We start from the raw sequence: 261,260 nt of genomic DNA, 5'->3' as shown, positions 1-261,260 counted from the left end.
TGAGGGTTCAGCTGCATCAGAATCAGTGGTGAAGGCTGTGGTGGTTGGGTTGGTGTGTGTGTTAGTGGAGGCGGAGGGGTGGGGGGTGGCACGAAGAAATGGGGGAAGAATTCTTTTCATGCCTGTCTCCCTGAGATATCCCATCCCTCAGATGGGAAACTTGACAGATCACAGAACTGCTTCTGAAGAGCTGGGCCTTTGTACCAGCCCCTGGGGGAGGGCTGGGAGCCCCCAGTGTTGGGTGATTAGACCAGTCCTGTGTCCTCTGCTTCCAGACTGCTTCGTGACCTCCCTGAGTGGCTCAGCCAGATCTCCAGGATGTGGACCTTTGTCCTTCCCGACCGCTGTGGTCAGAAGAGAGATTTCCCTCCACTCACTGCTGGCAGCAGTTATTGCCCACACAATTCATTTGGCAATTAATCGTGGGCTGCCTTGGGACGAGGCTGCTGTTGCCAGCTCAGGCTGTTACTAAGACAGTTCTGTCTGGTGTGTTCATTGTTTGCTTGTGGATACCCTGTGCTCGTGGTGGGCAGGGCTGCTGCTGGTATTTCTTTTCTATTCAGAGAGCCAAACATCATGCTGGGCTTCTGGTAAGATTTCAACAAAGACTTTTTGAGGAAATAAGAAGCTGTTGCTGTTATAGGGCAATGGAGAGTGTCTCAGAGAGACCTGGGAGGACGCAAATGGTGCTGAGGTGAAAGAACTGGAAGGGGAGAGAAACTGCCAAGTGAGCTCCTCTCCTGGGCTTGGCCTGTCACTGGTGCCTTCCTCAGATGATAAATGTCCCTTGACAGACAGTGTGCTCCAGGCACTGTGTTGAGCACTTGAAATTCATCCCCACCATATGCTCCTGAGGAAGAGATTACTGTGCCCATTTTGTTGCTGTTGTTCAGTCTCTCGGTTGTGTCTGGCTGTTTGTGATCTCATGGACTGCAGCACGCTAGGCTTCCCTGTCCTTCACTCTCTCTCAGAGTTTGTTCAAACTCAAGTCCATTGAGTCGGTGATGCCATCCAATCATCTCGTCCCCCCATCTCCTCCCTCCCTCAGCCTTTCCCAGTGGCCATTGCACATAGGAGGTAAACCGAGGCTGGGGTGATTAAGTCACTTGTATGAAATCACAGCAGTGGAACCAAGATTCAGACCTTGTCTAACAGCTGTATTCTTAATCGCAGCCCTACTAAAGGGCCTCCACTGTCACCGGCAACCTTGCGAGCTGGAAGTTACTGTCCTGTTTTAATGACGAAGAAGCAGATGCAGGATGTCCGGGCAGCTGGCAAAAGATGGGCCATCTGCATCTCTTTAATGTAGCAATTATATCTAGGCTGCACTTAGCCCCAGTTCGTATATTCCACCAATTCAAAAATTCTGGATTTTTCCCAATCCAGTGCATCCTTATGGATGGAGCCCTGGATTCCCCATGCCCATTGCTCTTCCACCAGGGTTATCAGGGCATGTGGCACAAAGTAGGTGCTCAGTAAGTGCTGGGACAGCTGGGCGGACATCCAGCCTGGAGCTCCCAAGATATCTGAGAGCCTTCAGGTTTGATGTTGATGGTTTCTAAGATAACGTATTCACAAACTACTTGGCAAAGTATTCAAGAGGTGTTGACTAAACCCCGTTGATGGGGACAGCAGACTAATTTCTGTGAAAAGAAAAAAAAATTGTCAGTAAGCACTTATTTCCAGGGTGAGCATCTGTCAGACAAACTGACTGAAACTACCTTTTAAAACTTTTTTTTAAAGTATTATGGTGATGTGCATTTCTAAAACTTTGGGGCTACTTAAAGTAATTTCTTTTGAAAAGAAAACCCTTAAGGCAAATGACATTTTGTGATTCTTGTATCCACCGTATGAGAAGTTAAAATGTCATTTAGCATTTAGAATGGTGAGTTCTGAGGGTTTCAGTATGGCAAACGTGGGAGACAGAGCTGGGTCATCAGAGCCAAGGCAGCTGAATGTTCCCCATCAACCAGCATCATAAAAATTTACTTCATGCTGCTTCTAAACAGCACCAAACACTCCCTTCAAGTGAAATCGTTGGCATTCCATTTGCAGAGGTAGGGAGGAGACGGAGGAAGCCAGAGCCCATTTAGAGAGCCAGGAAAAATGGAACATACTTGTCAAGGTCTCTCATGCCTTTTAACCGCCCCCCTTCCTGCTGGATCTGCTGGCCCACATGCTTGGGGACGTCTGCCACTCACCTAGGCGTGCCCTGTCACCCAGGTGTTCTACCTGGTATTCCCTTCATGTTGAGGTGGCCTCTAGGTCTACCCATTCTTTTTCTACTAAAGTCCCCAGATTCAGGGATTTAAGAGAGTTGTGACTGTAAACCTGGCCTTCAGAGCTGGGCAGACCTGGGCTGGATGCACTACTTCACTGTGTCTCAGTTTTCTTGTCAGTTAAATGGGCCTAAGAGCCACTCTCTTATAAGGATTAAATGAGATTCTTATTGCAAAACAGCATTCAGTGAGTGTAGCTAGCACTTTGGGTTCCAGAAACATGTGCAGACTGCTCCTCCTCTGTCCTTACACTGCTTTGGAAGTGGGTGTATTTGCACCTGCAGGGATTTGTCATTGTATGTGGTAAATAAAGAGGGAAGGATAGCTCCTGGCTTAAAAGAAGCTATAATATATTCCTGTCTACACAGAGCCATCCCTCGTTATCAAGCTCACGTGGATTCCAGTGGCCATGAGAGTTGGAAGGGAGCAAAGAGGCCACCCAGTCCAAGCTCCTTCTTTTATAAGTGGGGAAACCGAAGCCCAGAGATGGATGCTGGCCTCATCAAAGGTCACAGTCTGGTTGACAGCAGAACCAGGGCTGGAAGCCAAGATCCTGGGCCAACAGGCCATCAAACATGGCACCTCTCTTAAGTACAGTCTGTGGCAGTGCTTTTACAGCTGCACTTTAAAAATGAGGTCCGGTTGCAAAGTGAGAGCAAAGAGCCTTTCTAATTTACTTAAGAGAAGAAGAGGAAAATGATGGGCTTTATAATTGCTGGAATCACACTTCTCACTCTGTTTACAGGATGGAGGATTGATTGCCTGGGCTGGAAGTGTCAGCACACTTGGCAAGCTTCCATCCTGATGCAATTAAACCTCGTTCCTTCCGGCTCTGCTGAGAACCTGGTTCAGGCCCCAGGAGACCTGGGTGTGAGCTGGAAGCACAGGCTGAGCCAGCCCCAGTCTCTAGTCCTGAAGGAGTCTATGGAATAGGCAGGAACTTGGAGCCCAGTGTCCACGTGAGGCCACTGGGGCCGGCGGGTCGTGCTTCTTCCTGGTGCCTGGGCTGTTGACCAAACTCCTGCAGTCCCTCAGATGGAATCGGAATCCCCAGGTGACTGCCTGCTTGAAGCTGTGTGCCAGGGCCACCCAGAGCTGGCTGCGCCCTGTCTTCACCACCCAGGCCGGCTTACTCAGTGGTGGTCTCCACCTTGATTGTGCCTGGGTTTGCTTTGCTCTGTGCACTTTGGAGATGTGAGCTTTGAGCCCCTCCTTGAAGAACTCTGTGCTACCCTGGAACTGGGTCTGTGGCCCCAGCTCTGTCTACCCTAGCCCAGCAAAACTCACCCTCTCTGGCTGACCATTGATCAAGCAATGAAGCACATGGGTGCGAGGGATCAGACTTATCCTAAAGCCAAATCCCCATGGAAATCTGTTGAGTGGAGCTCAGAGATTTTCTGCACTTGCAATTCACTTTTTTCAGTAACAGTAATGGAAAGAAAACACATTTGGCCTCCTGTAGGGGGACAGTCTTACAATGTTCCACGCTCCACTAGCACCCAGCCGTCTCACTGTCACAGAGACTGACGTCTGCAGTTTCCCAGAAGGGACCCATTAGGGTTCTTCTGGCTTGTGTGCATGTGTGCTGAGTCGTGTCCGACTCTTCGTGGCCCCATGCACCATAGCCTGCCAAGCTCCTCTGTCCATGGGATTTCCCAGGCAAAAATACTGGAGTGGGTTGCCATGCCCTCCTCCAGGGCATCTTCCCGACCCAGGCCCTGAGCCCTTGTCTCCTGCAGCTCCTGCATTGGCAGGCAGATTCTTTACCCGGTGAGCCCCTGGGAAGCCCAGATACGTTTCCTTAAATCCAGATCACTGTAGCCTCTTGTTCATCAATGACCTGACTTCTTGTTTTAAGCTCCAAAATGGCAAATCACTTTTATCTTATAAACTAGATTGGATTAGCTGGAAATCACTGCCTGGATGCTGTGTTAAGGTTTCTGAGGCTGAATCTGGGTTCAAGGGGGAAATATCATAATGGATCAGCGGTAGCCGCCATAGTGTGAAGGAGCACAGATAGTGAGTATCTGGTTTTGTTGCTCACTTTCACCCTTTTCTTTTGGGTATCCGCTGCTCCCTAAGTTCACATGGCTTTGCTGGTGCTACTAATACTTGGGCCCTGGTTTCAGTGATGGACATGTGACCCAGGCCTAGCCAATCACAGTGCCCCAAACCTCCTAACCACAATGATTTGCCCAGGCTGCCAGCCTGTGACCCAAGCCAGTCAATTAGAGACCTTCATTGGAATTTGATACACGGAGCTAGGGAAGAGAAGGCTCCCTTTCCTGTGGCATCTCTGGCTGGGATGAAGGAAGGTTGGAGTCATCTGTATGTCTGTCCACTCCTTCCTTCACCTCCTGCCCATTCTTCCTCTCCCTGTGCATGGAAAGCCTGTTTATAGTAGGAAGGAGTAACCAACAGCAGGAGCTTAGAGATAATGGAAGGCCTGACGTTATCACTTGCTACCCTAGATCTAGTGGGACTTGAAACCTGCACTGCCCCTGTTCTGACCAGACTGTGAGCTTAAAAGCACAGTTGTGAGGCTGGAAGCTGGCAAGAGATGCCTGTCTGACCCTTGCAACCAGACACATGCAGCAGCTATCTGTCAGCCTTCTTGTGATCACTCAAAACACCCTCAACTCTAGCGTTGCTTTAATCTTACTGGAAAGCCCCTCTTCTCCCGTTTCACACAGTCCCCAGAATACCTGGCTCTACTCTTGAAACCCCTATAATTCTCTCAAAAGAAGAAGATACTTTTTTTTCTTTCCTTAATCATATTCATAAATGTTCTGAGCACCACTCCCTCCTCTGCTTAATCTCAGGGGAAATTTCTGTTCTGTGTAGTACTTAGCATTCGAAGCAAATCACTCAACATTTGTGAATCTGTGTTCCAAGGTCATAATCATGAATAAAGAGAAAGTTTGCACCTCCAAGACGTTTATCATATATTGTTTACCATAGTGAAAACTTGGAAGCCAACCAGATGCCCCCCAGTGAGGGGAAGACTAAGGAAATACAGAGATGTCCTCCTTAGGAAAGAGTATGCAGCCATGACAATTTGCTTTGCCGAGAGGTTTCTGTTGAGTGTGGCATTGAGACTACCATGCAGAGTTTACCGCATCTCATGATGTCCAGAGTGTAGAACCCCCAGAACTTTGGTTGTTTGTATAATCTTCACCAATGCTTTGTGGAGGAGAGGGCATGTTGCATGAGGCTTGTGATTCCACTGACGATCTGAAGACTGTCCCTGTTATGGGGGTCTCTTTCTTGCATCCAGCCTCACTGTCTTCATTCTCCTCCCCTCTAGTTTTCCACAGTGAACCTTGAAAGTCCTTTCCTTCTTCTGTGAAGAGCAATCCAGTTCTTCCCCAGCTCCTGCCTCCCAGTCTATCCCGGGACTTCCCTTGACCTGAACCACGCAGGGAGCCAGACCCTTCCTCCTTACAAGGCCACTGAGCCCTGGTTTTTGCCACTGGGTCATGTTCCGGAGCTTCCCCATCTCCACCAAAATCAGCTTCTCAGACCTTAACTGTGCCTGAATGCCCTGGAGGGTCCACCCTAGCAGTTCTGATGCAGTAGGGCAGGAGTGGAGACCAAGAGTCTGTGTCTCTAACAAGGTCTCGGGTGGTTTCCAGGGGATGCTGAGGCCACTGGTCTGGGGGCCACACTTTGAGAACCACTGACTTGGAGCATTTCCTTTGAATGCACAGAATACTGTCCCTAAGAGGAATGTTGGCGAACAGTGTTTTCTCCATCTTGTCACATATTATTCTAGTATTGTTCCTGGAGATAGAAAAAGTTATATTAAAATGTTTATACTGGGGACATCTGCCTCCCAGTTGCTCCAGAGAAGCAGAGAAAGGGATCCCAGCCGGTCAGCTGGGTTTGCTAAGCTAAAGAGATCCAGCTGTTTCCATGGTTTGGGAAGATGATTTCCAGCCACTGACCAGGGCAGCTTCCATGGTACCCAGGCCAGAGGAGGTGCCAGGATGGGGAGTAGGGCTGGGCCAGCAGAGGGTGGAGTCCAGGGCCCCTGCAGTCATGCCAGGGGCCAGTCAGCCCATTGGCAGTTGTCCTCAGTTAGCACTGTACAGAGGGCATGTCAGAGACGGCCAGGGCACAGCTGGCCCTGGCCCCCAACCCAGGCCCTGCTCTCTGCTGGTTTAGGAAGGGGACCCTGGCAGCACATGAAGCTATGAAGTCCCCCTGACTCGTAGTGGGCACTAACAGAAAAGCCATGGGAGGTGGAGCCGCGCCAGGGACCTGGTTCTGGTCCCACCCTGGTGCTGGCTGGTGAGCCTTCCTTCTTGAGCCCGTCACGTCACCTTCCCTGGTTCCAGTGCTCATTGGTAAAATGAGATGACGTCCTCGGCTCCTTAAGATCCCACAGTCAAGTGCGTCCTCGGGGCTGGCACTTCACCCCTCCACTGGGACTGTCTTCCTTTTATGGGGAGAGGGGGATGAAGGATGTGCTCGGATGTTGCGAGAATTTGGGCTGTTTAGGACGCTTTGTTGTGTGGTAGTCTCTTCCATTATGAGGAGTCGTGAGGCTGTGAGAGACCCCAAATCCTGTTTCAGCCCCTGGGGAGCTCCTTTTACTCTGACAAGTGCTGGCAGGATGTTGGGGAGCACAGGTAGGGAGGTGGGTGGCATACTGGGCTTCTGGATGCGGGGAGCATCCAGCACAACTGGACCACACTTGGTGCGCACTGGCAGCTGAGATCTGAAGGACAGGAAGGCAAGCATCAATAACTCTCCCCGGGCCTCTCTGGGCAGGAGCCCTGACTTCTTAAAATGGATGTGGGCTGGGGCACCAAGGACAGTACCTAGTCCATGTGCAGGAGTGTGGCTCCTCCGTGCAGCCAGACATGGACATGGTGTTGCCACCAGGAGACTGCTGGGAATTTGAGGGTCCTTTGTGTAAGTTTCCCCACATTCTATAGTCAGGCTTTCCCAGGGCTTGGAGAGTTCTCGTCTGCCAGTAGGAGCTCCGGGTGGGCTTGACAGCCTCTGGCAGGGCGTCTTCTCTGGCCTGATGCGGCTGCCCCTGTAACTTTGGGACAGACCTAGACTCAGGGTGTTTTTCCCCTTTGTCCCTTCTTGCGTCCCTCCTTGCAGGTGCCTGGGGGATTCTCTTAGCTAAGAGCCAGCTGAGCACTTCACACTTTAATAAAAAGTCACCACGATAATTACCAGATCATTAACAAGGGATTTTGAAAAGGCACTTCAAAACATCTCTCCTAGAATTGCTAAGACAGGTGTAAAAGTCTATCTGGGCGGAGCACAGTGGCTTAAAGGGATGTTTGGGACTGAGGGGAAGATGTTAATTAAACCAGGCTGAGCAGCAGCAGAAGTGGGCAACCTTCTAATCGAGCATGGTGACAACCCAGGTGACAGCAGGGAGGCCTGACAGTTTTAAAAACACACAACGTAGAGACTTTCTTTCTCCTCTTCTACTTTAATAAGGAGTTTGACATAAATCCTAGGTCTTTCTTAGAATGCCTGGTACCTGTTTTGACAAGACTTGTGTACACAAAATATAAACAAACCTTCCTGCACCACGGACTTCTTTTTTAATTGTCTTCATCACAATTAAGGAAAAATCAACTGTCCTAGTGGCTGGGGATGAGGTGGGCAAATGAGCTCTCCTTATATCAAAAGTCCTACAGGAAGGAAGACTAATGGTTATGTCTCAAATAGGGCAGATGATTAGGTATGCCTACGTGTGCAACCTGCCTTGCACGCATGCATGCTCAGTCGTATCTGACTTTGTGACCCCATGGTCTGAAGCCCGCCAGGCTCCTCTGTCCATAGGGTTTCCCAGGCAAGAATACTGGAGTGGGTTGCATTTTCCTCCTCCAGGAGATCTTCCCATCCCTGGGATTGAACCTGCATCTCCTGCGGCTTCTGCATTGGCAGGCAAATTCTCTACCACTGAGCCACCTAGGCGGAGAAGGCAATGGCACCCCACTCCAGTACTCTTGCCTGGAAAATCCCATGGACAGAGGTGCCTGGTAGGCTGCAGTCCATGGGGTCGCAAAGAGTCGGACACGACTGAGCGACTTCACTTTCACTTTCACTTTCATGCATTGGAGAAGGAAATGGCAACCCATTTCAGTGTTCTTGCCTGGAGAATCCCAGGGACGGGGATTCTGTCTCTGGGGTCACACAGAGTCGGACACGACTGAAGTGACTTAGCAGCAGCAGCAGAGCCACCTAGGAAGCCCCGCTATCTGCTTTACTGAAACCTTAACTCAATTTTTCGCCTCCTGACAAAAATCTGCACACTGGATGGAGATACAACCCTTCTGTACCTAGGACCTTGTTTCCAGAGTCCCTTGCCCAGTCGCAAGTGATAATCTGAGTGGCAGCAGACTCAAGTACAGATCTTTTGTCTTTCTGCGATGATCCAAGTCGGTGAGTTTCAGCTGTGGCTGTGTATTAAAATCCTAGCAACTTAGATGCTGGGCCTTACCCAAGACATGTGGAATCAAAATCCCTGGGGCTGAAAACCTGGCATCCATATTTTTTAACACCTTGCAAGGTGATTCTTGTGCAGTTTTTAGAGTACTGGTGTTTGGGAACTAACTACAGGAGCTGAAAATAAGTTTTGTGAACCACCCCCCCAACACATTTGGAGCTACAGTTCAGAGCACAATTGCTTTAAAATGTCACCTAAGGGGTCTTCAGCCTCCTTGAGAGGGTGGATTTGCAGTAAGCATTTTCTATCTGCCAGACAGAAAGTGTAAGCCAAGCACAGGAGTGTTTGAGCTCGTGGTGACCATCTTTAGCATCAGGCAGGCATCTGTCTGGCACCTCGCAGGCTGGCGAGGCAAAGTGTGAAGTTCATGGTGTTTGTATCTGGAGTAATGCAAACTCTGCCTAGGACATCATGCTGTCTGGGTATGACTTGATAAAATGCAGCTGTTTTTGTTTGCACAAGACCACATGTGCTGTGGGTCTAAATGAGCTGTTCCAAACTCCATGCCCATCCCAGGTTCTCTGCCAGACTCCTGGATTGTGGTGAGACAGCCTGAGGCTGTCTTTTGCTACAACCATGGTGGGAAAGGAAGGTCCTGGGTGGTCCCAGAGGGGATGGATGGGAGTGATGGGTGGGCTGCTGTGCTTAGGAGGAGGGTGTCACCAGCTCGGTCAGAATCCATAGCTTGGGGGACTCTCTGTAACTAACAGATCAACCTGCCCCCCCCAAATCCTTAAATGCGCTGGCATCAACTTGTCATTTTATTAAATATTATTACAATCACCTTGGAAATCCATCCTACTTATCATGGGCATCCTGCTGTCTCTGAAACGTCTCTGGGCGTTCTTGGGACACTCACATTTCTCCTGCCTGCGTCTGGCCGTAACTCCTGTTGGATTCCCAGCTCCGTTATGTGCTGTCATTTCCCCTTAGGCTGTCACCCACCTCCCGCAGACCCCACCAGCTCTAAGCTTTGGGTGGAACCAACTTCTAGGCCCAGGTCAGCAGAGTCCAGCTACATCACAAGGATACCCTCGCCCTCAGCCTGATCAGGACCCTTTACCCTCATGTTGTTCCTCGTGTTATAAAAGCAAAGCATCCCATTCCTTGCCCGTTGCCCCCCCATCAAGCATCTCTTCACCCCTCAGAAACCTCCGACACCCCACTTTCCAGTGCAACAGTGCCAGCTGGGAGGGAAGAGTAGAAAGATCGATGGAGGGAGGCAGAGGGAATATACTCTCCTGTATATCTTAATTTCAGCAGTAAAATCAAATAGCCAGAGACCAGATTCTGCAGACAGAAGCCAATTACGTGCAAATTTTGGCAAATCACATGCATATAACACATGTGACTGCTCTGGATTGCATCTGCTTAGATGTGTTTCTCACGAGCAGACAAGTGGAGATGGCTGGGAAAGTGTGTTCAAGATTCAGGGGCAAAGGAGCAAAAGAGGAAATGATGGATTCTTAAACCCAACTGCATGCCAGGAAATTTTACTTATGTCGTTTGCTCAGCTAGCCCTTGAGTGGCTCTTGTGTGCTTTGTGTATTGGCCATGTTTCTCCCGATCATTTGAAAGTGGCCGTCATCACACAGTGATGTCCAGAAACAGAAAAAGAAAGGGGAAAGAAATCCTCACACCTTTCTCTTTTTCATTTTTCAGAGAAGACAGTTGCTCCTCATAACTACCCAATAATTTTCCCAAGGATACAGACCTGGTGATACAGTGTAACAGAGATGTCATTGTGGACAGTCTGACTCTAGACTGTCCAATAGAAATATAATACAAGCCACATATGTTATTTTAATTCTTATTTTAGTTTTTAATATTTAAAAAGTGAAAACCTGGTGAAATTATATATTTTTTTAACCCAGTATATCTAAAAAATTATTTCAGCATGTCAACAGAAAAATTACTAAGGATATAGTTTACACTTTTTGTACTGTTTTGAAATCCAGTATATCTTTTATACTTAATTCAGTTCAGTTCAGTCGCTCAGTTGGTACGACTCTTTGCAACCCCATGAATCACAGCATGCCAGGCCTCCCTGTCCATTACCAACTCCTGGAGTTCACTCAAACTATACTTAGAGTACATCTCAATTCAACCACTCTGTTTTCATTGGAAATACTTGATGTGTATTTTATATTTCATAAGATTTACATGGATACACATACCCCAGTTGTTCCAAATAGGCTTAGAGTTTCTCAGTAGCTGAATAAATAACTGAATCAAGCAGTGGGGTTTTTGTTTTGTTTTTTTGTTTGGAGGGTTTTTGGCCATGCCACGTGGCATGTGGCATCTTAGTTCCCTGACCACGCCCCCTGCAATGCAAGTGCAGAGTCTTAACTGCTGGACTGCCAGGGAAGTTCTGGATCAAGCAGTGGCCTTTACATTTGCTTTTAAATTAATTAAAGTAAAACACACACACACACAAAAATAAATTAATTAATTAAAGTAAAACACAACTAAAAATTGGTTTTCTCAGTGTCTCTAGCCCCAGTTCAAGTTGTCAGAAGCCACATGTGCACTGTCTACTGTACTGAATAGCATCATTCTAGATTCTGCACACTTAAGCTAATTTTGACCAAATTCCCTGTACTTGAGTATAAAGTGATATGTTAGTAAGTGTACACCTATTTAAGGGATGCACAGACTCTCTAACTAGAAGACTGGAGACCCAGCTTGGTTGTTGCCCTGCTTCCAATTAGCTGTGGGACCTCAGGAGAGTTACTCAATTTCTCTGGCCTCTGTTTACTCATTTGTTAGTGAGGGGATGTGTCTCAAATGTTTATTCAACCTCTCAAATTATGTGTTATTTCTCTTTTCTGAAAGAGAAAGTAATAATGACTTTATTAAAACAATGGGCACCCGGGCACATGCATACACACACATGCACACACTCATTGTCTTCAAAATAATACCTGCAATCAGTGTTGCCAGTCTCGAGCATTTGCTGGAATGCTGTGGGCAAGCACGTGCAGGGCGCTCTCTTCCTCTCCTCCAGTGCTGAGGGACTTTCTCCAGGATGTCCAGAGTAAAGAAACATCAAGACATTGTCTGGGCTCCAAATTCCAGGAAATATTGCTAATTTGTTCCTTTTTATACACCACCTTTTAAGGAAGAAAAATCCTATACATGGACAGAATGCTGCATTGGTTTCTGGAATGGTTTTGAGTCACTGGCTTCCTGGAATGGGCTGTGTTCTTTTATATATAAAAGAAAGGGCCCTGCCTCTCCCAGACTCCCCTCTTGTTAGGCTGTTTGTATTATGTGCACCTGACTTGTTACTCAGAATGGGGCTTTGGGTTTACTGGATAGCATAAAAACTCGACTATATTTTAGCTGTTCTGTGTGCTGTGCTTAGTTGCTCAGTCGTGTGACTCTTTGCGACCCTGTGGATGCACGGGTGGGCCTTCCAGGCTCCTCTGTCCACGGGGATTCTCCAGGCAAGAATACCGGAGTGGGTTGCCATGCTTTTCAGGCTATGTGTGTGCTAAGTTGCTTCTGTCGTGTCTAGCTCTTTGTGACCCTATGGACTATAGCCCTCCAGGCTCCTCTATTCATGGGATTCTCCAGGCAAGAATACTGGAGAGGGTTGCCATTTCTTCCTCCAGGGGATCTTCCCAGCCCAGGGATGGAACCCGGGTCTCTTAAGCCTCCTGCATTGGCAGGTGGGTTCTTTACCACTAGTGCCACCTGGGAAGCCTGCTACAGAGCCATGAAAAGTTGGTCAGGAGATTCAAGTCAAATCAGAGTGACTATTGAGGGTGAAGACTCAGCAATCCATAGAATAATTCAGTTCAGGACTAGAGCTTACCTTCTGAATGGAGGACTTGGATCTGCCAGGGGTATAAGACTTTAGGGCTGTTTGGGAAAGTTCCAATTCTGAAAAACAATTTCACCAGACTGGTAACCTTTTACTACTAGAGTCTCATTTCTTTGGGTCCTGTAAGGTGGGCAAAGTGAGTATAGCCTCCTTACATGGAAAATTCTTAAAGAGATGGGAATACCAGACCGCCTGGCCTGCCTCTTGAGAAACCTGTATGCAGGTCAGGAAGCAACAGTTAGAACTGGACATGGAACAACAAACTGGTTCCAAATAGGGAAAGGAGTACGTCAGGTTGTATATTGTCGCCCTGCTTATTTAACTTATATGCAGAGTACATCATGAGAAATGCTGGACTGGAAGAAGCACAAGCTGGAATCAAGATTGCCGGGAGAAATATCAATAACTTCAGATATGCAGAAGACCACCACCCTTATGGCAGAAAGTGAAGAGGAATTAAAAAGCCTCTTGATGAAAGTGAAAGAAGAGAGTGAAAAAGTTGGCTTACAGCTCAACATTCAGAAAACAAAGATCATGGCATCTGGTCCCATCACTTCATGGGAAATAGGTGGGGAAACAGTGGAAACAGTGTTAGACTTTATTTTGGGGGGCTCCAAAATCACTGCAGATGGTGACTGCAGCCATGAAATTAAAAGACGCTTACTCCTTGGAAGGAAAGTTATGACCAACCTAGATAGCGTATTAAAAAGCAGAGACATTACTTTGCCAACAAAGGTCCGTCTAGTCAAGGCTATGGTTTTTCCTGTGGTCATGTATGGATGTGAGAGTTGGACTGTGAAGAAAGCTGAGTGCCAAAAATCGATGCTTTTGAACTGTGGTGTTGGAGAAGACTCTTGAGAGTCCCTTGGACTGCAAGGAGATCCAACCAGTCCATTCTGAAGGAGATCAGTCCTGGGTGTTCTTTGCAAGGACTGATGCTAAAGCTGAAACTCCAATACTTTGGCCATGTCATGGGAAGAGTTGACTCATTGGAAAAGATACTGATGCTGGGAGGGATTGGGGGCAGGAGGAGAAGGGGACGACAGAGGATGAGATGGCTGGATGGCATCACGGACTCGATGGACGTGAGTTTGAGTGAACTCTGGGAGTTGGTGATGGACAGGGAGGCCTGGCGTGCTGCAATTCATGGGGTTGCGAAGGAGTCGGACACGACTGAGTGACTGAACTGAACTGAACTGAGTTTTAGGTTTTGGAGAAGGCAGTGGCACCCCACTCCAGTACTCTTGCCTGGAAAATCCCATGGACGGAGGAGCCTGGTGGGCTGCCGTCCATGGGGTCGCGAAGAGTCGGACACAACTGAGCGACTTCACTTTCACTTTTCACTTTCATGCATTGGAGAAGGAAATGGCAACCCACTTCAGTGTTCTTACCTGGAGAATCCCAGGGATGGGGGAGCCTGGTGGGCTGCCGTCTATGGGGTCGCACAGAGTCGGACATGACTGAAGCGACTCAGCAGCAGCAGCAGCCGTCTTAGGTTTGAATTTGAAGAGAATGATAAGAAACTGAATGAGAGAAGAAGGCAGGAGCAGACAGGTGGAACCAAAAGGACACTGAAGAAGATGCTAAAAGTTGTCAGCCATTGTATGTGAAGCTAACATCGTCCTGGAACTTATACAGACCAGGAAATATAAAATACATAAAAAATAAAATACATAAAAAATCCTGTCACCAGGTTTATGTTCTGCTTAAAGAAAGACAGGCTAAAAAGAAGCAAGAATGTTTGTTTTCGTTTCCTCATTTCTTTAACCAGAGTGAGAACTGGAAGGAAGGTTATAACTCATTTGTCTGTTCATCATTTCATCCATTGATTGTGGTAGATAGCCTTCAAAGACAGTCACCATCAATTCTTGCCACTCTGTCATGACCTTCCATCAAGAGCTGTGATTTGTTTTCCCTTCCAGGTGATTCTGGGCTAGCCTGTGACTTGTTCTGGCCAACAGAATGTGCTGGAAGTGTTGCTATGCCCTTGGGAGGCTGTGCTGTCCCGTAAAGGACTTGGGCTACATTGCTGGCTGATGAGAGGCCGCATGGAGAGGGAAAGACCAGGGGAGGGGCTGAGGGCCAGATGTGAGTGAAGCCTTCTGGGACCCTCTCGCCCAGCCCAGCCACCCTCTGAATGCAGGTGAGTGAGTGACCCCAGCCAGTGCCAGATGGAGTGGAAAAAACAGCCAGCTTTGAACACTGCCCAACTTCACACCCGCAGAGTCATGATAAGTATAAATTGCTGTGGTTTTAAGCCACTCTGCTTTAGAGTAGTTTCTCATCTGACCTTAAGTAACTGAACTCATGTGTTTTTGGCAGCTGTATTTAAGGGGTACCTTTTTTTTCTAAAATAGGTTTTCTTAAAGAGACAGGAATATGCAGATGGACATGAGTTTGAGTAAGCTCCGGGAGTTGGTGATGGACAGGGAAGGCTGGCGTTCTGCAGCCCATGGGGTCACAAAGAGTCGGACACAACTGCGTGACTGAACTGAACCGAAAATAGGTTTTTGAGCATAAATAAGAGTTGAAATTTGTTAAATGACCTTTTCTCCCTTTATTAAAATGATCATGTGCTTACTTTCCTCCTTTAGTCCATTAATCTTTCATTGGCTCTGCATTTAGGGGGGGTTTTAGCAGAGGTTTTGCACATCTGTCATTAAATTTGTTCCTAAATATCATATTTTTGATTCTTTTATAAATGATACCTTAACATTTTTTCTTCCAACTGTTTGTGTCAAACAATATTGATTTTTATATATTAGCACTGTGTTCTGTAAGCTTGCTAAACTCATCTATTAGTTTTAGTAATTTTAAAAAATTCCTAAAGGATATTCTATGTACATAAGCATATTATCTACACACAGAGATAGTTTTACTTCTTCCTGTCCTTTATTTATACCTTTTATTTATTTTTCTTGCTTTATTGAACTTGCTGTGACCTCTAGGACCATGGTGAATAGAAGTGTTCAGCGCGAACATCCTTGCCTTATTCATGTTCTTAGAAGGAAAGGACTCATTCTTTCATCATTAAGTATGATGTTATCTTTAGGTTTTACAGACATGTCTTTTATCAGGTTGAGAAAGTTATCTTCTATTAATAATTTGCTGAAAGTTTTTTTATTATGAATGGATGTTGAATTTTGTCAAACACTTTTTCTTCATTAATGAAATGATCATATTTTTTCCTTTATTCTGATTTTTAAATTGGTTGAACTTCAGCGTGGTTTGCAGCCTCTAACATGGGCCCCAGTAATCCAGGTGTAAAAAGACTGTGACTTCTGTCATGGGTGATTTCCCTCGTTCACTTGCTCTGAGGAAAGCCAGTTGCCGTATTGAGAGCTGCTCTGGGGAGCAAGAGGTCCACTTGGCCTGGAACTGAGGGAAGCCTTTGGCCATTAGCCAGAGAAGAGCTGCGGGTTTCAGTCCAGTAGCCCATGAGAAACTGAATCTTATGAGAACCGCATGAGTGATCTTGAAGCAGGGCCACCCTCGTTTAAGTCTTCAGATGAGACCACTATCCAGACTTACCCCTTGATATCAGCGTCATGAGAGACCCTGTGCCTGCAAACCCAGTTAAATAGCAGCAGGATTCCTCACCCAAAGAAATGGTGAGGTAATAAATGTTCATTGCCTTAGTATGCTGAGTTTTGGAAGTGATTTCTTTATGTAGCAATAGATAACTAATATCAATATATATGCTGATTACCTTTTGAATGTGAAACATCTTGCATTCTTGCAATAAACGTCACTTAGTCATGAACCATTACTCTAGAAACATTGTTAAATTTGATTTACTATTTCGTTGTTGTTGTTAAGGATTTTTGTGTCTAGGTTCATAAGGAATATTGGTCTGCACTTCTTTCTTTGTTTGAAAAGTATGTATTTGTTTGGCTGTGCTGAGTCTTAGTTGCAACATGCAGGTTCTTTCAGTTGCAGCGTGTAAACTCTTAGTTGTGGCACGTGGGATCTACTCACCTGACCAGGGATCAAACCCAGGCCCCCTGGCCTTGGGAGCACAAGTCTTAGCCGCTGGACCATCAGGGAAGTCCCTGTGTTCCTTATGTAATGTGTTTGTCGGGTTTTGATATTAAAGATATGCTTCACAAAGTAAAATCCCTTCTTCTCTATTTTTTGAAAGAGGTTATGTGAGATTCATATTATCCCTACCTTAAATTTTTGATAGCATTGACCAATGAGCCTGGAGTGTTCTTGTAATGAACTTTTTTTTCTTATTTATGAATTCAATTGTCTTATAGATATGGGACAATTCAGATTTTGTTTCTTCTTAGGTCACTTTTTCTTTCTCCAGCTTTAACGATTGAAAGAAAAAGTATATGGGCTGATTACCAAAAGAAAGGCAGTCCTAAGGCTGCTTAGCATAGCAGGTCTGTGCAATGTGAAGGGAGCACCTTGCCTGGAAATGCATTCATAGAGAAGAGTTCAAGGGACCAAGATGGTGGGGAAAGACAGCATGGATGGAAGAGTTATGTTGGAGCAGAAGAGTGAAAAAACACTAGGAGCCTTACGTGCTAGAGAGTAGAGGATAGGAGACTTTAAAGAGTTGCTGGGGCTTAAATTGGATTCCCTGATATCTCTGAAAGAAATAGACATTAAGATTAAAATTCTTGTCTACACGAAGCTTAAGAGTGACACCCCTTTGGGACAACAGTATGAATGCTTGGGACAGAGAGGAGGAGGGCTAGTCATAGCTTTGTAAGCATCACTTTTCCATTACTCTAATGTCACTGAATGTCATTAAAATAATATTACATTATTACCATTGCTTCATAACAAATTACCCCCAAACTTAGTGGCATATATCAACCATTTATTATTATGCTCATGGATTCTTTGGGTCAGGAATTTGAACAGTACATAGTAGGATTGAGTTGTCTCCATGGTGTCTTATAACCCCAGCTCTTTCCAGCTTTTTTCCTCTACCCTCTATGCCTTCCAAGCCCATTCATCTGAAAGTCCTTTACTTTCCTGAACTTGCTTTGCATTTTCTGTTACTGAGGTTCTTTCCTCTGTAAATGCTCTTCCCAATATAGAAAGCTCTTATCTTATTTCCTTGCCTGATTAATTCCTTGTCTCTTTTGGGGACCACTTAGATGCTACCTCCTGTGGAAGTCCTTACTAACCCTTCGTGCCTGCTTTAAGTATCCTTCCTCCAGGCTCTCAGAATTCTCTGTACTTGCCCATCATAAAGTTCATCACACATTATTTATTTCTTGATTCTAATGTTTGACTCCTCAACCAGGAGGCTAGCTCCAGAGATTGCCTCTGTGCTGTTCAAGTGTTTTCCCGCCCCCTGGCACAGGGCTGAATGTTTCCTTGTTGACTCTATTAATGGGTAAGGCAGGCATTGCTATTCCCTGTCTATAGAAGTGTAAACAGCATGGGGGACAGTAAGAACCAGCCCTAGGCATGGTCAGTCTATGACAGCTGAGTAAGTGCAGGTCACACCACCACCCGACACCCTTGTGTAGCCTGGATACAGGTCTCCAAGTAAACTTGCAACCACCTTCTCAGCTTTGGTTCTTGGTACTCTGCCACCTGTGTCCACTGTCTTTCCAGCCTGGACATGCCAGGCACCTGTGTCCATGGAGGGAAAAGTCCTTGTTATTAACTTATTTTCATGCATTCATTCACAAACTGCCCAGCGGGAGATGGTGCTATTGACTTGTCTTGGTAAGACACAGCCAGAGAGATAAAAGTTCTATTCCCATGATTAAGGTTCCCCCACAACTAAAATATTGATCTTCATTAAGAAGTAATGCATACAGAGGACACTGGGAACAGTGGCAGTGGGCTACAGAGACAATAGGCTTTTGTGAAAGGAGAACGTGGAAGTTCCATTTGCTCTCATTGCCAGCTTTTTCTCTTTCCCACTTAAGAGTAGTGGCAAATAGTTTTCTTTTTTCCATTTGGGAAAAAAAGTACCCACAAAGTACTTAACTCAGGGGAAAAACAAGCCCAACAGCCAGACAACTCGATCACCCTGTCTCGTAGAAGCTGCTCCTAATGGGTGTGGAATCAATAGTCTTTCCAAGAAAGACTGGAACCCCAGTCTTTCCAAAGCAGACACTTCCAGATGCCTGGCTCTCAGGCGGGAGAGGCCAGGAGGTGAGGCAGAGCTGGACCAGCCAGAGCTGGGCCTGCGAGATCGTAACCAAGCAACAAGCCCACTCTCTGAACCAGGGCAACCAGGAGCGTGTGGCTGGGTGGTGAGCGGAATTCAAGACGGCAGTATCTCAAGGCAGAGTCAGAGAGGCCCCGAGGCAGAGAGCTCAGGAGCTCGGTAAATGGAGGAAAGAGCACCTGGTCACCAGAGGAAAGAAAGCCTGGCAGTCATGGCGATTTCTGTGGCGATGATGACGACAATGAAATAAGCTTGATACAGAAGCTAGTCCCTCGCCCCGAGGGGAGCTTCCCATACACTTCCTTTTAAAGATGAGCTCATTCTGATACTCAATAAATAACACACAGGAACACTTAACAAAAGAGCTGTACAACTGGCCATTAAGCATATGATAAAAGTCTCCAATGTTTGAGTCATCAAGGAAATAACAGTTGAAACCACGATGAATAACCTGGCTCAGTCACTAAGTCACTTCCAACTCTTCGTGACCCCTGGGACTGTAGCCCACCAGGCTCCTCTGTCTATGGGATTCCCCAGGCAAGAATACTGGAGAGGGTTGCCATTTCCTCCTCCAGGGCATCTTGCCTACCCAGAGATCAAACCCGTGTCTCCTACGTTGGCAGGTGGGTTCTTTACCACTCAGCCTCCAGGGAAGCCCATGAGGAATTCATACAGGGAGTCAAAAGAGGAAGAAAAGGCTTTTGGGTTCACAGTAGCTGGAACATTAATGGAACAGGCTGAGATTTCAACAATATAATTTGCCTCCTCTTTCTGCTTTGTACTTTATCCAGGTCATCGCGGCAGTGTTCTCTGTTAATTCCAATATGCTGCTTCTTAATTGCAACCTCACAGCCCTAAGTCCTGTAATTCTTATTGCTATGAAAAACCATTGCATGCCATTCCACGCCAGTAGGATGCTAACTTCAGAATGACACCACCTCTTGGTGAGGAAGTGGAACAACTGAGGGTGGGAATGCAAAATGGTATAACCACTTCGGAAATTTGTTTGACAGGTTCTTGTAAAGTTAAACATATATAACACCCACCCTATGACTCCATAGTTCCATTCTTACCTGAGAAAATGAAAACACACATCCACAAAATGATTTGGATATGAATGTTCGTAAGCAACTTTATAAATATCCTTAAGCTGAAAACAACCCAAGTGACCATCAAATTGAGAATGAATGAATAAATTTTCCATAAAATGAAATACAGTCAGTAATTTAAAAGAATGGACTAATAGTATATACATTATGATGAATGAAGCTCATCGGCATTATGCTGAGCCAGAGAACACAGTCATTTCTGGGCAATTTGAGAGCAGCTAAAAACTAATCTATGGTGAGAGGATTCAGAATGAAGTTGAGGGTGGAGAAGGTGACTGGGTGGAACATGAGGGAACTTTCCAGATGATGAAAATGTTCTATATCTGGCTTGCGGTCGTGGTTTCAATTGGTGACAATTGTCAAAACCTATCAAGCTGAATACCTAGGATCATTGCTCCTTGCTGTGTGCTAATTATATCTAAATTTTTAAAAAATAAGCCATAGGCAATTTGGAATCTTTAGGTCTAGAAGGACAAACACAAAGCTCATGTGCTGTTGCTCTGACTCTGCTCCCATGGCAGACAGGATGAATCGGTTTCAGCATTGTGTGCCCTTGAACTTCAATGGGGCTTCAGAATATAGGTCACAGTGTAGCTCTTTAAGCAATCACTGTCAGTCCACCAATCTGATAGAGGTCAAAGCCAATACAACTCATTCCTCAACTTACTTCTTTCATTTGGTAAGACCTGGGGAAATTTGAGTTTTCTATAAAAATAATACTCCCATTTCAGAAAGGTTTTAAAATAACTCAAAATCCCACTCTCTTAATACCATCACTAATACCACTGAAGTTTTAAAACAATTCATTAATTGTATTTTGGGCTGCACTGGTTCTTTGTTACTGTCCTGGGCTTTCCCTAGTTGCAGCGAGCAGGGGCTGTTCGTCGCTACGCGCGCGGGCTTCTCTCATGGAGCACAAGCTCTTGGTGCACAGATTTCAGTGGTTGCAGCCCGCAGACTCAGTGGTCGCGGCCTGTGGGCTTCGTTGCCCCGCGGCATGTAGAATCTTCCCGAAGCGGGTATTGAACCTGTGTCCCCTGCACTGGCAGGCGGATTCCTATGCACCGTACCACTATGGGAGTCCTACCATTGAAGCTTATTTCCTTCTATTCTGTTGTTCTAGGTAGGCATATTTAACATGCATGTGGGTCCTGTTTCTCACTCTTCTAAGCATTTTTCTAGGTTACGTGATAGTGGTCATATCTTCTTATTTTTAAGTGGTGGCATAATTCTCTGAGACACTGCACTGTCACTTACTGTCCCTGCCCCTGTGGTGACAGTCACCTCTCATCTGTTTTCGCTCGTCCTGGAAGTATAGTTTTGCTGGGTTTGTAAATCTAGTTGACAGTTATTTCTATCCGCACATTGAAAATTTGATCCCACTATCTTCTGGCTTCCATATTTGAGAAGTCAGATGTTGATCTTTATATTTTTGTGGATAATCCATCTTTTCTTTCAGACTTCTTTTAAGATCTTATTTTTGTTTTTGGCATTCTGTCTTTTCACTATAATGTGTCTTGGACATGGCCTTTTTATGGTTTATTCTGTTTAGGAATTTGACTTCCCCTGATAGCTCAGTTGGTAAAGAATCTGCCTGTAATGTAGGAGACTCCCTTTTGGTTCCTGGGTGGAGAAGATCTGCTGGAGAAGGGATAGGCTACCCATTCCACTGTCCTTGGGCTTCCCTTGTGGCTCAGCTGGTAAAGAATCTGCGTGCAATGCGGGAGACCTGGGTTTGATCCCTGGGTTGGGAAGATCCCCTGGAGAAAGGAACGGCTACGCACTCCAGTATCCTGGCCTGGAGGATTCCATGGACTGTATAACCCATAGGGTCGCAAAGAGCTGGACATGACTGAGTGACTCTCACTTTTCTAAATATGACGATTCATATCTTCACTGGATTCTGCAAAAATTCTCAGCTACTATTTCTTTATTATTTTATTTTTTTAATATAAACTTATTTATTTTAATTGGAGGCTAATTACTTTCTTTAATTATTGCCTCTCCCGCATTCTTTCTATTATCTGCTTTTCTAACCTGGATTAAATGTATGTTGAACCTTTATCACACCATTCTGTAATTTTCTTAACCAGAGTTTTCCATCCTCTCTGAGCTGTTTTCTGTGTAAATTCTTCCGATTTATACTTGAGTTCACTGATTTTTTTTTTAGATGTGTCTGTTTTGCTTTTCAAATCTTTCATAGATATTTTCATTTCTATTGTAGTCTTCATTTTTATTTATTTATTTATTTATTTGTAGTCTTCATTTTTAGAAGAAGTCTTATTTGGTTTTTTTATAGTACATTTGCTGCTCATTTGTATGGTTTCTTCTTCTTTTAAATTCTGTTACTTACATAATCATTATTAAAATATTTTCAGTTTGAGATTTCTAATATCTAATCTTTATGAGTAACATTTTTCCCCTGCCAAGTCTTACTCATTATGATGGCTTGTTATTGGGGCATTTTCTGGTTTTATATTGTGAGCTCATATATGATGGAACTTTGCCTATAGGAGTTTTGAGAGACCTGAGTTGGAGGTACATGCTTGTTTCCGTCACGAGTTTTAGGCACTAAAGACCTGGGTCCCTCTAAATTAAATTCTTACCTTGGGATTTTTTGGTGTATTTCAGTGTACAAATCTGTATGAGTGTTGGCCAGTGGCCTTGAAATCTCAGGGGAAGCCTTTTCTCCTCCAGCAGAACTGGTCCTGGGTCCCTGTTTCTTGCAGTCAGCCTCTGATAGGCAGAATGTCTTCTATGTCACCTCGTTTTCAGGGTGTGACCCCCTCTCAGTCCTGGACTGGTGCCAGGTTTGCTGCTGTGTGTCCATATCACTATTCGCATGGAAATCTTATTCTCCTTTCCCACCCATCCCTCGCCCCAGTTTGCTTCTATGTGAGGAAATTCTCTAAAGATGACCTCAGGCTGTGAAGTGCTTCTTGGTTTTTATTTACCTTCAAGGACTGGTGGTGTTCCTACTAATTTTCAAATCATGGATGGTTTCCTTACTTTACTTTCTTGAAGACTGTTTCATTGCTGTAAAGGAGACTCTGTGTGTGTGTGTGAGAGAGAGAGAGTGAGTGTGTTTATCGTGTTAAGATACTTTGTCTCAGAATGCTCAAATTGTTTGCTTCTCTTCTCATTCTGATTCTCTTCATGTTGGCTTGTTGTTGTTCATAATATCTATTCTCTTCTAATTCCATTAATATCTTTGTATTTTTCGTTTGCATTGTCATGATTATTATAAGTTCTTTTATGATGGCAATTTGATTTTGAGCCTTCTATTTCTTACAGTTGTAATATTTTAATTAACTCTTTTATGGTACTTTTTGGTCCTAGATTTGTTTTCTTAATTCTGAAAGATCTAGTTTAACGCTAGTCTACCGATTTTGTCAACTCACTTTTCAGTTCTTGTGCCATTGAATTCATCGAGTTCATGAGAAGAAGCACTCATTGTTTTTTGAATTGTGTTTTCTTTTCTTTCATTTTTTTAAGTTTGGATTCTCTCTGGAGTTTTCTTCTTCTTTTTGACTGCACTGCACGGCATGTGGCATCTTAGTTCCTGACCAGGAATGGAACCCACAGCCCCTGCATTGGAAATTTGGAGTCCTAACCCCTAGACCACCAGGGAAATCCCCCAAGTTGTGCTTTCTTTTAGAATATGTTCTTCAACTTATCTTTGGCATGCTTTGTCCTTTTTTTCTTTCTGTGTATCCGTGTCTGTTTTCATAGTTTGAACGTGGACAGCCGTATCCACACAGAATATATTCTGTGGGAAATTTCCCCCGAGTATTCCATCTTCCATCTCCCTTTCTGTAACCCAAGAGCATGGGGTGGGGGTGTTCTCCTCATCACTGTGCAGTCCCGAAGCCCTTGCTTTCATCTGAGAAAGAACCTCCCTTCTCCTCTCGGTGGCTGCTTCCACTACTCTTACTCTCCCTCCCACCCCTCACCCAAACAGAAGAGGAAAAGAAAATGTCACATTCTCTCCAGAATAGGTCTATAAGTAGAAATCTCAGGATCCTGTTGACTCACCAGCGCTACATGTAGGAGGTAGGCTGCACTCCATCATATTCCGAGTTATTTTTTTCCCTTTGTCACCACTTGAATTCTTATGTCATTAGATTATGCCCTTGTCTGGCTCCTACTGGTAAAAATTTCTGGTTTGTTTATGATTGCTCAGTTAGTAAAGAATCTGCCTGCAATGCAGGAGACCCTGGTTCGGTTCCTGTGTCGGGAAGATCCCCAGGAGAAGGGAAAGGCTACCCGCTCCAGTATTCTGGCCCGGAGAATTTCATGGACTATATAGTCCATGGGGTCGCAAAGAGTCGGACACGACTGAGTGACTTTCACTATCTTGACTTTCTTTCTTTCTTTTCTTCTTACTGTTTTTATCATCTCCTTAGGAGATGAAAGCTTCTGTGACCTTATTTCACTTTGTCAGATCAGCTTAGTTTCATCTGTCTTCTATCTTTCATGATTCTCTCAAACTTCCAGCTGTAACAGACATTACTGTCTTCCAAAACTTTTATAGTTTCATTCCTTAGACATACACACAGTCACACACACACATAGTCATAAATATTCTGCTTGAGGAGCTGCTGTGTATAAGGATGTGTGAGGTTGCCTTTTACTTAGGGTGGCTCACCAGTTTTGGGCTCATATGGGCTTTTCTGTGCCAACTTGAGAAAGGCTTCCATTGAACTAAGGCAGTACTCTTAAGCAGTTGCTATACTTCTCTGCTCCACAGTTGGTTCATGTCACCTATAAAAGTTAGGTTCATCAGAGCTCCTCAAACAGGGAAATGTCAGTTACCAGTGCTGGAGCATGAGGACGTTTCTCTGGAGAAAGAAGCCTCAGTTTTCATCACACGACCTCTCTAAGCCTCTGTTCTGTCATCCGTAAGATGAGGATGATGATAATGGAACCCACCACAGAGGGTCATTATAAGCAGCGGTCCCCGAATGTTTTTGTCACCAGGGAGTGGATTGGTGGAAGACAGTTTTCCACGGACGGGAGTGAGGGTAGTAGGAGGGTGGTTCAGGTGGTATGCACGCGATGGGGAGCAGTGGGGACCAGCAGCTGAAGCTCCTCTGTCTCGCCTACCGCTCACCTCCTGCTGGGTGGTCCCTGGCCTGGGGTTTGGGGACCCCTGATTATGTGGATAAACAATGGAATTTGTATTTAATCTTATTTACTTCAGTAAAGCACTTGGCGTCAGCCCTAGAATGTAATGAGTACTATTATTATTCTGAAAGGAGCCCATGTATCCCCAATTTTAATAACTGCTGAAATCAATTTTCCTTCTGGTTTTCTACTGCTGTATAATAGAATGCTGTACAATCCAGTAGCTTGAAGAACAGTTTCTTGTCATTTGCCGTTGTGTGGGTTGACTTGGACTCAGCTGTGCCGTTCTCACTTGAGGGTCTCATACAGTTGCCTTTAGATGTTGGCTGGAGTCATCTGAAGGCTCGACTGGGCTGGCCATGGAGACGCCTCACTCTCACAGCTGATAGTTGATTCTAGCAGGTGGCTGAGAGCTCAGCTGGTGGCAGGCGGAGCGCCTCCGCTGGCTTCTCTGTGGACTTGGGGGCTTTGCACAGCATGGGAGCTGGGTCCTAAGGGCAAGTATCCCAGAAGTAAACTACCCAAGAGACCCAGTCATGGATGCCTCAAGCCTCCTTGTGATCTTTTTAAAAATATGTTTTTGCTTCTTTGTTGATCTGGTTGTGCTGGGCCTTAGTTGCAGCCTATAGGGTCTCCCATCTACATGCAATGTGCACTGTATTTTAGTTGCAGCTGTGGGGTCTTTTTTTTTTTTTAAGTTGTGGCATGTGGGGTCTAGTTCCCTGGCCAGAGATCAAACCTAGGCCCCCTGCACAGGAGTCTTAACCCCTGGACCTTCAGGGACGTCTCAAGGCTCTGTGTGGTCTAAGAGAGTGAATACTGGCAGATGTGACTTCTGAGAGGCTTGGTTCAGTTGTCAGGGGATGGGGGGGGGGGAACATTTTGGAGGAACTAGCTGCCACAGTTAAAGTTCTCTTCTAGCTCTAATATTCCGCAGTTACATTGTCATAAACTGCTCTCTTTTCTCATTTCATCCTCATACACCAATCTTTTGAACTTCCATCTTAAAGAGGAGGAGACTAAGTCACAGACAGGGTAACAGTAAGATTCTGCACTCCCAGTGCAGGGGCCCTTGACTCCAGGTCCAGTTTTCTTTGCCCTTGTGTGTTAGTCGCTCAATTGTGTCCGATTCTTTGCGACTCTATGAACTGTAGCCCGCCAGGCTCCTCTGTCCGTGGAATTCTCCAGGCAAGAAATCTGGAGTGGGTCGCCATTCCCATCTCCAGAGGATCTTCCCAACCCAGGGATCCAACCCGCTTCATCTGCACTGCAGGCACATTCTTTACTGTCTGAGCCACCAGGGAAGCCCTAATGGCTTGTAAATGCGAGCTACGAGTGCTGCCATGTATTGAAACCCTGCCCACGTTCCGAGCATGAGGCTGGGTACCCAGAAGAGGCTGAACATGTGCTTGCTAGTGAAGTAAAGGACTTTTCTTTGAGAATTCACCAAGAGAAATGATGGCTCAAGTGTGTTTCCCTGAGGTGGTTCACAGGACTTGAGAAATACACACACATTTTCCTTTACTGACTATATGCAAGACAAGCAAAAATCTCTTCTTGAACAGCTGTCTTGGGGAAGAGAAGTGTAAAACCAAAGCACTCGGGAGCCGCAGACCTGGATGGGCGTCCACGCTGGGCTGGGACGCCGTGTACCTCTGTGTGGTCACAGAGGAGGATCTTGACAGTTGAGCAGGCCCAGAATTAATCTTTTCCACCATCAAAGTATAGATCAGCTCCCATCTGTCCTGTCTGGGCCTGTAGCTGCCCACACGGAAACAGGCAGCGTCAATTAAACACACTTAAAATACACCCTTCCTCAGAGGAACTGGGGACAATGAAGTGACATGGTGATTGAAGTTAGGGCTGGAAAGCATTTTGCACTGACAGCCTTCCTGCCCGAGGGCTCTGTGCGAGTTTGCCCGGCCTCCCTGCCCAGGAGGGAGAAGAAATACCAGAGGCTCTTTTAGTCTTTTAGCGGGTCCTCTTTTAGTCTCTCCCTAAAGCTTCACTTTCACTTTTCACTTTCATGCACTGGAGAAGGAAATGGCAACCCACTCCAGTGTTCTTGCCTGGAGAATCCCGGGGACAGGGGAGCCTGGTGGGCTGCCGTCTATGGGGTCTCACAGAGTCGGACACGACTGAAGCGACTTAGCAGCAGGAGCAGCAACTGCTGCTCTGCCCAGCACGTCACAGTTTATCGGTTCTCTCACATGCCACTCCCTGGAGACCTTGTGAGCTGGGTTTTACAGGAAAGGAAAAGCAAGTGGAAAGAAAGAGGGTAACTGGTTCAATAAAATGTACAGGCAGGCCTCGTCTTATTGTAATTCACTTTATTGCACTTCAGAGATAATGCATTTGATTTTGGGGGCGGGGTTGGTTTTGTTTTTACAAATTGGCATTCGGGGCAACCCTGTGCCGAGCAAGCCTATCAGCGTTGCTTCCCAGTGGTGTTTGCTAACGTCATGTTTCTTGCTCTAATTTTGGTGATTCTCACAACATTTCAAACTTTTTCACTATGGTTTTATCTGTTATAGTGATCTGTGATTAGCAGTGTTTGTTACCACTGTTGCTTGTGAAAGGCTCATATGATGGTTAACGTTTTTTAGCAATAACATATTCTTTAATTAAGGTATCTACGTTCTTTTTTAGACAGTGCTATTGGACACTTGATAGACCACAGTATAATGTAAACATAACTTCCCTGTGCCCTGGGAAACCAAAAACATTCTTGTGACTGCTTTATTGTGATGCTCGCTGTGCTGCTGTGGTCTGGAACACAATCCATAATATCTCCAAGGTCTGCCCGGAGTTCGTGCAGATCACAGCCAGAACCGGAATGAGTGTCTCTGGACCCTTAATGCCAGTCCCCTCAGTTCCCCTGCAGCCCCCACCGTCCAGCGATTACACGGGGAGCATCCCTGCCTCCGTGCCTCTTGGGGACCACACTGAGCTCCTCGGCCTTCCCCTCCTGCCTTCCCTGGAGCCACTTGGAGAACAGGACCATCCCGGCTAGGTTGCCGTGGCTCCTGGGTTTCAGCTCTTTATGTTACACAGCACAAGTTGCAACCATGAAACTTTAATTTTTTTCTTCCCAACCTTACATCCTTTAGAAACAGCCCCAGCTGAATATAGCAAGGATGCCCTTTGGCACATCTTGCCAATCTTGCGAGTGATTCATAGAGCTCACTCGAGGTGCCCAGGGACACAGGAGCTGCCATGCAGTGAAATGGCTGGCTGTGCGGAAGGCAGCACAGATGGCTCTTAATGAGCTTGCCCTGCTCCTCTGGAGCCATGCGGCGCTGCGGATGGGGTGCACGGGAGAGCCTGGCAGCGCCGGGGTTATGCTGGGCTTCCTCTGGGCCTCCCGGTCTGCTTATCAGCCCAGTGGAGTTCCCAGAGCCTGCCCACAAGCCCACAGCATGGGCCAGGCAGAGCCGCAAGGAGCCAGCCCTGTTCCCTGTGGAGTCTCCCTCCTCTGACAGCCCCAGAGGCACGGCCTTTGGTTGGGTTCCCCAGAAACAGAGCCCGAGACAGGAGTTTACTGGGAGACTGCTCCCCAGTAAACCTGTAGGGGAGTGAGAGAATCAGGATGGAGCAGGGAAGAGGCTGGGCAAACATGGAGGTCGAACTAGGGTCTAGGTTGGCCTGATCCTATGGGGAGCTCAGAGGCCTGAGTCTTCCCATCTGGAGTTCAGGCCTTTGGCCCTTGGACACCCAGTCCAGTCCCTGCCAGCTGCTGGCTGCTTCTGCAGGAGGGCAGAACCTCCCAGGCTCTTCTGGGTCAGGTAGCTCCCTTCACTGAGGACGATTCTCTGGAGGAGGGAGCAGCCGTGAAGTGGTTGCCCCCAGAGGCGGCAGCTGGGGGCTGGCTGCACTGGCCAGGAGAAGAGGAGCTCGAGGGCAGGACGCCAGCTGTACCCACTCCAGGTACAATTTCTCACCTGTTGGGAAAATCAAAATGACCAAGCATCTGAAGGTAAGTCACTTGCTGATAGCAAAATGTTGTTTTATATTGTCCCAAGGGTGCCTGCGTGCGCGCTCAGTCATATCCAACTCTTTATGACCTCATAGACTTAGCCCGCCAGGCTCCTTCCTCTGTCCATGGGATTTCCCAAGCAAGAATACTGGAGTGAGCTGCCATTTCCTTCTCCAGGGGGTCTCCCTGACCCAGGGATGGAACCCACGTTTCTTGTGACTCTTGGTAAGCAGATTCTCTACCACTGAGCCACCTGGGCACCCATCCCAAGGGTGGGGAGAGGCCAAACACAGCATCAACTCATTCATCCTTCATCTTACATTACATCTGATTTTCCATGCACAGGACAATCCCTGTGATTGGGAAAGAAGTAAAAGCATAAACACCACTGACTCATTACTGACTCCCTTAAACATTCTAACCTCCTATAAGACCAGTGAATGCCGTATTTTTTCATCTCACTCCCTCTGTTCTTTCATTCTGAAAAAAGTTGCTGCTGAGATGCATGTGGTGTGGAACACCACAGTGGTAGACTAGTGCATTCACCACGTCTGCAGATGTTGTTGCTGGAAGAACCACGGCAGCCATGCAAGGTGAATTCAAATATAGAGTGGGCCTATACTACCTGAGGACAAACCATTCTCCCCCCCAGATTATAAGGATTATAAACAACCTGCCCTTGGGTACTCGAAGTAAGTACCACGTCAGATGTCAGATGTGCGGCAATGGTCTTTCGTGCTGGCAAACTGGGGAAACAGGAGGGGCAGGACCAGATCATCTTTGCAGGGAGGGGGGTGTCCCTTACTGTTTATAATTTGGGGATGCTAGAGGAGCTCTAGGTGTTCCCTCCTTCTCACTACATTTGCCTTTAATCCAAGGTCAGAGAGTCAGTGTGGGGATTCTTCCTCTTGCTGACCTGGGAAATGAGCCATTATGTGCTAAGATCTAACTGTGTAAGATATCAGGGGGCTGACTGTGGCGGACTGGTTCTTTTGGGTACCCTCATGGAGTCCTGGGTCCCTCAGAGCAAACATCTGATTCTCCTCAAGTGTTCTGATGAGCTCCCCCTCCCCAGAACATAGTTACCCTGAGAAATGGCCACGGGTCCCTTGGGGAAGGTGGTGACGGCAGGGAGTCAGGGCGGCCTGGAGACACTTGGGTTTCCCAGTTGAAATAGCTTCTCCAGGTGGCAGCATTACAGGACTCGGGAAAGGTGGGAAGAGCCTCTTCAAACTGGGGATGAAGAGACATTTTCAGGCAAGAGGATTTGTGGGACTTTGTACCTAGAAGAGGCCAGTTTATCCCCGGCTAAATATAAGACGTCATGTGCGTACTTGTGATGTTATCACATTATCTAGAAATTCTGGTCTTCTGAATAACTCGGATCTGGCAAGTGCTCTGGTGGCTGTAGTTCAGCTCCAGCTGGCCAAACTAGAGGTTCAGGGGTATAAGGTCAAGAGGCAACATAGTTAGCTGCCATCCCATTTCAGTCCTAAGGACTCCATGATCACCTGGCTGTGCCTAAAAGCTCTAAAAGTGGTCAGACTGTTCTGAGTGCTACCCCAGCCTGTCTGCTGATTGCTGTGACCCCAAGCACCTTCTGGAAGCCGGTTCCACCTCTTGGCCTCAGCCACCTCCGTATCCCTTCACCTACCACTGACATCAGGCCGTTTTAGCACTGTCTCTCCCGCAAGCACATCTAAACTACAGGCAAGAGTACAGCACCACTTTTCAAAGATTCCCCTTCTTTCCTTATTCATGTAATTCTCAAGACTTTGGCAAAGAGTGTCTTCAGGGCACTTCCAGGGGATGTGGTTAGGGAATGAGTGACTGGATCTTGTATAATTATTCCAGTCCAAGGTGTATAAAGATGCATCTTTCCTCTATATCAGAGCTTCATTACCTTGAGTATGCATTGTAATCATCTGAGAAGCTTTGACGAAATACTGGTGCCCACGCCCCATCCACAAATATTCTGATTTAATGGGTCTGGAGTGTGACCCTAGCATCAGTATTGTGAAAAGCCCCTCAGATAATTCTAATGTGCAACCATGCTGAGAGCTGCTGTTCTACATCAGGCCATGGGATTTCTAGAACTCTGTTTCATGTTGGCTGCCACTGAATTCAGGATTAAGTCCACCAGTCAATTAGAAAGAATAATTAGAATAGTAATCACTATTCTAATAGTGACGATCCTGAGCGGTAGACTGTTTGATATAGTCTTTTAAACAAGGGCTCTCCAGCATTTCTTGCCTGGTGAATCCCACAGTCAGAGGAGGCTACAGTCCACGGGGTCGCCAAGAGTTGGAACGACTGAGCGACTGCACTTTCACTTTTCTCTGGTTGGAGCTCTCCAGCTGACAGATGCAGCTCTATCTACACCCTGTCCCTGCTTCTCTGGCCCAGCATCGTCAGAATCAACCCTCTCACTTGCCTCCATGCTTCTTTGTGGCACAAATTAGCAGGTTCTTACACATCTTTGTTTGCAGATGCCTTTTCTTCCCAGGTTTAACTTTATATCTGGCCTCCTTTGACTGTCTTCTGGCCTCCTCTGATGTCTTCTGATAGAGTGAGTGGTGGTGTCGGCCAGCAGTGAGGGGAACTTGGTGGGATTTAGAAGTACCCAGCCAAGTAGCTTCTGTGGGTGAGGCATTCCAGGTCCTGGAGCAGCCAGGGATGGAAGGGTTTACTGTTCTGAGAAGCATCTGGGGCAGCCAGTTGACCCCTCTGGCTGTGAATTCCTCATGCTCTTCATACCATTTGATGGCAGCTTCGTTAGATTCCTCTGAGCTTAGCCTTCAGTGTGCTCTTCAAGGTGCCCCAGGAAAACACTGTTTTCAAGACTCACCCCTTTGACTGCTCAGTCCCCGTCCTTATTGCCAACTGGCTCTTCACTGCTATCCCTTCCAAATGGGTCAGATAACCAACCCCTTATTCCTACCCAGGGTCTGTAGCTGGCAACAACTTGTAGTCCCAGTTTCTGGATAAGTCTGGTGTCTAATGGCGAGACTGACTCTAAGTAGGGAAAGCATTTGTTAAAAACGCATTACCAGGTGCCTCAGTGGTGAAGACTCCAGCCGCCTGGGCAGGAGACACGGGTTTGGTCCTTGATCCAGGAAGATCCCACATGCTGCCGAACAACTAAGCTCGTGTGCCACAACTACTGAGCCTGTGCTTTAAAGCCTGGCAGCCATGAACTGCTGAGCCCACAGCCCACAGCTACTGACGCCCGCTAGCCCATGCTCCACAACAAGAGAAGCCTCCCCAACGAGGAGCCCACGCACTGAGCGTAGCCCCTTCAGAGAGAAGCCCCTGCTCTCTGAAACTAGAGAAAAGCCCAAGCAGCAGTGAAGAATCAGCACAGCCAAAAGCAATAAATACATAAATGAAATTATTTTTTAAAACCCACATTACCATAGCTCATAGAAGTGCTGGGAGGGTGGAGAATCAAGCTCACAGCTCAGCTCCCAGAATCACACTGCAGGGCTGACTTGCTGAGCTCATCTCTGCCTCTGGAACTAGAGGAGCCCTCCCCTACTCTGCTCCACCCCCTGAGGCTAACTTCTCCCCAGGAAGTGACCTTGTCCCCATTGCTGACCCTGAAAGCTAGATGCCTCTGCCACCACCCTGCAGAAGGTTCTTGGTAGAGCGTCTTTCGCTGAGATATGATTTCTGAAATCGTATCTCAGACATAAAGATGAGTCTGAGTAGACATGTAGGTCATGTGCCTGTGTCCCAGCAGCTGAGGTGCTGCTGCTGCTACTTCTGCTAAGTCGCTTCAGTCATGTCTGACTCTGTGTGACCCCGTAGACGGCAGCCCACTAAGCTCCTCTGTCCCTGGGATTCTCCAGGCAAGAACACTGGAGTGGGTTGCCATTTCCTTCTCCAATGCATGAAAGTGAAAAGTGAAAGTGAAGTCGCTCAGTCGTGTCCGACTCTTAGCAACCCCATGAACTGCAGCCTACCAGGCTCCTCCATCCATGGGATTTTCCAGGCAAGAGCCCTGGAGTGGTTTGCCATTGCCTTCTCCAAGCTGAGGTGCTAGGGAACTGATTTCTCTGGGTTCTATTCTCTAATTCCTTTATCTTAAGGAATTGGTTTCTGTGATTGCGGGGCTGGCGATTCTGAAGCCCTCAGCGCACCCAGCAGGCTGGAAACTTTCAGGCAGGAAAGCTAAGATAAGCAGTCTTGAGGCAGGAGTGTTTCTTCCTCAGGGAAACTTGTTTTGCTCTTAAGGCCTTTCAACTGATCAGATGAGGCTTCCCCACGTGATCAATGATAATTTCTTTTACTTAGCGTCAGCTAATTGTTGAGGTTAGCCACAGCAACACCCACCTTACTGTTGGATTGAATAACTGGGCACTATAGGTCTGTCTGACTTCCCTGGTGGCTCAGATGGTAAAGCGTCTGTCTACAATGCGGGAGACCTGGGTTCGATCCCTGGGTTGGAAAGATCTGGAGAAGGAAATGGCAACCCACTCCAGTACTCTTGCTTGGAAAATCCTATGGACAGAGGAGCCTGGTAGGCTACAGTCCATGGGGTCGCAAAGCGTCGGACACGGCTGAGCGACTTCACTCACTTCACTCATAGGTCCATCTAGTCAAGGCTATGGTTTTTCCAGTGGTCATGTATGGATGTGAGAGTTGGACTGTGAAGAAGGCTGAGCGCCGAAGAATTGATGCTTTTGAACTGTGGTGTTGGAGAAGACTCTTGAAAGTCCCTTGGACTGCAAGGAGATCCAACCAGTCCATTCTAAAGGAGATCAGTCCTGGGATTTCTTTGGAAGGACTGATGCTAAAGCTGAAACTGCACTACTTTGGCCACCTCATGGGAAGAGTTGACTCATTGGAAAAGACTCTGATGCTGGGAGGGATTGGGGGCAGGAGGAGAAGGGGACGACAGAGGATGAGATGGCTGGATGGCATCACCAACTCGATGGACATGAGTTTGAGTGAACTCCGGGAGTAGGTGATGGACAGGGAGGCCTGGTGTGCTGCAATTCATGGGGTCGCAAAGAGTCGGACACGACTGAGTGACTGAACTGAACTGATAGGCAGCTTCCCAGGTTGTTCAGTGGTAGAGAATCCACCTGCCAGTGCAGGAGATGCAGGAGACTTGGGTTTGATTCCTGGGTTGGGAAGATCCCCTGGAGAAGGAACTGGCAACCCACTCCATTCTTGCCTGGAAAATTCCATAGACAGAGGAGCCTGTTGGGCTGTAGTCCATGGGAGTTGGACACGACTGAGCAATTGAGCACACACGTAGGCTGGTACCCAAACTGACATATAAAAATACCCAGCAAAGGATGGTTGTTTCCTCGAGTTAGAGATGGTGTTTAAAAGGTACTGGGAAGCCAGAAAAACATGGGAAATATTTATGCTGCTGTTAAGTCGCTTCAGTCGTGTCCGACTCTGTGCAACACCATAGACGGCAGCCACCAGGCTCCCCTGCTCCTGGGATTCTCCAGTCAAGAACACTGGAGTGGGTTGCCATTTCCTTCTCCTATGCATGAAAGTGAAAAATGAAAGTGAAGTCGCTCAGTCATGTCCGACTCTTCGCAACCCCATGGACTGCAGCCTACCAGGCTCCTCCGGCCATGGGATTCTCCAGGCAAGAGGACTGGAGTGGATTTATGATGCACCCCCAAACTCACCACTTATAATGAGATTATGATGGAACTTCCCTGGTGGTCCAGTGGTTAAGACTCCATGCTGCCAGTGCAGGGGACCTGGGTTCTATCCCTGGTTGGGGAACTAAGATCACACATGCTGCGGGGCAACTAAACCTGCACACTGCAACAAAGACCCAGTGCAGACACACAAAAGGAGGAAATCCATGCGATGATCAAAGGGCAGGAGGATCAGGGATCAAGAAGTCAATGGGGGAGATCAAAGAGGAGAAGCAGCAGCAAGAGCAGCTTGCTGATCTCCTTGTCAAAGAGGGGATACCGTCACAGGGAGAACTGGGTTTCAGTTTTGTGAGCTCTTCCACAAGCTTGCAAACACCCTGGTCCCCGGATCTGAGGGAGCTCTGGTAGGCCAACAGTTGACACAGCATTGTGTCCCCCACTGAGGAAACTCCAGGCAGAACTTCAGCTTATGGACTATTTTATGAACTCTGAAATTACAGTAATGTCTCAAGTCCCCCGAAATCTATTTCATCACTCTAAACATAATCCCACAAAAACCCAGATCCTCAGATGGGGGAGGAGAAATGATGGTTCAGTAGAAGAGGATTTGTTAAAGAATATGCTTTTTACTACAAAAAAAAAAAAAATCAGCTCTTTGAAGAGAGGATGGGCTGGGCATGGGTGGTGGCCAGCTCACTGGTATCCAATACTGGCCCTTGAAGTTCTGCCCAAGCCCATGCTGACTACGTGTGACGAGAACCCCACTGCTCTCTCCCGACAGCTTACTAGAGTGGGGATTTAAAACACTGTCCTGAGAGGTACCAAGAGGGGAATGAGCATTCAGAAAATGGAAGAAGAGTTCCAGTTCAATCGCTTAAGTTATAAAACATCTGTGTCTCAGTTTTGTCACTGGCAAAATGGGAAAATACAAGGATCTACTCACAGAGCAAGGTTTCAGAGTGCAGTTGTAAAATTTTATGTTGCTTTGACTCTTGCCTTGCCTCATTTCCTTTTTTATTTTATTTCCTTTTTTATTTTATGTGACCGGTACTACGATTGAGTGCAAACTGTTCTCAATTTAGCAGGAAGGACAGTCACTTCCAGATTCTTTAAGGATTTGGATAGTCTGGACTTGATCAAATACCTGGCTGAACACAAGACAAAATAATGAGAAGGGTTTCTTAGCTGAGGTCCTCTGGAAAGCAGAGCCTGAAGCAAACACTAAACCATTAACATTAATTGTGTTTTTTTGTTTGTTTGTTTTCTTTTCAATAAGTAGCTTTTAATTAAAGTATAGTTGATTTATAATATTGTGTTAATTTCTGTTGTACCGCAAAGTGATTCAGTTAAACAGTGATTAAAGTTTTTCATATTCTTTTCCATTACGGTTCATCATAGGATATGGACTATGGTTCTCTGTGCTGTACAGCAGGACCTTGTTATCTGTCCTTCCCACATATGAAAGCTTACACCTGCTAACCCCAGCCGCCCTCCCGCTCCATCGTTTACCCACTCTCTCCCACTCTGCAGCCACCAGTCTGTTCTCATGTTTTATCTTTCATAGACAGGTTCGTTTGTGTCATAGTTTAGACTCCACATGTAAGTAATATCATATGGTGTTTGCCTTTCTCTGTCTGACTTCCCTCATTTAAAGTATGATAAACTCTAGTTGCATCCATGTTGCTGCAAATGGCATTACTGCATCCTCTTTATATGACTGAGTAGTATTCCACTGTACACGTGTACCACATCTTCTCTGTCCATCCATCTGTCGATGGACGTTTAGGTTGTTTGCATGTCTTGGCTATTGTGAATAGTGTTGCTCTGTATCCCTGTACACACATAGGGATATGTGTATCTTTTTGAATTAGAGTTTTGTCTGGATATATGCCCAGGAGTGGGATTGCTAGATCATATGGCAATTCTATTTTTAGTTTATTGAGGATCTGCCATACTATTCTCCATAATGGCTGCAACTTACATTCTCAACAGTGTAGGAGGGTTCCCTTTCCTCTGCACCTTCCCAAGTATTTGTTATTTGGAGACTTTTTAATGCTGACCATTTTGACTGGTATGAGATTGTACCTCGCTATAGTTTTGATTTACTTTTCTCTAATAATTAGCAATGTTTAGCATCTTTTCATGTATTTATTGGGCATCTTTGGAGACATGTCTATTTAGGCTGCATGTAAATCAATGCATTTAGAACACATCCTCTCACCATATAGAAAAATAAACTCCAAATGACTTAAAGACTTAAACGTAAGACATGATACCATAAAACTCTTAGAAGAGAACATAGGCAAACATTCTCTGACATAAATCATGCCAATGTTTTCTTAGGTCAGTCTCCCAAGGCAATAAAAATTAAAACAAAAATAAACAAATGAGACCTAATCAAGCGTACAAGCTGTTGCACAGCAAGGGAAACCATAAACAAAGCAAAAAGACAGACTACAGGATGGAAGGAGATATTCACAAACGATGAGACTGACAAGGGCTTTATTTCCAAAATATACAAACAGCTCATACAACTTAACAACAACAACAAACAACCCAATCCAAAAATGGACATGGATTGTTTGAGAATTGTATAGCCCAGGACAGTGAGAGGGGGGGAAGGAAAGGGGGCATGGATAAGGAAAATTGCAAAACAACACGATGCGATGGTACCACCCCGGTTTCCACTTCATGACAAGCTGAGAAGGGAGAAGCAGGTAACTTAGCAGGCATGTTTGTCCAGCACATGGGACTCCTCCAAAATAATTGTGAGAGAGAGCTAGCCTTCTGTGGTAGTCCATGGAAGACAGAAAGAAGGCACACTTGGTGCTGCCCCTGATGAATGCCAAAAGAGAGCACCTTCGCCACCCTCCATCTGTTGTTGTGTCTTATGAACATGGGCATCTTGGGCTTTAGCTGGAAGCTAATTAGTGTTCTCTGGCTCCTTTGGCAGGGATGACGGTGGATTCTCCAATTCCATTCCAATCTCCCCATGGGAGCTGTAGCCAGCGTCCCCACTAAGTCACCCTAGAAGCAAGCAACCTCACCAAGGCAAGCACTGACCTTTTTCCCTTCAAAGGTAGGTTCAGTCTCAATATGAGAAAAATGTCTTCCTGCCTTCAGCATGACTATCATACCTCTGGTATAATTGTGGCAAGGTGAATTTGACTTTTTCTGTCCCAGAAAGAGTTTCCAAAGTGGCTATAAATGGTGTCTTAGCTACCCTGCATGGGTGGTACCAACTCAGATTAAAAATCTTGATTCCACTTCACTCTAATACCGTGGCTAATGCATAGGAGACATACAACATGCATATTGCTCCTTTAACACTCCTCTTATTTATGATGGTGTTGCCATTGACCCCATTGAATAACTGTTTTCCCCATTACCTCTTTCTCTTATATTTCTCCCTCCCCTCTTCTTTTACTTCCAACCTCATATTTTGCAGTTTGATCTCTTTTTTGTGGTTTTGTATACCCCTTGTAATTATGAAGTGGATGGGCTCTTTGGTGATAAACTTTTGAGGAATTCCTACCAGAGAACAAGAAAGTTAAAGTCTTCTCTCAGTTCAACAAAGAGCTGTGGTTCTGTTTACCTCGGTAGAGTTGCAATCAGAAAGTACTAAACAGCCCAGATTAATGCTCTAAACAGCTTCTATGTGGGTGGGCAGGCAATTAAAAGCTAGACATGTTCAAATTCTTAGAGGATGTCTAGGTGGTAAAAATGTTGTCAACACATCCAAGGAGGAGTTTGTCAGGTTTTGTTGGAACAACACAATTTTCATGTCCACAAAGGAAACTCTCATCTCATCTTGTCAAGCTGGGTTTGCAGCTTGGAACAACTCTGTCATTCCAATTGTCATTGCCCTTAAGTGTTGATTCTCTTTAATGAAGCAGGAATGTTGACATGAGCTTCGTGTATATCATCTTACTCTTCACAATAGTGAAGTGAAGTGAAAGTCACTCAGTCGTATCTGACTCTTTGCGACCCCATGGATTATATAGTCCATGGAATTTTTCCAGGCTAGAATACTGGAGTGGGTAGCCTTTCCCTTCTCCAGGGGATCTTCCCAATCCAGGGATCAGACCCAGGTCTCCCGCATTGCAGGAGGATTCTTTACCAGCTGAGCCACAAGGGAAGCCCAAGAATACTGGAGTGGGTAGCCTATTCCTTCTCCAGCAGATCTTCTTCACCCAGGAATCGAACGGGGGTCTCCTGCATTGCAGGTGGATTCTTTACCAACTGAGCTATCAGGGAGTAGGCATTATTTCCATTTTGCAGGTGATAGGACTTGGTCTCACACAAGTTAAGAAGTAGAGCAAAAGGTACAGAGTTTCCAGGGGGAGGGCTAAAATCTTAGGACTGAGTCCTGACTCCAAAGCCCATTTCATTCCCGCCCTACCACTTGTTATCTACTTTCTGAGAAGGCACTTCGGATTTGAAGATGTAGGTTGGTTGAGGGTACAAGAATGGCAAGAGATATAGCATGCAGGCAGCAACCATAAGAGAGCTGGAATGGCTATCCAAATATCATGCAAAATATAGACTTTAAAACAGAAAAGTGACTAGAGGTAAATACTTTGGCCACCTGATGTGAAGAGCCAACTCACTGGAAAAACCCTGATGCTGGGAAAGATTGAGGGCAGGAGAACAAGGGAGCGACAGAGGACAAGATGGTTGGCTGGCATCACCAACTCAATGGACATGAGTTTGAGCAGAATCCAGGAGACAGTGAAGGAAGAGAACCCTGGTGTACTGCAGTCCATGGGGTCACAAAGAGTCAGACACAACTTAGCAACTGAACAACAAAAGTTAAATGTGGATGTTTTATAATAATAAAAGGGTCATTCCATTAGAAAGCTATAACAATTATAGTTATAGTCCATGGTGGCTTAGACAGTAAAGAATCCACCTGCAATGCTGGAGACCCAGGTTTGATCCTGGGTCAGGAAAATTCCTTGGAGAAGAGAATGGCTCCCCACTCTGGTATTCTTGCCTGGGGAATTCCACCACCACAACTAGGGAGTAGTCCTTGCTTGCCACAACAGAGAAAAGCCTGCCCAGCAGTGAAGACCCAGCACAGCCAAAAATAAATAAATTATAAAACACAAGATATATGACCTATGATAATATGCTTATTTTGTGATGAGTAAACTGAAATAAGCCTAACTGTGCAATACGTAAGCTGAAATAGAGTCATGGAAAGGAGGTTGCCAACGTGGCACACTAATAGTGCCAGGATTTGAACCCAGGCAGAGTTCAGGCCCTTAACAGCTGGTTAAAATGCACTGAGCACCTTCTACGTGCCAAACACCGCTTTCTTTTCCATAGAAGTACTGGCTCTTTCCAACTTCTTTCCAAAATACCTTCCTCCACTGCAAAGACTAGAAAGCTTGGCATTTTCCAGACCCCCTAAAAGCTTGTTTTCAGATGTTCTCCTGTGAGACTTTGATGGACTACTGAGTTACTTGAGCAGAGAAGCAGCGTCCAAGGCTCCATTTTCCCGGCATAGGTTGGGCTAGAGGTGGCATGGTTCTCAAGTTAACTGTCGTGGCCGCTTCCTGACCCTGCAGTTTCCTGATTATGTAGAGGAGCGTTTCTGTTGGTGGTCCTGTTGGGACTGTGCTTTTGGCAGTTGTTCCTGAGAGCTCAGCCTAGAGCCGATTTCCTCAGGCCCTGTAATGATTCTGTAAGTTTTCTATTCTCCTTAATAACTTTCTCAGCTGGAGCAGATTCTGTTATCTGCAACCAAGGGTCCTCATTAACACCATTGGATTCCCTCCCCCGGGGTTAGTTGATAGTCTTCAGGAGGAAATCGAAACTCCAAGAAGTTAGAAGATTTGTCAAAGTCATACCACTTTCTAAGTGGGAAAGCAGGAACTTCAATTTCGTTCTGTCCAACTCCGAAGCCTGGGATTCAACTACTGTATTTCACTGTTTGGGTTTTTGTTTCCATTTTTCTGCTAGGCTCGAATGCAATCACAACCCATCAATTTTTAAGATATCCTTATTATCAGAGCCAGTTCTGTTCCTCTCCTCCTCTCTCAGTCTTTCTGGAATGTGTTCTGAATATCTGGCAGCTCCAGCAGCAATTATCTTTTTTTTTCCCTATCACGAAGGGTTTTGTTTTTATTTTTTAGAACTTTTTACTTTATATTGGAGTATATCCAGTTAATGGGGCTTCCCAGGTGGTGCAGTGGTAAGGAACCCACCTGCCAGTGTAGGAGATGCAGGAGACGCAGGTTTAATCTCTGGGTTGGGAAGATTCCTTGGGGTGGGAAATGGCAACCCACTCCAGTGTTCTTGGACAGAGGTGTCTGGTGGGCTACAGTCCACTGGGTTGCAGAGAGCTGGACATGACTGAGCACGCAGGCACACAGAGCCAATTAACAATGTTGTCATAGTTTCAGGGGGACAGCAAAGGGACTCAGTCATACACATACATGTATCCAGTTCTCCCCCACCCATCCAGGCTGCACATAACACTGGGCCGAGTTCCCTGTGCTCTACGGTAAGACCTTGTTGGTTATCTGTTTTAAATATAGCAGAGTGGACATGTCAGTATACCTCTTAATGACTTATCTCCGTTGTCTGGTATTAAGCTGGACCTCATGCTGGGAGTTCCACATCATCCTCCAATAATCCCACAGATGGGTAACGTAATCCTCATCTTAAAAAGCAGAAAAGAGATCCTCAGGGCTGTTGACTGAAGATCCTAGCTGGTTAGTTAAGGTCATGCTAGCTGTTGGAACAAGCAATCCTAACAATATACAGTGGCTCAAACATGATAGGAATTTATGTTTCATCCACCCAAGCCTAAACAAATGCTCCTGATAGGCAGCGGCGCCCCTGCGAGTGGTGATTTAGGGACCCAGGCTGTCTCCATCCTATGGTTTTGTTACTTTCAACAGGTGGCTTCCTCCAAGTCAGGGCAGCGGATGGAGAAAGGACATGGATGACCCCATGTGGGTTTGTCTTATGGACCAGGCCTGAAAATGATGCTTGTCAGCTCTGCTCTCTTTATATTGGCAAAAACTCAGCCACAAGGTCAGACTTAACCTCAAGGGAGGGTGGGAAATGTATGTGTAAGGAATACTGGGAAATGTAGTCTAGCCACACGCCCAGGGAGAAGACAAAATGGGCCTGGTGACTGTTAACCAGCGCCGCACAGCAGTCTCAGTGGGCCCGGTGCCAGCCGCGTTCTCCTCTCTGCTGCCCAGTCCTCTTTGTCAATAGAGATGATGCAGAGGGAAGGGGCTTGGAGCCCTGGAGTTCACTTTGTCACTGGCTGCACGACTCTGGGGAAGTCATGTCACTGTTTGTGACCTCATTCTCCACTTCAGTAAAATGAAGGGATTGGGCTAGCTGTGTCTAAAAGCCTAGCCAGCTCTAACATTAACTTTGCCTATGCTAGTGGCCTTCGTTATGGTTTGTCTAGAAGAGATGTTTTCAAAACATCTTTTTAAAACATTTATTCTTTCTTCAAGAGGCAAGTCACCTGGAGGCCCAGTACATGATAGATGAAAGGAGAACTGCCCTGGCTAGAGGCAGGAGAGGAGCTGGGAGCCTTGTGTCCTGGGCTGCCAGCTCCCTCTTTCCTGCAGTGGCCCCTGGAGGGTCCCTGTGGACCTTAAGTCTCCAAGAAGCATAGTCTGAACTCCAGTTTTCTAAACCACAGTGGTCCCTCCAGGTGTGCGTGCTTGGTCTCTGAATAGCACGGGTGACCCCTGGACTCATTCCTTCATTCTTCCATCTAATTTTACTGAGTTCCTATTTCGAGAGGCAGGAGGGTACAGTAGACATGTGATGTCAGAACTTGGGTTTAAATTTTGAATCTGCCACTTAATAGCCAAAGGGTTGCATTTTGAGCAAGCTCCTTGATTTCTTTCTAACTCAGTTTCCTCATCTACAAGACGCAGAAAATATGCATCTCATGTGTTTGCTCAGCCCTCTTCCTTGTACTCTTTCTCCTTAGGACTTATCACCTTGTACTGTGTCATGTCATTTTCTTATTTATCTTATTCCTTTTCTGTCTCCTCCACTAGAATATCAACTCCTCGTAGTAGTGACTTTCGTCTATTTTGTTCTCTGGTGTATCACCAGCACCTATGTCTAAGCCTAGCTCAGTAATCATTGTTCAGTAAATATTGTTGAATGTTGATTTCCTTAAAGCCCTCAGAATGGGGCCAGGTACATTATAAGCATTTAGTAAATGTTAGCTGTTAGTATTTTTATTGGGTCCTGATGCTGGGATGGATTGGGGGCAGGAGGAGAAGGGGACGACAGAGGAGGAGATGGCTGGATGGCATCACTGACTTGATGGATGTGAGTCTGAGTGAACTCCGGGAGTTGGTGATGGACAGGGAGGCCTGGCGTGCTGCGATTCATGGGGTCGCAAAGAGTCGGACATGACTGAGCGACTGAACTGAACTGACTGAACTGATTGATGAGGATACAGTGTTGAAAAGACTCAGATATTGCTCTAGCCTTCATGGACTTTACAGTTCAGAGAGGAATCATATGAAATAAAGAAGTAAATTAGATATCTATTATGTATTAGTGTTAGTTGCTCAGCCATGTCTGACTCGTTGTGAGCCCATGGACTGTAGCCCAGCAGAGATTCTCCCAGCAAGAACACTGGGTTGCTATTCCCTTCTCCAGGGGATCTTCCCAACCCAAGGGTCGAGCCCTGGCCTCCTGTACTGCAGGTGGATTATTCACCATCCGAGCCACTAGGGAAGCCCCCTATTATATGTTACACATGTTTAAATTGGAACACGTGTTATGAATGTCTAGGGAGCCATGAAAGAATGTAACGGAAAGATATCATTTGTTTTTGTTTTCTGGTAGGGTGGGGATGAGTCCGAGGGCAACAAGTCTGAGCTGGCTTCTTTGAGGTAAATCATTTGAGCTGAGACCTGACAGGTGAATGGGAGCAGGCCGGGCACAGGGACAGTGTATGGGAGGCCTCAAGGCAGGATGGAACTTGGAGTTTCTGGGATCGGAAGGAAGACCAGTGGGGCTAGTGCCCGGTTAGTGAGGGGGGCAGTGATAAGAAGGTCTGCTGGGGAGGCAGGGACTGGAGGGGGCAGGATGTGCAGAGCCTCGTCATCCCCTGCAGGGCGAAGCCGTTGCTTAACAAGCAGTGGGTCCCCCAGGCAAGGGATGTGTTTAAGCAGAAGAAGGACATGGTCACGTTCACAAGAACCATCTGGTTGCTGAGCAGGGAGCGAGCTGCAGGGGAAGAAAGGAAGCCGAACACAGAGGAAGCACTCCATGTCCGCACTGCATTCCACTGGTCAACGTTCTTCTTCTGCCATTTTTTCACAAGTCTTGCACTACTTAGGCAAACTCTTTCTTACTACCTACTAGTCACGTTCTAGGGCTCGATCTTGAAACTGCTGGTCCTTCTAACTGCTGCTGCTGCTGCTAAGTCGCTTCAGTCGTGTCCGACTCTGTGCGAGCCCATAGATGGCAGCCCACCAGGCTCCCCTGTTCCTGGGATTCTCCAGGCAAGAACAAGGGAGTGGGTTGCCATTTCCTTCTCCAATGTATGAAAGTGAAAAGTGAAAGTGAAGTCGCTCAGTCGTATCCGACTCTCAGCGACCCCATGGACTGCAGCCCACCAGGCTCCTCCATCCATGGGATTTTCCAGGCAAGAGGACTGGAGTGGGGTGCCATTGCCTTCTAACTGCTAGGGAAAGAATTTTCATCATGCTATGAAAGAAAAATGTTTTCAGCACAGAGAACTCTGCTCAATATTCTGTAACAACCTAACTGGGAAAAGAATTTGAAAAAGAATAGATGCATGTATGTATAGATACTTGTAGCTGAATCATTTTTTGGACATCTGAAATACAACATTGTTAATCAACTGTAATATAATTTTTTTTAATGTAGAAAGGAGATAATTCCTAAAAGAGACAGAAAGAAAAGAAAGAGAGAAAGAGAGATAGATGTTGCCTTCTTCCCCACAGCTGTAGAAAAGCAGATACTATCTTACATCTTAAACCTGTTTTTGCAAATGCTGTTTCTGACAAGGTCTTCTGTAAGACGCCTGGATTTTGGAGATGGCTGCTCTGCCTTACCACTACCTTTTAACCTCTAAAATGTCTTTTGTTCAAACTGAATGCCCTAGTAGTAAGATTTAAAATGGCATCTTTATTTTCTAAAACTGATAAATACCCATGAGGTTTCCTTCTTAAGCCTGGAGGAGAACATTAACCCTAAGTTCTTTCTTTGTAAAAAATACCTTTCTGTATCTCTTTTTAAAACAGGAGTTTGCTAGCTTTGGCTCATTTAGATTAACTCAGAAGACTCTAGGGAGCTTTTTTGCAAAGTCAGGTGACAGACGCTGCAGGTTTGGATTAGGACGGGGTTGGTAGGGATGAGAGAGCTGGGCACTGGACAGAATCAAGAAAGATTCCGGAAGTAGAATTGATAGGATTTGGGAAAAGACTGAACTGAGCATGGGAGGGACTTCGACAGATGACTCCCAGGTTCCTTGCGTGAACCACACGGAGAACTGTCCATGTGAAGAAGTGGGAGGGTGGAATGTCCCTCAGAAATCTGTTTACTCCACAATTAGTGATGTCAAGAGGCCCTTTGTGCAAAATTTCCCTCTTCGGAGGCCCCAGAGTGAAAGCTTAAAGGTCATTGACTGTGTCTGAACAGGATTAGAGGAAATGGGGCGGGGTGGGTCACAGGGGCTCTTGGTGAGTCAGAAGGTGGATACTCCTCCGTAGCCGTCCCTGATGGTATACCGGGACGTGCGCTCTCCACTGAGCCCCCAGAGAGGTGGCATTTCTGCTTGACGTCCACTCAGCTCTGTCCTCTGGGCGCTGGGGACTTCAGGGGTTGGAGCAGGGGGAGACATCTCACTGTTAAGAAAACTCTGCCACTGGATTATTTTACCGGAGGTAAGGACAGGGCTGAATGGCTGAAGAAATAGGCTGGGGATCGAATTGCTGTGAGAAACTAGATGTACAAATGCAGAGGGCCAGACTACATACAATAAGAGAACCCTGACCCACAATCTGCTACCACCACTCAGGAAGCCAGCCCACATGCCTTGTAACATTCCACCCAAAATGACTGGGACATCACCGTCCGTAACAGCCAGCTTCCCTATTGTGTGTCCCCCCTTCCAACTTAGGACCAGTCACAGAAGGCCAAACACTCTCCCCTAGCCAACCACATAGGATGCCGTGCCCCCTTCTGGTTTGCCTGCCTCTAGCCCCACGGATTCCAATCAGGGCACACCTTGACTGACCCTTCCCTTTATCCACTACAAAGCTTTCCCACTCCGTTTGCCTTTGAGTCTCTGCCAAAGGCAAGTGATGGCACTGACTCCCTTGCTGTGCAGCAAGCTCTGAACAAATAGCCTTGGTTTGTTCTCATCAGGGTGGTTTCCACTTATTTCCACAGCTGGCCCCTCATGGAAGCTAACTCACTGGGGACTTGAGGAAGGGGAAGACAGAGCTGGACCTTGAGGTCTCTGCTTTTCTCAGTGTTGGGGCAGACGGCTGATTCTTCATCAGAGGTGGTGCTGGCCACATCTGGCAATTAATCAGACACCTTCCCAGTGCAGCTGAGGGGTAAGACTGAGTAGGAGGAGGGCCACCTGCTGGGACAGACCCTCTGAGAAACAGCTGATTGAAGGGGTGTGTGTGCCCGTGTGTGCATGTTTTCCTGAAATCCCGTAGCTCCTTTATAGGAAGAAAGTCCAAAATGGCACAGACACAGCCTTAGAGTATGGAGCTGTACAAGTGGCCGACATGGTGTGTTCTCTTACCGAAGAATTTGTACAGAGTATGTGCACCTCTGCCTGGAACTGGGTCTGAAATCCTGCCTTTATCACTCTCTGGCTGTGTGATTTTGGATAAGTTACCTGCCCCACTCCGGGGTCTCAGAGTCCTCCTGTGTTTATTTCATGGGCATTTTGAGGGGTGTAAGTCTGCACACCACCTGTGTCTGAATCTGGAGTATTTGTTGAGAATACAGGTTTCTGGGCCCCATGCCAGACCTAATGAATCAGAGTCTCTGGCAGTGGTCTAGGTGTCTACCAGACTAGCCGGTTCTCTGAGTGATTTTTCTGCTCATTAAAGTGTAGGAACCTCAGGGTTACTGCATCTTAGATGCTTCCAAGTTTCCAAGGATGATCAAGACCCAATGCCTCTCCTAAGGGCTCGTGTACGGAAACATCCAAGGCAAAGCACCTTGCAATAAACCTAGAAACGGAGGAACCAAGAGCTATAGGGAAAGGAATGAGTTGCAGCCGGGGGAATCAGAGAAGGCTGCATGAGGGGAGTGACTTCCAGTCTAGGCCTTGAGGGAGAAGTGGAATTTCATGCTGCAGACAAGGGGCCCCATCTGGGCTGCTGCTGGCGGGGAAGAAGAAAAGCTTCTCCCTCCAGAAGAGAGAGGCATAGACTCAACACTGCCTGGAGGTCACTTACCACAGTGGCAAAGGCCCTTTCTGAAGCCCCATTAGGTGCCCCTGACCGTGGGGTAAGTAGTACTGTCCCAGTTTCATGGGTGGGGGACCAGAGGGCCAGTGAAGACCTGGGACTTCCCCAAGGAGGTGCATCTAGGAAGAAGGACCCATGGAGTTAGAGAATCTTCGGGAAGAAGGGAGTTTCTGTGGAGCATTTGAGGAGAGGGGATTTCCCCGCCCGCCCCCCCCCCAACTGGTTTTTTAGTAAAAGGTTGTGGTGCCGATTTGTTCCTATGGGAAATCTGGCCTCAAGGCAGGGGTAGACTGTTGTATGTTTAACTGGTCACCAGCTCTGAGCAGGATAGGAGCCCTGGGTTGTAGTATTTGCTGACTGCTATGGTGTAATCACTCCCACCGTGGCCCATTTCAAGCTGTTGACATGACACCACGGAATAATGTCGGGAAGAGATGTGCCCCGTGGGCTCTTGAGCCAGTAGAGGCTTCTCCAGGACCCTGTGTCTGGGGTGTGGCTAAAGAACACATGTGATCATGAATGAAGCTATGCTGTGGGCTGGTCTGTGGGCTGGACCGTGGCGTCCGGCTGGTTCAGGATGCCCCCCAGTCTCTTTGATGGGCTGTGCCATTCTTGCTGCTTCTGGGCATGCCAGCTGAAGCATCTGCAGCTGAGGAACCCCAGGTGTGAGGGAGGCGGGATGCTGAGCGCTGCTTTCCTCTCTCAGAAGGAAACGCATCCAATGTCTTTACACAATGGGCTTTTGAAAAACAAGAGGTCTCAACATGGTCAGAGGGGCTCTGTGGGCATTTGGAAGAGCCACAGAGAATGAGGGCGCCCCAGCCTTTGGGTCACTGGGAGGAGAGGTGCTGGGAAGACATGAGAAATGAAGGGGACCTGCCAACTGAGCTGGGCTTCACGGTGCGGAGACAAAGCAGTAGGAAGGAGGGAAATTTACTTTTGACAAACCTATGCAGAACCACCGTGGCAACCAGATAATTAAGAAGTTATTATAACTTCAGCATACATATAAATTCTGTGCTTTATGATTTTTATTTGGAGTTAGGTAGAGGGAGGAGGCATGACAGATGTCTTTTCTTGCCCAGAGAACTAAAGGGATTTATCCGGTCCTACCCACTGGCTTCTGACCCACATCTACCTCCTGCAGCCCCTCACTCTGCTCAAACATAGCTGTTCCTAATTGAACCCCGTGTTTGTTGTGGGAGAAGTAAGGGGTGCTATTTCTACCCCCTTGGAGAGGAAGCCACACTGTCCCTCTCTGAGGGCATCCTCAGTGACACAGAGGGCTGAACTGAGGCAGAACACAGCTCAGGAGGGCCATACCCACTACCTATGCAGAGAGCATCCCGTGAACAGGCGCCACCAGCAGCCAACAGAGCCAACGAGAGCCAGAGGGAGACCCGAGACCTCAGCAGTGATGGGAGGCCACCCCTGCTCCTTGATTCTCTTAGGTCCCTAAGGCCCGAGGACCCGGGCGTGGGCATTTGGTATTGTAATTATTATTTTCTGGTGCTATCTTAGGAACCTCTAGGCCAGCACAGTGTCTGGTACGTGGCATCCACACGGGCATCTACATAAGGTGGTGGGTGCTTCTTGTGACCCACTCTGGGGAGGATGGATTGGACAAAAGAGGCAGGAAGAGAGGAGAATCAGCCATAACTGATAAAGAGCACGGTGTGACGATGAGTCTGTGGGAACACAGCACCTCTGCGCCTTCATCCCAGAAACCCAAAACCCCACCTAAGTATGGGGGAAAAACATCAGACAGACCGAAACTGAGGGACTTTCTGCAAAATACCCGACCAGCTCTCCTCCAAAGGGTCAAGGCCATAAAAAAAAAAAAACAACAAGGAAAGATCGAGGAACTGTCACACATCAGGGGGGCCCAAAGAGAAATGACAGCTAGGTGTAGCATGTATCCTAGAGAGATCCTGAGTCAGAAAAGGGATTTTAGGGAAAAACCGAATAAAATCGGAACAAATTGTGACGTTTAGTTCCCAGGGTGTACCAATGTCACTTTTTTCATTTTGGCAGATGCACCGTGGTAACCTAAGATATTAGCATCAGGGCGCACTGGGTGAAGAGTATATGGGAGCTCTTGCTATCTTTGAACTCCTTCATAACTCTAAAATGGTTCTTAAATTAGATGATTTAAAAAAAGTGTGAGGAGAGGAGGCATGGCTTCCCAGTGGGGCACCTGGGGACAAGCTCTGGGGACAAAGTGTCATCTGAGCTGTTGAGGAGCACACAGGGCTAGGGCAGGGCAGGCTTTACAGAGGAGCAGCAGCCTGAGTGCAGACCCGGGAAACCAAGGGAGCTTGGTGGTCCCTGCGTGCTGCCTGCCTTCCAAGCAGAGGTAGACAAACAGCACAGTGATTTTAGCTAGTATTACGTGCTTCTGACTTGAGAATTCTCTAAACCAGGAGGTAATTAGACTGCCTCAGGCTGAATGAGGGCACGTGTATTTTCATCAGCAAGGAGGTGTCCGTGGAGGGGCTGCAGGATCCAGGAGTTCTGCCACAGTCTCGGATGGGCCCCAGGGCAGGGCCGGGAAGGGGGACTTTGCAGGGGCTCTCTCTTCCCATTCCAGTGAAAAACAAATATGTTGGGTTCACGCTAAAACCTGCGATGTTTATAGCAGCTTTAATCATAATTGCTAAAACTTAGAGGCAACCAAGACATCCTTCAGTTGGTGAATGGATAGATAAACTTTGGTACATCCAGACAATCAATGTATTGTTCATTGCTAAAAAGAAATGAGCTATCAAGCTATGAAAAGACATGAAGGAAACTTAAGTACATATTACTAAGTGAGAGAAGCCAATCTGAAAAGGCTATGCACACTGTAGGGTTCCAACTGAATCACCTTTTGGAAAAGGCAAAACCATGGAGACAATAAAAAGATCAGTGGTTGCCCGGAATTGGAGGGAGAGCGGGGACTGGTGGGATGAATTAGGTGGCACACAGAGAAAGTTCAGGACAGTGAAACTACTCTATAGAAACTTGTGTCATGGTAGATACATGTCATTATACACTTGTCCAAACCCACAGAAGGTGCAACCTCAAGAGCAAGCCCCACGGTAAACTATGGACTTTGACGGTTCATTAGTTGTAACAAAGGTACCCCTTGGGGGCGGGTGGTGGTGTGGATGTTGATAATGCGGGAGGCTGTGTATAAGTGGGGGCAGAGGGAAATCTCTGTACCTTCTCCCTTAGTTTTGCTGTGAACCTAAAACTCCTCTAAAAAATAGTCTTAAAAAAAGGAAACATAACCAGAGAACAAAGCAAAATGAAATAAGTCTGTTGGGAGTGGAATAGGAGACACAGGTTCAATCCCTGGGTCTGGAAGATCCCTGGAGGAGGAAATGATAATCCACTCTAGTATTCTTGCCTGGGAAATCACATGGACAGAGAAGCCTGGTGGGCTTCAGTCCATGGAGCTGTGAAAAGTCTGATTACGCGTGTGCGTGCGTGCACACACACACACACACACACACACGGATCCAGAGGAGCTGCCCAGCTCCCCTTGAAGGCCCTCAGCTCTGGTCTATCTGGGAGGCTTTACCTCCAGAATGACTTCTGGAATGAAGTCATTCCAAGGTCCCGAAGCATGCAAATCAGGGTCCCAGGAGCACAACAGACATAACTTTAGACTTTTAGAGGAGTGGTTTGTCAGGGAGGAATCATTTGAGCTGGAGTGTCATTGACATCACCATGTAGCCTAAGTCCCACCCTGGCCTCTCCATGTTTTCCCAGGCCCTCCCTACAAGGGAGCGTTTTGTTAAAGACGCTTCCACTCAGGCACTGCTCCCTGTTCATCATGTGCCCGCCACCCAGCTTGTCCCTGGGTCCTCTCCTGGCTTGGACCCTGAGGCGAGCCTCACATGATGTGAGCATCACAGGGGAGAGGGTGATGGAGTTGACATGCTGCTGGGTGCCTATGTGGGCTGGTCTTCCACAGAGTGGGAAAGGTAAGATCTGGAAGGCCTGTCCCTGCCTTGGAAACCCCGTTCTATCCTTTATGGTGGCTGCTCTGGAAAAGGGAAGGAGTGGGAAATTCTTGCCCTGTTTCATTCCATCCTGATTCCCAAGTAATTGACTTGGGGGTGCAGATGAGCTCTGGCCTCTGGGGCCTCTGCCTTTGGAAAAGAACCAGCCAGATTCTAAGGAAGCGATGCTACTTCAAAGAGTGGGCGACTGTCCTCCAAAGCTGGGTCTGGATTGACCCTAGTGCCAATGGCAGCTCCTGGTAGGGAACCCTGATTGGAAGAGGCTCCTGTGACCGCCAAGCCAATTAATGATGTCCCAGGAGCTGGGAACAGCTGTGGGGATACAGGTGAATTTTTTTCTCTCACCGGAAGTTGCTTGAGCGATCGTAGGAGGTATTGACTGTGGGTGCTGTACAGGTCGGGAAAATTGGTCTCAGGAGAAGCAAGAAAAGTAACGTTAGCAACCTGTCTGTTTCAGCAGAGGCTCTAATGAGGCTGAGCTGGTTTGTGGGGGAATAATTGCTTCCAACTATCAGGAAAGTTGCCTGGACCAGAAATTAGGAGAAGGTACCAGAGACACAAACTTCCCAGGTGGTGCAGTGGTAAAGAATCTGCCTGCCAATGCAGGAGAAAGAAGGGATTTGGGTTCAATCCCGGGGTTGGAAAGATCCCCTGAAGGAGGAAATGGCAGTCCGCTCTAGTATTCTTGCCTGAAAAATCCCACAGGCAGAGGAACCTGGTGGGCTACAGCCCATGGGGTCGCAAAGAGTCGGACATGACTGAGTGACTGAGCACACACAGTGGAGACATGCTACTTTGAGAGGGGCAGAGAGTTGGGCGGGTTAGGTTTTGAAACTCTACCCTCTGTTGGGCTGCAGGAACTGCATTCAAGTGTCCCTCGAGGTGATTTTGTGGTGATAGAACTGTTCTGTTTCTTGATTGTGGCTGATGGTTACAGGATCACATGCCTCTGTCAAACCTACTATAAAACTTTAAACTTCAAAGCATCAGTACTACCACATGTAAACCATTCCTAAATTTACACACACACACACACAAGATACACCTACACAGGGTCTCTTAGGCTGTTCCTCCTCACCCAGACCTGGGTAGAGGGCTGCTGGTCGATTGTTGACTCCTTGTCCTGCCTACAACTCCTGGAGACCTCCATAATTTTTTAAAGGAGGAGAGAAGGAGGAGAAGCACCAGCATGGGATTATGAGAAGTGGGAGGGCTCTATAGCAGGGACTTGCCACCTTGGCTGCCCACTGTGAGCTCTGACAGCCCAGACCACACACAACTGGTGTGAAGTCAGAATCTCTAGGGCTGGGACTCAGCCTTAGGATTTTTAATTTCCCCCACCCCACAACCCACCCTGATAGCTTTGTGGGAACAGGTTGGGACCTCTGATAGCTCTAAAGTCATGCGAGGCGGGTTGTGTATTCCACCCTTCACTGTTAATTAAAACATCGTTGGAGTCAGAGTCCAAAGCCTACGTCTGAGCTCTGTACTCTCCGGTCCCCACGCCTGCCCCGGACGTGCTGGATGCCCTCCCTTGGATTTCCATCTTGCTGCTTTGATGGGACTGTCAAGAGGCTCCCTTCACTCCCACTCAAGGATCCATTTGGAACTTTGGCCCTGGGTTCCCACTGCCTCCAGCCACCTCCCCTCCTCCGTCTCTCCATGGGACTGTGCATGGATGTTCCCAGAGGAAGAACATGACACTTGGAACTGAGTCTGGTTCTAGCTGCCCGTCTTGGGTAACAATCCCCGAGGTGAGGGCAAACCCCTCAGCCTCTTTGAGCCTCAGGGGTCTCACCTGCAAGCTGGAGAAGATGGAAGAGGGTAAGTAAGGACGCACTTTGGAAACTGCAGCATTCAAGCCCTAGTTAACGGTCTCACCGATACAGGACTTTGTATCCTGCATTTCTTGGTTTCCAACAGGAGTCACTACAGTGTTCTCCCAGGGGATGCCTGATCATCATCTGCCAAATTAATTACCATGAAAACTCGTTTTTCCTGGGGAAAAGGACCAGGCTATTTTCAGGCTGCTGGGTTAAGTCAGAGCTCCGCACAGGCCTCCAAAACAGCTGCTGGTTCCTGCTGGGCGGTTTCTGAAGTGGCCCAGATTTCTAAGTGCCCCTGTGCTGAGGGAAAGGCTGTCTTTGTGCCCGCCTGCCCGCTGCGGGGGAGGAGGATGAGCGCTGCCCTCCTCCCAGTGCTGATGGTGCCTGTGCAGCACGCATGGGGCATGGGGCTGCCCACTCCAGAGGGCAAGCTTGAGGGACACAGTGGGGAGTGGGACTGTATTTTGAAGCTTTTCCAGAATTGATTGTTTGGGGGACAGTTTCTTAAAGGGTCCCTTCTTTTTTTTCCCCAACAGCGAAGAGTATCATGTTTTAGGCACTCTGTGCCAGGCTTGTTGTTGCTGTTCAGTCTCTAAGTGGTGTCTGACTCTTTGCAACCCCATGGACTGCAGCACACCAGCCTTGGATTCAGGGCCCACTCTAATCTAATATGGCCTCATCTTAACCAGTTATATCCACAAAGACCTGATTTCCAAGGAAGGTCTAAGTAGAGCTGAATTTTAAGGGGACACTATTTAACGGGATCCCTGGGGTTTATAGATCCTTACATATCCTCTGTCCAAGGGGGTTTTTGGCAAAGTCTAAGCAGGGTGAACTCAGCACCACAGTGGTGAAGACAGGCACTGTGGTTTGAGCAAAGGGCCAGGGCTGATCTGAAGACGTGGGTCAACTTCCAGCAGACCTGAGCCAATCAACCACCCTCAGAGCAGGAGCCACCTGCAGCCCCACAGCTTAATAGGATGCAGTTCTAAGACTGTGTACGTTAAAAATGAACCCTCCGCTGCCTGCAGAAAATTCCTTCCCAGGAACATAAAGTTACAAATAATTGTATTATCTGTCTGATGAACTTACTGAAAATCCATTTATCTGAATTTTTATTCATCACTCAACTAGCCTTTATCAGAGTAAATAGCCCCTTTCTCAGAACAATGAGTCTCTCTGCTGGGCTTAGCAAATGATTGTTTACTCTTTGAGGTTCATTCAAAACATTCCGATCTTTATGTTTCCCAATCCTCAACTGTTTTATCAGGAAGTTAGCCCAGTTCCAGTCCAGATCCCCACAGTTGAAGATCCACCTTAAACCAGGACACCCCAGATCATATAAATTTGCTACGCTCGACTCTCCCCATTTTCTGCACAGCAACGAACTGATCTTTGCTGGCCCCAAAGGCTAGCCAGGTGGTATTTTGCCTGGCAGTTGGCACCTCTCTGAGTGTCAATTTTCTATATTATATATATATATTAGTAGCAAACATATTCTTATATATAAATGTATATTTTACATTGTATATTTTTATATTTATATTATAAAAAGTCTATAGAATGGAGATAACAATCCCCTGCTTCACCCACCACACAGACTTGTGAGTTCCCCACTTACTCCCACCCCCGCACCAAAGAGAGACATAGAGACCAGCAGAAATTCTCGTCAGCCAGGACACACTCCAAGACTGAAAGGAACAGTTGCCCACTTGGGCACTTTGGGGTCTTTTATATGTGCTGCTGCTGCTGCTGCTGCTAAGTCGCTTCAGTCGTGTCTGACTGTGCGACCCCATAGACGGCAGCCCACTAGGCTCCCCCGTCCCTGGGATTCTCCAGGCAAGAACACTGGAGTGGGTTGCCATTTCCTTCTCCAATGCATGAAAGTGAAAACTGAGAGTGAAATCGCTCAGTCGTGCACAACTCTTCTCGACCCCATGGACTGCAGCCCACCAGGCTCCTCCTTCCATGGGATATTCCAGGCAAGAGTACTGGAGTGGGTTGCCGTTGCCTTCTCCGTTTTTCAATGTGATATCTCTGTAAAAAGATTCTACAAATTGTTGGCTGCTGTATAAACTTCAGGGACCACTGTTAGCAGTTAGGTGTTTTTGTCCCTCCACCCACAAACAGAAGCTTTTGAACCAAGTAACGGAATCCAATGAGGTACAGTTGGCCACTTGTAAAGTTTCCTTGTTGTTATGTTTAGTTGTTAAGTCATGTCTGACTCTTTGCGACCCTGTGGACTGTATTCCGCCAGGTTCCTCTGTCCACAGGATTATCCAGGCAAGAATACTAGAGTGGGTTGCCATTTCCTCCTCCAAGGGATCTTTCCAACCCAGGGACGGAACTTGTGTCTCCTGCATTGGCAGGCAGATTCTTTTCCACTGAACCACCTGGGAAGCCCCAAGAGTTTCCTTCCTTTTGTTAATTAGAAGTCGATGTACCCACACTTCCCCTGGGCTCAAGGTTGGCCTGGGGGATATCAGACACCCCACACGAAGTAGGTGGACAGAGTTCGGTGGTCTCCTTCCTGCAGCATCTTTCGTGTCCCCACTGGATTGGGAGTCATGGGGGAATTACTGTACCATAGACCAAAATGTTGATATTTAATAAGAGGTACTTACTGAAGGTTTAGTTATCAAAACTGACTTTAGATAGCTTTCTAAGAGGCATTTTATGTAAAATGAAGAGAAATATGCTATTTTGAAGTTGTGCGGGATTCTCTTCAATTTAAGAACATACTGTGATGCGCTCTCTGAGTGTGTCTATTATGGGCTGTGATTCTCAGGGTGGAGCTTTTGCAAATCAAGTATTTGCCAACTGGGCAGCACATCTGCAGTTTGATCAACTGAGGATCAAAACACAGGTTCATATTTCCCTTTCCCCCAACTGTCTGTACAATACGTTTTAGACCTGACTCTAAGTCAGGACCCAATAAAAATTTGGGCATGGCATTTGGTGGCTACACATGTTTAGCTTTTGTTCATCTAGAATGGTCCCCCAATTTTTTGTCCCTTATCATATCAACTCTCAGAGAGGACAATCAGTTTCTTTATAGAAGTTTCCACCTTCTGGATGTTGTTAGTTTCTTCGTGGTTTCATTTCACTTGTTTCTCTTTGATTCAAAGTGGGAGTTAGGGCTCATTCAATTTGTTTTTGGCAAGAATATGTCACAGATTTTTTCAAATACTTTTTTCAGATAATGAAACCAATTCAAAGTCATTATGGAAAAATTTAAACACAAAAAGAAGCAGACAGCCCATAGTCCTACTGTCCCAAGATAAATATATTTTAGTCATTTCTTGCCAGCCTTTTGTTCTCTGCATGGGTAGAAAGAGAGACAAAGGCAGAAAATATATAAATATTCTTTTTAAGAACAAAATGAAGCTCACAGATTCTCTGTGTGGGAAAGTGTGTGTGTGTGAATGTGAGATCCATCAATTATTTGATCAGTTTTCCTCTTGCTGGGCATTAAGATAATTTCCAATTCTTGTCTTGTGTGTGTGTGTGTGTGTGTGTGTGTGTGTGTAACAAGCATCCTTGCATACAGATCCTTATCTGTCTTTTTCTAAAATGGACTTACTGCTACTGCTAAGTCACTTCAGTCGTGTCCAACTCTGTACAACCCCATAGACGGCAGCGCACCAGGCTCCCCCGTTCCTGGGGTTCTCCAGGCAGGAACACTGGAGTGGGTTGCCATTTCCTTCTCCAATGCATGAAAGTGAAAAGTGAAAGTGAAGTCGCTCAGTCGTGTCCGACCCTCAGCGATCCCATGTACTGCAGCCCACCAGGCTCCTCCATCCATGGGGTTTTCCAGGCAAGAGTGCTGGAGTGGGGTGCCTAGGCTAGCACTATGTAATGTGGAGTCACAATTGGCAACCCACTCCAGCATTCTTGCTTGGAAAGTTCCATGGACAGAGGAGCCTGGCGGGCTACAGTCCATAGGGTCACAAAGAGTCGAACACAGCTGAGCACCACACAGAACCATGTGTGAGATTTCTGATACGCGTGGACAAGGTGGCACAGTTGATCAGTATATACATCCACCAGCCATTACTTGCCTGCCCATTTTACCAAAACTTCACCAAACCAGAGTTTTCTTTAAAAATGTTTTGATAAATGAAGACAGAAAACTAATTTTAGTTTTCATAGTGGATTACTTAAGGAAGCTGAGCATACTTCCATATGCTCATTAGCATATGCCCATTAGCCCATCATGGGTCTTTTTTTTACATAATTTTATCCATAATTTCTTTAAAATTTTTATTTATTTATTTTTGATTATCTGATTCTATCTGATTATTTTTGGTTGTGATTTGTTTTATTTTCGATTCATCGCTGCCCAGGGGCTTTCTCTAGTTGTGGCTAGCAGGGGCTGCTCTTCATCGTGGTACGCAGGCTCGCCGTTGCAGTGGCTTCTCTTGTCTCAGAGCACAGGCTCTAGGACAAGGGCTCACTAGTGGTGGTGCACGGGCTTAGTTGCCCCGCAGCATGTTAGATCTTCCAGGACCAGAGATGGAACCTGTGTCCTCTGCATTTACAGGTGGTGTCTTAACCATTGGACCACCACTGGATATGGAAAGTCCTATTCATAACGTCTTGCTTGTACAATCATTTACATTAAGAATCATAATCCTATGTCCTACATGTTGCTCTTATCATATTGGAAGTTGAAAGACAACCTCAGGTTTCACTCATAACCACTCTCCTTGGATTCACACTGGACTCTAGGGCCTCCTGAGAAGGTAGGAGCTTGGCGCAGGGAATGCCCTTGACACAGAGCCTGGTACACAGGAGGCGCTCAGCAGAGGCTGGGAACATACTAGTGATCCCAGTAAGCCCCAGGACGTGTCCCCTGCTGTGACCACAGAGACCCCATCATAAACCACCTGGATGAAGCTCAGAGCTTCTCCCAGCCTCGGCCCTCCCCCGCCCTGCCCTGCTTCCCACTTCACTCCCTTCTCTCCATCTGCTGCTCGTGAGTCCAGACCTGCCCAAATGTACCTCTTGGTTGATCTGCCCTCTGTCAAGCTACAGAACATGATCCCCAATCTACAAGGGCCTGATTTGCAAAAGCTGCAGCCCCTGGTGGCTCAGTCAATCAAAAATCTGCCCGCAATGCAGGAGACCTGGGTTCCATCCCTGGGTTAGGAAGATCCCCTGGAGAAGGAAATGACTACCCACTCAAGTATTCTTTCCTGGAAAATCCCATGGACAGAGGAGCCTGGCAGGCTACAGTCCATGGGGTCGTAAAGAGTTGGACACGACTTAGTAACTAAACCACCACCAGCCCCAGAATCGGGTTCAGAATGCCTGGTTCAGAGGGCTGCAGCGATGAAGGCTGCAGAAGGTGGGGCGGGGGCCGGGCTGGGTGCAGAGGGAGATGCGTGCCTCCAAAGAAGGCCTAGTCCGGGCTGACCTGAGGCGTGAGAGCATGCTGGGCAGCCCAATAATTTGGAGCCCCGTCAAACTGAGATGTTTAAAAAATTCTTAATGGTAAATAAATAGAAAGTAATTTTCCATTTAAAAAAAATAGTGTGCAGAGACAGTTTTCTCCCTCTATGTTCCCAGCACGGCTTCTCTAAAGCTTCGCTCTGGTTTCCACGTTGTGATCACCAGCAACTGCTTGTCTCTTCCAACCAGACTGTGAGTGCCTGGAGGGTGGGGACTGTCCCTCTTGGTCTCAGAGTCCTCAGCTCCAGGGGCAGTGTCTGGCACGTAGAAGGTCCTAGAATGATTGCTGACTCTGTTTCTATAAAAGGCGGTGGTAGACACAGAGGCTCAAAAGGAAGAGCAAGACACCCACACATGGCTGATTTCAGGCCCCTTTGGACACTGGGGCCCAGCCCTAGTGACGTGGAGCCCCCGTGCCTGGGCTGTGGAGGAAAGCTGAGGACGCGCCCTGCTCCCCTAGGTTCTCCTGGGATCTCTCAGCATCCTGAGACACATTTGGCTCTTCTTGTCCTGGATTAACTTTGAAGTGCAGCAGTTGCTCTTCGGGAACCAGATGGAGAGCGAGAGGAAGAGTGAGACAGAAGCGATCTGAATGAGGGTGGGGACTGGGTGGACCATCACCCAGCTCTGGGCTCCAGGAGCAGGAAACCAGATCAGAAGCTGAGAGGCTGTTGGTGGAAGGGTTAGGGCTAGGGTCAGCAAAAAGGGCATGGTAAAATATCGGTTCTAAAGAGAAGTCACTGGGGCTCAAAGGCTGGGGATTCACTGCTCTAATCCTGTTCCCAGCTCTCAGCTGTTTCTCTGCTGCGAGAAGCCTGGCCTCACCCTGCCATGCTGACCACATCAACCACAGGCAAATAATAATAGCTGCCATTATGAATGTCCTCTGTGAACTCTTCCTCACGTATACTTTCTCCTTGAATGTAGTCCTCACTGCTCCTGATCTGCTTATGTGATACATACTGATACCTAGCCTCACTCTCATTTTTAAGAAAATAAATGTACTTGTTTAATTTTGGCTGTGCTAGGTCTTCGCTGCTGCGTGGGCTCTTCTCTGGTTTTGGTGAGTGAGGGCTACTCTCTAGTTGCAGTGTACGGGCTTCTCATTGTGGTGGCGTCTCTTGCACGGCTCGAGGGGGCACAGGCTTAGTGGTTGTGGCTGCCGGGCTGTGGAGCACAGGCTTCAGTAGTTGTGGCTCCCGGGTTAGGCATGTGGGGTATTCCCAGGCCATGGACAGAACCCGAGTCTCCTGCATTGGTGGGCAAATTATTGACCACTCGGCCTCCAGGGCAGCCTATCCTCACTTCAAGCACTAAATTTATATAATGAAAAATAAAAACCCCTATAGATATGCTGTTAACAGCCCTTCTTGGAACAGAACTTGGCTGCACTATGTTCCCAGTTACAAGTGATGGGCTTGATCTCGGAGGATCAATCACTGTGTTCGGGCATCGCACAGACGAGCTGTGCCCTGCACCCACCACTCCACTCTTAATCTTCAACTGCTGCCTCTCCCCGAGGCTGTCCCATCAGAACTCAGTGCTTACATCTGCATCAATATATCCTTTGCATATAGTAAAGTTCACCCATTTGAAGCATACACTTTGAAGACTGAGTAACTGTATACAGACAAGTAGCTATCATTACAACACAGACCAGAACCATTCCCTCACCCTAAGAAATCCCTCCTGCCCCTGTGCAGTTGCTCCCTTCCACCAGCCCTACGCAACCACTTGTCTGCTCTCTGCCATTATAGTGTACTCCTCTCTAAAATTTCCCATAAATCTTCTCATATCATATTGGGTTGGCCAAAAAGTTCATTTGAGTTTTTCCAAGCATAACGTTTTTTGAGATTCATCTGTTTGCTATTCTGTTCCTTTTTATCGCTGAGTAGTATGCCATTGTGTGCCCATTCTACAATTTGTTTATCCATCCGCTGTTGACTGGGGGCTTCTGGTGGCTCAGTGGTAAAGAATCCACCTGCCAATGCTGGAGACCGAGGTTTGATCCCTGGTTCATGAAGATCCCCTGGAGAAGGAAATGGGAACCCACTCCAGTATTCTGGCCTGGGAAATCCCATGGACAGAGGAGCCTGACGGGTTACAGCCCGTGGGGTCACAAAGAGTTGGACATGACTTAGTGACTAAACCACCACCACCACCACCATTGGTTGCTTCCACTTTGGGGTGATTACGATATATAAAGCTCCTATGAACTTTCACACACACGCATCTTTGTGTGGGCATGCGTTTTCATTTCTCATAGGTAAATATCTAGGAGTGGAATGGCAGAATCACATAGTAAGTTTACCTTGGAAAGAAACGGCCCTGCTGTTTCCCAGAGTGGCTGCACCACTGTGCGTTCCTATCAGCTGTATGTGAGAGTTCCAGTTGTTCCACATCCTTCTCAGCACTTCCTATTGTCCTATTGTTTTTGTTGTTATTTGCTGTGTTTTAGTCATTCTGATAGTTGCATTGTCGTGCATTGCTGCACTTTTACTTTGCATTTCCCTGATGACTCATAATGCTGAGCATCTTTCCATGTGCTTATTGGCCATTTTTGTGTCTTCATTGGCGAAGTGTTTGTTCAGACCTTTTGCCTATTTTTGTATTGTGTTGTTTGTCTTTTTATTGTTGAATTGTACAATGCCAGATTTTTTAAAACTTTATTTGTTCAAGTATAGGTGATTTACAATGCCGTGTTCATTTCTGCTGCACAGCGACGTGCTTCAGGTAACATATACACACATCCTTCTTCATATTCTTTTCGTTACAGTTTACCACGGGGTATTGAATACAGTTCTGCCCTGGTGTTTATCCATCCTATTTATATAATAGTTTGCATCTGCTAATCCCAAACTCCTAATCCCTCTCCTCCCTCCCCCCACCTTCCTTGGCAACCACAAGTCTCTCCTCTACGTCCGTGAGTCTTTTTCGTAGATAAGTTCCATCTGTGCCATATTTTGGATTCCACATATAAATGATATCATATGGTATTTGCCTTTCTCTTTCTGCTTTCACTTAAACGATAATCTCTGGGTTCATCCATGTTGCTGCAAAGGGCATTATTTCATTCTTTTTTTAATGTAAAATGCAATGTTTTTAATAGCTGTTTCCTATGACCCAGCCTGAGGCACGGAAGTCAGATTTGTGTCTCAACTGCTTTATCTCACTTAGATACAGATTTAATTATAGTACAATTCAGAACGTGCCTCCATCCAAGTCATGCTGACCAGGGATAAGTTATTTTAATCCATTGCACCTTTTAAAAATAAACAAGCATTTGTCCTCTGCATCCCAAACATGGCTAATATGACTTTTACTTCCTTTTTTCAGGAATGTAAACATGTAACAATGCTTGTGTAAGAAAACACCCACACATTAGCTGACACCTGCTTTTTCTCTTCTTATGTCAACTACAGTTAAACAGTCACCAACAGAACATGGAGAAATCTGTCCCAAAGATAAACCCCTTAGCTTCTTGATCCTCTGATGGGTCATTGCTCTGGGTAAGAAAATCCATACATCAGGAAATGTATGCTTTGGCTCAAATTCTTTGGAGTTTCTGATCTTTACATAAAGTCTGAACCATGCCAGAGGACCCTTATAAACCGTTTGTCCGTATGTCTGTGCTTCATCCAGCCCTCTCCAATAGTGGGACACAAAATAAACCTAGTAAGTGTGATAGTTTAATAATGGCTACCACTGTAGATGGGGCTTCCCTGGTGGCTCAGTGATAGAGAATCCACCTCCAGTGCAGGAGATGCAGGTTCAATGCCTGGGCTGGGAAAATCTCCTGGAGAAGGAAATGGCAACCCACTCCAGGATTCTTGCCTGGGAAATCCCATGGACAGAGGAGCCTGGTGGGCTACAGCCCACGGGGTCACAAAGGGTTGGACAAGACTTAGCAACTAAACAACAGCAACCGCTGTAGATGACTTACTGCATGCCTGGCCCTAGGGACTATGAGTTTATAATCTGAGCGGCCGAGCACAGCCCGGACTTAAAAAGAGACGACTCCCATATGAAAATTAGGGTAAGCTATCCTAGAAACGCAGCTGCAGGGGCGGAGGGCTTCAAGCCTGCCTTGGCCTCTGGTTCTCTCTCTGATCTCACTTTTCCATTTTCCAACAGCCTGCATTCCTTTCAGAGAGCTGACATCCTCAGTGGGCTGAGCCCCATTTGGGTTGGCAACCTGTACTGGATTGTTCTATTGTCAACTTGTTTACTCCAGGAGCTCTGTTTTCCAAGATCGCCTTCCTGGTGTGGGTCTGAGTTGGCCACAGCTGAAGTTCTGCAGGACACATGAGGCGTAAGCGAAGCAGCAACCCTGCAGGTTGTCACTGGCAGGAGGCACTGAGAAACAGTCACACCCTCTCGCTCTGTTCCCCTCCTGACTGCCAGGCGCCCACCAGCAACGGACCAGGGGCTCTGTCAACACACTGCCACCTCCCAGAGGCAGTAGCCGCTGCTCCGTGGTGAGCATTTAAGATGGCCGATCCTTTCTTTGAATATCCTGTTTTTCTTTGTCCCGGGGCTAGGGGCATCTTCGGTGGTAGAGTTCCTTCATCCTCTCACCCTTTTCAGGCTTTTTCTTTTCTTCTCTGGAATCGGAATGCGATAGGGTAGATTTCCTTCCAAGGCTCCATCTCTCTCCTGTTTGCCTCACATGGTTCAGGCAGTTTTCTTTGATGCTTGTCCTATTTTGAGGTCGGGTGCTGGGGGAGGGGAGGACGAGGAAGGATTTAAGGGTCATTGCTGGCAGCAGGATCCACTGGGGATAGTTATAGGGCTACCCGTTGCCTGTTGTATGCCTCACAATCTCAGAAACCACAGGTAAATCAGAGGGCTGAGAAAACCCTCAGTTAGAACCATCCAGTTGCTCATTCTCTCTGTCTTGACAACCACCCTTTTTACTGGGGGACGAGGATTAGTTATGGTGATGGGAGAGGGCTGGCTGGAGGTTTCAGTGTTTTGGTTTTATGTGATTATTTATAGGCAGGGGCATAATTTGTATTACATGCATGCATGCTCAACTGCTATGTTGTATCCAACTCTTTGCAACCCCATGGACTGTAACCCACCAGTCTCCTCGGTCCTTGGGATTTCCCAGGCAAGAACACTGGAGGGGGTTGCCATTTTCTCCTCCTGGGGACCTTCCTGACCTGCATCTCCTGCATTGGCAGGCCATTCTTTACCACTGAGCCACCTGGGAATCCAATAACTTGTATAAACTACTGTAAAAGTTTTCTTCTCTGAGCTGTGCTGAAGTCATGTTTCCTTAACACTGTGGATACCACGAGGGAGGAGAATGCAGTTACCTATGACTCTCAGACCAGATCAGTTCCTGGTGCTGCCCAAAGACCCATAGGGAGCCCACAGTTACTAAAGAGGACAGGGAACAGACAGGGCAAGTGACCCAGGGCCTGGGAAAGGACGTGTTTTGTCAGTTGTCTTTCCAGCCATTCCTTCAGGCTCTAGAATTTGCACAATTTGGAGTGAAGTGTGTGAATGTACTTCTGTGTACTTCTCATAACCTTTTGATGGATACAGACTGCTTTCAATTGCAAAAAAGATGCAGAGCCTGGCTGGTAAATCACTTGTCAGACCTGAGTAATCTGTCCTTAAGGAAATTCCTAGACTGCGGAAATCCTTCTCTGATATTCTGGCCAACCCCACGTTTACTCACATATGGGAGAGTCTGGGAAGATCCTCTCAGGAGCTGTCAAAGGAGACTTTGTCAAAGGAGCTGTCTCAGGAGACTTCCGTCTCCTCCTGAAATCTGGAGACCACCCAGACCTTCTCGCCTTTGGCTTCCAAGGCTCAGGGAAGCAATCATATTACCACAAGCTCCAGGAAGACGCTGGCCGGCTTCACACACACTGCTCCTGACTGCAGGCATCATCCTTGCAGACGGAGGCTGTAATTACACCGGTCACTCCGTGAGATAGGCTGGGAGTAGCCCCGTGATTAACGGGGGAGACTCACTCAAAACGCAAGATGTCTCATTTCCTAGTTGGGTGTACAAGCAAGACACTGTGGAAACGTAGCCTCCACAACTCCAGCTGAAATGCCTTGACAAGTTTCCTTCTATTCCCAGGTAACTGGAAACAGCAGGGTATCTCCTTAGATTCCAAAATCATATTTGGTAAGAGGTGGTTTTCTAGAGGAGTGACTCTAGAGAAGTCACTAGAGATCCCAGGTGGTTTTCAAACAAGTTTTTGGAATATCCGGGCTTCCCTGATAGTTCAGTTGGTAAAGAATCCGTGTGCAATGCAGGAGACCCCATTTGGTTCCTGGGTCAGGAAGATCTGCTGGAGAAGGGATAGGCTACCCACTCCAGTATTCTTGGGCTTCCCTTGTGGCTATCTAAGGGAATATCTAATTTCAAAAGTCATTTTATATAAGTTCATTCTGGAAAAGTTGGAAATTATAGAAAAATATCTGAAAGAAACCAGAAGTCATCCACAAGCCCACCAGCCACAGATAACCGTGATTGGCATTTTTAAGTATCTGCTTCCAGCTGTTTTGCTGGGCATACACAGAGTAATAGCTTACACAAAATATTCTGGTTTTTCCTTTTTTTTAACTTTGTTGTTGTCGAGTCACTCAGTTGTGTCACTCTTTGCAACCCCGTGGACTGCAGCATGCCAGGCTTCCTTGTCTATCACCAACTCCCAGAGCTTGCTCAAACTCGTGTCCATTGAGTCGATGATGCCATCCAACCATCTCATCCTTTGTCATCCTCTTCTCCTCCTGCCTTCAATCTTCCCAATGGTCTTTTCCAATGAGTCAGTTCTTCACATCAGATAGCCAAAGTATTGGAGCTTCAGCATCAGTCCTTCCAATGAATATTCAGGGTTGATTTTACTTTAGCACACCACAATTATTAAACCCTGCAGTCAATAACTATGAAGCATTTGTTGTGTACTGGGACCAAATTTCCACACTCTAGCAAGAATATCTACGGGTGTGTGCTCAGTGGTGTCCGACTCTTTTGTGACCGCAGACTGTAGCCCACTAGGCTCCTCTGTCCATGAAATTTTCCAGGGAAGAATACTGCAGTAGGTAGCCATTTCTTCCTTCTCCAGGGGAACTTCCCCATCCAGGCATTGAACCCAAGTCTCCTGCGTCTCATGCATTGGCAGGTGGATTCTTTACCACTGGCGCCACCGGGGAGTCCCTCTACTGATAATACATCATTTAATCCTCTCCAATACCAGAAAGAAAGCTACTTTTATCTCTTCCACTCTACAGATGGGGAAATTGAGGTGCAGAGTTATTAAAAAAAACCTGCCTAGGATCACTGGGCTTCCCAGGTGGAGAATCCCATGAATAGAGGAACCTGGCGGGCATGGGGTTGCAAAGAGTCAGATACAACTGAAGCAACTTAACACACCTGCACAACTAGGGAATTTGTGGAAAGACCTCCAGGGGGCGTCCTGCAGGCAGCAGGACCTGCTGTCAGGGTGACCCTGAAAGTGACCGGCAGCCCAGTTTTCGGCACCTGAAGGGACGGTTTGCTCTAAACAGTTGTGGTGCCTCGTGGGGTCCACCCGCCCAGGGCGGGGGCAGCAGTGCCGCTCAGAATCAGGCGGTGAAAGAGCCCTGTTTGCAGAAGGTGCATTTGTTGCCATGGTGCCCAGACAGCAGGAGACCCAGAGAGAGGAACCTCTGTGCTGCCTGCCCTCTCCTCTGGAAGATAGTTATGGGGGAGGAGAGCCCAGGAAAGAATTAGGGCCCAACTCCAGCCCCAGGAGGACCAGAGGAGGCTGAGACTCCTGGTCACGGTCTCCAGCAGGCGGGGCTCTTGGGAGCCCGCGCTGAGTGACAAGGATGCTCAGGGAAGCTGACGCCACACTGCCAGCCTTGGCCAGGGCCACGCGCCCTCGGAGCTCACCGCCAAGTGACACCCGGGCTGGGCTGGGCTGCCACCGCTGGGCTCCCCCCACTCCTTCATCTGCCTGCCTGAGCGGCTGAGAGGAAATGGGAGATGCAGGAACACTTTGCACAATGAAAGCAGCAGACCAAGGTGAGAGGTCTAGAGGTGTGCTTCTGCTGTGGAGAACTAGGCCAACGGCATCGACGCGTGTCTGCTGGAAACTGAGCCCGGCCCTCTCCGGGCTGGGGACTGGGCTGTGTCCCTCTCGTCAGAGAGATGTCAGCGTCTCCTGCTAGAGGCCTGTCCACAGCCCCCAGGCATGGGCAGGGCAGGCACCAGGCCGAGACTTTCCTGTGTGCTCTCTCACAGAATGCTCACAGCACGAGGCAGGGTCTAGGATTTCTCTAGACGTGGAAATGAGCCTAGGAGAAGCCAAGACCATGCCTCAGCCACATTGGGGCCACGCCGCCACTGAGTGGCAGAGTCTGGATTCAAACCCAGATTCACAAATGGGTCGCTTGGTCCTGGGGGACGGCGTCTACCTGTGTGACACCTGAAGCTCCCTTTGGCCTGAAAGCGAGCTAATAATTTAAATCCTTCAGGCTCATTCAGTGTCATTTTGTTCAGGCAAAGGGTTACTAAGTCAGGGAACCAAAGAGGTGGTAGGCGGGCTCTGTCTTCATTAGTCTCAGAGCCTAGGTGCCCGGGCTCACCAGTCCACACTGAAAGCTCACAAGGGCTCCAAGGAGAGGTGAGGGTGGAGAGGGAGGTGCCTGCGCACTGCTGTATCCATGGCAACCAGACCAGCACCAGCCCTCAGCCAGGGCCCCATCCACACGCTGGGTGAAGAGGGGTGAGGCTCAGGACGCCAAGGCTGAAGGCAGACTCCTACCCAGCAGGGAAGCCCTTCCTTAACCTGTCTCAACCTGTCTCTTCACCTCCCCACACGCCCCCCTGTTCAAGGGCAGGTGGTCTGCACACCACTCATGTCCCACTTCTCGCTTTGACTTAGGACAAAAGTACCCTCCCACGGGGCACACACACTCTCATCTGCAAGGCCCAGCCCACCGCCTTCCCTCTTCCGCAAAACTCCGCACTGGCCAGCGGCTTCCTCCCAGCCTCCCGGCCCACCTGTCTGACTGTGAAAGCCTGAGGGCCCCCGGGACGCCCCTCTCCTGCTCTCCTCCTCCCACTGCTTCCCACTTTGCCCTGCATCCTCACCATCCGTGTGTGTGTTGGGGGCAGGCAGTAAGCAGCTGTTGCATCAAAGCTCTGGTATTGTTACAGGAAGTAGGAAATTATAAGGATACCACATTTCTAGAATGAGACTTGCAGAATAACGATTGTGTAATAATGTGAACATTAAGTATATTTCAGCCCTAGCTTCTTTTGTTTTTGAGACTCTGAAATTCCAAGTCTAATTTTTCCATATCCATTTAAAAATGGAGGGACTTCACTGTCAGTCCGGTGGTTAATAGTCCAAGCTCCCAATGCAGGGGACAGGGTTTCAATTCCTGTTGTGGAAACTGAGATTCCCCCATGCTGTTATGGCATTGCCGAAAAATAAAAAAATGTTTAAAATCTGAACTATCCTTTGGGCCTTCACTACCACCGGCCCCCACTTTCATTAGGAGCTCACGTGAGCCCTGTACTCACACTTCCACCACACAGGTAGTGATCCAAATGCACCCACCAGGTCCTGATTCTGGACAAAAAGAACTATGCCAAAGCAGCAGGAAGAAGATGCATCCATTCATTCTTTCACGTTTGCTGAGTATCCACTGTGTGCCAGGCACTGCTTGGGAACACAGTAGTGACGAACATTCCAGTGCACAGAAGCAGCAACAGGCAGAGTGCAGCATAGGGTGGGAGGGAGCTGCTATGGAGAAAGTAAAGAAGAAATCTGGACAAGTGGAGGGAGCCCAGCGGGGGCATCAGGAAGAGCAAAAGCCCTGGGGAGGGATCCTGCGTCTGTGTTAAAGAATCACTCTGGCTGCTGAGTGGCGAACAGACTCGGGGGGGCAGGGGCAGAGATGGATGCAGGAAAGCCGGGTTAGAGGGGGCAGGGGCAGAGATGGATGCAGGAAAGCCGGTTTAGAGGCTGCTGGCAGTCTAGAGGCTGGCTCCTAGGTACATTTTCAAAGACAAGCTGATGGGATTTCCTAATATCTTGGATGTAGCTGTTAGAGAAAAAGGAAGGGGCTGGATGATGATAAAGTTGACTTTATATGGAAACCATTTACAACGTGTTCGTGTGGGGGCTGCTGTTACCACTGGACCTGAAAAGGGGGGAGAGGAGCTGACGAAGGGAAAGGTGAAGAAGGGGCTGAAAAGGGGCCACGGCCAGGGCCAGAGCAGGGCCAATAGGGAGGACCTCTCATCTCTCCTCCCCAGTGCCGGTCTCTGCCAGCGCCTCACATCGGCCACTCCATCCAGAACCCAGAAGGCAAGGGAACCCCTGGTGCTGCTGTCCTCAGACCCAGTCTTGGGGTACACAGGGCAGGGGGAGAAGAGAAGAAGCGAGAGGCAGAGAATCACAAGCATGCCAGAGAGGCCTCAACCCTGGGGGAAGTGTGTGCTTAACACCACGTTGATTGTTCATTACTGCTTTCCCTGGACCTGTGCTTAAGCTGCAGCCGGAGAAAGTCAAGTTCTCTGGCAAGAACATCATGGTTGGAATAGTGATTGGGTACTAAAAACCAGAGACTGTGAAATCTTGACTCCTGGGGGCCTTCCAGAACAGACTTAAACAGTCATGGGCTTTAGATGTCAGAGAGCTTCCAGGAGGCAGAGGAATAAGGCAGAGACCTAAGACCCCAGGTCTCCCGCGTTGCAGGTGGATTCTTTACCATCTGAGCCACCAGGGAAGCCCAAGAATACTGGAGTAGGTAGCCTATCCCTTCTCCAGGGGATCTTCCCGACCCAGGAATTGAACTGGGGTCTCCTGCATTGCAGGCGGATTCTTTACCAGTGGAGCTACCGGGGAAGCCCAGACCTAAGACCCAGGAAGGCATTTCTAGCTCTAGTGTTAAGGTATGTGATGTGGCACTTTTCCAAAGCAGCCAATATAATTTTGATATAATGGAACCATAAGTCATTTTCCAGGCAGAGTGTATACAAGCAGACTGACTATTCCTATGTAACCCTTTTCACAGCCGATACATCTTGATAATTGGGATAGTATAGATGGGTCTTAAAAGTCCTCATACATTCTAGATAATTAGGATGCTTTGGAACCAAAAGGAATTCATTGTAAGCTAGGACTAAATATGTTGCCTTCTTAGTGTGAATTTTTTTTTAAATCAAGACTTTTTAAAATTCCTTTTTCTCCAACTAAAATATAGGTTTTCACAGGCAATCAGCTGGCCTTTTGATTTGAGCAGAATTTGCAACTGCTTGTAAAGTCAAAGATCAATTCTTATCTAAAATTGTCAGCCTGGAAATCTCTTTATTTTCTTGTAGGCGGCTTTTCTGATAACGTGCGCTCACTCCAGTGCTGCATTTTGGAGGTGATCTGTATCTGAAAAGCGCCCTTCAAACGATTTTTCCCTCCCAACCCTCAAGCAAGTTGGTCGACAGTTTCTGTCAGTCCTTTCTAGTTGCTCTGTGGGACCAAGGCTGTGTGAGGGAGCTCTGAATTCACCCCATCTATGCACAGAAGGGAAGACGGGAGCGCAGATCTGCAGGGGGCCTCCACACTTCACTGAGATGTTACTTGTTTGGTTCCCTGTCTCCTCACCTTCTCTCTGGTTGTCTCGTGGTGCTTCTGACTTTGTCTGCCCTTTATCCCCTTTTCTCCCCTGATTGGAGGGTGGAATGAGACACTACAGGCTCTTCATGCTGCAGAAAAAGATTCCTTTGAAGAGGTGGACTGGATGATTTCAATCGTCTAGTGTCTTGTTATTCATTTCTGCAAGGTCTGTACTGTTGTTCAGTTGCTCAGTCATGTCCGACTCTTTGTGATCCCATTGTCTGCAGCACGCCAGGCTTCCCTGTCCTTCACCATCTCCTGGAGTTTTCTCAAACTCATGTCCATGGAGTCGGTGATGCCATACAGCCATCTCATCCTCTGTCACCCTCTTCTCCTCCTGCTCTCAGTCTTTCCCAGCATGGAATCTTTTCCAGTGAGTTGGCTTTTCCCATCAGGTGGCCAAAGTATTGGAGCTTCAACTTCAGCATCACTCTTTCCAGTGAATATTCAGGGTTCATTTCCTTTAGGATTGACTGGTTTCATCTCCTTAGAGATCATCTCTAGATCACTTATAATGCATAATTCAATGTAAGTGCTATGTAAACAGATATAAATACAATATGAATGCTGTGTAATATAGTTGCCAGTGCACATCAAATTCAAGTTATGCTTTTTGGAACTTTCTGGGATCTTTTTAAAAACATATATATTTTAGGGAACTTCTTTGGCGGTGGAGTGGTTGGGACTCCCTGCTCCCACTGCAGGGGTCTTAGGTTCAATTCCTAGCCGGGGAACTAGGACCCCGCATGCCATGTGGCCAAAATTTAAATAAAACAAAATAAAAAATATTTTCTACCCCCGATTGGTTGAATCTGCAGATGTGGAAGGCGGACTGTAATTCTTAAGAAAAAAAGAAGGCGATATTCACCTTGCATGCATGCATTCCTCCGGCCGATAGGTGGCGCTGCACTCAACTACGGTCATTCCCCTGGAAATTTAACAGGAAAAAATTGTATTTCTGTTAATCAGCTCAGTTTTCAGTCGCTCAGTCGTGTCCGACTCTTTGCGACCCCATGAATCACAGCACGCCAGGCCTCCCTGTCCATCACAAACTCCCGGAGTTTACCCAAACTCATGTCCATGACGGTGATGCCATCCAGCCATCTCATCCTCTGTCATCCTCTTCTCCTCCTGCCCCCAATCCCTCCCAGCATCAGGGTCTTTTCCAATGAGTCAACTCTTCACATGAGGTGGCCAAAGTATTGGAGTTTCAGCTTTAGCATCAGTCCTTCCAAAGAACACCCAGGACTGATCTCCTTTAGGATGGACTGGTTGGATCTCCTTGCAGTCCAAGGGACTCTCAAGAGTCTTCTCCAACACCACAGTTCAAAAGCATCAATTCTTCGGCGCTCGGCTTTCTTCACAGTCCAACTCTCATATCCATACATGACCACTGGAAAAACCATAGCCTTGACTAGACGAACCTTTGTTGGCAAAGTAATGTCTCTGCTTTTGAATATGCTATCTAGGTTGGTCATAACTTTGCTTCCAAGGAGTAAGTGTCTTTTAGTTTCATGGCTGCAATCACCATCTGTAGTGATTTTGGAGCCCCAAAAAATAAAGTCTGACACTGTTTCCACTGTTTGCCATCTATTCCCATGAAGTGATGGGACCGGATGCCATGATCTTAGCTTTCTGAATGTTGAGCTTTAAGCCAACTTTTTCACTCTCCTCTTTCACTTTCATCAAGAGGCTTTTGAGTTCCTCTTCACTTTCTGCCATAAGGGTGGTGTCATCTGCATATCTGAGGTTATTGATATTTCTCCTGACAATCTTGATTCCAGCTTGTGCTTCTTCCAGCCCAGCGTTTCTCATGATGTACTCTGCATATAAGTTAAATAAGCAGGGTGACAATATACAGCCTTGACATACTCCTTTTCCTATTTGGAACCAGCCTGTTGTTTGATGTCCAGTTCTAACTGTCGCTTCCTGACCTGCATATTTCTGTTAATAGGTATAATTAAACAGTTGTGATCTCCATTTTATTACCTTCCTTTTCTTTTACCATGCCATTTCTTTTAGTTCTATATACAAGAAAAAAGATGCAAAAGAAATTTCAAGCCTATGTAAAAGCTTGTGCTGATTAATTAAACCAAAGTATCTCATTCATTCCTTCATTCAATAATATTAACAAGGGATACCTTTTGAGTATTTACACCATGACAAACTTTATACTAAGAACTTTAGATGATATCCTCATTCAATCTATATGATTACTCAATAGGATAACTGCTAATATTATCACTATTTCATAAGTAATAAAATTTCAGGAAATATGCCAGGTCCTATGCAAAATGGGGAGAAGCAGAAAGACTAACATATTTTCCTGGCATCAAGGATTTACGATCATGAAGGCAGAGACAAATGCATAGACAAAAACATGCAAAAACATGTTAAAAGAGCCACCACGAGCAGCTGTTAGGGTCCAGTGAGGCACAAAGGAAGGAGTGGTCCCTTTACCTTAATGTTATTCAGCAGGCTGTAAGTCCTGAGGCTTTCCAAAAGGTGGGGAAAAAAAGGTCTAGGACCAGCAACTCAGCTAACTTTAAAAAAAAAAACAACAACACAAAAACTAAAGCTTTTGGTCAACCCTGCTTTTCCCAATTACCCCTGCTTGTACCTTCCCCCTACTGCTCCATGACAGTGCTATCCTCCAAGCCCTTGGGTATTCTCACCCCAAGCCCTAGAAAAGAAAAGCCCAGTACTTTTCTGTGATAACCATGTTGTGCTGTAAAAAAATATACTCTCTTAACCGCAGGTTTTCTAAGTCCTCTTAGGAGAGCCAGCCTGGGTAAATAGCATGATCAACGTTTGAGGGCAGAGCAGGGAAGTTACAAGGTGAAAAGTCAAAAGTAATGGTTAAAGATGAGACAGTAAAAGAAATTTATTGTGCTCCTCGGAAGAAGAAGGAAAAAGAAATGAGGCAGAGCTAACCAGAGGATGGGTCCTTTGGGGTAAAAGAAGTAGAAGCAGATGGGCTCTGCTGGTGGCCTAAGGAAACATCTAAGAATGCGGACGCCTAGTGTGGCTAGTTGTAACCTCTTTCTTCCCATCCCAACCAACATCACTCCCAAACATACACACACACACACACACATGGTAGAGAGGTCTACCACACCCAGGAATACCTTGGCTAGGTGCAGGATCATATCCACATTTCATGGAATCTGAAGCTCATACAGTTTGGTGAGATGCCCTTAAAGAAAAATAAAATAAAAATATCAAACTTTTGTGAATTTTACCAAAGCATATGACCATGTGAACACTTTGCTAGTGGATCCCACACAGGAGCACCCCCAGAATTTAAGCTTCATTAGCTTTCTTATAAATCTTCTGCTGGGAAGACAAGGCCACAGGAGAGTCAGGCGTTGCTTGAGAATCCTCAGAAATCTTTGAGGGGGCTTTGGGCTCCATAGGTCATGCATTGGGGGAGTCTGAGTCAAGGCGATCTAGATTTCAGGGGCAGGCTGGCTGTGACTGACAGCTGGGTGATAATCACTTTCCTAATCTCTAGAACAAAGTACAGTCTCAGAAGAGGAGCGACCTGGGTGAAGGAGGGACCAAAGGCAGCTGCATTCGGAACCTGGAAGGGTAAGTCTGAGAACTTGTGTTTCAAAAGGGAGGGGAAGTGGGGAGGATGACCACAGGCCTGCAGAGTGAGACGAGCCAGCTCTTCAAAAGCTCTTCAAGTCTTATTAGAAAATTGCAATGGAGAGATCCCCTGCCCTCGCCTCCATCCCAGGGCACAGGGTAAAGTCTGTCCTCCGCTCTGATTACTTCATTTTGGAGCTCAGAAAGATGCTAATCAGAAGGCTCACATCACACAAGCTACTTCAAGGGCAATTTGGAAGTCAGCACGATGAAGGGAATCATCAGCTGTGTCAGTCTGAAGAAACATTCCAGCCTAATTAAGGCGTGAAGGTACAGTGATGGACGAGTGGACAGGGATGATCAGAAGAAACGGGGCACACTGGGGACTTCCCTGGTGGCTCAGTGGCTAAGACTCTGTGCTCCCAATGCAGGCGGCCTGGGTTCGATCCCTGGTCAGGGAACTAGATTTCACATGCCACAACTAAGAATTAGCATACCTCAACTAAAAGACCCCCCAGGCTGCAACTAAGACCTGGCGTGGCCAAATAAATAAATATTTTAGAAAGAAGAAGAAACAGGGCACAGCTCACCACCACTCTCAACAACTCCCAGCTCTGCACACCAGCCAATGAGGAAACCAGCTTCCCTGCGTTCCTCCTACGCATCCAGCAGCATCGCCAATAACCGTCCCAACCCTCTCAGTGGCGTGTATTAGCTTTCTCTTGCCGCTGTGACAAATTAACATAAATTTACTGTCTTAACACATTTATCTTCTTATAGTTCCATAGGTCAGAAGCCTGAAATGGGTCACACTGGGCCTAATCAAGATGTGCCCAGAACCGCATTCCTTGCTGGAGGCTCTCAGGAGAAGTCATTCTCTTGCCTTTTCCAGCTTCTGGAAGCTGCCTACACTCCTTAGTCCTGGTCCCCTTGCATCTTCAAAGCCAGCAATGTTGGTCAAGTCTTTCTCACATCTCATTCCTGTGACACTGATTCTCTTGCCTCCGCACGTAAGGACCCTTGTGATGATGATGGCCTCGCCCAGGTCATCCAGAATAATCTCTGTAAAGTCCAGCTGATCAGCAGCCTTACTTCTCCTTCCTTATACGATGTAACATATTCACAGGTTCAAGGATTAGGGAATTAGGATGTAGACATCTTTGAGGCCATTATCCTACCTATCATGATAGGAAATATTATCCTCTCCTATTTTCCACGTGAGGAAAATGAGGCGCAGAGAGATCCTGTGACTTGCTGAAGTCACACAGCTGGTAAACAGCAAAGTTGGGATTCACCCAACTGGCCATCTGATCCAGACCCTGTATCTTAATCTTTAAACTGTACTCCTTCCATATAATCATTGTTCTTGTGTTCAACTCTTTATTGAGTTTTATTTTATTTTATTCAACTACTTCCATTGATAAAAAGATTTGGGTGAGTCAGCGGCTCTGGGGGCAGGAGTTGCTGGTGGTGTGGACATGCAGGGAGTGGGAGAGGCATGCCGTATACCCCATAACATTGCTGAATGGGAGGCCGCCTCCCTCTTACGTCGGGAGAGGCCTGGGTTCACATCTCGGCTCTGTCACCTACATCTGTGTGCCTTCCAGCCAGTTGCTGGATCGCTGAGTTTCCTCCTCTGGAAAGTGATGCAGCAGAACCCACCTTACAGGCTTGTCGCATTAACTAGAACAGCATGTCTGAAGCTCCCCGCTGTGCCCGGAGCACGGGCAGTGTTCCATGAATGCTCCTGTTCCCCCGCTCTCCTTGTTCCCCTCTCCCCGAGGAACCTTAACTTCTCACAGGTACTAACAGAGGAAACGGTGGCTGAGATTTCTAGATTCTGAGGGAGTGGATCTGGGGAAGCTGAGACAGAACAGGTTGGACGAGGACAAGGAACTCTGCTATCATCTGTCTTGGGTGATCCACATTAGATTTTTTATATTTATTTGGCTATATCAGGTTTTAGCTGTGGTATCCTAGTTCCCAGCTAGGGATCAAACCCAGACCCCCTGCGTTGGGAGCATGGAGTCTTAGCCAGGGAAGTCCCCACATTAGATTTAATTAGAGAAAAAAGGCTCTGTGGCTAAAACACATTTTAAAAACATTGATATCTCCCTTCTGTCCTTTGTCGTTTTCTTCTTTTCTTCTTTCTTTGTGCTTTTAGGAGACGTTGAAAGGAGGAGATCAGATCAGATCAGATCAGATCAGTCACTCAGTCGTGTCCGACTCTTTGCGACCCCACGAATCTCAGCACGCCAGGCCTCCCTGTCCATCACCAACTCCCGGAGTTCACTCAGACTCACGTCCATCGAGTCAGTGATGCCATCCTGCCATCTCATCTTCTGTCGTCCCCTTCTCCTCCTGCCCCCAATCCCTCCCAGCATCAGAGTCTTTTCCAATGAGTCAACTCTTCGCATGAGGTGGCCAAAGTACTGGAGTTTCAGCTTTGGCATCAGTCCTTCCAAAGAAATCCCAGGGCTGATCTCCTTCAGAATGGACTGGTTGGATCCCCTTGCAGTCCAAGGGACTCTCAAGAGTCTTCTCCAACACCACAGTGCAAAAGCATCAATTCTTCGGCACTCAGCCTTCTTCACAGTCCAACTCTCACATCCATACATGACCACAGGAAAAACCATAGCCTTGACTAGACGGACCTTTGTTGACAAAGTAATGTCTCTGCTTTTCAATATGCTATCTAGGTTGGTCATAACTTTCCTTCCAAAGAGTAAGCGTCTTTTAATTTCATGGTTTCAGTCACCATCTGTAGTGATTTTGGAGCCCAGAAAAATAAAGTCTGACACTGTTTCCACTGTTTCCCCATCTATTTGCCATGAAGTGGTGGGACCAGATACCATGATCTTCGTTTTCTGAATATTGAGCTTTAAGCCAACTTTTTCACTCTCCACTTTCACTTTCATCAAGAGGCTTTTGAGTTCCTCTTCACTTTCTGCCATAAGGGTGGTGTCATCTGCATATCTGAGGTTATTGATATTTCTCCCGGCAATCTTGATTCCAGCTTGTGTTTCTTCCAGTCCAGCGTTTCTCACGATGTACTCTGCATATAAGGTAAATAAGCAGGGTGACAATATACAGCCTTGACGTACTCCTTTTCCTATTTGGAACCAGTCTGTTGTTCCATGTCCGGTTCTAACTGTTGCTTCCTGACCTGCATATAGGTTTCTCAAGAGGCAGGTCAGGTGGTCTGGTATTCCCATCTCTTTCAGAATTTCCCACAGTTTATTGTGATCCACACAGTCAAAGGCTTTGGCATAGTCAACAAAGCAGAAATAGATGTTTTTCTGGAACTCTCTTGCTTTTTCCATGATCCAGCGGATGTTGGCAATTTGATCTCTGGTTCCTCTGCCTTTCCTAAAACCAGCTTGAACATCAGGAAGTTCACGGTTCACATATTGCTGAAGCCTGGCTTGGAGAATTTTGAGCATTAATTTACTAGCGTGTGAGATGAGTGCAATTGTGCGGTAGTTTGAGCATTCTTTGGCATTGCCTTTCTTTGGGATTGGAATGAAAACTGACCTTTTCCAGTCCTGTGGCCACTGCTGAGTTTTCCATATTTGCTGGCATCTTGAGTGCAGCACTTTCACAGCATCATCTTTCGGGATTTGGAATAGCTCAACTGGAATTCCGTCACCTCCACTAGCTTTGTTCGTAGTGATGCTTTCTAAGGCCCACTTGACTTCACATTCCAGGATGTCTGGCTGGAAAGGAGGAGAGGAGAAATCAAATGTCCATTAGATTTAGGGTTCTTGGTTGCAAGCAACAGATTGATTCTGACTAACTTGAAAGTTGGGATTCAGTGGAAGGACACGGGGTGACACCAAGTTGAAGACAAAGCTGAACATCTGGGTCTCGGGAAGATAGGACCATCTTGATGGCAGGGAAGAATGGAGACGCTCTTTGGGCAACCAGACCCTGAGGGGAGCCCTTTCCACTGGCCCCTGGGCTTGGCACTGGGTCCCCTCTCCATCTTCCTGGGAAGCAGAGTTAACCAGCCTCGCCTGGGAGACTTGTTGGATCCTCATCTCAGTAGGCAGGGAAGCTTGACTGATTGTTCCTGCAGAGTATCGCCAGAGGCAGAATAGGGTTCCTCAAAAGAGAACCCAGCAGTAGAGAAAGGGGAAGACACCAGTAAGCAAACGACTCACCCATCAGTCACCTTTGCTGTGTTTGAAAATGTATCTTTCACGTCCCTGCCTCTAAGACGCCCTTTCACTTCCACATTCACTCTATTTAAACTGCACGGTGTCATTTTTGTAGCTCCTGTAGCTACTGTCATTTTTGTAGCTACACACACACACACACACACAAATCTAACAACAACAACATAAAAAACCAGGATAAAGAAAAGCTTCATGTTACTTAAACTTGGGGAGAAACACTTTATGTTTTATTACAGAGTGAACCGAATTGGGTTAATATGGGACTCTGAGCACATTGGCATCAGTGGGACAAGGACCACTATGTCACAAAAGACCCATCTGTCTAAGCCCCTTATTTTCCAGCCGAGACTCAGGTCTGAGAGCCTCAGTGACCTGCTGCAGGTCAGAAGGCAGTGTAGAGGCAGGATCTCCACGGGTTCCTGTCACTAGACAAGGCAGACCTTTGGAGCGGCAGTGCTTCATCGAGAGGGGGCATTCTCTTATCTGACAGGCGCCCCGTCACGGATGAGGACGTGTGTGGCACAGCCTCGGTGCTGTGTATGATGTGCCGCCAAAACCCAGTGCCTCGGCAATGGGCTCCTGGGCGATGGAGCTTGGCTGGCTGTGCTGAGGTGTGTGCTGGGGAGTTCTGAGTCAGATGCGGCTTCCTTGTCAGCCCCTGCCTTTGAGGGCTTAAAAGAAAGAAAGGGAAAGAAAAGAGAAGCCCTTTCAATCTCTGATCTTACAGAACAAGGCAAATTTCTCATTTTGACAGAATCAAAACCCAAATCCATCTTACCAAGAGACCAAAGTGGGGAAAAAAAAGTTCAATAGATTTTTGTGCTTAAACTGTTGGATCCAACTTGAAAGAAAATGGATTTCTCTCTCTAAAAGAGAGAGACAGAAACGCGCGTTCCTCTAGGATGGAGAATTCAGAAGTATGGTGTCCCCACGTGCCCGGCAGCCAAGGGAGGGTCAGCAGTCTCAGGGTGTGGTTGACAGGTGATTTGGCCAGGGGATGCAGAACAGGAGGAAGGTTAGGTTTCCAGAATAACTGAGTGGTCTCTTGCTGTCCAGTGACTTCCAAATGGCATCCTTCAGTTTCAGGGAGGGCAGGGTAGGGTGGGCCACTGGAATCAAAGCTGGTGCTATAGTGAGCCTGCAAGCCTCACCTCCAAGTGCTGGGCCTAATTGTCTTGCTCTAAAGTAGATGGAGGAACTTCCTAGGTGGCTCAGCATTAAAGAATCTGCCTTACCAGTGCAGTAACACAGGTTCGATCCCTGATCCAGGAAGATTCCAGATGCTGCGGCGCAACTAAGCCTGTACGCCACAGCTCCTGATTCTGTGTGCCCTAGAGCCCATGTTCCCCAACAGGAGAAGCCACCACAATGAGAAGCCTGAACAATGCAGCAAAGAGTAGCCGCTGCTCACCGCAACTGCAGAAAACAGGCGCACGGCAATGAGGGCTACCTAGTGCAACCAAAAATTAAACAAAATTAATAAATTTTTTTTAAGTTAGTGAACTTAGAAACAGAGCAACAAGGCAAATGGAGCCATCTGTCTGCAAGTGGGTTCATTTATCATCACATGTCCTGAGTGTTGACCGAGGCTGGCCACTCTGCTGAGTGCTGAGGCATGATCACCCCTGAGGTTCACCCCACCCTCCAAGCCGTGAGTCTGGTGGGGAAAAGGGAGAGTGAGAAGAATGTCCAGAGACAGACAATTTAGGTCTCAGGCTTTAAAATAAACTTAGTTACTATTGTTTAGTTACCTTAAAATCAATGTAGAAACTTGACTAAAGATTAAGGGTGGGAAAAATCTATTTTAAGTTCATAAAATTGATTTTCTAGGATCAATTTTAGGGCTGAGGCAGAGCTGGGAGATCCTCTGGCCCACCCCCTCCCATCCCTTTATTATCAAAATGTAGAAAGTGAGGCTCCGATTAGGCACTTCGTAGTTTTCCATATAAAACAGAGGGCCCAGATCTCGGGGGTGACAAAATCACAGTCTCTATATGGTCATGTGCAGTAGGGAAAATATGCAATATGATAGCGACTTTGTGATCATGGAATTTTATTTACTTTAAAAATTTCATACATCCTTAAGGCAGGATCTATTTCTGTTTTATTGACTATGCCAAAGACTTTGACTGTGTGGATCACAATAAACTGTGGAAAATTCTGAAAGAGATGGGAATACCAGACCACCTGACCTGCCTCCTGAGAAATCTGTATGCAGGTCAGGAAGCCACAGTTAGAACTAGACATCAAACAACAGACTGGTTCCAAATAGGAAAAGGAGTAGGTCAAGGCTGTATATTGTCACCCTGCTTATTTAACTTATATGCAGAGTACATCATGAGAAACGCTGGACTGGAAGAAACACAAGCTGGAATCAAGATTGCCGGGAGAAATATCAATAACCTCAGATATGCAGATGACACCACCCTTATGGCAGAAAGTGAAGAGGAACTCAAAAGCCTCTTGATGAAAGTGAAAGAGGAGAGTGAAAAAGTTGGCTTAAAGCTCAACATTCAGAAAACGAAGATCATGGCATCTGGTCCCATCACTTCATGGGAAATAGATGGGGAAACAGTGGAAACAGTGTCAGACTTTATTTTTTTGGGCTCCAAAATCACTGCAGATAGTGACTGCAGCCATGAAATTAAAAGACGCTTACTCCTTGGAAGGAAAGTTATGACCAACCTAGATAGCATATTCAAAAGCAGAGACATTACTTTGCCAACAAAGGTCCATCTAGTCAAGGCTATGGTTTTTCCTGTGGTCATGTATGGATGTGAGAGTTGGACTGTGAAGAAGGCTGAGCGCTGAAGAATTGATGCTTTTGAACTGTGGTGTTGGAGAAGACTCTTGAGAGTCCCTTGGACTGCAAGGAGATCCAACCAGTCCATTCTGAAGGAGATCAGCCCTGGGATTTCTTTGGAAGGAATGATGCTGAAGCTGAAACTCCAGTACTTGGGCCACCTCATGCGAAGAGTTGACTCATTGGAAAAGACTCTGATGCTGGGAGGGATTGGGGCAAGAGGAGAAGGGGATGCCAGAGAATAAGATGGCTGGATGGCATCACTGACTCGATGGACTTGAGTCTAGGTGAACTCCGGGAGTTTGTGATGGACAGGGAGGCCTGGCATGCTGCGATTCATGGGGTTGCAAAGAGTCAGACACGACTGAGCGACTGAACTAAGGCAGGACATGAGATTTGCGTGTTTATCAAAATGAGAGTATGGGATTTCCCTGCTGGTCCAGTGGTTAAGATTTCACCTTCCAATGCAGGGGGTGTGGGTTTGATTTCTGGCAGGCGAGCTACAATCCCACATGACTCACAACCAGAAAACTAAAATATAAAGCAGAGAAATATTGTAACAAATTCAATAAAGACTTAAAAAAAGAGAGAGAGTGTGTATGCCTGACCCAGTCCTCTTCCAAAGTAACTTGGTCATGAAAGATAAGGAAAGAGAGAGAAACTGCCCAGATCAGAGGATGTCATGGAGACCTAGTGATTGTATGTGCCGTGATAAATAACTGACAGCTATGTAAGACAGTAATTTAACAACAGAGGGACCTGGGGGAAGAGCACACAGGAATTTTCAGTACCGTCTTTGCAAATCATCACAATTATTTGAAAGTAAAAGGTAATTTTTAAGAAGGAGAGCATGGTGTGGGAGATTGTATTTTCTAAAAGTCGATGCAACACGGTCTTCCAAGAGTTTGCCACTTCCACATGAAGAGGTAGATCTGTGTTCTCTCCTTTGAAAGGGGGCAGGTTACTTACCTCCTCTGTGCTCCTGCTGCCTCTGTAAAATTTAAAGGAAATGTTAGAATTGTTTTTACTATGAAATGGGAATACACATGTAAAGCATGTAGACAGAGACTGGAAATACTGGCTGTCATTACTGTTGTGGAGACAAGTTAGGAACCTAGTCATCAGAACTGAAGCGGCAACCAGAGGAGCAGGCAGTACAAAATCCCTGGGATTCCTTAAACTCCTCCTGCTTCAGGGGCGAATCCTTGCTGGGGGTGGAGATGCAGGTGGGCTCTGGGAGAGACGGGAGGGAGAAGACAAGTGCAGAGATTAGGAATGGACGATGACGTGCAGTGCGTTTGCTCAGGGAAGAAGGAAACCGCCATGGCCTGGGGTGATCAGGGGTGGTGTCGGGAGAGAGAATGAGCTGGAGTTGTGCCTTGAAAGCCAGCTTGGGTGCAGATGAGCAGAAAGGCAGGGAAGGGCAGCAGAGGTGGAGCCAGGGCCTCACCAGGGGTCTGCGTGGGCACAATTTTCATGTTATTTACCTTTAGCTATCCTTCTTTCTCAATTTCTACTAACGTGAAATGGTGGAAAAGATTATGTACATTTATCATTTTAAGGATAATAGACCGTAGCCATTCCCGCTGGGTTACATGTGCTCCTCAGCAGAGCCCTTTCTTTTCAAGGTCATACATCCATCAAATGACACAAGTTGGAGCTTATACACAGGACTGGCCACTTAGGACAGACACCACATCCATGTGCTGGTGGTAGTTGGTCCAGAGGTGATCCTAGGACACCAGCAAGACCCATCAGTGTCCTCTGCCACGGACTCTGGGAGAGAGAGGAACCCCTTGTGGTTGTTTAAATCATGACCACAATTCTTTGATATTTCCAGCCTTTAAACTGTAGCCCATGACTTTCTCCTTGAATTTGGGCAGGATTGTGACTGCTTTGAGCATGGAATATGATGTAAGTAATACCAGCTGACATTTAAGGGTTCAGCTTAAAAGATCATGTGGTTTCTGTCTTTGTTGAAACATTTGCTCTTAGAGCCTTGAGCTTCCAGACCAGAGAAGAGAGGAGAGGAAGGGAGGGAATATGAGTCCTTAGTCATTTGAGTCATCACACCCCTTGTGCCAGACATGGAGTGAAAAAGCACTTAGATGAAACCAACCTCTAGTCACTTGAGTCTCACTGGCTATTATGGACTGTATGTTGTACCTCCAGATTCATATGTGAGTCCCTCAGTTCAGTTCAGTCACTCAGTCGTGTCTGACTCTTTTTGACTCCATGGACCGCAGCTCACCAGGCTTCCCTGTCCATCATCAACTCCCAGAGCTTGCTCAAACTCATACCCATCGAGTTGGTGATGCCATCCAACCATCTCATCCTCTGTTGTCCCCTTCTTCTCCTTCTGCCTTCAATCTTTCCCAGCATCAGGGTCTTTTCTAATGAGTCAGTTCTTCGTATCAGGTGGCCAAAGTACTGGAGCTTCAGCTTCAAGCATCAGTCCTTCCAATGAATATTCAGGACCGAATTCCTTTAGGATTGACTGCTTTGATCTCCTTGCAGTCCAAGGGACTCTCAAGAGTCTTCTCCAACACCACAGTTCAAAAAGTATCAATTGTTCGGCGCTCAGCTTTCTTTATATATGTGAATATATGTGAATCCCTAACATGATGGTATTTGGAGATGGTACCTTTGGGAGGTTGTTAGGGTCAGATGAGGTCATGGGGGTGACAGCCTCATGATGGGATTAGTGCCCTTACAAGACGGGACCCCAGAGAACTGTGACAAGCACTCACTAAGAGACCTGTGAGTACATAGCAATAAGGCAGTTGTCTGCAATCCAGAAAGAAACCTACACCAGAACATAACTGTGCTGGTGCCTTGATTTTAGACTTACAGCTCCAGACTGTGAGAAAATAAATTTCTGTTGTTTAAGTCACCCAATCCATGATATTTTGTTATGGCAATCCAAGCAGACTAAGATACCAGCTGGACACCAAACACTGTGGAACAGAGAACAGCCATTCCTGCCATGCCCTACGGTCCCTAGACTCCATAAGCATAACAAACAGTTGTTTTATGTCACTAACCTTCAAGAGTGATTCCGTAACTATTAACTGGAACATTGTCTTTCCAGAGCCTTGAGTTGGGGATTGTGGAAGCTTTGAGTCACCAAAGGCCACATTAGCTAATAAATAGAGTTAGCCTGAGAAATAAGCTGGCACAGAGCTGACAAGGAAGAGATGGAAAAGTCTAGCCCTCGTTGATGATACCACTCAAATCCATGGACCAAGCTGGGCCAATCTCCTCTTCAACTTTTCAGTTACATAAGCCAGTAATTTTTTTTAAGTCTTAAGCCAGTTTGATTTGGTTTATATTCCCTCCAGTTATAACTGGAATAGAGATTAAAAGGATAAAAAGGAAGAAGGGAGAAATGGAGGAAGGAGGCCAGATGGGAAGGGGACAGGATCTGTTCTGTTTGCCATTTAAATATAAGTGGTATCTATGGCAGACACTGCAGGTTGCCCATTTCGGATCTAATCCCCATCTCTCCCCTTATGAACAGAACCTCTGTACTTCGTAGGTGCTATCTTCCCCTTCCAATCACTCAGAGGAAGGTGACTCAGAGTTAAACCCAGATTGGTTCCTAGCTAAGTAGTCCTATGTTCCTTACCAATGATTGGTTCAGGAGTGGGCATACGACCAAGTTCCTCCAATGAGATGTGAGGGGACGTCTCTGGGCGGAGCCTCTGGGGAAGCTTTCCTTCTCTCCGCAAAGAGAGACAGGCGCTGTCGCCTGTGAACAGTCTGAGTGGGGAATGTTCGTCCAGAGGGGCCACAGTTACCTTGCAGAGCAGGAACCTGCACCTCCAATGGTATGGAGCTGCCGGTTGTCCCTTGCCTGAGGTGCTTTCTCTTCTGCCCTTTGTGTGAGACAACAAATGACAAACGAATTTGAACTGCCATTTTCTGCTGCATGCAGCCCTGATACTGCGGATTCTGAGGAAGGCCAACTCACCACCATCTTCTTTTACTGAGACCAGAACCAAGGCCTAGAGGGACCTCTATGTGTCCAGGTCTCAAAACCAGTTGATGGCAGTGAGGGACAAGAGCCTCACCTCCCTTCTCCTAAGCTAGGCTTCATCCTGTAGTGAGACAGGTTCTAGAATCTTCTGTCATAGCCCTTCCCACCCTCAGCCCAGAGCCTTTTGTAGTCAGCTGTGTGTACAGAATCTCACCTGATTTGAATCCAGCAGGCAGTATTCCATCTAATTAAGCAGTTATGAGCAGGAAGGCTACATCTCCAGAGCCTACCTGTTTTTCGTGAGGCGCCTTTATAAACCCTGCTGGTTGTTGTGACGAATGCCAGGGGCCGCCGAGACCTCTGGAAGGCGGGTCCTGCTGGGCCGCCGTGGGGGCTGTGGCAGAGACTGTTTATGGAATCTGAAGGCTGTATTTGGATAATTACCGCCATCTGATTGTCAGATTAATGTCACCTGAACCAGACGGTCTGCTGTTTTTCTGCTCAAGGGAAGAAGAATAAAACCTTTTGGAGATGCGCACCGACTGTGAACTTGGAAATAGCCCTGAAAGTTAGTGAGGCAGTGAGTGTGGTGAGGCCAGAGCACAGCAAGAAGCGTGCTGAACAAGTGTGCTGGTGGGTGAAGTAGAGAGGAGCCTCAAAGAAAATGTGTTGATTTTCCTGCTTTGCACACAAAGATGTGCAAATGCACTGTGAAGCAGGCAGCAGTGGGCTTCTGACATGGTCACCTCTGTCATGGGCACCTACTATCGGGAAAATTCAAGCCAGAAACTTCAAGAAGAAGAATAGCTTGGGAAAAGCCGGGTCCGAATAGAAGCCACCTTCATCTTGGACACAGCAGCCATTGCTGCTGATCCTCAAGGGCTCACCCTGCTGCACACATTCACAGGGGGTGATATTTCAGCACAGAGGCAAACTTTCTTCTCTCAGAAGAACCCCTCAAAGAGACGGACGCTACAGGTAAAGGTGCTCCCTGCCACTTGCCCACTACTCGGCCAGGCAGAGCACCGCTGATCAGTGGGTGGGAGGCGCCCCCAGCAGAGGGCCTAGAATAGCAGTTTCCCTCAAGTCCAGCAGAGGGGGAGAGGGGAGGTCCTCAGGCAGCTGCTCTGGGGGCGGGTCTCAGGGGTTGTGTATCTTTGTGGCCCCAAGCCTGTTTCCTTGAGTGGCTCTGCGGGGTAAGTGGTGAGTGTTGGGGTGGGGACAGAGAGTGTGAGTTCTCCTGTGCAAGTGGAATTGTGTGTGTGTGTGTGTGTGTGCACGCGCATGCACACTTGTGCTTACACAGGAACTTATAAGGATTTGGGGATCTCTGGGCATGAGAAGGCTTCCCAGGTGGTGCAGTGGTAAAGAATCCGCTTGCCAGTGCAGGAGACACAAGGGACGGGGGTTTGATCCCTGGGTTGGGAAGATTCGCTGGGAGGAGGAAATGGCAACCGCCTCCAGTATTCTTGCCTGGAGAATTCCAAGGACAGAGGAGCATGGTGGGCTACAGTCCATGGGGTCTCAAAGAGTCAAACACAACTGAGCAACTGAGCACACGCAGGGAATATGGGAAACGCCTGGTGCTTTGCGCAGAGAGTACTAGACCAAGAGTGCAGTCATACTAAGAAATATAATGTGAGCTAAATTTGTAACTTTAAATTTTCCAGGAACTACATTAGAGAAGAAAGAAAATCAATTTCAAAAATGTATTTTATTTAACCAAGCGTACCCCAAATTATCATTTCAACATATAGTCGATATAAATATATAAATGGGATATCTTAGAGTCTTTTTTCCTCTTACGAAGTCTTCAAAATTGCTACTTTACACTTGCAGCAATATCTCAGTTTGGACCAGCCCCATGTCCAGCTCTCAATAATCACCTGTGATTCATGGCTGCCATCCTGGACAGGGCAGGTTTAGAGGCCTGGATTTGAGTCCCTGTTCGGTTTCTTCATAGATCTGTGGCCCTGACAAAATTGTTATGTGTTCTGAGGTGCTGTGCCACCATCTCCGTAATGCCCTTAATAGCCTATCTCATGCCAGTCGTTCAGGTAGTGTCCTGTGTGTTGCTGAGTGTCTAGGGTCCAGGTCAGCGCTGCAGGGCTGGCTTGTATGCTGGTGTGTTGGAGCTGTACCATGCAGGCTCGTAAGAGCCCATGGTTAAATATTCATGAATTTTGTAAAGTGATTTTAAACCATGGGCCTCTTGACATCAGCCATGGTGGGAGAATGTTTGCACCATGGAAATGAGCAAGTGTTTACAAATCAGCCTTTGCCACTCCACAGAGCTGGTTGTGAAACATGACTTGCACACCTCTGGACTTGGATATATTTATATGTGATGCAAGGCTGAGTGTGAACTGGGTGCTGCTTCCTGGGCTGTTTTTCCCTCTCTAAGGCCTCATCATCTCCCTTTAGGTGCCCCTGTCTTGTTGCAGCCCCTTCCAGATTACTCTTTCCTACTCTGAGAGGCAGCACTGAGGAATGGTTAAGCTGGCAGAGTCTGGAGCAGACCTAGATCCTACATTTACTCATTTTATAACTGTGCAGAGGTAATTTAACTTCTCTGTGCCTCAGTTTCCCTCATTTGTGAAAATAATACCAGCTGAGAAATAGGGTTAAATACCATCGATGTAAAATGATAGAACAGTGCCTGGCATACAGTATGTGCTTATAAATGTTGCATGGTCTATAATGTTGATTTGACTGTCTGCAGCTCCTCCCTGCTTCCAGGCTCTGACTGTTTGTTGATCAGTGTGGAACATTCGTGAAGGGCAGTGCTCATGGCAGGCAGGGGCACCCAGAGGGTGAGCTGGTGTGATGGCGGGATAGGTAAACCACAGTCAGGTGGGTCTGGGGTTGTCTTTCCTTCTGTTTTCCAGTCATCCTCTCTGAAGAACTAACTGCCTACTGTGTGTGTATTCCGTGGGGACGGGGTAGGCACATGTAACTGAGAAAGCTGATCCCTGCCCTTAAGGAGCTTACAAAAGCTCTTGGGGGTCTTCACTAATTTTTAAGAGGATAATGGGGTTCTGAAATGGGAGGATTTGAGAACTGCTGGACTGTGGGTATAATGAAAATGCCACTAAATGTGGGGGCCAGAGAAGTTGGCAGGTTTGAGCTCCAGCACATAATTATTGTGCTTCTAATCCCTTGACTTCTTCTGGCCTCAGTTTCTTCCTCTGTAAAACGGGAGTGATAATGTGGATCCATGCCTCAGCCTCCTCCAGGACACTGAGAAAGTGCATTTAAAGACTCTAAAGGCCAGGGTGTTGGGGGGGGGGCAATTGTGCTGCAGGCAAGCCTGACCCCTTGGGGACTCTGTTCTGAAACTGACATTTTACCATCTGGGGGATCTGACTGACTCCTCCATGCTACACACACAAGTGAAGGGAAACCCAGAGAGTACCCACCATGCTGTCCCAAACTCTGTCACCTGACTTCCTGGAACACCAAGGATTATTGTTGTTCAGTCGCTGAGTCATGTCTGACTCTGCAATCCGGTGGACTGGAGCATGCCAGGCTTCCCTGTGCTTCACTATCTCCCAGAGTTTGCTCAAACTCCTGTCCATTTAGTAGGTGATGCCATCCAACCATCTCATCCTCTGTCGCCCCCTTCTCCTTTTGCCTTCACTCCCAGCATTGGGTCTTTTCCAATGAGTTGGAAAAATACCAGGGATTCTCTGTGGGTAATTCCCACATCAGCACGTGAAAAGCCAACTTGACACATTTGGGTGACTCTGGGAACATTGCTAGAAAATGTAGATAGGGAGTTCCCCGGTGGCCTAGTGGTTAGGATTCCAGGCTTTCGTTGCTTTGGCCTGGGTCATTCCCTGGTCAGGGAACTGAGATTCTGCAAGTCTCACAGCACAGCAAAAAAAAAAAAGATGCAGGCAGGGAAGAGATTTGGAGCTTGAAATGTCCTGATCTCTGCCACCCTTCTTAACTGGAGCTGACAGCCTCAAGTGCTTCACCCACCAGGACCAGGCTCAAATGAAGGGCTGTTAAGTCTCGAGAGGGCCTGCCAGGTGGCTCAGTGGTGAAGAATACACCTGGCCAGTGCAAGAGACACAAGAGACTCGGGTTCACTTTCTGGGTTGGGAAGATCCCCTGGAGAAGGAAATGGCAGCCCACTCAAGTATTCTTGCCTGGGAAATCTCGTGGACAGAGGAGCCTGGTGGGCTACATTCCATGGGGTCGCAGAGTCGGACATGACTGAGTGACCAAACAACAAACGACAGCAAGGTTCCAAAACAACCCAAAGGGGACATCCCGGCTTCTGACCTCCTTTGGTCTACCCCGGCCTTCTCCAGGCTCCAGTGCTTTTTTCCTTCCCCAAAGATTGCCATGATTGTTTCTACCCATCGGAACCCCTAGGTTGTCTCCCACCAGAACCTCTATCTCCTACCCCATCCCCTAGAGACCCCCAGCCCTAACCTTGGCCACTGACTAGACCCCGTAAGAGCCGAAGAGATTTTCTCAAAGAAGAGTTTCAAAGGTTCCTGGGATGTTTAAATATGTCAGTATTAATAGAGACATTTTAAGTGGAAGAAAATGACAAAATTGGACCTGAAAACACTCCATGCCAAACTCAGCAACCAGCAGGGTGAAGTGAAGTGATGTCACTCAGTCGTGTCCGACTCTTTGTGACCCATGGACTGTAGCCCACCAGGCTCCTCCGTCCATAGTATTTTCCAGGCAAGAATACTGGAGTGGGTTGCCATTTCCTTCTCCAGCAGGGTAGAGAGAACAGATAGATTCTCCTTAGCATTGCTCTAACCAATTAACTCCACTCCCTGTATTCCTCCCACCAAGCAAGCGGCAAGCCTTTCCAGCACTTGTCTCTTGTTCCTGCCCCTTAAGGAAGACAGTTAGCATCTGAATAAGGTCTCCTCCTGACAGCCTGTCAGTTTTTCTATCTAGTTCACTACCATTTCCAGCAATGACTTTCAAAACAGGAATCATTTTTTGGTCAATTACATCCAATTTTTAATATTTAAATCTGTTTTACCTAGTTGTGATTATATTCAAAAAACACTTGAATAGGCTGTTTACCATTTTAGTATAATAAAAACTTTCTTTTTTTTTAATTAAACTTATTTTTTTTCTTTTTCAAAATGAGAATAATTCTTAATTATAAAAATAAAACATCGTCAAGAAATAGTTTAAAATAGAGAAAAGACGAGAAATCACTCATGATCTTCTCTCCCCAACTCTAACACAGACAGAACCATCATACTGGTGCTCTTTATTGCAGTCTCTGCCCCTATAAATACATTTTATTTGAATGTTGTGGTGCTTGTCTTGGCCTGGTTCCTGAGAAAGCAGAGTCTAAGACAAAGGTTTCCATGCAAGTATTTTATTGAGGAACTCGATTCCAGGGAGCTGGAATGAGAAATGGGGAGTGAAGCTGACAAGAATGTGTCATGGAATTGGCCATCACCGAGTGCACCTTGCTGGATTCACGTTGAACCGAGGAGCCATAGGAAGACCTTCCGTGGGTTTGGGAGAAGGAAGCATTTTCCCATTGGCTCCCAGTCCCTGTTGGTCAAAGGTTTTCCCCATCCGGTAATTCTCCCATATTTCTGAGCTTCCCTTGCACGGGTGCTGAGTCAATTTCCCTTTGGTCCCAGGGCATTTCTGTCCTCAGGGCATCAGGTGATACAGGCATGTTAACATCAAATTTCATGACGGTGCTGTGGTAAGCATGAGACACAGCAGGGAAAGAATAGATATGACATTTGATTCATTCTCTGTATTAGTTATTTATTGCTGGGTAACAAACTGCCCCGGTACTTAGCTACCAAAAACAATAAGTATTATCACACAGTTTGAGTCATCAGTAATTTAGGAACAATTCAGCTAAGTGGTTGAAATCAAGACACCAGCCAGGAGTGCAGTCATCTGAAGGCTTGACCAGGACTCAGGGATCTGCTTCCAAAATGGTTCCCTCACACAGCTCTTAGCAGGAGATTTTAGTTTCTAGCCATGTGAACAATGCTATTCAGTATGGGAGTGAACTGCCTGAAGAGTCAATATCAGGAAGTGGGGATTGTGGGGGGCCATCTTGGAGGCTAGCTACCAACTTGGTTCATTGATTCATTTGATTGCCATTTATTATGCAACTGCCAGGAGCCTGGCACTGTGCTGTCTATGGGGGAGACCAACATGGTTGTGATTAATTGAGTTCAAGGACCACTTCTTTGTTTAATTTGTGTCTCTGGTACCTGGAACGCATAAAGTCTCAGTTAAAGGCTTGTTTATTTGTCAAAAGGAAGCAAAATGCAGTGGTTAGGAGCTGGACTTATGGAGCCAGTCTGCCTATGTTCAAATCTGGCTTCTTCCACCACACCCTGATGGTTTTGTAATAAATCTTGTGGGTGTATGTTGCTTACAACCAAGAATCCTGATTGATACACTCATTAGTTTTTCCACTAATCTCCTTTTATAGCCTAGACTCTGCACAGGATCCCACATTGCATTTAATTGTTGTGTCTCTTTTATTTTGGGGACAGTTTCTCAGTCTTTCCTTGTCTTTTTTGACCTTGCCACTTCTGAATAGTACTGTGCAGACATTTTGTAGATTGTCTTTCAATTTGGGTTTGAGGTTTTCTCAAGGTTAGATTGAGGTAATGCATTTTGGACAAGAATACCAGAAGTGATATTTTGAATCATATTAGGGATCCATGATATCAACATGTCTTGTTATACTGGTGATGTTGTCTTTGACCTCTTGATTAAGGTTGTGGGTATGTATTCAGTTACTGGTTCCAACCAGTGTGGAATCCATCACTGATTCCAGATCAGGAAAGGAGTACGTCAAGGCTGTATATTGTCACCCTGCTTATTTAACTTATATACAGAGTTCAGTTCAGTTCAGTCACTCAGTCGTGTCTGACTCTTTGCGACCCCATGAACCGCAGCATGCCAGGCCTCCCTGTCCATCACCAACTCCGAGAGTCCACCCAAATCCATGTCCATCAAGTCGGTGATGCCATCCAACCATCTCATCCTCTGTCGTCCCCTTCTCCTCCTGCCCTCAATCTTTCCCAGCATCAGGGTCTTTTGAGATGAGTCAGCTCTTCACATCAGGTGGTCAAAGTATTGGAGTTTCAGTTTCAATCTCAGTCCTTCCAATGAACACCCAGGACTGATCTCCTTTAGGATGGACTGGTTGGATCTCCTTGCAGTCCAAGGGACTCTCAAAAGTCTTCTCCAACACCACAGTTCAAAAGTATCAATTCTTTGGCCCTCAGCTTTCTTCACAGTCCAACTCTCACATCCATACATGACTACTGGAAAAACCATAGCCTTAACTAGATGGACCTTTGTTGACAAAGTAATGTCTCTGCTGTTTAATATGCTGTCTAGGTTGGTCATAACTTTCCTTCCAAGGAGTAAGCGTCTTTTAATTTTATGGCTGCAATCACCATCTGCAGTGATTTTGGATCCCAGAAAAATAAATTCAGCCACTTTTCCCACTGTTTCCGCATCTATTTGCCATGAAGTGATGGGACCGGATGCCATGATTTTCGTTTTCTGAATGTTGAGTTTTAAGCCAACTTTTTCACTCTCCTCTTTTACTTTCATCAAGAAGCTCTTTAGTTCTTCTTCACTTTCTGCCATAAGGGTGGTGTCATCTGCATACCTGAGGTTATTGATATTTCTCCCAGCAATCTTGACTCCAGCTTGTGTTCCTCCAGCCCAGCGTTTCTCATGATGTACTCTGCATATAAGTTAAATAAGCAGGGTGACAATATACAGCCTTGATGTACTCCTTTTCCTATTTGGAACCAGTCTGTTGTTCCACGTCTGGTTCTAACTGTTGCTTTCTGACCTGCATACAGGTTTCTTAGGAGGCAAGTAAGGTGGTCTGGTATTCCCATCTCTTGAAGAATTTTCTGCAGTTTGTTGTGATCCACACAGTCAAAGGCTTTAATCAATGAAGCAGAAGTAGATGTTTTTGTGTAATTCTCTTGCTTTTTCTGTGATCCAGCATGCATTCATGCTTAGTCGCTCAGTTGTGTCCAACTCTGCTACCCCGTGGGCTGCAGCCAGCCAGGCTCCTTTGTCCATGGGGATTCTCCAGGCAAGAACACTGGAGTGTGTTGCCATGCCCTCCTTCAGGGGATCTTCTCAACCCAGGGATCGAACCCAGGTCTCCCACATTGCAAACTGATTCTTTACCATCTGAGCAACCAGGGAAGCCTATAATCCAACAGGCAATTTGATCTCTGGTTCCTCTGCCTTTTCTAAATTCAGCTTGAACATCTGGAAGTTCTCAATTCACATTGCTGTTGAAGTCTGGCTTGGAGAATTTTGAGCATTACTTTGCTAGGGTGTGAGATGAGTGCAATTGTGCGGTAGTTTGAACATGCTTTGGCATTGCCTTTCTTTGAGATTGGAATGAAAACTGACCTTTTCCAGTCTTGTGACCATTGCTGAGTTTTCCAAATTTGCTGGCATATTGAGTGCAGCCCTTTCACAGCTCAGCTGGAATTCCATCACCTCCACTAGCTTTGTTCATAGTAATGCTTCTTAAGGACCACTTGACTTTGCACTCAAGGATGTCAGGCTCTAGACGAGTGATCACACTTTTGTGGTTATCCAGGTCATCAAGATCTTTTTTGTACAGTTATTCTGTGCATTCTTTCCACCTCTTCTTAATATCTTCTGCTTCTGTTATGTCCATACCATTTCTGTCCTTTATTGTGCCCATCTTTGCATGAAATATTCCCTTTGTATCTCTAATTTTCTTGAAGAGATCTCAGTCTTTCCCATTCAGTTGTTTTCCTCTATTTCTTTGCAATGTTCACTTAGGAAGGCTTTCTTATCTCTTCTTACTGTTCTTTGGAATTCTGCATTCAAATGGGTATATCTTTCCATTTCTCCTTTGCTTTTCGCTTCTCTTCTTTTCTCAGCTATTTGTAAGGCCTCCTCAGAAAACCATTTTGCCTTTCTTTGTCTTGGGGATGGTTTTGATCACTGCCTCCTGTACAGTGTTATGAATCTTCACCCATAGTTCTTCAGGCACTCTGTCTATCAGATCTAATCTGTTGTATCTATTTGTCACTTCCACTGTATAATCGTAACAGATTTGATTTAGTTCATACCTGAATGCTGGGAGGGATTGGGGGCAGGAGGAAAAGGGGACGACAGAGGATGAGATGGCTGGATGGCATCACCGACTCGATGGATGTGAGTTTGAGTGAACTCCAGGAGTTGGTGATGGACAGGGAGGCCTGGTGTGCTGTGATTCATGGGGTCGCAAAGAGTCAGACACGACTGAGCACCTGAACTGAACTGAATGACCTATGGTTTTCCCTACTTTCTTCAGTTTAAGTCTTAATTTTGCAATAAGGAGTTCATAATCTGAGCCACAGTCAGCTCTTGGTCTTGCTTTTGCTGACTGTATACAGCTTCTCCATCTTTGGCTACAAAGAATATAATCAATCTAATTTCGGTATTTACCATCTGGTGATGTCCATGTGTAGAGTCTTCTCTTGTGTTGTTGGAAGAGGGTATTTGCTATGACCGTGTGTTCTCTTGGCAAAACTCTGTTAACCTTTCCCCTGCTTCATTTTGTATTCCAAGGCCAAACTTGCCCAAACTTGCCAGTTACTCCAGGTATCTCTTGACTTCCTACTTTTGCATTCCAGTACCCTATAATGAAAAGGACATCTTTTTTGGGTGTTAGTTCTAGAAGGTCTTGTAGGTCCATAGAACCATTCGACTTCAGCTTCTTTTGCATTAGTGTTTGGCCATAGACTGGGATTACTGTGATATTGAATGGTTTGCCTTGGAAAAGAACAGAGATCATTCTGTCATTTTTGAGACTGCACCCAAGTACTGCATTTCAGACTCTTTTATTGATTATGAGGGCTACTTTACTTCTTCTAAGGGATTCTTGCCCACAGTAGTAGATATAATGGTCATCTGAATTAAATTTGCCCATTGCAGTCCATTTTAGTTCATTGATTCCTAAAATGTCAGTCTTGCTATCTCCTGTTTGACAACTTCCAATTGGCCTTGATTCATGGACCTAACATTCCAGGTTCCTGTGCAATATTATTCTTTACAGAATTGGATGTTCCTTTCACCACCAGACATGTCCATAATTGGGTGTTGTTTCCACTTTGACTCAGCCTCTTCATTCCTTCTGGAGCTATTTCTTTGCTCTTCTCTAGTAGCATATTGGTGGAGAAGGCAATGGCAACCCACTCGAGTACTCTTGCCTGGAAGATCCCATGGGCGGAGGAGCCTGGTGGGCTGCAGTCCATGGGGTCGCTAAGAGTCGGACATGACTGAGCTACTTCACTTTCACTTTTCACCTTCATGCATTGGAGAAGGAAATGGCAACCCACTCCAGTGTTCTTGTCTGGAGAATCCCAGGGACGGGGGAGCCTGGTAGGAGGCCGTCTATGGGGTCGCACAGAGTCGGACACGACTGAAGTGACTTAGCAGCAGCAGCAGCAGCAGCAGTAGCATATTGGACAGCTACCGACCTGGGGAGTTCATCTTTCATTGTGGGGTTCTCAAGGCAAGAATGCTGAAGTTGTTTGCCATTCCCTCCTCCAGTGGACCATGTTTTGTCAGAACTCTCCACCATGACCCATCTGTCTTGGGTGGCCCTGCATGATGTGGCTCATAGTTTGATTGCTTTAGACAAGGCTGTCATCCATATGATCAGTTGCGTTAGTTTTCTGTGGTTGTGGTTTTCATTCTGTCTGGCCTCTGATGGATAAGGAGCTAGAAAAGTAATATATATTTTAAAAGTAATGTATGCTCATTATACAGAATGATTTTCAAAAAATCATTTTTGAATGATTTTCAAAAAAATCAGAAAATACAGCAAAGTATACAAATGATTATCTCATCTGCTAGACTTATTCACTGTCTGTATTCTAGTATGTCTCTCTCCATTCCTTCATTTTAAATAGTATTATTACACAAGTGTGGCAGCTCTGAGCACTAACATTCTGGTTTTGTAATGGAGAGAATACCAGCCAGGGAGACTGGGGTTAATAAAACACTAATACCTCCAGCCCAACACCGGTGTATCTGCCACAGGCCCCCAGCCCTCCTGGTGCTGGACTACATCTAATTTCTCCCTGACCAGCTTGTGAGTTGTGGTGACATGGGCAACACCAATCAAACGGGGTACCAGAGGGTCTCAGTGTACTGAGTCAGGGAGAAGAAGATATCAAGGCTAGTTAGCAGAAACAGGAGTTAAAGCTAGTAAATCCAGGAGAATGTACACAGGTCAGGCTGACTTGAGGTGGGTGGGGAGGGGATTGATTAAGATGATCAGAGAGACAGAAGAGAGGAGAAAACCAGAAAATGTCAAAATTTTTACATTTTTGCTTCAAGGAAGCAGAGGGCAGCCAAGAACTCAGTGGGTGTTTGTAACCAGACTTCAGGTGTTGGTCAAGGGTGAACGTCTCGCCCGCACTGGGTTGCCCTGACAACCTCCTCCTTCTGGTATTGACATGATGGTGAGAAAGAAGGAAAAACAGGCAAATGAAGAAAATAGTCATTAGAGGCGGAACCAGCTGAGGTCTGGCTTGCTTCCTCTTGCAGGGAGGTCTGGGGGCGGGGGTGGGAGGAGCCTGGGAGGGGCAGTGGGCTCTTGGGCTGTGATACAGACAGAGGCATGAGGACTAGAGGGAGAGACGGGGTTTCAGGGATGGACTAGGCTGGTACAGGGGTGCACTTGAACTCATGTGCCAGGGACTTCTTTCAGAAATTATGGTGAAGCCATTCACCACAAATTGAATCTCACTGGTTGCATATCCCTTGCTTCCCCTGCTCTTTTCTTAAAAAAAAAAAAAATTTAAATACTTTATATTTGGCAGTGGTGGGTCTTCATGGCTGCATGGGCTTTTTTCTAGTTGCAGCAAGTGGGAGCTCCTCTTTGTTGTTGTACACGGGCTTCTTGCGGTGGCTTGGCTTGTTGCAGAGCACAGACGCTAAGCACTCAGGCTTCAGTACGTGCAGCGGGTGGGCTAAGTAGTTGCAGCTTGAGGGCTGTAGAGTTGCTCTGCAGCATGTGGAATCTTCCCAGACCAGGGACTGAACTCATGTCTCTTCATTGCAAGGCAGCTTCTTAACCACTGGACCACCAGGTAAGCCCTGCCGCTGGCTCTTTTCGAATTAGTCAACGTTGCTTAGAAGGGACCTCCACAACCCAGAGTCAGGAATTGGCAGCCACCCACTCTACCAACAGAGCTCAGGGTCACCGCATCAGCCTGGGGCTTAGAGTCCTTCTGGGTAAGACCCAGACGGAGCATCAGAGGAGAGAAGAAGAATGGAGGAGGTTGTCTACAGTAGTTACTACTCTATCCTCTTTCCAGATAGGGAAACTGAGGCTGAGACATTAATATCTCACTCACAGTCACAAAGCTAAGTGTGTCTGGGGGTCAGACTTAGGATGGATCAAGTCAAAGTTTTGCTGGGGTATTACCTCACTCTGTGGTGCAGAGTAGTGGTTCCCAAGCTCTGTCATGCATCTGAATCCCCTGGAGGGCTTTTTAAAACACAGAAGGCTGGGCCCCAATTTGGTAGATCTGGGGTGTGGCCTGGGAATTTGCATTTCTGACACGTTTCCAGATGGTGTTGATGCTGCTGGCCCAGGGACCACAGTTTGAGAACTACTTGCATAAAGCAAGCCATCTATCCCTTGGACCTTGAGTGCAGTCTTTGTAAAACAAGGATTAGGACTAATTTGCAGTCTTAAATTGAACACCTTTTCGAGAGGGGTGTTCGCCATGGGGCAGGGATGCAAAGGTTGAGGGAACTTTACTTCTAGCAAAATAACTCCTTGGATCCCTATATATGAGGGTTCTATATGAGATTTTATTGGAAAAGAGCTTTCTGCTATTAAATATAAAGCCAAGAGTTATAAACTACTGAACTAAAAGACATTAAATACTGTTTGTTCCTGTTATCTATTCCTATGGCTTAAAACAACAAAGATTGTAATACAAAATTTGTGAGTCAGAAATCTGGGCAGGTCTACCCCTAAGGTTACTCAGTGCTACTCAGCTGGTGTCCTGGCTGGTCTGGAGGGTCCAAGATGGCTTCTCTCACCCCCGACCCTTGTTGGTGGTGGTTGGAAGTCTGTTGACTGGAACATCTACCCTCGCCTCTCCAGCAGGATGGTTTCAGGGTAATTGGATTTCATGACAGCTCAGGGTCCAGAGCAAGTGTTCCAAGAGACAGAAAGCAGAAAGCACCAGTCTCTTAAAGCCCAGGCCTGGAAACCAGCCCAACATCACCTTGCACGCATACGTGTTATGTCTCTTCAGTTGTATCTGACTTCATATGACCCTATGGACTGCAGCCTGCCAGGCTCCTCTGACCATGGGATTCTCCAGGTCAGAATACTGCAGTGGGTTGCCATGCCCTCCCCCAGGGGATCTTCCTGACCCAGGATCGAGCCCCCTTCTCTATCATCTCCTGCATTGGCAGCTAGGTTCTTTACCACTAGCACCACCTGGGAGGCCCCCAGCATCACTTTGTCACCTGCCATTTGTCCATATAGTAACTAGAGGTCCCTGTCCCCAGATTCAAGGGGAAGGGACATTCCACCTGACTTCTTAGTGGGCCATAAAGAATACTTTGTGGCTGTCTCTTTGAAGTCAAAATTTGTCCTTATTTTGATAAGCTCCTGATCTTCAAGTCCGATGTGGTGAAAGGATGAGACTTTGGGTGAGGCAGGGGGGTGGTTAGTGTATTTGGCATGTGGGATAAATGTAAAGAACTGGACCAGAAGAGGGATTGTAATAAGTCCTAGAAATCCTGCTTTTTAAAGTAATGTTTAGAACTCATTTTTGGCTGTTCTGGGCCTTTGTTGCTGCACACAGCCTTTCTCTAGTTGCAGCGAGCAGGGGCTGCTCTCTTGTTGCAATGCGTGGGTTTCTCACTGCAGTGGCTTCTCTTGCTTCTGTGCAAGGGCTCTAGGGTGCGCAGGCTTTGGTCGTTGTGGCTCCCAGACCCTAGAACGCAGGCTCAGTAGTTGTAGAGCACGGGCTCAGTTGCTTTGCAGCAATCCCGGACGAGGAATTGAACCCATGTCTCCTGCATTGGCAGGCAGATTCTTTACCACTGAGCCATCTCGGAAGCCCCAGAGTACCTGCTTTCCAGTCCAGTCATCATGCTGGAGGAAGCCCATAGAGAGAGAAACCAGGTCCACCGCCTCCATCCAGGGGTCCAGCTGAGCTCCCAGCCTACAGGCAGCACTAACCAACCACAGGCAGCTCACAGGGGAGTGAGCCAGCAGGGAAGGTTTGGTCCCCAGCTCCAGTCGAGCTTAGCTGATGGCAGATAGAGAGACGTGATGCTAAATGGGACCATGTGATGGTTTATGTTGTGTGTCAACCTGGCTGGGCACAGTGCCCAGATATTTGGTCAGCTATTATAAAAATATTTCCACGGTCAATGATGTTTGGGAAAACTGTTTATCAAACAGTGCTTTCAGGGTCTCTGTGTTGCAGACTTTGTCCTAATTTGGCCACGAATCACTGTCTGTACTGCACACATGGAGCCTTGGAGAGGGTTGATCTGGGGTTATTGAGAGTTTCCTGGCAGTGAATCTTTATTCTGTTTTGAAAGTAGGTCACCCTGGTCAGTTTCCGCTCTTTTTAGAGGGTCTCCTTTCTAGGAGAAAAGGGGTCTCCTTCTTGGGTGAAGGGAAAGCATTGGTTCTCTTCCACATCATTTTGTTCTCTTCCATCAGAGAAGCACTGTGGGTCCATGAGTGAAGACCTTCCGGCCTGGGAGCTGCTGCTTCATCACAGCCGCCCTCCCCCCCAGCTTCTGAGGCTTCACCTTCCTATGGGGGAGTTTGGACCACTCTATCAGACGTTCTAGAGCAGAACCATGAATTATTCACGTGCTTTCTGCTGGCAGAGATGCGAATGAGATGCTACTGTGTACATTAGTGTAATTCCTGGAGAATATTTTTGCTCAGGACCACTGCCTCTGTCCCCTATTGGCCATGGGGAGAGGTGGGGTATGGGATGGCAAAGAAGCCAAGGAACGGAAGACTTGCTAGCCAGCAACTCATGACTAGGGAGGCCAGAGGACTACCCATCTTCCTGAATCCAGTTGTGCGGACTTGAAGAATGAACATCCAGAAGCTGTCTTCCGGTCCCACAAGCAGGACAGAGCTCAGATCACCTCCTCCAGGATGCCTTTCCTGATTTATCCCTCTCCGCTGCGGCCTCTCCTTCCTGTCTGGGCTGAGAGATGTGTCCCTCCTCTGTGTGCCTTAGTCTCTGTGCTGCCCATCATCATAGACAATGGGGAGGGGGGCTCCACTGTCCATCTCCACCACTACACCCCAAGCTTCTGAGCACAAGAGTTCAGTGCCTTTTTTTCTTTCTCTTCAGGACCTAAGTGACACTTGGTGTGTACAGAATGTTCAGATGCTTGATGGGTGGAATTGAACTGTTCACATGTGATTAGTTCAACTCAGAAGGAAATGTGGCTATTTTGATAGGGATTAGTCTTTGCCCTTGAATCCACTGAGCAAATTTAACATGTAAACAAGACTCAGGTGGAGAGATGTTAAGCACTCTTAAAAAAAATCTTTTCCAAGCACTTTGGCAGCTTCCATTTGATGAACAGTTAGCTAATTTCAAATTGATTTAGATGTATTTATTCAAGTAAGTTCAACAAGACCAATCTCTAGTTGGGAAAATTCTGTTAATTCTTAATGTCTTTTACTGTATCGCCTTAGAAGTAATTCATTTTCATTTTATCTTCCTTCCTTCCTATTTATTAAGGTTTCATTATTCAAGCTTCCCACTTGTTCAGATGGGACTTTGCTCCCCAGATTTAAAGAATAAGTAAATGTGTGCATGCTCAGTCATTCAGTCATGTCTGACTCTTTGTGACCCTATGGATTATAGCTCACCAGGTCCCTCAGTCCATGGGATTCTCCAGGAAACAATACTGGAGTGGGTTGCCATTCCCTGCTCCAGGGGATCTTCCCAACCCAGGGATCAAACCCATGTCTCCTGCATCTCCTGCATTGGCAGGTGATTCTTTACCACCGAGCCACCTGGGAAGCGAATAAGTATTAGGAAGTAAATCAGTGGTCATGTATCTTGTCTTACTTCTGTGTTACTTTCATGTTGCAAGGGACTTCATCACACCAAAGCTATTGCTCAGATCTTTACTTCTTACCCTGCAGTCTGGGCTGGCTGCATCGGTATCTTCTGGGAGCCTGCTAGAAATGCAGACTCTCAGCCCTCCATTCCCCCAGACCTATCCCTGGGTGATTCACATGCATGTAGATATCTGAGAACAGAGGTTTAACTAACCTGGTCAGTGTCCCTGTTTCATCCCTTGAAGATGAGGTGCGGACTGAATCAGAAGAAGAGTGTTGAATAGATGCCTCTTTGCACTTTATCAGACTAAGTGACCTATACTTTCATGGGATCTACACACTAGAAAAGTTTCCTGACCTGTCCCACCCACACCTTCTGGAGGGGGCAGCCTCACTGCCTGTCAGCATCCTCCACCTCTTTCTGGGAGCAGGGTGGTCCAGATTTAAACGGCTGCAGAATAGGCCAGTTGACTCATAAACTGAGCTGTCATCTTCTGGTTTTAACCCTTTGCAGACTCTTAAATGGCATTTGCCACCCTAGGCTAAGAGTCGAGGACAGTATCTCATTGCCTGCTTCTCAAGCCCAAGGCTTTTACATCCACTTCAGTGTGCCCCTCCTCCTCCTCCTCAGTCTCCTCCTCCTTCTCACCCTTCTCCTTCTCTCCTTCATCCACTTCTCCTCCTCTTTCTCTTTCTTGTCTATCTCCTCTTCCTTCTATTCTCTCTCCTCTTCTTCCCTCCCCCTCTTTTTTTTAGATTTTTTTAAAAAATTGAAGTATAGTTGACTTGGGGTTCTCTGGTGACTCAGATGGTAAAGAATTCGCCTGCAGTGCAGGAGACCTAGGTTCCATTCCTGGATTGGGAAGATGTCCTGGAGAAAGGGAACTGCTACCCACTCGAGTATTCTGGCCTGGAGAATTCTATGGACAGAGGAGTCTGACAGGCTACAGTCCATGGGGTTGCAAAGAGTCAGACACTACTGAGTGACTTTTACTTCCCTGGAGGAGGAAATGGCAGCCTACTCCAGTATTCTTGCTGGGAAAATGCCATGGACAGAGCATCCTGGTGGGCTACAGTCCATGGGGTCACAAAGAGTCAGACACAGCTGAGCACATGCATACACATAATTGACTTACAATGTTGTGTTAATTTCTGCTGTTCAGCAAAGTGATTCAGTTATATATAGATACATTTTTAAAAAATGCTCATAGAATCTTTATTCATAGCAAAACACTGGACACATTTCAGGTGTTCAGCATTAGATATGTCACAAGAGTGTTTAATTTCCACAGTTCTGTCTCACTGCAGCAGATTTGAAATGGCAGACCAGTGTTACAGCTCAGAGTTTTATTAGGCAAGTAAAGGAAAGTACACCCTCAAGTCGTGAGGAGGGGCCGACCCCAAAGGAGAGGCCTCAATCTGCCTTGGCTTCCTCTTTTTGTCTCCTCCCTGCTGAGCCTGCCCTATGCAAATTGGGCTAGCCAAGAAGGGGGCGTGTTTGTTTCACCTGAAGTTCTCACTCTGCGGATTTTCTCAGGTCTGTGGATTTTCTTTTGTTTCATTTTCGTGGGCTTTTTCCTTTCTTTGTCTTTTAGTCACTACCATTTTGGACTCTTTTCCTAATATAACTACCTAACATTCCCCCCTCAAGAGATGGGAGGCCCAATTCTTTGGGAATAGGGGCATCGAGGTCTCTCTGGCTACTTCCTGTTGAGCTGGGACAGCAAGGGGCATTGGGCCTCCTCTTCTTGCTAGTCTCAAAGCTCAGAGTCTTTATAGCTGTGTCCATCTAAGGGTGAGTGATGTTTTCTGTGACTGAGTGTAGTTTTATATATCCTTGTTGAACTAGCACTGCGTTTTGTATCTTGTTGACCTGGGCAGAGACAAAATGGGTTAAATAATTTTAATACATGGAGCAATCATAAGCAGTGTCAATATGGTGATAACGGGTTAATAGGAGCATTAGGCAACTCCAAATCCCCCTTTGCCAGGAGAAAAATCCCCCCAAAGAGAGATTGTAGCGACCTTGAGGATTCTCTAGCATGTTCTTTGAGATCCTGTAGGATCTGAATGTTTTTCTTGAGGACTGTGTGACTTTCTTCAACTTAGCTGGAGGTATTTATGCAGAAACAACATGTCTCATTCAAGATGGCTCAAGTCCCTCCTTGTTCAGGGATCAGGAGATGTGTCTCCTGTCTATTTTGTAGTACAACCTCTGCCAAGCTATGTCGGCTCTTTAGAGCTATCCTGAGAAAGCTTATCCCCAGAAACTTAATTTTAGGGGATGTTCATTAGGATGACACTCATTTGTAGTCCTGAATAGTTAACTGAGCGCTCCCAGTGGTGCACAGGTGTATTGAGTGTCCTCTTCTGCTTTCTTCCATGGCTTGACTCATGAGTAGTGAATCCAGGAGTCGTGCTCTGGTACCTTGACTGCTTAACCAGAGGTCTTCTGGAATCTGAGACTGAGCTGCATGAGCTTTCTGCTGTTTGTCTTTGCTGTCCTGGTTTCCAGCACACAGGCTTCTTGGTCACTTCCACTGTGATGTGTTTCCATCACATTCAGCTTCCACAGTGTGAGCTTTCACCAAGTTTGGCTTCTGCTCTGCTTGGCCTCCACTTCGTGGGGGCTGAGCTGAGGTTGCTTCAGCCAGGTTACATCCAAGTCACATCAGATATGTTGGGAGAGTGTGTAATTTCCTCATTTCTGTCTCGCCACAGCAAAGATTTGAAATGGCGGACCAGTGTTACAGCTTGGTTACAGCTCAGCATTTTATTAGGCAAGCAAAGAAGAGTACACCCTCGAGGTGTGAGGGCGGGCCGACCCCAAAGGAGAGGCCAAAGCATTATTTTTTATATTCTTTTCCATTATGGCTTGTCTCATGGTTCCTCATACTATACAGTAGGACCTTGTGATTTATCCATTCTATATGTAATAGTCAGAGAAGGCAATGGCACCCCACTCCAGTACTCTTGCCTGGAAAATCCCATGGATGGAGGAGCCTGGTAGGCTGCAGTCCATGGGGTCGCTAGGAGTCTGACATGACTGAGCGACTTCACTTTCACTTTTCATTTTGATGCATTGGAGAAGGAAATGGCAACCCACTCCAGTGTTCTTGCCTGGAGAATCCCAAGGACGGGGGAGCCTGGTGGGCTGCCGTCTCTGGGGTCGCACAGAGTCGGACACGACTGAAGCGACTTAGCAGCAGCAGCAGCATATGTAATAGTTGGCATTTGCTAACTCCAAACTCCGCATCCATCCCTCCTCTACTCTGCTTCCCCCTTGGCAACCACAGATCTGTTCTCTACTCTGTGAGTCTTGTTTCTGTTTCCCTTTTTTCTCTTCCTTCTCCTCCCATGTCCAAGCACTTGAACTCAACATAACTCTTCTCCCCATCTCCCTCTTCCTTCCTCCTTTCACCCTGGGTTCCAGGTACGGAATTCAGATGACAATGATGATGATGATTTTATCATTGTTACTGTTTGGCCATGCAAGATTTTTGGTCTCTTTCCCACATTTATTTTCATCTTCTACCCTGGTGGAAAGGAGGTCATTCAGCATAAGAATACGAACTGCTATGAAAGCAACCAACATGGTAAGAAAAAGGCTGGTTTGTCTTAAAGACTTAGAAACTCTGTAGGAGAGGAGAAGGTGGGTAATAAGGACCACAAGAAATGAAGAGGGAGAGAAAAGAGAGGAGACTATTAATAGAAAGAACTCTGAGTGCTCCTCAGACAAACAGCCTGGTTGTTCTGAAAGGGGACTAGGAAGAAAAGCACAGATTTTTAAGCATCATCCTCTCTACTTAGGGTGTGTTTACCACCAGCCACTGGGAAGTCCCAGGTGGCTCAGTGGTGAAGAGCCCATGTGCCAATGCAGGAGACGCAAGAGATGCAGGTTGGATCCCTGGGTCAGGAATATCCCCTGGAGGAGGGCATGGTAATCCACTCCAGTATTCTTGCCTGGAGAATCCCATGGACAGAAGAGCCTGGCAGGCTATAGTCCATGAGGTCGCAAAGAGTTGGACACGACTTACAGACTAAGCATGCACACATTGGGAAGCCACGGTCGGGTGAAGAACATACCAGCAAGTCCTTCCAGCCACTGCAGGACCTTAAGGGACAGTTACATTATGGTTACTGCTAATACCAGGCCACCAGTTCTTAGGCTTCCTCTGTGTAACCGGCACTTGTTAGATTCTTTCTGTACATGACTCCTGCACCTCACAGATTGGGCAGAGTAGGGAACTGAAGCCTGTGCTTTCCCTATTTGTGTGCTGTACAGTTTGGGCTGTCACACACTTAACTGGACTGACACACAACTTGCTGTCCTCTGCATACAAAACTGTGCTGCTCATCAAGGATCAGAGGAGCATACTCATTGACTTAATTTATTGTCTACTTTGGAAGAAAAGACACACATAAATTCAAGGCTAATTACCTCTACAAGTGATGTCAGAAGATGGTCTGACTAATTGCCAAATTAATAGCAGAGATGTAGGACCTAGGAGATCTTATTAACTTTTATTTATTAAGATTGTGATGGCTCAACGGGTACAGAATCCACTTGCAATACCGGAGAGATAAGGGTTCAATCCCTGGGTCGGGAAGATCCCCTGGAGGTGGAAATGGCAACCCACTCCGGTATTCTTGTTTGGGGAATCCCATGGGCAGAGGAGCCTGGGGGGCTACAGTCCATGGGGTCCCAAAGAGTTGGACACAACTGAGCAACTGAGCAGGCACATACATTAAAATTGCAGATATCACCAAAAGATGGACAAAATACATTTTACACATTTGCAAATACATATGAGTAACCCAAAGCCCACTCTCAGGCTGGTGGTGGTGGTGGTTTAGTCGCTCAGTCATGTCCGAATCTTGCGACCCCAAGGGTGTGGCTCGCCAGGCTCCTTTCTCTGTGGGATTCTCCAGGCAAGAATACTGGAGTGGGTTGCCATGCTCTTCTCCAGGGCATCTTCCTAATAATAAGAATTCTGAATCTCTTCAGGTCAAATGTAACTCAATACTGTCTTGTACATTCAGTATTTCTTCAAATAGGATTATCTTTTTCTAGAAGCAATCACAAGGCCTAAGGAGATTTGCAGCAATGGAAACTATTTTTTCCTTCCCTATAATGAACAGATTAAAAGCTTAATCCCAAGGTTGGTCTCAGCGTCCAAAGATAATTGTGGTATGAATCACTCCAAGTGGGTTTTTTCATATATACTCAAGAACAGCAAGGCATGGGGTAGAGGGAGAACATAAAATTTTAAAAGTCAACAAAAGAAATCATTTTCAGCAAACTTTATATCCTGGAAAGGAGGCCAAAGGAGGTACTTTTTAATATCAGGCACCTAGGGGAATATGTTGGAGAAGGCAATGGCACCCCAGTACTCTTGCCTGGAAAATCACATGGACAGAGGAGCCTGGTGGCCTGCAGTTCATGGGGTCGTTAAAAGTTGGACACGACTGGGCTACTTCACTTTCACTTTTCACTTTCATGCATTGGAGAAGGACATGGAAACCCACTCCAGTGTTCTTGCCTGGAGAATCCCAGGGATGGGGGAGCCTGGTGGGCTGCCATCTGTAGGGTTGCACAGAGTTGGACATGACTGAAGCAACTTAGCATAGCATAGCATAGGGGAATATGTACTGATTGTACTCTAGGTCACTCAAGACCAAGACGGTTCTTCAGAAACGAATCTTCTCCCATCTACAGATGTCTAGGATGCTGGCTTTGAAAAGATCATTTTGAGTTTTTTCGACCCATCAGTGCTAGGCTTAACTTTCTTTTTTACTTAATTTTATCATTTATGGCTGCACGGGGTCTTCGCTGCTGCAAGCAGGTTTCCTCTAGTTGCAGTGTTGTTCAGGCACCCAGTCGTGTCTGACTGTGCGACCCCATGGACTGCAGCACACCAGGCCTTCCTGTCCCTCACCATCTCCGAGTTTGCCCAAGTTCATGTTCATTGCACTGGTGATGCTGTCCAGCCATCTCATTCTCTTGACGCCCTCTTCTCCGTCTCCCCCTCAATCTTTCCCAGCTGTCAGGGACTTTTCCATTGAGTTGTCTGTTCACATCAGATGGCCAAAAGACTGGAGCTTCAGCTTCAGCATCATTCCTACCAGTGAATATTCAGGGTTGATCTCCCTTAAGATGGACTGAATTGATGTCCTTGCTGTCTGAGGGACTTTCAGGAGTCTTCTCCAGCACCATAGTTCAATGGCATCAATTTTTTGGCATTCTGCCTTCTTTATGGTCCAGCTCTCACAACCGTGGGTGACCACTGGGAAGACCATAGCCTTGACTATATGGACCTTTGTTCTCAGAGTAATGTCTCTGCTTTTCAACACGCTGTCTAGGTTTGTCACTGCTTTCCTGCCAAGAAGCAATCATCCTCTGATTTCATGGCTGCAGTCACCATCTGCAGTGATTTTGGAGCCCAATAAGAAGATATCTGTCACTGCTTCCATCTTTTCCTCTACTATTTGCCATGCAGTAATGGAGGCAGACATCATGATCTTAGTTTTTTTATTATATAGTCTTAAGCTGGCTCATTCATCCTCTTCCTTCACCCTTATCAAGAGGCTCTTTAGTTCCTCTTCGCTTTCTGCCTTTAGAATGGTATCATCTGCATGTCTGAGGTTGCTGATCACTGCTAGTTGCGGTGAGCAGCAGCTCTTCTCTAGTTGTGTTGCATGGGCTTCTCATTTCGGTGGCTTCTCTTGTTGCAGAGCATGGGCTCTGGGCATGCAGGCTCAGCAGTTGTGGCACACAGGCTTGGTTGCTCTACAGCATGTTCCATCTTCCTGGACAGGTATCGAACCTGTGTCCCCTGCACTGGCAGGCAGATTGTTAAACCACTGGACCACCAGGGAAGTCCCTAGGCTTAACTTTCATGTCAGCTGCTGCTGCTGCTGCTAAGTCGCTTCAGTCGTGTCCGACACTGTGCGACCCCATAGATGGCAGCCCACCAGGCTCCCCCATCTCTGGGATTCTCGAACTACTAAAGAAAAAAATTATTCATGACAATAGTTAAAATAATGAGGCAGACTTTATTCAGAATGACTTTTGCTGTAGGTATAGGGACTGCTGCAGTGGGGTTTTGCAGGAGGGGAGAAAGATCAGGCTTAGCTCTGAATATGATAAGGAAAAGTGGAAGTTTTTATCTGCCAAGGAGCAGAGTGAGGGTCAGTGAATGGAAAATTACTAATAGGAAACATCAAGGGTAAGGGGAGAGTCTGGCTAAGCCAGCCTAACAGGATTCTTGCTGAAGGCAGGCCACGATGATCAGACATCACTTGGGAGTTGGTGGAGGATGATGAAGGGCAGAGGGAGTCTGGCCAAACTGACTTCACAGGATTCTTAGCATGACTGGGTCATGCAGAGATAGACACAGAAGTCCATAAGTTGAGGCCTAGTTGGAAAGAGGATTCTGAGGCAGTTGGCTTCAGGTAGGGCTTTATGGCAGATCCCTCAGTAGTACCAGGACCCGATTTGTCTCTCAGCTTTCTGCCTTCATTCTTAGCAGACTCATCTAGCTGGTTCTGGGATGGCTGCTGCAACTCCTGAGATTTTTATTTCCACACAGCAGGGAAAAGAACTGGGTTCTAGTGTTCCCCGCAGAAGTCCTGGGCTTTCCTCTGGTTAGTCTAGTTGAGATAATATGCTTGCCTCAACCATCTCTGTGGTCAGGGGATGGAATGACTGGATTGGATTAAGCCAGACCTCAGACCTACGGTTTGTTGGGTGAGGTCAAGTTCTTAAGACAAAACGGCTCAGATTTAGAGGGTTTTGTTTTGTTTTGTTTTTTAAAGGGAAGTCCAGAAGCAGTGACCAGAAAAGGGGGAGGAATAGATAAGAGGGAAAAATCACAGGTAATAAGCCTATCTATACCTTTAGTAATTTGACTATCACAGCTGGGGCATTTTTATTGAAAAACCATCTATAAAGTAGCAAGAATCTTGCCTGCATCTCCATAATGGAGGCCTGAAAGTTGTGCCTGGAAGATCTGAATCAATGTCTGAAACATGACAGCTCAGATAAGAATTTACATGGCTGCCCCAGGATTCATTTTTTAAAAGGTCACAAAAGCATGGGAATAAATGTCAAGTTGGAATTATTTATTACTCTTGCACCTCGAAGTCATTTCTAGTGAGTTTACTTTACCTAGTGAGGTAAACAGGGGAAAAGACTTGTTTTTACACTAAGGGAAGAAACGATTGAAGAAATGGAGACCCCTGTATTCCTAGAAATTTTGGACACAGAGGCTTTTGTATTAAACAAAGAGAGTGCAGAGCAAGGTGCAAGAGGCAGGGAAAATGAACAGAGGGTGGAGGAGTAAAGCTGGGCAGTGATTCAAATAAAACTCAAAGATGTTAAAGAAGTCCACAAAGAACTCAGGACTTTGGTCATTAAACTTTTTTGAACAGTGCTTGAATGAATCCAGAATGTCTAAAACTTGGTAGGTTGCAACAGGGTAGGTGGGGCAAGGTGAGGAGGTGGCATGAAAGGGACCAGCAAGAGACCATCCAAGAGGGTGGCTGGAAAGAGAGAAGGGGGAGGAGGAGGAGGAAGAAGAAGAGGAAGTTGGAGGATCAGGCGCCATAACACGGAAGGCGCACGGATGGCAGGGAAGGCAGGGGCCCCAGGCAGAGAGAACTAGAGAAACAGTTTGCCTGTGAGTCTCCCTGAGGTCAGGGAAGCCTGCTTTCTTTATCCTTGTCCACCCGTGTCCTGATGCGGGGCCTGGCTGTTAGAGCAAAAATCAAGGCAGGGGAGACTCCCAGAGAAGCATGCAGGGAAGCTGGAGGGGAAAACACAGGGGTGGGAGATGGTTCCAGTTGAAGATCGAATGCCGGCCGTTAAAGGATACGCGCATTAGTAATTTGGAAGAAAAGTAACATTTAATCTCATCTCCAAGATATTTAACTTAATCACACTGCAAAGTCTCTTTTGCCATCTACAACAATATTCACAGGTTTTAAGGATTAGGACCAGATATCTTTGGGGACCACTATTCAGCCTACCACACAAGCTAATAGAAAAAGCAAAAGGAACATAGAAAACTCTTGTAGAGAAAGAGCCGTGGAAACACTTTTCCTAGAGATGATCACAGGAAATAAATGGGACATATTCTTCTAGATTTCTTTCCATGCATATACTAACACATGCATTTCCTTTATTCCCTTTCCTTTCTGCAAAATTGAAAGTGGGATAACTTTTTACACAGCCCAGCAACTTGTGTCTTTCATTTAATAATGGATCTTTGTAGCAAGCTCTTTAAGAGTGGAAGAAATTTACTTGCATGCTACTGCCTTGTTTGATGTAAAAATAGCAATTTTCCAGTAAAGCAAGTGAACTTTTAGAAAAATTCTATTTGAAATAATCTCCCAGAAATGTCAGCATTAACTTTAATTCATAAGAGGAAAGAGATATTTTGAATCAAAATAAAGGTGAGGCCACTTAGAATTTAGTGTTTTGGGTAAATTAGAGAAAGGGCATGCTAGTTATATGTGCATTCAGCATGACACCCTTGAAGGGCATGTTACTTTATGTGGTATGTTAATGTGAGAGTCAGTGCTTCTGATGTTCTGCCATCAACTAGCTGTGTGATCTTAAGCTGTATCCAATCTCTGGACCTCAGTGCATCCTTATCTTCAAAATGAGAGGTTGGCCTGGAAGTTGTCTTAGCTAATGATCCTTCATTCTGCACTTTGGGAAGGGCACTATTTTAGCAGGTGTTAGAGACCCAATTTTGAATACCAGAACTTTTACACTGAACCATCTGTATCCATGATTCTATATCAGTGGATTCAACCAACCACAGATGAGAAATATCCCCGCCTCCTGATTCTAGAAAGTTCCAGAAAGCACACCAGCACCTATTTACATAGTATTTACACTGTTATTGTTCAGTTGCTCAGTTGTGTCCAACTTTTTGCGGCTCCATGGACTGCAGCACACCAGGCTTCCCTGTCCTTCAACATCTCCTGGAGCTTGCTCAAACTCACGTCCATTGAGTCAGCGATGCCATCCAACCATCTCATCCTCTGTTGTCCTTTTCTCCTCCTGTCTTCAATCTTTGCCAGCATCAGGGTCTTTTCTAATGAGTCAGTTCTTCTCATCAGGTGGCCAAAGTATTGGAGCCTCACCTTCAGCATCAGTCCTTCTAATGAATATTCAGGACTGATTTCCCTTAGGATTGACTGGTTTGATCCCCTTGCAGTGTAAGGGACTCTCAAGAGTCTTCTCTAACACCAAAGTTCAAAAGGATTGATCCTTTGGTGTTCAGCTTTCTTTGTGGTCCAACTCTCACATCCATACATGACTACTGGAAAAACCATAGCTTTGATTAAACAGACCTTTGTTGGCAAAGTAATGTCTCTGCTTTTTAATATGCTGTCTAGGTTGGTCATAGATTTTCTTCCAAGGAGAAAGTGTCTTTTAATTTCATAGCTTCAATCACTATCTACAGTGATTTTGAAACCCAAGAAAAGAAAGTCTGTCACTGCTTCCATTGTTTCCCCTAGATCTATTTGCCATGAAGTGATGGGACTGGATGCCATGATCTTAGTTTCTTGGATGTTGAGTTTTAAGCCAGCTTTTTCACTCTTCTCTTTCACTTTCATCAAGAGGCTCTTTAGTTCCTCTTCACTTTCTTCCATAAGGGTGGTTTCATCTGCATATCTGAAGTTATTGATATTTCTCCTGGCAATCTTGAGTCCAGCTTGTGCTTCATCCTGGCTGGCATTTCGCATTGATGTACTCTGCATATAAATTAAATAAGCAGAATGACAATATACAGCCTTGACTTACTCCTTTCCCAATTCTGAACCAGTCTGTTGTTCCATGTCTGGTTCTAACTGTTGCTTCTTGACCTGCATATAAGTTTCTCAGGAGGCAGGTCAGGTGGTCTGGTATTCCCATCTCTTGAAGAATTTTCCACAGTTTGATATTTACATAGTATTTTCACTGTATAAGGTACTAACATAATCTAGGGATGATTTTAAAGTGTACAAGAGGATGTGCATAGGTTATATGCAAATATCATACCATTTTAATGAGAGACTTGAACATCCTTGGATTTTTATATTCTCGAAGGGTCCTGGGATACCTTGGTGTGACTATACTGACTTGCTTGCTGTGATCTTGAGCTAAACAGCTCCACTGGGCCTCAGTTTTGTTCTTCAGTCCTCCATTGTCCCCTTCTTCTCCTGCCTTCTGTCTTTCCCAGCATCAGGGTCTTATCCAGTGAGGCGGCTCTTCTTATCAGGTGGCCAAAGTATTGGAGCTTCAGCTTTAGCATCTTTCCTTCCAATGAATATTCAGGGTTGATTTCGTTTAGGATGGACTGGCTTGATCTTGCAGCTTGGTAAAATGAGCCTGCTGGACTAGAGTCTTCTCAAGATTGTTTCTAACTCTCACATTCTAAGACAGTGAGTCTCAAACTTAAGTGTGCCTAAGAATTCCCTAGAGATTTGTTAAAATGCAGAGTCCAGTTCAGCAGGTCTGGGATAGGGCCTGCGATTCCACCGCATTCCTAGCAAGTAAAGTTGATGCTGGTTTGAAGTGTACACTTAATGACAAAGTATTTGGATTTTGAACTGTCAGGAAACTTTGTTAAAGACTTGGAATTTGGCAAGAGATTAGCGAGTGGGTGGTTTGCTGGCCTGGGGACTACCTGGTGTTGTGAGGTGTGCATATTTGCATACGGTGTCTTCTACTGACCATACATAAACTCTTTTAGGAAAGTGGGTGGTCAGGTGCCTTGCTTTCCTGACACCCAGCCCAAGTGTCAAGTGAGGAAAACACTTTATTTCCAGCTTTAGCCAGGTAATTCCCCTCCAAGAGCTAGACCACGGATGTGGTGGAAGATGTCTTAACCACCACGTGGTCCATTAAGGATCAAGACGTTGAGAAAGGAGGAGGATGGACTTCAAACCGTGGCCTCAGGTTTCCTCCAGTGGTCTTTACACCACGTGCCGCCTAGGAGCACTAAACTGATGGCTTTCACACGTCTGCTGCAATTAAGAATCTGATTCTTGCACGTTTAGAGTTTTGCGGTCGCCAGGCTCTGGGTGGAGTATTGGGTCCAAAGGCGGGGCTTGGAGACAGGAGGCGGTGCCAGTGACCGAAGAGCGGAACCCGGGACTGGAGTGCGGCGACCCCGGCCTCAAGGAATGCCGGGAGTTGGGACCAGGCAGCGCTCCGCCTCCTTCAGCTCAGCTACCGCCTGTCTGTGTCTGTGGCGGCCACTATCGATAAAGTTGTTGTTCTGCCAACATGGCGGCGCCCATGGTGACTGTCCGGGCCATGTTCGCCTAAGGTGGGAACCGAGGAGTAAGGAGCCGCAGGCCAGAGCCTGTGAGCAGGTAAACCCCTGACCCGGGCTCAGCGGGAATCGAGACGCGACCTGATCTCCTCTCTCCCCAGATAGATAGATTTCGACTTGCCGGGAGCCAGAAGGGAAAGTGCGGTCTGGGTTCGGTGATCTCGGAGCTGTGCAGTTTCCTAATTGGAAAAGTCTCTGAGATCCAGATCTTAAGACTCTTTGAGCCACCGACTCCGTTGATAGCTCTGGGCCCTTTCCCAGAAAAACGTATATGTACGCATAGTTTTGTACTCAAGTCCCTCTCTCCACTCTTCTACTACCCCAGTCGGTCCCTGAATCTTTGCCCACCTCATCTCGTGACCCACAGATGATTGTCACCGCATGTTAGGGTTCCATGGTCCTCAGAGATCATCTGGATTTACCCCTTCATTTTAAGGAGAAGCTGGTGTTCTGGACAGGAAATTATTTCTCCAAGGTCACATAGAGATTTAGTTGTTTTGTTTGCACATAACTTGGCTCCTTGTTCATTTCCCAGGTACATTTTTGCACACTTTGTTTTGGGTGCACGCTGTGTCCTGTGCTTTCCCCACATGCTCTGTTACTTTGCCTATCTTTTCCTACTCTTCTCCTAGGTTTCTCTATACCGATGATTGTCATTTTGGGTCCAGTTCTCAGGCCTCTCCTATGGTCACATGCTGGTACCCCCACCATTCTCAAAAAACTTTAATCCTAAGTGAAGTTGAGGTCAGGGCTGACTCTTAAAGAGGCATGGAATAATGGGGATTGATGCTTTGGAAGGATGTGGTAGAAGAGACAAGGTTCCAAACATCTAGGCAAGGAGCTGAATGTGATAGAGCTAAGGAAGAAGAGGGCCAAGTTGATCAGAACACAAAACATGAGTCACACCTTTCATATTCATGGTACGGGCATGGTGCTCGAATAAAATCACTGCTCTTTATCAGGAAGAGGCAGTGTCCATCAGGGCTTTGGTGGTGGAGTGGCCCATAGCAGGGCCTGGGAAGTAAAAGAAGGGAACTGAACTGAACTCCAGGGTTGCAGTAAATCTTAACCCTGAGTGCACTAGGTGCTGAGTCTGCCTGAGTTTTGGGGTTCCCCTAACATTAAGGGTGTGGACTTTTCTTAAAGGATCTTGACACATATATTACCACATTGCTCCCCAGGGAAGTGGAATCAATTTACATTCCACCAGGAGTGTATAAAAGTGCACATTTCTTTTCATAACAAATTTTTGCCAATGTGATAAGCAAAATGTTTCCTTGTTATTTTAATGTGCATTTCTTTGTTTAGTTATAAAGTCATTCTTTTTTTTTATATTTGTAAGTCATTTGTATATACTCTTTTCTCCTTTGCCAACTTTTAAAATTAGGTTTTTGATGTTTCTTTTTATATGTGAATTCTTTATAGGGAAGGGTAATCTTTTTTTGTAGTTTTAGCAGTTTTCTTTCAGCTTACTGTTTGCTTCTAATTTTGTTCATGGCTTTTTTGTTGGTTTGTTTTTTTGACTGCACTATTTGGCATGTGTGATATTCTAACCAGAGATCAAACCTGTGCCCCTGCATTGGAATTGTGAAGTCTTAACAGCTACCTCCAGGGGAGTTCCCAGGTTCATGGTGTTTTGATATGCAGGTTTTTCACATTTTTTAGAGAGTTTTATTAATATTTTTCTTTTTGAATTCTTCCATTGCTTTTATGCTAGGACGGAATGTCCTGCACCTTGTAGAGAATTAGTACATACTCTATTTTTTCTTGTTTTATGGTATTTTAAAAAATTCTTTAATCCATGTGGCATTTACTCTGGACTTCCCAGGTAGCTCAGTGGTAAAGAATCCAGCTGCCACTGCAGGAGACACAGGAAACCTGGGTTTGATCTTTGGATTGGGAAGATCCCCTGGAGAAGGAAATGGCAACCCACTCCAGTGTTCTTGCCTGGAGAATTCCGTGGACAGAGGAGCCTGGCAGGCTGCAGTTCATGCGGTCGCAGAGAGTCAGACACAACTGAGCACACACGAGTGGAGTTAACCAGCATCAAAACAAAGAGCTTGTAAGACTGTAGTTCAGGTCAGATTTCTGTTTTTATAATTCCATCCTTTTCCATCCTTTCTGTGTCTCCTTATGTGTTCTTAAGGAATGCAGCCTAAGAGAGAGATTGCAGGGATCTATGTGCCCTCTGCTAAATTAACATTGTTTAGCTTGCAAAGATATAAAAACACTGACTTAACTAGAGAACCATAAAGTCCATGACTCTATGATAGTTCTAATTATGTAGAAATCGAACTCCTCAAAATAAATGTAATTGCCTTAATTGTACAAAATGTCTGTATATATTAGGTTGGTAATATGAAATTGCTGACAGTCAGCTAATTATATAGTTTACCCTGGTATCAATAGTCGAATCTACACACTTTAAAATAGCCAAGCCCATTAGATAGGAAAGTGAAAGTGAAGTTGCTCAGTGGCGTCTGACTCTCTGCGACCCCGTGGACTGTAGCCCACAAGGCTCCTCCATCCATGGGATTCTCCAGGCAAGAATACTGGAGTGGGTTGCAATTTCCTTCTCCAGGGGATCTTCCCCACCCAGGGATGGAACCCAGATCTCCCACATTGCAGGCAGATGTTTAACCTCTGAGCCACCAGGGAAGCCCTGGTGGATAGGAAGGGAGGTGTTTTGTTTGTTTGTTTTGTTTGGTCTGTTTCTGATTCCACCCACAAAGAAGCAAGAGGGGTTGAGTACAGTGAGAATTGGTATGTCAAGAACTTTTGCAGACCCACTTGTAAAATGTCAACACTTGTGATGCCATTTTATATGTGTGAAACTCACTTATATAAGTCTATAATGAACCCTCTTGGCAGCATTTATGACCTGGAACCTTTGCTAAATAGACTAGACCCCAGTGGACGTGGACAAAATTTTGAGAGGATCAAGAATTAATGCCAGCTTAAGAGTGCCAGTTTCTTCCTTCATTTTCTCTCTGGTTTTGAGAGATCTGTTTTCATTTGTTTCTGCACTGTAGCGAATGCTGTTATGTAGGAAGGCGGAACGTTTAGGCTGTTTAGCCATACATCTTAAATATTTGATGAACTGTCACCTCATGCTTTAACATAGTGATAAATCATGAAGCTTCTTCCATGAGGTCATTTCTGGAATTTACTGTTGGAGGAAACCGATGCAATGTTTAAGCTGAATTTTGAATCGCAGCTGGATGTCTTGGTGAGCCCTGTGGATTGTTTGCCAAAACCCATAGTACTCATCACTATTACACATGCTATGTATTTATTTGTTTCTTTTCTTTTTTTGGCTGGTGGGGTGGGGTGGGTGTATTTGCTTTGTGGTGTTAGTTTCTGCTGTACAGCAGTGAATGAGCCTCATGGATTTCCTTCTCATTTAAGTTACTGCAGAGCAGCATTGAGTAGAGTTTCCTGTGCTATAGTCTGTTGTGATTAGCTATCTGTTTTATACATAGTAGTATACATGTCAATCCCAGTGTCCCACTTCACACCGCCCTGCCCCTCTCACCACTTGTTCGTTTCTTACCTGCTTTTCTCTGCTAGTGTATAAGTGCCATGTAAGAAGGGACTTTATTTTTGTTCACTGCTGTATCCCCAGTGCCTGGAATAGAATGTAGACCTCAATAAATATTTGGTAAATGAATGAAGAAGTAAGTGAATAAGAGTCTTCTAAATAATGGTTATTTCCTGTCTCAGCCTACTGAATATATTTAACTTGTAGTATGTATGAAGGATGCTGATCGTAGCTTAGAGTCTCCGGTCTTCCAGGGAGTCCTGTGTTCAAGAGCTCTTCAGATATTTGAGCCCAAGGCCAGCCCAGATGTGCTTAGAGCTCTTTGGACGCCTGGAATGATGGGATGTGAAGCCTGCTAGACAGACCCTAGACTGGCCTAAGGGCAAGGAAGGGGCCTCCGCTGCTCCCCATGCAAGCTGTGAGGTTGTGGCTGGTGCTGGCCCAGGTGGTAGTCTCCTTTTGTTCCTATGGGGCTTTTGTATCTTTGCTGTTTGGGAGCATTGAACATCTTTAATATTTTCCACTAAAAAGTTTGTGTTTATCTTGACTGCACTTCTAAAGTATTCTTTTCAGGGAAAGAAATCATCAAAATAAGAGGAAAGCCTGTGAATGCTGGCTGTGCCGAATGGAAGGAGGAGCTCCTGGAGGTTCTGGCGGCTCACACGTGTATTCTCCACTCTCTCTTTCAGGCCCTTTCCACCTTTTGAAGAATGGCTCCTTCTTGGCAGAGACTGGGTTTATATGCCTGTCTTCTAAAAAGGCAGCTAAATGATGGGCCAGATGTCATTAAGTGGGGAAGGAGAGTGATTCCAGGATGGTCCAGAGGTATTTACAGTGCCACGGGAGAGTGGACCAAGGAGTATACATTGCAGACAAGAAAGGATGTGGAGAAATGGTGGCATCAGCGAATAAAAGACCAGGCCTTCACGGTTTCAGAAGCAGATGTGAGTATTCTAAGAGACACTGAAGGGTTGAGAAGAGGGGCGAAGGGCGTGGACTGGGGTCAGATTGCCTGGATTCAAATAAGTTATTGAGTATGTGACCTTCAGCCAAAGAACCAAGTCTCTCTAGGCATCAAATTTTTTTTTTAATTGAAAATAAGCAGTGATAATAGTAGTGCCCACCTGCTTCCCAGGATGCTGGTGACGGGTCACTGGGATGAGACCAGGATGGTGCTTGGAGGAATCTCAGTGAGGTGCACGTTCACATAAGGGGCATACGGATGGTGCCACGCTGGGCATTCTGGAGCCGCATTTACGGGGGGAACTCACCCAGACAGGAGCTATAGCAGATGTCAGCTTCTCTGTGGTCCGCTGCCCGGTGGGGCAACATGCAGGGATCTGGCAGGGTCAGATAGGAGATTCCAGGAGGGGCATGTGGGCCTCTCAGCTGTGAACTTTTAAGTGGCATGTTCTGAGAAGTGTCTCCCTTGCCCCTAGAATGATGTTGGCCTCCAACCCTGCTCTGCCATCTTAGTTTGGGAGGTCCCAGCCCTTCCCTGGTATAATCTGGAGCTGGGGTCCAACCTCATGGTCACAGATACATAAGTTAGTGCACCCTTGGCTTCTAGTCTGTCTGCACCAGCTCAGCACTCTACCTGAATTAATTGTCTTAAGCACTTGGCTGTAACCAGTTTCCATGGCATACTCTGCTAGAAGCCAGCTCCTTCTCTGGGAGGCCGGCCTGGTGGGAATCAATCTTAAATGCGTTAACCCTTACCTCTCAATATTGGTTACAATATGGAAGGTGTGGTTTGTTACATGAAATGTTGAATTAAATTAGAGTACACCACTATTAAGTAGTTTTACTCTTAAAATTCTGACCATCCTTTCATAATATAAACTCGCTCTATGTTCAATTGGGGCTTCCCTGGTAGCTCAGACGGTAAAGCGTCTGCCTACAATGTGGGAGATCTGGGTTTGATCCCTGGGTTGGGAAGATCCCGTGGAGAAGAAAATGTCAACCCACTCCAGTACTCTTGGCTGGAAAATCCCATGGACCACTATGTTCAATTAAAGAGATTAGGACAAAGGCAAGCAGTTGAGTAAATATATATTTGCCCAAGACCACAGTGTGCTAGAATCACCTTTCCTGATTCTCCTCTCTTATCAGACTCATTCTTTCTATGAGATTGATCATTATGAAAAATGGGGAGTGGGTAGCTATTTGTCTTAAACTGAAGGATGGTTTTTTGCATTAGTTACGAAGAAAATCTGGTATTGAAAGAGATGTAAGTGATATGTGAAATCATAAAAAGGAAGGTTTAAATGAAATGCATAATTATACAATGAAAGCTTAACTTTTACCTCATTAGGAAATGAAAATTCTTCATGGCAACATGACCAGACTAATGTAGCTAAATATATTTTGGAAGCAGACCTTAGGGAGAAGTTTAATTCTAAATGAGGAGCATAAAATTAGCTTCTTTTTCTTTTTTCTTTTGGTTTAGATTCAGTGGCCTCCAAACATTTTGAAGTTGTAGCTTTTTATTCTTGTGACATTGCATTCTTAAGTGTATGGTTTTCTAAAAAATTAAATGGATCAAAATAAACTATGTTTGACTAATTGGGTAAATAGCTTTAGGAACATTTTGGGTGATTCCCCGGTGGCATTCTGTCAGGGTTTGAATTGGAAAAGGGTAAAGTGGAGAGAATGCTAGATAAGGAGTCTGGAGCCTGGGCAGTAATTCTGGCTCCGCTCCCAAATTCACTGCGCTCTCAGCAACGTTTAACCTCTCTGATCCTCAGATTCTTTGCATTGTTTATCCCACAGAATTGTTTTGAAAATCAAAGGATAAAATAAGATTAAACTCATTTTACAAACTGAAGTGTTATATAAATGAAAGATGCATGCTAAGTCACTTCAGTCTTATCCACCTCTTGGCAACCCTGTGGACCCTATCCTGCCAGGCTCTCCTGTCCATGGAATTCTCCAGGCAAGAATACTGGAGTGGATTGCCATGCCCTCCTCCAGGGCATCTTCCCAACCCAGGAATCAAACCCACACTTCTTACGTCTCCTGCATTGGCAGATGAGTTCTTTACCACTAGCACCACCTGGGAAGTCCCATGAATGAAAGATACAAGAAGATAAAAATGTGTGGTGTATCTTTGACAGGCATGAGAATATGACTAGATGCTGGTAGATATTAAAGCATGTCTATAATCAGTCTCACTCTGGTAGTAGCTACATTTGAAATCCACTGGAAATGAGTTTCTAGAAGTTGAATATTTTACCATCATCTTCATAATCATCATTATAAAAAGAACTTTCATTTAATGAGCATTTTAGTGTGTTAGGCACCATCTTTCCTTTCATTATCTCATTTAAATTCTGAAACAGCCCTGAAAGTGCATAGTAGTGTCCTCATTTTGGAGTAAGAAAACTGGGAGGGAAGTTTGGTAAGTTGTTGAAATGCATAACTCACTTGTTGTTCAGTCGCTAAGTCATGTCTCACTGTTTGTGACCACATGGACTGCAGCATGCCAGGCTCCCCTGTCCTTCACTATCTCTTGGAATGTACTCGAGCTCATGTCCATTGAGTTAGTGATGCCATCCAAACATCTCACCCTCTGTCCTCAATCTCAGTTGTGGCACAGCCCAGATCCAGACACATTTGAGTCCTAAGCTCATGCTTTCACCAGGAACCTTCTTTTGTCTCACCTTTGATTTACAGATTGTGAACTGAGCCCAGAAAAACAAAGGAATTTGCCTGAGGTCTCACAGCCAGTGGCAGAACTTGGACCAGATCCCATGCTGCAAGCTTCCACTGCGTGGTCCACTTCCCTCCATTCGCTAGTCTCAGCGAGAGTTTCAGAGCATGATCCATAAAGAGGCAGAAGTTATCTTTCTTCTGATGTCAGAGCTGACAAAAATAATAGGACCCACTCTTATAAAAACCATCTGTTTTCCATCACTTCCAATCTTAATTTCTATTAAAGGCTTAAATTCTTACACTTTTGTATAATTATGAAAATGTCCCTTTCAATCAGATTCCTGCTCAATTATAAACTCCCAAAATTCCTTCCTTCTACTCTCAGAGAACAGAATTCATCTCATTGTCACAGAGGAAAATGACTTAGTTCACACAGAGAAACAGAAGGCAGGGACAGGCAGTGAGCCGAACACCTTTTCTGCAATAAAGAAAAATATTCATGAATAGTAAAAACTTTTGCTAGCAGTACTTTTCTGTATCTTCTGTGGACTCAATACTCTGAAATCACTGCAGATGGTGACTGCAGCCATGAAATTAAAAGACGCTTGCTCCTTGGAAGATAAGCTGTGACCAACCTAGACAGCATATTAAAAAGCAGAGACATCACTTTGCCGACAAAGGTCTGTCTAGTCAGAGCTATGATTTTTCCAGTAGTCATGTATGGATGTGAGAGTTGGACTATAAAGAAAGCTGAGTGCTGAAGAGTTGATGCTTTTGAACTGTGGTGTTGGAGAAGACTCTTGAGAGTCCCTTGGACTGCAAGGAGATCTAACCAGTCCATCCTAAAGGAAATCAGTCCTGAATTTTGGAAGGACTGATGCTGAAGGTGAGGCTCCAATACTTTGGCCACCTGATGTGAAGAATTGACTTATTGGAAAAGACCCTGATGCTGGGGAAGATTAAAGGTGGGAGGAGAAGGGGATGACAGAGGATGAGATGGCTGAATGGCATCACCAATTCAATGGACATGAGTTTGAGTAAGCTCCGGGAGTTGGTGATGGACATGGAAGCCTGGTGTGCTGCAGTCCATGGGGTCGCAAAGAGTTGGACACGACTGAGCGACTGAACTGAACTGAACTAGCTCATATGTAATGAATTCCTCAATTTTGCTGTAAGTTTCATCTTTGTTGGAGAGACATACAAAAAAAGATATTAATGAAGACGCTAGATGTAGAAAATGTTTGGGATAAGATTGTTAAATAAACATAATTTTTAAAATATATATGATAATAAAAACAAGGTGATTATAATAAAAATACATTTAATGTAAAAACTTTAAAATGAAAAACTAGAAATAGTGTATATCAAATATTTTATTGTTTTTTCAGGTCCCAAAGAACTCTGTAACAACTGTTTTCTTATGTCCCTAAAAATTCCCCCAAAAGAAGCAGTAGGCCTAATCTATGTCAACGAGTAAGGTGGAATTGAGTGGATAGTCTGCCTATTTATCGTTCTGTACCAGGTATCAGAATGAGGTCTTGCACTTCCTTTGAGGGAGTTGTTTACAAACTGAGAGGATCGTCTGTCACCTGCCTTCTTAAAGAAGAAAATCCTGAGTCCCCAGTGACTCCTGAATCTCAAGTTGTCTCTCTCGCTTCTGAGATTTTCCTGAGTTATGGTTGCAGTTTCCAATTAAAGTGCATGATCAATGTGGGGCTTTCCATCCATTTCTAGAAATCAATAGGAGCTGTCACTTTAGTATTACAGGTTTCCAGATTTATTATGCAAACTCGTTATTCATTCACTTTTCCCTTCCCTTCCTTCAGGCAACTTGACTTGCCACACAGTTGATCATTTCTAGAGGAAGCAGAGTATAGAGAAAAGTGCCACTCTGGCCTGTCTGGCCACACGACAGTGGCCCTGCTAAAGATTTGCCCACCTTCTTTGCTGAGGGAAGTTTAAAGCAAGGGGTCGAGTGAGATTTGGAAAGAATTCGATTTCTGGTTTCCTTTGCTCCCTGATTGCAGTTGGCTGTCAATTACCAGTCATGCAAATAAAGACTTAGCACAAAGTACTCCCCCTGCCCAGTACCCACTCGCACACATAAGAATGGTCATGAATATTCTGTTTTGCATTTTTTTTTTCATTAATTTTGGAGAAGCAAAGCCTTGAGGAACTCTTGTAGAGCTCTTGGAAGGGAGTAAGAACAGAAAGAGAAAAACAGGAGAAAAAAAGTAGTGATAACATCAGAGGATCCAGACACTTAGCGACTAAACAGAAGCAGTTACCTGTTCTCTTCCTTTCTTCAGAGGCATCCCTTCTCCCCCGGGCGAGGATTTAAGGCTGGGTGTGGGGGATGCTCCTGTCACCTGGACAGGGTAGTGAAGTGTGCAGGGAAGACTGCCCATTAGTCATCAGTGATCTCCAAAGGCCTGTTCTCAGGCTTCAGAGCACAAAGGCTGGCAGACGTTTACCCAACAGTTTGTTAAACTAGGGGGTTAGCCAGGAAGGTGGGGATTGGGGTGGGGTTAGGTGGTTAAAACATGATCCTTGCCCTTGAATGACAATTCCTTAAGGTCTCCAATAAGGAATCAATTAAATGACTACCTCCTTTCCAGCCTTCTCCCCTTGTGTGTACAAACTTGTGTCAACATTCACCATTATAAGAACTAAGGTCCCAGAGGCTGACGTTCCTGTGAGGACGTCCTGCCCTGTATCCATTGTGTTCCAATCCATGAACCTTTTTCCTGTTTCTCATGATGAAACTGTGCATCTTTGGATGCTGGAGCGTTATGTAACCCTGGCCTGAGGCTGCCTGTAGATCACCCCCTGGGAAACAGCAACCTGGCTAAGATTTTCTCATTACTTTCCCATTTCAGCTTTTTCTGTTGAAAGATAAGCTCACAGTGCAGCAGAGAAACTTGGAACCTGAATCTGCGCCTGGGGACCCTGCTCAGTCCAAGTCTGCGTGCAGCTCCCTGGAATTTAGGGAGGGGCTCCATTTTAGACTTGTCACATCTCTGTGATTCACTATTGTCTCCATGAATTTTATGGACACATATGTCAGAGCTTCATTTGGAAAGACATACAGTTCTTTAAGTCCTAGATAGCTGTTCTAAAAGAGAAAAAGGCAGATTTAAAAATAAGTAGGGGTAATTAGCACTGTGAGGTTGTTTGGCATTATTTTGGACATTCTTTAGGATAACCCAGGGCTTCGAATTTTGGTATTTGGCATTTTTGTCCATTTACCTTATGGGAATGTTTTTTTCTTTTTTTTAAAAGAAAGCTTTTGAAAATGTTTAATTATTACCTTGAATAAAATGCCAAAATATTATATGCGTACCTAGTTCCCTGTGAATGATTAATAAATACTCACTGCATTTTTCCGTCATCCTTTCCTAGAAATCAAAGCCCAAGTTTTACGTGCTTTCCATGTTCCCGTACCCCTCTGGCAAGCTGCACATGGGGCACGTGCGTGTGTACACCATCAGCGACACCATTGCACGCTTCCAGAAGATGAGAGGGTTGCAGGTAAGGCCGCTGCCTGCTGGGGTGGCGCTTCCCTGCCCCACTCAGGATAGTAAGAATGTAGGACAAAGGAGACACCCAGTCTCAGTTACAATTAGGGCAGCTTTGGGAAGCCTAGGGTTTCCTCTGAGGAATTGGAGGACATAATAAAGCATCAAGATTAATTGAGGGGCAGCCATGTATTGGGTATTGTGCTGGGGAGGGAGGTGGGGTGCTGATGCAGTGGAAGGGTTTATGCCTGTGGGTACCACGTTGATACCACCTCAGGAGGAGTTCACGATGTGGTGGGGCTGATACCCCTCAGTAGACAGACATTGGAGAGGGCAATGAGTGCAGTAGAACAAAAGAGGAGCAAATGCTGTGAGTAGGAGGTAGAGCCACAAAGAGATTTTTCTCCTTGTATTTTGATATTCTCTGTATTCTCTAATGAGCATGTATCTATCTTATAGTGGAAAAAGTCAAATTTTCATAACACAAAAATTTGGGGGGAAGTAACAGCCCTGTGGGAGTTGGGAAAGACTCCCTCATAGGGGACCATCTGACATGGGTGTTGGAGGACAAGGTGAACTTTCCTGGGAGAGGAAGAGAAGAACACTTCCATGGCTGATATGGGGCAGACCCCTTTCACTGCCAGCTACCCAGAGCCTGCACTTAACTCCTTAACAACACATCATCTGTAAGACAAGGTAACAGTGATCATAGTAGCTTCTTGAACAACTTCTAGAGAGAGGCAGCATCAGAGAGGGCCGGAAAGCGTGGACCTGTGAACCAAATGGCCAGCACTCAGGTTCTAGCTCTTAACACTTAGTAGGCAGTCAACCTTTGACTCATTACTGATTAACCTCTCTAAACTAAGACCTAGTTTTCTCTCATCTGTAAAAAGGGGATAAAATAGTACTTGCCCATCAGCCTTTCCCAAGGATTGAAAGATGGTGACTGTGAAGCACTTAGCGCGTAGCTGGCACGTAAGCACATAACCACTAAACACGGTCGTCCTCAGCAGAGGGCTGGAGCCTGCCGCACCAGGTCCTGAGAGCCGTGCACACCTCTGCCCAACTTCGTGTCAATTATTTGTCACCTTAGTAGCTCAGAATCCACCCGGGATGGGAGTATTTACATCATGGAAATCAGCAGAGCCTGCAAATCAGGGCTTTTTCTGCTAGAGAGTCCATTGTTAAACATTTACCTGCACTCCCCTGGCCGTTGCTGTTATTAACCTCTCAGGGTCTGTATAAAGGGTATCTGCTGCCTCCCAGTTCTTTCTGAAGATTTTCTTTTTTTTTTTTAATTTTTATTTATTTATTTTAATATTTGTTTATTTATTTAAATTAGAGGCTAATTACTTTACAATATTGTATTGGTTTTGCCATACATAAACATTGCATCTGCCACGGGTGTACACATGTTCCTCATCCTGAACCCCCCTCCCACCTCCCTCCCCATCCCATCCCTCTGGGTCATCCCAGTGCACCAGCCCCGAGCATCCTGTATCATGTATCGAACCTGGACTGGCAATTCGTTTCACATATGATATTATACATGTTTCAATGCCATTCTCTGAAATCATTCCACCCTCGCCCTCTCCCACAGAGTCCAAAAGACTGTTGTATACATCTGTGTCTCTTTTGCTGTCTTGCATACAGGATTATCGTTACCATCTTTCTAAATTGCATATATATGTGTTAGTATACTGTATTGGTGTTTTTCTTTCTGGTTTACTTCACTCTGTATAATAGGCTCCAGTTTCATCCACCTCATTAGAACTGATTCAAATGTATTCTTTTTAATGGCTGAGTAATACTCCATTGTGTATATGTACCACAGCTTTCTTATCCATTCATCTGCTGATGGACATCTAGGTTGCTTCCATGTCCTGGCTATAATACACCACATTAACAAATTGAAAAATAAAAGCCATATGATTATCTCAATAGATGCAGAGAAAGCCTTTGACAAAATTCAATATTCATTTATGATAAAAACTCTCCAGAAAGCAGGAACAGAAGGAACATACCTCAACATAATAAAAACTATATATTACAAACCCACAGCAAACATTATCCTCAATGGTGAAAAATTGAAAGCATTTCCCTTAAAGTCAGGAACAAGACAAGGGTGCCCACTTTCACCACTACTGTTCAACATAGTTTTGGAAGTTTTGGCCACAGCAATCAGAGCAGAAAAAGAAGTAGAAGGAATCCAAAATGGAAAAGAAGAAATAATATCTCACTGTTTGCAGATGACATGATCCTCTACATAGAAAACCCTAAAGACTCCACCAGAAAATTACTAGAGCTAATCAATGAATATAGTAAAGTTGCAGGATATAAAATCAACACACAGAAATCCCTTGCATTCCTATACACTAATAATGAGAAAATAGAGAAATTAAGGAAACAATTCCATTCACCATTGCAATGAAAAGAATAAAATACTTAGGAATATATCTACCTAAAGATTTTCTTTTAAAGTGGTAAGTGCATCCATTGTCATAATTGGTTTGAAAATTTGTGCCGAGCTGACATTGGCAGCAAGAAGTATTCCTAAAAAGGAAGTCAAGGTACTGTGTCTCTCTGTGCCTCGAAGAGTTAATGACTTTTACTGTCAGATTCAGAGATTGGCCTTCTACAAGGGCTGTCTCCCTGGGCTCTGCCAGGTGTTATTTCTCCCCGATATTGCTTTCCATCACTTCTACAGTGTTTATTGGAAAGAGGTGGTGCAGAATAAATTGGCTCTTGTCAGGAAGTATATCTAACTGTGCTTCTTCAACTAGATTTAATCTTGTTTTTGTTTTTTTTTTTTAACTTAAGCCAACTTATTTTGGACAGTTAGTGAGTACAGGCAGTTGCAACAGATTAAACTTTTATAGCAAAACTGTGTGTTTATGGTACATTAGCAGATAGATGGTTGAGGGGGTATAGGTGGAACTCTGATTCTCTTGGATGAATGAGACATTACAGACAAAGCTCTAGGCAGAACCCCAGGCCCAGACTTACTGGGACCCTTACAGACAGCTCAAACCCAAAAGACAAAATGGAGTCCCTTACCAGTAACTGAAACCCAGGGTCAGGCTGGACTCATGGATCGGGCAACCCAGGTTTGACCCTCATTACACCACTTTCTCACTGAGTGACCTTGCACGAGTCGTTGAATCCCTTACACTACGCTACACTAAGTCACTTCAGTCATGTCCCACTCTGTGTGACCCCATAGATGGTAGCCCACCAGGCTCCCCCGTCCCTGGGATTCTCCAGGCAAGAACACTGGAGTGGGTTGCCATTTCCTTCTCCAATGCATGAAAGTGAAAAGTGAAAGTGAAGTCGCTCAGTCGTGTCTGACTCTTAGCGACCCCATGGACTGTAACCTACCAGGCTTCTCCGTCCATGGGATTTTCCAGGCAAGAGTCCTGGAGTGGGGTGCCATTGCCTTCTCCAATTGAATCCCTTAAAACAGGGATAATATTTATTCTTCGCTTCTGGGTTGTTGTTCAGGATAAACGAGACAGTACCTGTGTCTGGCCAATAATAATCCCCTAAAAAAAAATGGAAGTCTCCAAAATCACTGCAGACATGACTTAAGCCATAAAATTAAGATGATTGCTCCTTGGAAGGAAATCTATGACAAACCTAGAAAGTTTATTAAAAAGCAGAGATCTTTGCCAACAAAGATCCATATAGTCAAAGCTGTAGTTTTTCTAGTAGTCACATATGGATGTGAGAGTTGGACCATAAATAAGTCTGAGTACTGAAGAACTGATGCTTTCAAACTGTGGTGTTGGAGAAGAGTCTTAAGAGTCCCTTGGACTGCAAGGAGATCAAACCAGTGAACACTAAAGGAAATCAACCCTGAATGTTCATTGGAAGGACTGATGCTGAAGCTGAAGCTCCAGTAATTTGGCCACTTCATGCAAAGAGCCGACTCATTGAAAAAGGCCCTGATGCTGAGAAAGATTGAGGGCAAAATGAGAAGGTTGCTGCAGAGGATGAGATGGTTAGATAGCAACACCGACTCAGTGGACATGAATTTGAGCAAACTCTGGGAGACAGTGAAGGACAGGGAAGCCCAGCGTGCTGCCGTCCATGGGGTCTCAAAGAGTTGGACACGACTTATTGACTGAACAGCAACAAATGGTTATTTTGTAAGTAAGTAAATCAGGTCAGTATAAATTCCCTTCTCGAAGGGATCTTCCCGACCCAGGGATTGAACCTGGGTCTCCCATATTGCAGACAGATTCTTTACTGTCTGAGCCACGAGGGAAGCCCTGCTCTGGGAAGTCACATAATAAATGAAGTTAATCTAATTCATTTAATAAATAACTCTGTACTCTCTTCTGCCCACTGCATGGATTTGCCTTTTGAGAAGCATCCAGACATTGCCTGCTATTTGTATCATCTATCCTGTGACTCAGTTGGTGCCTAAGATCACCCTGTGTTATTTGGTTAATGGTATCTTAGTGACCAGCAGGCACCTAGGGCTCCCTGCATTCCTGTTTCAGTTGCTCTCTTTAAGATGATAAACTGTCTGTGGAGCAGGAGGGTATTCTGCAGGTTCTCCTGAGGTTAATTTCTTGTTAATTTTCATAGCCTGTATTTAAGTCAGATCATCCCCAAAATAACTGCCAAATACGGTGAAAAATTTGCCCTGCCACTTCTAAGTTGTAGTGTCAGGAAAGACGCAAACCTTTGTCAACAGAGATGGTCAACAGTGTTAAAGCCTGTCGAACTTCCTGCTGTTTTAAAATCCTTCTCTACCAATGTCAGGATTAGTCCTAGGGATAGAGCAGGGTTGGGTGCAGGTCAGATCTCAGTGATCCTGACTCTAAGGAGGGAAGGAATATCTGATCTGGAATAAGAAGATCTGACATGTGTATTGATTAATTCATTAGGTACATAGTCCTTGGGCACCAACTTTGTTTGAAACACTGGCCTTTCTACTGTACTATAGAGTAGGACTGGAATCTTAAGTTCAAAGTCTGTCAGTAAGCCCAGGAAAAATTCAGTAAACTTTGCCTTTTTCTCTAACTTGTTAATTTGTTGGTTGATTTGCTTAGTTCTTTTTCAAATTTGCTATTCTTTGCTGTGCTGGATCTTTGATTACCGCGTGGGCTTTCTTCTCTCGTTGCAGTGAGTAGGGGCTGCTCTCTGTTATGGCGCCGGCTTCTCAGTGCTGTGGCTCCTCTTGTGGAGCCCAGGCTCTCGGGCGCACAGCTTCAGCTGCTGCAGCGTGCAGGCTCAGTAGTTGTGGCGCATGGGCTTAGTTGCTCCGTGGCATATGGGATCTTCCTGGACCAGGAATCGACCCTGTGTCTCCTGCATTAATAGGTGGATTCTTTATCACTGAGCCACCAGGGAAGCCCTGATTTGCATAATTCCTGAGTGGAGGTATGGGAGTCATTCTGAGGCATGCTAAGAACAGCAGATGGGAAGTAAGAAGTGGGTTGACCTCTGCACCAAGCCTGCAGTCTTCAAGGCCACCAGTGACCTCCCTGGATGTGTCTCTTTCCTCATCCTTTCTCACCTCAGTGGCATGTCATATGATGGACCGTATCCCCCCACTCCTTGAAAGACTGTGCCCTTGGCACGAGATCCCACTCTGCAGGTTTTTCTCCTGCATCTTGGTTTCTTCCTCCCAGTTTACTCCACAGGGTTTTCCTGCTCTGCTCCCTCTTTGCATCCTCTTATCCGTTGGAAAGTTCTCTTGTACAGGCAGACCTTGGTGATAGTGTGGGTTTAGTCCCAGAGCACTGCGATAAAGCAGATGTTGCAATAAAGCGAATCATGTGAATTTTCTGGTCCCAGTGCATATAAAAGTAATTTTTACATCACACTGTGGTGTGTTGTGTGCAATAACATTATGTCTTTTAAAAAATCTACATACCTTAATTAAAAAATACTGTTGGGAAGTGGTGCCAATTGACTTGTTCAACGCAGGATTGCCAGAAGCCTTCAACTTGTAAAAAGACAGTATCTGTGAAGTGCAGTAAAGCAGAGTACAGTGAAACGAGGTTGTCCCTATATTCCTAGTTTGCTGAGAATTTTTCTCATGAATGGATATGCATTTTTGTACTACGCCTTTTCTGTATCTATTGAGATGATACATGGTTTTTCTCCTTTAATCTGTTGTGATGTATTAAATTGATGGGTTTCTAATATCAAACCAACCTTGTGTTCTAGGATAAAGTTGATTTGGTCATGATGTACTTTTGTGTCTGTATTGTTGAATTCATTTGTTAATATCCCTGTGTGCCTGAAGGCCACTGCCCTGTAATTTTTTTTTTCTTGTAGTGTCTTTGTATTTAATATCAGGGTTATGCTGGCCTCATAAAACAAGCTAGGAATTGTTCCCTTCTTCCCGTTTTCTGCAAGTACTGTGTGTTATTGGTGTTATTTCTTTACTTTATTGTTGAATAGTATTCACCAGTGATGGTATCTTGACCTAGAGTTTTCTTTGCGGGAAGTTTTAAAAGTACATTTCTATTTCTTTAATGGATACAGGGCTATCAGATCTTCTGAGTTTCCTTTTTGTGTGTGTGTCCATTTTATTTATTAAAATTTTAAGTTTATCTTTTACATTGGAATGTAATTGCTTTACAGTGTTGTGTTAGCTTCTGCTGTATGACAGCGTGAGACAACTGAATGTGCACACATATCTCCTTCCTCTTGAGCCTCCTGCACCACCCGCCTCTTGTCCGTTTTATTTTGTGTTTTACGAGAGTTTTGTCTACCTTACCTCATGTTCTGTCCTAGACTACCTTCCCTTTTATTTCTCTATCCACTTTCCCTAGGCAGTCTCTGTCCTGAAGTTTAAATATGATGCTGTAAGAAATTGTACACATTTCCAACACAGACATCCAAAGCACATTGTCATAAATACTCAAACCTGCCATCCTGATGTAATAGATACTAGTGTTTAATCTTGCTCCCTCAGCTTTTTCTTTTAATGTTACAGACACAGTTGTGCCTCTCTAAAATCAGATTCCAATCCTTCAGTTAAAAAAATACTGTATTATTTTTGCCTTTATGTTTTTATGCTGTATTTCTATAGATTGTTTATGGATACACCCACACTTGTGGGTAGTATTTGTGTTTTAAATTTTATGTAAAAGCTCTTAATATTCTGCATGTTTTTCACTATTTTGTTTCAAGATTTAGTCTATCTGTGAAAGTGAAAGTGAAGTCGCTCAGTCGTGTCTGACTCTTTGCTATCCCATGGACTGTAGCCTACCAGGCTTCTCTGTCCATGGGATTCTCCAGGCAAGAATACTGGAGTGGGTTACCATTTCCTTCTCCAGGGGATCTTCCTGACTCAGGGATCAAACCTGGGTCTCCTGCATTGGAGGGAGATGCTTTAACCTCTGAGCCACCAGGGAAGCCCATCTATTATAAGTACTGTGTAATTATGACACATTTAATTACCCATTTTCACATTAGTAGACTTTTAGGTTGTTACAGATTTCTGTTCCAGTGAACATCCTTGCACCTCGCTGTTGGCTTGTGGGAGAGGTGGCATCACTGGGTCACAGAGTGTGTATAACCTCAGCATAAATGCATCTTGCCAAATTGCTTTCCAAAATTTTGGTGCCAGTTTATACTTCTGCCAGCAGTGAATGGCATTTCTTACTGCCCTACCTCCTTGATAACACTTATTAATGTTAGACTAATCCTTGCTAATTTGATACATAGGAAATGACATCTAATTGTGTTTTTAATTTGCATCTTCCTGAGTACTGTCCCAGTGAAGCTGAGATATTTTCTCATGTTTAGTATCTATTTAAGTCTCTTCTCTGATTGGCTTGCTCACATTTTTTGCCAAGTTTCACTGGGGTTGTTTGTCTTTTTCATGTTTTTCTTATTGTTCATACTGTGGGAGTTCTTTTTTTTTTTTTTAACTTTTTATTTTGTATTGGGGTATGGCCGATTAACAAACAATGTTGTAATAGTATCAGGTGAACAGCAAAGGGATTCAGCCATACATATACATGTACCCGTTCTGCCCCAAACACCCCTCCCATCCAGGCTGCCACATTGTAGGAGTTCTTTATATAGTCTGGATTATTATATTTTTTGTTAGTTAAATACAGTGCAAATATCTTTCCCTAGTCTGTGGTCTGTCCTTGCATTTTGTGACCCTAGCCAGACCACAGGTTGTAGTTTGAGTTTGAGAATGGACAAGAATGATGATTTGGGAAGTCCAAGGTTGCTTTTACATTGGTTTCCTCCTATAGCAGCAAATAAGTTGTGTAGAGGAGAGAAATGAGACAAGAGTGTAAGCAGATTATTGGGGGCCCCCTTCTCATTTGTAGTCCATGGAAATGTACCTGAGGCCACGATCACACAGCCTTCTTGGGAGAAAGCTACAGTCAAAATAGCTGGCCAGACCTTGGACACACAAGTAGATTACATGTGGACTTGACAAGTAGAAGGGAGTGGTGAGTGGTGGCTTTGGGGCGTGGTGAGTGGGTCAGGAATCTGTGGCTTTAGTCAGTGGCAATGACTTGCCTACCCTCCACCTCAGATATGTTGCAAGGTTCATGTGAAATGATCAGTGAGAAAACTCTTTAAAAACCACAAGGTAATTTGCCAGTGTAACCTAATTAATAATAGCAGTAATAAGGTAGTTCTGAGATTTGGATGTTTAAGTAGGGGCCACTTGAAGCCAGAGATAAATTATTCTCTTTCGGGAATTAGAAAAGACCACACTTCCAGTCATTTTCTTCTTTTTTTTAAATCTTGTTTTAAGTTTATTTTTTAATTTTTGGCTGTGCTGGGTCTTTGTTGCTACGCAGGCTGCTCTCTGGTTGCGGTGTGTGGGCTTCTTATTGCAATGACTTCTCTTGTTGCAAAACACAAACTCTAGGCACACGGGCTTCAGTCATTGCAGCACATGGGCTCAGTAGGTGCGGTTTGCAGACTGTAGAGCTCGGGCTCAGAAGTTGTGGCACATGGGCTTAGTTGCACGTGGGATCTTCCTGAATCGGGGATCTAACCCGTGTCTCCTGCATTGGCAGGCAGGTTCTCTACCACTGAGCCTCCAGGGAAGCCCCAGTCCGTTTCTTCTTAAACTCATACAATGTCTGATGACATATTGAAGCTTAGCACCATATGGTGATTTGTTGTGTTTTCATATGTTATATGCACAGATGGTTAGAAAATAAAATTACCCACCTCCCACCTCAGCTGGTCTCCTCAGCACCTTTTGGGCCAGAAGCAGGGCAATTAAAACATCAAGCTGCCAAGTCCCTCTCACAAAGCAGAACTTGGACTAATTTGTCTCCGGCAAAACATCACAGGGTACTGCACAAGTCGTTTTCTGCTTGGGCCTTTCTGCTGTTCACTGTGGAGGAGGAGGCTGTGTGCCTGGCAGCCACGTGATCGTAATGCAATGACCCACAGATATCAGGAAAGGAGAGGAGCTTCTTGGCACGTGAACCTTGACATACATTTCATCGGTTCTCAGTTGGCCAGTCAGTCAGTAAGTGTTTATGAAGAGCCCAGGGAGTGCATCGCGTGGCATTCTGTTTTCAAATTTTCTAATCTCTGTCGCATCTGAAAGTAGAGAGTGGATTTCCAGAGCTTATCCTCTCAGATGTAATTTGAAAGGGCAAATGAATTGCAGGTCTAGTGTCTTGATTGGAAAACTGACTGATTTATCTGCCTCCGTGTTCCCAGAGGAGGTCTTCTGTCTGGGGCCTCGGCACTGTCAGCTGAATTCTGTTACTCTGAAGCATTTGCTTGATTTTTGATCCCCAGCCTGTAATAATGGTGGATTATTAAACTTGCTAAACAAAATTAAATATTGCATTTCTCATTTCTTGGAAATGAAGCGTTGCATCTCCTCCAGAAAAACCACAGCACTCTGAAAATAGCAATTTTTGTGAGAAGCAGTAACCATGGTTGCTTTCAATTAGAAGCTGAATTGGTTTCAAATTTAAAGTTTTGTTTTGTGATGAAAGGGAGAGAAGGCTGGTCATTCCTGGGGAATTGGTACTTTTCTGTCTTTGGGAGGGCAACGGGCTGCCCCACTTCCTTCCCTTCTACTTCCAAAGTTGTCTTAACTCTGCTTGATCTTCCTTCCTGTGTTGGAGGAAGAGCTGTACTTTTGCCTGTTCGTTTCTTCCTACTTAAGAAAAGTATTTGAAAATTGTACATAAAATTCTATATGTTGTTGTTGTTGTTCAGTCACTAAGTCATGTCCAACTCTTTGCGACCCCGTGGACTATAGCACACCAGGCTCCTGTGTCCTCCACTATCTCCCGGAGTTTGCTCAGATTCATGTCCACTGAATTGGCGATGCCATCCAACCATCTCATCCTCTGTCGTCCCCTTTTCCTCCTGCCCTCGATCTTTTCCAGCATCAGGGTCTTTTCCAATGAGTCAACTCATATTCTCCCCTTTAAAAAGGAGAAATGTAGCATAGGTAAGGCTGTAGTCCCCCTTGATTACTCACTCCCTCCCAGGCCCTTCTGGACACTGAGCCCTGTCATTTTCTAGGGTATGTCCCTCCAGAGCCTCGTCTGTACATTGTCACCTGTAGCTGCCACCCTGAGTTGCCCACGGCTCTGCCCAACTGGAGGCAGGAGGTTCCTGTCGGGTGAGCCATTGTCACGTGACTGGGTCCTCACCAGAGGCTGGCCTCACCCCAGCTTCCAGGTCTCGCTTCCCAGCCAGCACTGGTCTAACTTGCCAGGACTTTATCCCTGTGTTTGCCCTTCATCAGTAGCTGGCCCCAACTCCCCTTTTATATCTCGAGTCCCTGTGAATTCTGCAGTCCTGCTAGTGCTCCTGTGCTGGTCTCTGACCAGTTTGCCATCAAATCCGTCTCCTGATTTGCTTTGTATGGTAGAAGGGCAGAACCAGAACTCTGCAGGCCATGTTTTCCAAGCGCTGGTGTCAGCTGACCTCTGAATAGTTTTGGACAAGAAGAATTTGGCGAGATTGTAGGGTAAGAGGAAAGAAGCAGCCAGGGAATTTCTTTCTCTCTGCGCTCTTTAGCATCTCCATTAATCCAGCTCTGTTTGGCCAGACCTGTCTATTTCAAAAGCTTCTGCAACTGATCTCAGCCTTCGGGTTCAGTTATCTCTGCTTCTTCCCTTTGTTTCTTCAGTCTAGAAGTGGGGTCAGTGTACCACTCATCGAATTTCTGTGTTGTTTCCCCTGTCCCCCTTGGCTTCTCACTCAATTTGAAATAGTTAGAGCATTTGTTAGAAGAACAGCTGGAAGTGATGGCTTTTATTTTATGCATTTTCAAGTTACAGCTGCCGGGACTTTTCGATCCCCTTTCTGCTGAAAGCACTCATCCAAGAAGAGGTTAACACCTGGGGGATTGAGAGGACTCAGATGGCGCTAAAATAGAAATCCAGATGTTAGGGGGGTGGTTGTTGTTTGTTTTTTAGGTTAAATTGTCTAATTGGCATATGTGAGCTATAGATTTAGTTACTTGTGGAACTAAACCAAGGAGTAAACCAGGTTATGGTGATAGAAAAAAATAGGGATTTTACAACCCCAAAGGAAAGTTTAGAATTCCTCCAGTGAATGTTTTGGATGGTTTTGCCCATAGAGAAACCACAGACAAGAAAGTGGGCATTATATATCCAGAATGGGGGTGTTTCATCTGGACGATATAGAAGAGACCAAGAGGTGAACAAGGTGGGCACAGGCAGCACTGACATGGTGTCTTTTTAATAAATGAACTGTAACAGTTTGACCCTGATGCTGGGAAAGATTGAGGGCAGGAGGAGAAGGGAGCGACAGAGGATGCAATGGTTGGATGGCATCATCCACTCAATGGACATGAATTTGAGCAAACTCTGGGAGATAGTGAAGAACAGGGAAGCCTGGCGTGCTGCAGTTCACGGGGTCGCAAAGACCGAACAACAACAATTGGACCAGCAAATAGAATCTGCTGCCTGGGGAAGTGGGACAGTCTTTGGCATTTCAAAATCTTGTTGCAGGCCTTTACTTTGTTCCCTCTGGACAATAGAGAATCATCTTACGGCACAAGAGTGAGTTCTGCCCTTTGTCACTGGGTGTCTGGGGAATCCATGGTGTAGAATGGGCGGGACCCTTTCCTGTCTCCTGCAGGCTTGGCTCACAGCGACACTGCTTCTGGTGTCCAGCCGTGGTGGAAAGGACTATACTGACTCCCCACAGTCTGTATTCCAGGGCAGACATTTGTTTATTGTTACTTTTTGGTAAGACTATGAAATAATTAAGAAGCTTTAAGATTTTTCAAATTTTAATTTTCATAGACAGCTGGGGTAACATGTGAGCTAAGAATATATCTTTTCATGTTCATTTCATCTGAAAACAAAAATAGAAATGAGTAAGTATATTATGTAAATCCAGACTGATTTTTTGACTGTCTCTGTATTGACTTTGTTTAAAAATATGGATGGTAACCTGGCAGCATGTTAATGGGCAGAAACATTGAACTGCTGCCATTTTGGCAGTCCCTACGAAGAAACCAAGTGATAACTAAGTTTTCCCCTTTCTTGTGGAGCATGGTTACACAACAGTTACATTATTCTGCCAGCGAGGTAGCAGTGCCTCCAGCCCCAGGAGAATTAAAGCACTTCTGGAAGCTGCGTTCTGGCATTGTCCATGGAAGCGTTGCAGAACTTTCTAGTAATCAAACACAAATCCCCAAAGTGGGGTTTCCATTATTATTATTATTTAACTCTTGGAAATTAAAAAGAGAGAAAAATCTGTGCAGGAGGCATTTTCCATCTGTGGGTTAAACGATACTCCAGAGAAAGCTGTATGCTACAAGGTGTGTGTCTCAGTCAGAATTCTTGGCTCCCAGGGACTGTAACCCAGCTGACACCAGTTTAACCAAACAAGGAGGTTTTGTGTGTTTTGACAGATCCTGGTGTAACTCACGGAACCAGAGGAGATGTAGTAGGAATGGGGCCCACTGGGAATTGGGCCCAGGTCCTTGAGCAGATCAGCACCCCTCGTCTCTGTCCAGCTCCCGTCTCTGTGTGTGTCCACACACCCAGCTGTATTTCTCAGACAGCTCCACCAGCTGCTTCCTCCATGGCCAGAGGGGTGGGTTTTGTGACTGTCCACAGCAGGATGATATGAAGTTGGAGGAGGAGCATATTCTTAGAAGACGGGGTGGGGGTTGGGGGGCTCTTTGTAAAGATGAAGCACTCTCGGTTGGCCACGTTTAGCAAGAGGAAAAGAGACCTCGGGTCTGAAAGATCCACTGGATTGGGTTATATTTTGATAACTTCCTAAAACTACATAGAATTAGATATTCCTAGGGAATGTTAAAATTTTTTTAAAAAGACATGTATACACACACATGTATATACTTATATATTTTTTGCAGATGTCCATGGCATGTTAAATTAAAAAAAAAACAGGTTATAAAATAGTATATAGTAGGTTCTATTTCCATAAAAATAAACCAGCCAGCTCCTATATGTGTGCATATGCTTGTGTGTCTGTGTTTAGTGAGGAGAAAGGCGGGGAAGGACATAAAGGCTGGTTGAGAGTAGGGTGGGGTGGAGCAGGGAGATGATCAGCTTTGCCTGTATGTATCATGTGCTGTGTCCTTTCCCTTGTTAAAATAAGCCTGTATTGTGCTCATAACTCGGAGAAGGCAATGGCACCCCACTCCAGTACTCTTGCCTGGAAAATCCCATGGATGGAGGAGCCTGGTAGGCTGCAGTCCATGGGGTCGCTAAGAGTCGGACACGACTGAGCGACTTCACTTTCACTTTTCACTTTCACGCAGTGGAGAAGGAAATGGCAACCCACTCCAGTGTTCTTGCCTGGAAAATCCCAGGGATGGGGGAGCCTGGTGGGCTGCCGTCTATGGGGTGACCCAGAGTCGGACAAGACTGAAGCGACTTAGCAGCAGCAGTGCTCGTAACTTGAGAAGCATCAATTAAGGAAAAGAAGAGGAGCCTATTCCGACTGACCTCAGGAGAGTGGATGCAAGGACTGAGGTAGTCATGTCATCTCTTGAGTTTTTTTTTTTCCATGCCACACACTTGTGGGATCTTAGTTCCCTGACCAGGGATTGAACCCTTGGCAGGGTTCAGATAGGGTCGAGACCCTTGGCAGTGAGATCGCAGAGTCCGAACCACTGTGAAGTCCCTGGGAATCGTGTCATCTGAGGATGAAAGTCCAGGGCATCCACTCTTCGCAGCCTCCCGGGCTGGGAAGCACAGCAGAGTATGTGGTGGACCAGCCCCTCCTGGAGCGGCAGCAAACTGCAGAGCTGAGGTCCTGACACGGGAACTGGCGATGTGTGAGCTTTTGAGGCGCTGAAGGTCAAGCCGATGATAGCAGCTGCCACTTGCAGCCAGCCCTGCCATTTCCTGGGTGCCTGCACTGTGCCGGGTGTGCCACACACACCTTAACATGTGATTCTCAACAGTTCAGGGGGCTGCTTTCAGTCACAGCTGATAGTTGAGACTCAGCACAAGTGGTATGCCTCAGGGCCCACTGCCAGTAAATGGCAGGTTTGGGTTTAGGATCCTTCCCCCAAAACCACAGCCTCCTGAGCAGCAGGCCTTTGTTGACATTTCCCACTCACTAACCAAAGGTGTGGGGCTTCCCTGGTGGCTCAGTGGTAAGGAATCTGCCTACCAATGCAGAGAACTCTGGTTCGATCCCTGGGTGAAGAAGGGAATGACAACCCACTCCAGTATTCTTGCCTGGGAAATGCCGTAGACAGAGGAGCCAGGAGGGCTACAGAGGGTTGCAGAGTTGAACACAACTTAGCAAGTAAACCACCACCATCAGCCAAAGGAGTTAGAGCGGCTCTGAATTTAGATGCATGGTCTTTGTTCTTGAGATGGAATTGTTCCATCAGAACAAAAAACTAGTTTTAAAATATTTAATAATCACAGAATGGAAGAATGACTTTAAGGCAAGTGGCATCTGCTACTGGGAGAGCCATGCCTGTTGTCTTTACTGCCACCTGATAAGAGGGACTAGGAGAGAACGGGTCTGGTGATTGGGATTCGAGTATGAATCCAGTTTGGGATGCTTTGAATTGTGGGTGCTTATGGACCTGGAGCAGAGATGGCCATGGGTGATACTCATTTGCATCTCAGAAAGTTCTTGAATAAGACAGAAAAATGGAAGAAAACCCTAGGTACACAGTGAATTTTTTAAAAATTTTTTTAACTTATTTTTTTAAATATAAATTTATTTATTTTAATTGGAGGCTAATTACTTTACAATATTGTATTGGTTTTGCCATACATCATCATGAATCTGCCACGGGTATACACGTGTTCCCCATCCTGAACCCCCCTCCCACCTCCCTCCCCATACCATCCCTCTGGGTCATCCCAGTGCACCAGCCCCAGGCATCCAGTATTGTGCATCAAACCTGCACTGGTGATTCGTTTCATTTATGAAATTATGCATATTTCAATGCCATTCTCCCAAATCATCCCACCCTCTCCCTCTCCCACAGAGTCCAAAAGAGTGTTCTATACGTCTGTGTCTCTTTTGCTGTCTCGCATACAGGGTTATCGTTACCATCTTTCTAAATTCCATATATATGTGTTAGTATACTGTATTGGTGTTTTTCTTTCTGGCTTACTTTACTCTGTATAATAGGCTCCAGTTTCATCCACCTCATTAGAACTGATTCACATGTGTTCTTGTTAATGGCTGAGTAATACTCCATTATGTATATGTACCACAGCTTTCTTATCCATTCATCTGCTGATGGACATCTAGGTGGCTTCCATGTCCTGGCTATTATAAACAGTGCTGCGACTAAAGAGACATTTCTCCAAAGAAGACATACAGATGGCTAACAAACACATGAAAAGATGCTCAACATCACTCATTATCAGAGAAATGCAAATCAAAACCACAATAAGGTACCATTTCACACCAGTCAGAATGGCTGCGATCCAAAAGTCTACAATCAATAAATGCTGGAGAGGGTGTGGAGAAAAGGGAACCCTCTTACACTGCTGGTGGGAATGCAAACTAGTACAGCCACTATGGAGAACAGTGTGGAGATTCCTTAAAAAACTGGAAATAGAACTGCCATACGACCCAGCAATCCCACTGCTGGGCATACACACGGAGGAAACCAGAATTGAAAGAGACACGTGTACCCCAATGTTCATCACAGCACTGATTTTTTTTTTAAAGGAGATAAAAAACACACATGGAAATAATATGATCTCAATTTTTAAAAATTAGATATAAATTTACCAAATAACAGTTATATATGGTTATATGGTAGAATTAAGGGTGTTTATTTTCTTCTGAATATTTTTCTCTATGTATTAAGGTTTTTCACAGTGAATACACATTATTTCTATAATCAGGGGAAAATGTTACTTAGAAAATGAGGGCTTCCCTGGTGACTCAGTGGTAAAGAATCCACCTGCCGATGCAGAAGACATGGTTCAGTCCCTGGGTTGGGAAGGTCCCACGTGCCGAGGAGAACTAAGCCCACGCACCACACCTATTGAGTCTGTGCTCTAGAGCCAGGGAGCTGCGCCTACTGAAGCCCGCACCCTAGAACCTGTGCTGCACAACAGGAGAGGCCACTGCAATGAGAAGCCCAGGCGCTGCCACAAAGAGCAGCTCCTCCCCTGCCGCTCGCCGCAACTGGAGAAAAGCCTGAGCGCAACGCAGACCCAGCACAGCCATAAATAAATAAATACAATAAAAGAAAATGAGAACTGTTTCCTTAGTGGAAAATGTCCCATCAGGATATGAACAGGATATGAACAGAGTGTCCGTCACTCTTCTGGGAGCTGTGTGTGAGCAGAAGCTCAGGTTCCTGCATGATTGCAAACACATAAACCCAGCTTGTGGCAGTGGACAGACCAGGAGCTTGAGAGAAAGTAAGAAGGCCAGCCATTAAGGGCTGTTTCTAGAAATACCAGAGCCTCCTCAGCCCATCCTCCCCTATAGGCAAGTTTTGGAAATCTGGCTCTGGGACAAGTTGTGTCTGTGGTGTTGTGGCTGAAATTGGCATCAGAGAAGGGTAGGGGACTGAGTGCTCAAAGCAGGTCTTCTGAGGCTGCCCCTTGATGCCACAGCTTGTGTCTCAAGCCGTTGTTCCCATTCACAGCGCGGAAGGTAGCTTGAGAGAACTTGCTATTGAGGCTGCCAGCTGGGCTGTGACTGGTCATCCATTTGCAGAAATGAACGCCTGTCCTGGCTTGAAGCGCCTGCCCCTAGTGTCACCTGGCGAGGCTGCTTCCTCTTTCTGGGCCCCAGTGGCCCGGGCTGTCAAATGAGGAAACGGAGATGGAGGGTGCATCTTAAGAGCTTCTTCAAGCTCGAAGGTCCGAGGAGCCCCAGACCTTTCCAAAGATCTGAGGTTCTTTGGAAAATGGATATATCTTACAGGCAGTGATTCAGAGTGGCTTATTGTACACTTCAAAGGTGGCTAATGTGATGGAGGGACTGAATTTTAAATTTTACTATATTTTAATTTAAGTTTATATAACCGTATGTGGCTAGTGGCTACCCTATGGGACAGCACAGCTCCTTAACTGGAAAATCTAACATAAGGTGAGCATTTGGAATGCCTGTATACATTTTTATATATACCTACTTTGAAATTGAGAGAAACTTTCTAATTTCAGAAAAACCATTTGGGTTCTTTACAGACAATACAGACAAGAAGAAGAAAAAGAAAGTAAAAAATAGTCACGAAAACACCTACTCAGAGATAATTGCTACTGGCACCTTGGTGTATAACTTTCTAAATTCCCTTCTGTGCTCACGTCTTAGGTAGTCAGCTGGCTTTCAACAGCATAGCTTGAAATCATCCAGGAATGGATGAGACATGTTAGGAGAGAATGCCTGCTCACTGCCCAGCAGAAAATACTGAGAAAGACTTTAGCAATCTACCCTGACTGATGTTTCTTTTCTGGGTGCTAGGTTATCAACCCTATGGGCTGGGATGCATTTGGATTGCCTGCCGAAAATGCCGCGATTGAGAGGAATCTACATCCAGAAAGCTGGACGCAAAGGTATGTGTTTACAGGCATATTCAAGCACTTGTATACATTACCCTTAAACAACTTTTTTTTTTTAAACCTGTGCATGAGAAATAGAAAGCAAAGGAAACAAAACACTGCAGTCTGCCAAGCAATAAAAAAGGATTGTCTATATTGGTGTTTGCTTTTTCTCACACTGTATTCTTATCTAAGAAACAACACAAAGTGTTTGGCTATTCATTCATGTGTTCATTTTGATGCTTTGTTATTTACAGTTATTCTTCCTTTGAGTATTTGCATTTGGAAGGAAAAAGGAGGAAGAAAGGATGACAGTTGTTAAACTTCTACAGTGTTCTTCATCTTCTTGACCATAGTTTGAGCCATATCCAAATGCCACATTATAATTTTCTCTGCAAATTCTTTTAATTTTTTTGGCTTCACCATTCTGAAGCAAGAGGAACAAGGAAATATATGGCCACTTTATTCTAGGCGTGGCTTTCTCCAAGGAGGACATAGTCTGAGTCCCCGCTGTGGCCTCAGGCTGCCATGTGCTCAGGCAGTGCTCATCCCTCTTCCTCCTGATAAAGCCTTGAGGAACTTGTACTAGAACCCAGCACAATGTTCTGGGCTCCTTTGATAAAGCCCTTCCTTACCCTACCCCTCAGAGGTGTAGAGGGCAGTTCAAGGCCTATCCCCATTGTCCTTCACCTTCCCTTGCTTTATCTTACCCAAAAGAAGCATCTTCTGCACCATCCACTTCTCTTTTTTCTTCCTCATTCCTGGTTTCCACTTTTCCAATTATGGCTAATTCTGGAGTAATAGGAGTGATGAAAAAAGGAGGAAATGATGATTCAAATAAAAAGGGTCAAATATGGTATAAATTTGATATCACCCAGGACAGTAATTGGCAAATTCTATGGGCCAAATTTGGCCCTGCCTAATGGGGCTTCCCTGATGGCTCAGTGGGTAAAGAATCCGCCTGTAATGCAGGAGACCCCAGTTCAATTCCTGGTTTGGGAAGATCCCCTGGGAAGGGAAAGGCTACACAGTCCAGTATTCTGGCCTGGAGAACTGCATGGGTTGTATAGTCCATGGGGTCGCAGAGTTGGACATGACTGAGTGACTTGCACAAAAGATTTTATAAATAAAGTTTTATTAGAACTCAAGCCACACCCATTTGTTTATATATTGTTCATGTCTGTTTTCATGATACAGTGGCAGAATTGAGTAGTTGTGACAGATACCGTATGGCTCATATGGAGCCGGAAACATTTACCATCTGGCCCTTTACAGAAAAAGTTTGCCAGCTTCTCCACAAGAGTTTACCAGTAAAGAAGATGGCCCCTGAATCAGGCCACACAGGTACAAATCCTGCCTTTCTTTTTTCCTAGCCATTCACTTTGAGCAGATTACTTAATCTCTCTGCCCCTCAGCTTGCTGCTGCTGCTGCTGCTGCTGCTAAGTCGCTTCAGTCGTGTCCGACTCTGTGCGACCCCATAGACGGCAGCCCACCAGGCTCCCCCGTCCCTGGGATTCTCCAGGCAAGAACACTGGAGTGGGTTGCCATTTCCTTCCCCTCAGCTTATTTATCTGTAAAGGAGGATAATGATTAAGCACTGTCTTAGTCAACTGCTATAACAAAGCAAAAACAACACCCAGTTGTGGATGTGACTGGTGATAGAAGCAAGGTCCGATGCTGTAAAGAGCATTATTGCATAGGAACCTGGAATGTTAGGTCCTTGAATCAAGGCAAATTGGAAATGCTCAAACAGGAGATGGCAAGAGTGAACGTCTACATTTTAGGAATCAGCGAACTAAAATGGACTGGCATAGGTGAATTTAACTCAGATGGCCATTATATCTACTATTGTGGGCAAGAATCCCTTTAAAGAAATGGAGTAGCCATCATAGTCAACAAAAGAGTCCAAAATGCAGTACTTGGATGCAATCTCAAAAATGGCAGAATGATCTCTGTCTGTTTCCAAGGCAAACCATTCAATATCACAGTAATCCAAGTCTACGCCCCAACCAGTAATGCTGAAGAAGCTGAAGTTGAACGGTTCTATGAAGACCTACAAGACCTTTTAGAACTAACACCCCAAAAAGATGTCCTTTTCATTATAGGCAACTGGAATGCAAAAGTAGGAAGTCAAGAAATACCTGGAGTAACAGGCAAATTTGGCCTTGGAGTACAGAATGAAGCAGGGCAAAGGCTAATAGAGTTTTGCCAAGAGAACGCACTGGTCATAGCAAACACCCTCTTCTAACAACACAAGAGAAGACTCCACACATGGACATCACCAGATGGCCAATACCGAAATCAGATTGATTATTTTCTTTGCAGCCAAAGATGGAGAAGCTCTATACAGTCAGCAAAAGGAAGACCAAGAGCTGACTGTGGCTCAGATCATGAACTCCTTATTGCCAAATTCAGACTTAAATTGAAGAAAGTAGGGAAAACCACTAGACCATTCAAGTATGACCTGAATCAAATCCCTTATGATTATACAGTGGAAGTGAGAAATAGATTTAAGGGACTAGATCTGATAGAGTGCCTGGAGAACTATGGACTGAGGTTCATGACATTGTACAGGAGACAGGAATCAAGACCATCCCCAAGAAAAAGAAATGCAAAAAAGCAAAATGGCTGTCTGAGCTGTAAAAAGAAGAGACATGAAAAGCAAAAGAGAAAAGGAAAGATATAAGCACTGAATGCAGAGTTCCAAAGAATAGCAAGGAGAGATAAGAAAGCCTTCCTCAGTGATCAGTGCAAAGAAATAGAGGAAAATAATAGAATGGGAAAGTCTAGAGGTCTCTTCAAGAAAATTAGAGATGCCAAGGGAACATTTCATGCAAAGATGGGTTCAATAAAGGACAGAAATGGTATGGACCTAACAGAAGCAGAAGATATTAAGAAGAGGTGGGAAGAATACACAGAAGAACTGTACAAAAAAGATCTTCATGACCCAGATAATCACGATGATGTGATCACTCACCTATAGTCAGAAATCCTGGAATGTGAAGTCAAGTGGGCCTTAGGAAACATCACTATGAACAAAGCTAGTGGAGATGATGGAATTCCAGTTGAGCTATTTCAAATCCTAAAAGATGATGCTGTGAAAGTGCTGCACTCAATATGCCAGCAAATTTGGAAAACTCAGCAGTGGCCACAGGACTGGAAAAGGTCAGTTTTCATTCCAATCCCAAAGAAAGGCAGTGCTAAAGAATGTTCAAACTGCTGCACAACTGCACTTATCTCACACGCTAGTAAAGTAATGCTCAAAATTCTCCAAGCCAGGCTTCAGCAGTACGTGAACCGTGACTTTCCAGATGTTCAAGCTGGTTTTAGAAAAGGCAGAGGAGCCAGAGATCAAATTGCCAACATCTGCTGGATCATGGAAAAAGCAAGAGAGTTCCAGAAAAACATCTATTTCTGCTTTATTGACTATGCCAAAGCCTTTGACTCTGTGGATCACAATAAACTGTGGAAAATTCTGAAAGAGATGGGAATACCAGACCATCTGACCTGCCTCTTGAGAAATCTGTATGCAGGTCAGGAAGCAACAGTTAGAACTGGACATGGAACAACAGACTGGTTCCAAATAGGAAAAGGAGTACGTCAAGGCTGTATATTGTCACCCTGCTTATTTAACTATATGCAGAATATATCCTGAGAAATGCTGGGCTGGAGGATGCACAAGCTGGAATGAAGATTGCCAGGAGAAATATCAATAACCTCAGATATGCAGATGACACCACCCTTATGGCAGAAAGTGAAGAATTAAAGAGCCTCTTGATGAAAGTGAAAGAGGAGAGTGAAAAAAAAATGGCTTAAAACTCAACATTCAGAAAACTAAGATCATGGCATCCAGTCCTATCACTTCATGGCAAATAGATGGGGAAACAGCAGAAACAGTGATAGACTTTCATTTTGGGGGCTCCAAAATCACTGCAGATGGTGATTGCAGCCATAAAATTAAAAGACGCTTGCTCCTTGGGAGGAAAGTTATGACCAACCTAGATAGCATATTCAAAAGCAGAGACATTACTTTGCCAACAAAGGTCCATCTAGTCAAGGCTATGGTTTTTCCAGTAGTCATTTATGGATGTGAGAGTTGGACTGTAAAGAAAGCTGAGCACTGAAGAATTGATGCTTTTGAACTGTGATGTTGGAGAAGACTCTTGAGAGTCCCTTGGACTGCAAGGAGATCCAACAAGTCCATCCTAAAGGAAATCAGTCCTGAATATCCATCGGAAGGACTGATGCTGAAGCTGAAACTCCAATACTTTGGCCACCTGATGCGAAGAACTGACTCATTGGAAAAGACCCTGATGCTGGGAAAGATTGAAGGCGGGAGGAGAAGGGCACGACAGAGGATGAGATGGTTGGATGGCATCACCGACTCAGTGAACGTGAGTCTGAGTGAGCTCCAGGAGCTGGTGATGGACAGGGAGGCCCGGCGCGCTGCAGCAGTCCATGGGGTCGCAGAGAGTCGGGCACGACTGCGCTACTGAACGGAACTGATGTTAGCTTATCAGGATCACCTACGGAACTTCTTCATGGTTCTTCATATTTTCAGTCTGCTTGTACTCAAAGGGTACACAGTAGAAATGAATCAGTCCTACAAAAAAAAAGAGGACCTGAAGAATATCATATTTACAGAAGTTAGACAGAGAAAGACAAATATCAAGAGATCACTTATGTGTGGAATCTTAAAAAATGATACAAATGAACTTGTTTAAAAAACAGACATAGAAAACAAATTTGTGGTTTAGTAGTGGTAGTGTTAGTCATTCAGTTGTGTCTTTCTCTTCTCTGCGACCTTCTCTGGGACCCCATGGACTGTAGCCCTCCAGTCTCCTCTGTCTATGGGATTCTCCAGGCAAGAATACTGGAGTGGATTGCCATTCCCTTCTCCAGAGGATCTTCCCAACCCAGAGACAGAACCTAGGTCTCCTGCATTGTAGGCAGATTCTTTACCGTTTGAGCTACAGGGAATACCTTTATGGTGGAAGGCAGGGGGGAATAAATTAGGGGTTTAGGATTAACATATTTATTACTGTATATAAAATAGATAAGCAACAGGGACCTATTGTATAGCCCAGGGAACTATACTTAATGCCTTGTAATAACGTATTATGGAAAATAATCTGGAAAATATGTATGTATGACTGAATCACTTTCCTATATACCTAAAACTAATACAGTGTTGTAAATTATACTTCAATAAAAAAGGTTACAATGTTTTTAATTAAAAAAGAATATTTCCTGTCTTCTTATTTCATGCTAAAATTGGTTTATATACTTCTCTCCTCTTTTAGAGTTTCAGTTTTCAGGTTTTGATTGACAAAGGCCTGTGTGATTTCTCCTGGATTTCTGAAATTTTCATGTTAAGATTTTTTTTTTCAGGTGCTTTTAAATTTGTAAATGCTTGGCCTAAATTTGTGCAGGATCCAGGCATATGGATGTGCCAGAAGTGCACATATCGAAAGGGTTGCCCTTCTGAATGCCCAAGGAAAAGGCCAGTCCCCAGGAGCAAAGACTGTCATGGTTTTTAGTAGATTTTGCAAGCATCCAAAGAACAGCTATCTTATACTAAGCAGATATTTTTGTTGGTTCTTAATGATTAACTTTTTTTCTTTTTGGCCAGAGCAAAACAACACTTAAAGCCCTTTGAAACATCTAGACTTTTCCAGTCTCCTTTTCATAATCTCGGAGTGGCTTTTCCTGTTTCTAAAATCCAAATCCTCTTCCCTTTGTTTCACAGCAATATTAGACACATGAGGAAACAGCTTGATCAACTGGGCCTGTGTTTCAGCTGGGACAGGGTAAGTCACCTCTCTCCCAGAAGGTCTTTATTTTAACCGCAATCCTGAGTGGACAGGGGACTGTGCTCATTTACTTTCTCTTCCTTCTCTTCTTGTCGAGAGGAGGGAAAGGAGGGTGGCAGAAAGCAGGCAGGGAGGATTAGCGCGCCACAGATGAAGAAGCATCCCCAGTGGATAATTTGTCTGCAGACAAGTAATTTTCTCAGGGATTGAGCTAAGAGAGTTAACTTATTTAACTTCCCAGTTGGCTGTGATTTACATATGTGGAAAGAGCTCTGCACAAGGATTGCTCCTATTGTCAGCAATAGTTTGAAAAGACTATTGAAATCTATGTAAGTGATTAAATATCCACCCATGTGGTCCCTTTAGGTGATTAGATGTAGGTCGATGGATCATTTATCTCTTTTGTCCCACTTGGAATTGAGGTTCATGATAAATAGCCTTTTGGTATAAAATGCTTTCAAACTGTGTATTAAACCCCCGGAGAATTCCAGACCTGGGAAGAGTTCTGTGAAGACCACTCTGGTGTTAGGAACACCCAGGCTAAATGCGGCTGAACCCTTCAAAGCACTGGCTAGTAATTAGCCTCCAATTAAAATTAATTAATTAATTTTTAAAAAAGATGTAAAAGAATTTAAAAAAAAAGCAGTGGCCAAGGACTTCCAGTTAGACACTGATGCGTGGTCTGTTAGGTCAGGTGGACTCCTGCTCGTCCTCTCCATGAACCAATGCTGTGATCACTTTTAATGTCCCATTTACTTCACAATGCTTTTCATTGCTGGGTCTGTCAAGTTCAAGTTCACATCCCTTTTACTCATGAGAAGCACCTGGGAAAAACTGAAATATGATTGTCTTCTCCTCCCCCATGATTTTTTAAAGATTGCAGTTTGATGAGTACAGTGAAAAAGAGTGAAAATCAAACACATTTAAACAGTCCCTGCTTTTGTCTTTTTCTTTCAGCTTCTTTAGATGAGTTCATGGGCTGAATTAAGTTCTTATTGCAGCACTGATGCCATTTTTATCACTAACTTGCAAGGTCACCAGGGTTTTGTTTGGTGGAGGTGTGAAAAAGTCCTGGCTCCTGACTCAAGTTGTCCTGAGGAGCCAGTGGGGAAGTGCTGGTAGAGAATGAAACGTTTCTACTGTGGAGAGAATTGAGTAATGCCCTGAGCTCTCCAGAGATGCGTTGGTAGATTCCTTGAGGGCAGAGATGGGCTTGTTAACCCTCTAGGATGAGAACTAGGCCAGTCCTACACAGGAACAGCAACCACAAATGGTTCAAAAACTAACGGGTTGTTTTCCAGATTATCCTAGAAGATTAGAAAACACAGAAAAGTATAAATAAGAACATAAGTCAGTGTGATTAATTCAACATCATTGTATGGCTCCTCGTAGTCTTTTATTCTGGAATTATAAATATCTATGTAATTTACTTTTGCAAAATAGAATTCATAAATCATGTTTTTTATTTTGCTTTTTTAATTTAACCTGCTGTTCATGAACATTTTTCCAGTTTATTAAATAGTCTTTGGGAAAAGTGACTTTTTATAGCTATATAGTTTTCCATTGTATGAATATATCATAATTTATGTAACCTACCCCTTGCGTGTGTGCTCAGTCATGTCTGATCCCTTGCAACCCCCATAGACTAGCCCTCCAGGCTCCTCTGTCCATGGGATTTCCCAGGCAAGAATATTCAAGCGAATTGCCATTTTCTACTCCAAGAGTACCTTCCCGACCCAGGGATTGAACCTACGTCTCTTGCATTGGCAGGTGGATTGTCATGCATTTAGATAGATTCTAATGTTTGTCTGTTGTAAGTACAAGTTCTCAATCCCTCTTGTAAAAATCTGAAGTCCAGAAAGCTCTAAAAGTGGAACGTTTTTTCATAATTCATTTGACTGCAAAACCTGACCTAAACTAGTGTTTATCTCACTTAAAATGAATATTCATGTATGTTTTACTCTAGGAATAGTACTGTGATTGATTACCAGGTGCTCTCCCAGACCTAGTTAGGTAAATATACTGTTGTCTCTTAATATCCAGAAAGTTCTTAGTTTTGAAGCACAGTTTGACCACAAGCATTTCAGATAAGGGATTTTGAGCCTGGAAGTGCAGAGTTGTAGATGAATATCACCACTCCTGCTATCGCTGTCTAATAGTTACTGAACAATTCCCATGGGCCAGGCACCCATAATTCTCCCTTGAGATCTCTAGAAAGCTCTAAAGCGTGGACACTTCTGCTGACGGCATTTTACTGCCGGTCAGCCAAGCGGCGGGGCTGGGCACGTCCCCTGGCTGATTTATGACTGGTGTGTTCACCCCCAACACTTGGAGCAGATTCCCTAGTGCACATGTTTTGTTTCCTTAGTATGAATCCTCAAAAATCCATGAACAAGTTTAAAGCTTATGGTACTTGAATTTAAAGATAGTTAAAGGTATAATTTGCTTATGTTACTTTGCTGTTGCCAAATTATTCTCCATAAAGGTCATACATTTTTACCTTCCCAAGTTATTAGTTATTTTCATCTGTACTTCCTTTATTACTAGTGATAATGAGTTTTTTTCATGCTTTTAATGAATGTTTGAATTTGGGGGATATGTGTGGGAATGATCTAACCATGTCTTTTGTCCGTACAGGCAGATGGTGTTTGTCCTTCTCTTTGTAATTTTCATTTTGTTACAAATATTTTCCCTCAATTTATCATTTGCCTCGCATGCTTCCCAGGTGGTGCTAGTGGTAAAGAACCTCCTGGCGATGCTGGAGACTTAAGAGGCATGGGTTCAATCCCTGGGTCAGGAAGATCCCCTGGAGGAGGGCATGGCAACACACTGCAGTGTCCTTGCCTGGAGAATCCCATGGGCAGAGGAGCCTGGCGGGCTGCAGTCCATAGTGTCGCAAAGAGTCGAACTAGGCTGAGGCGATGTAGCACACACGGGATTATTGTTAGCACACGAGTATTTTCTAGGAAAGACCTTTCAGACAGATAAATACGTGTATATCTCAATTAATTTTTAATTTTTGCACTTAAGTGGAATTGAGCTGAGGAATTCCTACTTTTTCTGAATAAGCAGTTGTTTCTTTTATTTTCAAACAGTCTTTTCCTCATTGATTTGAAAGGCTACCTTTATTATAGTCATGATCTTTTACACTATTATTATACACTAGGTTCTGTTTCTGTTCCTTTGATCCATTGATCACTATGTCATTACTAAACTATTTTTAGTTACAGTTGCTTTATAATTGGCTTTACTGTCTTGTAACAGGTTTTTCCTTATGGTCTGATTTTGACAGTGCCATTCCTCCTATCTTGTGTTTTTGCTTCCGTGATGTATTCCGCCCATTTAAAAGCATTTTTATCCTTTAGTTGTTGAATTCTTTTGATGCACCACATATGTATACAGTTCATTTAAAAAATTAAAAGATGGACAAAGCGTATGAGAGAAACCATCTTTTGGCTAATCTAGAGTCTTTAACAGCGAAGTGTAAGCTATTTGTATTTATTTTTATAACTAGTATATCAATTCTTTATTCTTCTAAACGATACCTTTAAGTATCTTTTTTTTTTTTAAAAGAATGTGTTTAGCAGTATCAACATAAAAAATAGAACAGTATGTATGTTTTTGCTTCCCATGTAAGGTAAGGAGATTAGCTGGTAGATACACTTTCCATTTTCTGAATCTGTTTTCCAGAGGCTTTTGGGGGCATATTCTGAGATTTGGGGCCTAATTTCTTCTTGTTGTAATTTTTCTTATCACGTCACTTCTTAACATAGAAACATAGATCTTTGCTTTTCGTTTTAAAATCATATCCATAACAATTACTGAAACTGAATGATCCTTGGCTAGCTTCAGTGCTCATCAGTAGACCTTACAGAGCATGATTGCCCATTTGCAAAATCTGGATCTGTGAAAAAACTGTTTAGATGTTTTCGCTCTTGCTTTGAGTCTTCTGATATTGCATACTATTTTCATAACAGAGAATGACTTTTCATTGCTTTCACCTATGAGCAGCAACTTATTGGGGTATATATCATTCTTTTTTCTTTCAAATTTCTTTAGTAGACCTTGATCCTTGATCTACTGTCTTAAAAATTATAGACTCACAGGAAGTTGCCAAGACAGTATAGAGAGATCCTATGAACCCTACACCGGCTTTTCCCAATGATACCACTTTAAACAACTACAGTGTAATATCAAAACCAAGAAATTAACATTGGCATAATGCTATTAACTAGAGTACAAGTCTTATTCAGACGTCACCAGTTTTTATATGTACGCACAGTGTGTGTACCTATGTATGTATGTATGAGGAGGAGGAGGAATTCTGTGCAATTTTATCACATGTCAATTTATGGAGCCACTACCATCTGCCCGTTGTCTGCTGATAAAGAAATCTAAGGCCAGCCCAGGTCGTCTCTGTAACATAGTGATCTCTCTGCTCTCATTTTGGTGCTGTTGGACTCCTTTTGTCCCTGCCTTTGCCAGAAACAATTTTTTAAAACTTTCCTCAGAGTGTATCTTCCATCCTTTCACTTTTAATTGCCTGTTGCTTAGTGCCCACTTTTGATCTGCGGGATGAGTCTTTCCTTCTGGCAGTTTTCTAGACTCTTTTCTCAAGAACGCCGGCTCAGTGTGTGCTCTGTTCACTGTCTGCCATTGTTTTCACCACCTCTCTCATGATTTTGGTCCCTTTGTTCTCCTCTACCTTTTGGGAGAACGTCTCCTGTTTGCTTTCCACATCACTGATTCAGTTCCTATTGAATCAGGGCTGCTTTGTGTGGTTTCTAATGCCAGTAATAATTCTGCTCTTGTATTTTTAGATTAATTCTCAGTTTTCCTCATCTCGTTCAGTTCCCATTCTCTTTCTCAAGCCTCTTGGCCAGATACATTTCTTTTCTTCCTATTTTGCTATCTTATCTCATTTCACAGACCACGTATGTTCAGAAAATTTCTTGAGAATGCAAGGCAATGCTCTTGAAAATTTATCTTGTGCTTCTTGTAATAAACCTTTTCACAAGTTTGAAATGCTGTACTCTCCTTGTTTGTTTCAGAATCTTTTCTTGGACCCCTTGTGGATTTTTCCGCCTGTTTCCTGAGTGAGGTGGACTTGTGTATCAGTTCAGAGATCCATCAGCTTGAGGGGAGCAGAGTGGAAGCTCTGGTCATTCTCTCTGCCTCCTTTATTTCTGTCGGGGCTCAGGGGACCCATAGCTCCCGGCGTGTCTTTCTCTTTGCTCTGATCTTTACCCGGGTGTGAGCTGCGGTCACAGGTGCCCGTGACCATGACTGCTTTACCCACTTCTGAGGCCCTACAGCCTGGGTATCCAGTCTGTGGGCTTTCCACCTACTCCATTGCCCATTCTCCCCTCTGGACTCGCCCTTTCAAATAAGGGGTGCCAGAGCCCTGCTTCTCAGAACCCAGTCTGGCTTTAAGAGGGGAAGGTGCTCTTCGGCGTACGGTGTTTGTCTTCAACTTAATCCCATCGGCCGAGCTTTCTTGATGTTTCTGGGATGTCAGTGGCACCTCTGTTATTTCCTGTACTGGTGCAGTTCCTTCAGCCTCCATCTTTACATTCTTCTGGGCGTTTTTTAAAATAAATATGGTTTTCTGTCTTTCTTTGTTTTTGGCTGTGCTGGGTCTTTGTTGCTGTGTAGACTTTTTGTCTACTTGTAGTGAGAGGGGGCTACTCGTTGTGGCGGTGTGGAGGCTTCTTTTTGGGATGGCTTCTCTTGTTATGGAGCATGGGCGTCAGTGGTTGCGGCTCCCAGGCTCTGGAACACAGACTCAGTAGCTGTGCCACAAGGGCCTCGTTGCTCTGCGACATGTGGGATCTTCCTGACCTGGGAACTCAACTGTGTCTCCTGCACTGGCAGGCAGATTCTTCACCACTGAGCCACAGGGAAATCCCCCCAAGATGGTCATTTTAATGGGAGTAATGGAAACAACTTTAGGTACATGCGTCCTTTTTCTTTTTTTAGTTTATTTGTTTTTAAAAGACGAAAAAAAGGTGAATATTTTTAATGATAAAAGGTATAATTCACAAAGAAGATAGACATTGTAAACCATTAGGACACCTAACAACAAAGAAACAAAGATACATAAAGCAAAAATCAGAAGAAATATAAGGAAAAAGAAGAAAATTTATAATCATAGTCAGACATATTAACTTTTCTCTGAGAATCTTTTAGATACATGCATTCTTGATACCCTTTTTCCCAGAAATCCACCAGTGCTTTTTAATGAAACTTTTACATTCTGATGGATCATACAGAGCAGCAGAGTTAGGAGGCAGAGGAAGAGTTTATTTATAACTGATGGGGTAAATCTGTGCCCTTTGCAAATAACAATCCTAACATCTCATAAAAACTGGGTACTTAAGTAGGTGGCATGTGTGGACGTGAGAGTTGGACTATAAAGAAAGCTGAGCACCGAAGAATTGATGCTTTTGAACTGTGGTGTTGGAGAAGACTCTTGAGAGTCCCTTGGACCGCAAGGAGATCCAACCAGTCCATCCTAAAGGAGATCAGTCCTGGGTGTTCATTGGAAGGACTGATATTAAAGCTGAAACTCCAATACTTTGGCCACCTGATGCAAAGTGTTGACTCATTTGAAAAGACCCTGATGCTGGGAAAGATTGAGGGCAAGAGGAGGAGGGGAAGACAGAGGATGAGATGGTTGGATGGCATCACCGACTCAGTGGACATAAGTTTGTGTAAACTCCAGGAGTTGGTGATGGACAGGGAGGCCTGGTGTGCTGCGGTTCATGGGGTCGCAAAGAGTCAGACACGACTGAGCGACTGAACTGAACTAAGTAGACGGCTAGTTGACAGTCAACAGAATATTTAAAAAATCAGATGGCTCAGAAACCTTCTCTTCCTCCCCCAAGTGGAGAAAACCTGGGTCATGGTCTCATCCTCCCTCCCTCTGCCTGGATGGGGATCCCTGTAGAAATGGTCCAGCTCTGGAGCTGCCTTCTCATCTTTCTTACAGCAAATGCTTGATTCTCTGAATTAAAAGAAAAAAAGTATGCATTTCTGGGATTAATACTTTTCTGGTGAGCCAGAACAGTCATCTCATGGTGCTTTTTAGCTCAGCACTGTGTTTCACTTTATCAGATGTTATTCCCCAAACAGCTTCTATCATCTTGATTGGGAAAGGAAGAAACTGAAAGCTGAATTTGAACAGCTAAACGTCTCCTACAGGAAGAGGAAAGAGGAGATAAAATTCCAAACCATGCAGTGAGAGAGATCAGACACGTTTTTGTGTGTGTGGAGCATGCACTTTGTGGACTCATCAGCAGCCTTTCTGGAGAAGGCGTGACCTGCGTTCTGTTTTCATGGCTTCAGGTGTGGCCGTGGTGATCGTGCACCGGTGCTCGGGAGGGCCCCGTGAGTTCCTTGGGATGTGATGCTGTTAGCTTCTACGCTGTGCGGTGTGGCTCACCGAGGCACGTCTGTCTCTGACTTTGACCCTGTGCCTTCCCACCAGTGCTCTGGCGCCTGAAGCTGGTTCTGGACCAGGCATTAGCTGTGTTTTGATTGGAGTAGGCTCTGGGGACTGATTTTTAGCAGGAATCATCTGGATAATCGTTTGGGGAGCAGTTCCTAGGAGTTCCCCTTGAAACTAGCATATGAAGAGAGAAAAAAAAAAGTTCCAACCAGATAGGACTCAAAGTAATGCCTGTGGAACCTGTGAAAGCAGAGTTTTATTAACTCGTTGTTTATAGTGTTTGCTGAGCAATCCCCAAACGCTCATCCTTCAATGTAACATCAAACAAAATGGAAACACAGGACTGGGCATCAGTGACATTTGGATTAACTTGTCTCCTTTACTGGAGTAATCAAGAATTGACTCTTTGCAGAGTTTCTTTACTGTGGAGCTCTTATGAGCTTTTATTTTACGAGCAGTCATTTTCATTGGATTTTACTTTTATTTATTTATTTTTGGCTGTGCTGGGTCTTCATAGATTCGAGCACTTTTCTCTAGTTGTGGTGAGTGGGGGCTACTCTAGTTGTGTTGAGCAAGCTTCTCATTGCAGTGACTTCTGTTTCAGGGCACGGGCCCTAGGGTGTGCAGGCTTCGGTAGTTGCAGCTCCTGGGCTGTAGAGCACAGGCTCAGTAGTCGTGGCACACAGGTTTAGTTGCTCTGCAGCATGTGGGATCTTCCTGGATTATGGATCGAACCTGTGGCTCCTGCGTTGGCAGGCAGACTCCTCACCACTGAGCCGCCAGGGAAGCCCCATCTGTCACTGAATGTTAAGTTCCTGGGTTTGATTTCTTCCCACGTTTCTACATTCTGTCTTCCATACACGTTGGTGCCTGGTAATAAGACAGGTGGATTCGCCCAGCAGTACCACTGGAATCAGGGATTACTGCCCCCAGCCATTGACACGAGTTCAAAATGGGCCCCCCTCCCACTGCCAGGTTCCCTGAAGGCTGTGTTGGCCGACATGGAGCGTGGTTATCCTGGGGTGGTGGAAGAGACACGTCAGAACTGGCTCTATCAGAATTTTTGTTGGGACTGGCTTTTCTGACATTGACATTTTCCAGGTTTTATCCATCCATGCTGCCCAGCCTCCATAAATTCTGGGGGCTTCGGAGGCGTTCATGGCATCTCCACCACGTGCATGCATCTCTGTGCTTGTTTCTCTCTTTCTTTCTTCCCTTCCCTTGTCCTCTTTCTATTCCTTGTCCTCATCCATTTGCCTTGACTTACTTGCTTTCCTTTTCCTCTTGTCTTCTGTCTCCTGCCTTTTTTTTTTAATAAATAATTTTATTATTATGAAAAATTTGTAACCTACACTAAAAGCGAGAATAGCACAGACAACCCCAAAGACTCATCACCCATCGCCAACAGCTGCTGCTACGTGACCAGTCTTGTTTCATCTATACCCCTGTGCTCTGAATTATTTTGCGACAAGCCCCAGACATCGCATAACCTCATCTGAAAAGAGTCACTGTATATCACTAGAAGATGAAGGCTCAGTCTTTCCTTCTCCCTCCCTCCCTTCCTTCTTCACGCTCCCATTATCACACCTACAACAATTAACAATAATGCCATAAAATCAGGTAATGCCAGGCATTTTGCAGGTTTCCCTGGTTGTCATATCCGTATTTCTTTCTGCCGGGGTTTGCCTGCACTTCTGCTGGCCTTTCTTTAGCCTTTTCTTCCCCACCCTCCTGTCATTATCATGGTTTGGAACCAGTACTGTCTTTTCATCTAAAACACACAAGCTCTTTGGACCATAGCTGCATGAGTTTATTTTCAAAGACAGCATGCTTTGTATGATTACAAAGTGAAAACTATTATTGCCTCAAGGGCCTGACTACCTTGGAATTGTATTTACAGAGAGGACTAGACATTTGACAGGAGGGATTAAACTCCAGGAAAGAATGAGGCTTCTAGGATAATAGAAAGATACATTTTTCACAGTTTTTATTTTAAAAGAACTTAAAGAATAGCTTAAAACAAAAAGAACTTAGGGCAAGTGATTGCCTGAAAACCTGGTTGGGAAGATGCCAGTTGTGAAAGCTGAGAGCGCTGGTTGCCTTGACAACGTGCAGCCGGGCCTCGAGGTGTTTGACTCTCTGAGTCCTCCTTCAGGTCGTTCCAGAAGTGAAGCCGTTTGTCTGGTAGATCTCTGGGTCTGGATTACTTGCCGTCCCTCAAAATCAAAAAATTCACCTTCTTCCAAATGTTCTTCTGTTGAGTGGGAGGGAAGGGGCAATATCTTTGTTTTACCTGAGATGAACTGGCAGTCTGTCTAGAGTGCTTTCGTTTCGGGGAAGCCCGGTGCTGATGTGTAAGGGTTAGTGTTCAGAATTGTCACCTTGCATCACCAATATCTCGCACACGTGCAGCCGACCCTGTGCACTGCTGTGCCAGCTCAGTACTTGCCAGCCTAAAACATGGTAGGGGAAGCTTTTGGTTGCTACAGCCAGGATAGCGTTCTTGGACTCCTCAGCCCTAACTGAAGAAGGAGATGTCCTGGGGCAGCAGGGAATACTTTGTTTATCCTCATGCCCATTTGTGGTCATGAGCCCTATGAAGGATGCATGCTTTGGCTCATGGAATAGAATTTCCCAATTGCATGCTCGTTAAATGCTTCTTGGAGATCGGATCTTGGACACTCACCCCAGAGGCCTGGGCTTTGGTAATGGGCCTTGCTGTTCACACAGGATGGGCATGATCTGTTATCCCTCTGAGCCTCAGGTTCTTACTGTTATTAAAGAGATTAGCTCACTCCTCAAATACTTTAGAAAATAAGAGTGCAAACCTCTTTGCCATGGCTGAATCAGATATCCAGGTCAGTTTTGCATGACAGCCAGTACAACTTTTGACCAGACGGATGCCTGTAGGTGCACAACACGAGGTGCTCTGCGCGCACCGGGAGGCAAAATCCACAAGGCCTTGAAGATAATGGTATTCCTCCATGAAAATAACGAGGTTAATTTATGTGTGTGCTTTGACCAGTGGTTCTCAAACATTGGCAAGCTTCAGAATCACCAAAAGGGCTTGTTAAAGCACAGATTTCTGGGTCCCATCCTGATGCAGTATATCTGTGGTTTTGTTTTTCTCTTCAGAAAAAAAGGGCCTTAGGAATGATCGTACTCCCAAACCTTATTAGGTAGGAATCACAATAAGACCTATCGTTAGTTTTTTCTGACATGCAGTAGAGCATAAATGAATAATAAAAACACAATTTTTTTAAAAAGTAGGCAATGTTTTTGCAAATACAAGATTATTTTTATAACTTATTTCTTTGTGAAAAGTTAGACATGGATAGACCAGAGCATAAAGCATGTACATAAAACTTAACGCTTTATCGGAAGTGCAACCAGCCACCACCTAGGTTAAGAAATAAACCTTGGCAGCACCCAGAAGCTCTGTGGGCCCTTCCCAGTCGGCGCTCCATCTCTCCCCACTGCCAGCAGCATGTGGAGCTACTGCTTCGACATTCACGGTCATCCCTGCCTTGTTGCCGGCTTCCCCACCTACCAGAGTTTCTCACAGTTACATAAACGGACTCACCTATATGTGTTCTTTGTGTCTAGCTTCTTAAACTCAACGTTTTTAAACTCAGCATTATGATCAGAGAATGTTCTCTGTATGGTTTTTCTAGAGGAAAACCACAGTCCTGTGTGTCCCCCACGCTGTCAGTACTCTGCAACACCAGCCTCACGTCTGACGCCAGATGTGCGTGAAGATGGTGTCCGACCCCACGGGTTACACGCTTAGCCCTACGACACAGACCCCTGCCCCCACTTCTGATTCCACTCACAAGTCCAGGTTGTTACCTCGGCTTCTGACCGGCTGACTCTAAGTCAGAGGTTTCCACAACCCCTCCTTGATTAATTTGCTAGCAAGAGTTCACATATTTCACAGAATTCAGGAAACCCGTCTGCTACTTATTAGAGTACCAATTTATTACCAAGGACATCAAGATGAACAGCCATTGGAAGAAGTACAGAGGATGGGGCCAAGGGGGGGTCTCAAGCGCAGAATCTTCTGTCCCAGTGCATGTTGGTGCTGGGCCTTGCCAAGGTGGACCTTGGGTGGGTGCCAACTGGCATGCCCACTGCATGTCCCTGTGACCATGCAGGCCACCTTCCTGCATGTCACCATCCCAGAGGCTCATCAGACCTTCCTGTTCACGAGTGTTTATGGAGCAAGAATGAACTCCCTGACTCTCTGTTTGAACTCCTCTGACACTGGCCCATCAGAGAGACAGAGGGGCACCTCATTACTGCTGGCTGGGGTCGAAGTCCAGACCCCCTTCCCCCACCCCTGTGGTCTCCACTGACACTGCCAAGGGTCCCCCCCCATATTAACTTGGATTTTATTTTTATTTAAGTTGATTTTCCAATGTTGTGTTAGTTTCTGTTGGCAGAGAAGTGATTCAATTATATATATATATGCCTTCTCTTTTTATATATATCATAGGATCTTGAATGTAGTTTCTTTGTGCTATGCAGTAGGACCTTGTTATTTATCTGTCCTGTGTATAAAAGCTTGGTGTCCAGCAGGAGTAGGAGAGCCCAGTTTTCCACTCCACCTCCTTGGACACCACCCTGATGCAGAGAGACTGGGCTCCCTTGTTCTTGGCCCCCCAGGCTTATAAGTCTAGACCCTCTCTAAGCACTTCCTGGTGGGGATAGGGCTGTCATTTTTTCCTGTGGTGTTGAGTAGGATGGAGCAGTAATTGTCTAAATTTTCTCTCTTGTTAGGCTATCCCTTTCATGGTACTTTGGCTAAAGGAAACGGGCTTTTCTTTCTTCTTTTTTTTTTTTGTCTGTACTCCTTGGCATTTCTGGATTACTGGCTTCATTAGCTCCAATTCTGGGACTTATGAGGCATAAAGAAAATCTATGAAATTCACCACTGTGTCACTCCTCAGGTGCTAAGGTCTCTAATTAGCCTGCCTTCTCTTCTCAATTTATCCAAGTCTGTGCTTGCTTTATACATACATACACACACACACATATATATAATGTTCCTTAAGGTTTTTAGCTGTACTTAGTGGAAAGAACAGGGAAAAGTGCATCTGTTCCATCTTCCCTGAAGAAGATGGCATATATAGTTTTAAATCCCCCCTTCTTCCTGTGAGATTCTGATCTGCACTTCCCTGCCCCTAGTCCTTCCCTTAAACATCACTGGGCTACACTGTGTCACATATGACATCGTTTAGGCTGTGATGGGCTTCTGCTGCTCGTTGCTTATAGAGCTCGCAAGCAGCAGAACAGCTCATCTTGGACACCGCTGTCACTGTGCATCCAAGGAATTGATGAATTGATATTTCATCTGGACCCATGCCCATCTCTAACAAATAGCCTTCTCATTATTCAGGAAACCTAGAGAACTCACTTCTCAAAAATATCTTTCAGAGGACACTGCCCTGTTGATCCTGAAATTTTCAAGTGTATTGCAGATAAAATTAATGTTCTTTTCCTCCCAGGAAAAATGAAACAATGGTGGAGAGCTGGTTTGGTATGAATAGTTGAAATACTGGCTTCTGCCCAAGTAGACTGATAACAAATTACAACTCACACCCATTCATCTCATCTGTAGTTGAATGCAGGGTTTTCCATTCCCAGCTGTCTAGATAGAAAAGCTGTCCCTATTGTCTGACTGCCTTGATGAAATTCTTGTCAGCTGGCAAAGAACAGTTACCAAGCAATTAGGCAAATTGTTGCTTCTTGTCCCATTATGGATAGTTTACAGAAACTTGTGCCGTTTGTAGCAGGAGACAGCTTTCAGGTTACCATAAAAATGACAGCACTCAAAAATAATGGCCAGGAAAATAGCAAAAGAGGAGCCTACTGGTCAGCCTGATTTCAGTTCAGAAAGACAGTGTGAGCTGTCTTCAAAACTGCAAAGACCATGATTTCCTTTTCCTTAACGCTCCTCTAAATTGGCTTCGAGAGCACGTAGAACATGAACCTTTCAAATGACGAAAATTCAGCTGTAGCCCTAGATTTGAAAAACAAGACCTTTGAGAATAAAATGCATGCTCTGTAAAAGCAGAGTGTCTAGCATTTGTCATTTTCAGTTTTCATTAAATGCTCATTTTCAGGCTAAAGTTAGTCCTGAGATGAAGAAACATAATTACATACAAATGAGTTCTTAGACAAATGTTAGGTTCATGATTAATTAATTACCCTAATATTAACACCTGTTCCCTCAGCTCTGCAAAAAAGGAGGAGAACCGGGAAGGTAAAGGAGGCCACAGGCAGAAACTCAGCCAGGATGGAATTGAACAGATGGTTGAAGGAAGAGGGATGGAAGGATGGGGCCGAGAGGAGGGGGACAGTGAGGCTGAAGAAGCCTGGGCAGTGGCAGTCGTTGCTGTTCAGTCACTAAGTCATGTCCGACTCTTTGCGACCCCGTGGACTGCAGCACACCAGGCTTCCCCATCCTTCACCATCTCCCAGAGTTTGCTCAAACTCAGGTCCACTGAGTCGGTGATGCCATCCAGCCATCTCGTCCTCTGCCACCCTCTTCTCCTTTTACCTTCTCTTTCCCAGCATCAGGGTCTTTTCCAGTGGGTAGGGAGTAGCAAATAGTTTAGGAGGGAGGAAGCAGTGGCCATGTGGTCTAGGACAGGGACCCCTGGCTGGGTCTGTGGGTGGCAAAGAGTTGTTGGAAGAGATGCAAATGGAATAAAGCAGAACCAGGAGAGGTGGGGGAGAGGGCTCTGCTCTGGAATGCCTGTGGGAGGTGAGGTGGTGATGGATTGCCTCTTTTCTCTCAGAGACAAATGGGAATGAATGAGATAGGAATGGGAACGACAGTTCAGAGAAACTGCTTAAGGAAAGAGAGACTGTGAAAAGGTTTAATGTAGGTGGCTTGAATCTTCATATTCTCTGACCCAGGGCCCATATGCAGTCAGGACTCAATAAATGTCTGTGGCATAATTCAATGAGTGAGTGAGCAAAGAGAGCCCTGAGTTGGATGGAAATTCCCTTCTTTTTCTCTAAATCTCCGTCTTCTATCACTATAGCCGGTTGTTGTTAAGTCTCTCAGGATAAGGACAGGGTAATTGTAGACCCTTCATGAATGTTTTCTCCATGATTGGATTAAATGGGGAGAAACACAGAAATCTGAACCGGTGTTATACCACAGAGCTGAGAAACTAATCTCAAGCGTGTCTCCCTTTGAAAAGCCATCATTTGTTTTTGATTTTGTAGAAGTCGCTAATGGAGATATATGTGGTTCTTCATTTGCCTTTAGAGGTTTGAAGTTTCTGCACACAGGTTTCTTAGAACACTCTGTTCAGTATGAATTGGAGTGACATTTCTCATGTGAACCCATACTTGACAACATTTAATATGAATAAGCCAGACTGGTTCCAAGAGAAAAAGACATTCTACTCTTTTAAAAACCTGTTACATTTAAGAAACTTGCAAGGGCTCTGTCTCAAAGCTTTAATTTTTTCTCTTTTTTTTACACTGGTGACACTTGATGTCCTGAATTTTGATGTATTTGTTGCTTTAATGAAGATTTATTGAGTATCTGCCACGTATACCTACTGGGCCAGTGTTGGAAAGGCAGGCTGACCCTCTCCAGATTCCTGGGTCCTCATAGCAGTTACACGCCCCGTTTTCCGGATGAGAAACCTGAGGCCCAGAGGGATGAGTCGTGGTCCAGGGTCACCGCGAGTCCGCAGCAGACCCACGGACTGAGTCCAGTGCTCTGAGCCCAGGCTTCAGACTGCCTGTCCTTCACTCCTTCCGTCCACTGCCCTTCCCCTGCCAACCACCTGTTTAGGAAGGTGGATAGAACCTGGGGACTTAAATAATAGAGCCAAGAAGTCTGTTGGGTCCTAAAAGATGGGCATATGCTTGGCATGGAGCACTCGGGCTCTCTCATGCCCTTGTGGCCTGGGCAGCAGACGGATCCGCCCCCACCCTGTGGGGAGGGGAGCGGGTGATTCTTACACACCCGTGGGGCCCCTGGCGTCACCTTTGTCCTCTCGTTGGTGTGCTAAGTGTTTGCCAAGCACGGTACCACTCTTGCTTATTACTCACAGGCAGAGGTGTCTCCCTGGCCCTTTACAGTCTTGTAACAGCAACTCAGAAAGTGAGTAGGCCTGCTTGGGCCTCTTCCCCAGGGATTGTGGACGGTGAGCCGGCCTCCCCCATTATATTCCCCGGTGGTTCTGCGTTTAGGCCACATCCTTGCATTTGGAGCCTGGGTTGTCGGAATTGGTCATATGGATACAGACCGGGTTGTCTGGGGGCTTTGCAAGTGGCCATGTGGATGCCTCTTTGTGACCCCAGGATATTTGTCTGTGCCTGCGTGCTCGGCTGTGTCTGACTTGTTGTGACCTCATGGACTGTGGCCCACCAGGCTTCTGTGTCTGTGGGATTTTCCAGGCAAAGATACTGGAGCAAGTTGCCATTTCCTTCTCCAGGGGATCTTCCTGACCCAGGATCAAACCTGCATCTCCTGCACTGCAGGAAGATTCTTTACCACTGAGCCTCCTGGGAACTGAGCGTTGTTATTCCTAACAGAATATTCGCCACAGTATTCCTTTATCTAGGAGTGCTCTGGCCTGTTGCTTCTGCCTGATTTACCCAGACCTCCTTGGAGCACACATTTGAGTCAGTCCGGGCACAGCCCGGATGTACTTACCAAGGTGCTGTCTTGCTGCCTGGTCCCCTCTGAGCCCAGGGTCCTGGGTTCGAGTTGTTTCCGCCACCCAGCGCTGGGCTGCTGCGGGCAGGCCACTCCCTCCCCTCAAGGTGGGGTTTCCTCCTGTAAAGCAGTTCTCATGGCCTCTGCTTCACAGCTCCAGCCACTGAGAGATGTGGGAGGGGAGAGGAAGGGAGCAGAGGGCAGGAGGAGCAGTTTGGGAGCACAGAGTTGTGTACTAATGTGTCCTGTTACTTGCTAATTAAGACTCCGAGGCAGAGCTGAGTGAGCGCTCTACCTCCATGCTGTCTGCCCCTGTCTGGCCTGAAGCCCCTTCAGAAGCCTCTAAGTGAGAAGTTAGCCATCCTCCTCCCTCCTTTTCCGTGAAGCCGCAGGGGAGGGCCAGCCCACTCTGGGCTTTCTGCAGCTCCCCTTCCAGAGCCGTGCCTCCTCTGGGAGGACGGCTGAGCTGTCAGACAGTCAGGTGTTTTTGAACAGCTGATCGCAGAGCACAGGTAGTTACCTACCCAGGTTTCTGTGTCTGTTGGATGGAGGTGGGCTTCAAGTGATAATTTCTTGGTGTTTCTTCTGTTTGTTTTGTGAAGGCAGAGTGGAAATTGACTGAAAGAATGAAGAGGATCTGTGTTGGGGCGGGGCTGTAGAACACAGGGCAGATTTGAATCCAGGCAGGACCCTGGGGAGACCCTTTTAACACAGGACACTGCGGCTGGGGAGGGGCTCATTAGAAATCTCGTATGGACTAAATTATGCCCTTAGCTTCTGTCGAAGACTGGTTCGTTAAATTCAGTTCATGAAGACACAAGGGCAGGACAGGCCCAAACACTTAGGCAGTGTTTGGCAGGGGGATGTATTTGGGAAGAACCTCTTTGCAATAGTTCTCAGCCCTGGCAGCACATGAAGTTTCTGTGGGTGCGGTGAGACCCAGGCACCAGCAACCTTCAAAGGTCCTCTTCAAGGTGCAACCAAGTTTGAGAGCCAGCTCTAAGATTAGAGGGCTCCGCGTGGGGGTGGTCGTACACGTCCTACACGTCCTCTTCCGGCAGATTTTGCTCGTGAGCACCGCTCCCCCGTGCCCCTTCTTCCAACTCAGCAGGGGCACCGAGCTGTGGATGGGAACCTTGAACCGCCACCAGCGAGGAGCATCTGATGCAGGATGTATATTTACTCCCAAGCGGCACAGTATGAATCCTGAGACTGCTTTCTCTAGCCTTTAAGCTGTGCTGGGCTTTCACAGCCCCTCCCCTTCAGAACTCAAAAAACGTGGGAAGGAATAAAAGGCAAGGCCATTACCACCCATTTCCTTTTGATCCGTTGCAGTAAAGAGCAAGTGACAAAAAGGCACAGAAGAGGAATGTGAGTACCCCATCCCCTGCGTTTACAAGATTGGTTGTTTCGGAGGCAGAAGGCTCTGGTGAGAGTGAGGAGTGGGGAGGTGATGCCTGGCGGTCGCTCACCCTTCTTGCCGTGTTTATTTTCCCGTGTACGGGGCGTCCAGTGACCGACTTGATGAACATGCTGCCTCTGGTTCGGTCTGTTTCATTTTCTTAAATCCTGAGAGCTGACCTAAACACTCCGAGGTTTGCAACGCAAATTACATGCACGGTGGCCTCGAGTGACGTTAGTAGTTCTGTGATCTGGGACCCGTCACAGTCAAAAGTGCAGTGGGATCAAGAGGCACAGGCCCAACTGAGTCCTGCCCGAGCTGCAGGGGGGTCGGCGGCGACCTCTCTGCCTCCCCCTGAGGTGGGCGTTGCCGCCGGTGGCGGCTGGGTCCTGTGGTTCCGTCTCTCCCTCACGAACACAATCTCTTTTCAGTCCGAAAGCCAGTGTTTGGTAAGGGATGGTGAGTGCAGATTCTTCTGACCCAAGCCCATTGCTCTCCCTCCCGCCCCGTCCAGCAGCCCCACGAGGGCATCAGCCGCCTCTGAGAGGGATGTGGTGACCGAGCCGGCCTCTCCTTCACGACACACTCTGGGTCAAGCAAGGGGAGCAGCACCATCGATCCCTCACTTGTGCCCAGCGTGTGCCTCACACGTACCATCACATTTGTCCCGAGGCCCCTCCGACGGGCCTCGTCGCCCCTCTCCCCTGGACACGGACACTTGACGGTGGCCACATGCTGTGAAGGTGCAAGGACTGGAACCCAGTCACACGGCTGCCGAGTGCATTGTCTTTCCCTTGGCTCACTCTCTCTCCCCCTCTTTTTCCTGGAGCAAGGAAGGTCAGCCTGAGGTCCACAGGAGCCGGTCACCCTCACAGACCAAGCACTGTTTTCCTCTCCGAAACAGTCGGGTGGGCCTCTAGGACTCGGGCTTCTCCGGCCGTTGTCGAATCACTGTGCAGGGCGGTCCCTGCAAGGCGGGCTGGGTTATTGATCTGTGCAGTCACTGAGGTGTGGGGGGCCGGCCTCAAGGGAGGACGCTTTGATCCTCGTTCATGTTGAGGGAGTGTCACCTTCTCCGCTGGGCCTCGGATTTGGCTGTGAATGTGCAAAATATTTCTAATGCCAAAAGCCAGGTATCGCTGAATGTAAAAACTGTAGTGTGGCAGAATGAGACTTGTTGAGATTCTAGATGCATAAATTGGGTCTCTTGGCAGCTGGATTGCACTTTGCAGAGCCCAGGGGGTTATAAAAGTTGACATCTTTATATAGATATATGTGGAGTGTGGCTGAATTGCAGTTGCTTTTAGAGCTATAACTTTGAATTGCCTGACTTTTTGTTTTAAAAACAAGGATGGTTTTGCATGGGGGTGGGCTTATTTGGAAAGCAGAACAAGAAAGGCACGGGAGAGAAAAGGGTCTTGGGACACAGGGAACAGCCCTCATGTGAGGGCCCGGTGGTCTCGCGGAGAGCCGAGCTGGCGCCATCCACAGCTTGGGAACCCCCGCCCCCAGACAGAGGCTCCCCTTCAGAGGACAGGCAGGGCTGGGCCCGGGCATCTGGGTGCTGTTGCCTGGGTTCCAGCGGGTGAACTTTAAACCTGTCCGCTCAACATCTCTTTCACAGGTGGGGATAAACTGATGTTGCATCAGGAATAACCGGGTGCCTCTCTAAATGGGAAATTTATTACATGAATTTTTTACCGATTTTCCCAAGTTAGACAGCTACTCGGAGGCATATTGAGTGATTTAAATTTTAGATGGTAAAGTCAGTCACTCCTTCCCCGCGAGTAGCATCATGCACACCTAACAGTTTCAGACCCGTGTCCGCCGGCTCTCTACGCTTGCCAGGCCTCCCCTCTGCCCGGTCTCAGCATTGGCAGACGGCTGGTGGCCACAGCGAGCAGCAGCCCCACCTGCACTGCGCTACGTGTTCAGCGGAGATGGGGCCACCCCCGCGGGAGAGGGAAACCTAAGCTAGCTTAGTCCCGTTTCTGCTTTTGCCAGGGACATCTGATCGCTTTTATGGACCGCCCTCCAGAGAACTGCTTGCTCGTTCCTCTTAATCCATCTATGGTTACAGACTCCAGCTAAGAAGATCGAAACCCTTCGAGTAGGGTTTCTCACCTTGGCGTTATTGACGTTTGGGGCTGGATAATTTTCTGTTCAAGGGGCTGCCTTGTGCTTTGTAGGGTTTCGGCAGCATCCCTGGCCTCCGCCCAGCAGATGCCGTTAACACGTCCCCAGCCGCAGCCTCGTCACAGTTGCCACATGCTGCCTGTCTCCAGTCGTTACCTGGAGAGCAAAAGTGTCCCCATCGAGACGCGCTGCTCCAGGAAGAGGCAGGGAGCCCTTTCACATCTCTGTGGATGCGGACCCCCCAGAAGACCTTTGTCTGCAGGGCTGGGTTTTAAATGAGTAGTTCCCAAAACATGGGAAAAGAGTCTCATTTTCTAGCCAGTTGACTACAGGTAAAACTTTTAAGCAGTTTAATTTCAGAAAGATACCTTTGATGATTTTTACTGAGATGAGGCATTAGAAGACTAGAAGTAGCTGTTTGGATTTTTTTGGCTTTTTATTCCCTTCAAGTCAACAAAGCAGAGGGAGGGAGGTTCCAGAAAGGTTCTGTGGGTGTTTCAGGAAATGCATTTCCAAGCAGGGTGTCCCCTGGCCAGCACACTTCGTATGGTTCCTGTGAGACTGGACGTCCGCCCAGGCAGTTCTTCGTGGAATGGCGGTGCTGAGGGTTGTGCTGGGCCCTGTGTGCAGCAGGTGGGAACAAATGGGCGGGGGCGACGCTTCTGTCCCCAGGACGTCCCGAGCCCCCTCTAGGCAGGAGGTGCCAGCATCTCAGGAGGGGAGACAGCGCCAGCGAGGCAGCCGCGTGTTGCAGCAGTTCTGCTGGGATTAGAATGGCCGTCCCGGAGCCGTGGTTTTCAGGCTGTACTATTAGCAGCGGGTGTGGTTTTTTTTTTTTCTTCAAATGACATGTGTAGAAATGCAATATATATGAAACAGGCTGAAGGAGGAATGGAAGCTTGAAGGCAGAATAGAAGGAGGGGTCCGTACCTCCTACCCACCGTCTCACCTTGGAGCTGACACTTCCCAAGACAACGCAGTCTGCGTCACCCATCTAACTGAAAGTAGCCTAATATTTGGTTGGATAATGATCTTCCCCCCACCCCCCCGCACCAACTGGATCTATCATCTTTTTTTTCTACTTTAGATAAAAGCAGTTTTCCAAAGCACATACCTAAGGGAAGATTATCATGCTGTTCCATGGCGATGTAATTTTTACTCTCTATCTGTGAAAGCAGATCCAGGGGCTGAGGAAATATATATGTATATACGTGCCTACATACATATTCATTAGGAGTATTTTGATATTTTGTTTTGAAAAATTTAAATATACAGAAAAACAGAGAAAAGAGCTCAGTCACTAGATGTAACGGTTGTCATTATTTTGTCATATTTGCTTCCCCTGTTTCTTTAGACCTCTAATGGATAACAGTTTTAAAAAACATATCCACCCTAACAAGGTCTGGGAATATTTCCACCGCCTTCCCCTTCCCCCGACCCTGTTTGCTATTCCAGTTCATCTTGTGGACCTGTGTAACTTGAGTTCAGTTTATGAAACTCCCATAAGGGATACAAATTTGATTTGACATTCCTATATCTATTTAGTTTTATTCAACTTCAATTTGGGGGTGCCTTGCTGTTTCGAGACCTGAGCATACATGATGAGCAAAATGAAACGGACTAAACATAGCCCCTGCCCCGGGTTTTGTTAGAAATGGAAGTTCTTAAGTTGCTTATCAGGAAAGTGAGTTCTGCCCTAAGCTTGCAGGGCCGGGGGGCGGGGCGGGGGGCAGCTGGCTGGTGAGGAAAATATGATGGGATGAGGATGAATCTGGAGGTTTGGGGGAGCAAGCAGACCCGCAGTGTGCTGGTCTGATTCTTGTGTCAGTGAAGTGCTTTGTGTCCCGTGCTCTTCAGCCGCGATGCCCGTGGCGCCCCAGGAGCTGGTGTAGCCTGTGTGTGCGTGTGGCCCCGGCGTTGGCAGGGGCGAGCTACAGTGTGGGCAGGGTTGTTAGACTGGCTGGTTATTCACCCTGCCTTGCAGGGGCGAGTGGAACCTGTGATCAGAGTTATTTGTTTTCTGATAGTCATTCCTCTGCTATTGTTACAAAACAACAAAAAAAGGACCCAGGACTCTTCCATGAGAAACATCACCCATGGGGGACAGTAGGAGTTTACCTGCCACCCTGCTCAGCTGCTGCCGCCCTTACCCTCCTTTCCTGGGCTTTAGAATCTCTCCTTATTCACTCATCTGGAGAAAGACTGGATCGATTGCTCTTTTGATAGAAGTATGCCTTCTGTCCATCGTCCATGACAGATGAACCATCTGGAATGTCCCCTGCCCTACGTCCATTGCTCTGTTAGCTCTCCTTGGCAGTGAAAGAAGAGCCCTAGAAAGGAAACAGTGACGACGCAGAGGTTTTTATGCTTGGTTGATTTCCTCAACTGCAAACCTTATTGGCTAATTAATTAATTAAACCTTATCAGCTGGTTAATTAACAACCTGATTTTACAGATTCTATAGCACATGTGTTCTCAGGACAGAAAATACATTTTGGGAACGTTCAACTTAAGCTTGGAAATACAAGCCAGGTGGTTTTTCACTAAGTTTATTAACACTATTTGATAATGTTTCTAATGGGCCTTCCCAAGTAGACTCCAGCGTGATTCACATATTGGGATAAATGGAATATAACGAGTCTAAAAGAGCTATCAAGCCCCAGTTGTATCTAGAAACACAGGTTTGTTTTCCAGTGAGGATTGTACCAAAGCTAACAAATATTCCTCTTGAATTTTGTGATTGCTTCCAAAATGAACTACATTTATGAATTAGCTCCATGGCCCCCAAATATGTTTATGCTGACAAAAAAGGGAGTACTCAAGTCTGTACAGTGTAATTCAGCTGTTACTTGCAAGCATGGGGCTGTGCAGAAGACTTACATTGAGTTTCTCATCATTAAACAGGCCCTGGGAAAGGTTGCCCAGGAGGTTGGCATTTCAATAACATCTCTCTTCCCAGAATAAATTGCTTCTTCCCTTATTTCACAAATTGATAAAAATATTATAGATTGATAGATATTTTTGCAGAGTGATTGCTTTTCAAAATTGAATCGCAAAGCGGATCCATATGTTGGGAGAGGGAATGTTTACAGTGGCCCATACATAATTTTACCCCTCTTTGGCAGGAAATAACGACGTGTTTACCGGATTACTACAAATGGACTCAGTATCTCTTTATTAAACTCTACGAAGCTGGGCTGGCCTATCAAAAGGAGGTGAGTTAAAGTTTGTTGTTGTTATTATTTAGTTACTAAGTTGTGTCCAATCCATTTGTGACCCCGTGGACTGTAGCCCACCAGGCCCCTCTGTCCATGGGATTTCCCAGGCAAGAATACTGGAGTGAGTTGCCATTTCCTCCTCCAGGGGATCTTCCCCACCCAGGGTCTGAATCCGCGTCTCCTCCATCTCCTGCATTGGCAGGTGGATTCTTTACGACAAGTTGCCTGGAAACCCCATGGTAAGATCAGCCTTAGATGGTGGGAAATGAGAGAAATAGTATCCTCGCGTGGCCTGGAGCTGCAGTGTCCAATATGACTATGGCTGTTAGCTGCATGTGGTTGCTGAAATTTAAAGTAATTAAGATTAAAACAGTATTAAAAATTCAGGTCCTCAGTCGTACGAGTCACATTCAGATGCTGGTAGCTAGTGCTGGACAGTCTAGATAGAAAACATTCCCATCATAACAAAATACGCTTTTAATCATTATGGTTTTTATGGGGTTTTTTTGTTCAGTCTTCTCTCCTTTTCTTTTTTAAAAAAGTATTTAATTTTTAATGGATGGATAATTGCTTTACAGTATTATGTTGGTTTCTATCAGACATCAACATGAATCAGCCATAGGTTTGCCCCTCCCACTTGAACATCCCTCCCACCTCTCTCCCCATCCCACTGCTCTAGATTGTTACGGGGCCCCGGTTTGAGTTCCCTGAGTCATACAGCAAGTTCCCGCTGGCTCTCTGTCTTACATATGGTAGCACATGTTTCCATGTCACTCTCTTCATACACCCTACCCCCTCCTTCCTCCCCGCTCAGCCTTGTTCGTAAGTCTGTTCTCTACGTCTGTCTCTGTTGCTGCTCTGCAAATAGGCCCAACAGTACCATCTTTCTAGATTCCATATATAATGCATTGGTATACGATATTTGTTTTTCTCTTTCTGACTTACTTCACTCTGTATGACAGATTCTAGGTTCATCCACCTCATTGGGACTGACTCTAATGTGTTCCTTTTTATGGCTGAAAATATTCCATTGTATACATGTGCCACAGCTGCTTTATCCATTCATCTGTCGATGGACATCTAAGTTGCTTCCATGTCCATGTCTATTGTAAACAGAGCTGCAATGAACATCGAGGTACATGTGCCTTTTGCAGTTTTGGTTTCCTCAGGGTATGTCCCTAGGAGTGGGATTGCTGGGTCATATGGTGGTTTTATTCCTAGTTTTTTAAGGAATCTCCATACTGTTCTCCATAGTGGCTGTATCAATTTCATTATGTTTTCAATTAAAAAATTTTAGAATCAGTATAGCAACTCGTGTAGAAGGCTTAGTTTAGAATATCAGGATAACATGAATTTTCTTAAACCTTGACAACATAAAAAGTAATCTAGCTAACAAAAGTCAGGAGGTAGAATTGGGGAAGAGAAGTAGAAGCAAGTGAGAGATGATCCCTACGTATTTCATAACAAGGAGCCATAGAAGGAGAATTAGGCATTTATGTCTATTTTTTTTTTTAAGTTGAAATGTAGCCATTAAAGCTAAAGATAAAGGTAGCAGAAACTAGAAGAGGAGTCCTGTGTGAGGAAGGCTGTATGCCCATGCTCAGTATCTCATATTACATGGCAGAGGGTCAGCAGAATTGTCTGAAGATGGTAATCAAACTTAAAGTAGTACAGCTTTATTACATAAAGTTATAATGGTAAATACCAGAAGAACTAATAAACAAAGCCTGGTAAAAGAGTATTTTTATAATCACTTCAGATAATTATGAATGTCCTCCTTTAATACTATACCAAAACTCAACAAGTGATGGGTTCTTAAAGGTCAGTTGCAATGTTGAATCTAAATATCAGTGAACTTTTTGCACCCTCGTTGTATTAAAATGTTTTAGTCTATTTTACCCTTTGAATGAATGCTTTACCCTTGTGTTATTATTATTATGAATATAGTTTTGACCTGCCAACCCCTTGTAGTGGTCTCCAGGACTCCAGAGGTTTATGAACCACACTGAGAAGCTCTGTACAAAGTATACAATCCCTAACCCACTCTCATCTTTAAACTGAGGATATTTTTAAAATATTGGTTGTTTAAAATACAATGTTGTTAATTTTTTTTTTTTTAAGTATTCAGTCCCCATTAACATTTAGGATACATCGAAAGTGAGAACTTTGTGGAGTCAAGTCATACTCATCTGTAACCACTGTAAACCCTCTTGAGTCAGTTTAATTTATTAACACGCCATAGCTGTTCCTATGCCCAGAAGCTGGTTAGGTGAGGAGAGGTGAGAGACAAAAGTACCTGTCCAGGGTGCTGACTGCAGCAGAGCTGCTTGTTGTGTTGGACATATCGTTGTGTTGTTAAAGAATACTTTTCAAAAGTTAGAAACATGACTCCCATACAAATACAAAATGAACATGTGTCAAAGATTGTATTCAGCTCGTTCATTAGCAAGAGAACCAGCTGTATGTTAAGACTGGTTCAAATGAGATTCCAAGGAAGGATGATTTGTAGAGTCAAAGGCATGTGAAATGTGTTTGCTGATAGAATCAAAACTGCTCAGTGTCCTCCCGGGTGTAAACCTAGGTTTGGGGACAGCCTTTCCTGAGAATCAGAAGTCATTTGCTTTGTCATTGCCTGAGAGCCATTCGTGTCACTCTCGGACAAAAAGCTTTGGTGTTGCTCTGTTTTCTGTAGGTTAACCTCTTCTTTGGCACCCTAGCGGAGTTGTATTGGGTTGGCCTAAGCATTCATTCATGTTTTTCCATACTATCTTATGGAGAAACCCAAGTGAATTTTTTGGCCAACCCAATAAAATAACTTAATAATGAAGAGGGAGTCAAACAAAGGTAAACATCCCTAGAAAATCAGATAATCCCTGGGGGAATGTGGCTCTGCTAGCCAATTCCAGCTTGCCTTGAAGAAGCAACCCCTTTTGCTAAGTTTGGAATAATTTTTCTTAACAGCATTATTCAACATTCAGAAGCAAAAGGGTTGGAAGGGAATTGGTGGGAAAATATCAGCTTCCCACTCTCATCACCAGGTTCTGTGCTAACCGAGCAGCCTGGCAGACTCCTTCCCAGAAGAGCCTCCCTGCTCAGGTGGATCAGAATTGTACGCCAGTCAGGTTTCCACACTGGAATCACCCATGGGTCCGAGCAGAGGGATTAAGAGATCACAAGCCACATTGTGTATCCCAAGTAATAGCAGGAAGGACAGACAAAAATCAAAGTTACTAGCACACAAAAAAGCTACAGCAAAGCAGAGGACATCCTGCAGGTAAAACTGTTCTTTAGAGTGTAAGCAGTGGTCATGGCATCAGCCAGTGTTAACTATCCTCAGTTGCTTTGTTACTCTTTCTGTGGATGCGATATGAAAGAGGTAACACGTTAATATAGCAGTGTAAACAGTTCTTGCACGAAGCCCTCGGCTGTGTGATAGCCCTTTATGAGACACTTGATTTTTTGTATCTATGTGTTGTGTAGTTAAGCTGACTCTGAATATATTGAATATTTACTGTAATATTCCTTCATAGGACACTTGCTTCGCTCTTTGTTAGTGCTGCTTCAGTTCTAAGTACATCAAACCCAAGTAGGAAGCTTAACCTCTTCAATATTGGGTTGGAGCCAAAGCCAGTCATAAGCACCGTCTTAGGAGCCGAGTAACTTTTCTAAACATGGAAGGGGTTCCAGGGGGTCCCCCACTGCATGAGCACAACTGTGCTCCCGGGTCCAGATATCTCTTCTCCCCAGTGATTTCCAGATCAGTGTCACACACACACACACACACACACACACACACATCTCTCTGATATCCACAGCCCTGGGAATTTGGTCCAGTCTTCCCTCTGACTCCTTCTGTCATGGAAACAGCCTATATTCCTTTCCTGATGCTGCTGCTGTAACAAATTACCACAAACTGGGTCGCTTAGAACAACACAGATTCATTGTTTTCCAGTTTCTGAGGTCAGAAGTCCATGAAATAGGTCTCACTGGGATACAAATCAAGATGTTGGCAGAGCTTCCTTCTTTCTGAAGTCAGGAGAGGAAAATCTCTTTCCTGGGCTTGTCCAGCTTCTGGAGGCTGCTCCCAGCCTTGACTTTGGACCCCTCTCCATCCTCAAATCCAGAGCATCTTGAAATCTCTCTGACTGTGCTTCCATTATCATATCTCCTCAGACTCAGACTCTGACTCTTCTGCCTTCCTCTTTCTCTTATAAGAGCTTTTTTTCATTACTTTGGGCCCATCTGGTTAATCCAGGTTAATCTCCCCATCTCCAAATCCTTCATTAATCAGATGTCTTCCAAGATCCTTTTGCCACGTAGGTGGCACCTGTTGCAAGTGACGTAGGACGTGGACATCTCTGGGGTGCGATTGTTCTGCCTACCACGAGCCTCTTCTCCCTGCTTCAGAGGGTTGTTACGAGGATTAAACTGATGAATGCTTGTGGAGAGGCTGGATGGTCCCTGGCACAGAGTACATCCTTAATAAGTGCCCATCTGTGCATGCCTGTAGTCACCTAGGGTCATTATGATATTTAAATTGGAAAAACAAAAAGTTAAAAAATCCTGAAGCTTCCTGGCTAATTCTGAGGCAACCTGCACATGGAAAGGTATTACAGAAAAACGGTGTAGATTGTCTTATGGGTATTCATTTAGAAAGACAGTGTTTTTACTGCTGGTTATTGATTTAAATTTTTTTGATGCGTTCTTTTAAGTCACTTAAATGACATGATCTTAAGGGAAAAACTCATAACTAGAATGTAAACGTGCACACTTGGTATGTTGTTTGAAGACCGGAGTTGTCTCTAATCCAAAGTATTTTTTTCCAGGTAGATTTCCTTTTATTGGATAGCCATCTTCAAATTGGCTTTAAAACATAAAACATACTGATATAGTCACCTTTCTATTTCTGGGGTTTATTTCAAAATATAAGCTTTGAAGTTAGCATAAGAAAGTTAATTTCATTAAAAAAAAACTGCATATAGCATACTTTGTAAAGCATATTTGGCAAAAAAAATAATTCACATATTAATACTTTTCCTCTAATGGCATTGCCATAGCCTTTTTAAAAAAAATAAATAAATAAAGATAGCCTTAATCCTTAAATTCAGTTCTGCTGTAAGTATAAATGGACATTTAGGGAGAGTATTTTAGCAGAGCATTACAAAGCAGAGCTGGAGTCTTAACTCTTGTTCTTGACAAGCACTGTCCATCAAAATGTTTATTTCCATCGCAGAAGCGAATCTGTTCTTGGTCTCACGGACCAAAAATATTTTCAGCCAAAAATATGAATAGAGACTTCTTCTTGGGAGAACATTAAATATCACCTCTCTGGTTAAAAAAAAAGAAATTCCGTGGATGTAGCTAGTAGAGAGAATAATGATGCCCTGTTCTACTTGGACATTCTAGGGAACTGTGGAGCGCCACTTAATCTGTGAATTTATCTTTGACCCTTGATTTCAGCGGCAGCTGGGGCTAGTGCTAATTCACCAGCCTAAGCTACTTAAAGAGACGCAGGGCACAAACAGGCAGCCTCTCCCAGTCTGCCCCCTGGTGTCTTTGGAAGGTAGTGCAAGCAGCAAGCGGTGGCCTTGGGAACTTTCCACCCCCCCACCCCCCACCCCATTCTGGACCGAGTCCAAATTCAGGCCCATTCTGGATGGAATAGAGCAAAATCGATTTTGAGAATTAGATCCTTCAATGAGATCTATGTGGTGTTCCTTAATTAAGTGAGCTTTTGTTAAGAAAAAAGCTAATAGTCCTTGAGAAAATCAATACCCTAAAGCATATCTCACCAGCCTTTGGAACCTGAAGCTGCATGGCAGGATACTCAGAAAAGGTCTCCAGTCATACGGAAGGAGAGCTTGAGGAGAAAGAAGCCAGGGAAATGATGGGGAGCAGCCTGAGCCTGACTAGTGGTGCTGTGGCCAGGCAGGAGCCAAAAGCATGCTAATGGAGGATGTACTCTGTTAAGACTGGCAGCCGGTGAAGAGGGTGAGGGCCAGGGAAGCAGGCGGAGAGAGGATCCAGAGGAAGGACAGGATGAGATGAGAAAGGATGAGCTTTGACACAGAAGGCCTGCTGGGGCGGTAGGCACCAGGGTGTCTGTGTTGCAGAAAAGAGGGCTGATAAACTCAAAATCAGGCTGATTCAATGCTATACATCACCATATTTAAAACAGACAGCTAGTGGGAAGTTGCTGTATGACCCAGGGAGCTCAGCCCAGTGCTCTGTGACAACCTAGAGGGGTAGGCCAGGAGTCGGGTGGGAAGGAGGTTCAAGAGAGAGGGGATATATGTATCCTTATGGCCGATTCACGTTGTTGTATGGCAGAAACCAGCACAACATTGAAAAGCAGTTATCCTCCAATTAAAACTAAGTTTTAAAAACATCAGAATGAAATTGCCTTGAGAATCCCCAGTGGACCCCATGGTCTCCCACGACTTCAAGAGCTCAACAGCCAAGAAGGGGAGGGGAAGGGGACGAAAATGATACAGCACCCACAATCTGGAATCTGTACAAACCACAGTCTGTACAAACTGGAATCTGTGAACACGGTCACTTCTTGTGTAGAATCGTGTTGTGACGTGCATTTCTAAAATGCTTTCTGAAAGCTTCCCACAAATCCCGCAGACCAAAAAAATGTTAACCTTGGCATTTACGCCTTGATCAACTTGGGGAGGTTCTCTTCTTCAGGATGACGGCTCATTCTGTGATGTTGCTGGATAACTTGTGTTAGAGAAGCAGTGGGCAAAATCAGCTAGAGTTCAGTGTTTTTGCAGGTGTTTTCCTGATTTCAGTATTGATTTAAAGTTGATTGGAAAATATAGAGATAGGCTGTATTTTGCTAATAAGACTAGTTGACTGTAAGGAGCATGGCGTTGGCCTCGGAGGTGATAGAGACCATAATTAACCAGGGGAGTGACCACAGTCAGTGAAGTTGTCCATTAACTGTATTCTGTGGAGCATGACTGTGCTTGCTTAAAAATCAGGGCATCCATCAAAGTAAGTGTTCAAGATGTGAAAACCCAGGAATGCCAGATGAAAGAAGACAGACCGTGGCTTGAAGGGAAGCTGTAGGTTAGAGACTGTTACGTAAGAGAGGAGACCCAGAGAAAGATTTGGAAGTCAGCTCCAGGCCTTCAAGAGGCCATGGATGCTGTGCACCCTGGACCCTACAGGCCCTGAATTTTGACCACCTGTGGCTTTACCACCTGCAGAAAGGCCAACTCTGAACTCTATAACTCTGTGCTTGAGATGGATCACAGTCCTAAGAAGAAACGAGACTGAGTACTTACAAGAATGCATCTTTTTTTATATTATTATTATTTGGCCGCAGCAGATCTTAGTTGAGGTATGTGGGATCTGGTTTCCTGACCAGAGACTGAACCCAGGCCCCCACTGCATTGGGAGCACAGACTCTTAGCCACTGGACCACCAGGGATGTGCCTTTGATTTGAATGCATCTTTGATTAGAAACTTTATTTCCTTTTGTATTTTTCTTCTCCCCATCAAGACTTTCACTGGAGGAAAATTGCTTTTGTGTTTTGCTTCTATTTGTCTTTCATTTGATAGCAGGGTTTTATTATAATGTGTAAACCTCTTAGGAGCACACATCCCTTAGTGCATTTTGTAACTTGGAGTCTGAGGGCTGCCAGGCTGTGTGGGAAATGTTGATGAGAAAATCAAGTCCTGTCCTGTTCTTGCAATCCTCAGGGTTGAGTGTTTGCTTCCTCATGTCACCTGAGGTTTGCAGTGGGGACAGGAGGCAGAGGTGAAGGCATATAGGGCTTTTGTTCTCTGTTTCATATTTTGTACTGTTTTACTTGTGCACTAGTTTTGGGTTTGGGGGGCGCAGGGGGCTCTTGAAGGAGCTGTCCTGGTTAATGAACAGTACTTGGCCCTCTCTTTATATCTTTTAAGTGGTATCCTTCCCCTCACCCCTAATACGGGCAGGCAATAATAATAGATAAGTAAGCCACCCTTGGCTTATTCACCTCAAGTTTTTAGGTCTTCAATCATTTGTCCTATATTTTGTCTCTCTCTGTCTATGGATTCAAGGATCTGGGGGACTGTAGAAAGAGGGGAGAAAAATCACTCTATGCATGTCTTTTCCATCCCTCCTCTACGCTTTACATGTTTAAAATTTGCAGTGAGTATATTACTTTTTAATTGTAAAATCACAACCCATAGAAGTTAGCCTCTCCTCCACTCCTCCTTTTTATGTAATTTTTAGATATGTCTTTGGATCAGTCAGGGTCCCAGCAGAAGAAAAGAGGGCCTGCCTGACAGCAGTCACTGAAGAAAACGTGATGAAAAGACGGATTCTGTGCAGAGTTCGGGGAAGCCCACACCCCACCACAAGGGGTGGTCCAGCACCTGTGGCACTAGGAACAGAAGGAAGCCTTTGCCCACCTCGGGTGGCAGGGGCGACATAGGGGAGCCATTCCTGGAACTGGGAGAGTGGTAGCTGGAGCAGTAGGCGAGGCCGGCCTGTGAGCCACATGGCAAGGAGCTGGTTGAACCCAGTCAGAGGACAAGGGTCCAGGTTAATGTGGGCACAGGGGACAATTTCCATCACAGAATGTGGTGGAAAGAGGATTGGAGGGCCAAATCGACAATATCCAGCACAACGTCTTATTAGAATCGTTTATTAATATTTTAAAACACAATATATATGTTCTACTGCCCAAACACATCTCTGTAATCATTGCCCTCTTTGTACTAAGTAGTGCCTAAATGTCATAAAGGAGTGAATGCAGGGTGGTCCCTAGTGGTCCCAGTGCTGGGGGCCTGGGTTGTATCCCTGGTCAGGGACCTAGATCCCACATGCCACGATTAAAGATCCCGCACGCCACAACGGTCCCACGTGTGGCAGCTAAGAGCTGGCACAACCAAATAAAGAAATAAATGAAAACAAATGCTTTTTTAAAAGGAGTGAATATAAATGGCAGGGGTATTTTAAATGAAACTAAAAACAAATTAGAACTCTGTAGAGAGAAACTTCATCCTGGTTAAGACTATAGGTTCTATCAGCCAAAGAAATCTATGGAGAAAGATCTCAGAATATTGTTACCTTTTGGGGGGCTGATGTTGATCGGAAGAAGGCAGAACAGAATTTTCTGGGGTGCTGGGAATGCTCCGTGTCTTGATGAGTGATGGTAGAAATAGATCGAGCTGTACACTTAAGATTTATTAAAAAAAAAAAAAAAAAAAGATTTATTCACATTACTCTGTGTGTTGTACCCTAATTTAAACAGAAGTTGTTTTTTTTTTTTTAATCACAAAAATGTTTACAATTCCTAGAGACCTGAGTTCCTACCCTGCTATCTCTGTTACTTACTGACTGTGTGACCTCAGGCAAGTTATTTAATCTCTCTGTTCTTTAATTTCCTCCTGTGCAACGTAAGGATAGTAATATTCTTACCTCAAAAGGTTGTCGTGAGGATTAGAAGAGCCGACCTTAGGGGAGCATTTGGTACAGCATCTGGCACGTGGTAATCACTCAGGAAGTATTGGCTATTTCTATTAAGAGAAACCTATTGTTTTCCCTAAAATAACCCAATTCTGCTAAGTGCTGGGTATCATTGTTTTCTTCTTTTCTTCTATTTACTAAAATTTCCAATCTGCAGGTCCATGCTTTTATACAAGCAGATTCTGAACTTGAGTTAGTCACATGCAGACAGCCTCCCTTCCCAGGCCTGTCCTGATAAGGTGAAGGCACTGGGGCGGTTCACGTTCTTTCTTCTCAGCTTGCCAGTAGCTTCCTTGCCAAACGATGCTCCAAGGAGCTGCCCTTAAGCCTCAGAGCAGAGATACTGCCTTGGTAGCCCCTCTCACATGTGAGGGACCTCCATGTGATCCTATTCAATATACTCAACTCACCAGATTGCATCATTTTGTTTCATGAATTATAACAGGCCTTGGTTAACTGGGACCCAGTGGACCAAACAGTGCTTGCCAATGAGCAAGTGGATGAACACGGCTGTTCATGGCGTTCTGGAGCAAAGGTGGAACAGAAGTACCTCAGACAATGGTTTATTAAGACAACTGCTTATGCAAAGGTGAGTGTCAGCCTGGAGGCGCCCCAGTAAGGCTTCTGTGTGATCAGGTCTTCTGAATATTCGCCTCACTCTTGGAGGTGAACTCTAGTTAGAGCTATTAGAGCCATGGGTGTGCGGACAGGAAGCACATGGGCCTCAGGGTCACTCACACAGAGCGTGATGGATTTGGGTCCTTCAGTTGCAAATCAAGAATAGCACCTGAGGTCATCGTAGGCCATAGTTTGCTGACCTACAGTACAAAACACTGTACTGCCCTAAAGGCCAAAAAACATTCATCTTTATCTGCAGCTATATCAGCAATAAAACTAGAAAGGAAAAAAGTATTTTCATCTATGCAGTTCTAGTAAGACCTCCAGAAAGATAGAATGACATTTCTGAGGGTCCAGAGAAGACCACCTAAAGGAGTGAGGAGATGGTGGTCTTCATGCGGGAAGGCCAGGGTGAAAGTGAACCAAGGCAGGAAGCAAAGCTCTGGACTCTTAACACTTGTCGTGTCTCCAATTAATAGTGTAAACCAGTGTGAGTCCCTGAAGTTCAGTTTCCTTATCAACAGAAGGAGAGGGTGCGACCAAGTGCTCTTTAAGTTGCCTCTGGCTCTTTATGTTTTCAGAAATTCAAGGCAAAACCAACCATTGAAAGGTGGGGCTTGCTTACTGAATCACCAATAGCCTGGGTGAAATAGCTTATTCTGGGCATGCCAGAACCACTCTGTGCAAGATATTCTTTGAGCCTACCATGTTTCAGGATATGGAATTGAGCGATCACTTCCTGAAATTCCAGAGAAAAGTGATTAGAACAAATCAGGGGCATGTCCTGTGGCAATTTGATAACCTTTGTATCAGCAGAAGATTGGAGGTCAGCCAGCTCTGAACTGGTAAAGGCACCATGCAGAGTCGTTCTTACTCTGTGGCAGCCACCATACGTGGCACGGTTGTACCTTCCCATCGTAGCCCACGGGTTGCTACATCACGATAGGGTGCTGAACTGAAGTGCACTTTGGGTTGGATCCAATTCTGTACTTTTTATATTGCAAAATAAGCACAAGTTATAAATAACCTCTGATCACTACAAGTTTGCTGAATTAGAACTGTAGTACTCCAGTTCACCATACTACTGCCATGTAGCTATATGACCTCTAGTTCTCTTACTCAGAAGACATGTCTTAAATGAAAATGTTCCCCAGTTTAATTTATCCAGAATGTAGCATATGGTTTTGGAAAACTACTCTTTGGAACTTGCTAACATAATGCTCCTTTTAAGCACGCTAGTAGCATTGAGAGGCTGAATGGAAGAAAGCTGAGGACATAGCTTTCTATCACAGCCCAGGCAGTGAGCCCCCGCCTGCTGGCAGTTGGGGTGAGCGCATCACCAGAGGCATGCCAGGGCACCTCAGGGACCTGTCAGATGGCTCTAATAGGCATTGGTGGAAGGGCCACCTAATTAGCTCTTTGGTTTGACCTCTGCCTCTAATTGGAAATGTAATAACCTGAGTGGCATTATTCTTTAAATTGTCAGCTGTGAATTTTCAACTATTCAGCAGAAGTGGTTAGTTGCCATGGTGACTTGCCTGCTTCTTGATGAACTCCAGTGAAGAATTAACTGCAAAAGCTGACATTAGAAGTCAGCACTTGGTTTACCCTGAAAATCAGCAGAGGCGGTGGCGTGGGAGTGGTTAAGTGTGAGCAGATATCTGTGTTCACTGCACATCCTTGACTGAAGGCTACACAGGCACAAAGCAAGACTTCATAAGGCCTAATAGAAAATGATTACTATGGGATTAAGAGGAGAACAGAGCTGTCAAGGGGCTGCACAGTGCTCTGAGACTTGGAGTTATGGTTCAGCCGAAAGTACGCAGTTGAGACCCCAGAAAGGCTATATATTACAAATGTGCATGACTCTTTAGGACCAAGGACAAAATCAAAATAGACTCACCTTAATTAAAAATAAGCCCGACAGTTTCAAAAGTAACTTTCAGAACAAAACTCAACACCTTAAAAGGGAAACAGCATAGTTCTGACTTGCTGAAAGGTTGGTTTTATCTGCAATGTCCAGCATGTAGTAAAAAATTACTAGATTTGCAAAGAACCAGGAAATTGTGATCTATAATAAAGGAGGGGAAAGGGAGTCAGCACAAGAGAAATCAGATCAGATCAGATCAGTCGCTCAGTCGTGTCCGACTCTTTGCGACCCCATGAATCGCAGCACGCCAGGCCTCCCTGTCCAACACCAACTCCCGGAGTTCACTGAGATTCAGTCCATCGAGTCAGCGATGCCATCCAGCCATCTCATCCTCTGTCGTCCCCTTCTCCTCCTGCCCCCAATCCCTCCCAGCATCAGAGTCTTTTCCAATGAATCAACTCTTCGCATGAGGTGGCCAAAGTACTGGAGTTTCAGCTTTAGCATCATTCCTTCCAAAGAAATCCCAGGGCTGATCTCCTTCAGAATGGACTGGTTGGATCTCCTTGCAATCCAAGGGACTCTCAAGAGTCTTCTCCAACACCACAGTGCAAAAGCATCAATTCTTCGGCACTCAGGCTTCTTCACAGTCCAACTCTCACATCCATACATGACCACAGGAAAAACCATAGCCTTGACTAGACGGACCTTTGTTGGCAAAGTAATGTCTCTGCTTTTGAATATGCTATCTAGGTTGGTCATAACTTTCCTTCCAAGGAGTAAGCGTCTTTTAATTTCATGGCTGCAGTCACCATCTGCAGTGATTTTGGAGCCCAGAAAAATAAAGTCTGGCACTGTTTCCACTGTTTCCCCATCTATTTCCCATGAAGTGATGGGACCAGATGCCATGATCTTCGTTTTCTGAATGTTGAGCTTTAAGCCAACTTTTTCACATAGATCCTGAGATAAAGGAAAAGATGGTCATAAGGAGTGAACAGATGAGTGGACAGGGGAATCTCTGGAGAGAAATGGAAACATTTAAAAAAATGGAAATCTAGAACAGAAAAGTATAACATCTGAAATGGAAGATTATTGTTTGAGCTGCAGAGGGATGCGTAAGTGTTAAATAGGCCATAAAGCTGTAAAGGAGCCCCTGTCATTCCATATAGGAAACAAAACAAGTGGTAGTTCTAAAACAGATATGTGTATGACACGTTTAAGGAACTGAAATAATGATGGTATAGCTGAAACTAAGAGAGCCAAGAGGAGAAACTCAAGATAGGGCTGGAAAACCTGAAGAAATGGTTAGGGGCCAGATAAGGCAGTGCCTTAAGAAATCCGTACTTTATCATGTGATTCTTAAGAAACCATTAAAGGATTCTAAGGAAAGGAGTAACATGATCAGATTTGTGTTTTTATAAATTCACCATGGAAAGGGTAAGTGAGGATGCAGAGAGACCAGTTAGGAGGTTATTGCTGTGCTCCAATACTCTTGCCTGGAAAATCCCACAGACGGAGGAGCCTGGTAGGCTTCAGTCCATGGGGTCGTGAAGAGTCGGACACGACTGAGCAATTTCCCTTTCACTTTTCACTTTCATGCATTGGAGAAGGAAATGGCAGCCTACTCCAGTGTTCTTGCCTGGAGAATCCCAGGGACGGGGGAGCCTGGTGGACTGCCGTCTATGGGGTCACACAGAGTCGGACACGACTGAAGTGACTTAGCAGCAGCAGCAGGCATGCATAACTTAGATGGTAGTGGGAATAAATGGGTAGGTTAGAAAAATATTCATATGGCAAAGCCTAAGAACTTGGTGATATTGAATGAAAGTATGTAGGAGATGATGTCATGAAGAAAGCCCCTGACCTAGACACGAAGTGAATGATACAGCTACTCACTGGGATAGGGAGTCCTGGAAGAGACACAGTGCTGACCCTTTTGAGTTTGCAGTGACAATGAATCATTTGAGTAGAGATGTAGAAATAAATGATTCTTGGATAAATGGGTCTAAAACTTCAAAGAAGATCAAGTGAGACAGGACATCTACTTTAAAACCTCATATGACAGCTGCTGCCGCCGAGTCGCTTCAGTCGTGTGCGACTCTGTGCGACCCCATAGACGGCAGCCACCAGGCTCCCCCGTCCCTGGGATTCTCCCGGCAAGAACGCTGGAGTGGGGTTGCCGTTGCCTTCTCCACATATGACAGCAATCGTGTTGAATTAGTGGCGAGGTCTTGCTATATAGACAAGGATGAGATATTGAGTCAGTAATGCTTTTAGCCGCAAGTAACTGAAAACCCAAGTTATGGCGACTTAATAAATGGGACATTCCTTCCCAAAGAAGTCCCAGTTGCTGGGACCAAACGGGGATAGGGCTCTGAGTTGGCATTTCCATGGTTCTCATCAGCCATTCCTTCCTGCCTGTCACCTCATGGTTGCAAGATAGCTTCTGCAGATCAGACATCATGTTTCCATTCAAGACAGAGGCAATGTTAGTAACCAGAAAGCAAGACCTTTCCCACAAATGCACAGCCAAATTCCACTGATGTTCTGTTATCCATTATTGTGTCATGTGGCTACACGCAGGCAAGGAAGGCTAGGAAAGCAGACTTGAGCTTTTTAGCTTCTGTAGTCAAGATGGTTGGGGGAAGGGAATGGGGAATGGGTGCTGGGATGGCCAAGCTGTGCCCGGCAGTTATCTTTAGAGCTCCGTGTGTACATCTGATTGAGCAGCCCTGAGGGCTGCCTTGGTGGTGTACAGCTGGTGGTCTGCTTGGGAGCATGGCTGGAGGAGCCCTCTTTTCATTCTCATAACTTCCGAATTAGATGATGCCTGATGTGACAATTAAAATATAAAACATCTGAAATATAAAAATCTTCTATCGAGGCTGTTGCGTGATGTATTTGATGTTTCTCCATGTATCCCCCATCCAGTCCTCCCCAGGATTGTTTGCTTTATGAAACATTAAAAGTGATTTCAGCCACTTGTTCTGTGAAGAAAGAAAACTGGCAGTAGGAGTATCTGAAGAGCATGGATTAGTCCTGGCAGAAATGCGTGGGAGGATTGTGGTGGGCAGCACCGCGAGGGGGGAGCTAGCAGGGGAGGGCAGAGTGGAGACTACATGCAGGAAGCAGAGGGGGTTCAGAGCCTGCTGGAACGAGCGCTTCGGCTCCTGACAGCAGGGCCACAATGGGAAGGCGAGACAAGTGGAGAGACGGCTTCCCATTTGACCCTTTCTGACGGATTTGTGGTTTTGACTTCTGCGCTCCCTCCTGTAGCCCCCAGAGGCTGCCTCCGCGCAGGTCCTCAGACAAGACGCTGGGACACTGTACGTGGCTTCTCTTTGGCATTAAAGTGGACATGCTCATGCCCTGATGGTGCTCGGTCAACACCCATACCTAATTGGTGCTGATGTTCTCTTAAGTTTCCAGGAGTTACCTGGCAACTGCTTAAATACGAACCAAGTCTGTGATCACCTCCCACTTCCTGCCTGCTTGCCCCCGATCTGATCAGTGCCCAGGCTTTTCCTTGCACGTTCATCTTATTGAACGTTCACATTATTCTTTGGAGGGTGGGTACCACCTGTTACCCCATTTTACTGATGGGGAAACGGAGGCTCACACTGGTCGTAAAGTAACAGCACTGGGATTCCAGTCCAGGTGCTTACCTTCTTCACCAGCAGTCTGTACCACTTCTTAGGTAATCTGAATTCATTCTTTCTCTCCCAGATGTTATTGAGTGCCTTGCCTAAGTGCTAAAAATACATGTGAGAAAAGCTGAGGTCCCTGCTCCTTGGGCTTCCCAGGTGGCTCTGTGGTAAAGAATCTGCCTGCCAGTTCAGGAGACTCGGGTTCAATCCCAGGGTCGGGAAGATCCCCCGGAGAAGGCAAGACAATCCACTCCGTTATTCTTGCCTGAAAAATCCCACTGTCAGAGGAGCCTGGCGGGCGGCAGTCCATGGGGTCACAGCATCGGGGACGACTGAGCGACCTAGCACACACTGCTCTTTGGGAGCTCAGGGACTAGCACAGGAGACCTTCGCAGACATGAGAGGTCACAGCCCTTGTGATCACCGTCACACTGCAGGAGAACACAGGGGAGCTGAGGACCCCCCTCTGCCCAGTGGTCGGAGGAGGTATCGCCAGATGGTGGTGAAAGCTGGGACGTGCAGCATGTCTGTAAGGGAGTGTTTCATTGCCTTCCAGACGTGCAGGAAACTTCACACTTCACAAGTCTTTCCAAGGAGAGCTCCTGCTGGCAAGAAGGAGACGGGCAACACCAAGCCCTTAGGAGATCAGGGAGGGTGGGCAGTAATAAGCCAGCCCTTTCCCTCCCTGCTTTGTGCCTCTCATCTTGGCTTCACTCTGCACTTGGGGGTAAAGTAGAGACGCCTTTCCCAGAGCTCCCTGGTCTTATTGGCCCCTGCAAAGTGGGAAACTCAGTGGTTGGAGTGGTGTGGAGGGGAGGGAGGGGAGCAAGGCTGACAGGAGCTCTCTGTGGAGGGTGTGGAGGAGGAGGCTGGAGCAGAAAGGCTGCCCCTGAGGAGCAGTGGTATACGGGTCTAGGCCCCTGGTGTCCCTGGCTCCTTAAGAGTCCCCTGTGCTCTGGATTAGGGACCCTGGGGTACCCTTGTTCTGATCCCAAGGCCTGGAGTTCCCCGTGAAAGTATTTGGCCCTCTCCTGGAAAGTGGGCTGTTGCCTGGCTCTCTGCTCCTGCCCTCAGGTCCTCTCCCAGCCCCAGAACAGAGAGTTGGGTCACAGGTGGTGCCAGGAAATGCCTCCTCTGAACAGCGCGCAAGTCCTCATGCTCTGTCATGAGACTTTGCAGAGGGATTGGTCAGTGGGGTTTGGCCCCTCTGCCCCACCCTGCCGCCCAGAAAGATCCTTGGCTCCCGTGTCTCCTCCCGTGTGTGCAACTTGGGTCTTCACATGGTGGGCCGTGCACCGGGGAGATGTTGGCTGAGGAGGGAAAGTTTCTGAGCAGCCAGACGAGCAAGTAAGAACCATTTCACAAGCTGTCAGATTCTCTGCAGGGCTGTTGTGATAAAAAGCTGTGAGGACACAGGCTGGGGCCAGAGTTAACGATCCTAATGCTGAGGTTTATGTACTGTGAGGGGCAGGGTTAAGCCCAGTGGCTTGAAAGCTGTTACCGCGATCACCCCCGTTATGCTCCGCTGTGGCCAGTCGAGGCTGAGAGTGGCCTCTTTCGTCCCTGCTTGTAAGAAACAGTTGATCAGCGCCTGCGCAGTAGGGGCCGCAGAGCCCAGACCCCCTGAGCTGGCGCTCAGAGCAGCCTCGGAGCTGGCTTCTGCCGGAGTGCCCCTCCAGGCCCCAGCTGTCACTTGTTCTGGAAACAGCAGACTCTGCTCCCATCCCAGGATCAGGTTTTGACTCCCTGTCTCACAAAGCTAATTAATTGTTAAATTCTGCTCCTTCTTACATAATATCTCATACTTCCTTCTGTTCTCCGTTTCACCTCCTCTCCGGGATCTTTTCTCTCCTACACCATGAGCCGAACCCTGTTCTTCACCTTCCATCCTAGCCTCTCAGCCCTCCTCACGGTGATCATTCGCTGGTGCCAAGGGGTACAGGGAAGTCCTTCTGGTGTGGGGATGGGAGCAGACAGGTAGGAGGGGGGGACAGAGGCAAAAGGAAAGAGAGTGATTTGAGGCTGACCGTGCCCCAGCACTTTGCCGGCGAGCAGGAGGCTGCCGGGGGTGAGTCAGGAGACTTGTCACCACCCCCTCCCCACCACAGCCCCAGCCAAGGGACCAGGCTCCTCAATTCCAGCCGGGGGTGACGGGAGACCTGCTGGGAGGCCTCCGGCCGACTCTTAGCAGGCCTTAGGGATCACTTCTGCCTGGAAGAGCTCATCAGAGTTGGTGCAGGTCTGGGTTCCAGCTCTGGATTCAGAAACTGCTGTATTTCATGACAGAATAGGCAGATTTCCTCTCCCCTAGACGTAGTGCCTACCTGCTGCCTCGGGAATGTCCCACCATGAGATCAGCTCCAGGGCCACCTCATTTCCTACCCCTGAGTTCTTGCCTGCACCATGTCCCTCCCATCTACTGAAGACAGCCCGCCTGCACACCCACTTCTGTGCGAGAATGAACAAGAACTTCTGAAGGGAGGAAACGCAGTCTCCAGCTTGGCACACATGCTCTGCAAGCAGGAAGGTTTCCTTTATTATTTTTGTTTCGGAGATAGGAGAAATGATTTGTTGTTGTTGTTGTTCAGTAGCTCAGTCACATCCAACTCTTTGCAGCCCCGTGGACTGCAGCATGCCAGGCTTCCCTGTCCTTCACCATCTCCCAGAGCTTACTCAAACTCATGTCCATTGAGTTGGTGATGCCATCCAACCATCTCCTCCTCTGTCACCCTCTTCTCCTCCTGCCTTCAGTCTTTCACGGCATCAGGGTCTTTTCCAGTGATCGGCTCTTCGAATCAGGTGGCCAAGTATTGGAGCTTCAGCTTCAGCATCAGTCCTTCCAATGAATATTCAGGGTTAATTTCCTTTAGGATTGATTGGTTTGATTTCCATGCAGTCCAAGGGACTCTCAAGAGTCTTCTCCAACACCACAATTCAAAAACATCAATTCTTCGGTGCTCAGCCTTCTTCATGGTCCAACTCTCACATCCATACTTGACTACTAGAAAAACCATAGCTTTGACTAGACAGACCTTTGTTGGCAAGTAATGTCTCTGCTTTTTAATATGCTGTCTAGATTTGTCTAGGAATGATTACTAGGGGAAAATGGGACAGATACCTTAATAGTGTATTTCTTATTGTATACTGACAATGAAATAAATTATAAATTTGATTAGAAAAAGCAATGAAGAGAAAGTAAGCATTCCATCTTGCTCTTACACGTCTCTAGTAGCCTTTCTGAGCACCCTGGCCGGTCCTTTTGGAACATAAAGGTGTCCTTCGTTCTCGGGGTGCTAGCCTGGACTCCACTGGACAAGCAAAGAGAGTGAGTAGCACCTCGTTGGGGGCCATCCCTGGAGGGCTAGTGGGTGTCCCAGTGAACCCTTTTAGCTTAGGGAGTCACTGGAATTTTAACACTGGAAGAAAGCCAAGAGAACATTATACAGGCTTCTCCATGTTAGGCCTAGTCTCCCAGGCTTTCTAATCCCGGCCATGACCTGAAAAACATAAAAGCCGGCAAAAACCCCCTCATGCCTGCCTTTACTGCTACTGGAAATTACAAAATCAATATGATGTCTAAACACAAAGGGATACGGTGCTGCTTCATTTTAAGCAGCTCACATCCTGCCCTCCTCCTGGCTCCCCAGGGGCGCTGCTGGCCAGACTGAGGAGTCCCAGAAAATTACCACCTGAGCTCACTTCTCATTTGATACCTGGGGCCCCCAAGCCTAGGAAAGCCAGGACAGCTCGAGTGTCCCTGGCCCTGGGCATGTGCTTGATCTGCCTACTCTTGAGCACTAATCCCAGAGCAACCAGGCGTCTCCAACAACCACAGCAGAGGGCAGTCAGAGGGCGGGTGTTGTGGGAAGGAAGGCGAGTTAAGGAATGTTGCAGGAGGTCCAAGAGAGGGCACAGATGGCCAGATAACAGAGAGTGCAGTGGGTTGTGGTTTGCTGGTCTATTCCTGATGGAATTGGTTTGTTGGCCTCAGAACTGAGCAGTGTCATGTTCTATGTCAATTCTCTACTCCAACACCCTTTCCTTACCCCAGGGCTTTCTGAACCCAGCTGCCTGGAGAACAGTGAGACCGGACCAGTGGCTGCCCCTGCTATGAAGGAAGTGACAGTCATTAGGAGATACCTACATATCCATATTACATTATTCTGTTCTGTTTTTCAAAGTAAGCATTTTCTTATAGAAAGGGGCCATTTTCCACAGTATCTTTCCATTTCTCTCTATATTTGCTTACTATTCCAAGGTAACTGACTCTGAGTGTCAGATTTATTCAAAATAGATTTAATCCTTTCTAGAGGTATAACAGGGAGAAGGAAATGGCAACCCACTCCAGTATTCTTGCCTAGAGAATCCCAGGGACATAGGAGCCTGGTGGGTTGCTGTCCATAGGGTTGCACAGAGTAGGACACGACTGAAGTGACTTAGCTTGTGTGCATGCATTGGAGGAGGAAATGGCAACCCACTCCAGTGTTCTTGCCTGGAGAATCCCAGGAGCAGAGGAGCCTGGCGGGCTGCCGTCTGTGGGGTCGCACAGAGTCAGACACAACTGAAGCGACTTAGCAGCAGCAGCAGCAGAGCTATAATAAGTTGTGAACACTGGTACAATGTAAAAACTCTCGTTTAAAACCAGTGTATAAACAGCATAAGTTTAATTATGTAAAAACATATGCACAACTACACACACTCATACTGCATTTTATCAGTTCTAACACACGATTGGTTTTAAAGTGTATGCTCCAACTAGAATAAAAAATGCTGTGGATCAAAGACACCATTGATTGTAAGGCCTGCCCAGATTTCAGGATTTGTGGGGAAAACATGCATCTCAGAGTCAGTAGAAGATGGGATTAATTAGGATGGAAGGATGTAGAGCAAAGATTAAGACTGGTCTCCCTGGATGCTGAAGTTGATTTGGGGTAATGGTTATCTTTTTCCATCCTTTTCTGTCTTTTCTAAACTCCCCATAATGCTTATTGTTATTTTGAAAATTGTAAAAATGCAAAGCAGCCTGATAGCAGGGTTAGGTCAGCATTGATCTACACTAAATCTCTAGACCTGAGTGTCTTGGAAAAGGATAGTTTTATGTTCCTGCAAGTTTTAAGTTAGCAGGTAGACTTGCAGGATGTCCCCAGAGACATCTGTCCCCATTTTGTTTGTCTTGATCAGACCAATAAAAGCTTTTAGCCTTGCTCCCAAGACTCCCCTTTCCTGGAACAAAACCACCTTTTCAGGCAAAGGTAGCCTCATGCCACAGGTTGGGCTGAGTCCCATATTCTGTTTGCAGGATAGTGATTTAATTTCTTCCTCCTCCTGAGGGGTACAGTTGTGTATGTACTTAGTCACTCAGTGGTGTCTGACTCTTTCTGACCACCCCCCAGACTGTAGCCCGCCCGGCTCCTCTGTCTATGGAATTTTCTAGGCAAGACTACTGGAGTGGGTTACCATTTCCTCTTCCAGAGGATCTTCCCGACCCAGAGATCAAACCCGTGTCTCTTGAGTCTCCTGCATCAGCAGAAGGATTCTTTACCACTGAGCCAACCTAGGAAGCCCAGACTCTCTTTTATCCTGTGGAGCCAGGGGTAGTGAAGTGATGTGAGCGGTCTCTGGGAATCAGAAGCTGTGTCATGAGACAGGTGGCTTTGTCCTTGAAAGAGTTTGTTTTCCATCATCTGCGCTATGAGGAGCACAGTGGTGACATTTCAGAACCTGTAGTCACCATCTCTTAGAAGTCAGTAGAATTTAAATCGTTTTGCTATTGGTTAGCAAATAGCAAAAAAGTGGGTTACTTGAGTCAGAGGAGAACAGAAACATAAACCAAGGCTGATGCATTGCCTGAGCTGATACATGAATAAGAGGAGATTGGTCAGTCTGGCTGCACCACAGCTTCCTGGTTTCCTTCATCACATCCTCTCCCACTGAGCGGGCACACAGGACGACCCCTGGCGATGATACCCAGGGAGCACTTATTTCTTTCTAGCTGCTGGGAGACTGTGTAATAGCACTTGGTCTCTTCCTCCTTTTCGCATGGCTGAGATACACCCCGGACATAAGCATGGGCTGCTTGATGCCTCTCCCTCTTGCCCCTGCAGTCCCGTGAGCCACATCTTGTCGGCAAGTCATACATCATTTTCAGGGTGCCTTCTCTGGTAGCTCAGTGGTAATGAATCTGCCTACAGAGACCTTGATTCGATCCCTGGGTTGGGAAGATCCCCTGGAGAAGGGAATGGCAACCCACTCCAGTATTCTTGCCTGGAGAATCCCATAGACAGAGGAGCCTGTAGGGGCTACAGTTCAGGTCGGACACGACTGGGCAACTAACGCGTTCACTTTCACATACGTTGCTTAGACCTGATGGTTTCCTTTCTGGGTTAACAGTACCTTCACTGGAACTGAGACCGTTGGATAGCACAACTGTATTTGTAAGGGAATGTTTTTCACTGAGATGCTGTAGCAAATGGATTTTGCTAGAAATGCATATTGCACTTGAGAAGAAAGGTTGAAGGAGGACCATCAGAGGGAGGTAAACAAGATAAATGTCATGCCAGAGCTTTTTCATGTATCATCTTCCTGCATGACTTCATGCCAGAGCCAAAGCAGAAGTGCGAGACTTGAAAGGGAAAGAGTTTACTCCTCTGGAATGTTCCAGAGGGAACGTCTAGATTTTTTAAACATCTTACTGGCTTCAGAATTGACTTTTCTTTATTACAACTCAAATATATACTGTATCTTTCAAGTCACTGCACTGAAATGATTCCAAAGACAGAAAGACTAAAGAAATCTTGGTAACAATAATAAGTTTTAGAAAAAAATAGACAAATTATAATCCAAAAATAATTGCTAATCAGATCATACTGATTCAGAAGAAGGCTGAGTGTTAAGCTTTTATAAAATGTCCATTTTAATTAAATATCATTAAATCCCACTTCAAATCTGTATCTAGCTCTCATAGTTCTGGTTTCTTAACTTTCCCCTTACTGGCTAATAAACCCACTTATTTTAAAAGGTCTGTATTTCTCAGTTTTCCTAAACTTTTTGTTGTTGTTGTGTAGTCACTAAATCCTGTCCAACTCTTTGCAGTCCCACGCACCATAGCCCCCCATGCTTCTCTGTCCTTGGGATTTTCCAGGCAAGAATACTGGAGTGGGTTGCCATTTCCTCCTCCAGGGGGTCTTCCCAACCCAGGGATCGAACTTGCTTCTGCTGCATTGGCAGGCAGATTCTTTACAGCTGAGCCACCAGGGAAGCCCAGCCTTTTTTTTTTTTTTAACAAGGTCTTTAAAATGTGTCATGTGTTTAAACCATGTCTTCTAGAATTCTTGTTTATGGCTTTGATGTACTTTGTTCTTCATGCTTTGGCTCACATCCTGTCTTCTCTTGGGAAGTATGGATTTACTCCTGGCATTATTTCTGCTTCTTTGAAGGAAAAATCAGATTAGTCATGCTAAATCTAATCCTCTTATCCCCAGCATTGTAGTTTCGATCTTCCTCTTTCTTACTCCTGATTCTGCTTTCTTGTGACTAAAGCCTTTTCGGTTGGGTATGTACTTCAGTGCATCTCCTGGTGGTCCATGCTCTTAAACATGGGCTCACACTGCACAGTGCTTTTTCAGCTTCTGAAAGCATCTCCATTCATGTGTTGTGAAGCAGTTGTGGCTGTTGTTTCAGACTTATCCTAGTTAAATGATTATGAAGCCCCTTGTAAACCATACTCCTACATATAGCCTACATAGAAGTACTTCTGTATATATGCTAAATAATAACCACAGAGAAACTTTACAATTGGGCTTCAACTGAGTATTAAATACGATAATTATTTGTGAAAATTAAGTGAGGAGCCCATTCACCTTGTTCATGTCTAGGTTTTGCATATGGAAGAAGCGGTCTTTTTTTCTTTAATTTACAGGCAATTGCCTGAAAACTTGAGTGTGATGGTCCCAGAACAGTCAGATTTGGATCATTCATTATTCGGGGATCTGCTGTTGACTTGGTCAAGTGAGCCACTTTTTCATTAATTAAATGAAAGGAGATGAATAAATGAATGGTTTCCAAGTCGTGCCCAAGCCTGGCAAGTGGATGGAGAGGGGAAGGAGGAGATAGCAGAGAACCTCCTAATGGTTCAGCCTTCAACTCTTAGATATTGGGGTCCCTCAGATTTTATATGGAAAAGGATTTCATAGCACTTTAGTAAAGAGTCTCAAAGCCTGCTGTTTTCCCAAGTTTTTGGATTCTGTGAACCAGTTAAAAAAAAAAAAAAAAATGTGTTAGTCTCTCAGTCATGTCCAACTCTTTGAAGGCCTCCTCTGTCCATGGAATTCTCCAGGCAAGAATACTGGAGTGGGTTGCTGCTTCCTTCTCCAGGGGATTTTCCCAACCCAGGGATCAAACCCAGGTCCCCTGCCTTGCAGGCAGATTCTTTACCATCTGAGCCCCCAGGGGAATTAGGTTGGCCAGGGTGGGGAGGGGAGGCAGGCCCATTGGCAAATAGAATGACTTGAGATGAACCCTGTCCCCTGTCACTATAACTGCAAAACACCACGGAAAGGATATACTCTCAACAAACATGCCAAACAGGTAAAACCAGTTCTGTGCATTGAACAACCACAGATGCTCAACAGGCTGTTCCTGTTGTGGTGGGGATTTGATGGGGCCCTGGCCTGAGCTGAGGGGGGCTTGTTGAAGGCGCCTGCTTGTTGGGCAGGTGCTTTCTGGAGGCCTGTTCCTCAAAAAATCAGTCTTGAATAATGAGTTTATTTTACAGCGGAGACTAAAAAGGGCTTGCTCAGTTGTTCTCCAGAGGGTGGTTTCTTTTCTTTTTCTTCATTTCTTTTGATTTTTAAAAATATTCATAGATTCGGTAAGGATTTAAGCAGGCGTACATTTTTCTCTGCCACAATTAGCATATCAAAACATTCACATTTCACTCTATTTGAATCTTTTGTCCTCAGCGAGCTGTGAATATTTTAAGCAAAAGCACTTCCATAGGGTGTATTCTAGCCTTGACAGTTCAATCTGGAAGAAAAACACCATGAGAAAGTTTATAAACTGAGGCTCAGTACTGGAGGGGAAGGGACGGGGCAGCAAGGGTGTCAGAAATGGACCCTGTGAGCTCCGAATTGTCTGTGGCAGGAAAGGATGGGTTGGAGATGGAGCCAACCGTCAGATCATGTCACATGGGTTTTATCTGATGGAAGGACAGCAGATCCCATGAGACCACATGTAGGTTTGCTTGGAAGTTAAATGGAATCTCAGTGATCCTTGGAAAGGAAAAGCTGTGGGTCATTCGGAGTTCATAAAGTCCTAGTTACGTGCTTGCTGACATTTAAGATCCCTTAAATGCTGCATAAATTGGAAAGTTTTCTAAAATATACAATTGTATCAGAAGGCTTTTTAATAGTTTATAAACATTATGTCTTATTATTCTAATATTAATATATAATTAATATATTCAAGATTTTAACACTTTTGCTACAGTGATATCAAGACAGTACAGTTTTAGCTAGCATGCATCACGACCTTGAGGGACTTCTCTAGTGGTCCAGTGGCTAAGGCTCCATGCTTCCAGTGCAGGGGTCCCAGGTTTGATCCCTGGTCAGAGAACTAGATCCCACTTGCCACTATTAAAATCCCGCATACTGTAAGAAAGACTTGAAGATGCCATGTGCCACAACTGAGACCCAGCACATTCAAATAAATAATTATTTCTTTTAAAAAAGAGGTTGAAACTTTTAAAGTACATTATCAGATAGGAACCTTGATTGAAGCAATCTGAAGTTACTCTGGTTAACTTAAGCCAAAAGAGAATTGATCAGAAGAGGATCAGGTTCCTCATAGCTGGATGGGAAGCTGGAGACACAGGCCTGGGCAAGAGTCAGGCAGAACAAGAGCACAGCTGAGATCTTGTCCCAGGAATGGTCTTTCTAAGTCTGCGCCGCCTCTCAGTTCTGGTGTGGCATTTAAACCAGTTGACCCTGTGCCTCTGGGTCCCCCCTCAGTGTTCTGACTGTGCTGAGCCCATGATGGGTTACACTGTTAACTTCAACAGGGGAGAAGAGTAGGGCGGGAAGAACACCCCCTTTCTAGCTTTCATAGTTGGTGATGGGGCCCTGCCACTTACCCATCTTGTAATTCCCCTCCCTACCCTCCCCAGAAAGGAGAGACTTCAGATGCTGGACGGCTTAAACAATAAAAGTTCATCGCGCAGTTGGGGAGCAAGTTTCTGAGGAAGGTGAATCGTAGTTAAATGAGGCTTAAGGAATGAGTTTTTGGTCTCACTCAAGGGAGCTCAGTGATGTTGTGCAGATTGTTAGCCCTCTGGGAGCCTCTGGGTCCTCATCTTAAGAAAGGGAGTTTTGATCACAACCCCAGCCCTATGACTCTGCAACCAGAGTCTTCTTTCCAGGAAACAGATACAAATATGAATAGGATAATAGAAGCAGGGAGGTCTTTAAGAAGTGCCTCTTTTACCTTAGAGAATGATAAGTTGAAACTATCTGAAATACAGATGCAGGAAAGCTGGATTTAAGGAGCTCTGCTAGAGAGGAGTCACTGCAGAGTGAGGTGCAGGAATGCGTGTGGACTTAGGAGTCAGCTGCACCTTGCTGCTGGTGCTCTTTCACAGTTCCGCCCTGTACTTGTGGACTGACTTAGAGGAAATTCCTCAGGCTTGTTTTCTCATCTGTGAGGTGGAGATAATACTCCTTGATAACACTCCTTGACCATGGTGAAGATTTAAATGAGGACCCATACGTCAAAGTGCCTGCTGCATAGGAAGCAATCTACTAAGGTTACTGCTTCCCTCCCTAGAGGCCTGGGGATCTGGTTCTAGAACATAGTCTTGCTCTCTGAGTCTCCCCCTGGAGGGGAGGGAGTTAAATGGGAATTTAATGAGCATTTGCCCAGTTCAAGTTCACAGTCCCAGGCTCTAGGCCAGGCCTCTTGTGGGGTTTAAAGAAAAACCAGAGTTTGTCCTTGCATTACTGAGCTCACAGGCCAACGTCTCCCTGTGCCATACTCTCTGGGAGCAGTATGAGAGAAGAGTTGTGACCTGTGTAATACCAAACTTAGTAGAAAGTCGTTGTTTTACTTTTACATTTTTATTATAAAATGAAACACAGATAACTATATAAAACAAATATGTAGTTTATTGAATTATTTTAAAGCAGCTGCCCTTGTAGGTCAAGATAGTGGATCTCGCCAGCACTCTACAAGCCCTCTACATGCCTCATCTCGATGTAACTGCCCCCCGAGCCCCCACAGTCACCACTATCCTGACTTTAAGAATAGTCACATCCCTGCCTTTCTGCCGGAGAAGGCAGTGGCACCCCACTCCAGTACTCTTGCATGGAAAATCCCATGGATGGAGGAGCCTGGTGGGCTGCAGTCCATGGGGTAGCTAAGAGTCGGATACAACTGAGGGGCTTCACTTTCACTTTTCACTTTCATGCATTGGAGAAGGAAATGGCAACCCACTCCAGTGTTCTTGCCTGGAGAATCCCAGGGATGCGGAGCCTGGTGGGCTGCTGTCTATGGGGTCGCACAAGAGTCGGACACAACTGAAGCGACTTAGCAGCAGCAGTAGCAGTACCTTTCTCTATAGCTTATCACCTAGATGTGCCTCCCTGGATAATATAGTTTATTCCTACCCTTGTCTTTTAAATTTGATGATGTCTGCTAAGTGTTTTAATCTGTAGGTTTCCCTCTTTATCCCTTTCTCTTCCTTACAGTTTATCGGTTGAAGGACTGGGCTGTTTGGCCCATAGTTTCCTGGGTTTTGCTGACTGGATACTGATCCTGGCACATTTACACACGTCCCTGTGCCCCCGGACTTCCTGGCACCTTTTTCATTTTTGTTTTTTGGCTGCACCGTGCAGCATGTGGGATGCTGGATCTTAGCAATTCCCCATCCAGGATTGAACCAGGGCCGGCTGTATTGGGAGTATGAATCTTAACCACTGGACCACCAGGAAAGTCCCACCTGGCCCTTCTTATTCCACCAAATACAACGTCTTCTATAAAGGAGCTCAGTGGCCATATTGTAGTTGAACTGGATGGGAACATGGAATCTTTGGTACATGATTCACTCATAATTGAGATACCTCATATCATCTTCTAATTTCCATGGCAGCTGATTTCTTTTGAAAGAATTTCTAGGAAAACCTTATTTTAGATGAAGTTTACATTGCAGTTCTTACCAACTGACTCATTTTTATCCCTCACGCATCTTTAGAATGATATATCGAAGATCAAATCCCAGAAATCCCATTAACCTCTGGGTTATGCAAAAATTAGTTGTTCAGTTTTTCAAGTCTGTGGTGTCAGTAACAGAAACTGTGTGTTTCTAATATTTGTTTGGTAGCTTTCTTAAACTGTTACAGGCATATGTAGCTCTGCAAATTCATGTTCCACTTATGTCAGCCAGGAAGGGAAAATATGGAGAAACTATAGTTTATCTGAAAGAATGTGGGAATAGGCTCTTTTAATCAGTAAGTGTTCTCCTTAGCTTAATGTGTTCATACGCACCTTCATGTATGTGGTAGTTTCTAAGGAATTTGTATGCAACTCAATACATATAAACTATATATGAATATAATTTAACATTTCTTCAATGAGTCATGATCTTATACTGCCTTACAGCCATCACTATGGGTGATTTTTAAAGAATGATTTATTATTCTACTTGTTGACTGCGGTGGGTCTTTGTTGCTGCACACAGGCTTTCTCTACTTGTGGCAAGCTAGGGGTACTCTTCGACCGAGTCCAGAAGATTGAGATGATAAAATACAGGTTATTGTGTGTTTTGCTAGAAAATATTACCCAGAATCTTCTCACAAATCCTAGTTATTACCACCTTCCATTCATCCTGTTAACATAGCCTAGCCTCTGGCTAAGCATGAAGTTTACTTGCATTTTATGAGTACTCAACAATAGAGAAGAAAATCATATTTCTACATACAGTTCATTGTCAAAAGGGTATTAAAATTTCTCATTGAAAAAACAATAGAAAATAAAATTGATGTTAGGGACTCTGGCAATCCTGCTTTTGTGTATGCCCAAACTCCGGGAGTTGGTGATGGACAGGGAGGCCTGGCATGCTGCGGTCCATGGAGTCGCAAAGAGTCGGACACAACTGAGTGACTGAACTGAACTGAACTGAAGCCTCCAACGTCTGGATGAGGTCCTGATGCTAAGGGGTGAAGAATTAATACATTCTTGGGAATAAACTAATGAATGAACTCATCTCTTGTCAGCCTGTAGGTGTCCATAATCCACAGTTTATGCCTCAAAATAAATTTCCAAATCCTGAAGCTTGCAGCCTCTCCCAAATAAATGAGAATGGATGGATAGATAGATGACAAATACAGAAAATGCTCTGTGTTGTTTATCACATGATTGAGTAAGAGTCTCTTCACTGTAGGTGAAAGAATGCAGTTAGTAAGTCTGGAAGGATCATAACAAACTGGGAAATTCTTCAAGAGATGGGAATATCAGACTGCCTTACCTGCCTCCTGAGAAACCTATATGCAGGTCAAGAAGCAACAGTTAGAACTGGACATGAAACAATGGACTGGTTCCAAATTAGGAAAGGAGTATGTCAAGGCTGTGTATTGTCATCCTGCTTATTTAACTTATATATAGAATACATCATGCAAAATGCTAGGTTGGATTAACCACAAGATGGAATCAAGATTACCAGAGAAATATTAATAACCTCAGATATGCATATGACACCACCCTAAGGGCAGAAAGTGAAGAGGAACTAAAAAGCCTCTTGATGAAGGTGAAAGAGGAGAGTGAAAAAACTGGCTTAAAACTCAACATTCAAAAAGTGAAGATCATGGCATCTCGTCCCATCAGGTGATGGCAAATAGATGGGGAAAAAATGGAAGCAATGACAGACTTTATTTTCTGGGGATTCCAAAATCACTGCAGATGGTGACTGCAGCCATGAAATTAAAAGACACTTGCTCCTTGGAAGAAAAGCTGTGACAAACCTAGACAGCATATTAAAAAGCAGAGACATCACTTTGCTCACAAAGGTCCATCTAGTCAGAGCTATGATTTTTCCAATAGTCATGTATGGATATGAGAGTTGGACCATGAAGAAGGCTGAACACTGAAGAACTGATGTTTTCAAACTGTGGTGATGAAGAAGAGTCTTGAGAGTCCCTTGGACAGCAAGGAGATCCAACCAGTCAATCCTAAAGGAAAGCAACTGAATATTCTTTGGAAGGACCAATGCTGAAGCTGAAGCTCCAGTACTTTGGCCACCTGATGGGAAGAGCTGACTCACTGGAAAAGACCCAGATGCTGGGAAAGATCGAAGGCAGGAGGAGAAGGAGATGAGAGAGGATGAGATGGTTGGATGACATCATCAACTCAATGGACATGAGTTTGAGCAAACTCTGGGAGATGATCAAGGACAGGGAAGCGTGGCGTGCTGCATGGAGTGGCAAAGAGTCTGACAAGACTTAGAGACTGAACAACCAGTCTGGGTTTTAGTCCTGGCTCATCTTTTCCTGTAGGTGGTGCGAGTGGCAAAGACCCCTGCCTGCCAATTCAAGAGATGCGGGTTCCATCCCTGGACTGGGAAGATCCCCAGGATGAAGGCATGGCAACCCGCTCTAGTATTCTTGCCTGGAGAATCCCCATGGACATAGGAGCCTGGCACACTACATTTCATTAGGTCGCAAAGAATCAGACACGACTGAGTGACTTAGCACGCATGCACACACACATGGATTAAAATTTGACAAATATCAATGAAAATAAAATGTGTGCCTCTAATAGCAAATGTTACACAAATCAATGTGATGATTTCTGTTGAGCTGATTTTTATTTTTACAATAGATTTATAATGTTCTATATATTCTATAGCTGAGCTATAGAATAGCCATGGCTTATCTTAGAGTTTAAAAATTCATAAACGTGTGCTTCTTTTGTTTAGGTTCTAGACTGGGGAGGAGAATGCCCCAACCACATCCGTCAAAGATAAGCATATCATTGTTCAGTTGTTAAGTGGTGTTTGACTCTTTGCTGCCCCATGGACTGCAATGCGCCAGGCTTCCCTGTCCTTACTATCTCCCAGAGTTTGCTCAGTTTGATGTCCATTGAGTCGGTGATGCCATCCAACCATCTCATCCTCTTCTTGTTAACTTTCTTCTTTCTCTGAAACCTTGGCTCACTGAGAATAGAGAAGTGGGTGAAGCCCATTTCGTGAAGTTGAGTCATGATGGGCCCATCTGTATAACCTTTGCTGGGCCCCTCTGATTGGCCAGTGAAGAAGAAAAGGGTGAATTCCTGAGCCTCAGTGACCCCAGTTCTCCCACCTTAGCAAGCCCCCAGTCACTTGCTTTGTCTTAAGCAGTCTGTAGTTTCTACTTCTCCATCCTCCTTTCATTCCTACAGGCCATGCAGGACGCGCTGGTGGACCTTCCGGAATGGTACGGGATTAAAGGCATGCAGGCCCACTGGATTGGCGACTGTGTGGGCTGCCATCTGGACTTCACATTAAAGGTGATTGAGCAGGAGCATCTGCAGCAGTTAATGCTCACAAACCCCCTTCTGCCTCTTTAGGCCTCTTTTTAGAAAAGTAGGTGCCTGTATTCATCACATAAATCCTGGAGGAAAGTATAGCGCCTTTCCCAGGACAAATAACATTGACAGTTATTGATTCGTGGACAGAGGAGCCAGGAACTGGGGAAAGCCTCTTTCTGGGCATGCTCTGACATCCTTTGATGGGGACCCCCAAGTAGGCCTGGGGGTGGGCCTTGGGGAAGCCTCCTGAAAGAGGAACTGCGGCCCGCTTCTCTCTCCCCCTGTCTGCCCCTGCCTGGGACCATCTCAGGCCCCCATATGCCTGCCGCTGCCTGGGATTGAGGAGGGGTGGGAACAGGGGATGTGGGCTGGGGAGCATGGCAGCCCAGAGTGGGGACTGAGAACTGAAACGACTCTGCCTCTTGTCAGGTTGATGGGCAAGTCACAGGAGAAAAGCTGAGCGCCTACACAGCCACCCCCGAGGCCGTTTATGGCACCTCCCACGTGGCCATCTCGCCCAGCCACAGGCTCTTGCACGGGCACAGCCCTCTGAAGGAAACCTTTCGGAAGGCCCTCATCCCTGGCCAAGGTGAGTGGGCAAGTTAAGGTTGAGACGGGGGCGTTATGCCTTACATTTCACAGAGTTCACGGTCCTTTCACACACGTCATCCCTTGTGATCTGTTCCTCTCCTTGGCCTGACTTTATGTGTCGATTTTAAAACGTGAGGATCAGAAAGAGACTTGAAAATAAGTTACTTTGAGTCAGTAGCTTCTCCGCTTCTTAAGTTTTTGTTTGAAAGTTCAACTCTTTCCCTTTAAATATAATCTAGATTCAAAGCTCTTTTCTGATAAGAATAGAATCTTGTGCTTAATTTATAGTCTCATCATCAAATAAAACTATACTGACAAGGACAGGAAGGAAGCCAGTGAGAAACAGAGGAAACATTTTCAATAACTTAATTTTAGTGTCTCTTAAGAATTCACAGAGTGATCTGAGCAGACCAGCAAGGTCCTGGTCTTTAATGAGAATCAAGCTGACCTCAAATTGGCATAGCGAGTGTTGGTCAGTGAGGAAGAGAAGTGCCTGTGCATTAGTCTGAAGTCCAGGGCTGCAAGCCACAGAGTCCATCTCTGGCTCACCCAGAGGAAAGGGGGAACATACTGGAAAACTGTGGGGAAGAACCAGTCTGGAAGAAGACTTGGACTAGGCAGCCACGGGAGTTGGGGCAGGAAGAATGAATAATGTCTTGATACCACTGACTGAGGGAATCTGCTCTCACCTTGTCATCAACACTTGGGGCGCTTGCTTTGAGATTTGTCCTGCAGAGAAACGTGTCCGATTGGTACAGCTGGGGACCCCTGGCCTCTGTGTTGGCCGAAGGAAGGCCAGGTACCTTATTCCTTGATAGCCCCCCAGGACTGTCATCCATGAGGAAGGGATAGCTCTGTAAAACTCAGGCTCTTACCAGAGGAAGGAGTATGGATCCTGGGCAGGCAAAAGGAACTCCCCTGTTAATTAGAAGTAGGTCTCAGGAGAAATGTAAATATTTCTGTAAAAATCTCAGCCCACTTCACTTTTCATAGACTATATAAACTTCAACCCAAGCCACACAGTCTGAATTATTGCAGGTCTGTTTAAGTTACTAGATTAATAAAAATTTTTGAATGGTAGTATAGTTTTGTGGTTTTTTTAAAATAATTGGAATGCATAAAATAGCCAGAAGGAAAGACTCCCTGATCAGATTGGAAGGATAAACAGTGTTGCCCCAGCTTCTCTCTGCTGAAGATTTATAATTGTTAACAACAGTAATACTCAGATCAGTTAATATTTACTGAAAGCCGGCTGCGTGCTGAGCACTCGGGGATGGTTAGGTGGCCACTCACAGTCTTGCCTTCTGGGAGGCTGCAGCAGAGGAGACCCAGATGCATACGTAATTCGCTGGCCCAGGACACATATCACTCGGTTTCATCTCTTTTGTTGTATATTGAAATAAAGAAAAGACTCTTTTAAGATTTCAGTGTGTGCTTCTGAAGTCCAGTATAGCTCTCTCTCAGTTTTATTTTCCATTTATTCAAAAGAAAAATTGGATTCTTTTCAGTGGTTTAAAGGGAAAACTCATCATTTATACTCTCATGAACATTTTGAGATTTCTTGAGAACTATGGCAGTAGAATAATATCTAAAATTGAAAAACTAAAAAATGTGAATCTGACCTTCGATTCCCCCTCCATGCTTAAGTTGGGGACATAAATTAAAATGAAGTAATAGCAGTAGGGGATTAACTAGCTAATAAGTTATAAAAGATATAGTTCCTGCCATGAAAGATACTGTATGAACCCAAAACATTTTCACGTGTAGGAAATTAAGAGGCTGTTGCAGCACGGGCCAGTTTGCACGTCACGTCGGTATCAGCACATCTGACTTGGCCTGGTTGGTTTCCTTTTGGCTTGGTTCTCCCCTCTTTAGTAATTTCTGAAATAAATCCAAACGGAATGCTCCTCTTGGCTCTAAATTTTCCAATTCTAATTTTCATAGTGGAAATATTCTTTTTGCAGATGCCAATTTATTCAAAGTCTCTGGATTAATTTGCACGTCAGGTCTCTGGATATTGACCTGTGGCCTCAGTCGTTTATGGCCAGTACAGTGCTCGAGCGTAACACGGTTTTCCTGAAGGTGAATTGAAACTGCTGCATGGATATGGGTTTATGCCTCCTTTGGCCTCTACAGTCACATTTTAAACCTGAGCGTCTTATCACTAGTGTCATTTACCATTGCCAACTGGCTCTATTCAGACAGGCGCCTTGGTTTTCCCTCAAATATCTGTTTTTCAGGATAAATAAATATTAAAGCAGTGACCACTTCAAGTCATGGTAGCACACAGTTGTGATAGAATTTATCACTTGCCTGAGCTTAAATTATCACACTCAAGTTCCTACAGTTGCTGAGTTGGTGTCTGCATATGGGCTCCTGAGTTGGTACAAGATGACCAAGGTTCTGATCCCAGATCCATCCTGTGACTGAAGGAAGTTGAGTTTTCTCAGCAGCGCAGGTGATGGGGCTGTCAGGCAAGGTGGTGTGGGGGCCTGGTGGGTACAGAAGGAGCCCTGAGGGGCTCTGAGGAGGAGGAGTATGGACAGGGTGGTGCTTGAGTGTTAGAGTGGAGGCAGGAGAGCTGGCTTCCCCAGTAGTGAGGTGAGAGGTGAGTAGTGAGTGATGGCCCTGAAACTGCGGCCATCAGGATGGAGGGGCGAGAACAGCTCTCAGAATTATTTGTTCAGAAGACTCCTCAGACATCTCCCTGATTTTTGGCCTGGCTGACTATGTTGCTCATGTGTTTGACTAAATGTACTGTTTTTGCTCAACATCCTGTAATTGGCACAGATTCCTTTAAGAGAGCAAAAAGTAACGTCCCTCTACATACAGATCTTGAAATCGAGTGTATTTCCATAATCATTGACACTGCCTCCTCTTAGTTGACTACCTCTGACTTAAGTCGTGTTACATAAGCTGTGACTTGATAGGAACTAGAAACCATAAAAAGCATCAATGGGGGAAATATTGTCAGAGTTCTAGACGCTGTTCTGTTTTTTCCTGGAGTCTTTTTCTTACACTCCTGATATTAAAATATGCAAACCCTGGGGCTTTGGAACCATGCATTTCAGCTCTGAGTCACCGATGATCTACACAATGCATTTTTTGCCAAAAGGGTAAACGAGGTCTCTGTAATAAGAGGCTTAGGAACCCTGTCGTTGTTGACACATTAGAGAGAGGCCCCAAAACATCGAATAATTTATGGCTCCCTATTGCCTTGCCCTGTCTCCATAGAATCAGCATGAGGGTGGAACAAAGGGCAAGGAACAGAATCCTGTGGGTAACAGTTTGTTCTTGAACCTAACTGTCCCTGCTAGCATCCTTGCAGTTCAGCAGGTGTTGATAGATGCTGTGCGGAGGAAAGCTTCTGTGCTCAGGTAACCTGGCATAAAGCAGAAATAAATAGGTTTCTTTGCTTTCAGACTTGTCAGTGTCTTCTCTGTGCTGACGTGTGTTGTGACTGTCTACAGGGGAACGTCAGGCACCTCTCCTCACGCTTACTTGACCACGGGGCCCTGTTTCCACAGAGATCTGGGGACCTAGCTGCAGGCAGCACCGCTCTGCTAAGCACCAAACAAAAGTCTCTGGTCTGTTTTTCCAAGGGGCATGAAAGACCTGCCTTGTTTGCAGTGGGGGTCCTGAGAGAGAGGGCAGCTTCTTGCCTAGAATGTTTCCTTTGTAATTACTGGCTGTTAGGAATCCTTTGTGTTTTCTGCGGCGTTTCACTGTGATTTAACCCCTGTATGAACTGCTTCAGTTACTTGGGGTTTCTCCCTGGCTTCCTGCTTCACGTTGCCGGCACACGGCTCATGAGAAATGTGGAGAACGCCAACTCTGACCAAGAACTTCAGATCTTAACTTTGGTTCTTTCTGAGAAACAGGTCGTGACTGGGTACAGCAGGCACACTGCTGTAGGGCGTTCATTACACATCTGCTCATGTGTGAATTCAAATATTAGCTTTTTTCCTAATTGAAAAATAGTCACAATAGACTTTTATGTGGGAAAATGAAAAAAATCCAGCCCTTTAATTCATACTCTACTTTTTTTCATATTTTTCTGATAAATGACTTTATTGATATATATTTTGCATACCAAAAAATTCATCTATTTAAAGTGTACAGTTCATTGGTTTTTTTGTATATCCACAGAGGTGTACAACCATCACCACTGTCAATTCTAGGACATTTTCATCACCCCCCCAAAGAAATCTCATACCCTCTAGCAACCATACTCAATACCTCCTATTTCCCCAGCCCCAGGACACCACTAATCTACGTTCTTTCTCCATAGATGTGCCTGTTCTGGACATTTCATGTACGTGGACTCGCATGGTATTTGTTCTTTCATGACTGGCTTCTTTCACTTAGTGTAATGTTTTCAAGGTCATCCAGTGTTGTCGCATGCGTTAGTGCTCCATTCCTTTTTATTTCAGAATAATACTTCATTATATATACCACATTTTATTTATCCATTCATCAGTTGATAGACATTTTGGGTTCCACTCTCTAGCTAGCTGCCATGTCCCTTTGGTACGGATTCTTGTGCGGATATATGCTTTTATTTCTTCGTGTATGTATCTAATTCTGACTTATTTCTTTGTGTATGTATCTGTTGAGTTGTTGGGTCTTACGTTAATAGTAACTCTATATTTAACTGGTTGAGGAACCGTCAGACTTTCTCAAGGCAGGTGCTCTATTTTACATCCCCAGAAGCAGTGCAAAGGGATCCATTTTCTCCACATTTTGGCCAGCACTTGTCACTGTCTTTTTTGTTATGGTCATGCTAATGGGTGTGAAGCGTTATCTCACTGTGGCTTCGATCTGCGTTTATGTTTATCCGATGACTAATGGTGTTGATCATCTTTTCATGTGCTCATTGGCCATTTACATATCTTCTGTAGAGGAATATCTATTCAGAGCATCTGCTCAATTTTTAATTGAGTTGTCTTTTTATTCTTTAATTTTGATAGTTCTTTATAGTAGACACAAGTTTCTTACCAGGTATATGATTTACATAAATGTTCTCCAGTTCTGTGACTGTTCTTTTCACTTTCTTGATGGTGTCCTTTGAAGCTTGGAAGTTTTAAATTTTGGTGAAATCCAATTTATCTATTAATACTTGTTTCTTCTGTTGTTTTTGCTTTTGGTGTCATATCTAAGACACCATCGCCTAGTCAAAGATCACTAAGATTTATACACCTGTGTTTTCTTCTAAGACTTTTATAGTTTTAGATCTTATATTTAGGTCTTTAATCCATTTTTAAATTAACTTTAATTTATTCTTTTGCATGTGGTCATACATCTTTTAAATTCATGTTCCCACACACACTCATCCTAAAAATGAGACTGCTCCTATCTTTTGTTTTTTCGTTTTTTACTTAATATGATATCAGAAAATATTTCTTAGTTTTTAGGCAGGCTTGTCTTTAATCCATGCATAATATTCTATCAACTCAATGTACCATAATATTCTAAATCTTCCCTATCATGTTGAATATTTGGCCTTTTTCGTGTTTGGGCTATTACGGAGACAGTTCTTTGCCTCTGTAGAATAAATTCCTCAGAAAACAGCTCCCCCCACCCCACCCCACCCCAAAAAAAAAAGAAAGAAGGAAAACATCCCCAAGAGTGTGATTTTTTTTTTTTTTAATGAACCCTTTTTTGGTTCTTTTTACATGTTGCTTTTATTGGTTTCTGAAAGGGCTAAATCAGTTTAGAGTGTCTTATCCAGATGACACACGAATTCCAGCACAACTTCACAGTGAGGGTGCCCTTCTAATTTTATTTTATGTATCTGTCTTTCGGCTGTGCTGGGTCTTCATTTCTACGTGGGCTTTTTTCTGGCTGCAGTGGCTTCTCCTGTTGCTGAGCACGGACTCGAGAGCACACTCCGGTACTTGTGGCTCGAGGGCTCAGTACTTACAGCTCCTGGGCCCTAGCGCTCAGGCTCAGCAGCTGTGGCACACGGGCTTAGGGGCTCCGCAGTGTGTGGGATCCAGACCAGGGGTTGAACCTGCGTCTCCTATATTGTCAGGCAAATTCTTTACCACTGAGCCACCAGGGAAGCTTTTTATTCTTTAATTTTGATAGTTCTTTATAGTAGATACAGGTGGTCGGGCCAAGGCTCTTTCCTTTGTACTGCTTGGCCCCTCTAGGATGTCGCCCTTATCTGTGTGTTCTAGATTGTTCTGCATGTCATCTGCATTGTGGTCAGAAGGGTGGGGGGAGAAGGGCAGCTCCCCCTCTTTGCGAGCCTGTCCTCCTGCTCTTCTGCACACACTCCCTGGCCACTCCTGGTGGAGGGGGGCTGAGCAGCACTGCCATTAGCCGTGCAGCCATGTGTCCAGCCAAACACTCTGTTGCTGAATCAGAGGGCAAGACAGACACGGGGTCAGCTGGCAGCCTGTGCCTGAGCCGTTTCTCTGCTATAGACCAGAGATTTGTGGTCTGTTTGGACAATTATCCTCTGTTTGGATAATTCCAAATTAAGTGTTTTGTTATGACCACATAAATATTGGTCATCTGAGCCAAATATACTCTGATTACATTTTCCTTTTTATATAACTTTCTGTTTTTCCTGAAGTTCATGATGTTCTCTCTCTTTTTTTTTTTTCATTTGTTTTGTGTTCTTTGAATTTCTGATTGTCTTCCCACGCCCTCCCAGAAGCTCTTTAAAACTCCTTTCAAGTTTTCTACATATTCCAGTCTGTCAGAAAATGTGCCCGTCCCTTTTTTTCCCCAACGATGCTTCCTAGGGCTTTCTGTCCTGTTCGCATGTCCCCTGTTCTTTCTCCCGGCATCTGCCATCCTGGGAGTTCTGTCTGTCTCTGCTCTGCAGATGTCCCTGCCCTCTTCTCTTTGTTGGATTCCCTGTTTGTTCCCTGGATTCCATGTCCTCCTTTTCTTGATTTACCCCTTACTTTCGCAGGGCTGCCCTGGTGGCTCAGATCGTAAAGCGTCTGCCTGCAATGCTGGAGACCCAGGTTCAATCCCCGGGTCCGGAAGATCCCCTGGAGAAGGGAATGGCAACCCACTCCAGCATTCTTGCCTGGAAAATCCCATGGTCGGAGGAGCCTGATAGGTTACAGTCCCTGGGGTTGCAAAGAGTCCGACACGACTAAGCGACTTCACTTTCACTTTTTGCTGGACCACAGCCTCTGGTATCTCCTTAGAAGCGGCATGGGAAGGAGCAATTTTGTGCTTGTATGTGTGAAAATCGGATCTCTGCTCAGTCATTCTCTCCTTTCCTATCCGCTTCCATCTTTGAGTGTTATAGTTTAAAATTCCAGGTATCTTTTAGTTTCACCGTAGGTGGGTTGTTGGTTTTCTCTTTCTTCTGTATACTCGAGTTACTTTCCAAAAGGATAAGGGAGGTGGTAGGAACATCTTTCCTCCACCTTCTGGAAAACAAAAGTGCCATTTTCACTTCTTTGGTGAGGAGCACGAATGAATATTTTCATGTATTTGTTTAATCTTTTGATCCTCCACTAGTGTGAATTATCTGTTAATACCTTCAAAGAACAAATTCTATAATAATTAGCACAAAACACAGAGGTTCTAAAGCTTCTTTTTCTCACTTGTCTCCTCTGAGTCGCAGAGGGTGTTAAAGCCCCAGCTGACGGGCCTCCACCGTTGTCTGCCCTCATTTTCAGATTGTCTGACGCCCGTGACGGCCGTGAACATGCTCACCCAGCAGGAAGTCCCGGTCATCATCTTGGCCAAAGCTGACTTGGAGGGCTCTCTAGATGCAAAAATAGGTAAGTAGCTAGTAAAATGTAATCAGGAGAATGTCTTTAGCAGGCTTAAGATCAAAATACTAGCCTGGAAGAGCTGGCTGTATATTCCGTGATCTGTTTTGTGTCTTTGTGAAAATGAATGTCCCTTCCTTTCATTGTCTCTTATTTAAAGCATTGCATTTTGAAAACACTGAGTATATCGCATCTTGCTACTTGCTGCTGAGAATAATCAAAAATGTCTGGCCCACAGATTTTGCCAGTGGAGCTAGTTGGTGAGACTTGCCTATACAATGTGGGGAACAATACTACTCAGATAAGAATCCCATTTCAGAACTCACAGAAGCAGCAGCAGCTACTGAGATGGGGGTTCAAAGCACACATGATTGATGCGGGCTAACTTTTGGGGGAAGACTTAGTGGAGGGGGTGAACTTGAGCCGTGCAAGAAAGGGATTGTGAAACAGCAGTAGAATCGAAGGCGTTTGTAGAGCTGTGAATTGCACGTGGTTGGTGGCCTTACTCATTGCTGAGTGTTCCAGACTATCCCCACCTAACAGGAAGTCTGGGGTTGAATCAGGGGATGGAACCGAATCATATCCCATCCAAGACCTGCCCTGAGGGGGACCCGAACATCTCTTTTACAACTTCCCTACTGTAGATTCCAGCCCATCACCAGTGTGCTGGAACCTGCAGAGAAAGTTCACCAGTGTGCTGGAACCTGCAGAGAAAGTTACTGCCACACCCTCTATCTCCTGGCACACAGAAGAAATAGCATTGCTTATCGAAACCATGTTTTTCCTCACAGCCCTCAGATCCTTTTTTGACAAAGTGATTTGAAGAAACACCAACCAAGAAAACAGATACTTAGCCATTCAAGTCATTCTTATCTGACAGTTTAACCTAGAAAATATGTTGCTTAAAAGACATAATTCCTTCTAGTACTTTAATGCATCTTATAATTAGTAAAATTCATTAATATAGCCAGCCAAGTTGAACAGTAAAGGAAGCTCATGCTGATGTGGCTTTTTTTTTCCCCCTCATTTGGTATTTTGAGTCAAAGTACCGGCACAATATTGAGAGTTCTGAAGGAAAAGGGTAAAAGAAAAAGAGAAATCTGATTTTCTTGGGTATGTGTGGGAAATCATTTTTCCTATTGTCTTCATTTCACATACTTCCATGATTAACATTTTCTAAGTTACCGTCTGTTGCCCTCCAAGAATAACAGAAACGAAAGTCAACGAGATGAAGTAGGGTTTTCACCCTCTTACCGGAATGTTACAAATGGTTTACATTCTGCTGAGCCCCACGTGGCCAGCACGGTGGCCCAGTGTGAGCTTGATGCGGTCAGGTAAACCTGTGATCACGTCTCCCTTTGAAGATTGCTCTGAGTTCCCCCAGACCCCACAGGACTGGAGTAAATGACTCTCCCCCCTTCCTCGTCCATGACCACTTCTCAGCAGTCTCCATTGCTTGCCACCTGTCCTCACACTTCGGGGTCTTTCAAATCCACTCTGACAGTTTATTTGCTTCATTACATGCTTTTTGTCAATAATCTCAGCTGAAACAAACACCACAGAGCTTTCCGTCATACCGTGGCATTTTCTGTCTTACCAAGGAGGTTTAGAACCCACACCCCAAACATTAAATCACCCTTGTAGGGCAGCATTCCAGAGAGGTTGTTCGTGGCAACCTGACGTGTATGTTGCCGTGTGGCATGCTGTGTCCACAAGGATGTCAGCAGTTTTGACAGCTGACCCTACAACACAAGTTCTCAACCAGGGGTGATCTGGGCATCAACTGACGTTTGGCAACTGTAGAAACATTTCTGCTGGTAGGAACCAGGGAAGCTCTTCACTTCCTACACTGCACAGAACAGCCCCACAGCCAACTTCAGAATGTCAGATAGGACCCAGGTGGAGAAACCCTGGCCTACAGAACTGACAGCTGAAAAGCCTGTTTTTCTGAAGAGCTGAAGCTGAAACAGCAGGCCCTGATCCTCTGAATGAGCGATTTCCTTACACTCAGCTCTGTCTCCTCAAGGGTGTATGTGGGTTGAAGACTAAATGTCTATTCAGAATGTACTGTTGCCTCTGGGAACAAAGCAGTGTGGAGAAACACAGTCGCCAGCTTTCCACTTCCTGCCCGAGTGGATGTTTCTGGGGTGCTGGGAGACGCTAGCAGAGTCAGCCCTGCTGATCAGGAGCACCCCACTGTCCTGCGTCCCTGAAGGAATTCAAAGACCAGGCTTCCCCAGGTGCTTGTGATTTGCTGTTCAAGTGACAAAAAGCACCCAAAATTGTGTATTTTAGAATTACAAGTAATTGTTTTTAAAGAAAGTAAACAAAGGAATAAGACTTAACCAAAAGTAGTGTCAGTACGGAACACCATTGTGTCAGGGTGGTGAGTTTCCCCAAGACTATTCTCCCTTTTCTCAGTGAATGCGATGTGATTTGATCATTTCTCTGACTGAAAAAGATAGAGTCTCCCTTCAAAAGCTAATGCTGAGTGCCCCCGCTGGCAGTCCTTTTGTGATTTGGGCATTTGCAAAGAAGACATTTTGTATTTCTTCGCCTTGAACAGGAATTCCCAGCACCAGCTTAGAGGACTCCGCCTTGGCCCAAACCCTGGGCCTGTCCTACTCCGAAGTCATTGAAACGATGCCAGATGGCACAGAGAGACTGAGCGGCTCCGCAGAGGTTGGTGGGGCCTAAGAATTTACCTCTAAACTCATGGTCTTCACATGAGCTTCATGATGCATTTTCCCCTCGATGCAAGTTACAACCTATCATTTACCATTGCATTCATCTCCATACCTAACAGTCTTGCAGCCTCGTTTTGAAATCTATGAAACCAAAATAATGTTCTTTTATTACTATTATTATTTACTTTTATTTATTTTGGCCACACAGGATCTTAATTGCAGCATGTGAACCCTTAGTTGCGACACGTGGGATCTAACTCCCTGACCAGAGGTTGAACCCAGGTCCCCTGTATTGGGGGCATGGAGCCTTAGCCATCGGACCACCAGGGAAGCCCAAAATAATGTTCTGTTTCAAGATCTAGAAGCTTCTCAACTCCAAGTTGAACCTGATCCCTGAATAGTATAGTTGTCAGAACAGCTAGTACCTTATTTTGGGAATCTTCTGCATGAGAAAAATGACCTCCTGCAGGGAAACTGGTTCCTTGAGGCAGTTGACCAAAATCGGCTCTTCCTTTTAGAGCTCTCTCTTCTCCCCAGATACTTATTTCCAGACAGTGGCAGTCCAGGGTGGTGGCCTCAGGGTAGCAGCTCATTCTTACCGCTCTCCTTCCCCTCTCAGTTCACAGGTATGAAGCGGCAGGATGCATTTCTAGCCCTGACTCAGAAAGCCCGGAGGGAGAGAGTGGGCGGTGACGTGACGAGTGATAAACTGAAGGACTGGCTGATCTCGAGGCAGCGGTACTGGGGCACGCCCATCCCTATGGTTCACTGTCCGGCCTGTGGGCCCGTGCCCGTGCCTTTGGAGGACTTGCCCGTGACCTTGCCCAGCATCACCTCTTTCACCGGCAAGGGAGGCTCCCCACTGGCCTCGGCTTCCGAGTGGGTAAACTGCTCCTGCCCTAGGTAAGGAGCCACACCCCTCAGCCACGATTGCTAACTGTCCTCTCGGACTTCCGCTTGGTTGGAGAGAATAACGTAGGTCTTTTGCAACCTTAGAAAGAGGAGGTTGGAATCTGGAGCCCAGCCCTGTGATGGGTGCCCTCTCCTCTCCTCTGGGCTGGTGGAGGCAGCAATATCAATTCACATCTTTCCCTGAAACAGCCGATCCAACTGATGGAAAAGCTACACATTTTCATCATAGCTTTGGAAAAGACCACTTTCCTTCACTATATATTCCAAAGAGCTTCTCAGAGAAAAGAGGAAATGCCTTGCGGTTTTCCCACAGAGTGACTATGATAACAGTGGAGATTTTATCACAAGCAGCAGAACAGTAGCTACGAGGACAAGTGTACTCAGGGGTCTCATTCTTTAATATCCTGAAATATGTCCTATCTCCTTAATTCTCATTTTGGAAGTAGGATTATGTTTTCTGTCAATTCACTGGCGTGTCTCCCATTTTTTTTTTTTTTTAAGATCTTTTGATGTGGATCATTTTTAAAATCTGTATTGAATTTTTTACAGTATAGCTTCTGCTTTGGTGTTTTGATTTTTTGGCCCTGAGACATGTCGGGGTCTTAGCTCCTGACTAGGGATCGAACCCTCCCCCCCACTGCATTGGAAGGCAAAGTCTTAACCATTGGACTTCTAGGGAAGTCCCTCCCGTGTGATTTTTTAGGATGCCATTCCAACTGATTAAAAAGTAAATAACAGATACCAAAGTGTAGTATTTCCCTTTGTCCTTGTATGGAAAAGCAGTTTTTCTGTGCCTTATAGATCGTGATGGGGTTGTTTTAAAGTTTTGAAATAACTTAGTCCTCTTACTACCACCTCTAGGTCAGTAATTAGGTAGCCACCTAATTGGATGGCATCATCGACTCAATGAACACGAGTCTGAGCAAACTCTGGGAGATAGTGAAGGACAAGGAAGCCTGGTGGGCTGCAGTCCATGGGGTCACAAAGAGTCAGACACGACTGAGCGACTGAACAGTAGTGCAAATGCATGGCTCAGGCTGGCGAGACAACAGTCACGGCTTCAGGTCCTGGCCCGGCCTCTTCACTAGCTATGTGGTCTTGGGAAAGTCACGTAAGCTCGCTGAGCACTGATTTCCTTATCAGGAGCGAAAATAACCCCATGAAGGGGTTTCAGAAGATGAGAATTAACTCATGGAACCCTGCACAGTGGCTCCTAGCAGACACTCTGTAACTGGAAGTGTTAGCTACATTCTGCCCCGGCCTGCCAGCAGTTCACCCACGTGCTCACTCAGGCAGTTTTGAGGTTTGCGATGGGGCTTGCAGAAATGTAGGAAGCTTTGGGCCAGGTAGGGGAGAGCTAGCACACCCTTTTTGTTGATAAGCAGTAACAAAGTACTTCTCTGTTGGAGACATGGGCAGCCTTCAGCCCACCCACTGTGGCAGCCCAGGGCCTTGGTGGTGGGGATAAGATCTACCTTGTCTACTGATGCCTGGAGAGCAGACCCCAGGCGTGGGCTTGGTCAAGGCTCCCAGTTGAATCTAATGAGCTTGCAGGGCTGAGAGCTGCTGAGCCCATGTGGCCAAGCGGGACAGCCCAGAGGTAAGGACCATGGGCACCAGAGTCCAGCAGAGGTAGATTCGTTACCCTTGAGCTCCAAGACCTTGAACAGATTTCTCAACCTCTCTGAACCGTAGTTACCCGTCTGCAAAGTGGGAACGTCAGTAGTGTCTACCTCACCATCCCCAGAGTTCCTGGGGATTAAATGAGACAAAGCCCGGGAAGCGTTTGGCTCGGTGCCCGCTGCCCGGTTTTAGTCTTATTAATGTTGGGGCCAATAATGGTAGTGACACCATCACTGTCACCGCTGTCTACCTCCCACTTACCAAGTAGTCTGTTCTGTATAACCCAGCTTTTAGTGTCAGCCATAAAAGGTGTTGGTCATCTTCAAATCCACCATGACCATTTAAAAAATCAGCATGGCAAGTTTTGGTCAGATATCAGCCCCTTTTATGAGTTAAGTCCCTGCGTTTTCTTCCTAAATTGTATGCATGCCCTAACAGTGAGGAAGAAGAAGAGACATTTATCTTCTAATTATTTCCCCCAAATAGTATGTGTTCTGGTTGCTTGCTCTCCAAATAAAGAGACCTGGCTTTCGTTTAGAGATGCACTGTTGAGATCAGATTCTTAGAGCAGCCCTGGGTGGTAGGAAACAGGATTAGGGGTCCCTTGGGGCTCTCTCAGTAAGCCCCTTCCCCTGGAACCACCACTGTTCCCAGTGGGAGGCCCCCTGACTGAGGCCCCTGGGAGCCCAGAGCCCTGCCAGGTGTGGGCTCCTGTGTTCTCTGCTCAGCCACTTCCATTTAATAAGCAGGAGGTGGGGAGTGACTGTTTCCTCCAGTAATATTTGGAAAGCCAGTACCAACTGCTTCACATATGCAACATATAAAGGCAACCCTTTTATTTTTTTTTAATGCCTTCTTTTATTTTTAAAATTAAAAACTGACTGAAGCCCTTACGTGCTGAATTAGCAAAGGATTCATCACTTCCTCTTTGGGGCTCCTCATCCCCCTCCTCAAATTTTCCAAGAACCGACCCCCCCACTGCCCACCACCAAGGACTCATCCCACCAAGAAGGCAACATTAGGAGGTGCGGTTGGTTCCACTTTCATGCTTCAGAAGGGAGAGCCTGGAGTCCAAGCTGTGTTCTCCTGCTGTGGCTTCTCACAGCCACAAAGGGTCCCTGCTAATAGCTGTCAACCCCCATCCACTACTGATCCATGCCTTTGAAGGGTCTTCAAGGGAGCCAAGCACCTTCCTTGGCCAGGCTTGGCTAAGGGTACTGTCTCTTGCCTTCCCAGAAGTGGTGGCTTATGGCTCCAGTCCGCTGGGCCATCATCCTACGGACACATTTCAAAATTACTTTAGTAGTTGGCCCCTTTTGGAACCTCAGTCCTCTCCACGTATCACATCCCTAGGATGAACACTGCTTTTTGTTTTCAACCCTTCACATACCACGTATCTCCCTCCATTCACTGTCTTGAACTGTGGGGCTATCTTCACCTTCTGTGAGGAGCCTTCCTTTAGACAGTGGTGTGTTGGTGAGTGTGTACTAAGTAGATCACTGGAGGGGGGCTTCTGATCTGTAGTGTTGGCCCATTTCTATGGTACAGGTACTTCCTCCAAGGGCTAAAATCAGACGACCCCTTGGCATCACTCATCCCACAGTTGGGAAGAGATCTCAAGAGTCAATCCTCACAAACTGTTATGAGTTGCTCCAGCACACTTCTGCCTTTGGGTCTCCATGGTGACTTATCTTCTGAGGTCACCCCCTGAGGATATCTGCTCCTCTCACCCAAGAGATAGAGATAGGAAAAAATTTTAAAAAACCAAGTTCATTTTTCAGCGCAGTATCTCACTACATTTGGTTTTCAACTTCTCTTCATAAACCAATGCACCCCATGAGCGTCAGAGAGTAGTAGGCATTGGCTGAAGACAGTCGTGACATGCCTAAGAGAGAAGTGAGTGCATAAGGAGATAAGATTGCTGTTAGATACTCTACCATGTTCAGTTCAGAGAAGTAGAGAATAGGGCTTTTATAATTGTTGAAGATTTACATTTTTAAGTTTCTTTAAAGCATTGTGTACTCTGCAGTACAAAGAGAGCCCATACCGTGAATTGTTCTTTTCATGATGTGGCATTGTTCTTGTGACATTTTGAATTCGTACTAATTGTTATAGCTTTCTGAAAAGCTGGTGGAAAATGCATTAATACTTAAAAAGAAACCAATCGATGAACTTTCTTTCCTTCTTAGGTGCAAAGGAGCAGCCACAAGAGAGACAGATACGATGGATACCTTTGTGGATTCTGCTTGGTACTACTTCAGATATACTGACCCTCAGAATACTCAGAGGTACAGAAAGCCCTGCTGAATTCATGAGCATGTGTTGGTCTGGGTCTTCCATGAAGCAAACATCAAGATAGAATTCAATGAGCAAGAGATTTGTGGGGGCAGGTGCCTCTGGGGAGTAAAGAGGTGAGGGAGCGGGGGTCAGCAGGCAAGCCCTGGACTGGGATATAGGTCGGACACTGATGAAAGAAAAGGATGAAGGCAGAAGGATTGGGTTGAAGAGCCTCAGACCCCAGCACAGCTTGAAAATTCTTGAGCAGGCCAGATGGGAAACGCCCAGAGTCCCAAGTCAGGAGGCAATGCCTGCTCTGGTCTGCTCCTCCCAGGAGGGCACAGGCTGCCATCAACCCCAGGGGGTCCAGAGATGAAAGAGCTGGAAGCCATGGGTCAACTGTGCTCTTTGAAACAGGCTCTTATAGTGAGTGTGCTCAATTATTAAATTAGATTCTTCAGAGCCAAGTAAATCCCAGGTATAGGAAAAATGAAAAAGAGTCAAAGGAAGAGCTTTGGTGATACCCTCGTTGGCCCTGCAGTGAACTGCACTTCTGCAGTCACAAATATGTGAAGTTACTAACTTAAATGAAAATAATGATGCAAGTGTACAGGGAGGGTAGAAGAGAGCGATTCAGCGAGCTGAGAGCATGACCTCTTAGCATATATGGTCACTAGATAATTTCCAATACTGATAAGTGAACAAAGCATATAGACATATTTTTAAGTAATTGCCAGAAAAAAAACATCTGAAAGGGTTAAAAGTGGCTAAGTGACAGGTAGGAGGTGTGGGGGGAGGGTGGTGAAGGAGTGGGGCTGGACACCACTGTTCTACATTATAAACGTTTCAGGACTGTTTTTTTCAGCTATGTGCATGTGCTTCTTTGACAAAAATAAATAAGGGAAAGAGAGCAATAGGTAGATGGATAGAGAAGGAAATAAAGCAAAAGAAAACTGGGGCAGAGCACAGGAAACCACAGACACTGTGTTTCAGAGACCTTGCCAACTCGCTCTTGTCCATGGGAGAACCATTATACTGAAACCCTGTAGGCCAGGTATAAAAATGCACCCATTTTCTTCGCTGGTTGGGAGATAATGTATTTGCAGGGAAACGGGCGCTCCTGCCTGCCCCAGTCCTGCTATTCTGTGATTCATGTGGAGGCTGTGCAGAAATGAGCAGGAGCCAGAGTGAACAGCAGCTGGCAGAGGCAGAAAGGGCACAGAGGGATTGCCGCAGCTGGGACCAACCAGGCAACCCCGGCCAACCCACAGAGAGGCCCCTTTTCTGGGTCTTCCTTCTCAAAGGAGCTTTTATTGCCTTCCCTTTCACGTATGGTTGTGAGAGTTGGACCAGAAAGAAGGCTGAGCGCTGAAGAATTGATGCTTTTGAACTATGGTATTGGAGAAGACTCTTGAGAGTCCCTTGGTAAGCAAGGAGATCAGACCAGTCAATCCTAAAGGAAATCAACCCTGAATATTCATTGGAAGGACTGATGCTGAAGCTGAAGCTCTGATACTTTGGCCACCTGATGCAAAGAGCCAGTTCATTGGAAAAGACCCTGATGCTGGGAAAGATTGAGGTCAGGAAGAGAAGAGGGCACCAGAGGATGAGATGGTTGGATGGCATCACCGATTCAATAGACATGAACTTGGGTAAACTCCGGGAGACAGTGAAAAACAGGGAAGCTTGGCGTGCTGCAATCCATGGGGTTGCAAAGAGTCGGAAAGACAGCAACTCAACAATGGCAACAATAATTTAGGAAGAGCAGCCTTACAGTGCAGGGGAAATCAGACTCTCCACCTCTCAGAAAGCTTCAAGGGAAAACCTTCCTACAGATGATGGAGACTCTGGCTTAATGAGGGGCCCCTGAGTGGCAAGACACACCCTGAGACCTTCTCAGCCCCCGGTTTGGAATCCCACCCACCATATCATTTCCCTCATAAAATGCTGCTGTGCATTTCCATGCTGCCTTGTGTTCTCACTGGGTGGTTTCCAGGATAGATCATAGATCCCAGTAGAGCTACTTCCATTGTCTCACTCCTCAGTTTACTTCAAGCTTACATTCAGGCACCATCCTTGACTTCCCTTGCTTTTCTGTCACCTGTGTGAGCAGTCACATTTCTCCAGGGACATTTTTCACATAGAAACATTATTTAAAATTTTGCCAGAATTCTGGCATCCTAGCTGGAGGAGAGAAAGCCAAGCTGTATTAAGATGCAAACACAGGGTGTTTGGCCAGGCCCACCTGCCGAGCCCTGGGCTCCCGCTTCCAGCCTGAGCTGGGGAAAACGTGCTTGAGGTGTGGGGAGGAGAATTCACAAATACAGGAAACCATGGGGTGCAGATCCTCCACAGGCCAAGGTTTGCCTCACTGGATGACCTCAAGAGAGGGCCTTACTTGGGGATGAAGAGATCTGTCCCCAGCCAGCGCTGTTTCTCTCTCCCACCCCCCACCAACCCCACCCCCGACCAGAACCCCAGCCAGAAACAGAGGGAGTGGCCCTTTCCTCCCTGGCATCCATTAGGATTGGGAATGATGCTTCCAGGGAGGAAACTTGTCTTTTAGGACCTCCATTGACCAAAAGATACTTGTTGGGTGAGAGAGACTTGGGCTATTTTAATTACTCTACGTATGCTCAGGGCATTTTAAGAAGCATATACAGGCTCTTGCTGACTATCTGCATTTTGAGGCTACTTTTAAGACAGAATTTCTGTTTTAAAATGAATGTTTAGTATCTGCGTGAGTCTCCATTTTAAGTGCCATATTGCCCTCTATTGATAAGAACTCAAAAATCTCTATTGTCTATGGTAATAAAAATTAAAATAAAACCAGACAGTCAAATATATGCTTTGTAGAGAAATACCGTTATTGCTGGTATATATTCCTTTTGTCCTCATTCTATGTGACAATCACATTTGTTAAAATGTGTCAGCACTGGCTTCTGAAACAGATCTTGTAAATTTCATAAATTAATATTGCTCTGACATTTTTCTCCTCTCTTATGTAAGCTTCTCATTATATTTTAAAACGAAAATCACTGTTTTTCTCTCACATAATTTATTTCAGGGAATATGCAAGTTATAATGTCTGTCTAATTTATGCAGTTGTAACAAAGTAGGTTTTTTTTTTTAATAAATGACCATCTCTCTTCCTCCCAGCCCTTTCAGCGCAGCCTTGGCAGATTACTGGATGCCTGTGGATTTGTACATTGGAGGGAAAGAGCATGCGGTCATGCACTTGTTCTATGCAAGATTCTTCAGTCATTTTTGCCACGATCAAAAAATGGTCAAACACAGGTGAGCATTTACATTTACACTGCTTTGCAAAAGAATTCGGTTTCTTGAATAGCAGCTGAAAGCAGGTGTCCGTTCTTCTGGAGCAAGTTGAATATATGTAGCAGAAGAACTCTTATTTTTCAAGTGTGCTTTCGAGGTCACTGTCAGCCTTGACCGTTGGAGGTCCACTTGTGCTGTTGAGTCAGTCCCAGCCTGTGCTGTTTGCCTGGTCACATAGGATCTTCGCTTCAGCTCTTCTCTGTTAGATGGAGTTAAATCTCTGCTAATGGAGATTTTTCACCTGGGAGGCAGCGGAGAGCTTTCATTATGTTCCATGGCTTTTCATAGCTTCTCGTGCGAGGTCATGTTTCTCATCAGGTCCTTCAGTGTCCGCTGTGTTTCCAAGCTTGACTGAATCCTGTCTCAATATATCACTCTGATAAAAGTGTATGATGGATTAAAAGCTAGGGGAAAATCCATCGAGAAATTCATTCCCTGTTGGTCCGTAATCTGTTCCCCATGGTGTTCAGAAAGATGTGTGTGTGGGCTTCTTTCCCATGAAATACCTCATATATATATGTGTATATATATGTGTGTATGTGTGTGCATATATATATAATGTGTATAATATATATATTTAATGTATTATACAATTATAAAATCATACAATTTTTAAAATAGAATGACCATCCATGCACCCCCTTGTCACATTCGGAAATAGAGTCTTAGAGGCCCCTTAGAATACCCAGGCTGCCCTCTCCGATCAGATCATCCCCATTCCTACACCTCTGCCTCTCCCCTCACACAGTGCCATTTCTGAATCTTGAATTATGCATTTTCTTGCTTTTCTTAAAGTTATTGCTTTTTGGTGTATTTTGACTCAATTTTCGTCTTACACTGAGGTACAGTCGATTTACAACCTTGTGTTAGTGTCAGGGGTACAGCAGAGTGATTCGGTTTCATATGCACACATATATATATATATTTATGTAAAACCATCTTTTGCAGACTCTTTTCCCATATAGGTTATTGCAGAGTATCGAGTAGAGATCCCTGTGCTGTACAGTAGGTCCTTGTTGACTATTTATTTTATATATATTATTGTGTATATGTTAATCCCAAACTCCTAATTTATCACTCCCCTCAGCCTTTCCACTTTGATAACCACAAGTTTGTTTTCTACCTTTGTGACTCTATTTCTGTTTGTAAATAAGTTCATTTATATCATCTTTTTAGATATCACCTATAAGTGATGTATATTTGTCTTTCTCTGTCCGATTCACTACTCTTAGTCTGATAATCTCTAAGTCCATCCATGTTGCTGAAGGTGGCATTATTTCATTCTTTTTTGTGACCGAGTCATAGTCCATCGTATATTTGTATGGCATCTTCTTTACCCGTTCCTCTGCTGACGGACATTTAGGTTTCTTCTGTGTCTTGGCTAATATAGTCTGCAGTGAACATGGATGTGCATATATCTTTTCAAATTATGGTCTCCATAGTGGTTGTACCAATTTACATTCCCACCAACAGTGTAGGAGGGTTACCCTTTCTCTGAACCCAACATTTGTTATTTGTAGACCTTTAAAATTTTATTCATTTATTCATGGCAGTGCTGGGTCTTCATTGCTGTGTGTGAGCTTTCTCACGCTGTGGCAAGCGGGGGCTACTCTCTAGTTGCAGCGCGTGGGCTCCTCATTGAGGTGGCTTCTCTTATTTCAGAAAGTGGACTCTTGAGCGCACAGGATTCAGTAGCCGTAGCTCGAGGGCTCCAGAGCAAGGGCTTAGTTGCCCCAAGGCATGTGGAATCTTCCCAGGCCAGGGATCAAGCCCATGTCTCCTGCACTGGCAGGCGGGCTCTTTACCACTGGACCATCAGGAAAGTCCTGTTTGTAGACTTTTGATGATAGCCATTCTGGCTGGTGTGAGGTGCTACCTCAGTTTAGTTTGATGTGCATTTCTTTAATAATTGGCAGTGATGACTATTTTAAGATATATGTGTTGTTTCTGTCTTTGAACTTTGTATAAATAGAATCATATTTCACATATTCTCTCTTGCTTGCCTTGCTCAGCATTTTTGGAATGTCATCCATCTTGCTGCATAGAGTAGTTGCATTTCTCTTTTACTGCCATCTGGTATTCGATTGCATGGAATAGAGTTTCTAATACACAGTTCAGTTCATGTCCATATCATTAATGTCCTTGGGCTGTTTTGTGCAGCTATGAACAAAACTGCTAGGAACATCCATGTACGTTTCCTGACATACACACATGAGCAGTTCTCTAAGATATGTGCCTGGAGTGGGATTCCCGAATTGTAGGATTACTCACATGATCAACTTTAGTAAGAAACCCAGGCTGGCTTTCAAATTGATGATAGACACCTGCACTGGCACTGCCAGAGGGGAGCACCCTGTTGACTGCTTGACAGCCTCACCTCTACAACATACGTGCTGCCATCCCCGCATCTCCGTGGAGGACGGGTTCTGGGACCTGCCGAGGGGACCAAATCTGCACATGCTCAGTTGCCATGGTCGGCCCTTGATATCCATGGGTTCCACATGCTTGGATTCAACCCACCACGGATCATAAAACACAGAGGGCTGACTGTATTATCCAACTGTAAGACTTTTGTCAGACTTGTGGTTATATAGGGGATGACTTTGTGAGTTAAATTTGAATTTAAAGACTTAACGAAGTTTAGCATGTTTTCATTCTGTTTATGAGCCTCTGTGTTTCCGCTTCCATTAATCCCCGCTTGTGTGTTTTGCCCTTATTTCTTCTGGGCTGTCTTTTATCAGTTGTAGGAATTCTATAAATATTCTGGATGCTATGTGTATTGCAGTATTTCTTCCCAGTTCTTGGCTTGTCTTATTTTTATGGTGTCTTTTGATGAACAGAAACTTAATTTAATGTAGTAAATTTTAATAATCTTTTCCTTTATGGCAACTGCTTTTAGTGTCTCAATATCTTTAATGGAATAGTCTATCATGTCCCCCACTGATCTGCTGTGCCCTTTCCATCATAAATCAAGTTTTTGTGAATATGCAAGGGCCTATTTATAGGATCTTTTTTTTTTCTTTTGTCCATTGGTCTATTTGCTTTTTTCCGTGCCATTAATAGTTATTTACCAGCATTGTTTATTTTAATTCTACAAGTCTCAATATCCAGTAAGGGCAGTCCTCCTACTCTGTCCTTTTTCTTTAGGAGTACCTTGACTATTAATATATTTGGACTTCTGTTCTTCCATATAAATTTCAGATTCCACTTGTCAGATTCCACAGAGGTTATATGTTGGGCATTCAACTGAAATTGCATTGGATCCACATACTTATTAATCTTTTCTCACTCTTGATTCTTGCATCTCTGAATTGAACATCTGAAATCATTTCCCTTTTATCTGAAATATAAATTAATATTAATACTTTAGAGTCTCTTTTTTTTTTAAGTAAAGGACCAACTGTTAGTTCTTATTTACCTAAAAATAGATTTATTTCAACCTCATTTCTTAGTTTGCCAACTCAATAGCACACTTAAAACAATGTGTTTTTTATGTCCGATCTGGCCTTTTCACTTGTTTTTCATCAGGACAATAATTCAGGTTCTTTTGTCTGCCACTCTGCCTGGAGCACCATTCCTGAGGTTTTTTTTTTTCAGTTGTTGCTGTGCTTTGTTTTTTTCCTACAACAACCTTTTAGAATGTTTTTTAATTGAAGAGAAGAAAAGGGAAAAATATATCTAGTCATCTCTCTGTCCAGTTAATTGATGTTAACAATTAAAATATTAAATAATGAAAAAGTAATACATGTCTAAAATTAAAATTTTTAAATTTAACTGCATAGAAAGTGAACATTGAAATCTTCCTCCCTGTAGCCTACCTTCTACCCTTCTCAACTGTTAACAGTTTCTCTTGATTTCTTCCAGAAAAATATTTTGTATCTATTGATATACTCATTTTAAAATGTTTCATATATTATATATATGTCTCTTGCTTTTTTATTTTATAATATATCTTGGTGATCTCTCTACATCAGCATTTACAATTTACGCATAGTTGTCTGTCATATGGATATATTGTAATTTATTTTAGCAGTCACCTTAAGTCACTTTCAGAACCTCTAAAATCCAATTTCATTAAAATGAAGTGCCTCGAAAGCTCCCTCCCTTTTTACCCCGTCCTCAGATCTGTTCCCACATTCTGTTCATGCACACATGGATTAAGTCTACAGAAAGCTAATTTAGGATATAAATTAAATGCTTAAAGTAATTCTCATTAGTCCCAGAGACCTTCATGTGTAAAAATTAACCCATCTGCATCAGAAGGCCACTAAACACATTAACAGCATTAATCCTCAGGGAAGTATTGATAAATTACAGTCATCCCTTGGTGTCCACTAGGGATTAGTTCCAGGACCCCCACTTATACCAAAATCACTGGATGCTGAAATCCCTCATGCAAAATGGTGTAGTATTATTTGTATGTAACTTACACTCTCCTGAATGCTTTAAGTCATCTCTAGATAATTTTATAATGCCTAATACAGTGTAAATGCTATGTAAATTGCCTGGCTACACTAAATTCAAGTTTTGCTTTTTGGAAGTTTCTGGAATTTTTTTTTTTTTTTTGGATTGATGGTTTGTTGATCCACATGTTTGGAACCCACAGATAAAGAGGGCTGACTGTAGTTACAATGTTTGTAACTTAGATTATACCATTTGCCATTCTGCCTTGCATTTCTTCTTTGTGGAAACTTCTTTACCTCACTAGATATAAGCTACCCTGGGGGATGGAACCTGTGTCCTGTTAACTATCACAGTCTCATGGACATTATCTCAGCAAATATTTGTTTCAATCAGTTGAGTTTAACCCCATTGATATAAACAGAGTAAAATGTATGTTCTTCAAAGGAAATGTTCTCCTTGGGATAGGGAAAGTTGGATAGAGAAAGGCTAAGTTCAAACATCAAGTACAACCTGAGAAATAATTCCTTCTCATGTAGGTTTAGGGCTTCCCAGGTGGCTCAGTGGGGGGAAAAAAAAAAAAAAATCTGCCTGGCAGTGCAGGAGTTTCAAGAGATATTTGTTTGATCCCTGGTTTGGGAAGATCCCCTAGAGTAGGAAATGGCAACCCCCTCCAGTATTCTTGCCTGGGAAATCCCATAGACATAGGAGCCTGGTGGGCTACAGTCCATGGGGTCGCAAAGAGTCAGACATGACTGAGCATTCATGCACGCATGCAGGTCTAGAAACAAAGACCACAAATGATTTTTGGCTTCTTAACAGTAGGGCGCATTTCTCAGCCTTGGAACCATTAATTGTAGAAGGAATGAATGAGTCAATAAATTACCCAGTGGCTAACTAATTTAAGATGTAGGACCTGGCTACATCTTAAAGTACCTGGCTACTTTTCTGACTTGTTTGCGTTGTTTTCCAACTATAGTCAAGCAGAAAAAGATTTGTAGCATTCCGACATAATTTTAAAACACTGTTTTGGATGTGACTTGTCTCTGTTAAATACATTTCTAAAATTTGGAAAGCCTGAGGTCCACCTGGAATTTGCCTAACCATCGGCTTTAAGGGCCAACTATATGGTATAAATAGAAATATACCTATGCTATATATATTTTAAAAATTCTTCCCAAGATGGTTCAGTTCTATTCCATGCCTTCATACTCCCCCCAAAAGAGGGAGAGTTAAATCCTCAGAAGGCTGACCTTTCTGAAGAAGATGCAGAAAGTCATCTTATCTCTGTTTCTCAGCACACTTGTCAGCACTGCTCCTGTTCAATCACATCAGGGCAACAGTAGCATCTGAAAACTATTTCTGAGCATTACCTCTTTAGCGGAGGTGTTTTGGTAAACCAGTTGGCCTCAGATGAAATGAAAATCATCCACTTTCTGTGATGAGTAATTCAGAACTCTCCAATTAGCATTTATTTTAAAGCCCCCAAACAACTTTATCAAGCTGGTCTAGGGCAAAATTTTGAGACCCGTCAATCACGTGTGTGTTTCTCTTTATTTATTAGCTCCTTTTTCTGAAATGTGTATAAATTGGAATTTCTTGTCTATTTCTGTATGCCTGCTGTTTTATCAGGATTTATCAGCATTGTCATATCAGGAGGGACTTGGGACTTCAGTTGTCCCACTTTTCATTTCTCAGTCAGTCGCCTGGCCACTGTCTCAGGTAGTAGGTCTGGACTGGGAGTCCTGAAACCTCTGCTTCTTGCTCACTTGGTGCTGTGATTAGTGGTACAGATGAGAGTTCTAACCCCTATGATTCTCCCTGGCCTCATAGATTAGGGATTCAGTCGCCTCTGAGTACGCTTTTCACTCTGATTCTGGTTAAATGTCTTCAAATACAAAAGCAAAGGTTTATGTGGATCTAATAATCTTCCTGTTTCCTAAAAGAGCCCGGGCTCTTTCTTTCATCACTTGCACATTTAGGTCTGCAGTTTGAATTTCCAGAAGGGCTCTTTACCATTTATAAGAAGAAACTGGCCTCTGGATTAGAAGTGCCAGCCCATGGTACAACTGGTGCCTTTATTGTGTGTCTGAAACATCAGGTTGATGATTAAGCTGGAAGTTATGTCAACAGGAAATTTGCAAAAGAGGAAATGCAAGTGATCAGTAAACATACTCTAAAATGTTTATCTTGTTGGCAGCAAAAGGAACACAAAACAAGCGTTTTCCGTACAGCATCCCAGTGAGAGCGGGTCTCTCATGCCGTACAGTTGGGAACAATCTTCATGAAAAGCATTTTAGCAGTATAGAGGGAGTGCTTTAAAAACAGTCATAAAATAGTGCCTTAAAAAATAGTTTTGGGCACACTAATTGCACTTCTAGAAATCTATCCTAAAACACAAACTAATACACTAGAATGTTCATATAAGTATGACTTCAAGTATTACCTCAAACCTAAATGCCCCAAAATGCTGAGAAGGGCAAAGTATACTCCATCTCTATGGAGGACTCCATACAACTCTTTATATATATTACAAAGAATGTTGAACACCAAGGAGAAATGCATCTGAAGTAATCAGAAGTGAAAAAACCAAGGCAGAAATTTGTAGATACAATTTGATTCTCTGTCTTTACATGTACACACGCCAATACACACACAAAGCAAGAGAAAAGACTAGAAAAAAAATTATGTCAGCATGTTAACACTAGTTCTCTCTGGATGGTGAGCTTATTGATGATTTTATCATTTCTTAATGGTTTTTTTCCCCAGATGTTTTTTTCCCAATGACTATGTGACTCTATAACAGAAAATAAAGCGAAGTCATTTACAGTTTATATTCTGAAGCAGGGAAGTGTGCTGGGCGTGCAACGTGATTTGTGAGCATGGGGGAGTAGGGGGGTGGAGGGGAGTCAGCCTCAGCCTCAGCTGCTCATACAACCCAGAGAGACTAAATTCCCAGAATTGACGTTCTGTCTGCAGTTTGCAGTCATCAAAGGGTGGGGTGGCGTCAGAAGCTGCTGCTCCCCGTGCTGACAGCCAGCTACTGACCATTGTGAGCTCAGCAGGCCTCCGTCCGTGGTCCAGGGAGCTTTTTCTAATCACACCAGAAATGGAGCTATTAGGAAAAGGTAAGGAAAAAAAGAAAGACTTTACCTGAGTCTCATGGTATTAATAAGACTTCCTTCCAGGCCCCTGGCTATCTGCTAGGAAATGGAAACAGTGATATTTTCAGACAAGCCACATCTCGATGCTTAGAAACAGGCCAATTATGTGAACACGATGGCCCTGGACTCAGGGCAGGGACGAAGAGCAAGGTGAAGTTAGTCTGAGAAGTCCCAATAAGAGACTGTTTTCAGAGCTCTGCAGCTTTCTGCTTTCTTCTTTCCAGATCTACATAGTAGCCGACTGACCAGGTAGGAGAGAGGGGAGCAGGTTATCCAGGGTTTCGTAAGTAAGAAAATGTCACCTGCAGTCACTGGTTATGGCTCTGATGAATCCTGAGATTCTTTTAGCCATGTCTTGACTAAGACATTCCTGTATGCAGTGATTTTTGTAAGGATGCTTTACATAGCCTGCCTGTGTTCTGAAATTTCTTGTTAATCCTAATGATTAGTCACCTTCCTCCCTCCCTCCCTTCCTCACACCCACCTTCCCTTCCTTCCTTCTCTCCTTCCTTGGACAAAGGTGCCTTTCCGTGACCTGCAGGTATTGTAATTTCTGAGTTAGCGCAGTCCAGACTGTCAAGGAAACACTTGACAACTCCATTGCTTTTCATCATTCTACTTGCATAGAGCCATGCTTTGGTGCATATGAAAGTAATCCAACCCTCAGGGTGGTATTGAAGGAGTAAGAGGAAGTCTGACTCAAGGAAAAGAGCACTAATTTGTATTCATGAACGTGAAACCCATCTAGGCCTTCCCCAAGGCCGAGGCCCTGCACAACGCCTCCATCTTTGATGGCTTCAGAATCCGAAGGGGTTTCTTGGTGGCTTGGAGTGGCAGACTTTTCACTTTCTTATCATAAAGCTCCCTGCTATACAGAGCTGTTATGAAACGTGAATATCTCGATTGCTTATACAGTTTTGTTCCCAGGTACCTTTTGGTGAATGAATGTACAAATGGGAAATACACAAATTATACTGTTGTGGATCTGAATCATGAGCTTGGCAGTGTGGTGTGACGTCTACTCCAGCAGGACCCTTGACGTCCCCTTGGCCCCCATGCCCATGCCACCTGCTTCTCTGTATCACACTCCACGCCTCCTTCTTGCTGGTGATTTTTGAGCATGTCTTGGGCCACCCATTTTCCTGTAAGTTTTTTGATTGAGTGCAAGAGGGGTCTGTGCCGAGTTGTCGCTCAAATACAAACATGACTCCTCATTCAGAGCTGAACTACACCTAAGGGTGGATAGGATGAGAAGCGGCTTCCCAGAGCCCTGAGGCCCTGGAAGAGTGGAGGGGGAATCATTGGGGACTGAGAAGGATTCCAGGAATTGGGGGGCCCCACCCCACTGTGTAATTTGTCCCTCTTCCACTCTCGTTCCCTGCTGATCTGCCCAGGGGCTTCAAGTGGACAGAGTCTGAAATCTTTGAGCATGCCTCTCTCCACAAAAAGGTCCTGGCCCTACTTGGAAGCAGTAGCATCCCATGCCCGCCCTTCATCCCCTTTCTTCCCTCATCTCTTGTCCCCTCCACACCGTCCCCACTCTGCTGCTGCAGATTTGTTTATTCGTTCATGAAAACAAACTCGACATAGCTCAAACCAGTTGCCTTAACTGGTTGTTAAGGCAGTTCATCTGTGATGAACTGGGTGCCGGAGGGGTCTTCAAGGATCCTCCTACTCCCCACTCTCGGGGAAGGCAGGCAGCAAAGCAACTCACATGAGTGCACAGTGACATGTAATACCTGCCCGATGCAGTTATAGGAACCACACTGGACACACTGAAGAAACAGCAACTGATTTTGCCCAGGAGGGCCTGAGACGCTTCCTAGTAGATTTGGCGTTTGAGTGGAGTCTGGAAGGAGGGGTAGAGTTCTGACAAATGGGCACTTCAGGGAACAGTGAGTGAGGACACGGAAGCGCCTGTGGGCAACGCGTGTAAGAAAGAGGAAAGGAAGCGGAAGGAGGGGTGAAGTCCTCCATGGCCGAGCGAGCAATTTGGACTTGGTGTGGCAGGAGTTGGTCTTCAGCTCTGACTGGACTTTCTGTTCCCCCCACATCCCTGAGGGTGGGCAGGCCTCCATCTGGCTCAGTGACAGCAGGCAGGCCGGCTCTGTGAGGGCAGGGCTGGCCTTGCCCTAAATGCCTGGCTCAGTGCTGGACATGTTGTAAGCACTCAGTAAATAGCTGCGGAATAAACAATTGGTAGGTGTCACTCTGCTTTCTGAGCACATGGTCCCAAGAATCCTGAGGCTCAGCCCGAGTCCACCAGGATGTGCAGCTGTGGGTCCGTGATGGGGGCAGAGGCACCGGGGCAGTCTTGCCATCCCTGCCCTAGATGGCCCTTCCGTCCACCACTGCAGTGCTTCAACCCTGGGGGAAGGTAGCCCGCATGAGGCTCAACTATCAAGTTGCATGGTTGCTAACATTCAGAAATTAAGACTTACTTAACTGGCAGGCCTTGTTTTGGTTGCTCTGCTGTCTGAGAGGGAATGCCTGCCTTTCTGGGAAAGGCCTCCAGTGTGGGTGCTCCCGTGAGATTCCCTCATTCTGAAAGGGGTAGAAGTGGTTTCGAAACAGGCAAAATTGATCCATGGTGTTAGCAGCCAGGTGGCTGGTGCCTGTGGTGGGGAGACGGTGCCTGGGAGGCGGAGGAGGGGGCCTCCAGGAGGTGGGTCACATTCTGATCGTTGACCTGGACACTGGTTACACCGGTGTGTTCATCTTGTGAAAATTCTTCAAGTTTTACCAGTAGGAATTACAAGCTTTTCAATATGTGCACTTTACTTCATTTAGAAGTTCACTTTAAAAAAAGAGAGAGTTATAAAAGATGGGGCCAGAGAAGTGTGTAGCCTTAGGCAGAAAGGCTGGAGTTAGGGTCAGAGTCCCACAGGTTGAGGGTTGAGATGGGGGGTTCAAGGGTGGGAGAGAGACTCAAGAGGGAGGGGATATATGTAAACTTATGGCTGATTCACATTGTATGGCAGAAACCAACACATTATTGTAAAACAGTTATCGTCCAATTAAAAATAAAGGGGCTTGCTTCCCTGATGGCTCAGTGGTTAAGAATCCACCTGCCAGTGCAGGAGACATGGGTTTGATCCCTGATCCGAGAAGATCCCACATGCTGCAGAGCAACTAAGCCCTTGAACCACAGTTACTGAGCCCACGTGCTGCAGCTGCTGAAGCCCGCGCACCCCAGGCCCTGTGCTCAGCAACGAGAGAAGCACCGCGATGAGGAGCCCGAGCAGCGCAGCTAGAGCTGTTATTGTTGCTCAGCTGCCAAGTCGTGTCCAACTCTTTGCGACCCCACGGATTGCAGCATGCCAGTCCTCCCCGTCCCTCACCAGCTTCCGGAGTCTGCCCAAGTTCATGTCTGTTGAATCAGTGATACCATCCAAACATCTCATCCTCCAACGCCCTCTTCTCCTTCTGCCCTCAGTCTTTCCCAGCATCTCTCCCAGGGTCTCTTCCAGTGAGTCAGCTCTTCATAGTGATCAGGTTGCCAAGTGATTGGAGTTTCTGCTTCATCATCAGTCGTTCCAATGAGTATTCAGGGTTTATTTCCTTTAGGATTGACTGGTCTGATCTCCTTGCAGTCCAAGGGACTCTCAAGAGTCTTCTGTAGCACTACAGTTCGAAAGCCTCAATTCTTCGGTGCTCAGCCTTCTTTATGGTCCAATTCTCACATCCATACATGACTACTGGAAAGACTATAGCTTTAACTGCTGACCTTTGTCAGCAGAATTATGTCTTTGCTTTTTAATACATTGTCTATGTTTGTCATAGCTTTCCTTCCAAGGAGCAGTCGTCTTCTAATTTCATGGCTGCAGTCACTATCCGCAGTGATTTTAGAGCCCAAGAAGAGGAAATCTGTCACTGCTTCCACCCTTTCCCCTTTTATTTGCCATGAAGTGATGGGACAGGATGCCATGATCTTAGTTTTTTTAATATTGAGTTTTAAGCCAGTTTTTTCATTCTCTTTTCACCCTCATCAAGAGGCTCTTTAGTTCCTCTTTGCTTTCTGCCATTAGAGTGGTATCGTCTGCATATCTGAGGTTGTTTACATTTCTCCTGGCAATCTTGATTCCAGCTTGTAACTCATCCAGCTCAGCATTTCGCATGATGTGCTCTGCATATAAGTTAAATAAACAGGGTGACAATAAACAGCCTTGCCGTACTCCTTTCTCAATCTTGAACCAGTCTGTTGTTCCATACAGGGTTCTAACTTGTTTCTTGACCAGCATACAGGTTTCTCAGGAGACAGGTAAGATGGTCTTGATATTACCATCTTTAAGAGTTTCTCACAGTTTGTTATGGTTCACACAGTCATAGGCTTTAGCATAATCAATGAAACAGAAGTACTTGTTTTTCTGGAATTCCCTTGCTTTCCCTTTGATCCAGCAAATGTTGGCAACTTGATCTCTGGTTCCTCTGCCTTTTCTAAACCCAGTTTGTGCATCTGGAAGTTCTCCATTCATGAAATGCTGAAGCCTAGTTTGAAGGATTTTGAGGATAACCTTATTAGTATGTGAAATGAGTATGGTATTTGAACTTTCTTTAGTACTGCCCCTAGTTTGAAAAAAAAAAAAAAAAAACAAAAAATTCCAGAAGGTTGCAATTCTATCCATCCCCAGAAGAGGGCAGCATTGCACCACTTAATAACCTGCAAGAATGAAGCCAAGCCCCATATTTCTGCCCCTGCCCCTTCTGGAAGCTTAAAGCTACTGATTTTGATTATCCTATTGATAATCTTTACCTTTGGGATCCAAATTATTCCCTCCCTTCTTCCATCCCAAGGACATATTTTTTATTTCTATTAAGAGTGACCAAAGCCATGTACTAAGAGTGAGAAAGGAGAGGAAAAACCTCAAAAACTAGTGCACAGGGACACTAGAGCCTAAGTCGGTAACAGCACGTTCATCCTCCTGCCACTGAGCCCAGCAGGAAGAACGTTGCAGAGTGTCTCTTTGTGTGAGGCAGCAGCATGTAAAATTATTTGAGGAAGATTCCTAAAAGATGAGCTAGTGCTCAAAAATGTGCACCCCAGGTGTGTGCAAAAGTGGCCCCGTCAAGCCCACTGCTGCCCAGGGAAGACCCCACCGGGCGTGGGGGAGGCCGCCCTCGCACGTAGGACACTCATTCAGTTTGCTGTGTAGCCTCTGTCTTCGTCTGCCCAATAAAAAGTAACCATATGATTTTCTCCTTCTGTTTTGAAACTGTGTTATATCTTCTGTTGTAATGAGGTTAAAATCCAAGTGCCACCCCAGATTGGATGGAAGGCACAGATGGCTTCAAGAGCTGGCAGCCCCAAACATCCATGTCTTCCTCCCTCAGTCCCGCTGTCCGTCTGTCTGTTCATTTGTATTTTTTCATCCATCGTCCGTGTTTTGAACATGTTTAAAGGGCCTGTCGTCCATTGAAACGGTGCTAAGCGCTGAGACAGACGAAAGGACAGTCCTTGTCACTACGGGGTAGGGCGGCGGTAGACGGGTATTTATGTTGTCCTCAGTACACAGCCTGGGCGTGCTCCTCATGGCCGAGCATGCTGGACATGGCAGGACCCAAAGGGGAGTCCAGAGCTGCCTGCAGGGGATAGGGATGCCCACCAGAGAAGAGGGTGCCGGCGCTCAGTGCTGAAGGCCGGGTCCGGGTTACCCCAGGAACTCAGGCTGAGATGGGCATTCCTGCTGAGTCCTAGGGAGCATGGCCGGTTCTGGAGACAGGCAGGTGTCCCTGGGACCTCTCTGAGGACCAGGGGCATTTGTGGAGGGAGAGGCCCAGAGGGCAGATGGGGCTGGCGGCAGAGAAAGCTGCTGCACACTCGGTCTGTGGGCAGGGCCCCTTGAGCTTCCTGAGGAAAATGCAGATCAGGGGTCTTGGGCATCCAAACCCCAACCTGCCCTGGATACAGCTTGTGTGGCCCAAGGACACCAGGTTCCTGATGGTTCTGTGCCTGTGTTCCTGAGAAATGGGGACCACAGACACCATTGCTCCCCCTTAAAGGTGCTTCTGGGTTAAAAGGCAGCCTGAGATCCAAGTACACTGTAACAGATCATTTTTCATATCACTCACATTTTCTGGGAATCTTCCTGGGACGTGGTACAGAAGGATGTCATTCTGCCAGTGGTGACATTGCTGGTGGAGTGTCTGCGAGGTAGAAGGAAGGCAGTTTTGTGACTCAAAGAGCTTATTATTAAGATAGCTTTTGGAGCCAGAACAACAGGGTGACTATTTTTCTGCATGTACGTCTTCCAAATTAACACGGTCCCATGGTGGACAGGCCCTATGACACTGAATAACTTGACTAATTTCCATTTAATGTTAATTATATTGGGTGTTTTACACTTTGGCAGATACCCCCACACATACACACACCCCACCAAACTTACATACGCACACACACATACATACACATGCTCATAACAGGATTTTAAAACACAGAGACTAGGGGTCCTATTTTTCTAGCTGACCTTCATCTCATTTTCAGTCATCCCCGTTGTTCCACTCCATCCCTCTGAGTCCACTGGAGAATTTCCTTTAAACCGCATCTGTCCACACAGCTGCTGTGACGGGCTGCACGGTGTACAAATCAGGGCCCTGTCCAGAGGCTTTCTTCCTCTGTACCAGGGTTCATCTGTATTAGCCTCGCGTGTGAAATGAGATTCTGTTAATTAACAAAGCCAACACCCTGTGCCTCCATCACTAGAGCTGTGTTTGTGCTCTGCTTGGCCTCTTTGAGGTTATTGGGTCTTTGAGTTGTTTGTTGTTTAATCCCTAAAGTCGTGTCCACCTCCTTGCGACCCCATGGACTGCAGCACGCCAGGCTTCCTTGTCCTTCACTGTCTCCTGGAGTTTGCTCAAATCCATGTCCATTGAGTTGGTGATGCCATCCATTGGGTCTTTGAGCCTCTAAAAAGCCACTCCATGTACGTGAGCTTGAAGCCCCCGAGGGTTCTCATGTTGATAGATGAGTTGTGCTGGGGGTGATGTTGGCAGAGAATGTCAGTCTGTCTCCTTGCTCAAATGTTCCTCCCTGCGCTTTATAAGAGCGAGTTATGGACACGTGCTCTCAGCAGAGGTCTCCACAAATTGAATGTGGAGTAGCTCTTTCTTACGTGCTTCAAAACTGCACAGCAGTTTCAAATCTGAAATAATTTCAGTTCGAGGGTCAAACCTCTGCTTGTCCTCTTAAGAGAAAACGTCCTCAGTTCACTATTCAGCCAGCAAGGGTGTGACTAACACTGCTTTAAAAAAAAAGTAGGCACTATAAATAAATTATAATCCACCCATATAAAGTACTGAATAGATGCTGAAAATGAAGTGAATCTGGGGAATTCCCTGCTGGTCCAGTGGTTGGATCCAGTGCTTGCACTGCCAGGGCCTGGGTTCAATCCCTGGTTGAGGAGCTAAGATCCCGCACGCCGTGCTGTGCAACCAAAAGGGAAAAGGAAGTAGATCTGTGTGGACCAATAGCAACTGCCTCATCAGAGGGCAGTAGGCCTGGGAAGACAGGGGGAGGGGTGTTTGAATTTGAACAAAAGCGGTATAGTCATGTATAATTTGCATGATTTAAAACTATTAAAAAGAATTTAAGCAGGTACTGTATAAAAGTTAAGGAATGGATTATCTTCATGAATAAAACCCCTACGTAGACCTCTTCGTATCATCCTGAACTTTTCGTTACTCCGGGCTCAGCATAACTGACGTTTGTGCACGTGTGTGTGCTCAGTCGCTTCAGTCGTGTCTGACTCTTTGCAACCCTGTGGGCTCTAGCCTGCCAGGCTCTTCTGGGATTCTCCAGGCAAGAATACTGGAGTGGGTTGTCAGGCCCTCTTCCAGGGGACCTCCCCGACCCAGGGGTCAAACCTGGATCTCCTGCATTTCAGGCGGATTCTTTACCGGTGAACCACCAGGGAAGCCCAACTGACCTTTGTACATTCCTTTAAAATTTACAAGCAGTTTCATGCAGTTGTTTCATTTAATCCTCCCAACCACCCTTTGAGGCAGGTTTTTATAATCCCTATTTTACAGATGAGCAGACTGAGGCTCAGAGTAAAGAAGTGGCTTGCCTTGGCTCATTGAGAAGCAGCACAGAGATGCCAATCCGGGACTTACAGCTGTGAGGCCTGGTGCTCCTGGCACTTCACCACGCTGGAGCGTTGTTGCTCTCCACTGATCTGACCTAGGTATCTTAGCGCTTGTGTGTAAGGGGCCATGTGTGCAAGTTGTGTCGACAAGCGGTCAGCCTGTTTCCACAAAGAGCAGTTATCTGTACTCATCAGCTGGTAAGGTTTGTACTGCTCTCTCTGGGTGCTTCCAGTCCCCGCCCCACCAGTTTTCTTCTCCTGCTTTCTTTCCTCAGAGAGCCTTTTCATAAACTGCTGGCCCAAGGCCTTATCAAGGGGCAGACATTCCGCCTACCGTCTGGACAGTATCTACGGCGAGAGGAAGTAGATCTCACAGGTAAGAATGGCCCATCTGGTTGCTCTTGGAGCCAAGGAATATTTAGCTAGGAGGAACAGAAATCCACACAAAGGCGGGTCTCACCCAGGCACATAGGGCCATCGCCCAAACCCAGCTGCAGGGAGGGGCAGCGTGTAGGAAGCCGCGGCCAATGCTGTCTCCTCTGTCGCTCTCCAGCCTCTAGTTCCGCTTCCTGCTCCGCTCCGTTCTCCTGCCCCTGCCAGGCTTGGATCCCGCTGTCCCTGGTTTCAGCATGCAGAGTGCCCTTGGGCAGATGCAGGGCCACCTCCTGCCTCACCTCCTCAGGACCCCCAGCTCCAGTGCCCAACAGTGTCAGCCCTGGCTCCAGTGCCCTCTCTCAGTTCCAATGCAGAGAAGGAGACTTAACCTTGTCAGGTGTCCTTCCTGGTCCCAGCTGCTGGGGCTTGGCTGCAAGGGCACCTCATCCACACACGGCCAGGGAGGGTCGCCTCTGTCAGCACCATCTGGACGGAGAGTGTGGAATGGGGAGGAGAGAAGGAACAGGGCTGCACAGCAGGACCCACGTGTAACGTGAGCCCAGCGAGCTAACCCCACGTCGACCCCGCTCATGGGGTGAGCTCACCTTCTGGTGACTTCACACAGACGGGGACCTCCCTCCGGGTGAAGTGACCTCAAACATGCTCTGCTGCCCTGAGACCCTGGCAGGTCAGCTGCCAGCTGCCAGAGGAGGCCCCGAATCCATAAAACAGCAGTATGCGAGTCCTCCTTATCCTTTTTTCCTGTCCTTTTTGTATATACGTGATTTACTTTTTAAAAAGAGGGCATTGCTTTGTCTTGTTTTGTGACTGAGAAAAAGCTGGCAAGTGTACTACCAGTTCATGAAAGGCAGATTTGTGGTGGGAGGTGGGCCTCATTTACTTGAAAACCAAAGCATGGTCACGATGTCTAAAGGGAGAGAACACGTCACACTAAGTGAAATAGTGGGATTCTTCAAGTGGACACGTCGAACGGCTCCCTCAGTGTTTCCGGATTGGATACTCTGTGAAAACCGGCTGGGCGTGCCCCCCTACCTACGCGTCCTTCTGGTGTGCAGGTTCCTACCCTGTTCAGGCAAACACGGGAGAGAAGCTCGAGGTGAGCTGGGAGAAGATGAGCAAATCCAAGCACAACGGAGTGGAGCCCGAGGACGTGGTGGAGCAGTACGGCAGAGACACCGTCCGGCTCTACATCCTCTTCGCCGCCCCTCCCGAGAAGGATATCTTGTGGGATGTGAAGAGTAAGTCAGCCTCTCCTCCCAGCCGGCCGCCTCCGTGACCCGCCTCCGCGCCCAGGGAGTCCAGGGAAGGGCGTGGCTTTGCTGAGACAGTAGGGGAGGGCCCAGGGGTCCTACCTGTGGAGCAGGTAGCAGTTTGCCCGATATCCTGTGCCATTCCTGGGCCAGCGTAGTCAGACATAATGAGCCCCAGAGCACCGAGAGCGCACGCTGCGGCTGCAGACCCCCGGTCCCCACGGCAGCCCTGCTGACCCCGCCCCAGGGTGGGGCTGGGAGCCTGCCTTCAGCATAGACTGGGTGTTCTCCAGCAGCTTCTACGAGGATCCCACTTTGAGAACATTTCCTTGAGCCAGGCTGGTTTTTGTGGTACGCCTGGGCCCACTGCGGTCCACAGAGGCCAGTCTCCTCTTGGTGTAACCTGAAAGGTTTTTTCCTGGAACGGTGTCATTGCCCTTTACCAGGCCAGAGAAGCCCACCTGGGGCCTGGCCCTGACGTCACCTGTGACCTCTGCAGTCACCCACAGCAGCCTCCAGAGCCCCACGGTCGGGGTGTTGGGATTCCTCCCTCCAGAGTTGTTTAGATCTAAAACTGGATTGGCAAGATCCTTTGGAGGAGGAAATGGCAACCCACGCCAGTATTCTTGCCTGGAGAATCCCATGGAGAGAGGAGCCTGGCAGGCTGCCGTCTACGGGGTCGCAAAGAGTCTCACGCGACTGAGCATGCGCACATGCTGAACTACGTGAAACACGGAACTGGCGAGGACCAGGCTTGTGTTAAGACACCTCAGGCTGCGTAGCAGTGTGGCTCTGAACGCAGCCTGGGGACCAGCGCGGCCTCTGTGTACCGCCTGTCCACGTGAGAGGTCAGCCTGCGCCGTGTAACTCAGCCCTGTCTCCATGCACACTGCTGGTTCCGAGGACGTTTTCGTCACAGCACAGCAGGCTTTCTTAACCAAGGAGGCGATGCCCTCCTGCACATCCTGGCCCAAACTTCTAAGCTCCTTTTGGGCCAGTGACAGTTGCTGGGAACCCTTTGAGTAAGCCCCTGCGTCCTGTGCTCAGAATATCTGGGGTCCTAAGAAGAAATGACTGAGTCAGTCCTGGGCTGAGTTCCCAGGCACTGCAGCCAGGGAGGACCCTTCTGCCTGCCCTCGGGGAGATCCCATGAAGCATCTCCTCCTTCACAGGTGCTTTGTCGCTTAGGTGTGACCAGACCAGACATCCTCACCTTGTCTCTCTCTCTCTCTCTCTCTCTCTCACTAACGTCACACGCAGCCGACGCGCTCCCCGGGGTGCTGAGATGGCAGCAGCGTCTGTGGTCCTTGGTGACTCGATTTATCGAGGCCAGGACATCTGGGAAGGCGCCCAGCCCTCAGCTGTTGAGCGACAAGGAGAAAGCGGAGGCCAGGAGGCTGTGGGAGTATAAGAACTCGGTCATCTCTCAGGTGAGAACCCTTCCCGGGACACTGGTTGATTCTGTGACTGAGCCCTCGTGGTCTGTGTGGCCTGCCTGCCCTGGGCGGGGCACACTGGGTCTTCCTCCTGTCTTATTACGGTGGCCCCACTTGCCTTGAGAATTTCATCCTGCTGCTTTGGGTGTTTCCCCACGGTGGAGCAACGGTGCACAGGCTCCAAGGGCAAGGGACGCTCTTGAGAAATGGCTCTCCCTAGTGGTGATCTGAGGAGGCTGCCCGCTTTCCATGTTTCCATATTTAACACGTCCTACCCACTCCAGTGTTCTTGCCTGGAGAATCCCAGGGACGGAGGGGCCTGGTGGGCTTCCGTCTATGGGGTCGCACAGAGTCGGACATGACTGAAGCGACTTAGCAGCAACAGCAGCAGCAGGACTTCCCTTGGAGAAGGCAATGGCACCCCACTCCAGTACTTTTGCCTGGAAAATCCCATGGACGGAGGAGCCTGGGAGGCTGCAGTCCATGGGGTCGCTAAGAGTCAGACACAACTGAGTGACTTCACTTTCCCTTTTCACTTTCATGCATTGGAGAAGGAAATGGCAACCCACTCCAGTGTTCTTGCCTGGAGAATCCCAGGGATGGGGGAGCCTGGTGGGCTGCCGTCTATGGGGTCACACAGAGTTGGACACAACTGAAGCAACTTGGCAGCAGGAGCAGCAGGGCTTCCCTGGTGGCTAAGACAGTAAGGAATCTGTCTGCAATGCAGAAGACCCAGGTTCGATCCCTGGGTCAGGAAGATCCCCTGGAGAATGGAATAGCTACCCACTCCAGTATTCTTGCCTGGAGAATCCCATGAACAGAGAAGCCTGGTGGCTACAGACTGTGAAGTGGCAAAGGGTTGGACACGACTGAGCAACTAACACTTTCAGATGAGAATCAAGTTTAATGTTATACCGATGACACACAGTATATATTATAAAAGCAGAAATAGAATTTTAGAGTTGAAAGGGGTTGAAAAGACTCTGTTCTTTACTGTCCTCATCTGTAGCCTCTTCATTGTCGCTTCTGTGGGCAGAACTGAGGCACAGAATGGTTAAATGCCCTGTGCAAGTCACAGCCCATGAGGAACTGAGCAGAGTTCCCTGACTCAGCATAGTGGAGACTTTTCCACTCAGAAACTTTGTTACACAGTATTTGTGGAAGTTACTGTGGAATGAATTTTGCAAATAAATTAATGGCTTATCTTCTTAGAGAATAGCATATTATTGTCTAAATCATTTTTAAAGATTCTTCACTGATAACATCCCTGTAAATTTTTCATCTGGAAGTCTGCTGTAATACCATGACATTCACCTTTTTAAGAACTTTGTGGAAAAATGCCATATGTCTTTGAAAGAAAGCACTTAGGAAGTCTGAAGCCACTTTTGAATGCGTACCAGATACCCCAAATTCTCCTTAGGCTGAATGTGTTCTTTTTTTTTTTAAGATGTGCTGATTCAAATTTAGAAAGTCAGCCAAGGTCACTCTCTGGACTCCAGTAACTGAGGACATTGAAGGAGCTGAGCTTCTCCTCTGGCTTGTGTAGACTGCAGTGGCCCCAGATCCAGCATGGTCTCATTTAGTGACACTTCTTCAGCTTTGTTTCCATCCTCTCTCCCATGCTGTAGAGAAACAGGGCTCATGAAACTGACTTTAGTCATCTGAGTGCTGCTTGAATGATTGTCTGCATATCGCATATTTTCTCTTTGAATTTGGCAAATTCTTCTCTTCTGTCAGATAATAGAATTGGGTTATTTCAACAGGCTGGAAACTCTTGACATCTTAAGGATGTGTTAGTTTTCTGTATCCTTACCCATGGCTCAAAATTGAAAAGCATGCCAATAGGAAAAAGCTGACAAGTAGTATTTGTGTTCTTGTGTTGACTCTATATTTGAAAATGTAAAACTGACCTTATCCCCATATACCAGTAATCTTCAATGTGAGTTAAGGTCATGCGACCATGGGAAGTGACGTCCTTTATCCTGTCTCCTGTTTGCTGTTTGGTCATCAGGTGGGTCCCGCCTCCGTTTCAGGTAATGATCAGTGTTTTCTTAGGCACCTGCTGTGGGAACCAACACTGTCTTAGCTATAGAGGAAGAGGAGCAGTCTTGAGTGGTGGAAACAACATTGACTTTGACTTTAAAATTCTTTGTGCTGATAAAACATTATAGTGACTACTTGAGATAGTGAAAACAGTTATAAGTATCTTTTATGGCATACATTTAGTTCCACGTTTTTTGGATAATTCAGTTTGTGTGTGCGTGTGTGGAAGCCTAACGGAACTTTGAACAAAGTGAATGATTCTACTTTCACCCATAGGTGACTGCCCATTTCACAGAGGACTTCTCGCTGAACTCTGCGATTTCTCAGCTGATGGGACTCAGCAGTGCCCTCTTGGTAAGTGGCCAGTCTGTGCCCATTTGCTCCTGGCCAAGGGGGGTTGTGGCTTCCAGTCACGTGGTGAGGTGGCCTGCCGCTCCCAGAGGGCAGAGACCACGCCTTTCTGGACGTTTTATTTCCAAAGTTTGGTGTGCAGCAGGTGAACGGGTGTGAATAGGTTAACTGATCAGCCTCACCTCGGGAAGACACTTGAGTGTTGGCAAGAACTGGCAAAGAATAGGAGGACCCCTGAGATCCTTGAGAGGGGCAAGAGGACCCCAGTCCTGGGAGTTTCACAGTGCAGAACCTCTGAGCTCGTCTCTGCACTTCCCGCTGGTCCTGCACATACAGGAAGCCTAGCACAGTGGTTACCTGCATTCCAATCTAGACTCCATCTCTCGCTTGACCGTGTGTCCAGGCACAGGTGACTCTCCCTCTGTCATCCCTCAGCTGCTTCATCTGTCACGTGGGCTAACAGTACTGCGCTCAAAGGGTGGGAAGACCCAAACCAGGTAGCATCAGCTCAAGGACGTGGTTAAATGCTCAGTCAACAGTGATATATCTGCTCAGGGCTTTCCTGGTGGTCCAGTGGTTAGGGCCCCGTGCTTCCCCTGCAGAAGGCCTCATATCAGGTTCAGTCCCTCATGAGGAAACTAAGATCCTACAAGTTGTGCGGCACAGACAAAAAAAATAAAATAGAACAATAATACAACTGCTGTTGCTGCTCCAGCTATTTTTAATACTGTGATTCAACGGGGAAAGTTCTTTGCCTAGAACAAAAGTGATGTGAAGAGAGTCTCTTCCCGCCTGCTTGTCTCTGGACTTCAGGTACCTTCGTGGCCTCTCTCACCTATCTCTCTCATCTTGCATGCCTTGGTGTGTTACCCTGCTGTTCTCTTCTCTCCCCCAGCAAGCTTCGCAGAGAGTTGTTCTCCACAGCCCTGAGTTCGAGGATGCTCTGTGTGCCCTGATGGTGATGGCTGCCCCCATGGCCCCTCACATAACCTCAGAGCTTTGGGCAGGTAGGTGGCAGAGGCCTCACTTGACCTGTTACTACTGACCAGCATGTGCTTCAGCTGCGTGTTGAGCCTTATTCGGGACTCGTGTCCTCAGCCATGGGGCCCAGTGTGTGGCATCGGCCCTGGGGACCTCTCTGTGGAAATGCGAGTGAAGTGAGAAGGGGGCATGCAGGAGGACTTGATGGCTGTTTTGGGCCCGGTTCTCCAGGCCCTGTGCTCAGAGGTCCCCTCTGACTTCTGAGGATGTTTTAAAGGCGCTTGCAGGAGGCAGGCAGCCTAGGGATGCTGTGTTTACATTATGCTTTTATCTGGGGGTTTCTGAGAAGTAGTATTCATTTCTTTTTCGTAGTTATTTTAGCTCTTCTCACCTGTTTATTCTTCTCAGTAGAACTCAGGTATAATTTTGTTAAGTTCTCCCAAAATCTCGAGATATTTGACTGAGATTTTCTTAAGCCTGGAAGTAACCTGGGAAAACTTCACATCTTTACCACATCTAAGCTTCCATCCCAGAACACGGTCTGTCTCTCCATTTATTCAAGATTTCCCTCACCCCCCAGTCAAGTTTTGTAATTTTCTTCATATGGATCCCACATATTTCTTGAGATTATTTTCAAATATTTCATCTTGCCATCAGTTTAGTTCGGTTTAGTCGCTCAGTCGGGTCCAACTCTTTGCAGCCCCATGAACTGCAGCACGCCAGGCCTCCCTGTCCATCACCGACTCCTGGAGTTCACTCAGACTCACGTCCACCGAGTCAGTGATGCCATCCAGCCATCTCATCCTCTGTCGTCCCCTTCTCCTCCTGCCTTCAGTCTTTCCCAACATCTTGCCATAGTTCGTTTTATTTTTTTTATTCTAACTGGAATTTTTTTTTTTCTCTTATAATTTTTGACTGGTAATATCTGGCATATGATTTTTAGTAATTATTTACTTACTTATAATCAGATTCCCTGTCAATCACTCTTCCTTCATTTAGGGGTAGAATCCTCTTGGATTTTCTAGGAGTCTGTGACCAACAAATAAGCCTGAGTTTTCTCCTTTCTAACAGTTATGCTCTTGTGTCTGTTTACTGTCTTTAATATACTGCTTAGAAAACCACATTGATGTTAAAGAATGCTGGTGACAGCCAGTCTTCTCTCGTTTCCAGATTTCAGTGGAGCATGATTCCCTGTGAGGTTTGCTGTTGGCTGTTGGCTAGGGTAGATAGTCCCTGTCGTGTTGAGGAAGCGGCCCTCTAGCCTTGTTTACCAGAACTCACCCTAGGAAAGGGAGGTGGGTGTTACTTAATGTCCATTCTTCAGTTGTTGAGCTGTTGTAGCCTTTGCTTTTAATTCTCCCCTTTGCCCTGATGGTATGGCTTATGTCCAATTACCTGATTGCCTAATAGGCTATTGAGGGGTTAATTTACCTTGACCATGGGGTAGTAAACCTTTAACATACTGTAAATTCTATTTGCTAGTGTTTATTTAGAATTTTGCAATTACTCTCCTAGGAGAAACCAGCTTTTCCTCAGTGTGCCTTGTCAGGTTCAGAAATAAGGGTTTCACTGCCTTCACCAAGCGAATTGAGTTGCTTCTTGTGCTTTGGAAGACACCACACAGGACAAGAACGTCCACCTGTTCCCTGCTGAATAGACAGAATGCCCCAAAGGGAGGGTGGTGGTAGGCCCTGCCAGGCTCCTGCCATATTACATTAGCTTATACAGCCTTTCATTATCTCCTTAGGCAGGAAACACGCCTCTTTCATTTAGCATTGGTGATCACATTAAGTCTTTTAAGTGGCACATTGTTAATTCTTTCCTACTCTTCTCTTCTTATAAAACAAAGCTTATCTAATTTGTAATAAACGTGTTCACTCTCATCCTGGAATATACACATCTCTCCCTCATCATCATTTTCAGTCCCATATCATCTGTCTGCCTCCTTCATTTCATTTCTCCCAGGAGGGACTGATGTAAATGGGGTTTTCAGAAACCCAGAGACTGCGTGCCCCTCCAGTCTCTGTGTTTTAGGGCCAGGATTGGGAGGGTGGCAGGAGGGCCTGCTGTCTCCAGGGTCCTGTCCCCGCCAGGCAGGTCTTTCCAGAGGTGTGTGCTGCGGTGGACCCTGCTAGTCTGTTTTCTGGTTGTGTGGCAGGCTCTCCTGAAGGACACACACTAAAGCAGTGTGATAGAAACTAGCCCGTTTCAAACGTGGCTCCGTGTTTTTCCCCACATAGGACACCGGTGGGTTTTGTGAGCTGTGTTATAACGAGGAGTCAGTCTAGATTGAATCTGAGTTTTCCTAACCGGTCTTGTTCAGTCATTCCGTGAACATTCATGGAGCGTGTATTTTGTGCCGGACTCTGTTCTAGGCATTGGTGGGAAAGCTGGGGAGGGCATTCTGAACAGCGGGCATTGCAGTCTGTGTTCATTCCCTTGAAAGGGCATCCCTCAAGCATTTAAAGAAGCAGTGGCTCTGCACGTGGGTGTGTGAGTGTGTGGCTCCTCTGAGTGGAAAGCGGGGCCGTGACGCAGTCAGGTGAGGAGTCCCGCACCACAGGCCTGACACCCTGGCCATTAGCTCACGGGTCTTTGTCAGGTGCCTTCTGCAGACGGTGGGGACCTGACCCCTTCTGGCCTCTCCCGGCATCCAGCAAGGGCCGGTGTCATAGGAGTGAACGTCCTCTCAAGCAGAAGCACTGTGTTGTGAGGGGACATGATTGCCGTCGTCCCACACTGTCAGTCACTCTTCTCAAGGCTCTGGGACTTTATTCTAAATAAACATAGCTTTCAGGACCTCCCTGGTGGTCTGGTGGGTAAGGCTCCACACTCCCAATGTAAGGAGTCCGGGTTCAGTCCCTGGTCAGGGAACTGGATCCCACATGATGCAACTAAGAGTCCCCATGCCTCAACTAGAGGACCCACGTGCAGCAAGAGCAACAACAGGAAATTCCACATGCTGCAACCAAGACCCAGCGCAGCCAGATAAATAAATAAAAACATAGCTCTCACACAGCTGATTTCCCTGCTGCATCTTAGATAACCGCACAGTGACTACAATGGGAATACGGTCAGCGAGGGTAGGCTGTTCAGAAATGACCATTTCCCAGAGTTCCCCAGGAAAGCAGGTTTTCATGGAAGAGATCCTCCCCAAAGGACAGCGGATATGAGATCTGTCTTTTGAGGGCCGTTCGGGGTCCATGGGCAAAATGGCCATCATGGCTTTGGATAAAAGAAAACCTTTAGAGAAACCCAAAGTACTTGATAGCCTAACAGTGCCCTCTACCAATCATGTAAAGAGTCGGTGGAGACCTTCAGTGGGAAATGGAACCAGTGTCTTGGCAGTGTGCACACATTAACAGGATGAGGAAATCTTTTTTTCCTTCCTGACGCTCTGGATCTGAGAAGGTCAGGAGACCACATGTGAATTTACAGTTATCTTTTGTTTGCCATCATAGAATATTGTCCTGTCCACGAGGGTGTTAGGGAAACTTTGCATGTTCGGACTCACTGACACTGTTTCCAGACAAAGGACACAAGGGTTCCCCTCTGGGCTCCCTAAGGCAAAGCAAATCCTAGAGTTTTCCTTGAAAATTACGTCTATACACATACTGTAAAACCCTCAGCTCCTACAAAGGCTGCGTCCTGGGTTCTCGCATCCTCACCCCTACGCTCAGTGGTTCTCCCCAAGCACCTCCACTGCTGTTTCACAGTCGAATTGTCAGAACTCCATGCGTGTACGTGAAATTTTTCTCTCTTACCATATTGAGTGTTGTATAGAGTGGTTCTATATCAATACTTACAGGCTGACCCTGTTCTTTTTTAACAGCTTCGTGGTGTCTTACCCAGTGAATATTCTGTCAGTTATTAAACAGTCGTCTACTGATGGGCATTTGAGTGATTTCTCCTCTTTGTCTTGTGTATGTGTGTGTGTGTGTGTGCAACTTTGAACTTAGCCAGATATAAGTTATTTACAATGTGGTGATAAGCTCTCCCGTCTCTGTTTCTCTGGCCATTTGTACAGTTCAACGCTGACTTTCCTACCTTGGTTTTTGCATCTTGCTTCTACCTCTTGCTGTCTCTGAGTCTTCCATCAACATCTTAATTATGAGGGTCACAGCATGGTGACCCTTTGCCTCCCTTAAGTTTCTCAAGTAACGCATGATCTTGAAGTATAGTCTACCACCACAAATTTTTTTCTTCGTAAAAATGGTGGTAAAATATTGTAGCTATATTGTTTTGCTGTGCATATAGGCTGTATTCATTAATTTCAGCAAAACTCCGAATCTTGGGACTTTCCTGGCGGTCCAGTGGTTAGGACTCTAAGCTTTCACTGCAAAGGCCACAGGTTCAGTCCCTGGCTGAGGAATTAAGATTCTGCAAGCCACTCAGAAAGGCCAAAAAACACCTGCAAATCCGCAAATCATCTAGAAGTGTGTGTGTGATACTTGTAAGGGACAGTAAGATATTTGCTGATGTTCTGATGGTTTTATACATGAAAAAGCCTCTTGATGAAAGTGAAAGAGGAGAGTGAACAAGTTGGCTTAAAGCTCAACATTCAGAAAACTAAAATCATGGCATCTGGTCCCATCACTTCATGGGAAATAGATGGGGAAACAGTGGCTGACTTTATTTTTTGGGCTCCAAAATCACTGCAGATGGTGATTGCAGCCATGAAATTAAAAGACGCTTACTCCTTGGAAGGAAAAGTATGACCAACCTGGATAGCATATTCAAAAGCAGAGACATTACTTTGCCAACAAAGGTCCATCTAGTCAAGGCTATGGTTTTTCCTGTGGTCATGTATGGATGTGAGAGTTGGACTGTGAAGAAAGCTGAGTGCTGAAGAATTGATGCTTTTGGACTGTGGTGTTGGAGAAGACTCTTGAGAGTCCCTTGGACTGCAAGGAGATCCAACCAGTCCATTCTAAAGGAGACCAGTCCTGGGTGTTCTTTGGAAGGAATGATGCTAAAGCTGAAACTCCAGTACTTTGGCCACCTCATGCAAAGAGTTGACTCATTGGAAAAGACTCTGATGCTGGGAGGGATTGGGGGCAGGAGGAGAAGGGGATGACAGAGGATGAGATGGCTGGATGGCATCACTGACTCAATGGACGTGAGTCTGAGTGAACTCTGGGAGTTGGTGATGGACAGGGAGGCCTGGCGTGCTGCAATTCATGGGGTCGCGGAGAGTCGGACACGACTGAGCGACTGAACTGAACTGAACTGATGCATGCTATTTCCACGTTATTTTGTTGTTGTTTAGTCACTGAGTCATGTCTGACTCTTTTCTGACTCCATGGACTATAACCCACCAGGCTCCTCGGGGCATGGGATTTCCCAGGCAAGAAAATTGGAGTTGGTTGTCATTTCCTCCTCCTCCTGGGGCTCTTCCCAAGTCAGGAATCGAACCTGCATCGGCAGGCGGATTCTTTACCACTGAGCCAATGTCACCAGAACACTTTTTGTGGGTAAAGACTAGCGTGAAGCATGTCCATCCTCCCTGTCCATTTCCTTGGCAGTACCAGGGCTGGATGGGCCATGGTGGGGACCCAGTCTCCAGGCCTCCCCTGTGTGTGATGAGGATTGGGGTGGAGTGGAGATAGGCGTGAAACTGATCATCAGGGGAGGCCTGCCATCCACAGACACCACGACCACCTGCTCTCGCTCCAGGTGCCATGGTGGCGTGGCGACCTCACCAACTCTCGGAGCGGGAGAAGGGCATTTTGGTTCTTGCACAGGAAGGTCAGCGACAGCAGCTCTCCAGGGAGGGGCAGGAAGAGGGTGGGCTGAGAGCGACAGCTGGCCTCGAACGGTGGCCTGTGTATCAGAGCCTTGCTGCTTCCCAGCTCGTGTTCAGACTTTCTCCGTGTGCTTCCCAAACACCAGCTCCTGGCCTGACCTGTGTCACGTAAAGAAAGCATTATATTTACCATGCAAATGGTAGCTATTTTTAGTTCCCTAAAAAGAGCAGGAAGGCAAAAACATGACGTAGAGCCTGGGGTCCTGAGTTTCTGTTCCTCCCTGCTGAGCAGGATGGGGCGGGGTGGGGAGGTGGGGGCCCCTCTCCCATCTATATGGAATTCCTGGCAGGGGCCACCGGCCACTATAAATAAGCATCCTGATTGCTCCAGGAAGGCTGGGCTTCCTCATTTTTTTTTTTAAGTGGAATTTGTAACAGCTTCTGTGCAGAACATTTGTGTCCAGGGTCCTTTCGTCTCCCAGGCATCCTGTACAACTGCCATGCGGAGGCTCTGGAACGCTGCCCATGGCAGCTGGGTCACAGGACAAGCCATGCTGGCCCAGCCAGCTAAAATAAAGACCTGATTATCTCCCTTCTGCGACCTCTGTCCTGTATTTAGATATGAGTCTCAATAGGAACCCTTCTGAGGAACCAGCAGGAAGCTCCTTTCTGCTTCTGCCAAGAGGCACATCTGTTGGAAACAGAGCAGGTTCGTTAGAAGCGGGGGAAGCCCAGGGCACGGGGGCCACACGGAGCCCAGGAGTACATCTCCGATGCCACTTGGTTCTCAGGCCCCGAGGGGCCCTCCCTTCCCCAAGGTTGTCATCCGGCAGCAAGGGTTACGGTAAGAGCGCCAAGGAGTAGAGCACAGGACGCTCGGCAAATGCGCAACGTCCGCACAGGGCCTGAGCCGCGCAGGTCAGCAGAGTAAGACACCAGTGCTGTGCAGAGTCCACAGGCCTGAGGCTGGTCTGGGAACGGTCTCTCAGCGCTTAGGACAAGGTGAGGAGCTTAGCAGGTCCATCGCCCGTGTCACTAAGCACACATCCCAGTAAAACCGCCCATATTTTTGGTAGCAAGACTTTCTCAGTGAAGGAAGCAGTGTGCTGATTCCTGTTCTGACCCGTTCTTCACCTCATCACACGCAGGCATTTTAAGTATCTTCATAGTAAATAGTTCTGCAACCATCCCTAGTATGTGCTCTGCTTAGTCGCTCAGTTGTGTCCAACTCTTGGCGACACCATGGACTGTAGCCCACCAGGCTCCTCTGTCCATGAGGATTCTTTTGGCAAGAATACTGGAGTGGGTTTCCCTGCCCTTCTCCAGGGGATCCTCCCAACTCTGGGATCGAACTCAGGTCCCCTGTATTGCAGGCAGATTCTTTATCGTCTGAGCCCGCAGGGAAACCCATCTCTAGTATAGTATATTGTAAAACAAAAATCACAAACCAATAGGGAAGAGACGCTTTATTCAGTGGAGTCAGTTTGGAAAACTGCTGTGTATTTTTTTTAAGAATGTGTTTTTTTTCACATTGTACACAAAATAAATTACAGATAGATAAATTATGAATAAATGGAAAACAAAATGAAACCATAAAAAGAAACCAGAAGAAAATTCTTGAACTAATGTCACAGTATGGGAACACTGTTTATAAATATCTTTTCAAATTACAAAAGTCATAAGTATTCCATGTAGAAAAATCTATAATTTTTTAACAGAAAGATTGCCTACACTTATATCTCCCACGGATAATCCTTGCTGCTATTCTGCTGTTTTTCTTCTTTTTTCTAATAATTTATTTTAAAGTGGTCCTAGATTATAGATCTGCAGTCATATGGCAGAAACAAATATTCATTTTTTCAGCCAGAACCTAGACATGTCAGAGAAACTCCAGTGGTAAATTCCAAGAAATACAAACTCACAGCCAAGAATCATAAAATTCACCAGGAAACAAGGCAGCGAGAGTGAGGCAACAGAAAAAAGGAGAGAGGGGTCAGACCCACAGAGACTTCAGACATTGGTGTTATCAGTCAGAGAGTGTATAGTTAAGTTTAATATGTTAAAAAAAGAATGAGTTGAAGATAAGATTAACAAAAGCTATAAAAGTCCAGCAAATTAGGAGAACAACATAGCGCTTAAAAGAACTGAAAATCATAACTTTGGAAATGAAACACTATGAATGAGTTCAACAGCACATCTGATACAGCTGATAAGAAAATTAGTGAACTGAAAAATGAATCTTGCGCAATTACCCAGAATGGAGCAAAGACAGGTGAGGGACAGGAAGCAGGGAAGGGCTGCTGGCAGGCAGAGTGAAGGTGTCTGATGCATGCTTCTGGGGTTTCAGAAGGAGCAGGAGCCCAGAATGGGGTATAGGTGCCATCTGAAGAGAGAGAAGCCCAGGTGCAGAACACCCCCCGCATTCTGCTGTTTTCCTTCCTCAGCTTTTCTGTTTATATAAACATTTGCTAAAACTATGACCATAGTATATATACTATTGTGCGTCATCATTTTCCGTGAAGCTGATTACTAGTTTAAGATGTAGTTTAAGATGTAGGAGAAAAGAGAATCCAAAGCTGTGTCTGTAGCATGATCCAGGTGGTGGTTTGGCTTGATTCTGTGGATACAATATCATACAAATATTCATTCAATACATTACATTACTATCTTTCAAAATAAAAAGTTTTATAGATGCTATAAAATCATGTGAACATGATTTTTTTTGTTGTTTTTTGACTTTTTACAAATTTTCTGCAAGAAGTATGCATCACTTCTGTCATCAAAGAAAATAAAACATTATCAACTCACAGCCCAGTGTTCAGGACTGGCATTGGTGGGATTCCTTTCCTCTGTCCCAGACCCAAACTTCAAATGTATCTGCTGGTCTCAAGGCTGATAATAAGAGGTGGGGGTGGGGGGCACAGAATGCGAGGGCCACGCCACCTCTACCAGCCCTGGAGAAACCACTCACGGTGTGAGGGCTGTGCCATTGCCATGGCAACGCCCCCACATGGGCACACTGGCCACATTTACGTGCCCACTCGCTCAAGGCCTGCCTCTGGGAGGACCAGGAGGCAACGGTGAGGTGCCAGGCCACAATTGCCCAGGCATCGGTTTTTCTGCCCCGTGTACTTCCTTCACATTTGGGGGCATCTTTTGTACTCCTGATATCAACAGAGGCTCAGAGGTTGAACCCTCCCTCTAGAGAAGCCCTGGTTGAAGCCCTAAAGCTCAGATCACTGGCCATGAGCGTCTCTGGGGTGCTGGGCCTCCTCGGCCTTGGGGGCTGCAGCGTGAAGCACTGGGGAGCTCGAGACTGGAGAGGCTCTCATTCCTCCCAGCTTCCTCGGGTTGGACCCACCCTGAGCCAAGGACAGCTCTTTCCAATTTGGAAGTGGCGGGAGCCTCTCACGAGAGGAAGTTTTAGCTGAGAAGTTGAGCTCCCTCTGAGTAGGTCCAGAGGGAGCACCCTGCTGTTCTCAGCATGTTGGCTCGGTGGATTAGGAGTCAAAGGACTGGGTGGGAGGCCCTCTCAGACCACAAGTATTCTTGGGCCACAGAGGAAGCAAACACAGCTCGTTACTTTGGGATCCGCACAAAGGATTCCTTCACCAGCGGGACTGCAGAGACCGAGGGAAGTCAGCAGCCTTGCTTTTCCAAATGCACACTTAAGAACAGTGTGTTCACCCATCTTCATGGCTCTGGGTATCGTTGAAAAAAAAGAAAAAGAAAGCTCCCTGTAAACTGGGATGGTAGTTCTCTGGCGGTCCAGTGGTTAAGACTCCGTGCTTCCAGTGCAGGGGATGCAGCTTCGATCCCTGGTCAGGGAACTGGGATCCCACATGCCGCTTGGTGCAGTCAAAAAACAATTTTTTTTACCAAACTTTAAAGTTTTTGTTTTGGGGGTCTGACTAATTAACAATATTGTGGTGGTTTCAGTTGAACAGTGAAGGGACTCAATCGTACATATGCACCGTATCCATTCTCCCCCAAACTAGCCTCCTATGGCCAAAATATATTTAATAAATAAGCTGGGATGATGAGCAAGGCGGAAGGAAGTGGGGGCCCCTGGTGGGCTGTGGAAAGCCGTCATGGGGCCCCTGGGGCCTCAGCCTGCTCCAGGGCAGGCCGTGTCGGGACAGGCGCTGTACAGCCTGCTCCTGTGAGCCTGTGCGTGCTCACTGACCCTCCGTGTCTCCATGTTGCAGGCCTGGCGCTGGTGCCACAGAAGCTGTGTGCCCACTACACCTGGGATGCCAGCGTGCTGCTTCAGGCCTGGCCCACCGTGGACCCGCAGTTCCTCCAGCAGCCCGAGGTCGTGCAGATGGCGGTTCTGGTGAGTGCCTCCCGAGGCCCCTTGCACCCAGGGGAATCACACACGCGCACGCACACACACACACACACACACAGCTGGGTCTTCAGGTTTCTCGCCAGGCCTTGCTAGCCCACCCGACTCTCTGCCCAACCTTCCAGCCTGTCTTGCTTTGCCAGCACCTTCAGTTTTGAGGTCACCACGTACCAAAATCTTGTGAGCAGAAAATTTGTGGCCCTCGAGCTTTTGAGAGCATGGAAAGAATCAACCTGTCCTGCCTTACGTGTTCTAACTGTCCTCATTCCAACTGTGTTTCAGGCTCTCCAGGTTTCATTCAACTGCTCTTGGCTTTTTGAAAGGGTAGGGTGATAGTGAGGTGGTGGGCATGGAGCCCCTCACTCTGCAAAATATATTTCAGGAAGACTGCATGAAGTCTCTTTTTTGGTAACGTCGATCATTTTAAATACATACAAGTAGTCGATTAGAGTATAGAGCAAGTAATTCTGCTCTAGTTTATCCTTATGCGTTTAGTTTGCTTAATCTGAGACCCGTTGTGAGGAATATCTCTTCAATATGCTGATGCGGCTAAAGAGGGAAAGAAAACAAGAGGCAGACCTTTTAGTCTGAACCACACATGGGCCAGCTGATTTACATCCCAGCTCTCATCACCCTGAGAGGCGGGCATCACTGTCCTCATTTTTTTTTTTTAAGCTGAGGACACAGGCTCAGAGAGCTCATCACTTTGCCCACATTTGTTTATTCCTCAGTCATTATCCAGTTACCTCCCCTACCTTAACACAGGCTTTTGGGACCCAAACCCAAATACAACAACCTGGGTCCCTGTCCTCGTGGAGCTTAAAGCCTGGTGGAAAAGATAGGGGAAAATAAGAAGGAAAGAAAAATAGAAACAAAATGATTGCAAACTGTGGAACGTGCCACAGACAAGTCACCCAGAGGCTGAGGGGCCTGCCAGTCCCCGCCTGCCGCATCTGCCAACCCTGGGCCCTGCGGGCAGGTCCATGCTGGGAAAGACAGAAGCCCCCAGAAGACTGGCTCCTTGTCAGCCACTCTTTCTTCTCACCCTCTCCCCTGGCACTCAGTCCCTCAATGCCTCCTGTTCCTCTGCCCACAGAGGGCGAGGAGGTGAGGCTGCCTGGCTAGGCTTCTTCCCAGAGTCCTCAAAACTAGCCTGTGCCTCAGAGAGGCTATTTCTTTAATTTGATTAACGTTTCTAAGAAATAATTCTCTTGTATACTTCTAAGGATTCGTCCTAAGCTCAGCTGAGAAAGGCCAACTTTTTTTTTTTTTTTTTTTTTTTGCCACACCCTGCAGCCTATGGGATCTTAGTTCCCTTGACCAGGGATCAAACCAGCTCCCCCTGCAGAGTCTGAACCACTGGACCACCAGGGAAGTCCCAGAAATGCCAACTTGAGACGATGAAGTTCTAGTCTGAAAATGTCTTTCCATTTTAAATTAACCACCGCAGAAAAGAAACTGAGTTTTGATAATTGGTAAAATAATCTTAGATTTTCATTGAAATAAAAATTCAAGATTTAAAATGTGTAGGGCTCCCTGAAAGCACACCCAGCTCAACAACCTGGGGGTCGGGGTGTCGAGGCCTGCTGTCCTGTCTCCGCATGATCTCGCTCAGTGCCAAGGCCAGAAATAGAAGCTGCAGCACAGACAGTGTGACCCAGCGCAACTCAGTTCAGCAGCACCCCTGTGCTCTGAGCCCAGAGGCACCGCCTCGTGTCCGTGGAGCCCGGCACCAGGAGGGACGGTCTGGGGAGGCACACGCGTTGTCACGCACACTGACAATTTGTATAGCCTCCAGGTTAAGACATAAGAGCTTGGGACTTGGACCACCTCACTTTGCACAATGCTTGATCTCTCTAAGCCTCAGTTTCCTCAGTTCGAAAATGGGAGGCAAATCCAGGGCCTGCCTCACCTGATTATGCCAAGAATTAAACGGAGCATGCCAGGAGTGCTTAACCTACTTCTGGACGCACCAATGACAAAACCCACTAACACAGTGAGCGTCGACTAAGAAGCCGGCTCTGCCCTGAGAACTTTCCAGATACTAACTCATTGACCCCACACAGCAGCCCGGTGAGGCAGAGCCTGCTGTTCTCCCCATCTCACAGACGAGGCCCCGTCTCGCGAGGAGGAAACAGCGGCAGCACAGGCTTGGTAGCTCACTGGGTAGATGGTAACCGCTGCTGCCATAGGCGTCGCTGCCTCTGGCGGCTGGGGCGTTGGGGGACGTGTCCTGAGGAAGAGGACCTGACCTTGGCTTTGAAAGAGGAGCAGCTTTTCCCTGGTAGAGGGAAGGAGCCACAGCAGGGGAAGCCCTCCCTGGACCAGGAGCCGAGGAGGGGCTGGAGCAGAGGCAGGGCCCCTCTCGAGAGAGGGCCAGACTGCATCTGGAGCAACTGGGGGCTGGCAGGGAAGAGAGGGGGTCTGGGGCCCATCCCATCTCCAGCCTTGGCTGGAGTGGGGACCTGGTCTGTGGCTTCACATTCCTGTCCCTCAGCTTGGCCCTCTGAGAATCGGGGATGGAATGGCAGTGACCTACCTCACGGGCCTGTGACGGGGATAGACAGGGTCTCTCAGGTGGCTTGTGGAGCACGGTGCCTGGCACAGAGAGAGAGAGAGCTCAGACAACGAGTGTCTTTATTGTCATGAGCCACTGTGGGGCTCCTGTCAGTGAGCAGTGGATGGGGCGCTTAGGGGGGTTGGGGGACAGCACTCGTGGCCAGGGGCCCACCAGGCAGCTGTTGGAAAAGTCCTAGAGAACAACACAGAGGCCTGGACCCAGGCCGAGTGGTGAAGTGGAGGTGGCAAGACCAAAGGGCTGAAGCTAGCAAGGCCACCATGTAGGGACCTGGAAAGTGAAAGTGAAGTCGTTCAGTCGTGTCCGACTCTTAGCGACCCCATGGAGACCTTCCTAAAGGCAAGCAGCTGCTGTTTGAGGTGATGTCTCATTTGTCTCCCATCCGGGTGCGAGGAGTAAAGAACCCGCCTCCCATCCCGTCCTCTAGGTGGCGCTAGTGGTAAAGAACCTGCCTGCCAATGCAGGAGATGTAAGAGACGAGGTCCCATCCAAGTCAGGAAGATCTCTGGAGGAGGACATAGCAACCCACTCCAGTATTCTTGCCTGGAGAATGCCATGGACAGAGGGGCCTGGCAGGCTATAGTCCATGGGGTCGCAGAATCGGACACAACTGAAGTGTCTTAGCACACACAGCACAGCACAGCGATCTAGGCCAATACAGCCTCTAAAAATGCCACGAAGTTCTACAGAAATCTGAAGAGATAAATGGGTAACTATGGGATCCTGGATAATATGCTTTGGTTGAAACTTCAGAAGTTCTTCCCGGTAATTTTTCGTAATACAGTGACTTTATTTTCCAAGTCAAAAACTGGAGCATTCACAAAAGAAACATAAACATTCTGACAGAAGCCACTGGGACAGAGTATTTGAAACAAGCTGTTTAGAAGCTATCTGGATCACATGTCACTTTCCTTAGCAACAATATCAGTTCATATTTGATGTGAAATTTAACCTTCACATCAAATAATTGAACCAACATTCAGTGAATAATACCACTGGTGCCTAGAACTGTTCAGTTCAGCCGCTCAGTTGTGTCTGACTCTTTGCGACCCCATGGACTGCAGCATACCAGGCTTCCCTGCCCATCACCAACTCCCAGAGCCTACTCAAAACTCATGTCCATCAACTCGGTGATGCCATCCAACCATTTCATCCTCTGTTGTCCCCTTCTCCTGCCTTCAATCTTTCCCAGCATCAGGGTCTTTTCCAATGAGTCAGTTCTTCGCATCAGGTGGCCAGAGTATTTTGGAGTTTCAGCTTCAATATCAGTCCTTCCAATGAATATTCAGGACTGATCTCCTTTAGGATGGACTGGTTGGATCTCCTTGCAGTCCAAGGGACTCTCAAGAGTCTTCTCCAACACCACAGTTCAAAAGCATCAATTCTTCGGTGCTCAGCTTTCTTTAAAGTCCAACTCTCACATCCATACATGACCACTGGAAAAATCATAGCTTTGACTATAAGGACCTTTGTTGGTAAAGTAATGTCTCTGCTTTTTAATATGCTGTCTAGGTTGGTCATAACTTTCCTTCCAAGGAGTAAGCATCTTTTAATTTCATGGCTGCAATCACCATCTGCAGTGATTTTGGAGCCAAAAAAAATAAAGTCTGACACTATTTCCACTGTTTCCCCATCTATTTCCCATGAAGTGATGGGTCCAGATGCCATGATCTTAGTTTTCTGAATGTTGAGTTTTAAGCCAACTTTTTCACTCTCCTCTTTCACTTTCTTCAAGAGGCTCTTTAGTTCCTCTTCGCTTTCTGCCATAAGGGTGGTGTCATCTGCATATCTGAGGTTATTGATATTTCTCCCGGCAATCTTGATTCCAGCTTGTGCTTCTTCCAGCCCAGCGTTTCTCATGATGTACTCTGCATTATAAGTTAAATAAGCAGGGTGACAATATACAGCCTTGACCTACTCCTTTCCTGATTTGGAACCAGTCTGTTGTTCCATGTCCAGTTTCTAACTGTTGCTTCTTGACCTGCATACAGATTTATCAGGAGGCAGGTCAGGTGGTCTGGTATTCCCATCTGTTTCAGAATTTTCCAGTTTGTGGTGATCCACACAGTCAGAGGCTTTGGTGTAGTCAATAAAGCAAAAGTAGATGTTTTTCTGGAACTCTCTTGCTTTTTCGATGATCCAGCAGACGTTGGCAATTTGATCTCTGGTTCCTCTGACTTTTCTAAATCCAGCTTGAACAGCTGGAACCATACCGGCCCATTTTAGTAAGAACTGTGAGTGGTGTGGATCCTATTTCCAGGTTGTCACACGTGAGCGCCCCCTTCTGGAGCCAGTCATCAGGAAGGGAGGTTGCCCACGTTCCCCAGAAATTAATTAGTCCACATGAAACGCCCTGTAGCCAGATCTGAACTCGATGTGATCTTCAGGAACACAATTGTCCCTCTCCTCCTGAATACAGCCTAAACCATCTCATGCTGAGAATTTTTGACATACTTCCCACCAAGGTGTGATGGGGCAGCATTCAGGAAACACGGGCTGGCGCCCCCGCCCTCTCTGCCGTATTCAGACATTAATCCCACCCATCTCACTACACTTCGCTCTTCTGGGAAGCTGGGTGCCGCTTTTTCTTTCTCTCTTCGCACACCCTCTCCCCACACAGAGACAGCAGCACCCTTTAGGGGCAGTGGGTGTCAGGCTGCCTACCACCCCCAGGCTTTCCTCATGGGTTGTCTCTCTTTTCGCCTTCTCAGATCAACAACAAAGCCTGCGGCAAAGTCCCCGTGCCCCAGCATGTCGCCCAGGACCAGGACAAAGTCCACGAACTGGTTCTCCAGAGCGAGCTGGGTGTCAGGCTCTTACAGGGGCGAAGCATCAAGAAGGCCTTCCTCTCTCCGCGCACCGCCCTCATCAGCTTCCTGGTGCAGGAGTGACTGCCGGCCGCTGCGGCCCTTCCTCCAGGTCTGGGGCCCCGGCTCGGGGCAAAGCCCAGTGTCTCTAATGTCTGCCTTTGCATTCTGACGGGCTGGCATCCGCATCCGCAGGGTGCCTCTGCAGTGTGATCTGGTGCCAGGGTGAGGGAGGGTGGGGCAGAGGAGAAATATGAGTGAAGCGGAGTGTGGAGCACATACCTCCGCCATTGCAGGTGAGGGAAGCATCTAGCCCCACGTGAAGCCCCCAGAGATTTGGCCGGGTGGGAGCAGGAAGGTGAAAAGAGAAGCAGATGAGCTGAACACGAAGCCTCTAGAGCAGCCTGGGCGCCTCTGGACCCCAGAAACTGCACTGCCTTCGGCAGGTCTGAGGAGCGTGAGGCTACACCGAGGATGTCGGGGGCTCAGGAGCAGCTCGAGCAGTCACTGTTGATCGGTGACGGAGCCTCAGCCTCACGGCAGAGGGTCTCCTGCCTGCAGGCTGGATCCAGATATCCACGTGCGGCATGGACACTGGCGTCTTCAGAAGTCGCTCGGAGGAATGCCCTGGCCGTCCGGTGGTTTGGGCTTTCACTGCTGTGGACCCCGGTTCGATCCCTAGTTAGGAAACTAAGATCCCACATGGCTGACACAGCCAAAAAGGAGACGAAGAAGAAATTGCTGGGAATCAAGAGACAAGCAGGGCTAGTCTGGCTGCCTGCACCCCGGCTCCTCAGCCCTGCCTGGCTGGCTGTTTGCACCCAGGCTCAGCTGGACTCGCCTGCCCGGCCTGCTCTGATGCCGATCTTCAGGCCCTCGGGCGAAGCACCACTTCACACTGTGAATGGGGAGCAGCCCCTCCCGACTGCCCCCTCAGGGTGTCACGTTTGCTGTGAAGTGAAGCGGAACCAAGCTGCTTCCAGCCTGGCCGGAACCCATTTCAGAGCCCACCACAGCGCAACAGGGCTTCTGCTCATGTGTGCCCCAGATGGCTATGCTGCCCTGGGTGTGTCCCCCAGAGCCTGTTGTCTGGAAGAACTAGTCCACCGCCGGCGGGGGTCGGGGTGGGGGGTGTGCCAGGTGCCACCCGGGTGTCCCCTCCTGTGCTCCAGCCACAGCACTGGCTGCCAGGAAGACCCCCGTGTGATGTATGTTAGGGTGATCCTGGGTTTTGGTGAAGTCAGAGGTTAGGTGCTCTTAACAGAACTGGCCTCAATCCACTGAGTACTGTTTAATACAGGGAGGGGAGGAGAACCCAGACATGTTGTGATGCTGAAAATCTGTATTTGTTCCCCAATGCCTTTTTCTGAAGTAGGCTCAAATGTGGCCCCCTGCAGTTCAGCAGTTAACAGATGACTTTTTTTTTAATGGAATAAAATGCTTGTCATGTATGACTTCGGGACAAACATATGATCCTGGAATAGTCACCATATTCCAATTCTAGGAGTTAATCAGGAACACACTGAGTTATTCTGTTATTCTCTGAAGCACTGGCTATGTGCCTGACTCCACGTGGACTGTTATAAAGTGGGATGCATGGGAAACTTACCAACCATGGTAGACGGCATGAAACAGCAGCTAAGTCACTTGGCTCAAGCTTAATACTCTGCCTGGTCCCCATGCCCAGAAATCCTGGTATAACTGATCTCAAATGCACTTGGGCATCAGGGATCTTGTTAATAGAATCTCCACACTTGACTGATTGTTGATTTTTAGTCGTTCAGTCATATCTGACTCTTGGCGACCCCATGGACTATAGCCTGCCAGGCTCTTCTGCCCATGGAATTCTCTGGGCAAGAGTACTGGAGTGGGTAGCCATTCCCTTCTCCAGGGGATCTTCCTAACCCAGGAACTTGGGTCTCCTGAATTGCAGGCAGATTCTTTATGGTCTGAGCTACAAGGGAAGCCAACACAGGTGCTCCACAGGTGATTCTAATTGGCCAGCTAAGTTTGAGAACCACTGGATTAATTGACTCATTTGAACCATAATGTCTAACTAGTCCTTTCTCCGAGAAGGCAAGGGCACCCCACTCCAGTACTCTTGCCTGGAAAATCCCATGGACGGAGGAGCCTGGGAGGCTGCAGTCCATGGGGTCACTAAGAGTCGGACACAACTGAGCAACTTCACTTTCACTTTTCACCTTCATGCATTGGAGAAGGAAATGGCAACCCACTCCAGTGTTCTTGCCTGGAGAATCCCAGGGACAGAGGAGCCTGGTGGGCTGCCATCTATGGGGTCGCACAGAGTCGGACACGACTGAAGCGACTTAGCAGCAGCAGCAGCAGCAGTCCTTTCTCTCCCTAATCTTCAGCTTAACTGGGATGAATTTGGTCCAGGACCAAAGCACAGTGAAGCAGAGTCAGGAAAGACTTGGACTCGAAGGGAAGGCTGGGGCCAGAACTCTGGAGCAGGTATTTAAGATGTTCCCAGAGCTGACCTGAGTGGACAACATCCTATGGCATGTACCAACAAATGCAGATTCACTGTAAGCAAACAGATGAGGATCTGTGGTTCAAGGAGGGGAATGAGTGCATTGGCATCATGTCTTGTTTATTCCTAAAGTAAGCTAAGTGATCTTGAGTCTGTCAGTAAGATGAGTGCAGGGATCCCTTCATTAGCACATAATCTGGCCAGAATAGTGGGTGAGTAAAGCTTCAAGACCACTGGACTAAACAGCATGGCTTTGAAGAACTTCTCCAAGAAGAGAACAAAGTTTTGAAAACAGATGAGCTCGTTGGTATCACTGAGCTAGTTGGTGTAATGGAACAATTGAACAGAAGAACCTGATCCGTGGGGTGGGGAATGATCTCAGTCCTTTATTAACTGCCTTGATTAGCTCAAAACCTGGACTGAACAAGCTCCCTTGCATTATGTCATTTAATTTCCACTAAAACCCTAGAGGGAAAGAATGTGTCTGT

At 45.9% G+C, this 261,260-nt stretch overlaps 1 protein-coding gene and 1 long non-coding RNA gene across 6 annotated transcripts; one reads left to right on the top strand and one right to left on the bottom strand.

Moving 5' to 3' along the window:
* Positions 1-112,768: 112,768 nt before the first annotated feature.
* Positions 112,769-259,735, top strand: LARS2 (leucyl-tRNA synthetase 2, mitochondrial). Of its 5 annotated transcripts, none has more exons than XM_055558839.1 (21): positions 112,770-113,015; positions 117,206-117,460; positions 123,573-123,701; positions 141,584-141,675; positions 147,411-147,471; positions 170,277-170,366; positions 180,287-180,430; positions 201,394-201,501; positions 201,952-202,111; positions 209,766-209,870; positions 212,428-212,543; positions 213,168-213,451; positions 217,273-217,371; positions 220,520-220,657; positions 236,621-236,721; positions 237,797-237,979; positions 239,252-239,421; positions 241,747-241,824; positions 242,717-242,828; positions 252,757-252,884; positions 258,186-259,735. In XM_055558839.1, the coding sequence occupies exons 2-21, from the start codon at positions 117,227-117,229 to the stop codon at positions 258,363-258,365; spliced, it is 2,712 nt and encodes a 903-aa protein (XP_055414814.1). In that variant the 5' UTR covers positions 112,770-113,015; positions 117,206-117,226; the 3' UTR covers positions 258,366-259,735. The 5 variants fall into 5 exon arrangements, 4 of the variants coding, with proteins under 4 accessions (XP_055414815.1, XP_055414814.1, XP_055414817.1 ...); XM_055558841.1 differs by lacking the exon at positions 112,770-113,015 and adding an exon at positions 120,192-121,056 and having other exon boundaries at positions 117,322-117,460; XM_055558840.1 differs by lacking the exon at positions 180,287-180,430 and having other exon boundaries at positions 112,769-113,015.
* LOC129635615 (uncharacterized) lies at positions 157,032-163,920 on the bottom strand. The gene is made up of 3 exons (XR_008706381.1): positions 163,611-163,920; positions 157,218-157,377; positions 157,032-157,140 (listed from the first exon to the last, which is right to left on the bottom strand). It is a non-coding gene; the product is annotated as an uncharacterized LOC129635615 (long non-coding RNA).
* Positions 259,736-261,260: the final 1,525 nt, after the last annotated feature.

This window comes from Bubalus kerabau, chromosome 20 (genome assembly GCF_029407905.1).
Source record: "Bubalus kerabau isolate K-KA32 ecotype Philippines breed swamp buffalo chromosome 20, PCC_UOA_SB_1v2, whole genome shotgun sequence".
NCBI classification, from domain to species: Eukaryota; Metazoa; Chordata; class Mammalia; order Artiodactyla; family Bovidae; genus Bubalus; species Bubalus kerabau.
This window is presented reverse-complemented; position numbering and strand designations above follow the sequence as displayed.

Bases quoted from the DNA above. Each gene is read 5' to 3' on its own strand.
- LARS2 (XM_055558839.1), top strand. From the start codon at position 117,227: ATGGCTCCTTCTTGGCAGAGACTGGGTTTATATGCCTGTCTTCTAAAA. The intron at 236,722-237,796 runs GTAAGAATGGCC...TCTGGTGTGCAG, and splicing joins AGAGGAAGTAGATCTCACAG to GTTCCTACCCTGTTCAGGCA. The intron at 237,980-239,251 runs GTAAGTCAGCCT...CGTCACACGCAG, and splicing joins TATCTTGTGGGATGTGAAGA to CCGACGCGCTCCCCGGGGTG.